The following is a 237076-nucleotide window of genomic DNA, read 5'->3' on the forward strand; positions in this document are numbered from 1 at the left end:
AGTAAGGCAACATTACATTTAAATGAAACATTATGTTGGAGTTTACAGTTTTACAGAATCTCCTAAGGTACAGGAATAGGATGCATAGATAGTGTGCAACATTTCTTATATCATTATTTGAAATACTGAGGGATCCACACTTAGAAGTACTTTCGAGGAGTTAATATTTCCTTTAACAGTGGCTTTATCTCTTTCCTTTTGTGGATAGCCAAGTTATTTTGATTTAAAATGCCCCTTAGGCAAATTACTTATCCTACAGTGGTAAATGTTATCTTTCCAATGAGGTTATGTACTGTGAGCTAGACTGCATGTACTCTAGCTGTTTTCTTGGTTGTGGTTATGCTCCTACTCTGTCCACCACCATTTAAATGAATAGGGGCATAATTAGGTGAGTTGTCCCAACAAGACCCAGCAGTAGTTAACTGTATTTTAAAGGATTAAGTACATTACTCTAGCATTTCAGTTTATCATCAACACTTCTGAATCATCCTTGGCACCTATGAATCTAACAACTCATTTACTTGTAAGCAGAGGCAACATGGTAGTAGTAACAGGCATAGACGTTCTGTGAGAAGGGATTCTCCTTTGTCATTTCCTTCCCCCTAGACAAGGGATACCTAACAACGTCCCTAATTTCTTGCGTTGATGCACATACCATTTTAGTACGTGCCTGGTACTTCCTCCCCAGTCCCATGATTATCAACACTATTTGGTAAAACCAAATTGTTTTTGGAACCTACAGTGCTAACTCCTTTTGAATACATAAGCCTGTCATACCCATAGTGCTGGATCAGTGGTCTCGGTGTGCAGTGGCAAACTTCTGATGATGGACTTACCTGTTATGTTCAGGATTTCACTCTCCTATTGTGAACACCTGTTTCCAGTTTGCCATGAAGTAAGCTAGCCACTATAAATGCACAATATACTGGGATTGGCAGAACTGCTACAAGCTTGGACAGCTGAACATGACTGCCTTCCTTCCTTACCTCCTATTTTTATTGTATTCTTCCATATATTAAAATTAAAATATGTTGGTAATATGTTTCATACACTTAAACAATGCACTTATTACTAATATTCACCACCCTTTTCATAACTGAACAATGAACTTATAATCATCTGCAAACAATATGCTTGATTTCAGAATTACTTGTTTCTCTCAGTATTCTATAAATTCTGTTAATCCATCATTCTGGCCACATATCAATTGAATCTCAGTATCCTGTTACACTTGCCTCCACATGTGTTCTGATTATTGCATCTTGCAAGCAAAAATGACAAGGTAATACCTCTCTTTAGTCCTCCTTTCCATGCTGAATTGGTTCTCTTTCATTGCATTATGGACAACTTTCGACCTATGAACATCCAGTTGATTAGTTGGTGTGAAGTCACATCAATATATTATCGTGAATCATTTTACTAGTTTGCCACAACACCCAAAAGGTAACTAATAACATTTTATCTGCTGCTAGATGCCTTGTGCGGATCATATTACAACACAGCTTGGGACAAACTTTAGTATTGAGAGATTTTGTTGAGCTGCAGCTTTTCATGTTACTTCTCTAGGTAGTTGGATCTGTGATAGTGGAACCATCATCATGTTCTGAATCAATACCATTGACTAGCATGTGCATCTCACCCACACTGAAGATAACCCTCTGGCCACTAACAGACAAATCCACAATGCAGCCATTGAGCAAGTAGAGCAATATAAGAAACTTAGAAATTTGATCTAGTGTGCCACAATAACTGTACACAGGAGAAAATCAAACCTAACTGCTACTGTGGAAGTAACTAAAGCATTACAGATTTTGTTGTATAGCACCCATGCAATGCAGCTGCTTGTCAGCACCTTGCGTGCCATCATTCATCTAGGATTTTAATAGTTAGTTCATACTGCCTGCTGAAACTTTCTTGCAAAATTTAACAAATATTTCATTTTATCTGTTGGCACCCAGACAAGTGACCTATCCAATTTGGGAATCAACCTTGCCAAAGTACAACTGTCACAGTCTATAAGTGTGTTAAACACACATATATCCCTACCTGTCACTTGCACTAATTGCGAGTTTGAGTGTTCACATCTTCCCAGTCACCTGGGCAGCCACTCACAAACATATTATTTGACACACAACTGACTTTCTGACTGTTAGTAAAGATCATCAAACACACTGTCATACAGCTCACTGAGTTTCAGCTTTGCAGTAGTACAAGCTATTACAAGTGTTCCACTTTAACACTTTCCACTACAAACACACTGTCATACAGCTCACTGAGTTTCAGCTTTGCAATAGTACAAGCTATTACAAGTGTTCCACTTTATCAATTTCCACTAGTGTCGCAGACTGTGAAACTGCTTTGTTTTCAGAGGAAACCAAGAGACCCCTTATTCCCACACAGTTGTCATGATGCCTCAACCATGGTTTGTACCTGTTGGCCATAGTTTACTGTATGTGATACAACAGCCAACTGTCATAGCACTTCTCTGCTATAACAATGTGTTGATGTCACATTCTTATCAGTTCTCTCTGACAGACAATGTACCCCTGTTCAACAGTACTTATTGTGACATAATCACAACCACTGCTAGACTGTGTACTTGTTTAATGTACATACATAACACATGTTTTAAATCTTTTCTGTTGCGTTTGCCTGAAATACCGTTTGTGCTGCCACAACCTGACAGCCTGCTTATGCTGCTGCAATCAACTGACAAATTATCAGCTCAAGAGTGAGGCCAAATTACTCTTGTTTGTGCCACCACACAAACTGCATACTGAGATATACAGGAATTGATGCAGAGGGGGGGTTAAACACAATGTCATACCTGTTCCACTAACCCTGGTTGCCTTTGGATTGGTCATATGGATCACATGTAACGAGGATTAGAATCCCCAAAACCAGCTGCACCCGAGCAGAGGCCATCAGGTGACTATCATAACTAAAGACATTTTGAAAACGTGGGGTTATTAAGGCATGGACCTCTCTTACTGCTAAGTGTTAGGAATTAGTTGTTTGTATGTTAGTTTGTTTTCATTAAATATATTTGTCCTTTTACATACTCTGTAATATGAAAAGCATACTAGTTGTTCTACATTGGTGATGGGCCTGATATGTAGAACATTATATTGTGGTGTGTTTGAAAAAACACAACCAAAAGAGTAACCTCTCATAGGAAATTGGGATTTGTTAGTTGATATTAACCTTATTGGAAATAAGTATATTATTCAATTTAAGGAAAAAAATGTGCTAAGAGATTGTGTTGATCGTATTAGTACATCATGGAGAGCACATAAATGGATAGTCAGTTTTTCAAGTATTCATTAATAACTCTTTGAACTTTAGACTTTTATATAATACAACAGTGGAGCTTATGGAGAAATACACCCCATGAACCTCCCTTGATGGGGTGTCACAGTCTCTCATAACCTGTGAGGCCTGACTGTCACACCTGACAACCACCCTCAGCATCCCCAACGCTGTCATTCCTGGCTGCACTACTCCATCACTACACTCAGATGTTGCTGACACACCAGCCTAGTCACTACACCGAGCAAGGTGGCGCAGTGGTTAGCACACTGGACTTACATTCAGGAGGACGACGCTTCAAACCTATGTCCAGCCATCCTGATAGGAGGTTTTCTGTGATTTCTGTAGATTGCTTCAGGCAAATGCCAGGATGGTTCCTTTGTAAGAACATGGCTGGCTACCTTCCCCACCCTCCCCAAATGTGATAGGACTGCTTACCTCATGAACCAACCAACCACCTACCTACCTACCTGACCCATCTCAACAGCCCTTGTGTTGGCTCAGCCAGCTTACTACACTGTTGCCACACCTGGCATTCTCTCCATACAACCACACCACATCAGTGCACCAACTTGGTTGGCCACATATTTCTATTGTTGTTGACTAAAATCCAGACATTCAGATCTCAAAGATTATTGTAACATTACATGTAAAGAAAATGGAATTACCAAACTTTGCAGCCCTAGGCATTTTTACTAACTTAAAATTTTTCAATACATAAATTGCCCTACGTTACATAATAGCACCCATTAGTAAATACATGTCCAAGGGAGCACTTTCCTTAAATTTAGTGATTCCAATCATTTAAATAATTGAACCATTGTACCTGTAATCTTGAAATCAGTTAAACTGCTTCTATGGATGGGAGGGGGCGGGGGGAGGGAAGGAATGTGCATGGTGGGCCAGTAGACTGAATAGGAGAAGCTTTATTTTTCAAAGTTTTTATTTTTTCAAAATTTCATTCTCTGTATAGAGCAACTGCATTTAACTGAATAGTTGTGACCATACTTGGGCTGGTATGGTAGTGGGTAACATTGCCAACCCATGCCTTGTTCACATGCAAACTGTTCTCACAGCCAGCAACACTGATGTGGTGATGCCTTGCCCCTCAGTCTGTTGGTGGCCTCCCTGGCACCACATTTTTTATTCCACAATAGTAGATTATCTTAATAAACCTGGCACACCAGCTGATTTCTGGAAAGTACCCTACAGACCCTATTCAGCTATTTCATACACACCAGATACACACTCTCTGCAGTAGCCTTACCCTCATCCAGTACTGGAGACCTCTGTTCAGTAGTAAACTGCAACACATTCTGATTAATGAAGTCTACAGTTCAGTCCATTTGTTTTTTACCTGTATATTTTCAAAAACTGCATATCTGATGTTCAGTAAGGGACCTTTGGAACTGATGTATTGTATAAGAACATTTATTCGAAATTTTTTTCTTTTTCATATTTTCTGTAATATTTCGGAAATCCATTTTTATCTTTGACTTTTAAAAATGTTAAGTAACCCATAAATTTCAATTACTTCTTTCAACTGAAAATTGGCACTTATTTTACAGTATAAAACATTTAATCACAAGAAGTCCATCATCATAACATTTCACTATCCATATAAATAAAACCTGTTACAATTTTTCACAAATACTGGGAGAGATCATTATGTTAATATCATAAGAATGAACCTTTGATGCTTTGCACCAACGAGTTCCGCTATCTTTGTTTAATCTCTGAATAGTAGTCTTTGAGAGTAATGGAGGGAGTACAGTCATAAAAAGTGAAGCGTTGGACTAATTTTCTTGTGAGTTGGAGTGATATGTTATTTCATGAACTGTTAACTGTGAACACTGCGTTTAACATAAAATGTCAATTTTTATAACTCTAAAATGAGGAAAAGGAGTGCAATAATATCAGTTATGAAATCAGTGACTGTAACAAGATACAATTTGCTGGATACATTGCACATGACAAATTACAGTGCTTTATTATCTGCAAATGAATATCTTCACTGAAGCATTTCAAACCTGAGTCTCTTGAACAATCATATCCCAAAATATATTGGACAATGAGATGAGTCATGAATTACTTTGAAATATCCAGATGAGCATTATTAGTCACCTTGTTTAGGCAAGGCGTGCCACAGGGGAGTGTTATGGGACCATTGCTTTTCACAATATATATAAATGACCTAGTAGATTGTGTCGGAAGTTCCATGCGGCTTTTCACGGATGATGCTGTAGTATACAGAGAAGTTGCAGCATTAGAAAATTGTAGCGAAATGCAGGAAGATCTGCAGCGGATAGGCACTTGGTGCAGGGAGTGGCAATTGTCCCTTAACATAGACAAATGTAATGTATTGCGAATACATAGAAAGAAGGATCCTTTATTGTATGATTATATGATAGCGGAACAAACACTGGCAGCAGTTAGTTCTGTAAAATATCTGGGAGTATGCGTGCGGAATGATTTGAAGTGGAATGATCATATAAAATTAATTGTTGGTAAGGCGGGTACCAGGTTGAGATTCATTGGGAGAGTGCTTAGAAAATGTAGTCCATCAACAAAGGAGGTGGCTTACAAAACACTCGTTCGACCTGTACTTGAGTATTGCTCATCAGTGTGGGATCTGTACCAGATCGGGTTGACGGAGGAGATAGAGAAGATCCAAAGAAGAGCGGCGCGTTTCGTCACAGGGTTATTTGGTAACCGTGATAGTGTTACGGAGATGTTTAATAAACTCAAGTGGCAGACTCTGCAAGAGAGGCGCTCTGCATCGCGGTGTGGCTTGCTCGCCAGGTTTCAAGAGGGTGCGTTTCTGGATGAGGTATCAAATATATTGCTTCCCCCTACTTATACCTCCCAAGGAGATCACGAATGTAAAATTAGAGAGATTCGAGGGTGCACGGAGGCTTTCAGACAGTCGTCCTTCCCGCGAACCATACGCGACTGGAACAGGAAAGGGAGGTAATGACAGTGGCACATAAAGTGCCCTCCGCCACACACCGTTGGGTGGCTTGCAGAGTATAAATGTAGATGTAGATGAACATTCAAACAAATTCAAATAATATCACATCACAACCAATACAGATTAAGCGTGGAATATACCAAGAAGACTCATTAAGTCCTTTCTGGTTCTGTCTTGCTCTGAACCCACTATCAAACATCCTAAATAACACAAATTATGGATACAATATTACTGGAACATACCAACACAAAATCACACATCTGCTATACATGGATGATCTAAAACTACTGGCAGCAACAAATCAACAACTCAACCAATTACTCAAGATAACAGAAGTATTCAACAATGACATAAATATGGCTTTTGGAACAGACAAATGTAAGAAAAATAGCATAGTCAAGGGAAAACACACTAAACAAGAAGATTAGATATTGGATAACCACAGCGACTGCATAGAAGTGATGGAAAAAACAGATGCCTATAAATATCTAGGATACAGACAAAAAATAGGAATAGATAATACAAATATTAAAGAAAAACTAAAAGAAAAATATAGACAAAGACTAACAAAAATTCTGAAAACAGAATTGACAGCAAGAAACAAGACAAAAGCTATAAATTTGGAGTAGTGAAATGGAGTAACACAGACCTAGAAGCACTCAATACACTTACACGATCACAATGCCACAAATATAGAATACATCACATACATTCAGCAACAGAAAGATCCACATTAAGCAGAAAGGAAGGAGGAAGGGGATTTATCGACATAAAAAAACCTACAATATGGACAGGTAGACAATTTAAGAAAATTCTTTATAGAACGAGCAGAAACTAGCAAAATACACTAAGCAATCACTCATATAAATACATCGGCTACACCACTGCAATTTCATAACCACTTCTACAACCCTTTAGATCACATAACATCAACAGATACAAAGAAAGTAAATTGGAAAAAGAAAACACTACATGGCAAGCACCCGTATCATCTAACACAGCCACACATCGATCAAGACACATCCAACACATGGCTAAGAAAAGGCAATATATACAGTGAGACGGAAGGATTCATGATTGCAATACAGGATCAAACAATAAACACCAGATATTACAGCAAGCATATTATTAAAGATCCCAATACCACAACAGATAAATGCAGACTTTGCAATCAACAAATAGAAACAGTAGATCACATCACAAGCAGATGTAAAATACTAGTGAATACAGAATACCCCAGAAGACACGACAATGTAGCAAAAATAATACATCAACTACTTGCCATACAACATAAACTAGTAAAACAACACGTTCCTACATACAAGTATGCACCACAAAATGTACTGGAGAATGATGAATACAAATTATACTGGAACAGAACCATTATAACAGATAAAACACCACCACATAACAAACCTGACATCATACTCACCAATAAAAAGAAGAAATTAACACAACTAATCGAAATATCCATACCCAATACAACAAATATACAGAAGAAAACAGGAGAAAAAATTGAAAAATACATCCAACTGGCTGAGGAAGTCAAGGACATGTGGCATCAGGATAAAGTTGACATTGTACCAATTATACTATCAACTACAGGAGTCATACCACACAATATCCACCAGTACATCAACACAATGCAGCTACATCCAAACGTATATATACAACTACAGAAATCTGTAATTATTGATACATGTTCAATTACACGAAAGTTCCTAAATGCAATGTAACATATACCACACAGTTAAAAGGAAGTCACGCTTGATCAAGGTCCGTGTCACTTTCCATTTTTAACCAGACATAACGTCTGAGAAAGGAATATAATAATAGTATAGATTACTAGGCATGGCAGTAGAGAAATGGGGTTAAAGTGTTGGATAAAAATCGATATTGGTAATTGCATATTCTAACAGTCCTTTTCCCCATTGACATTTCCTTGTCTGTGCTATCAGACATGTAAATGTATATATCAGTGTATGATGGGAAACAACACTGAGAATAGAAGTTCCAATATTGGGTGGACTTTCCCCTGTTGAGTGATTCCAGTTGCTTTTCTATTCCTTGGACACTTATTTCGATGTCAGCCATTTTTTCGTTTGTGCGAGGATTTAGAGAAGGAACTGCAGTGCGGTCTTCCTCTGTGAAACAGCTTTGGAAAAAGGTGTTTAGTATTTCAGATTTATGCGTGTCATCCTCTGTTTCAATGCCATCATCATCCCGGAGTGTCTGGATATGCTGTTTCGAGCCACTTACTGATTTAACGTATGACCAGATGTTAAGTGTGGTTTTCCAATTTTTCATTACTATGTTTAGGAACTGTATCAATTTAGGATCTACTTTGTGTATTTCCAATATTTGTAGCAACCATGAGTGGGGTACACTATCAAAAGCTTTTTGGTAATCAATGTATGCGTAGTGTAGCGACCTTTGTTTAGTTTTAGCTTTATATGTCACCTCGGCATCTATTATCAGTTGCTCTTTACATCCTCGTGCTCCTTTGCAACAGCGTTTTTGTTCTTCATTTATTATTTTGTTCTGTGTTGTATGTGTCATTAATTTATATGTAATGACTGAAGTTAATATTTTGTATATTGTTGGTAGGCATGTTATGGGGCGATATTTAGCTGGGTTTGCTGTGTCTGCTTGATCTTTAGGTTTCAGATAAGTTATTCCATGTGTAAGTGTATCAGGGATTGTGTATGGGTCTGCAATGTAACTGTTAAATTATTTAGTTAGATGTGAATGTGTTGAGGTGAACTTCTTTAGCCAGAAATTTGCTATTTTACCTTTTCCAGGGGCTTTCCAATTGTGTGTAGAATTAATTGCTCGGGTGACTTCATATTGCAAAATTATCACTTCAGGCATTTGTGGTATCATCTTATATGTGTCTGTTTATGCTTGTATCCACTGTGCATGCCTGTTATGTTGTACCAGGTTTGACCATATGTTGCTCCAGAAGTGTTCTATGTCTGTTATGTTTAGTGGATTGTCTATTTTAATGTGTGTGTTATCTAATGTCTGGTAAAATTTCTTTTGGTTGGTGTTGAATGTCTGGTTTTGTTTCCTTCTATTTTCACTTTTTTTGTATCTTCTAAGTCGTTTGGCCAATGCTTGTAATTTTCATCTAATTGCTCTATCACTTCTTCTTGTGAGATTTTACCTAACCTTTTTTGTTTTTTAGTCTGATATTTCATGTCTTATAAATCGTGTTAGCTGTCCGATGTCTTTCCTCAGTTTTTCTATTCTGATTTGTAGCCTGTGTTGCCATGCTGGTTTATCATCATCATCATCGTCGTCGTCGTTCCTGCTGTCAGCTTCAGTTCAAAGACTGTTTTCATGCAACTCTCCATGCTACTCCAGCCTGTTTAAGCCTCTGTCTCTGAACAACCACTGCAACCTACACCTTTCTGAATCTGCAGATTGTATTCATTTCTTGGTCTTCCTCTACGATTATTACCCCTCACACTCACCTCCAATACTAAATAGGTGGTACCTTGATGTTTCAGAATGTCTCATATATCTGGTCTCTCCAGTTCTATTCAGAATCTCCTCATAAATTACACAATCTAGCCATTTAATCTTAAGCATTCTTCTGCAGCACCACATTTCAAAAGCCTCTTCTTGTCTAAACTGTTTATCACCCATGTTTTACTTCTATTCATGGTTACAATACAATCCATGACAAAAACCTTCAGAAAAGACACATTTACATCATTATTCAATGTTAATAGATTTCTCTTATTCAGATATGCTTTTTTTTTGCCACTGCTAGTCCACATATAATATTTTCTTTACTTCATGCATAATCAGTTATTTTGTTGACCAAATAGCAACACTCAGCTACTACTTTTAGTGCTGATCTAAGTCCCTTAGCACCACCTGATTTAATTAGATTATATACCATTATCCTTGTTTTGCTTTCTTGATGTTTATCGTATATCCTCCTTTCAGGACACTGTCCACCCTGTTCAACTGCTCTTCCAAGTCCTTTGCTGTCTCTGACAGAATTACAAACCTGAAAGTTTTTAGTCTCTGATAATCCATCAAGTGGGACTGCAGCCGGACAAGTAGTACTTGAATAATGGTGTCAAAACCAGTGGCTGTATTTGAATCTAATGTTGTTTATTCTTTTTAAAACACATTACCAGTTTTGACACCACATGGTGTCATCTTCAGGCCTCAAATGTAACCTGCTACACACATGCACAATGTGGCATCGAAACTGGTAGCATGTTTTAAAGAGAATAAATTACATTAGATTCATATACAGCCACTGGTTTTGTCATAATTATTCAAGTACTGAAAATTTTTCTTTCTGCTCTCTGAACTTGAATTTATACTCTAAATTTTTCTCTGGTTTCCTTTACTGCTTGCTCAATATACAGATTGAATAACATCAAGGATAGGTTACAACCCTCTCTCTCTCTCTTTCTCTCTCTCTCCCTTCTCAACCATCGCTTCCCTTTCATGTCCTCATGTGTGGCCAAACCTTTGTCACCTCTTTAGGTCTAACTACACCTATAATTTCCCTATGTGGACTTTAATCTGGAAGATTAGAATTGTAAGTTCATGTAAGAGTGATCCACTTTATCTTTTCTGTAGTACAGTTTATTAATTTTAAACACAAAAAGACATTAGCATACCCACCAGTGCACTTATTGCCACATGTAATTACTCGGGTTGTATTACGTGACGAAATTGTTTTCTTGGAGGAAGGTTTACAGACTCCACTGCCTTGCACCGTCTCTCTGGTCGGTGTGTGCACCTGCTTTTTGCCACTACTGCCAACCGTGTGACTGCCACAAAAAACTTTAGCCACCTATATGAGTCACCACCCTTTTATTTACACTCTGCATTTCTTCACTTAACAATACAAAATCTATGTCACCTTTTTAATTAGAAAATTATTAGTGAACTTTTGACCTATATTCCTAATGTGTTTTCTGAATTTCATAAGGCACTTTATGCTATCGAACTCTGACACCAAAATGCAGAGGTGATCAGACAGTTTGATCTGCAAAAGATCACTGTTCCAGTTGTCACATGAAATAACATACTGCCTCAGTACGTCACAATTGCAGTCACCTTCCACAACAGCAAATAGCCTCAGTGATGCCTAACAAGAGCGATTGTCACTTTCTGTGACAAACCACCTGAAAATCGAACTAAAAGTGCAAAGACTGGTTGTCAGCCCTGAAGAAGCAAATATAATTCAATGTTTCTGAAGGAAATGTCAAAGTAATTAAATTTTTGAACTTTAATTTGAGATGTTTGCTTTAAAGAAACTTCTACTGAAATGTTTACGCATTTTTAAGTTAACATTCTGCAGGATGAAACCAAGCTAACTTCACTTGTAGCATACTCACTACTAATACAAAATTCCACTAAATTTATCCATGCTGGACTTGTCAAAGACCTACTCTCCTTCTCCCAATTCCCGCAATGGAAACACTTATTTGCCACCAGCCCCCCAACCACAGCCAACATAATCTCAACACTAAACCCTGCCTCTCCCAGTTCATACCACCATCCAACCGTCACCCTCTCCCCTTCCCACCCAAACCCTCCCATGTCACCATCCAGGAACTCCTTGCATCCAACTTGGCCTCATTATCCTTCCCCAGGTCACTTCCTAAAAACAACCACCTTCCAGCTGAGGAAAGGACAGCCACACACAGCCTCAAAACAGACCCTGGCCCAATCATCCTACCTGCAGACAAAATTCCACCACTGCCATTAGGAATCACAGAGACTACCTGGCAGAAGGCCACTGCCAATTAGCTGATTGTTTCATCTATAAACTTTGCCACAGTGGTTCCAGCCCATTAGTCTAAAATAACCTCTAAGCCCTGCTTAAAGCCTTGGGCCTTTCCCAGAACCTGTTCCCTGTAGCCATTTCACAGCTCACCTATTTGACACCCTGCACACCACCTGCCTTCTACATGCTTCCTAAAATAAACAAACCCAACAATCCTGCATGCCACCACTGAAATAATCTAACCTACCATTTCCTTCACCAACTCTTCACCATCCCTACTGCTTTACCTCCTGGGTCACTACTCGTCATTGCTGACGTCACTTTCCTACACACCAACAACCCTCATGCTCATGGTGTTGCCACTACTGAACACAAATTTCCCCAGTGTCCTTAAGACTTACTCCTCCTACATATTAACACAAAACTATTTCTCCTTTGAAGGAAAGGTATACAAACAAATCCACAGGACAGCCATGGGCACCCATATGGCACCCTCCTCTGCCAACCTGTTTATCAGCCATGTAGAGGAAACCTTCATAGCCTCCCAAAACCCTAAACCACTGGTCTTGTATGGTTCACTGATGGTATCTTCACGATTTGGACTCAGGGCAAAGACACCCTTTCCTCATTCCTTCACAACCTCACTATCTTCTCTCCCATCTGCTCCACTTGGTCCTCCTCAAACCGGCATGCCACCTTCCTGGACGTTTACCACCTCCTCACTGATGGCTCCCCCAATACCTCTGTCCACATAAATCACACCAACCATCAACAGCATCTGCATTTCAACAGCTGCCATCACTTTCACATCAAAAAGTTCCTCCCACAGACTAGCATCCCAGGGACGGCATATCTGCAATGAAAAGAATTGCCTTGCCTTGAATGCTGAAGGTCTCACCAAGGCCTACCCAGACAAGCACTATCCCCCAGACCTAGTCCGCAAACAGATCTCCCATGCAATTTCCCCACAATCCTCCCACCACCCCCAAGAACCAGCTAGAAAGGGGTGCCCCGTTCATTACCTGATAACACCCTGGACTGGAATAACTGAACCCCATCCTTTGTCAAGGCTTTGATTGCCTATAATCATGCCCTGAAATGACAGACATCCTACCCAAGATCCTGTAACACCATAGCTCTAATGCTCTACTGATTTATTTTGCTTTTGTTTCATTTAATGTTACATCATTGAGTATCTGTAAATGTGTTTGAATAGATTACACAAAATTCTATACTCCTTTCTTTGTACAAACTTTGACGTCATGATTTGATTCTATGCAATGTAGTATATCTGTCATTTAAATTCTTTGTCTCATTTGGAGGGAACAAAACTTACTCTATATAATTGTAATTTCTGTGTGGATAATTTTTTGTAGAAATGTCAATATGTGCAAATGTTCTGTTTTATTTAATGTGTTTGGGTGCCGTTATGTAAACTGCTGACCTTCACTTAGGATCCTTAGTTCTTTAGTATATAAAAGGTTTAGTGGTTCCCCTCGGGAACGGAACTGTGTAGCGCGCACAAATTGTGGTTGGCCTAGGTAGAAAAGGTGGAAACAAGAGTCAGTCGGGGACGAGCTACCAAACTGTGCACTGCCATGTTAAAGTGGTATATTGTACTCGTGCCGAGAGAGGTTTTTTCTGCCACTTTCCAATGCCTCGGATGGATGGATAAATAGCTGGAACGATTCTGGAATTGGTATCCATCATCACCACCAAGAAGGGCCAGAGTCCAGCAATTCTGTCCGCAAATCCGCCTACTAACATGCAGTTGCCACCACATTGCGCAATCACTGTAAAGGAGTACTATAATAATGTACAGTGAAGCATCAGCTTATTGGGCGATTTAGTGTGCACAAATATAAGGTAACATAACTGAATTTATGTACCTACCTTGATTTTTTCCTGTCACAACACCTCTCAGGTTCCTCTCCATTTGAACTATGATTACCGAGTGTCCTATTTTGTGGAAAAAATGAAAGCCTCTAAGTTAGACAGTTAATTACATAATATTATTTGATCTTTGATGAGAAGGGCATATTCAAATTTACTGTGGATTTAGTGAAATTGTGGGATGCAGTAAATGTAGTTTTGTGAAGTTTCAAAGTCACCTATTTAATCATTTACTTGAAAGTAAAATTTGCTGTTCCTTTTATAAATTAAAGTTCTTAAAATTGAGGCTTATAAAGTTTTGCTTAATTAATGATCACAGTGCTACCTGTAGTAAATTTTAAAAGGTGAGTCAGTTTCTTGCAATTTTGTCAACATTGTGTTTCACTGTAGTAAAAGTGGAAAACTGCAATAGTAGAAAATTATATGTTCATGATTGCTAAGTGTTTGTCTCTCTTGTGTATTGGAAGCGCATATTAATAGTATAACAGGATCCACAGTTTGTCTATTATGCTAATGCTAGGGAACAAGTAATGGGAAGACCACTACTTATGAAAACCATAATTTCTTTATTCAAAAGATAGTGAGAAGCAGCCTGTTAGTGGATTCCAATTAACTTCCATTTCAAATAGTAAAGTATTTAACTGAGATAGACTTAACCTATGTCCAATTTATGATCCTGCAGTGAATGTTAATAGTAATGTTATAAAGACCATTCAGTTTGAACAAGTCCTGAAGTAAGTGTTTCGGTATCTGTTATATTTTTGCAAATAGTTTGTGCTGCTCTAGCTGCTAGCTTCAATCTTACCGTAAACATATGTATGTGTCAGAGTTCATTGCACTCGCGTGTGGCCAAGTATAGGTTGTGTTTATCCGTTAAAGTTACTCATACCTACTTTCTTAAACGAGAACGTTAATCTTTCTCTTGCCTAATTAGGCTGGCGACCATTTTCCTTATTCTTTAAACAGTATAGCTAGGCAAAAATATTGTTTGTTACTGTTCGAATATTTACATAATTCTGACTTTCATTTCCGATAATTCATTTCCGTTAGGTACAACACGGTCAACCTAGCAAAATTCCTCTCAGAGGGCAACCTGTTCTGTTGCGTTATACCATAATTGCTTTAATAAGATTGTTTTATTTCACAATCTGCCTCCAGCTTCGAGGTTATGGTGTAGCTGTAGCGGACAGGAGTGTTATACATGGCTTTTCCGTGACAGGTCTATTTGTTCTGTTGGGGCACAGTATGTAATAAACCAAATTTGATATTTGAATGTATAAGCTACGTAAATGCTGTTGCAGTGTTACATCCTTCCTGCCTCTCCTAAAGTCGGCCCACCCAACCTCCACAATATCCTAGTCTATCCCTATGCCACACCAAATCCTAATTCCAATCCCTTGCCACAGGGATACCACTGTGGCAGACACAGGTGCAAGGCCTGCCCAGTCCAACCACACAGTATTTGTATTCCAGTTCTGTCACTGTCTTATCCTATCCCATCAGAGGCCAGGCCATCTGTGAAGGCAGCCATGTCATACATATACCAGCTACACTGCAGTCAGTGCACAGTTTTTTATATTGATATTATGACCAACCAGCTCCCCACCAGGATGAACAGCCGCTGCCAACTATGCCAATGCACCCACCTGTCTTTCCCCTTTCCTGTTCCTCTCCTTTTCTTCTCACAATCCCCCCACCCCACCACCTCCTTACACTATGCTTGTCAGACTTCTCATTCTTGTATTTAGTCCCTGCATGTTCTGAGCAATTATGCTCTTCTCTCCACCCATCTGTACCCTGCTATCCTTCCTCCGTCCCTGTCCAGCTGAAGACTACTGCTTTCATTGAACCTGACAGTTGCATTCCAATACAGTTTGCAGCTGATGGTGGTCATGTGTGCCTGAACCGTGCTTGCTTGTATGGATGTGTGTTTTCTTGTCTGAAAAGAGAGAGAGAGAGAGAGAGAGAGAGAGAGAGGGGGGGGGTGAGGAGGGAGACGTATAGCAGGCAGTTTTAAGTTGGAAAGGGGTAGTGGGCAGGTGGAAAACAAAGAGTGGAAGAGAGAGGATGTGATGTGCTAGTGAAAGAGAGTGTGGGGAGGCAGGTGGAATACGAGCAGGTTGTGAGGATGTAGGCGGCAGGACGACAGGTAGTGAGGAAACAGGTGGAAGACAGGCATAGTGCGACAAAGCAGGTGGTTGGCGGAGAGAGAAATGGAAGGGGAAGATAGATCAGGGCAGAGATTTAAATTTTTCCTGATTATTTTGATAAAACCATACCCGATATCTACCAAGTCATGTAGGCAACTGGCACGACTATGTGTGTGGGGGAGGGGGAGGGGGTGCGTATCATGACTGACAGTAAGATACATCACATGCAGAGTTGGATCCAGGGGTGAAATAGGGTGACCAAAAAACTCAGCAGCACCTGGAGCAATTTAAACATACTTTGGGATACACATGACATATTTTTCATATAAAAGTAGTCTGGGAGTAGTGTACCCAACTATTCCTAAGGAAGGTGATGAAGATGAGGAAGGGGATGGTATGTAAAAATGTTCAAAAATAATCTGTTGGTATGTCTTTCCTGCATTTAGATGACTTGGAATACTTTAAATGTATGAAGTGCAAACTGTCTCTTATTTGTGTGGTTCAGTGTGTCAACCCAGATGTGAGAATGAGCACTACAGCAAGCCAATATTATGTCAACATATTTCAGCACAAAAGATCAGGCCACACAGCTAAATACCATCCACTCCGGAGTCATACGATGTTAAACAGTAGAGATTTAGGCATATAGTACATGTGTGCAACATATATGACATACGTGTACGTGGACAAAGCTGCAGGCAAAAAGTTAGTTCCATGTTTTCCTATATACTTACAGTTACTTCCTCTCAGGCAATTAGCCTCCAAACAGGATGTGCTCTAAGAACTTTCTTGTTGTTAATGATGCAATGTTTTATGACAAAACTTAACATAGCACGATTTGGAGTATTTCCTGCAGTTACAAGACTTCAGCATTTTCATGTGAGTGTAGCTAATAAAGTTTTTTCTACTGGTATTTAAAATTTTTAGGAGACTCAGAAGAATTAACGTAACTTGTGAGGTGATTCCACAAGTGAAAATAAACTGAAAAAGTGCTATGAACATGTGTTAGATTTTCGATTATAACAGAAATGGTTCGGGCCATGTACACAATGTTAGACAGTATAATGGGTGGACAGATGACTGATTCACCATATAAGAGGTGTTCAAGAAGTCCCCCCACCCGTCTCAATGCACTTGGCAATTCACTGGAGGGTGTGCTGTACTGCCCATAGATGATCATCTCAGCATGCTTTGATGTGGGTAACAGCATTGGTGATGCGAGCAACAAGTTCTTCATGTGTATCTACCGTCACAAAATACACGTCTCCCTTTAACCAGCCACATAAACAGAAGTCTACTGGGGTTACATCAGGAGATTTGGAATGGCATCACAGCCAATCCACCATGGAAATGTGTTATCCAGATTCTGAGATACTTGTCTGGTACAGTGAATCAGTGATCCATCACGTTGCATGTACAATGTCGCCATTGCTTTAATGTCACATCTTCCAAGTGCAGGCAGGTCTTCTATCATGGAATGTGTGTATTCTGCAGCTGTCATGATTTGGCAGGAACACAGGCCCTGTCACCAGGTCATCAATCATACCATATCAGACTTTCACTGAGGACCTAAATTGGAATCTTGTTTGCCTAGTGTCATGTGGGTTTTCCGTTGCCCATGTACAATAATTGAAGGTGTTCAAGATACCACTGCATGTAAATGTAGTCTCATCTGTAAATAAAGTGTATTGCACATCTTTGTGTTCAGCCAACCATTCATAAAATTTTTGTCTACTTCCCGAGTCATCTGGATGCAGATGTTGCACGGGCTGCACGTGGAATGGGTACAAGCCCTCAAAATTTGATGTACACTACAATTGTGTTAGAGGAATACTGAGCTGATGGTTAACATGGCATGCACTATTGGTGGGATGCCATTGTACCATTGCAATAATATCTTCCCTTTCCTCAACTGACTGGATCGCCTCACATTTTGATGTTACGTGTACACTGTGTAGTGTTCCAGATTCATGTAATGTCTCAAAAACCCTGACAGATACCCTGGCACAGGGGTTTGTCCCTCAGGAACATGTCCCTGGTATTCTGTCACAGCTGCACTGCAGTTACAATTCTCCTACACAAACAACATGTCTGCATATTCTGCATGGGTGAACTTCTATGGCTTGCTGGTATTCATGGGCACAAATGGGCAACACTCCAGCACAACACGAACACGCACATGCACATGGCCTCACAACTGCTCACTGCTCCAACCCACGATTGTACACTGGGTATGCTTGCAGTTGTTGATTCAGTGTGACGTCAGTGTGCCGCCCCCCCCCCCCCCCCCCCAATCTCTTGTATGATAAATCGGTCATCTGTTCCACCATTATTCTGTCCACCATAGCACCTACACATCATTTCGGTAAGTAATATCCACACTTGTCTTCATATTAATTCATGGATGTGCGTAGTCTTCAACCCGCTCCAGTTCCATAACAATCTAAAATCAGACTTTTTCCATTTATTTTTACATGCAGAATCACCTCACAAATTATGTGAAATTCCTCCTGAACCACCCTGTATGTCAACATCCAGTAGACATCAAATGTTTGAAAGATGAAGCACTAACACATCCTGATCATTAATGAACATTTAATTTTGTTGGAGTTAACAATAAAGGAATCACCGCAGCATGTGTGTGAAGTGACTTAAGGAAGCAATGGAAAACTTAAATCAGGATTGCTTGACAAGGAACTGAATTCCACTTCTCTTGAACACGAGTCCACATTTGCAACCACGAAGCCACTTCACTCACTACTACGAACAGTGATGTTATTCGAAAACCTGAAGCATTCAGAGCTTTGCAGTTCCTCAGATTAGCAAATCTTTACCCAACTGACCGCTTAGCATACTTAATACTTTCATAAAACAGTTTAAAAAATATTTTAGGGCATTGCCAACAAAAAAAAAAGACATAATTAGATGTCCTGATCCAATTTTGTAACATTTCTCTGCCTATGTTTTCCCTTTTCAGGCTTTTCTTCTTCACACCAGTACAGTGACTTCCACCATAAAAAATTTCAACTCTACATCAAATTACATCATTTAACAAAATAAGGAATCATTTGTTATACACACACTGTACAGTACTACTACTTCTTCACTGTACAAAAAGCCTTTGGTTGAAAACTAGTCTTTTCATCCACAAAAAATGGAAGAAATGATTTGATCATCATTAGCTTGACAGCTAGCAAAAGTTATATCCAACGAGATGAAATATTTTGTGCACGTGATGAAGCTTTATGCAGTGCCATGGACTATTACCAATAACAAAGAAACAGATTTCAGTTTTTGCCTATAGCAGCATTTATTTTATGTAAAATATCTGAGCTCCAAGTACAATGAAGATGTATGCGTAGTTTCTGCGATGTACACTACCGACCCGGCACAATAATCTCTAGACTCTCATTGAAGAATACGTAACTCGGCGCACAAAACCAGTCACAACTAAACACAAATATGTTGTACTTATTTATGGAGGTGATGTTTAATTACATTGAGATGAATCAGTACATAAGACATGAGTAGCAAATGTTCACAATTGGTTGCCATTGAGAGGCACACATCATGGTACTTGGGTAGGATTTTGCACCTTCCCAGCTAACAATACGAGCTGTGTGTCACGATGCAGCAAGAAGAAGAGGAAAGGCTGATCCACAAAATACCGGGTCACCTCTCTCTTTGGCCTCTTAGTCCCTGAAATAAAATTTAATTTTTCAGTATAGTACACTAATTTTAATAATGAAAATGATCAGTTCATTTACATTCATGAAAATAAAATGTTGCTGTGATATAGTTCATCTTTTGTAATGAGCGATCTGCAAGTAGTACATTAAAGGGACTACTAGCCACATATGGGAAGAAGCAACAGTACACGTACTCAATACAACCCTTCTTATGAATAGAAGATGATATTTTGCATGATGAATAGAGCAACTATTACACTCACACCTGTGTTACTTGTGTTGATAATAGTACTGTCATTTACTGAGTTGCTTTTTATTAACATCACCTAAAAAGTTGACACTGTTAAACTGTTTGTCTAAACGTTAACAATGACTTGTTCTATCTTTTTATGAATAGTTTCTTCCCATGAATGTCCTTTCCACATAAGTTTGACATAATAGCAAAACTGTTCCCACCTAACAGCAAGTGATGTTGTTCTTTAGTAAGTATTTTTTCACTTTGTTCCACTGAATTCATTTATGTTTAAACATGGATAGTTAAGAGGTCGATACCTCTTAAGGATAGCACAAATTTAAATGTCTCCTTTAAACATAGGAAGGAAAATGGTGGCAGAATGAAAATAATTTAGGAGTAAAGGAGAATGGCAAAAGCATTGTCATCAATAGGCACACAAAAAAGAATGAAAAGTTTACTAGCTTTTGGAAGAAATCCTTTAAGAAGCTAGAGTACAAATACACACACCCATAACCTTCCTGGCCTCAATCTCCAATAAAACCCACTTTTCGCACACCCTCTACCCAACTGTTCACCTTTTCTCAGTTCAATCACCCCCTCCCAACCCATGCCTCCACATTATCTTCCTCGTGTGCCAAATCCTACTGCCTCTGGTGCCCATCTATTGCAAGTCTTGCCTGTGTACCTGCCAGTCGTCCCTCCTGCATTCCTACCCTGCATAACTACTGTCTTCCCTCGAACCACTAGCTACCCATCTCAAACCCCTCCTCCTGCTTCCCGCCCCTTTCTCCCTCTACCTACCCTACATATCACAACCCCCACCCCAGCTCACCTGCTGAACTGCATTTCTGGTACAGAAGGAGAGAGCTAGCTCATCATAAGATTTCTTCCAAAATCTAGCAAAGCTGCCATTCTTTTTTGTGCACCTGTCAATGATTCTATGAGTAGTCTCCTTTACTCCTAAATTATAAATGTTTCCTTCATTATTTTAGTAAGAAATTTATTTCCCTTCATCTGCTGCTCTATTCCAACTGAATCCTAACACTTTCATAATGCAGAACTCCCACCTCAAAAATTATTTTGTCTTTCCAAATAGGGAGAATGTTCTAACCAGTGGGTACCATTTGTTTGAAGAAAAATGTGTACTGTCCAGTGAAAAACATTTACCCAAATCATCAATAACTGCTTACAGCCTCTTCCCACACCATTTGAAGAGTTTTATAGCATAACGGTGTAAGTCAGATTTTGACGAAAACAATTACTACATTATGTAGAGGAAACTTCAGTCTTTTGGATGGCATGGTGATGTATGTCTTTGTATGAACAGTAGCCTCACAGATGGCACCAAAAGTTCTACTGCGAAATGGTTTGTATGATACATGTTATGGCACAGTGAAGGAAGTCTGCCTTGCATCACAATGCCATGAAACAAAATTACGTTCGCCCCTGGGAGGTTTTCCATTCTTCTTCTTCATCATCATCATCATCATCATCATCATCATCATCATCATCATCATCATCATCATCATCATCATCATCATCATCAGCTTGATTATTTGGCAGGTGTTACTGATGTTCGTATGAGATTATGTTTATGGTAATATGAATAATGCAGAAAGGCTTAGAGAAATTGTGAACAAAGAGGGGGAAATTTCGGATTCTGTTTCAGAATAGTGACCATCCAAAAGTGAGTCTAATGAAGAAAATGAGGAACAGCACACTCGTAGAAGAAAATGACGGAGAGAAGATACACCAGATGAAACTCAAAAGGAACTGAGGTCAGAAATATGCCACCAGAAAAGGTAAGACAGTTCCTGTCAAAATATTTTGTAATGATGACTGCCACTGTAGACTACAATTCGCTTCGAAAGTAACTGAAGAAGAAAGGAAAATACTTTTTGATAGTTTTTGGAAAATGGGATCTTTTGCCTTTCAATATGCCTACCTATGTGCTCTAACCAAATCAGAATCTCCTGCAGCAAAATGACGATGAATGGGATCTTGACTTTCAAAGGCTTATACTGGCAAATACTATTTACATGTTCAGAACTGATCAGTTAAAAGTCTGTGAAAAGTATTTTCTGAGAACTTCTCAAATTTCTGATAGCAGGATGAGTCAATCACACAAAAAATAAAAAAAAGGATAGGTGCCTGATAATGATTTAAGAGGTCATCATTAAGCTCTCCAGAAGTTACAGTTAAGTCATATTCATTCATACATTGAAAGTTTTCCATGTCATCCATCACATTATTCATGATCAGAAATTCCTAACAGATGTTACTCGAGTCCTGAATTGAACATCAGAGTTCTGTACAATTTATATGAAGAAAAATGTGTTGACGATAACATGAAACCAATGCCAGAGCCTTTGTATGGAAAAATTTTCAGTCGCAATTTCAGTCTAAGTTTTTATCCACAAAGAAGAGGTACATACACAATATGTAGTAAATACCAGATGGGAATCAATTACTGAAGTTGAACAAAAAATTAGAAGTGCAACACAAATTACATTTAAGGAGAATCAAATCTGCATGAAATTTGATGAAAGTGCAGAAGGAATTATCCAAATCTAACTCCAAAGATGTTTATCCTTTTTAAATTGATTTGAAAAAAGCCCTGGCATTTATACAGTCAACATGTTAGTAGCATATTATAAGCACAATTTATATTGCTATAATCTTGGCTGTCATCAGCTCAGAATTGAGTCTGCTTTCATGTGTAAGTGGGACAAAACTACAGCTTCGAATGATCACAGGAAATTTCATTATGCATAGTGAAACAGATAGAAGAAGTTGCTAGTAAAAGAAGAAACATAAACATATACAGTGATGCCTGTGCTGGACAAAACAGAAACTTTAAAACAGCACTTTCCTGTTTGAAGCTTGTGATAAATCCACTGCTTCAAGTCTATGTTCTTTGCCATGTTTTTATGACCTGTGGGCACTCATATCTACCAAACAATGCTGATTTTGGCTCTGTGAAACTCCAGACAAAAGGAGAAACTAATTACACATCATCAGACTGGCATAAAATCATTGCTCTATCATGAAGAAAGAAGCCATTTGCAGCAGTACAGATATAACAAGAAGAATTTGTATCGACAGTAGCTTTGGCAAAGGCAGTAGTACACCACAAAACTAATGAATTTAAGTGTCCGGTGTCTTGGCTGCAAATTCAGTAGTTGAAGTATAGAACATCTAAAATGCTGAGTTTTTAATCTTCGACATACAAAAGGGAAAGAAGGGATGTACAGTCCAGGTCAACAGTATAAAACAGGAACCACCATATGGTTAAACACGACAAATCAGTAATTTCAAGAAAAAGGACATTTTACCATAGATACCTCCTACTCACCATGTGTTTCTCCATTCTGTGAAAGAAACTTTTGAGGACAAAGATGACATATGTTTTGTGTTAATTAAAGCTGAAATTCACGCAATTTATACACAATTATGATGTTAAATGTATGTGAGACTTTTATCCATTGTGGATGTGGAGCACTGCGACTGTGGTGTGAACAGGTTTTCAGAAATTACTGCAACCAGTCGCCTTATATGTAGATGTATTTTATTTAACCATGACCGGTTTCGAGCTGCCTAGCAACTCATCATCAGATGGTGTATACATTTAGTGCTTTTTTGTACCCATTGTGTGGGTGGTTGAGTATCTGTGGCTAGACAGAAACGAGAACAAATAATCGCTACATGTGGTACAGTAACACGAAATATTTACAGCACAATTTATGTTTAACGTATAAGAGCAAATAATCACTAGATGTGGTACAGTTACATGAAATATTTACAGTTTAATTTAGGTTTTGAGGTGTTACTTACAAATAAATCTTTTTGCAGGTATATATATCTCTTTTAGGACGTATTTTTGAAACCATTGTGTCTTGTTTTTCACAATTTCACAAGTTAAAACTTTCACTAGATGTATATTACTTTTATGAGGCACTGTTGGAAACATATATCTCGTTTTTCGTAAACTTCGCTGAACACACTTAGCCACAGATACGAATACAGGATTTGCACATTATAAACAAGCCAAAGATTGCAATATAACTACAGTATCAAAGATTTCAAGTTGACCAGAGGCATTATTAGTCATCACACACACTGACAAGAGATTTGTCTTTATTACATAGAAAATAAATGTAAATTAGCTTAAACTAGTAAAATGTTTATTTATAAATTAGCTGTGCAATTTAACAGGTATATAAAACTAGATTTTATACATTATATTTCAGTTACATTTAAGATTATTGGTATTGAGAGTATTATGACAGCTAATTTCTTGCTCCTTCCATTGGCTGATCTTGGCATATGATGTCTGGGATGAGAGGTTGATGGTTAACTTGAAATAATAAGTAATGCTGGAACTTGTAAGGGTGTGGAAAAGGAGTTGGCGGTGGCGGGTGGGGGGGGGGGGGAGGGAGGTGGTTGTATAGGAAAAAGGAGAGGGGGGGGGGGGAGTTGAGAGGGTGATGTGGAGAGAGAAGAGAGCTGAAGGGGGGGGGGGGAGGGGGGGGCAGAAGTGGTACAAGCTTTTATGTGTGTGTGGGGGGGGGGGGCATTTTGTTACTGAATGACTGTTTAGTTTTTTAAGTTCAAAGAATCCTTAAAATTCTGAAAGAAGGAGTTATTCGCCAGTTCTGTCTGCTCATTTAAAATGGTATGTGGGGAATTATGTTTGTGGGTAAAAATCTCTAATTGTTCGAGAAGATCCATCTTGAATCCCTTGTCTACAGTGTGTAGGATTTGAAGGTTAGTTTTAATGTCTGTTATGGAATGTTTATTATCTGCTAGATGGGTAGCAAAAGTGGATCTATTTAAGTTGTTTAGGCGAAGTGCATCAGTGTGCTCTTTGTATCGGATCTCAAAATTTCTACCTGTTTGCCCTATGTAGTAGCAGGAGCAGCTGTCACATCTTAATTTATATATACCAGATTTTTGGTAGGGTGTGCTGGCTCTTTTGGTGTTGTGGACTATTTTGTTCTGTATTTTGTTGTTAGTGTGAAAACTTATTTTGACATTATGTGGTTTGAATAGCTTAGCAAGTTTGTATGAGATATTGCCGAGAAACGGCATACAAACGAATTTGGTTTCTTCTGCTACTGAGGTCTGGCTTGCTAGTTTTGCTTTGTTAGATATAATGTTTTTATCTAATTTTTCAATTATGCTTGGGTCATAAGCATTGTTTGATGCTATTGTTTTTAATATATTGATTTCATTAATTTTTGCAGTAGGATCAGCTTGAATCTTGTTGATACGGTTAAGTGCTGATTTGAAAAAAGCTAGTTTATGCTGATTTGGGTGGCATGATGTATTGTTTATTATAACATCTGAAGTGGTGGGTTTCCTATATATCTGAAATTTATGTTTGTTGTTGTGATGTGTTATGTTTAGGTCAAGAAAATAGATACCTTTTTGGGTTTGGTGTTCTACTGTGAACTGTATTTTGGGGTGAACATTATTAAGTTTACCAGCTAAGGCCTCAATTTCAGTGGCTGTCCCATCATATAACAACAGGGTGTCATCAACATATCGTTTATAATAAATGATCTTGTCTGTTTCTATTGGGTTTGCTTTAAAGAATTTAATTTCAAGATCATTAATGTAGATGTCAGCAAGAAGGCCAGCTAGACTACTGCCCATTGCTAGACCATCATGTTGAATATATATTTTGTTGTTGAAGGTGAAGTAATTGTGGGACAGCACTAATTCAAGTAAATCCATCAGCTCACAGATTTCCATGTCACTTAACTTTTTATGTTGTAATAAGTTATTTTTTATTATTCGAAGTGTGTCTATTATAGGTATGTTTGTGTACAGGTTGACAATATCAAGGGATGCAAAGTTAGCTGCATTGGGAATGGAAATTTCTCTGATACTGTCAATCAAATCATAGGTGTTTTTTATGGAATAATTGGTTGGGAATGTATAATATTTCTTGAGTATTTCATGCAGTTTTTTAGTCACTTTGTACCCTGGGCTATTTATGGAATTCACAATCGGGCGTATCGGGTGTCCATCTTTATGAATTTTAGGTTGTGATCTAAGCTTTGGTGCTGTAGGGTTCATTATAACACATTGTTTGGCTTCAATGGATGTCAGCAGAAAGTTACAATTTTTTAACATGTCTTTTATTTTAGCTTGGTATTTGGGAGTGGGGTCAGATTTCAACTCAGTTATGTTGTTATTCTTGAAAAATTCTAGGGTTTTCTTAATGTAATCAGACTCGTACATTATCACGGCTGTGCTGCCTTTGTCAGATTTAACAACAAGGGCACTACTGTTTGTTAGCTTTTTGTTAATTTGTTTCAGTGTTGCAGATTCATCATGTTTATTACTATGGAGCCTTTGTGCATCTATGGTTTTCTTTATTATTTTGTTTGCTTCATGGGCTAGAGCATTTTGATCATTCTGATCTAGTTTTGATGTTATACATGCTATTTTGGTGTTAGTTATTAGGTCTTTAACACTGTTGTAATCAAGTTTTGTGGCAATATTATGTTTAAGTCCCTTATTTAACAAATTTAATTCTGTGCTATTGAAATTAATGCTTGTTGTGTTAACTACTCTCTCAAAGAATTTATGTTGCACGGGAGGGCATTCATTTGGTGGAATGGGGGATTTTTTGGCAATCAGGAGTGAGAGCTTTTCTTTTTGTTTATGTGCAATTTTCAACATCTCTTTATGCACATTTAGTTGGGTTAGATCTAAGAAATTCGTGATTTGGCTTAGAGTGAGATAGTTGCTTAACTCTAAGTGCAGCATGTAGATGTCCCTGTTTAACAAGTCTTTTCGTTTGTAATGTGATCTAATTTCATTTTTGATCCATACAATTTCACATTTTCTCTTGGCTGCTTGTGCAGATTCACTCTGGTCTTTAACTACAACTCTTATGTAATTAGGAGTTACATTCTCTAAGATACATTGCTTATTAAATTTGATGCCAAGAGAAAATGTGAAATTGTATGGATCAAAAATGAAATTAGATCACATTACAAACGAAAAGACTTGTTAAACAGGGACATCTACATGCTGCACTTAGAGTTAAGCAACTATCTCACTCTAAGCCAAATCACGAATTTCTTAGATCTAACCCAACTAAATGTGCATAAAGAGATGTTGAAAATTGCACATAAACAAAACGAAAAGCTCTCACTCCTGATTGCCAAAAAATCCCCCATTCCACCAAATGAATGCCCTCCCGTGCAACATAAATTCTTTGAGAGAGTAGTTAACACAACAAGCATTAATTTCAATAGCACAGAATTAAATTTGTTAAATAAGGGACTTAAACATAATATTGCCACAAAACTTGATTACAACATTGTTAAAGACCTAATAACTAACACCAAAATAGCGTGTATAACATCAAAACTAGATCAGAATGATCAAAATGCTCTAGCCCATGAAGCAAACAAAATAATAAAGAAAACCATAGATGCACAAAGGCTCCATAGTAATAAACATGATGAATCTGCAACACTGAAACAAATTAACAAAAAGCTAACAAACAGTAGTGCCCTTGTTGTTAAATCTGACAAAGGCAGCACAGCCGTGATAATGTACGAGTCTGATTACATTAAGAAAACCCTAGAATTTTTCAAGAATAACAACATAACTGAGTTGAAATCTGACCCCACTCCCAAATACCAAGCTAAAATAAAAGACATGTTAAAAAATTGTAACTTTCTGCTGACATCCATTGAAGCCAAACAATGTGTTATAATGAACCCTACAGCACCAAAGCTTAGATCACAACCTAAAATTCATAAAGATGGACACCCGATACGCCCGATTGTGAATTCCATAAATAGCCCAGGGTACAAAGTGACTAAAAAACTGCATGAAATACTCAAGAAATATTATACATTCCCAACCAATTATTCCATAAAAAACACCTATGATTTGATTGACAGTATCAGAGAAATTTCCATTCCCAATGCAGCTAACTTTGCATCCCTTGATATTGTCAACCTGTACACAAACATACCTATAATAGACACACTTCGAATAATAAAAAATAACTTATTACAACATAAAAAGTTAAGTGACATGGAAATCTGTGAGCTGATGGATTTACTTGAATTAGTGCTGTCCCACAATTACTTCACCTTCAACAACAAAATATATATTCAACATGATGGTCTAGCAATGGGCAGTAGTCTAGCTGGCCTTCTTGCTGACATCTACATTAATGATCTTGAAATTAAATTCTTTAAAGCAAACCCAATAGAAACAGACAAGATCATTTATTATAAACGATATGTTGATGACACCCTGTTGTTATATGATGGGACAGCCACTGAAATTGAGGCCTTAGCTGGTAAACTTAATAATGTTCACCCCAAAATACAGTTCACAGTAGAACACCAAACCCAAAAAGGTATCTATTTTCTTGACCTAAACATAACACATCACAACAACAAACATAAATTTCAGATATATAGGAAACCCACCACTTCAGATGTTATAATAAACAATACATCATGCCACCCAAATCAGCATAAACTAGCTTTTTTCAAATCAGCACTTAACCGTATCAACAAGATTCAAGCTGATCCTACTGCAAAAATTAATGAAATCAATATATTAAAAACAATAGCATCAAACAATGCTTATGACCCAAGCATAATTGAAAAATTAGATAAAAACATTATATCTAACAAAGCAAAACTAGCAAGCCAGACCTCAGTAGCAGAAGAAACCAAATTCGTTTGTATGCCGTTTCTCGGCAATATCTCATACAAACTTGCTAAGCTATTCAAACCACATAATGTCAAAATAAGTTTTCACACTAACAACAAAATACAGAACAAAATAGTCCACAACACCAAAAGAGCCAGCACACCCTACCAAAAATCTGGTATATATAAATTAAGATGTGACAGCTGCTCCTGCTACTACATAGGGCAAACAGGTAGAAATTTTGAGATCCGATACAAAGAGCACACTGATGCACTTCGCCTAAACAACTTAAATAGATCCACTTTTGCTACCCATCTAGCAGATAATAAACATTCCATAACAGACATTAAAACTAACCTTCAAATCCTACACACTGTAGACAAGGGATTCAAGATGGATCTTCTCGAACAATTAGAGATTTTTACCCACAAACATAATTCCCCACATACCATTTTAAATGAGCAGACAGAACTGGCGAATAACTCCTTCTTTCAGAATTTTAAGGATTCTTTGAACTTAAAAAAACTAAACAGTCATTCAGTAACAAAATGCCCCCCCCCCCACACACACATAAAAGCTTGTACCACTTCTGCCCCCCCCTCCCCCCCCCTTCAGCTCTCTTCTCTCTCCACATCACCCTCTCCTTTTTCCTATACAACCACCTCCCTCCCCCCCCCCCCACCACCGCCAACTCCTTTTCCACACCCTTACAAGTTCCAGCATTACTTATTATTTCAAGTTAACCATCAACCTCTCATCCCAGACATCATATGCCAAGATCAGCCAATGGAAGGAGCAAGAAATTAGCTGTCATAATACTCTCAATACCAATAATCTTAAGTGTAACTGAAATATAATGTATAAAATCTAGTTTTATATACCTGTTAAATTGCACAGCTAATTTATAAATAAACATTTTACTAGTTTAAGCTAATTTACATTTATTTTCTATGTAATAAAGACAAATCTCTTGTCAGTGTGTGTGATGACTAATAATGCCTCTGGTCAACTTGAAATCTTTGATACTGTAGTTATATTGCAATCTTTGGCTTGTTTATAATGTGCAAATCCTGTATTCGTATCTGTGGCTAAGTGTGTTCAGCGAAGTTTACGAAAAACGAGATATATGTTTCCAACAGTGCCTCATAAAAGTAATATACATCTAGTGAAAGTTTTAACTTGTGAAATTGTGAAAAACAAGACACAATGGTTTCAAAAATACGTCCTAAAAGAGATATATATACCTGCAAAAAGATTTATTTGTAAGTAACACCTCAAAACGTAAATTAAACTGTAAATATTTCATGTAACTGTACCACATCTAGTGATTATTTGCTCTTATACGTTAAACATAAATTGTGCTGTAAATATTTCGTGTTACTGTACCACATGTAGCGATTATTTGTTCTCGTTTCTGTCTAGCCACAGATACTCAACCACCCACACAATGGGTACAAAAAAGCACTAAATGTATACACCATCTGATGATGAGTTGCTAGGCAGCTCGAAACCGGTCATGGTTAAATAAAATACATCTACATATAAGGCGACTGGTTGCAGTAATTTCTGAAAACCTGTTAAATGTATGTTACTAAAATTAATTTTACTACACTTAATTGTGCTCAAGTATTTTTATGTCAAAGTGAAATTCATGGAATTTACAGTAATTATGGTGATAATATTAATATTACTACACTTAATTTATCCTCCAGTATTAATACTCTCCCTTATTAGACTTAACATCCCTCTACATACTTCTACAGTGCTTTCCCGATTTTTCTGTGCAATGTTTCACAAAACATTCAGTTTCTCAAAGTCAGCAAAATCGACTCGCACCATTATGCCATAAATCCCTTCATTTGTTATCTACTGTAGTAAATGGTCCAGCACCCATGTTAGATTTCTGACATTCATTCACCATTTGTTTCAAGCTTTATGCAGAGAATTGGAAAACAGACTGCTTCTTGACATTTTCTTTTAGTATATAAGCTTATTTAAACTTTATGTCCTGACATTGTAGATGGACAAATGTGAACTCTGAGTAAACCACAATTGCTGACTGTAGTTGTTGGTTGTGATATTTTCAGCAACATTTTAAAGTTTTTCAATAAAATAAAGACACTTGTTTTAAGCTGTTTACAGGTGCGCCCATTGTGTCATAAAACTCCAAATTAATACACCGATTTAAATAAGTTTCATTACTTGTTAAGATATATTCACTGCTAACAATTTCAAGGCTCTGGGTGTATACAACTTTTATAGTACCTACTTGAGTCATCACTGGATACAGCAGTCACATTTAATTTGATGATGTGCCAGCTGCTCAATTTTCCATCCAAATCCACTGCATAGCAACTGAGAAATTTCTGCATAGAATTTTATGTGAAAATAACTACCAACCAGCTGTCCACTACAATGATTGGCCACCAACAAATTGTGGCCAAGAACAGAGTTGACCACTCAGTGGTGGAACACACCGCTAAGCAAGAATTGTTTGCGTTCAATGGTTGCTTCACAGCCTGTACCATCTTTATCATTCCCCCCAGCATGAGTTTTTATGAACTACTGCAACACATCCTTCACTTCCATAATCTTGTTGGCCTCAATTTCCACTAACACACTGCACTCATACTCTAACCTGCAGCCTCCCCTTCATCTGTCCTGCTCCCCCTCTCAATTCATTCCTCCACAATCATTGTCATGCACCGCACGAACTAATCGGCTCTGGTGCCTGTGTGTCGCACCCCAATACCGCACACCTACTGCCTCCTTCTGAGCTGTTAGTTATCCGTCCCTAATCCTCCCTCTACCCACCCCACCCAACAAAATCCCCCACCCCAGTCCACTTGTCAAACTGCAGTCACTGTGTGTTCAGCCAGCACAATGTGTATTCTAGCTTCACATTGGCATGCAATTTGTCATTGGTTTGTAAAGTGGGGTCGCTGTGGAAGATGATACCCTGTACTACATTGAGACTGTAATTTGGGATGACAAACTACAGGAACGTCACCCAGGTTGTTACAGGTGTCACATCTTTCCACAGTGTAGTAATCCTTTCCTTCAGAAAAGACTGCTGGAGGGAATTGATGCCATGAATCATGCGGAGCTGTCCATAAGAGTATGAGGAGTGGAAATCTCTTCTGAACAGCACATTGCAAGGCATCCCAGATATGCTCAATAATGTTCATGTCTGGAGAGTTTGATGGCCAGCGGAAAGACGAGTATTCAAACTCAGAAGAGTTTTTCTGGAGTCACTCTGCAGCAATTCTGGGTTTGTGGGGTGTCGCAGTGTCACATTGTCCTGCTGGAATCACCCAAGTCCATCAGAATGCACAACAGACATGAATGAATGTGCATGATCAGACAGTATGCTCACATGTGTGTCACCTGTCAAGAGTCGTATCTAGACGTATCGGGGATTCTGTATCACTCCAACTGCACACGCCCCACATCATTACAGAGCCTCCATAAGTTTTAACAGGCCCTGCTGACGTGCATCATCCATGGATTCTTGAGGTTGTCTACATACCCATACATCTCCATCCGGTCGATACAATTTGGAATGAGACTAGTCCGACCAGCCAAACGTCAGTTTATGGGTCCCCAGGCGAGGCGTACAGTTTTGTGTCCTGCAATCATCCAGGATTCATGAGTGGGACTTTGGCTCCGAAAGCCCATATAGATGATGTTTTGTTGAATGGTTCGCACACTGACACTTGTTGATATCCCAGCACCGAAATCCCCAGCAATTTGCAGAAGGGTTGCACTTCTTTCACGTTGAACGGTTCTCTTCAGTCATCATTGGTCTCATTCTTGAAGGATCTTTTTTCAGTTGCAGCGACGTCGGAGATTTGATGTTTTACTGGATTCCTGATATACGTGGTACACTCGTATAATCATCATACGGGAAAATTCCCACTTCATCGCTACCTTGGAGATGCCTTCCCATCACTCGTGTGCCAAAAAACTGTAACACTACATTCAAATTCACTTAAATCTTGATAACCTGCCATTGTAGCAGCAGAAACTGATCTAACAACTGCGCCAGACACTTGTCATTTATATAGGCATTGCCGACTGCAGCGCTGCATTCTACCTGTTTACATGTTTCTGTATTTGGATATGCATGCCTATACCAGTCCTTTTGGCACTTCGGTGTATACTGATTCAAACAAAATAATGAGCAAATTAATTCTGAGCATTGGTAGTAAAAAAACAAATAGTGGGTTTACAAAACAAATATCTTAGGTTTGTTGATAATTAGTAAAAACTGGGAGAAATAAAGAAATAATCAAGAGGTGGGAGAAAAGGAGAAAATCGCAATCTCCCACCTGAATTGGGAGAGTTGGCAGGTATGTGTTTCTGTTTGAAATTGTATATCCATTTTTCAGATGCTTTAAAGAAATCTGCTGATAATTTCAGTTGATTTCTAGCTTTCGAAGCTCATCTGCAAACACCCAAAATTTCCTAAATTCAGTAAATTTATAACTTTGCAAAATTAAATGATGGTATTCTGCAAAATTTGACTGTACCATATTCAAGAATGTTTATTACCGTTAAGCTTCAATTTGAGACATTTCTGTTTTCCTCTCATGGTTTCAGAGATATAACCAAATATGTCATAATATGTTAGAGTGTTTTCACCCTTAAAATTGCACCAGATGTGCTGCATCAAGTGATTAAAATTGTTCCTGTAGACCTCACATAGGTGGCTCACCTCATAGGGCAGGTTACCAGCATCGGCTATCATCCTTGCACAATGCACCAAAATTTGTAAAAAATTGTGCTTGTGCGCTTGGTGAAGATGGCTGATGATGTGCAATTACAGATTGGTGTGGGAGGGTTTTCTATACTTGCTGTGGCCAAGGCATCCATTTCATTTACAACAGATGACATTGAGGAAGGGCAATATATTGTCTTTTTCTACCTCCATGGTGAACTGGAAGTTACTGTTAATGTTGTCGAGGTGTTCCAAGAACCTGACAATAAGAACTATTTCGGTCCACTCTTACATTGTTTATTTTCTGTACAAAGGCCAGTATTATGATCAGATGGACAGCATTGCAATGGGTGGCTCTTTAGCTCCAGCTGTTATAAAACTTCTTCATGAAGAATTCTACGGATATTGCCTTACACACTGCACCATTAAAGCCTGGCTGTTTTTTGTAATACTTTAATGAACACTTGTCATTTAGCAGCATGGACGTGAGAAACTTGTCTAGTTCATGGAACACATCAACAGCATTAACAGTAACATCCAGTTCACCACAGAGGTAGAAAAAGACAATGCATTTCCTTTCCTCAATGTCCTTGTCTGCTGCAAATGAAGTGGATGCCTTTGCCACAGCGCCTATAGAAAAACCCACCCAGCCCAGTCCACAGCGACTCGAAAAAGTGCAGATGACTTCTAGATGTAAGAATGGGCCTACAAAATTACAGACCTGCATCCTTTATGCCAGTATGCTGCAGTATCCTTTAACATGTTCCAAGTTCAAATATGATAGATTTCCTTGAGCCTGAAAAGATTATCAGCACAGATTTAGAAAGCATAGCTCGTTTGAAACAGCCTGACCTGCTCTCTCGTAATATCTTGTGAACCACAGACTAAAGGCAAAACCAGATCCCATATTTCTAGATTTCCAGAATGCTTTTTACACCATTCCCCACAAATGACTTCTAATTAAATTGCATGTCTGTAGAGTAGCATCTCAGTTGTGCAACTGGATATACGATTTCCTGTCAGAAAGGTCACAGTTCTTAGTAATTGATGGGAAGTCATCCAGTAAAATGAAAGTGGTATATAGGACTCCCCAAAGGAGTGTTCAAGGTCCTCTGCTCTCAATAATCTACATAAGTGATTCAGGAGACAATGTGAGCAGTTCTCTTAGATAGCTTGTAGATTACGCTCTCATTCACCATCTAATGAAGTCATTAGAAGATCAAAACCAATTGCAAAATTACTTTGACAAGACATCTATATGGTGTGAAAAGTGGCAACTGACTCTAAATAAAAGTGTCAGGTTATCCATTAAAATTGCTACACCAAGAAGAAATTCAGATGATAAACGGGTATTCATTGGACAAATATATTATACTAGAACTGACATGTGATTAAATTTTCATGCAATTTGGGTGCATACATCCTGAGAAATCAGTACCCAGAACAACCACCTCTGGCTGTAATAACGGCCTTGATACGTCTGGGCATTGAGTCAAACAGATCTTAGATGGCGTGTACAGGTACAGCTGCCCATGCAGCTTCAACACGATACCACAGTTCATCAAGAGTAGTGACTGGCGTATTGTGACGAGCCAGTTGCTCGGCCACCATTGACCAGACGTTTTCAATTGGTGAGAGATCTGGAGAATGTGCTGGCCAGGGCAGCATTCGAACATTTTCTGTATCCAGAAAGGCCCGTATAGGACTTGCAACATGCGGTCGTGCATTATCCTGCTGAAATGTAGGGTTTCGCAGGGATCGAATGAAGGGTAGAGCCACGGGACGTAACACATCTGAAATGTAACGTCCACTGTTCAAAGTGCCGTCAATGCGAACAAAAGGTGACTGAGACGTGTAACCAATGGCATCCCATACCATCACGCTGGGTGATACGCCCGTATGGTGATGACGAATACACGCTTCCGATGTGCATTCACCGTTCCAGCACGGCGTTCGGTATTACCCTCATGAACCCACCGATTCCATATTCTGCTAACAGCCATTGGATCTCGACCAACGCGAGCAGCAATGTCGCATACGATAAACTGCAATTGCAATAGGCTACAATCCAACCTTTATCAAAGTCGGAAATGTGATGGTACGCATTTCTCCTCCCTACAAGAGTCATCACAACAACGTTTTACCAGGTAACGCTGGTTAACTACTGTCTGTGTATGAGAAATCGGTTGGAAACTTTCCTCATGTCAGCACGTTGTAGGTGTTGCCACCGGCGCCAACCTTGTGTGAATGCTCTGAAAAGCTAATCATTTGCGTATCACAGCATCTTCTTCCTGTCGGTTAAATTTCGCGTCTGTAGCACGTCATCTTCGTGGTGTAGCAATTTTAATGGCCAGTAGTGTATTAAAAAGAATCCATTAAATTTAAGCTACAAGGTATTTCACAAAGGCTGCAAACTCGACTAAATACTTAGGGATTACAATTACAAATAACTTCAAATGGAACCATCACATAGGTAATGTTATGGGGAAGTGAACCAAAGACTGTTTTATTGGCAAACCACCTAGAAGATGCAAGGTATCTGCTAAAGGCCATTGCTACACTTGTCCATCCTCTGCTTGAGTACTGCCGCTCAATATGGGATCCATATCTGAAAGGATTGACAGAGAACATCGAAACACGATATGCAGGCAGACCCATTCACAAAATTTCACTCTACAACTTTCTCTTCAGAAAGCAAAAACATTTTGTTGGCACCCTCCTTCAAAGGGAGAAGTTATCTTTATAATACAATAAAGAGGAACCAGAGTTTGCGTATTGGAATAGTAACCTAGAAAAAGAATTGAAATTTTAAACATTGTTATTGGTTGAAGTCCAGCAACCATGCATTAACTTAATTACAGAATGTATGTATAGCCACCTCAGTTGCACAAATATGCAACTGAGGTGGCTCTACGTGCATCCTGTAATTAATATAAAAAGTATGTATGCAGCAGATCTGTATGTGCACCAGTGTTCCTTCTTCCCCGCACCAGTGTTTCTTCTTCCCCGCATGCTTCTTAAGAGCAGAACTGAAGACAAATACAGTGGAACCTCACAGAGTGAACATAATTCATTCCAGAATCTCACTCTTAGTGCAAAACACTTGTTAAGTGAAACAATTTATCCCATAAAAATTAATGCAAAATACGACAATACATTCCATGCAGCAGAAGTACTAAAGGTTCTGTCTTATTCATGTCATTTATACAAAGAAAATTATACACACAATATTATGTGATTTACTATTCATGATACATAACAATACTTTTTTTGTGCCCAGTTTCACTTTTACGAGGTAAAACACAGCACAAAAGGTAATTTGGCATATTAGGTTTGGAGGGAATATCTTCGAAACGGTGGTATCTAAAAAGTGTTTCTCTGTAATAGTTGATATATAATAAACATTCTCAAACACTGGATAATCAAGTTTTGGAATAATTTTAAATTTTGTAAAATGCCCCACCATCATCAATTAATCTTGAAAAATGAAAACTGTTGTAACAATGTAAATTAAAGAAGCTTTCAAGCTCTATACATTGATGTGTAATAAAGCTAGTTTCTGAAATAACATTTTCGGAATATAAGCTATACACAATGTGCTGTCACAGTCTTTCCAATATACCTAATTGAAGTATTTAAACATTCCTTATTAGTCTAGTTATTTATTTTACTTGTATTTGTTTTATGTTTTTTAGTTTACTGTTTCACATACATGTATTTTGTCAATTGAAAACAGTAAGTAACTCATTATGATACAAAATCATTACAATAATGATAATCTGTAAATAAATGCTTAAAACATAACATTTTCTTACACGACACACGTAAAATGAATGAAGTTTCTTCACATAAGACACATGACAGATAACACAATAAGAAACAAAATTCAGTAGGATTTCAAATTGTCGCTGGTGACCCTCTAAATATCATGTGTTTTGCATCGGGCATATTTCAGTACATTGGAAAACCTTGGCGAAGAGAACTGTTATGTACTAGTGACTGCAGCTTGATTATATTGTTTCTAAAGTGGAGACTGACAATCATTTAACAGAACTATGAGGGTTGAATGAAAAGTAATGTCTCCAACTTTGTTAATTGGTTTTGGATGGGAATATTTTAATAAATCAAACACAGAAATACTCCTTAGAATGTGATCTTTAATTAACAATATTCACTTCTCCACACAATCACCAGCCAATTGGATACATTTCTGCCAACAATGAAAAAGTTTTCTGAAGCCATCACGGAAGAAGTCGACGCTATTTCCGCAACCACAGTCTCACAGTTCTCTCAACATCTTCATCAGAAGCATAATAACGTCCCCAGAGATTGTTTTTCAGTACAGGGAACAGATGGAAGTCAGACAGTGCTAAATCTGGACTGTATGGAGGATGCCGTATGGTGTCCTTTCATTTCAGGAGTCAGCATCCGGGGTACCCAACATGCACGTATCTTCTGATAGCCAAGCAAAGCAATAACGTGACCCACATGTTATTGTGAAATGCCAATTGCGCTTGCAATTTTTCTCAGAGTGATACGACGATTGTCCTGAATCAATCTGTCAACCTTTTGCTTGTGAAATTCAGCGGTTGCTGTCACAGGACATCCACCAACTCATTTGTCATGCAGGTCAGATGTTCCCACCTCAACATCTTTAAACTTACTAGCCCAACAATGCACAGCACTCACATCAATACAATCACCATATACTGCTTTCATTCTCTGATGAGTCTCCTTTGGGGTGACACATTCTGCTGTCAAGAATTCAATGATTGCACATTGCTTAAATCGCACTGACCAACCGTCTGCGCAGGGGTCCATACTCTACACTGTAACAACACAACTGTTCAACTGGAGCTGCATAGAAGAGGCTACGGAACAAGCCAGTACCTACTGCATACCAATGCTGCTAACTGTTTAAGAGTTACGAGGATGGAGGCATTACTTTTCAGTCAACCCTTGTACATCTGAAAATCTTCTCACAAAGTTCTTCCAACATTGAACTGTACAAATCTCACGACTGTACCTATCCCATCAAGCCCTTTGAGATAGCAAGATGAACAAGTTCCTTGTCCTTGGGTATGATGGTCAAAATGCTTTTTCATACCGACCAACCGCTTTTTCATAGTTTTAGAAGAAACTAATGGTGAGGTTGGGACAAGAATTAGAGAATCTTTTTTTTTTAAGCCCCAAATGGTCTTGTGACAGGATCGAACTCTGGTAAACAAACATGTGACCAGATCAAGAGAGATTTGAAAGATGTTTTCTTTCCCAGTGAGGGAGAAAAGCTACTTATTACGGTCAGATTCTTGCGGCCATCAATGTGAAAGAACCCTATAGAGCACTGTACCCAAGGATGAGGCACTTGTTCATATGGTGAACCCAAATGGCTCAATGGCATAGGTACGACTGTGAGATGAATATGGCTTTTGATGTTGGAAAAACTTCATGGAAAGATTTTTAGATTTATTTCTGTTGAATGATTATGATGTCAGTCTCCACTTGAGAAACAATATAATCGAGCTGCAGTTACTAGTACGTAATTAATTCCCTTTGCAAAGATTTTCCAATGTACTGAAATGTGCAAGATACAAATTAGGAAATTTAGAGGGTCACCCGCAACAATTTAACATCCTGCTGAATTTTGTTTTGTATTCCTCTCCGTCATGTATATTCTGTGAAGAATTTTCATTCAGTTTATGTGCATGGCATAAAAAAATGTTTTAGACAACTATTTACACATTATTAGTATTGTAATAATTTATCATAATAATGAGTATTTACTATCTTCAATTAACAAAATACATGTATGTAAAAAAATGAGTGTAAAATAACAACTTAAAACATGAAGCAAATATAACTAAAATAAATGGCTGACAATAAATGCTTAGGCATTATAATTAGTTATGTTGAAAATACTCTGACAGCACATTGTGTAAAGCTTACTTCCCAAAAAATGGTATTTTAAAGATCCATCTTTATTACACATGGGTGTATGGAGCTTGAAAGTGGCTTTAATTTATGTTGTAACAAAAGTTTTCATTTTGCAAAATTAATTAGTAGTGGTGGGGTATTAAGCAAAATTTCAGAATATTACAATATTCGATTATACATGTTTCAAGAACATTAATTATGTATCAACTTATATATGAAAAACATTTTTTATATAGCACTATTTCAAAGTATTCCCTCCAAACCTAATACGTCAAATTACCTTTCAGGCTGTTTATTACACCTTAAAAGTGAAACTGGGCACAAACAAAAAATACGTACTGCATTATTTTGACCCCTACTTCTACATCATACTCCAGAAGCTACTTAATGGTGTGTGTTGGAGGGTACTATCGGTACTATTATCTGATACTTTCAACTCTGTTCCACTCCCGAACAGTGCACAGGAAGAATGATTGTCAATATGGGTCTGTATTGCCACTAATTTCTCAAATTTTTTCCTCATGTTCATTAAGAAATGCAAGATATATGTAGGGGGAAGTAATATGTTGTCTACATCTACATCCATACTCCACAAGCCACCTGACGGTGTGTGGCGGAGGGTACTTTGAATACCTCTATCGGTTCTTCCTTCCATTCCAGACTCGTATTGTTTGTGGAAAGAAAGATTGTCTGTATGCGTCTGTGTGGGCTCAAATCTCTCTGATTTTATCCACATTGTCTCTTTGCGAGATAAACGTAGGAAAGAGCAATATACTGCTTGACTCCTCAGTGAAGGTATGTTCTCGAAACTTTAACAAAAGCTCATACCAAGCTACTGAGCATCTCTCCTGCAAAGTCTTCCACTGGAGTTTATCTATCTTCTCCGTAATGCTTTCGCGCTTGCTAAACGATGCTGTAATGAAGCGTGCTGCTCTTCGTTGGATCTTCTCTATCTCTTCTATCAACCCTATCTGGTACGGTTCCCACACCAGTGAGCAGCATTCAAGCAGTGGGCGTACAAGTGTACTTTAACCTACTTCCTTTGTTTTCGGACTGCATTTCCTTAGGATTCTTCCAATGAATCTCAGTCTGGAATCTGCTTTACTGATGATTAATTTTATATGGTCATTCCATTTTAAATCATTCCTAATGCCTACTCCCAGATAATTTATGGCATTAACTTCTTCCAGTTGTTGACCTGCTATATTGTAGCTATATGATAAAGGATCTATCTTTCTACGTATTCGCAGCACATTACACTACATTACACTTGTCTTACATCGAGATTCAATTGCCATTCCCTGCACCATGCGTCAATTCGTTGCAGATCCTCCTGCATTTCAGTGCAATTTCCTATTGTTACAATCTCTCGATATACTACAGCATCATCCGCAAAAAGCCTCAGTGAACTTTCAATTTTATTCACAAGGACATTTATATATATAATGTGAACAGCAACGGTCCTACGACACTCCCCTGCGGCACACCTGAAATCACTCTTACTTCTGAAGAATTCTCTCCACTGAGAATGACATGCTGCATTCTGTTATCTAGTAACTCTTCAATCCAATCACACAATTGGTCTGATTGTCCATACACTCTTACTTTGTTCATTGAACGACTGTGGGGAACTGTCAAATGCCTTGCGGAAGTCAAGAAACACGGCATCTACTTGAGAACCCGTGTCTATGGCCCTGTGAGTCTCTTGGACGAATAGCGCCAGCTGGGTTTCACACGATCGTCTTTTTCAAAACCCATGCCGATTCCTACGGAGTAGATTTCTAGTCTCCAGAAAAGTCATTATACTTTAACATAATACATATTCTAAAATTCTACAACTGATCGACGTTAGAGATATAGGTCTATAGTCCTGCACATCTATTCGACGTCCCTTCTTGAAAACGGGGACGACCTGTGCCCTTTTCCAATCTTTCGGAACGCTACGCTATTCTAGAGACCTATGGTACACCGCTGCAAGAAGGGGGGCAAGGTTCCTTCGCATACTCTGTGTAAAATCGACCTGGTGTCCCATCAGGTCCAACGGCCTTTCTTCTTTTGAGCGATTTTAATTGTTTTTCTATCCCTCTGTCATCTATTTCAATATCTACCATTTTGTCATCTGTGCGACAATCTAGAGAGGGGAATACAGTGCAGTCTTCCTCTGTGAAACAACTTTGGAAAAAGACATTTAGTATTTCGGCCTTTAGTCTGTCATCCTCTGTTTCAGTACCATTTTGGTCACACAGTGTCTAGACATTTTGTTTTTATCCACCTACCGCTTTGACATAAGACCAAAATTTCTTAGGATTTTCTGCCAAGTCAGTACATAAAACTTTCCTTTCGAATTCATTGAACGCCTCTTGCATAGCCCTCCTCACACTACATTTCGCTTCGTGTAATTTTTGTTTGTCTGCAAGGCTTTGGCTATGTTTATGTTTGCTGTGAAGTTCCCTCTGCTTCCGTAGCAGTTTTTTAACTCTGTTGGTGTACCACAGTGGCTCTTTTCCATCTCTTATGATCTTGCTTGGCACATACTCATCTAATGCATATTGTACAATTGTTTTGAACTTTGTCCACTGATCCTCAACACTATCTGTACTTGAGACAAAACTTTTGTGTTGAGCCGTCAAGTACTCTGAAATCTGCTTTTTGTCACTTTTGCTAAACAGAAAAATCTTCCTACCTTTTTTTAATATTTCTATTTACGGCTGAAATCCTCGATGCAGTAACCGGTTTATGATCACTGATTCCCTGTTCTGCGTTAACTGTTTCAAATAGTTCGGGTCTGTTTGTCACCAGAAGGTCTAATATGTTATCGCCACGTGTCGGTCCCCAGTTTAACTGCTCCAGGTAGTTTTCAGATAAAGCAGTTAAAAAAATTTCACTGGATTCTCTGTCCCTGCCACCTGTTAGGAACGTTTGAGTCTCCCAGTCTATATCCAGCAAATTGAAATCTCCACCCAGAACTACAACATGGTCAGGAAATCTACTCGAAATATTTTCCAAATTTTCCTTCAGGTGCTCGCCACAACAGCTGCTGAGCCAGGGGGCAAAGAGAGACATCCAATTACCACGTTTGACCGTTCTTTAACCACGACATTCACCCAAATTATTTCACATTTCGGATCTCCGTCAATTTCCTTCAATACTATGGCACTTCTTATCGCTATAAACACGCCTCCCCCTTCACTGTCCAGCCTGTCTCTGCGGTATACATTCCAATTTGAGTTTAGAACTTCATTACTAATTACATCTAGTTTCAGCCAATTTTCTGTCCCTAGTACTATGTGGGCATTGTGACAGTTTATTAATGAGAGCAGCTCTGGGAACTTTCTATAGACGCTCCTGCAGTTTACTATTACCACATTAATATTGTTATTCCCTGTTGCGTTTTGCCTACTACTACCTTGTCACGTCTTGGGAGGCTTCTTGTCAGGCCTAGGGAGGGAATTCTCCAACCTAAAAAACCCACATGTGAACTCCACACATACTCCACTCCGCTACCCTTGTAGCCGCTTCCTGCGTGTACTGCACGCCTGACTTCTTCAGGGGGACCCTACATTTCTCAACCCGATAGCGGAGGTCGAGAAATTTGCACCCCAGATCTCCATAGAATCGTCTGAGCCTCTGGTTTAAGCCTTCCACTCGGCTCCAAACCATATGACTGCGATCGGTTCTGGGAACAATACTACAAATAGTTACCTCAGATTCCACCCCACGAGTGAGGCTTTCCGCCTTCAACTCCGCCAACTGCCTGTATGAACTGAAGATTACCTCTGAACCCAGACGGCAGGAGTCATTGGTGCCAACATGAGCAACAATTTGCAGTCGGGTGTACCCAGTGCTCTCTATCACCGCCAGCAGGGCCTCCTCCACATCTCGGATGAAACCCCCCCCCAGCAAGCAGACAGAGTGAACACTGGCCTTCTTCCCCGACCTTTCTGCTATTTCCCTAAGGGGCTCCATCACCCGCCTAACACTGGAGCTCCCAATCACTAATAAACCCCTCCCCCTGTGTGCCTGCTTGGACCTTGCTGAAGGATCGAGCCACATGTCTACTCACAGGCAGAGTGTGCGATGCCACACGGCCAGCCTCCACACTGACCCTCCGAACTCTTCCTGGAAAGTGCTCTCTTGAAATTTCAATAGCAAATCTCTGTAGGACTGATGACCATGTAGTTTGGTTGCTACCTCTCCAAACCAAACAACCAACCAAATCTCTTAAAGAGGCACAACGCCTCTCTTGTAATGTTTGCATATGGAGTTTGTTGACCATCTCCGTAAGCTCTCATGCCGACTAAATGATCCCGTGACGAAATGTGTCACTTTTCATTGAATCTTCTTTCTCTCTTGTATCAGTCCTATTTGGTAGGAATCTCAGATAAATTAACAATAATCAAGAATCAGTCGAACAAGTGCCTTGTAAGCCACTTTCTTCCTGGGTGAGTTGCATTTCCTTAATATTCTTCCAATGAATTTGAGTCTGGCATCTGCTCTTCCCGCTGTTTGTTTTATATGGTCATGCCACTTAAGGTCACTCCAGATAGTTACTCCTTGATATTTTACAGCAGACACCATTTCCAGCAGCAATAGTGTAGCTGTGCAGTAGTGGATTTCTTTTCCTATGTATGCGCAATATGTTACATTTATTTACGTTCAGGGACAACTGCCAGAGCCTGGAACATTCACCAATTCTCTGGAGGTCACTCTGGAAATCTTTACTATCTTCTGGTGTTGCTGCTTTGATATAGGCAACTTCATCACCTGAAACAGCATTCGGGAGCATCCAACACTTCCTACTAGATGATTTTGTATATATTGTAAACAGTAATGGTCCCTATCACATTTCCTTGTGATACACCAGAAATTACCTTTACATCTGTTGATTTTGTTCTGCTAGGAGCAACATGTTGAGTTCTGTCTGCAAGGAAGTCTTGAATCCAGTCACAAATCAGCTCTGATACATGATAAGCTCATATTTTTTTCCACTAAATGGCAGTGCGGGACATTGTCAAATGCCTTCCTGAAGTCAAGGAACACAGCGTCAATGTGATTACCACTGTCTATGTAATGGTGGATCTCGTGGAGGAACAGAGTGAGCTGAGTTTCACAGGATCTCTGTTTGCAGAATCCACGTTAACTTTTAGATTTTCCTTCCCAAGAATGTCATAATTCTTAAACATAAAACATGTTCCATAATTCTACAACACATTGAAGTCAACAATATAGGGGTATAATTGTGTTCATCTGTTCTATGGCCCTTCTTAAAAATGGGAATGCCTGTGCTTTCTTCCAGTTGCTAGGTACCCTTCATTGCTCAAGCTATCTTTGATAAATTACTGCAAAAAGGGCAGCAAGTTTTTTCACATAATCTTAGTGGAACCAAATATACAGGGTGTTACAAAAAGGTACGGCCAAACTTTCAGGAAACATTCCTCAAAACAAACAAAGAAAATATGTTATGTGGACATGTGTCGTGAAACGCTTACTTTCCATGTTAGAGCTCATTTCATTAATTCTCAAATCACATTAATCATGGAATGGAAACACACAGCAACAGAACGTACCAGCGTGACTTCAAACACTTTGTTACAGGAAATGTTCAAAATGTCCTCCGTTGGCAAGGATACATGCATCCACCCTCCGTCGCATGGAATCCCTGATGCGCTGATGCAGCCCTGGAGAATGTCGGATTGTATCACAGCCGTCCACAATACGAGCATGAAGAGTCTCTACATTTGGTACCGGGCTTGCGGAGACAAGAGCTTTCAAATGCCCCCATAAACGAAAGTCAAGAGGGCTGAGGTCACGAGAGTGTGGAGGCCACGGAATTGGTCTGCCTCTACCAATCCATCGGTCACCGAATGTGTTGTTGAGAAGCGTATGAACACTTCGACTGAAATGTGCAGGAGCTCCATCGTGTATGAACCACATGTTGTGTCGTAACCGTAAAGGCACATGTTCTAGCAGCACAGGTAGAGTATCCTGTATGAACTCATGATAACGTGCTCCATTGAGTGTAGGTGGAAAAACATGGGGCCCAATCAAGACATCACCAACAATGCCTGCCCAAACGTTCACAGAAAATCTGTGTTGATGACGTGATTGCACAATTGCGTGCAGATTCTTGTCAGCCCACACATGTTGATTGTGAAAATTTACAATTTGATCACATTGGAATGAAGCCTCATCCGTAAAGAGAACATTTGTACTGAAATGAGGATGGACACATTGTTGGATGAACCATTCGCAGAAGGGTACCCGTGGAGGCCAATCAGCTGCTGATAGTGCCTGCACACGCTGTACATGGTACGGAAACAACTGGTTCTCCCGTAGTACTCTCCATACAGTGACGTGGTCAACGTTACCTTGTATAGCAGCAACTTCTCTGACGCTGACATTAGGGTTATCGTCAACTGCACGAAGAATTGCCTCGTCCATTGCAGGTGTCCTCGTCGTTCTAGGTCTTCCCCAGTCGCGAGTCATAGGCTGGAATGTTCCATGCTCCCTAAGACGCCGATCAATTGCTTCGAACGTCTTCCTGTCGGGACACCTTCGTTCTGGAAATCTGTCTCGATACAAACATACCGCGCCACGGCTATTGCCCTGTGCTAATCCATACATCAAATGGGCATCTGCCAACTCCGCATTTGTAAACATTGCACTGACTGCAAAACCACGTTCGTGATGAACACTAACCTGTTGATGCTACGTACTGATGTGCTGGATGCTAGTACTGTAGAGCAATGAGTCTCATGTCAACGCAAGCACCAAAGTCAACATCACCTTCCTTCAATTGGGCCAACTGGCAGTGAATCGATGAAGTACAGTATATACTGACGATACTAAAATGAGCTCTAACAGGGAAATTAAGCATTTCCAGACACATGTCCACATAACATCTTTTCTTTATTTGCGTGTGAGGAATGTTTCCTGAAAGTTTGGCCGTACCTTTTTGTAACAACCTGTATATCTCATCCGCTCTTCCCACTGTTTGTTTTATATGGTCATGCCAGTTAATGTCACTCCAGATAGTTACTCCTTGATATCCCACTACTAAACGATTGTGGTTGTTTTTCTATTCCATGATGGGCTATCTCAATATCTGCCATTTTGATGTTTGTATGACAATTGAAAGGAGGGACCATGTTACAATCTTCCAGGGTGAAACAAATTTGGAAGACTGAATTCATTATTTAGTCTTCTTTAAGCCCTCCTCCATTTTGGTACCAGTATGGTCACTGAGTGAATGAATAGATGATTTTGACCCACTTACTGATTTTACATATGACCAAAACCTCTTAGGGTTATATGTGACTGCAGGCTTTCTCGGCGTATTTCAGCTATGAAATCTTCATGGTTTATCAGCCGAGTGGTGTCGTCTTCTAGTTACAACGTTTCAATGAACTGCGTATCCATCATCATCAGACGAAGTGTCGGGATGCCGTCTGTCGCGCAACTTTGTAGCCTCTGGACTGTTATCAGATTCTGGCCGCCGACCAATCACGTGCCAGTGGACTGCACCGGGCACTTGGGGCCACGGGTGGTGGTGGTGGTGGTGGTGGTGGTGGTGGTGGTGGTGGTGGTGGTGGTGGTGGTAGGGGGGGGGGGGGGGGGGAAGCACGTGCGGGTGTCAATTCCCAGTGTCTGTTCATATCAGTGCCGACCGCAGCCCCCTTCGGACCCGAATGTTCTTGCCAAATTTTCCTAATTGCAGGATCCCAAGCTGTACTGAGATGGTACCCACTGTCTTGATTAATTAAATTTTCGTGCAGATGAATCTCTACCACTTCTTTTATCACCGAATCCCAAAATCCACTGGCACTACATAACCTCTTCAAATTCGAACTATATGCTTTTTGTTGATGCTGTGTTCCGCCACTGCGGATTTGCCAACCTGTCCAAGACACACGTTTCTCATATGTTCCGTACAGCACTGTGCAACGCAACATTGCATCTGCCCTATGTATTGCATTCCACATTCACGTCCAGTTCTGTAAACACCTGGTGTCATCAGTCCTAGTTGGGTCTTTTGTCGATCCAAGAATATCCTTGATTTTCTTTGCTGCGTGAAAGATGGTCTTCACTTGGTGCTTCTTAAGGATTCTTGCGATCTTCGCCGTTGATGGTCCCGAATACAGCAGGAACGCACAACCTCTTGTGTCGTCCTCTTCTGGTCTCTCTCGTCCTCTCTCCTTATTGTTCCTCAAAGCTCGTCCTATTAGTTTCTCGCAGTAGCTGTTTCTTCTGAAGGTTTCCTTTAGATGTTGTAATTCACTCGGTAAGCACTTCTTGTCACAAATGGACCTCGCCCTGTGTACCAAGGTGTTAAGTACAGAGCTGTGCTGTGCTGGATGGCGACAGCTCCTCGCGTTCGGATATAGGTCCATGTGTGTTTCCTTCCTATATACCAAATGTCCTAGTGTGCCTCCTGCATTTCTAGCAACCAGAATGTCCAGGAAGGGTAGGCTTCCATTTTTTTTCTATCTCCACGGTAAACTTTATGTTTTCCTGTATACCACTGAGGTGTTGCAGGAACTCAAGTAGTTTATCTTTACCATGTGGCCATACCACAAAGGTGTCATCTAGATATATGTAAAATGCTTTCAGTTTTCAATGGAGCCGTGTCCAATGTCAGTCAGCTTCGATGTGACGTCATTATTCACACGGGTGACACTGAAAGATTCTCTAGCATTGCTCAAGGGACACTTCGATGAGGACATAGTCAAACTCTTTTGGCATGTACTAACCACCACCTACTTCATATGTGGTGGGAAATTCTACGAGCAAATAGATGGAGTTGCTATGGGTTCCACCTTAGCACCAAGCATAAATAACTTATACATGGAATACTTCAAGGAGGTAGCATTGGACATGGCTCCACTGAAACCAAAAGCATTTTACAGATATGTGGAGGACACCTTTGTGGTATGGCCACATGGTAAAGATAAACTACTTGAGTTCTTGCAGCACCTCAGCAGTATACATGGAAATATCACATTTACCATGGAGATAGAGAAAAATGGAAGCCTACCCTTCCTGGACATCCTGGTTACTAGAAACACAGGAGGCATGCTGGGTCATTCGGTACATAGGAAGGAAACGCATACGGACCTATATATCAACACTAGGAGCTGTCACCATCCAGCGCGACACAGCTCTGTACTTCACCTTGGTACACAGGAAGAGGTCCATTTGCGACAAGAAGAGCTTACCGAGTGAATTACAGCATCTAAATGAAACCTTCAGAAGAAACGGCTATAGCAGCAAACTAATAGGAAGAGCTTTGAGGAACAATATGAAGAGAGGACGAGAGAGACCAGAAGAGGACAACACAAGGGGTTGTGCATTCCTACCATATTCAGGACCACCAACAGCGAAGATCGCAAGAATCCTCAAGAAGCACCAAGTGAAGACAATCTTTCACGCAGCAAAGAAAATCAAGGATATTCTTGAATCGACCGAAGACCCACTAGGACTAATGACACCAGGTGTTTATGGAATTGGATGCAAATGTGGAATGCAGTACATACGGCAGATGCAACATTGCATTACACAGCGCCGTACGGAACATATAAGAAACGTGCATCTTTGACAGTTTGATAAGTCCGCGGTGGCGGAACATAGCACCAACGAAAAGCATACCTTCAAATCTGAAGAAACGAAGAAGTTATGCAGGGCCAACGGATTTTGGGATTCAATGATAAAAGAAATGGTAGACAAACATCTGCACGAAAATTTAATTAATCGAGACAGTGGTTACCATCTCAGTATCGCTTGGGAGCCTGCAATTAGGAAAATTCAGCAAGAACTCTCCGGTCCGAAGGGGACTGCGGCTAGCGCTCATATGAACAGACACTGGGAATCCACGCCCGCACATGCAACCCCCCCCCCCCAAACACTGGTGGTGCCAAGCGCCAGGTGCGATTCCGCGGCATGGGATTGGTCAGCGGCCGGAATCTTATAGCGGTCCAGTGGCTACAAAGGAGCGCGACGACAGACAGCATCCCGACACTTTGCCTGAAGATGATTGATATGCAATCCATTGAAATGTTGTGACTAGAAAATGATGCCACTCAGCCGATAACCCATGAAGATTTCATAGCCCCTTAGGGTTTTTACTCAGATCGGTTGACATACTTTTACTTTGAAAGCCATTGAACGCTTCTATCACTGCTCTCTTTATGCTCATTTTCATGTAGTTCAGCTAGGGTTTTACTTCTCTTGAATGTGAGGTGAAGTTCTCTTTGCTTATGTAGCAGTTATTTAACATGGCTATTGTACTATGTTGGGTCTTTCCAAACCCTTAAGAGCTCCCTCAGAACATACTTGTTTATAGCATATCACACGATGCCTTCCAATTTTTTCCATTTGTTTTCCACATCTTCATCGTCATCACTGAATATTTGATGCTGACTGCTCAGATGCTGTGAAATTTGTGTCCTGTCACTCTTTCTAAGCAATAATATCTCCCTACTGTTTTTAGCATTCTTTGTAAAACTGGTTGTCACAGATACTATCACAGCCTTATGATCACCAATACCTTCCTCTGTGTTAACTAATTTCATAAGTTCAGGTCTAAGATGTTACCCTCATGAGCTGGTTCTCTAACTGTCTGCTCAAAGTAATTTTTGGACAAGACATCCAGAACAATGTCACATGAATCCCTGTCTCTGGCACCAGTTTTGATATCATGACACTCCAAATCTACACCTGGCAAGTTGAAGACACCCCCTAGTACAATGGCATGATCTGGAAAATTACTAACGATATTCAGCAAGCTCTGTCTGAAGCACTCGACCACAACAGCCAATGACCCAGACAGTTTATACAAGCATCCGATTACCATTTTTGACTGATCCTTGATACTTAACTTCACCCAGATTACTTCATCTACATCTACATTTATACTCCGCAAGCCACCCAACGGTGTGTGGCAGAGGGCACTTTACGTGCCACTGTCTTTACCTCCCTTTCCTGTACCAGTCACGTATGGTTTGCTGGAAGAACGACTTCCAGAAAGCCTCTGTGCGCGCTCGAATCTCTCTAATTATACATTCGTGATCTCCTCGGAAGGTATAAGTAGGGTGAAGCATCCAGAAACGCACCCTCTCGAAACCTAGACAGCAAGCCACACCGCGATGCAGAGTGCCTCTCTTGCAGAGTCTGCCACTTGAGTTTGCTAAACAGATCCCTAACACTATCACGCTTACCAAATAACACTGTGACGAAACGCGCTGCTCTTCTTTGGATGTTCTCTAGCTCCTCTGTCAACCCGACCTGGTACGGATCCCACACTGATGAGCAATACTCTAGTATAGGTCGAACGAGTGTTTTGTAAGCCACCTCCTTTGCTGATGGACTACATTTTCTAAGGACTCTACCAATGAATCTCAACCTGGCACTCGCCTTACCAACAATTAATTTTATATGATCATTCCACTTCACAGTCTGAATCCACGATAACCTCACCACATTTTATCGAATTCCTTACTGCTACAAACATGGCACCACAATTGGTGACTAACCTGTCATTATGATAAATACTCCAATCTGAACTTAGGATTTCATTGTCATTAATGTCCAGTTTCAATCAACTTTCTGTTCCAAATACCAACTGCACTTTATAACCTTCAGTAAGCAATACTAAATCTGGGACATTTCCTTGAACACTCCTGCAGTTTACTGAAATCATATTAACCTTTTCTACCTCTGATCTCCTACAACAAATGTTCTCTGAGGACAATGAGGCTAATTAAATCAGGCAATTTGTCTTTGATCCCGAGGGAGGGTTTCTCTAACCTGAAAAAGCCCTATGTGCATGCCACATGTACTCTGCCACCCTAGTAGCCGCTTCCTACAATTAGTGCATGCCTGACCTATTAAGGGGAACCCAGCAATTCTGTACCCAATAGTGGAAGTCAAGAAATTCACACCCGATAGTGTCACAGAGTCATCTGAACCTCTGGTTTAGACCTTCCACTCTGCTCAAACCAGATGACTGATGCCACAAATAGACAACTTAGCCTGCACCTTGCGTGTAATGGTAGTTGCCTTCAGTAAATCAGTCATCCAATGAATGGAGCTGAGGATGCCCTCAGAACCCAAGCGGCATGCGTCATTCGTGCTGACATGTGCCAGTAAATGCAGCTGGTTGCACCCAGTGCGCTTAATAGCTGCCGGCAGGCCTCTTCCACATAATGGATGAGACCTCTTGGCTAAAGTATCAAGTGCATGCCAGCATTCGTTCCTGCCTTGCCTGCTATTTCCCTGAGGGGTCCATCGTCCACCTAACACTGGAGCTCCCAATGACAAGCATACCAACCCTCTGCACTTGTCTGGACCAGGCAATGAAATTGGCTGCTGGCCCAACTGGAGATGCATCCCGTGCTGGCTCAGAGTTATCACCAACACAGGGAAACATCTTGTACCTGTTGCTAAGGTGTAGGACGCCAGCTGTGTGACCTGCTGCCTCCTACGCCTCCTGCCCAGTGACACACAAACTATCTGCCATCCACTCTCAAGTGATGATGGACCAGACAGATGTATCAAATCAGAATACGCAGCGACATCCAAGACACGAGGAAATTGCAAAGGCACCAAAGGTGTCGCAGGTCTTGTCCCCAGGTCCTAGCCATATCATAGTGTGTAAAAATCGATGCAAGATCTCAAATGGCGGTTGCCAGTAAGCTACTGCACAAGATAAGTATGCAAACTAGAATGCACTGGTGTAAACTATGTGTTACCTGCCAGCACAAGATTTAAACTTAGTGGCGTGACGCGACAGCCTGATGGCGGGAAAATTACACTAGGAAGCTACCTTACCCAAGGATTTGCACACAAAAACCAAAACTTAGTGATCTGCTAACCACTGGTCTACATGCTAACCACTGGTCTACACACCAAAATCCGCAGGTGCAATTCACTGCTGCTGGCACACACTCACCATTCATCATTTTCATTTACTGACAGTTGGGAACAGTCCCTTGTCAGTCTAGCAGTGCCCTGGTTGCAATGATGTACTCTGTTGTGAGTGGCTTAAGACAGATCTATGAGGTGAATAACTATGTATATAATTATTTAATTCTGACATGCTGATGCATCAGTCTTCTAATCTGTTACGGACCTACCAATCAAGGAGAAAGAGTACTTTCACTGCTATTTCAAGAACACAAAATAAATTGTCCTTGTGGTACAGAAGGCAAATGGTCGACTTCAGTTTACTGGGAGAATTTTATGAAATTTAGATTCACGTCTCATGATATCAGGTGTACTGCCAATGCCTGGACAGTGTCTTGTGTTCCCTACGCTGCCCGTGCCTGCGGCGGCCGTTTCTGGCGGTTCTATTTATCTCTAAGTGTTCCGTTCACACCCATTTCCTCTGTTTTCTCCGGTAGGGGCCATGCCAAGGCGTTCTGTATGAGGTCCATGCCTGCCAGGCACGTTCCCAGCACTAGCGACATGCTTTACACGTTTCTTAAGCTTTAGGAAACTGCTCCGACTTCCTATTGTTCCCTGTCATTTGCCTGGCCTTACAGGTTCGGTACGCCCCTACAAGGTTTGCTTCCTGCTCAATTGCATATTGTGTCCACACATGCCACAGTAATCTCTTGTGGCGGTGGCCGCCGTCTGCAGTTCTGTAATGTGTCTGCTCCTAGGATGCATAGTGCCCGAGGTTTCGCGTGGTTGATGTTCTCTCTTCTATTGTTTTCGATGAGCATTAGATTTGTCTCCCGATTAGACAGTTGCCATCTTGTGTTCCATAAGAGATTCAATCCTGTTAATTACACCCCTGGTTGTCTGAGATTCGTTACTGGAGAAGGGAACTTTTTTCCATTGTTTATTTGGTAATTCTAAAGCCAGATTCCACACCATACTGAGCTGATGTCCTGCTTCCCGAATGGTGAGATAAGAGAGAACCTGATCAAGAAGGATATTAATTCAGAAGGGCATGGAATCTGGTTTTAGAATTACTAAAAAAACAACGGAAAGAGGTCCCCTTCTGTGGTAACACTCAGACAACCAGGGGCGTAATTAACAGTATCAGATCTCTTATGGAGCACCTGTCGGAAACTACCTCCTCGGAAGACAACTGCAGTGATCACAAACAAGAGAGGGAACAACATCAACTACCCAAAATCTCAAGCACCACACACCCTACGAGCAGCCACAGTACAGAACTCTAAATGGCAGCCACCACTACGGGATATTTCTGTGGCATGCACGGACAGAATATGCAATTCTCACAGCAGCCTGATTCAGCAGGAAGTGCACCTTGTAGGAGCATACCGAACCCACAAGACCAGGAGCATGACAGGGGCATGACAGAAAGCTGGAGCGGTCGTCAACAGCATAAGAAATGAGAAATGTCTAAAGCACATTGATAGTGCTGGGAATGCGCCTGGTGAGCATGTACCTAGTATGGAATGCCTTGGCATGGCCGGCACTGGGGAAAACGGAAACGGGCACAGACGGAAGATGGACTAGATATAAATAGCACCAGAAATGGCCACAGTGGGCGTGGATGGCACAGGGAACCCAAAACACTGACCAGGTATAACTATGGGACACAGTCAGCTTGCTGATCAGTTGCAGGAAATACCTAATCAAGACGTCGAAATACGTCGTCATAATATTGTGTTGGGAAGACACAGACCACCAGCAGTACACCAGATTCCACGAGATGACACCGAATCACCATGAAAGTATAAGAAAATTACAGAGTTTAGATTATCTACAAAGGAGACAATATACAGAATACTAGTGCGACCCATTCCTGAGTACTGCTTGAGTGTTTAGGATCCCCACCAGGTCAGACTAAAAGAAGACCTTGAGGTTACTCAGAAGCACACTGTTAGATTTATTGCAGGTAGATTCAATCAACATGTGCAAGTGCTATGAAAACAGCTCATAGGAGGCATACAGACAGTCTGTTCCCTTGCTCCATTTGCAAGTGGAAGAGGAAAGGAAAAGACTACCAGTGGTACCTGTTACCCTCCACCCATACACCATAAGGTGGCTACTAGAGTATTATGTAGATTTAGAAGAAATGTAGAGCATTCCGAAGTCTAGATTAGGTCGGAAGTTGACTGTTCGGTTGTGATTTGCAGTGGATAACAAATGTATCACAACAAAGATATTTTAGTTAAACAAAGTTTGTGGCAAGACTGATTCACTTTCGTTAGTGTGACATTTCATACACACAGTGATCTCGAAAATGACAGACAAATTAATAAGTCTATCAAACTGTTACAACTATTTGAAGACATAAACTTGTTCACATCTATTAAAATACTCATATTAGAGATAGCACATTAATATTCAAATGAGTGATCTCAGACGAAGAAATAAAGAAAATATCTGAAAGAATGAAAAAAATATTGATCAGACAAGTGCAAAAACCCCTTTACGTAAATAACCAGTCTATTATTGAATTGTCTTACTTAAGTTTTATTTAACTAAATTGTGTAATTCAATAGAAAGTCTTTGTATAAACCTATTACGAATTAAGTGAGGTGTCCAATGAAGGCAAAAAATATATAAATAAATGTACTCAAATGTTAATATTCCAGAATAACGAACTTTCAGATAAACACAAGAAACATACAGATTTATTCTTACCCATGTGCGATGAGACAGCTCCAACAGAATTAACCGCAACATAGGATGCGGAGAAAAAGGCATCTTGAGTGATAGATTTCACATACAGTGGAGGAGCACCACTTGCAGAAGCAAATCCTAACTCTGCTGCGCTTGCATTGAAGAGACTCCGTACACCCAATTGCTTCATAAATGGTGTCAAATCAAGTCCACTTGATAGAGCTGTAAACTGAGGAAGTGAAACTTCCGTCTCCGCGTATGTGAGCCAGTGTGGCAGCTGCTGGAACGACACCCCTGGGAGTTTCACAAGAAGCTCATCTATATGATCAGGAGCATCCGGCAGAAGTATGAGAAGATTAAACGTCCCCACCTGTAGGCAAATCAAGATAATTTCTAATATAGACTTTATCTCGTGAAAATCATTACATATTCTAAAAAAAATAATCAAAAATAAGGCATATAGCATATTTCAATGCTACCAAATGGCAATTTATAAACAAAGTCACAATGTAATTACATGCCTATTATCAGACCTTCCATGTTTTGTAATCATCAAATTTACACAATACAAATGCAAGAGTAGTTTAAATAAAACAAATATATGAATTAAACACGTGCAAATGTCTCCACGTCAAAGTATGTAATACAGTTTTCTACAAGCTCTAATGGCAATCTAGCAGAACGAGCCTGGTGAAGTAACTTTTATAACTACAAAAACAACATTGTTAAGAGGCAATCCGACAGTTGGAGTCAACCATGAACTAACAGTAAAATTCGAAAATGAGGGCACAAACAGCTGTCTATCAATGTTGGATTTGTCATTTGTACAGTAACATGTGAAGGGAATGTCCCATACGCCATGTTCACAATGTATTAAATCAAATATCGTCCAAATGAACAAAATAAAAATAAGTTATTTCTTTAGATCACAGTTGTGATGACAGACTGATCTGTGCTGTAGCCCAAAGTCAATGTTAAGGCCCTTGTGAACAAACTTTTTTGTCAAATTTGCTCTTACCTAGCCATGGATTTATGGAACAAGCCTGTACATTTACCAACAAAGTTCGACTCTTTAACCTCACTTTTTGAAACAGACATTGTTATACTGTATTTTGCCACTAGTGGGGCTGGCTACAAATGCAGATGCAGCATTTCTAACATTGACTCTGGCATTTTGTCAGAATAAGAAGAAGAATCAGCAAATGGAAAGTGAAACTTGTTTAGAGTTGGGTCAATCCAGGCCAATTGGTTTAGAGGTTCCTTCATGACCATCAAGGATTTTGGTGAAATCTTGTATGAACAATTGCACATACTTCCAATGAACATTGGTATTTTTTCATGATCATTAGTTAAACACTTCCGGAGATACAGTGATTTGTTTGACGCCATAGTGCAGCTATCAATAGTGCACCCGATAATTTTCAGTAACTGAGACATAACATCTCTGATAATATTTTCTTGAAAGAAACAAAACTAGGTTATCTGGCATCTTTCCGTTCTTGTAAGCGAAATAATACAGAATTCCTGACCTATCTGCATATGGACAATTTCAAGCAAAGTCAGCTGAAAAACAGATATTTAAAAAAAAAAAAAAAAAAAAAAAAAAAAGAAAAAGAAAGAAATAAAAAAGGGAAGTTTAGTTTTTTGTATCTCCGGAAGTAATTGCGGGGAAAAAACCTGAAACTTGGCACGTCATAATTTACCAACTCAAGGTCTTAGAATTTACAATTTCATCCTCCTACTGCTTTCCAATAGTTAACAAATTGAGGGCGAAGTTCATTTTTCAAAAACTGTCACACACTATAGTTGTTTAGTACTCTCTGGGCAAGGTAATATCAAAATCATGACTAGAAAGTGAGAAAGTCTGAATAATATGATATATTTCGGTCTGCTCTTCTATTATAACTACAGAATCAAATTGGTTATAAACTTCATGATTTAACTGTTCATTATCAGGACAGTGGAGATCATGGTAGCAAAACTGTTTCATAACAGCTGCAGCACACATCATACAAATGGTCTGCAGGTTTAACACCACTGTCACATTGCGTAGATTTTGGTGAAGTTTACAGAATTCTTCCTCACACTTTTTGGAATAGACTCATGTTATAGAGAATTATCAGTATGTCTTTATTGTGCAATTCTATTCATGTTTAAGGTACAGTATACCTTGTATTAGTATAGTTTGCAGTCAATGTAGAACATTAGTCTACACATGAAAAAATGTAGAAATATGTTGGTACGGTCCATGATGACTTAACAACTGCTGGCTTCTTTTAAAGTGAGAAAACCAGTACCTACATCACCACAGGGGCCACATCCGACAGCTGGCAGCAGCAGCCATGGGTGAGTTTCTTTATCACAGGTTCCCAAGCTGATTATGCGGTTTCTATAAGAGTCAGAGGCCAAAGCTAGAAGCAGTCTCTTTTACAATCCTAAGCTTATGTCTACATGAAGCTACTTGAATTTTTTACAGATTTCATTAATTTGCTGCAGAATGCCATGAGGAAAACCATACAACTATACTTCCGGCCAGATTATGTCACTGATGGTTTTGTTAGGAAAGAAATTCTGCTAAAAACAAAATTGACACTTTTAGAGTGTGATTACCTCAAATTATTACATCAACAAAAGAGAAAACTATTGTTTTTATTGGACTCCTCATTTTTATAAAAACAATTTTGTAGGGCCGGATGCTAAAAAAACTATTTACTAGTAGTTTTTCTGACTCCAGCTTATTTCCTAGTCATCAAAACTCTTTATATATTCTTCCTCAGAGAGTATTAAACAATTTTGGAACTTCATAACAGATATCATATTTAATCTGAGTACCAGAGGAATACAGGCCTATTTTCAATGCAAATTCACTTTGTCATTCTTTTCTAGAGCCTCATATGCTCACAGTGCAAAACCAAATATACCTTTTTAGTTGGTTTAGAACATGGTCTTTCTAATGACTCCAGTTTAAAAAGAGTTTGAAGAAGACTTTTTTTTTATAAATGTGGGCCAAAAATAGCTATTTTAGGCATTTTCAGAAAAGTTGTCAAATCTGCCCTCAATTTGTACAGTATTGGAAAGCAGTAGAAGAATGAAAATTTATATTCTAAGACCCTGCATTGGCAAGTTATTAAGTGCAAAGTTTCAGGTGTATCATGCAATTACTTCTGGAGATACAAAAAAAGTAATCATAACATTTCTTCGAGTGTCTATTTTTTGGCCAACTTTGCTTCAAATGATCCTTACCCAGAGAGTTCAGGGGAAGTTTTTTATTATTTTGCTTATGGGAGTACAAAAAGTTGTACACGATTACCTAAGTTTTGTTTCTTTCAGATGGCTCTGAGCACTATGGGACTTAACAACTGAGGTCATCAGTCCCCTAGAGCATAGAACTACTTAAACATAGCTCACCTAAGGACATCACACACATCCATGCCCGAGGCAGGACTCGAACCTGCCACCGTAGCGGTTGTGCAGTTCCAGACTGAAGCACATAGAACCGCTCGGTAACAATGGCTGGCTTTGTTTCTTTCAAGAAAATACTGCTGGAGATACTATGTCTCAAAGTTGCCAAACACTCATCAGAGCTCTTGACAGTTGTGCTATGGGGTCAAACAAATGACTATATCCCAGCAATTATTAAATTGGCGAAAGTGAAAGTTTACCAATGTTCACTGGGAACATGTCAAACATTCACACAAAATTTCAGCAAAATCCATGATGGTCATGGGGGATCGATTTTCGCAATTACACGACTCGGCATTGAAGATCCCAGTCACTTCACCCAAACACTGAAAAAGAGGACACATGTGTCAGTAAATTTATTCTCTTCTATTTGGCCCTCTAATGACAGTTCATTAAAACACCACAATGTAGGAACCTATATCCTCCATCTTACTTGAAAGAACTGGAGAACTTTTATTTTTCTTATTTTATTACACTCTCACTTGTACGCTGGGATAGAATACCAATTTTCTTCTTAACCACTTCTTGCATTATGTATATTTGGGACAGTTGACACATCTACCATTTTGGTAATTACCAGTGCTGTTTTGTTTTTATCCTTGATCGTAGTTTCCATAGTTGGGAAACTCATGATACAGTGAGAACAGTTGTAATTAAATTATTTGTCATCAAACATATGCAGTAAAACAACACAATGTTTGTAGATCTTGTCATATTTTCCTTCAATACTAATTCCTGGCAAATAGATCAAACATGCTTTATGTCTTACAAACACATCGAACAACACCGTACGCGATCAAATATTTAGCAAACATAATAAAATTGGACAAACTATTTGGCGATTTACAGGAGCCTTTAGGTTGGGAAGATCACAATGTTGTTTTTAGTGTGCACTACCCATTCCTAGTAGTTTGACAGTTAAAACACTCAACTGTACATGTTAGTGTATACATTGGTTGGAAGTTGTACAGAGGTTAGACAGCCCTCGTTTTCCCCAGCACATCCGCACACCTATCCAATCAATTACAGGGGCTTACATTGTAAAATGAAATCTGAATCATCTCTAAACTGTTTTTCCTGATACAGATAAAGCAATGATAAAGTGAAAGCACCACCAAGTCACAATCCCCAAGATTCACCAGGGTTTAAATCTATTTACTTATACAAGCATTAAAAAATTTAAGTGGCCTATAAAAATAAGTTGGAAATTAACAAGTGTAAAATAATTAAAAACAAAGTCTACTTGAAAATCATTTTCCTTCTTCTTCAGTTAAAAAGATAATAACAACATGGTAACAGTTTTGTATTGGACACCCCTCCCCCCCACCCTTGCATTTAAACATTAGGTTTCGTAATTGATCAATTTGTTACCACAACCAGATTTCTTGCTTAACCAACTCACACAACTTTAGCCAGAAACCTGCAGCATCAACCTTTCAAATATAAGACTAGGAAATTCTTTCTCCATTTTATTTCATACCTCTCAGTCATCTTTTCACACTGTCAACATATATGGTGCAATAAATATTCTGTACTTTGACGTTTAAATTTGTTACATGACTAATAACTCAGTATTTATATCTGGGTTTCAAGTAGATAACTTTCTAATGTGCAAATAACAATGTGGTATCAAATACTACATAATTCTTAAAAAGTCTATTAAGATTTATATATAAAAAAAAGAAAACTATCCTAAATAAATTATGAGACATATGCATCACCTCAAATATTCAAATATCCATTGCCTTGCACATATAAGAATTTGCAAGTTTCCATCCATGAGATTTACAGTGTTCTGCAGTACTTAGACAGCAAAGAAATACTGACACTGGTTTTATAAATCAGTTATTTCCATGCATAGTTTTAGGTTTCTTTTTTATTGATCCATACTGTCAGTCTTTTGCTCGAGGCCAAAATAAACTCTTCTGGCAAAGAGACTCCAGTAACATAATTCAAATACAAGTTGCAATACACATTTGGAGACATTTTATGTACTATGAACACACTACTTTATATCATAGTATATGTCTACAATAGAACAGAAATCCTAAAAATGCGTACACATGGCGCTATGTTCACAACAAATGGTTTCACACAAAAATGAACCAATATCAGCACTAGTTTCTATTATGTTTACAAAAATGTTGCTGATCATTGGTTGGCACACAGAAACCATGAGACATTTTGATTACTTTATTGCATCATGCCACTATCGTATGCAAATAAAATGTTCACCATTTGATGGTAACTCATTGTACAGCAGCTGCTCCACGAATCACATACCATCACAGAACCTTGACCAGGTCATCTAACAAGATAAGATTATCTCTAACAAGCCATACATAAACTTCCACTAATTTCTATGTTAAGTTACCAATTGTGTGTCCCCATAATTGTCATAATCACACAGCTTAAATCGAATTTCAAACACTTGGTAGACAGCAGAATTACATTCAAAACATCCTTATTATTCGAATATTCCATCCACACCATAACATTCACTTCTGTTCACCCAGTAAGTGTGATGCCATGTATATTCACACAATATCAATCATCTGAGTTTCTTGATACGGGGAACTATAATTCATGAAATTTAACTATTGATAATATAGACATTATTTCATGAGTACATTAAAATATGTGCTGCTTGGCATATACAAATTAATACTGATGAAATTAACTTGGTGTGAGTGTTCTGTATGGATACGTGAAAACACCAAACTTAAGGACTCCTTTCAATTAAAACTTTATTCAGTATTTACATTTGACCAGCCTTTTGTGAGCAGATTAAGTCGTTGCCATGTTACTTTAGCACAGAATTTTATAAGAGTCATACTAACCAACAAAATGTAGCCGTTCCATCCGCCCCACTGTAATTATACAAATTTTGCAACATTTTGTTCACCTTTCCTGTTACCATATACCATGCAAGTAAGCGCGAACTCTCCCTAACGTCAAAATTCCTATATGCAGAAAATCAATGTGACGTTGTGACCCTAACGTGCATTTATTTACATAAACGTTACCAGTGTTGCCAACTCGATGACACAACTTTGTACTAAAAATGAATCACAAGTCGCTAGAAAAAAGTCATCTCTGAACTCACAGGCGCTAAAAAAGGCGTCAGAATGTTTTACAATAATAATTGCGTTGAAGTAAACCAAATGCAACACAAGCAATTTCATTACATCAGACCACGGTGAAAGTTTCGATCAGTGTTGTATTAAGAAGTGATGGAAAAATCTGTTCATTATCATCATTTCTGGCACAGTTGAAATGTATATGAATTACAAATAAATGGGTGATGCTGTGGAAAACGGTTTCATAATACTCATTTGTTGAGCAGCGTAGTAATTTTTCTTCAGAGTATGCATAATTGATTCACATTTCACATAACACGCACCTAAGAGCAAAGAATTTTTTTGTATAGCGGTGGGTCCCATCTCGATCGAAGTTCAGATTGCCCTTACTATTTCAGAGCAGAGTGAATCAACATCCCTAACTTCTATCACGTTACGCCAACAAACCACAATTCTCGTGCAATAATGTTTATGTTTTAAAAAATGAAAATCATTTAGAAATTAAACAGAATTAATTGTAATGTATAAAGCAACAGCCTATAATACATCATTAACATCTATAGCTATAATCCTAAAGTAAGCGAAAAGAGTGACAAGACGTCGACAGTAAATGTTCCGCCTAGCTTCTGTCGTAGTGTTTTATTTACTCCTTTGTCTAATGATTGATCGATAAGTTCCTTAACTATCAAAAATTCTCTTCGTGAATTTATTTTACCCATAAAGCCTGTCAGCAGACATACTTACTATTATGCTGCAAGGAAAAATGTCAAGTTGCACAGATTACTGTAAATTTATTTCTTAAGACACCAGGTGCCAAATCTTTTACTTTTCTGCAAATACACTGGAGAACTGCGACTAGATTAAAATGTCACGAGCTAATTGTAACTATTTTCAACTTGTACACGTATCTTACTACAGTACGTGCAAAATAGTTTTCCGAATCGTATAGCCGTGAAAACTTGCAGTCTGTACAACGCGCGAGTTTGACAGCCAATCAGGGAACGATATTCCGCTAGCAGAGTGTATCGAGAAATAAAATCTCTCCAGCACCGGTTTATACAGCAATGTATTCCGTTCGTATTATTAGATATTTGTTACTGTACACCTCTCTAGTAGACTAACGTAGTTTGTCAGTTGCTGATCTTGGCTCTATCTGGAAACGCAATTTTTAATACTACCATTCAATTAACGCTCACCTGTTCGTAGTCTGAAAATGTTTCTATTTCATCTTCTTCTGCTGCCGCACAAGTTGACGGCAGGTTGCTTTTCTACATCTGCATCTACAGGTACATAGATCCTCCGCAAGCCACCATACGGTGCGTGGCGGAGGGTACCCTATACCCCTACCTGTCATTTCCTTTCCTGTTCCTCTCGTAAATAGAGCGAGGAAAAGACGACTGTCTATTTGCCTCCGTATGGGCCCTAATTTCTCGTATCTTATCTTCGTTGTCCCTGCACGTAATGTATTGTTTCCAACAGTACAATCGTTCTGCAGTCAGCTTCAAACGCCGGTTCTCTTAAGTTTCTTGAAAAGAACGTCGCCTTCCCTCCAGGAATTTCCATTTGAGTTCCCGAAGCATCTCCATAACACTTATGTGTTGCTCGAACCTACCGGTAACAAGTCTAGTAGCCCGTTTCTGAACTGTTTCGATGTCTTCCTTCAATCCGTCCTGGTACGGATCCAAGACATTTGAGCAGTACTGATGAATAGTTCGCACCAGTGTCCTACATGCGATCTCCTTTACAAGTGAACCACTCTTTCCTAAAATTCTTCCGATTAACCGAAGTCGACCATTCGCCTTCCCTATCACTGTTCTTACGTGCTTGTTCCACTGCATATCGCTTTACAACGTTACGCCCAGATATTTAAACGACTTGACTGCGTCAAGCAGGACACTAGTAATACTGTATCCGAACATTACAGGTCTGATATTCCTACTCATTCACATTAACTTCCATTTTTTCACTTTTAAGTCTAGCTGCCATTCATCACATCAACTGGAAATTTTGTCTAAGTCGTCTTGTATCTTCCTAGAGTCACCCAACTTCGACACCTTACCGTAAACCACGGCATCATCAGCAAACAACCGCAGATTGCTGCCCACCCTGTCCACCAAAACATTTATACATGTAGAGAACAACAGCCGTCCTATCACACTTCCCTGGGCACTCCTCACGATACCCTTCTCTCTGATGAACATTCGCCGTCAAGGACAACATACTGGGTTCTATTATTTAAGAAGTCCTCAAGTCACTCACATATCTGTGAACTTATTCCATATGGTCGTACCTTCATTAACAGCATGCAGTGGGGCACCGTGTCAAATGCTTTCCGGAAATCTATAAATATGGAACCAGTCTGTAGCCTTTCACCCATCGTTCGCAGTATGTCATATGAGAAAAGGGCAAGCTGAGTTCCGCACGAGCGATGCTTTCTAAAACCATGCTGATTCGTGGTCATAAGCTTCTCAGTCTCAAGAAAGTTTATTGTATTCGAACTGAGAATATGTTCATGGATTCTGCAGCAAACATAAGCTAGGGATATTGGCCTGTAATTTTAGGGGTCCACTATTTTACCCTTCCTTTTATACTGGAGTCACCTGCGCTTTATTTTTCTAGTCGCTTGGGACTTCGTGCTGGGCGAGAGATTCACGATAAATGCAAGCTAGGCAAGGGACCAATGGCATAGAATACTCTTTGCAAAACAGAACTGGGATTCCACCTGGACCTGGTGATTTATTTGCTTTCAAATCTTTCAGTTGTTTCTCTACGCAAGGTATGCTTATTTACTACGCCGTCCATACTGGAGTTCAGATGACGGTATGTTTGTACGATTCTCCTGTGTGAACGATTTCTTGAACGTAAAATTTAAAACTTCGGCTTTTGTTTTGCTATCTTCAACTGCCACACCAGACTGGTCAACAAGGGACTGAATGGAAGTCTTAGACCCGCTTAGTGATGTTACATAGGACCAGAATTTTCTCGGGTCCTCTGCCAGATCTTTTGCTAAGATGTGAAGGTGGTAGTTGTCGTATGCTTCGCGCATAGATCTTTTCACAGACGCACTAACTTCTACTAACCTTTGCTTTTGTCATTTGTGTATTCCCTTTTGAACCGAGAGTGCAACAGCCTCTGCTTCCTGAGTATCCGCCGAATTTCGTTGTGAAAGCATAATGAGTCTTATCCATCCTCTGTCCACTTACTAGGCACATTACTCTCCAGACCACGATTTACAATCTGCTTAAACTTTGTCCATAATTCCTCTACATCCATGTTACTGGAACTATGTGATGCCAGTTCACTGTCAAAGTGAGATGCTAATAACTGCCTGTCTGCTCTTTCCACCGGAAACACTCTCTTAGCCTTCTTGACTGATTTATTAACTTTGGTATTCACATTTGCTATAATGACATCATGATCGCTAATCCCCGTTTCTGTACTGACATTGTCGATAAGGTCCGACCTATTCTGTGCTACAAGCTCTTAAAATATTTCCATTGTGTGTGGGCTGCCGAGCTAGCTGCTCAAGATAATTTTCAGAAAACGTGTTCAAAAGCATTTCGCATGATACTGTGTCAGTACCCCCCGCAACGAATCCATAGAAATCCCAGTCTATAATCGGCGAGTTAAAGTAGCCTCCAACTAACATTGCGTGATGTGGGTATTTACGCGCTATCGACCGTAGACTTTCTTTGAATGACTCTAGAACTGTCACAGCAGAATCAGGTGTCCGATAAAAACATCCAAAACTTAACTTGGTTTCACCTACACCTGTTATACGCGACCGGATAACCTCAATGAAACACCCTGCTTCGACCTCAATAGAGATCATATTTTTGTCAACTGCAATGAGCCCCCCCCCCCCCCCCCTATGGCCTCTAATCTGTTTTTCCGATATACTTTCCACGATTCGCTAAGTATCTCAGAGCTTTCCACTTCGGGTTTCAGCCAGATGTCAGTCCCAAGAATAATTTGAGAGCGAGAACTTTGCTGGAGGATAGTAATTCGGGAACTTTATTACGAATACTTCGACAGTTTACTGATAAAATTGTGACAAACGAAGTGTCTTTATTTTGAACGCCATTTGACTTTCCTTGCTGCATATCGACTGGCAAGTGTTCATCAGAGCACCTCAAACTAAGCCTACCCTAAAAAGCCCTATGTGCACTCCACAAGTATTCTGCTACCCGAGCAGCTGCTTCCTGTGTGTAGTGCACCCCTGACCTATCAAGGGGAGTCCTACAAATCCCCACACGATAACGTACGTCTAGAAATCTGCAGCCAAGATCATCACAGAGTCGACGAAGCCTTTGGTTGAGCCCTCCACTCGGCTCCAAACCAAAGGACCCCTATCAACTCTGGGAATGATGTTGCAAATTGCGAGCTCTGCTTGCACTTCGCGCTTGAGGCCATCAGTCTTCATCACCTCCACCAACCGCCTATGTGAATTGAGGATCATCTCAGAACCCGTTCCACAGGCGGCGTTGGTGCACAGCATCCAGACGACTGCACCATGCATGCTCGATAGCCACAGGCAAGGCCGCCTCCACATCTCAGATGAGGCCTGCTGGTTGACATACTGAGCTATCGTTGGCTTTCTTGAAGCCTTGAATGTTATCTACCTAAGGGGCTCCATAATATGCCTAAAATTGGAGCTCCCAATAACTAGTAAACTCCCCCCCCCCCCCCCTCCAACCTTTGTGCCTGCTCGGGCCCTGCTAGAGGAGCGGCCACCTGTCCATTCACAGGGTGAATAGCCGAGGCCAAGCGGCCAGTTTACACATTGGCCCTTCGCCTCGAGCGACGCGAACGCGTTACCACCGCCACTCACACTGTTGTAAGGGCGGACCCACCGCATCAGGTGTACTAGGAGGTGCCTCGGAAGCAGAGCCCGTGAGCAAAACAAGGTGTCCCATGCAACGTGCCAGATTCTCTGCCACCGCTGCACCCCAAGGCAGCAGACTGAAGATGACTGGCCGTAGCCAAAAGTATATTCAGCTGTTTGTGAACAGCGGCCAGCTCCTCCTGCGTCCCATCACAGCATGCACACATCCCAGCCATCCTAGCAAGACTAACGGAAGAAGTGAACTATAAAAGCAGACAGTTCTAGATATGTAACTTGCTACCATCCTGATGCGTCACCAATGGAAGCTGATGCGTTAATGAGCTACGTATATGGCTGTTCAGTGAGCAACTATCGCACTACAGACTGAATGAATTTACACTTAAAAAACGCTAAATTAAACTCCTTAAACAGCGAAACACACGCGAAATTTATTAAATATACTACGAAAGAAACACAAAGATAAACACTTAACTTACTGCTCTGCAGTTGTACTCATACTCGTATATTAGCTCGTATATCATAGTTGTATACCAGCCGAGAGCTGGAGCCTGACTGACTGGCTTCCTAAACGAACGGACGGTTGATTTCGAAACAAAACAAATGAGCAATCTCTGCGCTACAGACTGAAGTTATACAGGTTGTATCACAATTAATGGCGTAAACGCATACAGTTGAAAGTACACGATACTAGAAGCAAAAAAGTCTCAGTAAACATAGGGTCGAAAATGCGTACCTTAAGAGCTACGAGCAATTTTTCATCTTCGATACAGTGAAACAAATCTCTTCTACTGCTAGTTCTTTGCTTTTCTTATATTGGCAAGTGGTAGCATGGACCAAAATAAGAAAAACATGTTCAGCAAACATTTGCTCTGAAACGCGTGCCTCAAAAGTTACGTGCACTTGATCATTAGAAGAGTTGTGTTTCAAAGTAGCAAAGATGAACAAGTGCTCATAGCTCTTATGGAATGGATTTTAGAGCACATGTTTACTGGGCTTTTTTTCTTGTTTTGGTCCATATTACCAGTTCCCAAAATATGGAAAGCAAAGAACTTGATGAAGAAGAGATTTGTTTCACTGTATCGAAGATGAAAAATTGCTCGTAGCTCTTAAGGTATGCATTTTCGACCCTATGTTTACTGACAAGGAGACAGCACGACCGTGGGGTTGTGGATTTGTCCGAAATTTTGTGTGGTGGAAGAGGACCCGTAACACCTGAAATGGTTAAAATATTAGGACGCACTACTCGGAAAATCCCGAGAAAAATCGATCCAAAGTTTCTTAGGTGTCTTATGAGTATAAAATGTTAGCCCATTTCCGAGCCGCCGTCTGGTCTACATGGTTAGCGTTCGCACCTTTACGCCAGAGGTCTCGGGTTCGATTCCTCCTTGTGCACCTTTTTTTTCTGTTGCTTGCAAAATTGCAGTGCATTGTTACAGGAGAATCGTGGAATTAATTCCCGGGAAGATTTTATAAAAATTCATTCTATAATTCACCATCAATATTCCGAGACATGATTCAATATGCCTGGTTTGCCTCAAAATTATCAGAAACTCGAAACATTTTCGTAAATGTTAATGGGGCATGTTTTTGTACAGATTTATTGCAAACGCCCTGTGATCGTAAAAAATCCGCTTTTATATGTTGCGCAAGAAGTCGCAAAAATTATTGCTTCGTTTGTTTTTACGATAATTACCACTGCGGTTCTTGTTTATAATTATTATGTTTATAAACATTGGATGTTTCCCAATCGACTTTGTTATTCTGATTAAAAAGGCAATGTTTCTCCTCATATACTTTACAATGAAAAATGGAAAACCTACCGCCATGAATTGTGTTGTTGGACAAAAAGAAAATAATTTTTATTCAATACTGTAACTAATTTGTTAAAGATAATGTAGGTTTGGGAAACTTTCTGAATAATTGTTGGAATAACCAAAGAAAATGAAATAGAAGAAAAAAATGTAGTAGCAGGAATCGAACCCTAGACCTCTCCGATTAAGTTCGTTGTTGATCGATTAACTCAGTTTTTTTTATCACAGAGGGAGCTGACCCTCTGACTGAAACACGCTTTTTTTTTCAATTTGTTCGTTGTTGATCGTTTTTTATTACAGGGGCCAACCAGCCCTCTGACCGAACACGCTGAGCTACCGTGCCGGCTCGTTGAGCTACCGTGCCGGCACAAAACACCTAGGTCAGACGGCGGCCCGGCAGTAAACTAACATTTTACGTTTATAAGGCACCTAAGAAATTTTGGATCGATTTTTCCCGGGTAGTGCGTCCTAATATTTTAACCAGGTGAGGTGTTAGGGGTCCTCTTTCACCACACAAAATTTCGGACAAATCCCCGACGCCACGGTCGTGCCGTCTCCTTGTGAGACTTTTCCGCTTCCAGTATCGTGTACTTTCAACTGCATGCGTTTACGCCATTAATTATGGTAAACCCTGTGTACAGCATAGGAACCAACTGTTTTCACCAAATCTTCTAGGAGTTCACAATCGTTGCAATTTTTGTTCCTTCTTTATAATCCATATCTTACTGTCAACAAGGCATTTAAAGTGTTAAACCCCATTCGCTTCCGCAATTTGGTTTTCACTATGTTCATTGCACTGAACACCCTTTCCACTTCGGCATTATGTAAGGTAAAGATAACACTGCCACAGCCAGATTACACAAGTCCTTCATTGGATTTAAACCTGCTGCATCTCAAATCTGTAATGCTTCAGCCCAAAATGCCACTGTACCTTATTTGTTGTTCCTTGTTTGGTGAGAGATATTTCACCACTGGTCAACAATTCTGTCAGTGTCACCTGTTTGAAAACCAAAAACCTCTGCCAGTTCTGTAATTTTCATGGTTTTGTGTTCTTTCAGTGTTTCTTGGACACTGAATTGAGACATTATCTCCAGTGTTTTCACTTATAAGGAAGACGCTGCTGTAACTGTTTTGCGAGTTCAACAGTAAAATCTGTACACCTTTTTCTAAGTCATCGTTCTTCTTCTGTATCGAGTTTCAATTCCTTTATTTCCTTTTACAATTTGTCTCCAATATATGGTGAAGGATTGATGTGTCCTTCAATATCACAGTTAGTAATGTCTATTCTTGATCAAAGCATCAGCACTTTGTTGCATATAGCCATCAGAAGGTTTAACAGATTTTTAAGGAGTCTGGTTGGAACTACTATGTCGCCCTCGAACTGTTTAACAGCTGCTTGCATCTGTTCAAGGAGATATTTGAGATATATTAAATACACTCTGTTTTTATCATCAGCATACATTGAATGTAGAAAATCAGCAGTGTAGCAGTTGTATTTTGATTCTGAGAGAGAGAAATGCAGCTTAAATTCAACCCATTGTAATATCCTAGTCACAGCACTCTCGATTGGAAGCCATCTTGCTGCACATAGTTGCAGAACTTTTAAAAGATCCTCTCCAAAATTATTTATTTCGTAGGTTCTGCGGTAGCTACTCCTCTTATCTATTAGAAGATTGGCAGAACCAATTATAGTCTCTGTTATCAGGAACAAGGATATAGTCAATATTTTGTCAAAGATGGGTCCAATTTGTTAAAGAGCACCTTACAGATGCTCATGTTTTTCATTTTATTCTGCAAACACAGTCATTTACTTATTAGTTTTGTGCCTGTAATTTGCTTTTGGGAGGCTTTCATACAAATAGTATTAGGTCTACAAACTTAAGCAATTGTGTCTGTGCTAACACAACACCACTTCTAATATAAGGTTCATTATCACAACCAAAAGAATCTAAGAATCTAAACGTTGCGTTGAATAGCTTGTTAAGTTACATGGGTTCAACACTCTTGACAATAGCCATCTTTCTCGTACTACAGTCTTGAATTTAAATTTATGAGTTATCTGAAACCAAGTCAGAATTTCTTCACCACATCAAAGCATCCCAAGCCCTTCAATTCAGTGTCAAAAAATTTTAAAGTGTCTTTCATTTCATTCAACTTCTTCAATTTCCCTAAGTCATCATTTTCTTTTAAACTATTATTTCAATAATTCACTTGGAAGTATAGCAACTGTATTTATTTATAAAACAAAACGGAATACACAAATACTACAAGCTACAGTTTTGGAATCTTAACATTGATTCACTCATTAATTTCAGCTACACTTCTAATGTGTGCGACCTCATAAACGAGTTTGTATTAATCCATGATAATGTGATTATAAAGTCCTCGATGCTAATAAACTCCTCTATGATGTACAGTATAGTTATCGTTTATGTGACTTTTATTTACAAATACGTTTGGGTTGTGACGACTGGACTCACTGTTCCAAGAAAATTACGAATAATACATTTCACAGCAGACCATAGTTCTTGTAGCAGAACATGATATATCAACATTCTACAAGTGATCCATCTTTATGCACAGATAAATACTACGAAATGACAATGGCTAGCGTCCTTCCAACGTAGATATAGTTTTTAGTGCTGAGAGTTTCCAAAGGAATGCTCGGCCCACCTTCGACTCAGATCTTCTCATTTAAGTGGAGAGGCTGCGTTTTTAAGGGATTTTGAATCCGTTAGAAAAGAAAGGAACTCGGTAGGAATTTGCTATGGTCTATAGTACAGGATTAACTTAAATTGAAAATGGGAAGTCACAGAAAACCACTTTCAAGGTTACCAGCAAATGGATTCGAATCATTTCGCCTCCCTAATTCAGGGATCAGCAGCTCAAGGCGCCAAGGCGCACAGTTACCCCAGGCGGAGGACAATTTGGTTCTTTTACACCTCGAGGGCGCCCAAGAACACGGTGGAAAATGGGAGTGAGAATATCTGTTGAAAGGAGAGGTGTGACCTGGCAGCAAGTGGAGGAAGAAAAGTGGTGGGAGGACCGAGCCAAATGGAGAGGGCCGGCCGCGGTGGTCTAGCGGTTCTAGGCGCTCAGTCACTGCTACGGTCGCAGGTTCGAATCCTGCCTCGGGCATGGATGAGTGTGATGTCCTTAGGTTAGTTAGGTTTAAGTAGTTCTAAGTTCTAGGGGACTAATGAAGACTGATGTTAAGTCCCATAGTGCTCAGAGCCATTTGAACCTCTTTTTTTTTTCTTTTTTTTTTTTTTTTGAAGAGGACACGTCAGCACCCAGACCCGGCAGTAGCTGGAGCGGGATTCGGATATAGATAGATAGATAGACACTCTTTTCAAATAAAATAAAATGCTTCACAACAAAGGATAGAATTATGATGTTGCATGTTCTTCCTTTAGTTGTGTATGTTCCTTCGTATTGCAAAAGCGTAAGTAGATTTTGGACGAAAGGGGGTAGGATATGCAGGACGCAGTCAGCTTGGACGAATTGAAGCAGTTCGCTGAAAAAATCTTTTTGAAACGATGCTAAATGCTATCATCACATACCCCTTCCAGTCTCCACAAACCCCTTTCCATCGCTCCGTATCGTAACCGGATCATAACTGAGTACTACCTGGATGATCAGCTTGAACGACATTAGGCCAATAGGGCTCATAATAATATAATTTTGAGCAAATTTTTTATAGAAATGCAACTACCGCCGTTAGGGCGATATTTTTATCGATCAACGTGATGTTTTGGCGACACAGGCAAAACCAAGTGTACTTTTATGCACTAATGTCGTTTACTGCTCCACTGCCCTGTAAAATAGTGAAGTACTGCAACCCCAGTGTTGTACTAGACATCATATAATGACTCCACTACTAACATTAAACTGCTAAATGTAGATAATTTGGCTATTATAGTTGAACATAGATGTTTTTGACCTATCATAACACTACTGGACGAATCAAAATCGATTTTCTTCTTCTTTCCTGTTGCAATCCTATCCGTAATTAGAAAATACCCGTACAGCATACTGCACAAAAACAATAAACAGCAGCACTTACATTAAATTCAATTGCAAGGAATAACTGAACTGATTAACAAAACAGCAACTGAACTGAGGTCAGGCCGGCCAGAGTGGCCGAGCAGATCTAGGCGCTGCAGTCTGGAGCCGCTCGACCGCTATGGTCGCAGGTTCGAATCCTGCCTCGGGCATGGATGTGTGTGATGTCCTTAGGTTAGTTAGGTTTAAGTAGTTCTAAGTTCTAGGGGACTGATGACCTCAGAAGTTAAGTCCCATAGTGTTCAGAGCCATTTGAGCCATTTTTGAACTGAGGTCAACAATGTACAATAGTTAGTCTAGACTAAAGTACCGGTAGGTGATAACAGATAGTGCTATGGATATATCTATAGCTGAAATCTATAGATGGCATTGCTGACTATAGACAGTGTGTCTCCCTTTTTCGTCGAATGACTAAAATGAAAATATAAAGGGCGATCAAAAAGTTTCCATTCGAAGACCATTCAGTCCAGAATCGGTAATCCACTGAGGCAAAATCGCCGTGGGCATTGAGGCACTCATCCCATCGATCCACCACATTGAAAATACCCATTTGGTAAAACATCGTGTCCTGCTGTTTTTCGTTAGAAGAAGTCGGTAACTGCCTGCTGCGCATCCTCGTCCACACGAGTCGTCGACGCTTCAAGGTATTTTTTAAGGGACCGAAGGCGTGGTAATTGCATTGGTAGAGATCAGGAAAATAGGGCGGCTGCTCGAGTGTCTCCCACTTGAATTGGTGTAACTTCTGCTTTACGACGTTTTGTGGTGGGGAGACGTGCGATATCACGAAGCAGCGGCACCCCTTGTCGCACCATTCCACAACGGCTCTTTTATGAAGACATGCTGCCCCTTACACATTCTTCATTCTCCGATGGATGTCTACCACTCTGTCCTACGGTAGCCAAGAAAAGAATAACAACATGTTGGTCCTGTTTGGACACATTTTGTAATAACGTCACCATAATTCACATTTCCGCATTTACCTCACGCAAGTCGGCAAGACGCGAATGCCACACTAACCCTTTGCCCATATGTCGGTTCTTATATACCCGCATCGGGGTTACATTTCGTTGCATATACGCTGCAGCAACGTCCTCAAACTGAAACTTTTCGATTGCCTGTTACATCTTTCAGTTTCACTACACGGCAACTAGGTAATTTCGTTTGGGTTACAGGGGGTCCGGACACCCTGGACGTCCTTCGGGTACGTCCTTGTCAGGAATTCAATACGTCATGGAAGAGTTTCCTGAGATGCATGTGATACACTTAACTGCAGGTAACTACATACACAACGAATAAATATTAAATGTGGTGACCCATACTCACCTTTTAGAATTTTAAAGACACCGTTATTGGTACCACATATCACTGATGCATTATCTGTACCAACACCAATAATATAAGCTGAGTTAAGTTTTTTCTTCTCAATTAGCGCAACTAATGCATCAGTCATATCCCTTACATTAGCATTTTCCAAACTAATTAATCCAAGAAATGTTGATGTACGAGTAATGTAATTTTGTTTTTTGCTGAAATAGCGCACTACAGCCCCTAAATGTTTATGGTCATTGATATCGGTAGATTCATCCAGAATTACATTAAACTTTTTTGTCCAATGTCTTTATGCAGTTCATGTGTAAAGTGTGGTTCTAAAACAGCTTTTATTAATTTTGTGGGGTTTGCACAATGCAACTTCATACCGATGGCGGTTTGGAATCACAAAACGTCCATTTACACAGTTCACCAAGATGATCACATGTAACAATGCAACAAGGTACTGCAATCCTTCGGCTTTGTGCGCAGCTTCTAATTTTTCATCAGCATTATCCAGATTAAAATCTAATAGCTTTTGAGACTTAGGAATAACAGAGGCCTGAACTTCCTGAGTGTGTTTTTTAGTAACACTGTGTCTTCTGATATTACCTAACCTAGCGTAAAATTCAACGTGGCAGTGAAGGCACTGAACTTTGATACCACTGGCTGTGACAGGTTTCAACTAATATTTAAAATCTTCGATTGAGTCCCACTTGACTTACCGAGCGAGGTGGCGCAGAGGTTAAACACTGGACTCGCATTCGGGAGGACGGCGGTTCAATCCCGCGTCCGGCCATCCTGATTTAGGTTTTCCGTGATTTCCCTAAATCGCTACAGGCAAACGCCGGGATGGTTCCTTTCAAAGGGCACGGCCGACTTGCTTCCCCGTCCTTCCCTAATCCGATGAGACCGATGACCTCGCTGTCTGGTCTCCTTCCCCAAAAACAACCCAACAACAACAACCCACTTGACTTATATCACTGAATGTAACTGTTCTTTTGAAACAGAAAACTCAGTTTTCACTTATCACAGTCACAATACTTTAACTTAAAAGCAAAACAAACACTCTTATCATACCCTATACAGTGAGCCGACTGAACGACACCAAAACCTCACAGCCAGGGTATTCCCGGTCTTCAGCATAGAATCACTACAGATCACGGACGCCTAATATAGGTGGCCACGTGCAGAGTCATTTCACGGTCAGACACTTCGTCCTAACAACAAAACATGTTCAACTGCATAAAAATAAGGAAAATGCCTGAAACTTAAAATTTTTTACGAATTTTTATTTGACAAAATATGGCTCTAGGCACTGAAAATAACATTTTGGCGCAGTCAAAGCTTAAAAGTCTAATGCGAAAAGCACTAAGTTGGCCCATTGTACATTATGAGAGGTACTGGGGATGCGCTCCTCTCGAAGATATACTTAAGCTGAAGCAGCTGAGTGATACCACATTGGATTTTATCAAGATCGTTTTTTGTGTGTTTTATATTATAACCACATTATAACTTATGTCCTATAAATAAATGCTGTCCCAAAATAGTAGCACATGGAGGATCCCTCGAAAAGGCACAATATATTGATGTTAAATGACAGATAATGAGACATTGGTGTTTCAAGATTTCAAGAGATGTACGATACAGGATAAAGTTTTAATTGTACATCATCACTGTGATGTAGTGGGCAATGTCCTTAGTAGTGGATGACTAGGTGGATTTCCAGATACGATAATTATGGTTCGTGTGCTGCCTTTTGCAAACATTTTATCATTAGTTTCATGTTTCTTCTTCTTCTGGGACTTGTAACTATCAATAATTTACAAATTAAGCATGAAACACAGAAATGCAAGTGAATATTCAAAACACATTAATTATCTGGGGAAAACAGACTATCACTCAGAACAAAAACGTAAAGAAGACAGACACATGTGAGAAAGAATTAAAAGGTGACTTAGTCTCACTAAATCTATAAAAGAAAATTTGCAAACTAGTTAGTTTAGGAGACTTCTTTTCCAAATAAGTATGTCTTCAAATAAAGCACGTATGCAGAAGAAATATAAAATCTGGTACTGGTATGGGCATATTCCTGCTGGTGTTTTTCCTCTTTGGTTCAGCTATTTCCAAGAGAATGGGAACAGGTTTACTTTTATGGCAGTGAATCGTACTTTTTCACACAAATTAGAACACATTTCGCACAACCAGCATATTTACTTAGCATTGGGGAAACTTCTTAAGTACTTTCGTAAAACATACCACTGAGTCAATAACAAGTACGAAGTAGATGGGTTCTCGATTTGAAAGAAGCAGAAGACAGCAACAATTTCCAAGTTTGCAATGAATGAACCAGCTAAATATATAAATAGCTGCTGCTTTAACTGTCGTGGAAAGCCCACGTTCAGGATCTTGTTCAAAGACTTAATGCTGCCGTTTTTACTATTCGAACGATATCTGAAGTGAATGATCGTTCGACACGAAAATTAGTCTACTTCGCTTATTTTCATTCGCTTATGTCGTATGGTATTATATTTTGGGGTAACTCTTCCCATTCTAAAAGGGGCCTCTCAATATATATATTCCTTACTGTCATTTCGTGTTAACAATATTAGCTCATTCCCAAGAATAAGCTACTTTTACTCGGTTAATACTCGGCAGAAATCAAACCTGCATTTGGATCGGACTTCCTTAACTCTTGTGCAGATAGGTGTAACGTATACTGCTGCATTCATTTTCAATAGGCTACCACTCGAATTCAAACATTAGCAGTAAACCACTTGCTTTCAAATCGAAACTGGAGAGTTTCCTCATGGCTGACACCTTCTGTTCTGTCGAGGAGTTCCTTGAAAAATTAAGCTGATTCTTGTTGTATTGTTGATTGCGTTTACTTAAACTTATGGACTGACTTTTTTCGGGTTTATAAACATTTTATTTTTATCTGTTACTACTTTTATGTTGTAATTTCATGTACTGACACGTTCCATGACCTTGAAGATTTGCTCCTCAATTTGTTCCTACGGAACTTGACGTGTAAATAAATAAAATACACCTCCAAAAAATCAAAAAACCTGAATCCAGGTTAAATACAGCCCTAGTTACGTTAGTAATTTTAAAGGCATTTTTTATAATTATTTCTTTGCGTACGTAAAACTCGCATCCTTGGCAATGCATGATAAAATCCATCTCTGGTGACCCCATGTTAAACTACCTTTCTGAATTGTTTTGAAATGTACGAGGCCTGTTCAGAAAGTAAGCTCCGATTGATTGCCAAATTGAAACCACAGTGAACATCAGAAATGTTTTACTTGTAACAATTAGCTACACCTTTCAGCTACTTCTCTACGTAGTCGCCGTTCTGACTTAGACTTTTGTCATAGCGTTGTACCAACTTTTCAATAGCCTCATCATAGAAGGCAGCCGCCAGTGCTTTCCGCCAATTCTCCACGCTGGCCTACACCTCGTTGTCTGTGTCAAAATGTTGTCTTCAAAGACAGCGGTTCATGTGACCAGAGATGAAACTCAGGGGGAGACAATTGCGGACTGTATTGTGGGTAATCTCACATTTCCATTTGAAAACGATGCAGGAGCATCTTCATTGCCCCTGCAGAATGCGGCTGAGAATTGTCTTGAAGAAGAAACAGCACGACAGTTATGTAATGTTAGCTGCATAGCTTCAGGCGAAATTTCTCACCAGGCCCTCGTACTTGGCGGCAGACACTATTTTCTAGACATCTTTACGCACTCACTGCGAGCTCAGAAATGAGAAGAGCGACGTGATGCTAACTGGGGTTATACTAGAGACACTACCCAACACATCTGTGCAAAGCTTTATCGGATTGTCATAGTCGTTTCCATTTCGCGACCGATCGGAGCTTACTTTCTGAACGCCCCTCGTATAAGCAAGTGTTCGCCTTGAGTAACGTGATGTGTGATTATAGAATGGATAAACCAACGTCTGCTGGTATTAAAACGTTAAAAACGTTACTCATTGTTTTTTTCGCTGAACTTTTTCACTGTTTTCCATTATATTTTCCGTCATTAGATTCACGAAACAGAGAGCCTAACATGTAATCTTTTCATACCAGGAACTTACATTTAGCATCACCTAACTCAAGAACATAAGTAAATAATTTATTAAGATGATTTACAACTGACGATCGACGTACAAGGTCTGAAATGCGTCATGTGATTCACTGAAACACGAAAAAATTGTGACGGAGCAAAATGAGCCAATTCGCTTCAAAACCTGGAAATAATAGAAAAATGGATATAAATCCTAGAAAACTGTGCTCTCTTACATTCCTTGGACACATCTGTGGTCATCAGTCACTTAGAACTTCGAATTACGTAAACCTAACTGGACATCACACACACCAATGCCCGAGGCAGGATTCGAACCTGCGACCGTAGCGGTCACGCGGTTCCAGACTGAAGCGCCTAGAACCGCACGGCCACACCGGCTGGCTGGACACGTTAATATGCTATTAAGGTAGTAGGAGAGTCATTTACAAAATTGGAGCCACTCAGCGGAAATTTTGTAGCCAACTATTTCCGATAATATCAGAGCATTCGGTGGGTTCAGGAGGGTAATACGGAACGCCGTGCTGGATCCCAACGGCCTCGTATCACCAGTAGTCGATATGATAGGCATCTTATCCGCATGGCTGTAACGGATCGTGCAGCCACCTCTCGATCCCTGAGTCAACAGATGGGGAAGTTTGCAAGACAACAACCATATAGGTTTTGAAACCTGTTGGCCCACTGTGCGGCGTTATTACTCATACTTCCTGCGAAAAAAAAAAAAGAATTACCTTGAGAGGAAGCTCAATGGCGGTGCAGGCGAGAGGAGCGACGCGTCCGCTACGGAACAGGCCGAGGTGCGGCACCATGGGCACGACTATGGAGTCGCCGACGCGGCCACTCCGCTGGAACAGCGTCGTCTGCTGCGGGGACAGAAAGGTGAGCGTGCCGGTGCGCTCCAGATCCCGCCAGTGGCTCAGCACGCCCGCGTCAGTGCGGATCTCCAGCGCCTGTGCGCCTGCAACCACATTACATTAGTCGTGTTCCACGAACAGTCGAAATGAATCAAAGACACACATTTTTAATTTTAGTGCAATACTGTTAAATGATGTTAACAGATGGAGGAGGGAGGAGAAACGTAAGGAAAGGGAAAGGATTGTTGATATCAACTTCATGAGGCTGTGTGCGGCATCAGCGGAGGCGAGTGAAAATGTGTGCCGAACTAGGATTCGAAACCGGGATCTCCTCCTTACTTGACAGTTGCGTTAATCATTGCGCCACTCGAACACAATGTTTATCACACCTGCGCTAACGATTATGGCACGCCTCTCGGCCAACCCCACACTCCCACCTAGCGCCGTTTATCCGCAGTCCCTGTCTATGTTTAATATACTCGCTACTTAGAGATTCCCGCAGGAGGTCTGACGTACACTATTGGCCATTAAAATTGATACACCACGAAGATGACGTGCTATAGACGCGAAATTTAACCGACAGGAAGAAGATGCTGTGATATGCAAATGATTAGCTTTTCAGAGCATTCACACAAGGTTGGCGCCGCTGGCGACACCTACAACGTGTTGACATGAAGAAAGTTTCCAACCGATTTCTCATACACAAACAGCAATTGACCGGCGTTGCCTGGTGAAGCGTTGTTGTGATGCCTCGCGTAAGTAGGAGAAATGCGTACCATCGCGTTTCCGACTTTGATAAAGGTCGGATTGTAGCCTATCGCAATTGCGGTTTATCGTATCGCGACATTGCTGCTCGCCTTGGTCGAGATCCAATGACTGTTAGCAGAATATGGAATCGGTGGGTTCAGGAGGGTAATACGGAACGCCGTGCTGGATCCCAACGGCCTCGTATCAACAGTAGTCGATATGATAGGCATCTTATCCGCATGGCTGTAACGGATCGTGCAGCCACGTCTCGATCCCTGAGTCAACAGATGGGGAAGTTTGCAAGACAACAACCATCTGCGCGAACAGTTCGACGACATTTGCAACAGCATGGACTATCAGCTCGGAGACCATGACTGCAGTTACCCTTGACGCTCCATCACAGACAGGAGCGCCTGCGATGGTGTACTCAACCACGAACCTGGGTGCACGAATGGCAAAAAGTCATTTTTTCTGATGAATCCAGGTTCTGTTTAAAGCATCATGCTGGTCGCATCCGTGTTTGGCGACATCGTGGTGAATGCACATTGGAAGCGTGTATTCGTCATCGCCATACTGGCGCATCACCCGACGTGATGGTATGGGGTGCCATTGGTTACACGTCTCGTTCACCTCTTGTTCGCATTGACGGCACTTTGAACAGTGGACGTTACATTTCAGATGTGTTACGACCCGTGGCTCTACCCTTCATTCGATACCTGCGAAACCCTACATTTCAGCGGGATAATGCACGACCACATGTTGCAGGTCCTGTATGGGCCTTTCTGGATACAGAAAATGTTCGACTGCTGCCCAGGCCAGCAGATGCTCCAGATCTCTCACCAATTGAAATCGTCTGGTCAGTGGTGGCCGAGCAACTGGCTCGTCACCATACGCCATTCACTACTCTTGATGAACTGTGGTATCATGTTGAAGCTGCATGGGCAGCTGTACCTGTGCACGCCATCCAAGCTTTGTTTGACTCAATGCCCAGGCGTATCAAGGCCGTTATTACTGCCAGAGGGACTGATTTCTAAGGATCTATTAATCCAAATTGCGTGAAAATGTAATCACATGTCAGTTCTAGTATAAGATATTTGTCCAATGAATGCCCGTTTATCATCTGCATTACTTCTTGGTGTAGCAATTTTAATGGCCAGTAGTGTAATTGTGCGTCCGCATTGAATGTCGTGGATTCGTTGCCCATCGAGGCGAAACAGTTACATCAATGCGTGGTGTCTGTCCTTTCGGACATTACCGAAAAAACAAACACGGCGTATTCATATAACTGATTCGCCTACATGGGCAACGGATCCACCTTTTTCAGTGTGGATGCACAAGTTCGTCCGAGCTCCATCGGGAATCTCAGAGTTGCGAGCATGGAGGAAATGGACAGGGACTGCAGATAGGTAGCGTTCAATGGGAATGCGGTTCGGCTGTGAAGCGTGCCAAGATAGTCCGCGCAGCTGCGATAACACTGTGTATCAGATGGCGCAGTGGTTAACGAACCTGGTAAGCAGGAGATCCTGGCTTCGAATCCCGATCCGGTAAAAATTTTCGCTCGTCGCAGCTGATTCCGCGAAATGTCTGCGATGCAGCTGACATCAGTAATCTCTTCCTTTCCTTTCTCCCCCTCTCCACCTTCAATTTACATATAATGTATCACAGTTGCAGGTCCGAAAGAACGGATACCACGGATTCATATAAAACAGCTTTGTGTTGCTGTTGAGCAACGTCAAAGGGAGGTAATCGCATATCCGTGAGTTACCACGAGGCTTGTGGATGGGAATTACTAAACCATCGAGGAAACCGTCTGGGATCAGTGCGAGAGGTGACGTAAGGTCCTGAAAAATTTCCGCCTACACGGATGAAATGTCCAGTAAATCTCCTGCGGAAGGCCGTCAGGACCAGGCGAGCTGTTCGTAATACCCGCCTCGATAATATTGTTGCAGAAGAAGCTGCGTAGCACAGTCACCGTGGTGTAGTGCTTCTGCAGGGTCGTGTATTCAAAACTCACCTACACTGTATAATTTTAATTTCTGTATTCCGTTCGAGTACATTCTAGAAGTATCTACAAATTTCAAGAATCATTGTACTGGAATGTTCTATAACTGTATATATACCGTATGTGTTCTGGCCGGAGGCAGTTCGCTCCGCACTCTTTTATGTGCAAGTGCTGAATAAACCTTCGTTAAGTGAAGTTAGTGTTCGTCATACATCTAATTACACCTTCTTCTACGTGACATTATTCTGGTGGAGGTGCCGGGTTTTGGAACTTGTGATAGCGCACATTATCGACGACGCAGTGGCAACAATCAGGCCACGTCAGAGCCGCTGTTTACGTGGCGAGAAACCCGAGTTCGAGCCATATTCAACAGATCGCAATCTATCGGAGACAGAAGAAGAAGAGGACGTCACGATGACAGCAACTGTGTGCCACCACATGAGACATCCTTCTGGGTTGTCTGGTAACGATGTCCAAGATCCAAACAAGTGGCTGAAGGTATATGAGAGTATAGCTAAATTTAACAAATGGGATGACACCGTCTGTCTGGCTAACGTATTTTTCTGCTTTTAGGGCACAGCCAAGCAATGGTATGAGAAAAACGAGGAGAAGTTCACAAACTGGGAAGTATTACAGGCTGAACTGCGCAAGTATTTCGGCGACACGCAACGATAGAAGTGCAAGGCTGAAGATAAATGAAAGTGCAGGGCACAGCGTCCAGGAGAAACTACAGCATTCTACATTCAAGACGTCTTGGAGCTGTGTAAAATAGTGGATCCTAGAATGAAGGAGGAATATAAGGTTGCACATCTCATGAAGGGTGTTGCTGAGGACATGTATCTAGCTCTACTCCTGAAGGAGGTTTCGACAGCAGACGACTTCATAAAATGGTGCCAGTATATCGAGACGGTGCATCAAAAAAGAATTACACGTAAGAAGTTTGAGCGGCTTCCAAACGTCGCATCGATGTCTGGGATGGAGGAAGGAACTGAATTCACAAGTGTCCTTCGTCAGATAGTGAGAGAGGAAGTTCAGAAGGCATTTGGATTGCACGGCGAGCAAAAAACCGAGACGCTTCAGGAGGTCCTAAGGGAGGAAGTGGAACAGACATTGAACCCATATCTCTCGTCCTTCATTTCCCTTTAAAACGGTGAAAAAGTGAGACCCAGGTGAAATTACGTTCCTACAATGCCGAATGAGGAACCTGTTTGGGCACCAAAGAAGACGTCTGGAGGACCCAGGATAACCAACCAGTATGTTTCCACTGCGAACGAAGGGAGATATGGTGCGCTATTGTCGAGAAAGGTGGCGGATATTTGATGACGCCCGCGCCAGAAGACAGCAGACCGATCTTAGCCGACGTCAAGTCTGGGACGACGAAGATGAACAAGAAGATGTGGGTGCAGGACGGCGTAGGTCACCATCGCCAGAAACTATCCGCTGGAGAGGACGCTCCCCAACACGCCGATCAAGGTCTCCATAGCCGTTTAGAAACTCCATCCGATCACCTAGCCGCCGCAACCTGGAGAACTCTAGGGTGCGACCTTCCTTGGAGGTGAGGCCGCCGAAGAGAAAAATCCTCCGCCATCGATCACTACAAAAATGATAGGAAGGTACGTCGATATCCTCATGGATGGCCGACCAGCCCAAGCTCTTGCGGACTCTGGAGCATCATATTCAGTCATTTCGCAGAAGTACCGTCGCCAGTTGCAGTAAACCGCATTCGTCGACAGCAAAACATCTCTGCTGAAGGTGGCTATTGGGAAATATGAAAAAGCTACAGGAAGATGTGTCATTCGTGTGGGTATAAGTGGCCATACACAGTCCTTAGAATTCATCGTCTTACTAGAGTGTAGTCATGACGTCATTCTTGGATGGGACTTTTTGAAAGCTTCTCAGGCAATTATAGATTGTGGTCGCTCGAAGATTATGCTAGACAAGATAAGATACTGTGGACAGGAAGACGCACATCCGAGTGTGTGAAAACTATGTGTGCTGGATGAAGTGATCATTCCTGCAGCCAGTGCTAGAAAGGTTACTGTCATGTGTCATGCCATGCATCAACCCATGGATCTTGTAGTGGAATGTAAGAGAAGCATACCACTAAAGAATAGCTTGGTCATCCCAGCTGAGCTGTGGCGGCTCATATCGATAGTGCCACTCTGGTGGGTTATCTTTCCTGCCTCGGTGAGGGCGGTAAGCAGCGCCCTCTGGGGCCTACGCAAGGAGTAACGAGGCGAGGTCCTGTGGGCGGTGGGGGTGGGGGGGGGGGGGTGCTCCGGGACGTGGTGGAAGACGGTTGTCGGGTTGACGCAGCGAGTGTGGGACCGGAGATATACAAGTTGGCTCTGAACGGAAGGCGCCGTAGCAAGCAGCGGGAAGCGGGCGTCCTGTAATTTGTGTGAAGGAGTAACGATTTTTGCATTGGATGTCCCAGTGGTTCCCGAGAGTTGCGGTGGCTGCTTTCGAAGAAGAGAATTGTGTCTACACTCTTTTCCGTACGATGTTGCTGCCTGCCGTTATAAAGGGGTGAAAATCAGGCGCTTGTATTGACTATACGGGAACTGGTGATGTAAAATTACATTTGTGATTGAGTCTCACTTGTACTGTGACAGTTTAGAGGCGAAAACTGTGGTGGTTTCATTATGTCTGGTTCTTTGCTGTGCAACTAAGGGAGTCAGTTATTTGGGGTAACCGAGGGAGCACCATTATGTTGGTATAAGTGATACGTTCTCCACGTTTTGTCTATGGCTTTGCGAATCGAAATCGTGGGGGAGTACACGTGTGAGTAAATTGCTATGATATTGATGGTTATGTTGTAAAGACTATTCTCTGGTGTGTTAAATCACGCGCTGATTTGTAGCCAATCTAAGCAGAAGTTACCATTGCTACTTGCTTATGTGCTACTGTCTTTATGATTGGCGTCGTTTGTTTTTTGATTGTGGGTGTGCTCACGTTTAAAAAAAAATTACGGCTACTATTAATAAGGGTTGTCTAGTAAGGAAATTGCTTAACCTTTTATCATATGCTGGTCTGTTTGCCTATCACATTGGCTTTATGTGTAGTAACTGAAGGAATGTGTATGGTGGTTCAAGATTGTAGGCTGACTAGTATTTTAACTGGTGGTGAGGTTAAGGGCGAGATCAGCATCCCACAAACCCGCACGCTGCGCGTGGTTAAATGTTCCGCTATTGGGGAGCCGGTTCTCTGTTCTTGGATTTTGTAAGGATACGTGATGAGTGCATCGCTGTAGTTTTTCGCGTGCTAAATTGCGGGGTGTCGGTGCCGTCCTAGCGCTAGACTTGTGATGTATGTTGTGTTGAAAGGGAATTAACTATACCAAACTTAAGTGAGCTTTAGTTTGTTTTAGGTCTGGACATGGAATGATGTTGATATTTTGTCGATTGCAGCTATAACTTCCTGTGTGGGGAGATCCTCTGAGGGACTTGTATTGTACTGTTGCAGTGCAGTCCATCTGAAACGTGCTGCTTAAAACTTGGGACTGCAGCTCTCTGATGTTATATATAACTGTTTAATCTTAAATGTCTTCGGTGTAATATGGTTGTTGAGGATTATGTAATTAATTTTGATCGCTGGTTCCTTAAAGGAAGTATTTCGTTTTAAAATATGTGCTTGGTCAGATCCTATTTAAATATGATTTTAACTCATCATTCAAATTTTCTAGTCTTGCTTTATTAAAAGGCTTTCAGTTAAATGATTGCTATTTGCCTGTTTAAATGTTTGAGTGACTTAAAGGAAAAGAACATTATTTTGTAATTTGTACTGTTTGTTCCTTTTGGGTAATACCTGACTTATGTGTTCAATAAATGAGTGTCTAGTCAATGGTGATGCACTGTGCTATTGCTAGCCTAACCCTTCCACTCTACAGCCTATTGAGCTGCTTTGTGTCGAAATTGTGTTCAGAACACCCCTCTGACCTGACACCTCACCAGCCTCTGCCGTCTCGTTTAAGAACGGATTCGGTGAATTGTGGATAGTTAAATAAACTGTCGCCGGGAACCGCAGGTCCTTCCAAGACGCATGTGAGTAGCAAACGCTGAGCCCTTAAATGCCGAATGGCAGAGGGTCATAGAAACCTCCCATGCCCAGTCTGTGGGCGAAATTGGTGCTACCACTACGAGACAAGATCTTCTAGCTCGACTATCATCAGATCTCACTAAGGAACAACCGAAGAAGCTACTTGCCATTCTTCAAGAGTTCTCTGAATGCTTCAATCCACAGGTGAAGAGCAAATTAGACAAATCGACGGTGAAGCACCGGATTAGCACTGGAGACTATCAACCAATAAACCAGAGAGCATACTGCGTGTCAGCAACAGAACGTCTAAGAATTAGCGACGAGGTAGAGAAAATGATGAAGAATGACATCATTCAGCCTTCACAGAGCTCATGGTCGTCACTAGTGGTTCTCATTAGGAAGAAGGATGGCAGTTGGCGCTTTTGTGATGATTACAAGAAGCATAATAAGATAACTAAAAAGGACGTTTACCCCCTTCCTCCAATTGACGGTACACTAGATTGTCTGAATGGGGCTAAGTTTTTCTTAACCATGGACATGTACTAGGGATACTGGCAAACCGAAGTAGATGAGGCTGAACGTGAGAAAACTGCATTCATCACCCCTGAGGGCCTGTATGCGTTTAAGGTAATGCCGTTTGGTTTGTGTAAATGCACCAGCAACTTTTGAACGGATGATGGATAATCTTCTAAGTCACCTGAAGTGGACGATGTGTCTTTGTTATTTAGATGACATTATAGTTTTCTCAGAGACATTTGATGAACACGCAAAAAGACTGAGGGCCGTTCTTAAGTGTCTCCAATAAATTGGACTGAAACTTAATCCAAGGAAGTGTCTCTTTGGAGCAAAAGAAATCAAAATACTTGGACACCTTGTGTCAAACGAAGGTGTGCGGCCAGACCCAGAAAAGGTGAGATCTATAACGGAATTTCCTATTCCTAAAAGTATTAGAGATGTGAGAAGCTTCCTTGGAATATGTTCTTATTACCGTCGTTCTATCAAAGACTTTCGTATCAAAGCCACGTCACTCCAAGAGTTGTTAAAAGCTGACTCTAAATTTATCTGGGGTGGTACTCAACAAGATTCTTTTGATGTGCTGCGAAAAGCTCTGACGACTGACCCTGTACTTGGTCTGTATGATGAGAGAACACCTACAGAACTACACACATATGCCAGTGGGTATGGGATCGGTGCTGTTCTGGTGCAAATTTCGGATGAAAAAGAGAAGGTTAGAGCCTATGCTTCTAGGACACTTACCAAAACCGAGAGAAACTACTCAATTACAGAAAGAGAATGTCTTGCTGTGATCTGGACCATGTGCAAATTTCGACAGTATCTCTATGGAAGGCCATTCACAGTTGTTACAGACAATCATTCACTTTGTTGGTTGACAGGTCTTAAGGATCCAACAGGACGACGACTACATCGGCCAGGTGTTAACCAGAGCTGAGGAAGCTCGGCAGTTAGCTCGACTCCGCACGCTGCAGGCTCAAGAAAACGATCGCCGAAGGTATGACGCGAGCCATCGCCCTGTTATCTACCAGCCTGGTGAGCTACATCTACATCTACATGACTACTCTGCAATTCACATTTAAGTGCTTGGCAGAGGGTTCAACGAACCACAATCATACTATCTCTCTACCATTCCACTCCCGAACAGAGCGCGGGAAAAACGAACACCTAAACCTTTCTGTTCGAGCTCTGATTTCTCTGATTTTATTTTGATGATCATTCCTACCTATGTAGGTTGGGCTCAACAAAATATTTTCGCATTCGGAAGAGAAAGTTGGTGACTGAAATTTCGTAAACAGATCTCGCCGCGACGAAAAACGTCTTTGTTTTAATGACTTCCATCCCAATTCGCGTATCATATCTGCCACACTCTCTCCCCTAATACGTGATAATACAAAACGAGCTGCCCTTTTTTGCACCCTTTCGATGTCCTCCGTCAATCCCACTTGGTAAGGATCCCACACCGCGCAGCAATATTCTAACAGAGGACGAACGAGTGTGGTGTAAGCTGTCTCTTTAGTGGACTTGTTGAATCTTCTAAGTGTCCTGCCAATGAAACGCAACCTTTGGCCAGGTGTTAACCAGAGCTGAGGAAGCTAGGCAGTTAGCTCGTCTGGGTCTCTCTGAGAAGCTCCTCAGGCGCTACTTTGGACCTTATGAGACTGTAAAACAGTTGTCTGATGTTGCTTATGAAGTTGAAGACTTCGACCTCGACACAAGACGACGAAAGATCAGAGATACGGTCCACGTCCTTCGAATAAAGCCCTATAAGGATCCTACAACCCAGGGTAAATTCGAAGCTCCAGTGACAGGCAACATGCGGAAAGGTGACGAAGAGCGAAGCGGCAAAGGAAGTTCTAAGAAGATCACCACCAGGGCAAACATCAGTCATCGGGAGTCGGAGTATGCAGGACTGATGAATCGTTCCCGGACTAGGACGACGTAACACCGAGACGCTGTTCGCTTAAGGAGCGAGCAATGTCGCAGGAGAAACTCGGTAGCACAGTCACTGTGCTGTAGTGGCTATGATACTACTAGAGTGTTGCATGGAGGGTCATGAGTTCAAAACTCGTCTGAAGTGTAAAATTTTACTTTCTATATTCGGTTCGAGTACATTCTAGAATTTTCCATAAATGTTAAGAATCATTGTACTGGAATGTTCTATAACTGTATATATACCGTATGTGTTCTGGCCGGAGGCAGTTCGCTCCGCGCTCTTGTATGTGCAATTGATGAATAAACCTTTCGTTAAGTGAAGTCAGTTTTCATCATTCATCTAATTACACCTTCTTCTACGTGACAATATCATGGAATTCGTCCTCTGTGGCCTTCGGTAGTAGATCCATCATTGCATCCCCAGGAACCGAACCAAAGGAGAGTCTGGAGACCGTCGTAATGTTAGCAGGGTGGTGACGTTGTTCAGGTTACAGCAATACATAATGTGCGTGGAGGGCAGACCCTATATCGCGTTGAGAAACTAAACGCCGCCCATCACGGATCGTAATATCATTAATCAAAGTCCTCTGATGGTGGCGCAGCCGTGCGGGATTAGCCGAGTGGTCTAAGGCGCTGCAGTCATGGACTGTGCGGCTGGTCCCGGCGGAGGTTCGAGTCCTCCCTCGGCCATGGGTGTGTGTGTTTGTCCTTAGGATAATTTAGGTTAGGTAGTGTGTAAGCTTAGGGATTGATGACCTTAGTAGTTAAGTCCCATAAGATTTCACACACATTGGAACATTTTTTGATGGTGGCGCCGTTCCGCTATCACATAATACATGGATGGAAGCTCCTCCGCTAACTTATCGTGTGTGTGCGCCCTTACCATAGCTCCTTCAAGGCGATGGCAAGATAGAGATGTGAGAGGTGCTTTGCCGCAATTCGCAATCTCCTGGCGCTCTGGCGAATACGGCATCATAGTACATTCCCAGAGAATGATGAAACAGAATTCCTGGATTCCTCATCGCCACACCGCGACCTCCCTTCCCTAACCAATCAAGGCCGGGAAGGCTCTGTGCAGAGCACCCACCATGACAGGACAGACTGATATGTATCGCAGCCTCGAAGACAAGCTGTCCACGTGGTCTCGATGAGCTGCCGGCAGTCGGGTGAAGTAAGGTGGGTTGTGTTCGGTTTCCATGGTCCACAGCCGCGCCAAACCCGTTGACGGCAGAGATTAATGGCACAATTTTATGCATCATGGTCAGAGAACGCAGTGGGACAGACTTCAGCAGCCTGCACCCCACTAATAATATTGTGAGAGATGTAAACACGATCGAGGCGGCTGGAAGAATGGCTAATGACCCCGGACGATCACCATGAACGTGCTCCCAAGAATCCATAATACTGAGGTGCTGGAGAATTGTCGCTAGCGCAGCGCACGGAGAGTGACGTGGTAGTTGATCGTTGGGTGCCTGGGTGCAGTTGAAATCGCCTCCCATGATCAGTACACCTTGTCGACCCCAGAAAAGAGGCGTGACTGTCTCGGAGAAGAAGTTGGAATGTTCACGTTGGCGATCAGAACTAGATGGCACATAGACGTTGACGATACTGACGCCACAAAACGTGCATAGGGAGATAGGCAACTGTATCAGCCACCCCACTACCATTAGGAGAAGCATGGGAATCATGTGCTGTAAAACCATGGGGAGAACAGAAAGTTGAAACGTGCACCTCCTGAAGGAGGGCAACGTGAATGTCCGCAGCATGCAGCATATCATGTAGTAAAGGCAGTTTTGTGGAGTACTCGAATGGTGTTGACAATGACGGCGGCTATGCGATACGTCTGAAAAGCTGCCATCGCCAGGAGGTGATTGAAACACAGGGAAGCACAGGGAGGTGCCTGTTAGGCCCACGTGGAAGGATACAGCACTATGATGGGGAGGGAGCCGACCCTACAAAGGGAGGTACATTGCTGTGTACACCTCCAGAACGTCCGTCCTCGACATCGACGTCTTTCGCCCAGGAGACAGGTGTGGCACCAGGTCTGTTCTATGGAACACTACCAGAAATGCACCCACAGGTAGTGCCAGACACAGAAAGCGTAAGATCTGTGCCCTTCAGGTGCAGTTGAAAAACGCACAGGAGGAGCTAGATAGGATGAGGAGGGAGAAGGGGTTTGGGGAATGGGAGCTGGCTGTTGGTAAGAGATCTGCTAGGAGAAGAAGATTTTCAGATAGTTTTACTATTGGTGTTTACAATAGATATGACCAACTGTCAGAGTCTAGTGGAGAGGAATCTCTAGTAGCTGTAGATGTAGGAAGTATGCAGCAGACCTCAGTAGTTACGGTGGCTAGAACAGTTGCAAAGTCGAAGAGGAAGAAGAAGGTTCTGCTGTTAGGTAGTTCTCATGGCAGAGGTGTAGGCCAGCAGTTGCAGGAAGTGCTGGGGAGTGAGTACCAGGTCACCAGCATTGTGAAGCCTAATGCAGGATTGGCTCAAGTGACTGTTAGCATAGGGGGGTTATGTAGGAATTTTAGTAAAGAGGATCAGGTAGTGATTGTGGGTGGGGCTGGTAATAGTATTGATAGGGATGGGGAGTATGACATAGATGGTGACCTGGAAAAGATAGCCACTCAGACTGGCAACACGAATGTGCATTTCGTGGAACTGTTTCAGCGTCACGATCGGCCTCATCTTAATACAGCCGTCAGGCGTAATAACATGAGACTTGGGGGTGCGCTGATGACAGAAAGCATGGGTCACATTTCAGTGGTGTCGGCGGAGTCTATCAGGAGGACGGGTTTCACTAGACATGGTCTGCACCTCAACAGGTATGGGAAGGGGAGGTTGGCAAAGCTTATAGCTGACAGCATAGGTGGGGTGGGTGGGATCACTCATGGGAAAATTCCTGCAGTAGTGGGTGTTAGAGCTGCACCTTTTTTAGATTGAAGTCAGCTGATAGGTATTCCTGCTTAAGGGAAGTCTCTCTAACAAAGGAACCACTTTTGACAAAGCTTAGGTATCCGAGTAATGAGGGAATTAGTATATTTCATCAAAATATACAAGGTATTAGAGATAAAGTTAGTGAACTGCTTATAGATGTTGACTCTGAAATTATTGGTATATCTGAACACTTCTTAAATAAGGAGATAATTCAGAGGCTTCCTTTACCAGGATACAGGTTGGCTGGCAGCTTTTCGAGGAGCTCTTTGCGGTGTGGGGGAGTAGCCATGTATGTGAAAAACGGCATCCCATTTGAGTCAATTGATGTTTCAAAGTACTGCATTGAAAAGGTGTTTGAATGTTGTGCAGGTGTGGTTAAATTTAACGGAGCTAAACTTCTAACTGTTGTTATTTATAGATCCCCAGACTCCGATTTCACAACATTTTTGCTAAAGCTAGAGGAGGTTCTTGGTTCACTTTATAGGAAATACAAGAAGTTAGTTATATGTGGTGACTTCAATATTAATTGTATAAGTGACTGTGCAAGGAAGAGGATGCTGGTAGACCTCCTTAATTCATATAATCTTATGCAAACCGTATTCTTTCCAACGAGAGTGCAAGGGAACAGTAGACCAACCATAGACAACATTTTTGTTCATTCCTCATTACTAGAAGGGCATTCTGTTAGCAAAAAGGTTAATGGCCTTTCAGATCATGATGCACAAATTTTAACTCTAAAAGATTTTTGTGCTGCAACACGTGTTAAATATAGTCATCAGCTGTTTAGGAAAGCTGATCCAGATGCTGTAGAGACCTTTGTAAACCTTATCAAGGAACAAGAGTGGCAAGATGTTTATAGCGCTGATACAGTAGACGATAAATATAATGCTTTTCTCAAGACTTTTCTCGTGCTCTTTGAAAGTTGCTTTCCGTTAGAACGTTCAAAACAGGGTACTAGCACAAACAGGCAGCCTGGGTGACTGACTAGAGGGATAAGAATATCTTGTAGAACAAAGTGGCAATTATATCACAACGTTAGAAACAGTCAAAATCTAAATGCAGCAGCCCATTACAAACAGTATTGTAAGGTGCTTAAAAATGTTATTAGAAAGGCAAAAAGTATGTGGTATGCAGATAGAATAGCTAAGTCTCAGGATAAAATTAAAACCATATGGTCAGTCGTAAAGGAAGTGGCTGGTCTGCAGAGACAGGTCGAGGATATAGAATCAGTGCGTAGTGGGAATATCCGTGTTACTGATAAGTCGCATATATGTACAGTATTTAATAATCACTTTCTGAATATAGCAGGTGAACTAAATAGAAACCTAGTCCCAACAGGGAATCATATAGCGCTCTTAGAAAAAAGTGTTCCGAGACTGTTACCTGAAATGCTCCTCCATGATACTGACAAGAGGGAGATTGAGTTAATAATTAAATCACTAAAGACCAAGAACTCTCATGGATATGACGGGGTATCTAGCAGAATACTGAAGTATTGTTCTATGTATGTTAGCCCAGTACTTAGCCATATCTGTAACTTTTCCTTTAGGAGTGGTCGGTTTCCTGACCTATTAAAGTACTCTGTAGTGAAGCCACTTTATAAAAAGGGAGACATTGATAATGTTGACAATTTTAGACCTATTTCTATGCCATCGGTGTTCGCTAAGGTTATCGAGAAGGTTGTATATACAAGGTTACTGGAGCATTTTAATTCACATAATTTGCTGTCAAATGTTCAGTTTGGTTTTAGAAATGGTTTAACAACTGAAAATGCTATATTCTCTTTTCTCTGTGAGGTTTTGGACGGATTAAATAAAAGGTTGCGAACGCTAGGTGTTTTCTTTGATTTAACGAAGGCTTTTGACTGTGTTGACCACAAAATATTACCGCAGAAGTTGGACCATTATGGAGTAAGGGGATTAGCTTACAATTGGTTCGCCTCTTACTTTAAGAACAGAAAGCAGAAGGTAATTCTCCGCAATATTGAGAGTTGTAGTGATGTTCAGTCCCAATGGGGCACTGTTAAGTGGGGCGTTCCCCAAGGGTCGGTGCTGAGGCAACCGCTGTTTCTTATTTATATAAATGATATGCCTTCTAGTATTACAGGTGATTCAAAAATATTTCTGTTTGCTGATGACACCAGCTTGATAGTGAAGGATCTTGTGTGTAATATTGAAACAGTATCAAATAATGTAGTTCATGAAATAAGTTCGTGGCTTGTGGAAAATAATTTAATGCTAAATCACAGTAAGACTCAGTTTTTACAGTTTCTAACTCACAATTCAACAAGAACCGATATTTTGATCACACAGAATGGGCATATTATAAGCGAGACGGAACAGTTCAAGTTCCTAGGCGTTCGGATAGATAGTAAGCTGTTGTGGAAAGCCCATGTCCAGGATCTTATTCAGAAACTAAATGCTGCTTTATTTACCATTAGAACAGTATCTGAAATAAGTGACACTTCAACACGAAACGTAGTCTACTTCGCATATTTTCATACGCTTATGTCATATGGTATTATATTTTGGGGTAATTCTTCTGATTCAAAAAGGGTATTTTTGGCTCAAAAACGGGCTGTTCGAGCTATATGTGGTGTAAGTTCGAGAACCTCTTGTCGACCCCTGTTCAATAGTCTGGGAATTCTGACATTTCCCTCACAGTATACAGGGTGAGTCACCTAACATTACCGCTGGATATATTTCGTAAACCACATCAAATACTGACGAATCGATTCCACAGACCGAACGTGAGGAGAGGGGCTAGTGTAATTGGTTAATACAAACCATAAAAAAATGCACGGAAGTATGTTTTTTTAACACAAACCTACGTTTTTTAAATGGAACACCGTTAGTTTTGTTAGCACATCTGAACATATAAACAAATACGTAATCAGTGCCGTTTGTTGCATTGTAAAATGTTAATTACATACGGAGATATTGTAACCTAAAGTTGACGCTCGAGTACCACTCCTCCGCTGTTCGATCGTGTGTATCGGAGAGCACCGAATCACGTAGGGATCCAAAGGGAACGGTGATGGACCTTAGGTACAGAAGAGACTGAAACAGCACATTACGTCCACATGCTAACACCTTTTTATTGGTCTTTTTAACTGACGCACATGTACATTACCATGAGGGGTGAGGTACACGTTCGACGGGCGTTTCATAGGACGTGGAGGACGCATAAATCGGCCAGCCCGTTCTCCTGATCTTACGCCTCTGGACTTCTTTCTGTGGGGTACGTTAAAGGAGAATGTGTACCGTGATGTGCCTACAACCCCAGAGGATATGAAACAACGTATTGTGGCAGCCTGCGGCGACATTACACCAGATGTACTGCGGCGTGTACGACATTCATTACGCCAGAGATTGCAATTGTGTGCAGCAAATGATGGCCACCACATTGAACATCTATTGGCCTGACATGTCGGGACACACTCTATCCCACTCCGTAATTGAAAACGGAAACCACGTGTGTACGTGTACCTCACCCCTCATGGTAATGTACATGTGTGTCAGTTAAAAAGACCAATAAAAAGGTGTTAGCATGTGGACGTAATGTGCTGTTCCAGTCTCGTCTGTACCTAAGGTCCATCACCGTTCCCTTTGGATCCCTACGTAATTCGGTGCTCTCCGATAGACACGAACGAACAGCGGAGGAGTGGTACTCAAGCATCAACTTTAGGTTACAATATCTCCGGATGTAATTAACATTTTACAATGCAACAAACGGCACTGATTACGTATTTGTTTATATGTTCAGATGTGCTAACAAAACTAACGGTGTTCCATTTAAAAAAACGTAGGTTTGTGTTAAAAAACATACTTCCGTGCATTTTTTATGGGTTTGTATTAACCAATTACACTAGCCCCTCTCCTCACGTTCGGTGTGTGGAATCGATTCGTCAGTATTTGATGTGGTTTACGAAATATATCCAGCGGTAACGTTAGGTGACTCACTCTGTATATTTTCTTTAGTGTCGTTTGTTGTTAGCAATATTAGCCTATTCCCAAGAGTTAGCATCTTTCACTCAGTTAATACTAGGCAGAAATCCAATCTGCATGTGGAATGCACTCCCTTGACTCTTGTGCAGAAAGGAGTGCAGTATTCTGCTGCATCCATTTGCAATAAGCTACCACAAGAACTCAAAAATCTTAGCAGTAGCCCAAACTTTTTTAAGTCTAAACTGAAGAGTTTCCTCACGGCTCACTCCTTCTACGAGGTGCATTCAAGTTCTAAGGCCTCCGATTTTTTTTCTAATTAACTACTCACCCGAAATCGATGAAACTGGCGTTACTTCTCGACGTAATCGCCCTGCAGACGTACACATTTTTCACAACACTGACGCCATGATTCCATGGCAGCGGCGAAGGCTTCTTTAGGAGTCTGTTTCGACCACTGGAAAATCGCTGAGGCATTAGCAGCATGGCTGGTGAATGTGCGGCCACGGAGAGTGTCTTTCATTGTTGGAAAAAGCCAAAAGTCACTAGGTGCCAGGTCAGGTGAGTAGGGAGCATGAGGAATCACTTCAAAGTTGTTATCACGAAGAAACTGTTGCGTAACGTTAGCTCGATGTGCGGGTGCATTGTCTTCGTGAAACAGCACACGCGCAGCCCTTCCCGGACGTTTCTGTTGCAGTGCAGGAAGGAATTTGTTCTTCAAAACATTTTCGTAGGATGCACCTGTTACCGTAGTGCCCTTTGTAACGCAATGGGTAAGGATTACGCCCTCGCTGTCCCAGAACATGGACACCATCATTATTTCAGCACTGGCGGTTACCCGAAATTTTTTTGGTGACGGTGAATCTGTGTGCTTCCATTGAGCTGACTGGCGCTTTGTTTCTGGATTGAAAAATGGCATCCACGTCTCATCCATTGTCACAACCGACGAAAAGAAAGTCCCATTCATGCTGTCGTTGCGCGTCAACATTGCTTGGCAACATGCCACACGGGCAGCCATGTGGTCGTCCGTCAGCATTCGTGGCACCCACCTGGATGACACTTTTCGCATTTTCAGGTCGTCATGCAGGATTGTGTGCACAGAACCCACAAAATGCCAACTCTGGAGGCGATCTGTTCAACAGTCATTCGGCGATCCCCCAAAACAATTCTCTCCACTTTCTGGATTATGTTGTCAGACCGGCTTGTGCGAGCCCGAGGTTGTTTCGGTTTGTTGTCACACGATGTTCTGCCTTCATTAAACTGTCGCACCCACGAACGCACTTTCGACACATCCATAACTCCATCACCACATGTCTCCTTCAACTGTCGATGAATTTCAATTGGTTTCACACCACGCAAATTCAGAAAACGAATGATTGCGCGCTGTTCAAGTAAGGAAAACGTCGCCATTTTAAGTATTTAAAACAGTTCTCATTCTCGCCGCTGGCAGTAAAATTCCATCTGCCGTACGGTGCTGCCATCTCTGGGACGTATTGACAATGAACGCGGCCTCATTTTAAAACAATGCGCATGTTTCTATCTCTTTCCAGTCCGGAGAAAAAAAATCGGAGGCCTTAGAACTTGAATGCAGCTCGTACTCTGTCGAGGATCTCCTGGAAGGGCTAAAAAATTAAGCAAATTCCAGTGTTACATTGTTGATTTTCTTTATTTAAACTTACGACTTGTCACCTGAATATGTTTTTTTATATTTCATTTTATCTGTTTCTAATATCGTGTTGTAATTTCATGTAATGACTCGTTCCATGACCATGGAGACTTCTCCTTAATTTGGTCCCACGGAACAATAAATAAATAAATAAATAAAAAAGGGAGGCAACCGCATCTTACTCAGATATGGGAAGGTCGGTGTGTGGAGGTGGACGCTGAGACTGGAGATGGAGGCAGGGAAAGACGTCGCGTCGCCAGCTGCCAGGGCTTCAGAGAACAGCGCATCATCAGTAGCAGGGTCGTCATCCCATGCACACATCCGATGGAGGCAGTCATCAAAAGAGGTATGTCGTTGTCTCTTCCGTTTCCTCAGCGACCGTTGCTTCCTAATATGTTGTTCCGGGTCGGATGGCGGACGGCTATTGTCCGACATGTGGCCAGACGGCAGAAAAGCGGTGGTCGGTACAGCTCTATGATTAATAACTATGAGGTCGGGACGGACGGCTTGCGTGGGCTGACGGCCATCGTCCGTTGGTACTGCCTCCGGCGGCAGTGTAGGTAACACAGGCAAAACGTCCATTGTGTTGTCAAGAGGAGTCGACGCTGGTGTCAACCGATTCAGAATGGGCGCAGCATGCAGCCCCTCCGTGGACTCATAAGACAGAGGTAACACAGTGGGCGCTTCAGGTAGAGCGACGTCGCCGGTCGGCGTCTGAACCAGCGTACGTCGGAGACATTCAGCACGGACGTGTCCTTCCTGGGCACAACCTGAACAAGTGCGCTGCTGACAATCGTACATGACGACAGCTCGGCAACCGGCAGTTACCAAGTAGGGAGGCACGTGCATCCTCAGTTCAGTTTTTGTCTGCTGTACACCATTGAGGACACGGTATCTTTCGAACGTCTTCCACGTCTCATAACGTGACCGACGACGTTTCCGTAAGGTTTACAGGCGGCCACCACAGTGTCCGACGGCACTTGAAACGGCAGTTCGAAAACCTGCAACGTTCGGAGGCCAAAACCAGCGTGATCAACCACGATAGCTCCTATATGGCCGTCAGAGTATCGGAACTTGAGATCGTTAGTAGCATGGCGCATCACAACGTTAGCGCTCAGCTTTTGATTCACCAGCTTTATGTTCACATTGGTCCTAAGGATCGAAAAATGAATGCCGAGAACATCTTACGGCGGGAGACGCTTTTCGTCACGTGTAAACCAATCAACTTAGTACGCTCTGAGTCGCTCATGATCCAAAGGAAACATTAATTCAATCGTGGCTTGGCGAAATGGCCGGCCGAAGTGGCCGCGCGGTTCTAGGCGCTACAGTCTGGAACCGCGCGACCACTACGGTCGCACGTTCGAATCCTGCCTCGGGCATGGATGTGTGTGTTGTCCTTAGGTTAGTTTGGTTTAAGTAGTTCTAAGTTCTAGGGGACTGATAACCACAGCAGTTAAGTCCCATAGTGCTCAGAGACATTTGAACCATTTGGCGAAAGAAAAACACCATGACGGTTGGTTAATTCGGACACGAAGACAAGACGCGACGCTTAAGTACACAATCGCGCGCCGGCTCGCAAGTAGCACGACAGGCGAGACGCAAGCAAGGGGTGCTCGCATCAGCGCTGTCGAAATCAGTCACTGAGCCATCCGGACACAGCGGTCATTGCAACTGATCGGACTACCCTAACACGCTTCCCGTCAGACCTAAATTCTCAAGTTATCGACAAACTAGTAACGTAATGCCCCTTGGTCATCATTCTCATTACTCACGGCGCCGGCCGCGGTGACCCAGCGGTTCTAGGTGCTTCAGTCCGGAACCGCGCTGCTGCTTCGGTCGCAGGTTCGAATCCTGCCTCGGGCATGGATGTGTGTGATGTCCTTAGGTTAGTTGGGTTTAAATAGTAGAGGACTGATGACCTCAGAGGTTAGTTAGGTTTAAGTAGTTCTAAGTGTAGGGGACTGATGACCTGAGATGTTAAGTCCCATAGTGCTTAGAGCCATTTCTTTCCTCGCGCCGTTTTGCTGATTCCCATGATGGAGTAGCAGCTGAGCAGCGGACCTAACCAGCGCCTGCTCCCTGCACCTTGCGTAGCTGCCAGAGGACACTTTCGTCGCGAATAAGGTAAAACTGGCTTAGTTGCCAAACGACGCTCTTTGGAGCATCGCTAACAAGCACACGCCGCTAAACGCTTCACAGCGCTAAGCGGCCTAGAGTTACTGCAACTACGGTTGCCACTTCCCCAGCGGGTCTCTCTCGTTCCTCAATAGGGCATTTCAGTGTCAGGGGCCCGTTCTCGTTGGATGACGCCGTGCACTGTAGGCTGCTCTCTTCCACCCCAGCCGGCCGGAGTGCCCGAGAGGTTTCAGTACTACCACAGCCACCTTATTCGCCAAATAGCGCTCCGTGCGACTTTTTTCTATTTCCAAGAGTCAAAACGGTGGTCAAGGGACACCATTTTCAAACAACACAAGACGTCCAAAAAATTGTGACGAGGGTCTTGGAGGATATTATAGAAGATGAGTTCCAGAAATGTTACCGTCAATGGCAGAAGCACTGGAAAGAGTGTGTGCAATCAGAGGGGAACTACTTTGAAGGAGACAACACTAAACTTGATTAAAACGGTAAGCAACATTTTTTTTGTCACATCAGTCTCATTACTTTATTGTCACACCTCGTATGTTCGCATGCCAAACTTTTTGGGAAATTTTTTTAAGGTGTTAACGATGGGGCCAACTTCCTTCCCATCCGACCCTAACCCAGTGGGGTGGATGACCTCGCTGTGTGGTCCTCTCCCGAAACCAACCAACCAACAACAAAAATTTTGCATTTGCTTCAGTGCTACAACAACATGGGGTTCCCAGAAACTTTCTGATGATAATGGAGACACTTAACAGATTATTTCTCCATACTACGTCACTTTATAAACTACGTTCTCGCCTCACACCGAATTTTACGTGCTGTTTTAAGTGTACAAGTAGGGTAACTTTGAACCCGTGAGTCTCGGAAACGGTAAAGATATCAAGAAAATTGTCAAGGTTGTTCGAGATTTGGATCTTAGGAATACATCGTAAAAATAACAGTCATTTGTTATACATTATCATCTTGAAATCCGCAGCTCGGTTTTGGTACTCAAAAACCATATTTTTGGGTGTTTCTCGATAACGGATAAAGATTTTTGAAACCGGAAACGTAATGATTCTAGATAAATGTCTAGAGAATGTACCGTTAAAACTTGAGCAATTTTCTACTGTTATATATTATTTAGATTTCACGTATTTACTTTACGTGCAAAAGTAGGGTGGCTTTGAACCTCTGTATCTCGAAAACGGATAAAGATATACAAAAAAATTTGAAGGTTATTAGAGATCGGGATCTTAGGAACATATCGTAAACGTTTTAGCCATTTGTTGTGCGTAGCCGTCTTGGAACCCACGGCTCGATTTTGGTACCCAAAAACCATGTTTTTCGTGTTTTCTCAGGAGCCGCGCCGGCCTCTGTGGCCGAGCAGTTCTAGGCGTTTCAGTCCGGAACCGTGTTGCTGCTACGGTCGCAGGTTCGAATCCTGCCTCGGGCATGGATGTGTGTGATGTCCTTAGGTTAGTTAGGTTTAAGTAGTTCTAAGTCTAGGGGACTGATGACCTCAGATGTTAAGTGCCATAGTGCTTAGAGCCGTTTGAACCAAGAGCCGCACTTCAACTAAATGGTGCCTCCCTAATGCAAAAGGAACCAACCGATTTGCTCCATTTGCCTAAGCTGGAGGAAGTGTGTAATATTCATATTTTGAACTGTGTACTATAGGATAGTTATAGTAGTACGATCCTTTCGTTTGATGTACAAATTGTCCCTACCCCAATTACTATCTAAAACACTTGACCCTCTCTTCCTATCACCAATAGTACACAAGATGTGTACAGGAAAAAATCTCGCTTTCATGCGCGGCGTTTTGGAACATATTAGGTAGCGCATACTGTCGCATGTGTACTGATTAGCTCGAAGTAAACGATCTATTGACAAATAGTCAGTACGGATTCAGAAAATATTGTTCTTGTGATAAACAACTAGCTCTTAATGTTCATAAAGTAATGAGTGCTATCTACAGGGACTCTCAAATTGATTCCACATTTCTGGATTTAGAGAAGGCTTTTGATACCGTTCCTCACAAGCGGCTCTAACCAAATTACGTGTCTATATATTATCGTTTCAGTTGGGAGACTGGATTCGTGATTTCCTGTCAGATAAGTCACAGTTCACAATAACTGACGGTATGTCATCGACTAAAAGGGAAGTGATATCTGGTGTTCACTAAGAAAGTGTTATAGGAGGTCTGCTGTTCATAATCTACACTCCTGGAAATTGAAATAAGAACACCGTGAATTCATTGTCCCAGGAAGGGGAAACTTTATTGACACATTCCTGGGGTCAGATACATCACATGATCACACTGACAGAACCACAGGCACATAGACACAGGCAACAGAGCATGCACAATGTCGGCACTAGTACAGTGTATATCCACCTTTCGCAGCGATGCAGGCTGCTATTCTCCAATGGAGACAATCGTAGAGATGCTGGATGTAGTCCTGTGGAACGGCTTGCCATGCCATTTCCACCTGGCGCCTCAGTTGGACCAGCGTTCGTGCTGGACGTGCAGACCGCGTGAGACGACGCTTCATCCAGTCCCAAACATGCTCAATGGGGGACAGATCCGGAGATCTTGCTGGCCAGGGTAGTTGACTTACACCTTCTAGAGCACGTTGGGTGGCACGGGATACATGCGGACGTGCATTGTCCTGTTGGAACAGCAAGTTCCCTTGCCGGTCTAGGAATGGTAGAACGATGGGTTCGATGACGGTTTGGATGTACCGTGCACTATTCAGTGTCCCCTCGACGATCACCAGTGGTGTACGGCCAGTGTAGGAGATCGCTCCCCACACCATGATGCCGGGTGTTGGCCCTGTGTGCCTCGGTCGTATGCAGTCCTGATTGTGGCGCTCACCTGCACGGCGCCAAACACGCATACGACCATCATTGGCACCAAGGCAGAAGCGACTCTCATCGCTGAAGACGACACGTCTCCATTCGTCCCTCCATTCACGCCTGTCGCGACACCACTGGAGGCGGGCTGCACGATGTTGGGGCGTGAGCGGAAGACGGCCTAACGGTGTGCGGGACCGTAGCCCAGCTTCATGGAGACGGTTGCGAATGGTCCTCGCCGATACCCCAGGAGCAACAGTGTCCCTAATTTGCTGGGAAGTGGCGGTGCGGTCCCCTACGGCACTGCGTAGGATCCTACGGTCTTGGCGTGCATCCGTGCGTCGCTGCGGTCCGGTCCCAGGTCGACGGGCACGTGCACCTTCCGCTGACCACTGGCGACAACATCGATGTACTGTGGAGACCTCACGCCCCACGTGTTGAGCAATTCGGCGGTACGTCCACCCGGCCTTCCGCATGCCCACTATACGCCCTCGCTCAAAGTCCGTCAACTGCACATACTGTTCACGTCCACGCTGTCGCGGCATGCTACCAGTGTTAAAGACTGCGATGGAGCTCCGTATGCCACGGCAAACTGGCTGACACTGACGGCGGCGGTGCACAAATGCTGCGCAGCTAGCGCCATTCGACGGCCAACACCGCGGGTCCTGGTGTGTGCGCTGTGCCGTGCGTGTGATCATTGCTTGTACAGCCCTCTCGCAGTGTCAGGAGCAAGTATGGTGGGTCTGGCACACCGGTGTCAATGTGTTCTTTTTTCCATTTCCAGGAGTGTATATAAATGATTTAGGAGACAATCCGAGGAGCGCTCTTAGATTGTCTGCAGATGATATTGTCATTTAGCGTCTAGTAAAGTCATCAGAAGATCAAAACGAATTGCAAAATGATTTAGACGAGATATCTTTATGGTGCGAAAAGTAAATATTGACTCTAAACAACGAAAAGTGTGAGGTCATCCACGTGAGTACTAAAAGGAACCCCTTAAATTTAGGTCCTACGAAAAATAACGCAAATCTAAAGGCTGTCAGTGCAAATAAATACCTAGGGATAGCAATTACGAACAACTTAAGTTGGAACGATCACATAGACAATGATGTGGAGAAGGCGATCAAAAGACTGTGTTTCAGCGGCAGAACATTTAGAAGATGCAAGAAATCTACTAAAGAGACTGCCTGCACTACGTTAGTCCTCCCCCTGCTAGAGTCTTGTTGTGAGGTATAGGACTGACGGAGGAAAGAGGACTTCGAAAAAGTTAAAAAAAGGGCAGAACGTTTTGTACTATCGTGAATTAGGGGAGACAGCGTCACGGATACGATACGGGAGTTACAGTGTCAGTAATTAAATCAAAGGCGATTTTCAATCGGCGAAATCTTTTCAATCTCTAATTTTCTTCTTGGAATGCGGAAATATGTAATTGATGTCCATCTACGTGGGTAGAAATCTGGGTTCGAACTGAGAGATATAAGTGTTTGTTTTTCCTGTGTGCTCATCGAGATTGGGACCGTAGTGAAGTAGTGTGAAAGTGGTTCGATGAACCGTCTGCCAAGTGTGAAGTGCAGGTGCTATGTAGATGGAGGTGGTTTCTTTGAAAGGAAACGCCCCGTTTCCTTTTTCATTGTTTGACAAAACGAGCTTACGCTGCGTGACCTCGTCGTCAGTGGGATGTTGAACTCTAATATTACCTTCTTTAAAGTTTCCTACAATCATCAGTGGCATAAGGACTAGGTACATAGATGGGGGGACACACTGGGCAGACTGCTCAAACTTCTTAGCATTATTTAACACTACTCATGGAAACAATCAAACGAAAACAGTCAATTAATTCGCTTGTAGTTATACGTAACGGCTGAATTATTAGTTCATTCTTTTGGGTGAAACTAGTCTATGGTAGCAACCGAATGAAAATAGTTGACTCAGTTGGCTGTAGCCTTAAGTTTCAGTTGGACTGTTCATTCATTCTCTTGATTGAAGTCAGTCTGTGTGACAAACCGAATGAAAACAGTCGATGCAGTGCAGCGCATTCAGTTCTGAGCGGAAACACTGGATCGTTAGCAATTGTTAAATCATTGTTGTTGACTGCACTCTGTTATCGCCTTTCACCATTGTTAATGTGGTTCCGTTATTTACTTCTTATTGAGTGGCAATAAGTAGCTTTCACTTCAGTTTTTTATCCATCTCTATGAATATGCGAGCCGGCCGGTGTGCCCGAGCGGTTATAGGCGCTTCAGTCTGGAACCACGCGACCGCTACGCAGGTTGGAATCCTGCCTCGGGCATGGAAGTGTGTGATGTCCTTAGGTTGGTTAGGTTTAAGTAGTTCTAAGTTCTAGGGGACTGATAACCTCAGATGTTAAGTCCCATAGTGGTCAGAGCCATTTGAACAATTTTTTATGAATATGCGTTTTTATTAGTGAACTTTGAGTTTGAATCAGCATGTCGAAACGCTCAGTAACGTGGGAATGGAAGAAATCATATCACTGGATAAGAAATGATCCTGAAGATAAATTCAATGCGATATACAGTATCCGCAAGGATGATTCGTGTTATGAAACAATACTAATTAAATAAATTCATCGAAAATTAAAGAATGATGACAAAAATTTCTCGCAAAAAATACTTCCGACAAGTGACTGTACGTGCTTAAATAACAAGTGATTAAGCCACCAAACAATTAAAAAGAATTATGTCTTATATGCTTTCTGTTTACATCACTGCAGCATTTACAGAAAAATAATTGTTTTATCGGTTCAAAAATGGCTCTGAGCACTATGGGACTTAACATCTGAGGTCATCAGTCCCCTAGAACTTGGAACTAATGAAACCTAACTAACCTAAGGACATCACACACATCCATACCCGAGGCAGGATTCGAACCTGCGACCGTAGCGGTCGCGCGGTTCCAGACTGAAGCGCCTAGAACCGCATGGTCACTGCGGCCGGCGTTTTATCGGTGATGGGTGCAAACCAGCGGCAAAGTGAGTTACAGAGCTTCAATAAATTTAAATGAAATAATAAATGTTAATTTATTTAAATACACATTTATAATGTAGCGCCAGTTATTATCCTTTTAAAACCAACCAAAAACCCATATTTAATGCCAGAATTACGAAAAGTTCGTATTTAAATATACAAAGACATACTTCATTTTTAGAAACATATTTTTATTCGCCTCTCCATGAAAAAAAAGGACGTTATTTGTCTCCAAAAAAGTTATATGAGTATAGCCGAAATGGCTGAAAAAGATGTAAACGAACTAACTGAAATCTGGGAACTGGTTGACAACATTTATGTAACTGCGGTAAATGTCAGAGGCTTGGGTCAGTCGCTGGTCTCAAATTAAGCGAAACCACTTAAATGCGAACATTTTTAGGTTAGGCTTTACCGTGACTGTTACTGACATTAAATGAAACAATAAGTTCACTGTTACCAGTCACCGTTTTATTTATTTCCACGACGCGTTTCGAAGGTTTAAACCTCCATCATCGGGTGGATTTACATTAGTAAGTATTACATTTGTGTGTGTGTTGTGTTACGATTTTTGGAGGAACTTGTGGCACTGCCTTCAGTGATCACAGGTTCCTTTTGCTGTCGTTACGACAGCAAAAGGAACCTGTGATCACTGAAGGCAGTGCCACAAGTTCCTCCAAAAATCGTAACACAACACACACACAAATGTAATACTTACTAATGTAAATCCACCCGATGATGGAGGTTTAAACCTTCGAAACGCGTCGTGGAAATAAATAAAACGGTGACTGGTAACAGTGAACTTATTGTTTCATTTAATGAAACCACTTAATTTTTTTAACGATGTTTGAAGAAATAGACGGTTGTGACCATCTTGCAGCTGTACTAAATTTATGAAATGTATTCACAATTGCGGAATCTTTCTTAAAATTTCTGCATCAGTTATGAAGATATATATTACACACGTAAATTTGTGACGGATCGGGGCTAGCACCCAGATTTCCCACTTCTCACAAGCGATCGCCTCAACTAGTACGGCTATTCGAGGACGCTTCCAGGACCGACTCAAACTTCCACATGTCATACTGTCTACAACCCCATCGCTCGAAACTTTGCTTGGATTTCCGCGACAGTGTTTCAAGGAGATAAACATATTCGACGATCGTAATTTTGCGCGTCAAGGCTTGTGATACTTATTTATAACGATGTCTGAAGAATAAGACATTGGTGATGATCTTGCAGCTGCACTAAATTTATGAAATTGATTCGCAACTGCGGAATGTTTCTGGCGTTAGCTGCATTAGGTATAAAGATATTACCTATCGGTGACACATGGAAGTTTGGGTCGGTGTGGTTAAGGCAACTACTCTTAACAACAGGGAAACGCAGGTTCGAGTCCTGATCTGGGGCAAGTTTTCATGTGTCACCAATAGGTAACATCTACATTACCTAATACGCCTAATGTCAGACAGATTCCGCAATTGTGAGTAAATTTCATTGAAACCAGTTAAACCAGGAGAGCGAGTGAAAACATTTATTTAGTTGACATGGCCAAAGAGACTAGTTTCATTCGGTTGTTTCATTCGAGTGAAAAAAAAATCGAGTGGAAGGAAAAAACAATCGACTGGTCAATCGATTGTTAAAACCAGTGGACTGGTTCATAACTATTTAACACATCCGTTTCTTAAATGAGAGGTGACACAATTACTTATTTCGTAGTTAATTCAGTAACATGTGTTTTCTGTGAAATAGTGTTTCGTTGAGACAAACCAAAGCCTCGGGTAACCATGTACATAATTGTCCATATAAGCATCCTGTGAAGATACTTTCTACCCCAAGCAATCTGAGAGCTCACAAGAGCAACACGTCTGGGAGAGTGAGTTGAGTGAGCGGCGAATCGTTGGAAGTGTGATAGGTGGAGAAAGTGCATGCTGTCGTTTGGGATTCAGAGGAATGTGTATAGGTTTTAAGCGACAATATGCACATGGAACAAACAAAATACAGAACGACAGGCACCAGTGACGTTCAGTGTGTATGTATGTATGTATGTATGTGTGTGTGTGTGAACCGTTCTGCCAGACCGATTGAGGAACAATGAAACTATAGATCAGTTTATCAGTAAGAGTCAATGCTTCTCTTTTATATGTGCTCTGCTCAGTAACTATGTGGTGTGGATTGTATCGAACAACTAGGTGAGTACCCGAAATAGCCTGGGTAGGTATTTATTCCAATCTTCTGTTAGTCCATCTCCTCCTTCTACCACTGTACGTCACCACCTCCCCCCCATTCTCTACCCATTTTCTCCTTCTCTTCTCTTTGCCCATCTGCTCCTCCTCCCTCTCTCTGACATCACCTCCTTCCCCCTCTAAGTCCATCTGCACTTCCCTCCTCTATGTCAATCTCCTCCTGATCCGTATTTCATCTCCTCCTCCCTTTTCTTTATTTTTCTCCTCATCGTCCTCATGTCTCTGGTCGTCTCCTCCACATCCCTCTCTGTCCATCTCTTCCCCTCCTTTTTGTCCATCTCCTCCCCCACACCTTCTCTTTCCACGCCCAAGTTATGAGGCCCACTCCAACAGCTGGCCTTGTTGTTCTTACCCCACAGTATTTGTTCCCAGATGGTAATTACTTTAGTATGCGCAACAAGTTTGATTGAAACCGACTCATGGGTGTAAGAGGAACTGTTCACCTGCGTCTTTGTGAGAGTACGCATATTTCACACATATTGCACACACACATATATATATATATATATATATATATATATATATATATATATATAACACGTTTCACACATGTTTGTAGACATATTTCATCTGTATCTGTTGCGAATTTCGAGCTGTACTTTCGTTTTCACGCAGCTCGATCTCCATGGTGTTATACCTCCTGGAAAATGTGTCATACAGTGATGTAATTTTGCAGGTACATTCAGTGCTGTTATTTGGATACTGCCTGTGAAATGTGTTGCGAACAGAGTTGGTAATACAGACGTAATAAATTAAAAGTCATGGATGATGCGGCAGTTTTTGACGTATCTCAGTGCTTATGACGTCATATCTCCTGAAATAGGTGTCAAACAATGATATAATTTTGCAGGTACATTGAATGGTATGTGAGAATAATGTCTGTAAACTCTGCCGCAAAAGTAAAGTACTAGTAAATTAAAACGTCACGCCTGATGCGGCACTTTTACAGTATGAACAGCGGAATTGTAGTAAGCGAAAATCTTCTTTCCTTTCATCATTTTATGACGGTTGTCAGCGAGAAAAAGTTTTTGAGAGATTTGAAATTATGTGTAAAGTTTGTTATAACTCACTAAGTACCCTCATTTGCAATTACTGGATGAAGTCTGGGTGTTCATATGTAGTGGGTTGCACAACTTTTTCATACCGACCCCTATCCCTTTCAGATTGGTGGTTCTTATCCGCCGCGCGGGGTTAGCCGAACGTTCTCAGGCGCTGCAGTCATGGATTGTGCGGCTGATCCCGGTTCGAGTCCTCCCTCGGGCATGGGTGTGTGTGTTTGTCCTTAGGATAATTTAGGTTACGTAGTGGGTAAGCTTACGGACTGATGACTTTCGCAGTTAAGTCCCATAAGATTTCACACACATTTGAACATTTGGTTCTTATCCCCACGACGATTCTTTTCAGACAGGAAGTAATAGGTGTACCAGGTCTGGTTGAAATTGGCCAGTGTTTTTGGAGGAGACGTGGAACATAAATAGATAGATAGATACATACATAACTGTGCATACATTCTGTTTTGTAATATGTATGGATTTGTGCGTGACAAGGTGCAAAACCTACATGTAAGTGCTTTGTGGCACCGGCCGAACAATTTAGAGGTGAGGTGGGATGTATTCGCGTAAATCTGGACAAAAAAGTCAATAATGGTGGACCAAATTATAAGCTTTTGTCACCAGTGAAAAAAAAAAAAATTACAACGTAGAGCTTGCATGAAGCCATTTGTCGACTGTGACAAGGAAACACTGTAGAGTCTTTCTGAGTGCTGCCTGGGGAGCATTTTGGGTACTCACCGTGGGGTGGGTCGCCAGCCGTAGCGTCTGTGACGTTGACGCGGTAGAACTGCGTCAACAGTTGCTTGTACTGCGGCGACAGCAACCCCGGCGTGTGCACCGTCGCCATGCTGAACGCGCCCGCCGCCTCGTCCGTCAGCGACTCCGCCGAGTGCTGCGAAGTAAAAGCACGCTCTCGCAGGTCCAAAGCTGGCATAGAGCTCATATAACATTATCCGTTCTGGTTCTTTAGTTATTGCTGTTCTTAATTCAATCGTTGTATGAGGTGTAGTCGTACAATTTTAATTATCATCTCAAAAATAAAGTTAGGTAATTAATTTATTTTTTGTTTCGTGGTACACTTCTCCTGTCCTACGACACATTGAAATCCACGTACCACAGATCCTCAGCACTTTACTAGGGAAGCCAAAACGAAATGACACAGCCCATAATTTAGTGAAGTGTTGTGCGGTAATTTGTTTTCTGAAGTTGAAAGCGTACAACACTGCAATCCGACGCTTCCTAACAGATTAAAACTATGTACTGGATTAGGACTCGAACCCGGGACCTTTTTAATCAGTAAGAAAGTGCCATAGAAACTTTTTTTTGTTTTTTTTGTTTTTTACATCGGGAAGTAGTTTCAGTGCAATGCCTGGAGATACATACATACGTTTATCTGCGTTTTACGGTGTTGAAAAAAATATTCATAAATTACGAAGTGGACGCTCCCTATCAGTTTTCATAGTTCATAAGCTGCGTTAGTGAACCCTTTTTATGGAACATGAGAGGGAAATATAAACTCTATTTACAAACAAACAATACATCAAATCATCAGACAACGTCAGAAAATACAAATGGGTAAAAATGACCGTTCCTTATAAGCAGACGGATGGTAGGGGTGATGGAATATTAGTACGTGTAGGTCGTTTCCGGCTCGAAGATAGGGCGAGAGCGTAATGGGCCGGGATTGCCCACCACGCCTGGCCATGGCGTCACCAACACCACCAATCAACCGGAAGTCGACATACGGGACAGTCAAGGAAGGAGAAAATTGTAAGCATGAAATTACATCGGGCGACGCATCAGTGTTAGGTAGGGGAGGCGGGAATGGGAAACAAGGACAGTGCAGTGTCAGGCACTGCGCCCGCCACGGGCTTGAAAGCTGGCCGCTGTGACCGAGCGGTTCTAGGCGCTTCAGTCCGGAACCGCGCTGCTGCTATGGTCGCAGGTTCGAATTCTGCCTCGGGCATGGATGTGTGTGATGTCCTTAGGTTAGTTAGGTTTAAGTAGTTCTAAGTCTAGGGAACTGATGACCTCAGATGTTAAGTCCGATAGTGAAACTTCCTGGCAGATTAAAACTGTGTGCCGGACAGAGACTCGAACTCGGGACCTTTGCCTTTCACGGGCAAGTGCTCTGATTCGCAGGAGAGCTTCTGTAAAGTTTGGAAGGTGGGAGACGAGGTACTGGCAGAAGTAAGGCTGTGAGGACGGGGCGTGAATCGAACTTGGGTAGCTCAGATGGTAGAGCACTTGCCCGCGAAAGGCAAAGGTCCCGAGTTCGAGTCTCGTTCCGGCACACAGTTTTAATCTGCCAGGAAGTTTCATATCAGCACACACACCGCTGCAGAGTGATAAGCTCATTCTGGAAGTCCCATAGTACTTAGAGTCATTTGAACCATTTGAACGGGCTTGAAATAACGCGCGGGGTGTTAGTAGTGCACCTCGACAGCAGTCTAGCCAGGCACATTCCAAAAGAGGAGGGTTTTGCACAAAACTCCAAGGAGGTAACTGCCCAAAATGGCGCGATAAAGTGAACGTCGTTCAGTTACCTCATTTTCAGTCTGTATGAGGGTCCCAAGACCGAGCCACGACTTGTCCCCGTCTCCATGAAGGTAAGCGACTGTCCATCCTGTGACCCAGACTATCGCATGAGTCTTGGCTGCTGGGAAACACACGTCCTCCGCGCAAATGAAAACGTATAGTTCGACCACAGATGAAGGGGCGCAGATGAAACAGGCGACCATTTGCCGCCCCAGTGTCCAGATTTCACGAACGCTGGCGCATGTCCAGCGCTGCACGTCATCGTCCACCGAGTGACAGGTGGAGCATAAAGGAATGTCCATGAAACCAGTCGCTCGTAAACGCCTGTTAGTGGCGAATTTTCTGTTGGGGACATGATGCCGTGGCGCTCCGACTGATGTCGCGAGGTACGGCTGATGAAGGTTGCGCCACACCGCCGTCCACCTCGTTAATTGATACTTAATCTCAACGTTGTTGCAAGGTACATCACACAGCAATTGAATGCAGAAATAGTTTGGAAGTAGGGGTGGGGGACTTACATGGGAGACCAACATGCACGTATAGCTAAGATCCACAAAGACAGATGCGTAAATAGAGGCGCAACATTCCCTACCGACACCGGTAGGGAGATGGAGGCTGGCGTGTAAATGTCCAAGAGCTGGAACATAAGTGAGTTTCCTGTGCCAGATCACTATTTGCGCATGGTGTTTAGATATAAGGCCGCTGTACGACCCCAGACATTGGGGGTGGGTTCAAGTTCGCCTGCTGTCCAGGGGACGGAGAGTATATCATATTTGACCAGCCCTCAGGACGTAGCCCAACGCAACCTGCAGGCTGTGACCAATCGCTGGTGACATCGGAAAGACATGTACTACGTGCACCAGCTTGGAAACTACACGCACATTCAGATATTCCACATTATGCAAAGCATGAAGGCAATGGAGGCAATGTCATGAGGGCGACTTCGAGGGAACGTCGGAAGTTGACCACTGCGATGCGACCGGTGGTGGACATACAGATGATGCCAAGGTATTGGAGGCTCTGGACGTGAGGTAGAGGCGCCAGTTCTTCTTGTGTGAGTGCGTTGATTTGGCAACACTCAAAGCATTGCCTGCCACGTCCCATACACGGAGATCAGATCAAGTACGTGGGTGGTTTCTTCCTGTAAGCAGCAACAAGTCGTCTGCATACACAACAGCGGAAAGTCCATTGTCGCAGGGTGAATCCTGACAAGTGCTTCGAGAGACTCCAATTAGGTGGTCCCAGGGAACGAGCACAGAGGACCATCAATAACGGACATCCCTGTGATAAGAAACGGTGGATCGGCACCAATCTGGTCATATGACCGTTAGCCTGAGCAAGGGAGTGGGCACTGGTGTACAGACGTCGTAGGGTACCAATGAAGGGGGCCGGGAAGCTCATCCATTCCGTGACAACAAAGAGGTAACCATGTCACACACGATCAAAAGTGCTGTCAAAAGCCGGCCGGAGTGGCCGTGCGGTTCTGGGCGCTACAGTCTGGAACCGAGCGACCGCTACGGTCGCAGGTTCGAATCCTGCCTCGGGCATGGATGTGTGTGATGTCCTTAGGTTAGTTAGGTTTAATTAGTTCTAAGTTCTAGGCGACTGATGACCTCAGAAGTTAAGTCGCATAGTGCTCAGCGCCATTTTGCTGTCAAAATAGAGGGCCACTAACGCTGCACAGACATCGCTCGTAGCTGCTAGAACAATCACATCTCGACATTCACTTGTGGCTGTCTGGGCACTGATGTGTCCACCCGGCGTCGTTTGTTCCATGGATATTATACTCGGACGGATTCGATGGCATTGTGTCGCCAAAATATATGCAATTGTCTTGTAGTCGGCATTGAGTAACTTTAGGGGGCGGTAATATGCAGCCATATTCCCCTGCGATGGCTTGTTAATTGGGACGATAATGGCTTCGACAAATGGCGGTGGAACCATGGTGGCTGCCGTCAACAGTTCGTGAAACATCATAGTCAGTCTTGGCGTCACCAAATCCTGGAAAGCGCAGTAAAATTCCACAGGGATACCATCCAAGCCAGGCGACTTGTTTGGATCACACTTCGCTATCGCATTCTTGACGCCATCACAGGTGATGTCCTCCATCAGAGTTTTCGCTTCGATGTCCGAGATGGTGCAGGTGATGTGGGACGAAATCGGCTCCAAATTATAACCTTTATGTTGCTCTTACTGGTAGATGTGGCGAAAGTGTCCCAAAACGCCAGCCACAACATCTGCCTGGTTGATGGCCCTATGCCCCCCCTCCCCCCCTCCCCCCCTCCCCCCCTCTCCCCGGGAATGCTGTCCATGAATGGTAGTACAACAGGTCGAATCACTAGACAGACGCACAAATTTCCTCCTGCTGTCATACGAAACAGCACCGCAGACCGTAGCTCCAGATGTAGGTCCAGTGTGTCTAGCTCGCAGACAGCTTGTTTGCAGGCCCTGTACTGGTCTCCTTCTAACCAACAGTTCACTCCTATCGAGATGCTCATATTGTTGATGCTGTACGATGCTACGGAGCCCTACGTCGAACACTTCCGAGTCTTCTCGTTCGTTTGCCTAAACTCACGTCGTCTTACAAAACTGTGCACGTAGCGGAGCGGAAGTCATGATCTGCTGCTGAATGTCGGTAGCAGAGAGAAAGCCAGCCCTCGTCGGCTCTGGGTGGAGATGTGCATTCTGTTCGGCGCCCGGAGAAAAAGTTAGATCTGTTCAGCGACCAGAGAAGAAGGGTATCCTGTTCGAGCTCTGAAGAAGAAGTGAATTTTGTTCGTTCTCCAGATTAGCTCTCCGTCCTGCGTCTGTGCGCCTTCGTTGTGCCAATCAGACGATTTTACAAAACTCTGCCGACTGGCATGGCCATAAATAAACCAACGATTTACAAGTTTGCAATGTTAACCTATGGAAGGACTTGGTCTGAACGAGTCTTGTTGACGTTCCCCCCTCTCCTATCGAGTTGTCTATCTAGCCAATCGGTTGGCTCCACGTTTTAGAGTTTCTGGAAGCAGGACTCGGCTCCTCCACTCTGCTAAATTATAACTACTAACCAGTAAGCGGCCTCGTTCAAATTTTCAACGAACTGGCTGGGCTGTCCTATGTTGTTTCTTACAGTTCTGCAAGGTGCTTTCCACTTCACACCACTCGTTTCTGGGAAGGAAAGCAAACTTCTTGTCTCAAACAGATACGCCTGGCTGCACTGCTATGCGAAGCTCGGCGAGTCGGCTGAACAAGTGTTCTGCCACTACGTTATCGGGTTTTCTAGGAGGCTGCCTGGACCGCATCTATTGCGAGATACGGTACGCTCAGCCTCTGAGTTTCACCGCGGGCGGCGCGCAAGACTCGGACAATGCGATGGCTTATACGCTAGACCGCACTGGACTCCCGGATAGCTGGCCCTTAAGCCGCAGAGGATGGTTGCTCTGAACGGGACTTCGCTTTACCGCGGAAAACAAGATTCTCAGGCAGTGTCTTGGTCTGGGGTTCTCCATTCACGAAATCTTCAGAAAGATTTATATGCAACTACTAGTGTAGGGATGGAGAGAAGTGTGGTGTGCGTACTGTAAGACCTTCAGTACACACACCATCAGATTATTTGACCTGTCGCTCTAACGAAGTAAGCGAGTATCAGCAATATGTCTCGTGGTCTTATCGTGGCGTGTTTATCTTCTGCCGTTAGGTCAGACGATAGAAATGCCACTTGCACGCTTAGAGTAGCTGATTGACGGTGACCAACTTTAAACAGAACTTGATGAAATTTCACACACATTTATTAAAATAATAACAAGCATAAAAATTACTTAACTTGGTTCTGGATGCTATTTACAATTGACAATCTGAAGTTCCTTTGGTCTTGGTACGTTAATCTTATTCTCACATATCTCTGTTACTTGACAAAGTGTCTATACATTTATCTTCATGGCTATGTACAGGAATATGATAATCTTACTAGGCGCAGTCTGAAACTTGACTACAGACTGATGCAGACTGAGGCAGACTAATGCAGACTGACTAATCGGAGGTCTGTATACTCGTTATAATACCTTGCGCGTTCATGTATCACTGCACGAGTGTGATCCGCGAGGAGAAAAGGTTCTACATCAGCAGCAATCTCATTGGCTGCGTTGCATATTAATACGCGGATCGGCGGAAGCAGAATTTGGTCCGTCTCTATTGCAGCGCCATCTCGTAGTGCGGAGACGGACGAGCGCTGCGCCTGCGCTGTTGTGCTTAGCGGGGCGCGCTCTAGTGGGAATGTTGTGTACGCGCTGACTACGCGGAACTATGTACACAACAAGAAGTAAGATGTTAATTGATGTCCTAATCTCCACAGTCACTGAATATTGCTTTCTATAAACATGGGCATACATCAACTAGCCCCAATCGAACTCGCACAGCCGGCCGCTGTGGCCCAACGGTTCTAGACACTTCAGTCTAGAACCGCGCTGCTGCTACGGTCGCAGGTTCGAATCCTGCCTCGGGCATGGATATGTGTAATGTCCTTAGGTTAGTTAGGTTTCAGTAGTTCTAAGTCTATGGAACTGATGACCTCAGATGTTAAGTCCCATAGTGCTTAGAGCCATTCGAACCATTTTTAACTCGCACAGAGTAAATTAAATACACTGTGACAATATAACTCGATATGTGTCAGTTCACCAATAGACTGCCACTTATCGCCAGCCTCTAACCTCCACTTTCTGTTATAAGGTGTACATGGCTAACACATTGTCACCTACTCATGATTTCACTGTCCTTCCATAGGAGCTTAAGATATTAGCATGCGAACAGCTGACCAGCTTCGCCGTTTGCAGGCGCTGGGTCGTAAGAATCTCCTCTTTGTCAGTCATTTAAGTGGATTTCCTCATTTGCTAGAATGATTTCCCATTCGTCTTTGGTCCACTTAGGTACTGCCCTTACCGCGTCACGTACCCGCAACACAACCAGGTGACTTCCAATATCACTGTGGGCAGTGGTCATAATGTTTGCGCTCAGCAGTGTGTATTAATATCTAATATAAGTTTAAGTATTAGGAAGTATTTTCGGGCCGGCCGGTGTGGCCGAGCGGTTCTAGGCGCTTCACTCTGGAACCGCGAGACCGCTACGGTCGCAGGTTCGAATCCTGCCTCGGGGATGGATGTGTGTGATGTCCTTAGATTAGTTAGGTTTAAGTAGTTCTAAGTTATAGGGGGCTGATGACCTCAGATGGTAAGTCCCATAATGCTCAGAGCCATTTTGAAGTATTTTCGGCTGGTATTTGTACGGAGTGTGAAACATGGGCAATAAACAGAACATCCAACAAAGGAATAGAAGAGTTTGAAATGTGCTACAGAAGAATGCTGAAGATCAAATGAGTGAATCAAATAACTAATGAATAGGTTCTGAATTTAATTGAGGGGAAAGGAGTTGTATGATATAGTTCCACTAAACGATAGGATCGGGTTAGAGCATAGGCCCTTAGGTGCCAAGGAACAGTTAATTTGGTAATGCGGAAAGTGGGGTGGTAAGGGGATAGAAATTGCAGAACGAGACCAGGTCTTGAATTCAATAAGCAGGTCCAGACTGATTTAGCATGTAGTAGTTAGGCTGATACGAAAAGACTTGGGCAAGAGAGAGTAGCGTGGAGAGCTATATCAAACGAGTCTTCAGACTGATGATAACAACAACAAATATTGTGTTTCCAACGTACTACACATTTGAAACCATGCGTTTTCTGTGTCCCACCCTGTATTTTCTACTTTTCATGAAACACCCTGTATGTAAATGGAACATACAAGACGGCAATGTATACATGAAATAGTGATAAAATTTCAATTATCACCTAGAAGAAACTAAGACGTAACCATGACATTTTATGATGGTGTTAGTGTTTCCCTACATATAGATCCTTCAATACAGTACATTTTTCCCAATGATGGTAGGAACGCTGGCTGTAGAAATCTGCATTTTGGCTTTTCTGGAAAAGTTCAAGCTCAAAATTCACCTTGTCGTAATTCTATAAACAGCTGCCATGCAATGGTTTCTTCAGCCGAGGAAAAATTAGAGTGGTGCAGCAAAACTTTTACAGCACAAAGAAGCAGCATGTGTGACAATGTCGTGTGCAGAATGAGCTGGGCGTTGTCGTGGAGCAAAAACCCGCTTTGGAGAGTTTCCTCCGACGCCTTCTCTGGACCGTCTCCTGTATCCTTGCCGGAAGATTTTGGCGGTGTGCTACTGTAACCCTGTAACGATTTGGCCCTTATTGAATATAATCTGTCACAAACCCCACCATGACAGTCCTAAAACATCATGATGATTGGGTCTAAGGTGCTGAATCCTCATGTTTCACTATTCGTTTTGCTCCTTCGTCTCGGTATCGTCGTGATACACCCAAAACTCGTCAATGGAGATTAGATGGCTAAGGAAGTCATCTGGACTGGCCTGACAGAGCTGCAAAATTTCCGCTGGTGTTTCGTTTAGGTCGGCTTTTTGAACTGGTGTGAGCAGCAGTGGAACCCAGTGGGTGATGACCTTTGTCGTGTTCAACATGTCGTGCTAGATGTTGAAATCTGATCCATTAGTGACTACTACTTTTTCCCCTGTCGCCTCGATTGAGATACGCCGGTCTTCGCGCACCAGAGTCTCTTCTTCTCTTCTGATTCCTACTTCTTTACAGAGACTCACATTCTGGAGCACGACGTTTAAAATCCGTGTCTGGCCATCCTAATTTAAGTTTACCGTGTTTTTCCTAAGTCATTTAAGGCAAATATTGGGATGCTTCCTGTGGTGTCACCGCCAGACACCACACTTGCTAGGTGGTAGCCTTTAAATCGGCCGCGGTCCGTTAGTATACGGCGGACCTGCGTGTCGCCACTGTCAGTGATAGCAGACCGAGCGCCACCACACGGCAGGTCTAGAGAGACGTCCTGGCACTCGCCCCAGTTGTACAGTCGACTTAGCCAAAGATGGATCACTGACAAATACGCTCTCATTTGCCGAGACGATAGCATAGCCTTCAGGTACATTTGCTACGACCTAGCAAGGCGCCGTATTCAATTGATATTGAGATTCTATTAATGTATCATCAAGAGCGATGTTCTACAAATGTGGATTAAAGTTAAGTATTCCAGAAGCTACGTACTTTTCTTTATAGCATTCATTACGTATCCTGTTTCAGACCTCACGCCAGCCTGCGTGAGTTTAAGCGCGTGCCTTTCGGCTTCCTCTCATTGTGTCTAGGCTGTCTTGTCTAGACACAAAACTTCCTTTAAAAGGACACGGCAGATTTCCTTCACCAAGCATTCCTAATCCGAGCTTGTGCTCCGTCTCTACTGACATCGTTGTCGACGGAACATGAAACACTAATCTTCCTTCCTTTTTTCACAGAGAGAGCGTCTGCAGCTTCGTTTTTCGTCAGACTTTTCTGACCAAACTGGAAGCGTCTTTGCCGACGAACTACTGTATCATACGATGGTGCATTTTTGCAGCTACTTGCATCAACTCAGCAACCGTTTCAAAGACAGAAAACCAATTACAGCCCTTTGCCAGTGGACTGGGTGTCCGCCTCCGGTAGCTGAGTGGTCAGCGCGACGGACTGTCAATCCTAAGGGCCCGGGTTCGATTCCCGGCTGGGTCGGAAATGTTCTCCACTCAGGGACTAGGTGTTGTGTTGTCCTAATCGTCATCATTTCATCCCCATCGACGCGCAAGTCGCCGAAATGGCGTCACATCGAAAGACTTGCACCAGGCGAGCGATCTACCCGACGGGAGGCCCCCGTCACACGCCTTCATTTCAATGGACTGGGTCATTTTTCTTTGACTCCTCTGGCGGCGTTCTACGACCTTGTGGGCGGATATTTCAGGATGGCAAAAGTGATAACTAAAACTTTATGAATACCTTGCACGTGCGGGCTGTCAGTGCGGCGAGATCTCGACTTGAGGGTCCTAAAATCATTTTGAAATTTGAGCAGATAGGGTGCAAGTAATGAAAGTACCCACCTCGAAAGTGTCGAAATAAGCCTTGAAGCCGTCGCGCAGAGCCTGCCTCTCTGCCTGCGCGATGCCAAGGGCGTGGTGCAGTTCCCTCGCCGTGTCTCCACTAGCTGCCTCCAACAGGATCCCAGCCGCGCTCGCCACGCCGAACGGCGCCAGGACCAAGTTGTCCCGCCCCGGCGACAGTGCCTGCCAACACACGTTGTTCTAAGTCTCTGGACTCTTCGCTTTCATAATTACACTGCGCAAAAATGAAAGGATCACTTCTTCCGAAACTCCCTAATTGTCTCCCATTCCGACGCATAAGTTTGAAACTTGGCTTGCCTACAACCTTCCTCTGCAGTGATGTAAAAGCTGGCACCCTATGCCGTCACCCTCGAGATTGGCGACGCTTCAAACGGCAAGGAATCGACACATGAAAAGAAAAGGCGACAGCTCAGAAGCTCGTGTTAGCTGCAAGATGGATAAATGACGTTACACTTACACCAAATTTCACTACAATTCTGCCCAACGCCGCCATGCACGTGTAGCATGATGGGAAAGTCGTCGCACCCTCTCTTACCCACATTTCACCCCATCTTTTGACACCTCTACGATGGAGCCCAGAACCACGACATGCATCGTTGAAATAAGACGGTTTTCTTATGAGTGGCCGACGAAAACATTTCAGACACACCGCCGCTGAGAATTGACACGAAAAATCGTCAGGGGGCGGCGTAAAGGGCATCAATGAAACCATACCTTCACTTGGGACGCGGTCGAGAAAGACAGTTCGCAGTGTGATAAGCAAGAGGACGACATTCTTGACAATGTTCGACAGTGCTGCCACCCAGTAGGCGTTTAAACCCTACTATAAAGACATCGTGATGCTGTAATCCCATTGAAGGTGATATGATCCATTTAGAGTATAGTGCGATTGCAGTTTTTACTTTGGTGTACAGGATGGAAGCACTAAAGACTGTTGAAAACTTTTCGGCGAAATCTAAACGAGATCCGAAGGAGAAATACGCTTTTGTGCTTTTTCAAACCTTCCTTTTTCGCGCCCTACTATAGCATGATTACTAGGGAGGGGTGAGGTGCAACATTAAGATGTGCGTGAAAAAACAGCAAAGATCCCTCCAATTCTGCAACATCCTCAGTGCCAGCCACGCAGCTCTAGCACCTGAAGGTTAGACAACCCATTCGACACCCATCAGGTGGTGTTTACTAACTTTGAGGCACTAGAGCAGCCGCATGGCTGAATTGGTATCGAACTTCCTGACAGGTACCCTTTGCCGTTTTATTCACGCACACATTAATGTTTCACCCCCACCCCCATTACTCACCTACCCCGTAATCACACAATAGTAGGGCGCGAAAAGGGAGGGATGAAAAAGCATAAAAACGTATTTCTGCTTCGGCTCACTTTCAGATTTCGCCGAATGGTTTTCAAAAGTCTCGAGTGATTCCATCCTGATATCGGAGTAAAAATTCAAATTGGTTAGATCACTTTCAAAGGGGTCGCAGCCCCACGATGACCTTCGAGGGTAGAAAAGCCCAGAAAGTGGCAGCAATATCGAACGTTGTCAAGAACATTGTCCTCTTGCTCATCGTTCCGCGAACTGTCGTTTTTGACGGCGAAATGTGTGGGAATCAACACCTCAAGGGAAGGGATGATTTCATAGACACCCTTTATGCCACCCTCTGAGGCTTTTTATTGTCGATTTTACGTGGCGTTGTGTCTGAAATGTTTTCCACGGCCACCCATAGGAAAACCGCCTGATTTCAATTCTGGGTGTCGTGATTCTGGGCTCCATCGCGGAGGCGCAAAGGATGGGGTGAAATGTGGGTAAGAGGGGGTGCGACGACATTCCCATCGTGTGACACGTCCTTGGCGGCGTTGGACAGAATTGTAGTGAAATTTGATGTCACTGTGACATCATTAACCCACCTTACAGCTAACACGAACTTCTGAGCTGTCGCCTTTTCTTTGCATGTGTCGGCACTTTGCCGTCTGAAGCGTCGCCAATCCCGAGGTTGATGATGCACGGTGTCACGGTTTTGCATCGTTACAGAATAAGGTTATAAGCATCTTTGAACCAAGTTTCACACTTACGTGTCCGAGTAAGAGACAATTACGGTGTCTCGAATAAAAGGCACTTTCGTTTTGTTGCGCGGTGCAGTATCCGAGATGTGAGCATAACAAACATGAAAACTTACATTTTATGGAATCGATGGCTGTAAAAACTACTGGTTTGTATCATACTTAACAAACAGAACGTAAAAAGTGATGCTGAACAATCCGACTATGTAGGAAGGAAAGAAAATTTTATTAACTGGTGACAAATTACAAAATAAATCCCCCAAGGTTCAGTTTTGGGTACACTCCTATTCTTTTCATATGTAAATGACATTTCACTTAGCACATTAAGGACCAGACATTTCTGTTCCAACTTACCGATGTGGACGAGCATTATGTGCTGCCTGATTTGTATGCAGCTCACACAGTGTAATTGTCTTGCAGGTCCTCCAATCAGTTTTCGGTATAGTCGACTGACTATACAAAACGACATGTTTTCAGCTAGCTCTTTTGTTTCTTATGTAATCATAAACAGATTTACATATCATAAATTTTTCGTCGTTTCTGTTTCACTCTTTTAGTGTTTGAACATATAACGTTTCTCCACATTATGAAACAACAATTTTTAATGCAGGCGCAAAAAGTACCAATTTTTATAAACTATAATACTGATGTAACTTTAAGCTACATGTAAAAATAATCATTATAGTATACCAGTTAGTGTTCACAACAATAAATCCATTATATCACACAAACAAATAATTTACCTATTTCTGCGGTTTCCATTTGCTGATGTGCTCCTTTGTTATGATATTTACTATCGTGACTATACACATAGCACTGCGCTGAGACACAGACAGTTTGCAAATATTATCACTAAGCCCTTCGAATTGATGTATTGCGGAGATCTTATCCTTTACAGTTACTGTTTCATATATTGTATTAAGCTTGTAGCTTACATGTAAACCAACTTTCCTAGTACTTTTTTAATGTGTAATACTGCGTAAAACATTTCTTTCTGCGAATCAGAACCGTAGAAAGTTTTGCAAATATACTTTGTTTCACTTCTTTTTATGCGGGCTGCACTAACTCGACAGGGTCTCGTAGGAAATTTATTTTTTCAGTAATCTGAAGTGGACATTGTTTCACGGTGCTTCATGTCACCCGACAGTCGTCCAATGTGGATCTTTACGTGGTGCTTTCCTGGTTTCAATAGGGGATGGATTGGGCATATATCCCTCTGGTTTCGGAAAGCCTTCGTTATCATCGACGGTAATCCAGTATTTCGCCACCAACTGAAGAAACGGCTTATACTTTATTTTTTCTCGGGATTCAAGGCATTGTAAATTCTGAATAAATTGAAAAGTCCACGGTTTATTAGGTAGAGGACGACTTTTTTGTTAATTTTGTCGATTTACTGGCTGTAGGAGAGTAAGAAAAATATCCGCATGGTGACCTCCTTTCATGTGGGCATTTTATTATTTTAGGCAAACAGCCATCAGTATATGCGATCTGGTTTTTCTTTTCAGTATTTCCAAGAGGAGTCCCATGAACTGTCAATATCATTCTGACATCACGCTTGTCTTTGGATACGAGGAGACGAGTGCCATCTTATCTACAGAAAACTATGTCACCTCTCTTCATTCTTTCGGTTCTAGGCGCTACAGTCTGGAACCGCGCGACCGCTACGGTCGCAGGTTCCAATCCTGCCTCGGGCATGGATGTGTGTGATGTCCTTAGGTTAGTTAGGTTTAAGTAGTTCTAAGTTCTAGGGGACTGATGACCTTAGAAGATAAGTCCCATAGTGCTCAGAGGCATTTGAACCATTTCTCTTCATTCTTTGGCTTTCAGGACATCCGGTAAACTTCTGTTCACCCTAGTAGAACCACAGACTTTGGTTTTGTTTTCACTAACAACTCGGCATTTGCGATAGTGTTACGTGTAGTAATTATCCTGGTAGATATGGTGCCCACCAAGATCATGGTTAAGAACTGAGACTTCTTCTTCCAGTTTCGTCCGTTCAGCAGTGTCAGCCTCGCAATTACAGATATAGTCTGTGTCACTCTCGCACAGCATCCTAACAAGTAATCCATAGTTTTAATCCTTGCAGAGTTGTACGTTCGAAACCTGAGGCGCCTCTCCGTGGAATAATGCCTCTTCCAATGCTTTGGATTTTTAAAATGTCCTGAATTTATTCAGGAAATAGTCCGACCCAGGTCGAACTTTGAAGAGTCTGCCAGAGCTATTGTTCAATTTCGTGTTGTCATTAAAGTGCCGGAATTTTGCTAATCTGTTCATATCTATTGCGACCCAAAGTCTGTGAAAATATTTGTGTAGCTAGTAGAGGGTCTGTTGACCAATAATCTTTCTTGTTTACCATTTCTTGTTTGTCCCATTACAAGAATTAGGTTAAGGAATTTCTTCATGCCTTTTTCTGTAACAGAAGACTACTTGAGTACTATAGGCTAGGTGCACGACTCCTTGCAAACAGTTCAAACAAGTCATCACCAAAAGTCAGGATAATCACAGAAGCTACAGAGTCATACTGCGTTGGAAACTTAATGACTCCAGGATGACAATCAAACGGTTCTATGTGTGACTGAATGTCAATTTCACATCAATCGCTGTTATAATTATGACAGGATGAATCATTCACAAGAACAATCACTTCAGTGTTATTGTCAGAATCACTTGAAAACACTGCCACTTAAGCTTCTTTACAGGTCTAATTATGTCACTGTCACTGGAATCCTCCCCGGAATGATAAATATATTTCTTCGCACATTGATCCATATCTTCATTCTCATTAGGAACATTTCAGTACTCGTTAGCAAAAACCTCCGAAAATATTTCTAATTTGTTCATTTACTTCCGTTTTCTGAATAGGGCAATCGCTAAAAGCAGGAGTAGCTTCAAGATGGAAATGGTAACTGTTGTGACTGACAATTCGCAATTTTTCACAAACACAACTTTTATTGATGTTAAGTTCACAAGGTTGATGACTGAACAACAAAAGAAAGGTAACAATAACGATGCTAGTAAAAGTCTCATAACTGAGGCAAACAAACGTTCACTTCTAAATTTCCACAAAGGTTCGTGGTAACACACACACACACACACACACTAGTGAGAGTCTAATTCAGAGACGAAGACGTAATCTTCAGCGGTCGAAGTACACGAGGTCGGCATCCAGAGTGAACTGAACTTCTGGGCTAGTTCTAGTACCTAAATAGCTGCTTCCAGCCAATCAGGTTTTGGCGTAGTGATACTTCCTGCAGGCCGTGGCTCGAGCTCCCCCTGCAGGAAGTAGTGCTCGGAATGTCTGTTTCCATTATCTTGTATGTAAATAGCCGGTGTTTACCATGGTGCGTTTGGTACACCTTGGAATAGGCAACCTCGTCCTCTGTGGTGTAATATGGGTTGCCGGCCCTCAGGGGCTACCTTGGGTCCAGTATAACAGTAACTATCTGAAATATAAAAATACACTCACAGTGCTAAATAAGCAAACGGTACACTGAGAAAGTCACCATTGTTACGTTGACTATGGGTGTGAATACCTAACTAGATGAAGTCTAGAGGCTGCATGTTGTAAACACGAGTTATCTCGTGATCCGACCGCAACAGCTGTCGCGTGAAACACGAGTAAACTTCGCATCTGTACGCACTGCGTTAACATCCATCAAGCAGGATTGGTGATTTTTGTAGTGACCGTGAGTCGCAACGCCTGCAAGCCAGACTTCCCTCAAAGAACGCAAGCTGCACAGGACAGCCAGCTCACCAGGCGAAGCGAGCAATTGCTAGCGGACTACGTACGAGGTCGCTAGCACAGATGTACTGTGTTTCACGTCACGTATCACGTGGAACAAAGAGTGTGGCGCTTACTATCACCGTACAGCAGGATATGAGTAGTGTTCAGGGGCTTAACAGGCATGGTGTGTTCGAGCTTTGTTCCTGTGAGAGTTCCAGTTCCAGTTTCAGTCGCAATCGCTGCTCCTGTCGATCGCAGGTCACCTGTCGGAAGAAGGATCCGCCGCTCTTCGGCGACGCACGACACCACCATGGCAGTACACACGACGAATAGAAGAGTGTACTGTGCACCACCTGGACGTAGCCTCAGAGCAAGAGAGGAATACTGTACAACGATCTCTTTCAGCATCTGTGCGTTACTGAATAAACGTGTGTGTTTTGGAAACAGAACCGTAGTTTCTGTAACTGTGTATATAGCTATGCTTGTTCGATAATTAGTTGGGAGTAGTGACCATGTTTACACCGATGTCAGCGGCTCCTCTGTGTTTGTTGTTAGCATACCCGCTGCCGACGAAGTGTAACTATAACATCTTTGCAGGTGATACTAGAATTATAATAAAGTCCATTGGAGGGAAAGCAACAAAAAATTGTTAATGATGTTTTTTTCAAAGAATTATCAAGTGGTTCTCTGAAGATGAAATCTTCCTAAATTTAGAGAAAACACTATATTCAGTTCTGTACTACAAGAAGTCATACCAGCAATTAATGCAGAATATAAAGAGAAAGCAGTAAACAGCGTAGAATCCTCCAAACTTTTGAGTGTACCAACTGATGAAAACTTTAACTGAAAGAAGTGTATTAAGTTCAAGCTACTTTCGCTCTTTGTTTACTTGCTAATCACTGGAAACAAGCGAATCGACCTCCTAAAATAGTGTGCATATTTACAAATAAGATTTTCTCACAGAATACTTTTCTGGGATAATTCTTAATTACTTAGAAAGAAAGTACTGATTGCATAGAAGCGAGCAGTAAGAATAATATATGGTGTCCAACCGCAGTCATCTTGTAGATACTTCAAGGCATTTTAACTGCACCCTCACAATATATACTGTATGTTCATTACTGAAATTAATTATAAATCACCCATCACGATTTGAGAAGAACAGACGTGTCAATAAGTACAATTCTAGGAAAATAGACCTTCATTACCCGTTGTTAGAACTGTGAGCGACTCAGGAGTGAGATCAATATGCACCAACAAGGTTTTGATCATTTGTCCAATAGCATAAAATATGTGACGGGTGACAAAGAATGTTTGAAATCTAATCTAAAATCATTTCTTCAGGTGGAAAACTATTCCATACACAAATTTTTATCTACAACATGGTAGCTTCTAAAAAATAGTTTTAAATGTAGATGCATGAGTAACATCGAAGAAATACTTCTACATTAATATTAACGCTACATTTCGCACATTTTATAAAATGACCTTTAATACTTATTTCCATGCGCAAGATTGGTCAAGGAAGAGAGGAAAAATGTTTCAAAAAATATTTCACTTACATTTTCTAATATACATTTTTTCCTATCTTTGTGTATCTGCAAAATTGCCTATGCGTAGCCACATTTGCGAATACACGTTCATAGCTGCGCAAATTCAAATGAAAAAAGCAGGCGAAAATGTTAAAATCTGAGTGACAGCTGAGAAAATACAGTTCAAACTCTGCTTTGCAGAAATGCAAAATTTTTAGAGGTTGAAACTAATCATGTATACATATACTGTAAATGGCTCGTTCCACATAATTTCGATAAAACATCGTTCAAATAATTTATAGAACATCTAAATAGTTAACTAACTAACTAATCTAAATGTTTCTTAAACATGATGTCGAAATAGTTACAGAACAAGGTAAATTTTAATCGTAAGATATTATGTGCTCAGTAGTTGTAACCTATTATTCCCGGCCGCGACTAATGACTCATCTTCTTGGCTGTTGTGGATGCTAAGGCCAGTTTTCTGTACCCAGTTAAAGGGAAAGTTGTCCAACCTTGAAATGAGGAGTGGACGTTCCGTAATCTTTCTTAGCAGTCTGTGGTTTGTGCCTTCAATGCTGGCTTAACCCCTTGAGCCCCAGTGGTTTCTGCCTCAAACCACCATTTTACTCATTCTGTTTTAAAGTACCAGCACCTTTAGCATGAAACAGTGATGCTACTGAATCCCTGATTTAGGCCTTTAGTAGCATCGGTGTTTCGTGCTAAAGGCACTGGTACTTCAAAGGAAAATGAATAAAACTGTTATTTCAGACGGACACCACTGGGGCTCAAAGGGTTAACGGTTAATGACTTTCCCATAGTGGAAGGTTTGTTCCATTAACTATTGGATATTAGCTTTCGAAAAATCGTGGCAGAAGGCAGCACAATCCAGAGGAATTTTGTTAGCAGGAGCAGCAAGTGACCGGTGAAATGCTTGCATTCTGCTGCGAAGGCTGATTCGCTAAAAGGACTAAAACCATTTCGCAGAGTTCCTTGGAGCTGGTAAAATCAAGAAGTCAACCGACAGCCGTCGCAGGTGCAGGAGTCAAGTAGCGCGACGGAGAGTGTTGAGTACATCAAGTCGGTAGTGAGTGAGTGATAAATAAAGTTTCCAGAAAGGAAAGTACTGAAGGAGTTCACAAGTGTGTTCCCGTGGAAACCTTTCTTTTGCAGTTATTTCTTGGCCGTGATATCTGATGCTGGTTATAATACCGAGAAGAACAGTCATGTCGTAATCTGATGCAGCTATGCTCAGTAGCGACCCATTCCACTTTTTTGATAATTTACATGATTCTCTTCTACAAGATCATCGCTTCTGCACTTGCTTTTATTGTGTACAGAGATTGAATTGTGACGACACAAGTCATTCACCAATGAGACGACACAAACTCATTCCTGAAAGAGAGCTGTGTCGAGTTCCGGACTAGTCACTGGTGGCGGCTGACGGGCTGCAGGTCCTATCGTCGCCATGTTACTTACGCCATATTTGTAACTTTTTGTTTCCAGAATGAAATTTTCCCTCTGCAGCGAAGTGTGGTATGATATGAAATTTCCTGGCAGATTAAAACTGTGTACCAGACCGAGACTCGAACTCGGGACTTTTGCCTTTCGCGGGCAAGTGGAAGGTAGGGGATGAGGTACTGGTGGAAGTATAGCTGTGAGGATGGGTCGTGAGTCGTGCTGGGATGGCTCAGTGGTTTGTTGGTGAGGGTGATGATAACCATTTGGCTTTCCGCCAGATTATATCTACGGTTTAGTGGTCCTACTCGCAGCTGCCCAGATTTCGAAAAACCTTTGCTAGCATAGTGAATCTTATGTTTCAAAGACTGGGGATTGGACAGCAGCGGCAGCAGGTGCTGCCCTCATTGTGTTTTTGTTCTCTCTTCTCTGTTTTTGCGCTGCATTCCTTCCTTTTGCGCTATTGGTATTGTTTTTGTAAAAATGTGAGGTGAGGGAGCATCTAGCATATCTCAGAGGCGGCTTGGGGGGGGGGGGGGGGGTGAAGGCGTCGTGGCCGCCTTCTTCTATTCTTCTCCACATGCCTGAAGGCGACTGACAATGATTGATGGATTTTAGCAAAGCGTATTTTCTATTTTGCACGATATATTGTGTTTTTTCTAATTAATTCTACTTTCATTATTGTAAAATGTGTCATGCTTACGTTTACTATCTTTATTTCGGTGTATGTTAACTGTATATGTAGAATACGCAATAAATTGCTGTTACGAATATAGTGGTAGAGCTTCTATCCGTGAGAGACAAAGGTCCCGAGTTTGAGTCTCTGCCGACACACAGTTTTAATCTGTCAGGAACTTTCAACTTTTTGTTGTTTTGCCCTTGACCGAACGTGAGGAGGCATACATTAATGTGCTTTCGTAGAAGGGAAGTACAGTGTAAGTGCATGGAAATACACTCCTGGAAATTGAAATAAGAACACCGTGAATTCATTGTCCCAGGAAGGGGAAACTTTATTGACACATTCCTGGGGTCAGATACATCACATGATCACACTGACAGAACCACAGGCACATAGACACAGGCAACAGAGCATGCACAATGTCGGCACTAGTACAGTGTATATCCACCTTTCGCAGCAATGCAGGCTGCTATTCTCCCATGGAGACGATCGTAGAGATGCTGGATGTAGTCCTGTGGAACGACTTGCCATGCCATTTCCACCTGGCGCCTCAGTTGGACCAGCGTTCGTGCTGGACGTGCAGACCGCGTGAGACGACGCTTCATCCAGTCCCAAACATGCTCAATGGGGGACAGATCCGGAGATCTTGCTGGCCAGGGTAGTTGACTTACACCTTCTAGAGCACGTTGGGTGGCACGGGATACATGCGGACGTGCATTGTCCTGTTGGAACAGCAAGTTCCCTTGCCGGTCTAGGAATGGTAGAACGATGGGTTCGATGACGGTTTGGATGTACCGTGCACTATTCAGTGTCCCCTCGACGATCACCAGTGGTGTACGGCCAGTGTAGGAGATCGCTCCCCACACCATGATGCCGGGTGTTGGCCCTGTGTGCCTCGGTCGTATGCAGTCCTGATTGTGGCGCTCACCTGCACGGCGCCAAACACGCATACGACCATCATTGGCACCAAGGCAGAAGCGACTCTCGTCGCTGAAGACGACACGTCTCCATTCGTCCCTCCATTCACGCCTGTCGCGACACCACTGGAGGCGGGCTGCACGATGTTGGGGCGTGAGCGGAAGACGGCCTAACGGTGTGTGGGACCGTAGCCCAGCTTCATGGAGACGGTTGCGAATGGTCCTCGCCGATACCCCAGGAGCAACAGTGTCCCTAATTTGCTGGGAAGTGGCGGTGCGGTCCCCTACGGCACTGCGTAGGATCCTACGGTCTTGGCGTGCATCCGTGCATCGCTGCGGTCCGGTCCCAGGTCGACGGGCACGTGCACCTTCCGCCGACCACTGGCGACAACATCGATGTACTGTGGAGACTTCACGCCCCACGTGTTGAGCAATTCGGCGGTACGTCCACCCGGCCTCCCGCATGCCCACTATACGCCCTCGCTCAAAGTCCGTCAACTGCACATACGGTTCACGTCCACGCTGTCGCGGCATGCTACCAGTGTTAAAGACTGCGATGGAGCTCCGTATGCCACGGCAAACTGGCTGACACTGACGGCGGCGGTGCACAAATGCTGCGCAGCTAACGCCATTCGACGGCCAACACCGCGGTTCCTGGTGTGTCCGTTGTGCCGTGCGTGTGATCATTGCTTGTACAGCCCTCTCGCAGTGTCCGGAGCAAGTATGGTGGGTCTGACACACCGGTGTCAATGTGTTCTTTTTTCCATTTCCAGGAGTGTACATTATTATTTTATGACATAACTAATAAACAAGCAATCTCTGGCAGTAAGACTACAGAATACTTGAAATCTGAGATCTATGTTGAAGAAAAAAACCAGTATAAATCGTAACAAATTAGGTCTACTTAGAGTGGTGACGAATGCCCAAGGGAATTCAGCTAAAGAGAAAGGATAGTTCAATGGCATTATTTCCTCTCTGTAGCACAGTCTCTAGCAAAATAGAATGCCTGATGTAATATCAGAGCAATGTTTAGTCCAAAATGTGCCACGTGACAGGCGAAAATTATGTAGGTCAGACAATCGGCGCCATGTCCTGGTGATCTGCTGGACATAACGTCATATCAAGCCCGGAAAGTAGCAAAAGTCAGCGATAGCTGACATCTTACGAAAAGACTTAAGCTCTCGTTTAAAGATACGAAGGGCCTATCTCAAGCTTCGCCTTACTGTGACTCTATAACAAAACTAGTGGTAGAAACTCGGATGTGCACTATCAAATGCGATATAGTCAGTGAAGGCAATCTTGACGGAGCCTGCTGTCAGCCGCTAGAAATGGAGAGTTCACAAAGAACCAAAATTTAGATGTTAATTGCAAATGGAAGTGATGGTGCTGGGGCGGTGACCTTTCTCCTTCCAGCCTGTAAATCTAGTCCGAGGATGCAATGGGATGGAGGCTACACCCTTTTCACTATTCCACAAATACACTAATGGCCATTAAAATTGCTACACCAAGAAGAAATGCAGATGACAAACGGGTATTCATTGGCCAATTATATTATACTAGAAGTGACATGTGATTTCATTTTCACGCAATTTGGGTGCATAGATCCTGAGAAATCAGTACCAGAACATCCACCTCTGGCCGTAATAACGGCCTTGATACGCCTGGGCATTGAGTCAAACAGAGCTTGGATGGCGTGTACAGGTACAGCTGCCCATGCAGCTTCAACACGATACCACAGTTCATCTAGAGTAGTGACTGGCGTATTGTGACGAGCCAGTTGCTCGGCCACCATTGAGCAGACGTTTTCAATTGGTGACAGATCTGGAGAATGTGCTGGCCAGGGCAGCATTCGAACATTTTCTGTATCCAGAAAGGCCCGTACAGGACCTGCAACATGCGGTCGTGCATTATTCTGCTGAAATGTAGGGTTTCGCAGGGATCGAATGAAGGGTAATGTAACGTCCACTGATCAAAGGGCCGTCAATGCGAACTAGAGGTGACCGAGACGTGTAACCAATGGCACCCCACACCATCACGCCGGGTGATACGCCAGTATGGCGATGACGAATACACGCTTCCAATGTGCGTTCACAGCGATGTCGCCAAACACGGATGCGACCATCATGATGCTGTAGACAGAACATGGATTCATCCGAAAAAATGACTTTTTGCCATTCGAGCACCCAGGTCCGTCGTTGAGTACACCATCGCAGGCGCTCCTGTCTGTGACGCAGCGTCAAGGGTAACCGCAGCCATGGTCTCCGAGCTAATAGTCCATGTTGCTGCAAACGCCGTCGTACTGTTCGTGCAGGTTGTTGTTGCCTTGCAAACGTCCCCATCTGTTGACTCAGGGATCGAGACGTGGTTGCACGATCCGTTAGAGCTATGCAGATAAGATGCCTGTCATCTCGACTGCTAGTGATACGAGGCCGTTGGGATCCAGCACGGCGTTCGGTATTGCTCTCCTGAACCCAGCGATTCCATATTCTGCTAACAGTCATTGGATCTCGACCAAGGCGAGCAGCAATGTCGCGATGCGATAAACCGCAATTGGGATAGGCTACAATCCGACCTTTATCAAAGTCGGAAACGTTATGGTACGCATTTCTCCTCCTTACACGAGGCATCACAACAACGTTTCACCAGGCAACGCCGGTCAACTGCTGTTTGTGTATGTGAAATCGGTTGGAAACTTTCCTTATGTCAGCACGTTGTAGTTGTCGCCACTGGCGCCAACCTTGTGTGATTGCTCTGAAAAGCTAGTCATTTGCATGTCACATCATCTTCTTCCTGTCGGTTACATTTCGCGTCTGTAGCACGTCATCTTCGTGGTGTAGCAATTTTAATGGCCAGTAGTGTAGTTACCCAGGTCATTCAAAATGGTTCAAATGGCTCTGAGCACTATGGGACTCAACATCTGTGGTCATAAGTCCCCTAGAACTTAGAACTACTTAAACCTAACTAACCTAAGGACATCACACACATCCATGCCCGAGGCAGGATTCGAACCTGCGACCGTAGCAGTCGCGCGGTTCCTGACTGAGCGCCTAGAACCGCTAGACCACCGCGGCCGGCAGGTCACTACTATTTAAGATCTCCAACTCGCATTCCATTCCAGCTCATCCAGTTCCCACACATTATTTTCTTTCTACGGCACTTACGAACCAAGTACATGAGCCGCGGTGCGCCTTTTCTGGCACCAGCTCTTTCTCACGTCAATATCGATTACCCGGCTGTACTACGATCTTTGCCCCTGTTGTGAATTGGGGGCTGTTTTGTGGTCGCGGCAGTTGGGATCGGACTCGCTACGAGGCGGAAGGACGTGCTCGCGGGGACGAAGGAGGAAAACACGCGGGCTCGGCCAGCAGCGGCGCAGCCAGTCTACCTTGCAAGACGGTCGCGAGTTTGTGGTGGACCTGCCTCATGTCAACTCCGGGCGCTGTTCGTCGCATTGCTTTGGTGCCTGTTTTCTCGGAGAGACCCATCCCTCGAGACCATGTCGAACAACGCTCTCCATCGAAGGTGTGATTTTGGTGGCTCCGTTTGGCTGAACGATTTGCGTTGCAGCGAGTGTACTTGGTTGGTTGCCCTAATGTACGTGTTGCTGAAGTAAGAGTAGTCGGCAAGGTGTGTGACCGCATGGAGAAGAGCTGTCACTGCTTCCTTTAAAAATCAGTGTTCCCAAATGATGTAGTAACTGTAAGGTACTGAAGACATTAGGTCATAGTCTAGTTGTAATTTTCTGCATACCAAGCTTACACAATTGGCAGCTACATTGCAGACCTATGCAACGAAATTCAAGTGCACAAAAACCTAGTATCGTTGTGAAGTTGTGCATTTGGATAACGTGATATTATCTTGAATTTTTTTTCCATTTTATCTTTGTACACATTGTCGGCCTTAATCATATGTGGAAATATTGTTTGGAAAACTATGGGAGTGTAAAAGTCTAACACTATATTTTCAGCATTGGATTTCTGTACAGTTCTTAATTTAAATGTTTTACAGCATTGATATTGCTGTAAAACTTGAGTCACTTCTATTGAAAGCATTTATTGGTTCTTCATTTATATTGTTCTTTATTGATCTCTTAACTTATATTAATTGATGTTTGTTTGGCGTTTGCCGTGTTTTCTGCGGCCTGTTTGTGTTCCAATTGTCTGCGAGTTGGGGTTTGTGGGAGCGGCGACACGTTCCGCTTCGGTGCACAGACGCTGTGACGTGTCGTCTAATGGGAAGTGACTCCCGGTTGGGCCCCGGTGTTTAGGTGATGTTTTGGACGGCTGGTCTGCTGCCTCCGGCATTTTAAGTTAAGTCACCTTTTGCCCAGGGCAGCCTGGCGTCACTGCCCGTTTAGTAGACATTTAACATGTTTCATGTATAGGTAAAATACGTAAATCGGAATGCCCAGTCCCAGAACCTCATCCTTCCTCTCTGATGTCCAATCCAGGTTCGCTTTCGCGCCATTACCCCCTAGTTCCAGACTTCAAGGACTTCCCTTGATCATCCTCTGTCGTCTAAACTTCACCTAACAACCACTTACAAACCATAAAATCCATCGTGACATTTGACCGCTCTATCTGACTTAACCTACAATGTTGCATCCCAGCCAAATACTGAAGTACTCTATCGCTTCTCTCACACTCTACTTGCCGCCGTGGTTTCCTCTGCAAATTACAAAATAATCGGTGAAACGAATATTTGTTTAAATAGGTAAAGGTAAGATAGGTTACTCTTTCTGCGGAGTAATAAACTTAGTTTATTTAGTTTTCATCCAGAGAGTTTCAGCAACAAGCTAAGTTTTGAAGTGAGAGATTACTTTTTACTGTCATGTGGCTGATGTGTTTAAACCAAGTAGATACAAAAAAATGGTTCAAATGGCTCTGAGCACTATGGGACTCAACTGCTGTGGTTATCAGTCCCCTAGAACTTAGAACTACTTAAACCTAACTGACCTAAGGACATCACACACATCCATGCCCGAGGCAGGATTCGAACCTGCGACCGTAGCAGTCCCACGGTTCCGGACTGCGCGCCTAGAACCGCGAGACCACCGCGGTTGGCCAGTAGATACAAATAAATGTAAATAAAATTTCTATCACTTTTATGTAGCGATCTACACTACTGGCCATTAAAATTGCTACACCACGAAGATGACGTGCTACAGACGCAAAAATTTAACCGACAGGAAGAAGATGCTTTGATATGCAAATAATTAGCTTTTCAGAGCATTCACACAAGGTTGGCGCCGGTGGCGACATCTACAACGTGCTGACATGAGGAAAGTTACAAACCGATTTCTCATACACAAACAGCAGTTGACCGGCGTTGCCTGGTGAAACGTTGTTGTGATGCCTCGTGTAAGGAGGAGAAATGCGTACCATCACGTTTCCGACTTTGATAAAGGTCGGATTGTAGCCGATCGCGATTGCGGTTTATCGTATCGCGACATTACTGCTCGCGTCTGTCGAGATCCAATGACTGTTAGCAGAATATGGAATCGGTAGGTTCAGGAGGGTAATACGGAACGCTGTGCTGGATCCCAACGACCTCGTATCACTAGCAGTCAACATGACAGGCATCTTATCTGCACTGCATGACTGTAACGCATCGTGAAGCCACGTCTCGATCACTGAGTAAACTGATGGGGATGTTTGCAAGATAACAACCACCTGCACGAACAGTTCGACGGCGTTTGCAGCAACATGGACTATCAGCTCGGAGACCATGGCTGCGGTTACCCTTGACGCTGCATCACAGACAGGAACGCCTGCGATGGTGTACTCAACGACGAACCTGGGTGCACGAATGGCAAAACGTCATTTTTTCGGATGAATCCAGGTTCTGTTTACAGCATCATGATGGTCGCATCCGGTCGACATCGCGGTGAACGCACATTGGAAGCGTGTATTCTTCATCACCCGGCGTGATGGTATGGGGTGTCAATGGTGACACGTCTCGGTCACCTCTTTTTAGCATTGACGGCACTTTGAACAGCGGACGTTACATTTCAGGTGTGTTACGACCCGTGGCTCTACCCTTCATTCGATCCCTGCGAAACCCTACATTTCAGCAGGATAATGCACGACCGCATGTTGCAGGTCCTGTACGGGCCTTTCTGGATACAGAAAATGTTCGAATGCTGCCCTGGTCAGCACATTCTCTAGATCTCTCACCAACTGGAAACGTTTGGTCAATGATGGCCGAGCAACTGGCTCGTCACAATACGCCAGTCACTACTCTTGATGAACTGTGGTATCGTGTTGAAGCTGCATGGGCAGCTGTACCTGTACACGCCATCAAAGTTCTGTTTGACTCAATGCCCAGGCGTATCAAGGCCGTTATTAAGGTCAGAGGTGGTTGTTCTGGGTACTGATTTCTCAGGATCTATGCACCCAAATTGCGTGAAAATGTAATCACATGTCATTTCTAGTATAATAGATTTGTCCAATGATTACCAGTTTATCATCTGCATTTCTTCTTGGTGTAGAAACTTTAATGGCCAGTAGTGTAGAGACATTCAGAGTTTTAGGGGTGGATGCAGCATGCTGTACATGATGGATTGTGTTCATATGGATGTCCTGGTTGCGGAATATTCATTTAAATTCGGTGTTTAAATGAGTGCTCGTATTCCCGAATGTGCTATTCAATATGCCTTGTAAACGACCAGCGGAGGAGATGAAGGCTGCTAGTGTTACGGAGCGATAATCTTCTTCTTTCTTGTATCTCACCGGAAAACAAATAAATAAACTCTGCAGTAGGAGTAACGTTCTTTACGTGTATCTTGTCTATGTAGATAAATGTTCCTTTCACATATTATTTTGTAAGTTACAAATAAAAACATCTTATCTAATACCCTGTAAGCAAAGTATTTAACACCAATATTGTAGCCTCACTTTTTATATTAAAAAGCTGTGTAAAAATGTATCAGTTGGTCTTAAGAGCTGTTTTGTCAGCTGCCAGCCCTTCCTCTAGTGGGGAACTGAAATATCAGTAAAGAAGAAATGAACGTCACGGCAGTCGGTTAGCTCCTGATGAAGAGGATGGTTAATTTATTGAGAGCCTCGAAAATTAACTTAGGCATGATGCAGCTACAAAACAGAGCAAATTTTATAAAAAATATGTAGTAATTCAGTGTGATCAGAGTATTACGAAATGTCGTATGGCATTGTTGGATGAGATATCCCATAGATGTGGTTTCAGCTGCCGTCGGAGAGAGCACACTCCGCACACAGTGGTCTCTTTCCTTGTGGGTATGTGAGAGATGTGTCATTTGTGTATTTGTAGAGTTTACTACATATGTGTTGTGCGATGATGATGAGAGAAGGCAGAGCATGCACATAGCATTCTTCTGTCGAATAGCACAAACGGAGTCCCAGAGCTTGACGCCTCCATCCGACGGACCGATCACCATCAACTACGGTGATGATGTTTGGTTTGTGGGGCGCTCAACAGCGCGGTCATCAGCGCCCGTACAATTCCCAATCTGTACACAGTCAGATCTAGCCACTTTCATCAGTGATGATGGAATGATGAGGACAACACAAACACCCAGTCCCCAAGTAGAGAAAATCCCCAACTCGGCCGGGACTCGAACCCGGGACCCCGTGATCCAGTGGTAGCAACGCTAGCCATTAGACCACGAGCTGCGGACACCATCAACTATGTCACATACCGTCGCTTCATGAGACACTACGGTGAGAGTTGTAATTTAATCCAGAACATTGGTCCAAAGGTTGGTGATCAGAAACTCTGCACTACCGTATCTCCTCCCCGTTGCCGCCTAAATACTGTCAGTGAAAATACCATCCATCACCCGGATTCGTACCGCCTTACCACTAAGTGGAGCGCCATCACACAGGCGTGCGTAAGCGAACTCGGTTACGGAAGCGGATACGAAATGCAGTATTTGTCCTAGACGTTTGTGAAAAGAAGGAAGTGATAAACAACAGGAATTATTAAAAAGGTTAAGACTGAAAGGGAAAGTAAACGACATTTCCAGCTGTCGTTCTCTGCTCCATTAATTGCTGTTCTAGTTCTCTGTGGAGCGTGTCTACTGATGCTGCGAGCGAGAAGCCGCTTTTTTCTAAGCGAGCGCTCGCGGCAGGTACGCGCTGCCATCACTTTCCCTTTCACTTCCAGCAGGAACGCCTGCAAGCTTCGTTTCATTCCCACGCTCGGCTCCCTTCTGAAGGAAGGTTCTTCGTTGTGTGGGTGGACCTGATGACATGAGAAGATTGCAAGACAGAGCAAGTAAATGGTGCAGCTGGTCGTGTCCAGCAGCACAGGCTTCTGGCTTTTCTTATCTTTTGGGATCCAACACAGAGATTAGAGCTGAACTCCGTATACTCAACTCGCCAGCGAGTCCTGTGACGCCATCTCTTAACTCGCCGTTTCTGTCTGCCTGTAGACTCAAGTCGTGAGTCTCCGCCGTTGCCCACATATCACTTGAGTCTGTTGTCAGGTACAAATGAACTCAACCCGTTCACAAAGGAGAGCGAGTACACGAGTTCGCAAGTATAGCCATACAACCACGGACTCGCAGCGTTCCCGCCCTTAAACTGTAAACTGCTATTCATTTATTTCACACGGTCATGATTTCGGCTTTCTAGCCATTCTCAAGTGTAAGTTTAACTGTTACAAAATGTCCGACCTGCCTACATGGCACAAGTAAGATACATATACCAATATAACGACTGATCAGTTAGTAGCCGGCCGCGGTGGTCTAGCGGTTCTAGGCGCTTAGTCCGAAACCGCGCGACTGCTACGGTCGCAGGTTCGAATCCTGCCTCGGGCATGGATGTGTGTGATGTCCTTAGGTTAGTTAGGTTTAAGTAGTTCTATGTTCTAGGGGACTGATGACCACATACGTTAAGTCCCATAGTGCTCAGAGCCATTTGAACCATTTGATCAGTTAGTAGTGAATATTATTTTGTTTATACATACATTTATATAGATAAAACTTTTTCGAAGACTGTTATAAATTTATTTTAATGTTTAATACCTATTCAGAGAATGTCTAACAATTACATTGACATATTCATACTTTCGAGGCGTTACCGAGTCCGTAACGACAGTTCCAGAACACATGACATGAGGCTAAAAAATGGTTCAAATGGCTCTGAGCACTATGGGACTTAACATCTGTGGTCATCAGTCCCCTAGAACTTAGAACTACTTAAACCTAACTAACCTAAGGACATCACACACATCCATGCCCGAGGCAGGATTCGAACCTGCGGCCGTAGCAGTCGCGCGGTTCCGGACTGAACGCCTAGAACCGCTAGGCCACCGCGGCCGGCACATGACATGAGGATGAATGCAATCTCTAAAAGGTGATTAATTATTTAAAAAAATAACAGAAATGAATTATAAGCTACATAACTCGCTATTACTCCTTGAAAGCAAGTTGCCGTGACCAAATGAATAGAGATATAGCACGCTTTTTTTGTCGCAGGGATGTAACAGTGACGTTGCTCTGTGCTGTTTGACGCAGGACGTTTGTTTTCTCATGATGGGGGTGGAATAAACAAGAATAAACCATTTTGTTTGCATTTGACGCAGTTTGTACATTTTGTGTCTGAAGCGTAGACTGTAGCGTGAAACTTATTAAAAATATCGCTCCTCCTCTAATGGGATACAGTTGCATTTATATACACGGTGATCAGAAAGTCAGTATAAATTTGAAAACTTAATAAACCACGGAATAATGTAGATAGAGAGGTAAAAATTGACACACATGCTTGGAATGACATGGGGTTTTATCAGAAACAAAAAAAAGTAAGTTCACAAAATGTCCGACGGATGGCGCTGGACAGTAAAACTGCTACCGAGACGGGTGAGAGGTACGCCGATATGTTTCAGAATCGCATCGTCCCCAGCCTGGCTGATAAACACCTGCTGGAACGTTTGGTTATGCAGGATGGCGCTCCACCCCATATTGCTAGACGCGTGAAAGATCTCTTGCGCGCGTCGTTTGGTGATGATCGTGTGCTCAGCCGCCACTTTCGTCATGCTTGGCCTCCCAGGTCCCCAGACCTCAGTCCGCGCCATTATTGGCTTTGGGGTTACTGAAGTCGCAAGTGTATCGTGATCGACCGACATCTCTAGGGATGCTGAAAGACAACATCCGACGCCAATGCCTCACCTTAACTCTGGACATGCTTTACAGTGCTGTGCACAACATTATTCCTCCACTACAGCTATTGTTGACGAATGATGGTGGACATATTGAGCATTTCCTACAAAGAACATCTTTGCTTTGTCTTATTTTGTTATGCTAATTATTGCTATTCTGATCCAGATGAAGCGCCATCTGTCGGACATTTTTTGAACTTTTGTATTTTTTTGGTTCTAATAAAACCTCATGTCATTCCAAGCATGTGTGTCAATTTGTACTTCTCTATCTACATTATCCCGTGATTTATTCAGTTTTCAAATTTATACTGACTTTTTGATCACCCGGTACTTTGCATCAATTAATTTTCATCTTACACCCTCCACAGTCTCACAAAACATTAAAGGGCATCTGATCCCGACAATCGGTCATTTCGCCTTGTCAGTGCTACTTTACAGCAGCAACTTCGTGTACTGATCTTCCGTACAAGAAATAAGTCACAATTAGCCTTACATTCGTGCGTGCTTCAGTAAGAGAGAACGAGTCGACGAGTATGAAGCGATCGCAGCGTCACAGCTCTCAGACTCGTCGTACACACGAAACTACAGCGGGAACGAAGGAACCTCGGTAACACTGATGTAACAGCGGCTTCTTGATTTGTGAACTATGTTATCCGAACATCAGACTCGTACTCGCTGCGCTCCAACATTCCTGCTTCATTTACCATCCATTCACACGGCTGCATGTCCCGCCTACATCCTATCCATTTTGTTTACAGATATAGTTACAGCACGCCAACAGGTTCTTTACCTATGTTTTCCTACCTGATCTACACTGATGAGTCAAAACGTGAGACTGAATGCCACCTGGTAGATTTACAAACACGTGACATGGTAAAGGATGTATACAAGCGAAAGAGAGACGAACGGGGGACTATTATAGCCACGCTACGAGCCGCAAATGGGGAAACCCAATGGTATAAGCGAGTTTGATTAAGAGCAAATGGTTATGGTCCGACCCTCGAGCACGATCATTTCGGAAACGGCAAAGCTGGTCGGCTGTTTTCATGCTACTGCCATGAATATCTTATGGAAAATGGTCGTAGGACGGTGAAACCATGAGTATGCGACAAGGTGGTGGACGTCCACGCCTCATCACAGAACGTGCAGATCGGAGGCTTGTCCGCTCTGTAAAGTAGGGTAAGTGGCGATCTGTGGCAGGTCTGACGACAGAATACAATGCTGGTGCAGGCACAAGTGTTTCGGAGCACCGCTAAGCGCACGTTGTTGAACATGGAGCTTTGCAACAAGACCACCCCTACATGTTCCCCTGTTGACCAAAGGGCATCGTCAATTACGACTGCAATGGGCACACGATCATCTAGATAGGACCATGGATCAATACTTCTTGTCACCCAGTCGGATGAACCACGTTTCTTGTTACACCAGGTCGATGGTCGTCACTGTATACTCCGTCATCCAAGCGAACAACTGATCGAAACATCCACCGTGCTAAGGACGCAAGCCAGTGGGGGCAGTACTGTGCTATGGAGGACATTTCTCTGGGCTTCAGTGGGACCTGTGGTAGTAATCGAAAGCACCATAACAGCTGAGGACTATATGAAAATTAAAACCGACCACTTGCTTCCTTCGTCACCAAACCCACCTGATATAAACCCGATGGAACATTTCTGGTATAATATAATATAGCGCGCCACACGTAAGTTACAGGAATTATATTACCTGTGCATATACATCTGGTGCCACATACTTTGGGAGACCTACTACGGACTTGTCGAAACAATGGCGCGTACAGTCGCCGCAGTTTTGGGTTCCAAAGGTGGACAAAGACACTACTAAGCAGGTGGTCATAATGTTTCGGCTCGTCAATGAACTGAGCACTAACATGTATTTCTCCATTGTTCGTTTAGTAACTTTCACTTTTTGGTTTATTTTCGTATTAAAAGTCCTTAGCTCACTACCATAGGCCAAAACTGCTAATGCACACTGACAGTAAGGTTTCCGTTTGGGACATATAGCCGGCCGCTGTGGCCGAGCTGTTCTAGGCGCTTCAGTCCAGAACCGCGGTGCTGCTACGGTCGCAGGTTCGACTCCTGCCTCGAGCATGGATGTGTGTGATGTCCTTAGGTTACTTAGGTTTAAGTAGTTATAAGTCTAGAGGACTGATGACCTCAGATGTTAAGTCCCATAGTGCTTAGAGCCATTTGAACCATTTTGAGACTTATAGGAATCCTAGTTTTGAAAACCCTGTTCAGAGTACCAAAATCACTCCAGACCAATTTTACTCTCTTGTTTGTGTCCATCCAGTCGTTGTCTTTAACTGCCGTCAATGCAAAAACTCATTAACTCGCTTTATTATTTCACTGTTCAAAAAATGGTTCAAATGGCTCTGAGCACTATGGGACTCAACTGCTGTGGTTATCATCCCCTAGAACTTAGAACTACTTAAACCTAACGACATCACACACATCCATGCCCGAGGCAGGATTCGAACCTGCGACCGTAGCAGTCGCGCGGTTTCGGACTAAGCGCCTAGAACCGCTAGACCACCGCGGCCAGCTACTAACTGATCAGTCGTTATATTGGTATATGTATCTTACTTGTGTCATGTAGGCAGGTCGGACATTTTGTAACAGTTAAACTTACACTTGAGAATGGCTGTTACTATGTTCAATTTTTTTTTCAGTGTATTATTAATGCATTAGTTTAGTCTTATTATTATTATTATTATTATTATTATTATTATCAACGATTTTCGTGCATACTTTCAGACTTACTCTATTAAGCTGTTCCATTCGCTATTGAAATTTATATGTGCTAGAGGCGCACTGTCCAAGTGTAATCTGCAAAATAAAGATAATTCAGTTGTGTTGCATCAGCACTTATTCCTTCTTCGTTTTCCCAGCATAAGGATCTAAAAATTTCCTTTTAAAATTGCCGGGAATACGTTTGATGGTACGGAAGCTCTTTGCCTAACTCCTATTTTAACTGTGAATTTCCTATTTCCTTGATGAAGTCTAATTTGGCTTTAGTCTTAATGAATATGGTGTTCAATATACTAACGCATTAAGTTGGTGCATAAGTTCGTATTTTTCTGTTTGCATGTTGGTATTCCGTTTGCTATGGCTTTATTTATTGATTGCCATTTTTTGTTTTTAGTAAACTGTTCAAAAAATGGTTCAAATGGCTCTGAGCACTATGGGACTTAACTTCTGAGGTCATCAGTCCCCTAGAACTTAGAACTACTTAAACCTAACTAACCTAAGGACATCACACACATCCATGCCCGAGACTGTAGCGCCTAGAACCGGTCGGCCACTCCGGCCGGCAGTAAACTGTTGCTGTCTGAGTTTAAATATTGTCATTTTATCATTTGGAAATGGTACGTGGAGCTGGAGTGCCAAGTGGAAAAATCGGGGCATTTGCGACATAATCTCCTGTTTGAGTTCAGTAGAGAGGTGACAGCGGCAGAGGCAGCCAGAAACATTTAAACGTTTTGCACCATGTACGAGGATAGCGCCATTGGACACAGCACGGCCAGAAAACGATTATCTCGTTTTAAGTAGGACCGTCTTGACATTAGTAGCTCTCCACGTTCAGGGAGACCGGTGTTTGACGAAGATCGTTTAAACGCATTAATCCACAACGATCCACGTCAGTGTAATTGAGAACTGGCAAATGTGATGGAGTGTGATAATTCCACCATCGTACTGCATTTTCCTGCAATGGGCAACGTTCAAAAATCGGGTGTATGGGTACAGCACGCTCTAACAAGGGGAGGCCGCCAATTGTGAAATTCAGATTCGATTCATACTGCGCATAATAAAAGCTCATGGCCAGAGGTGTAATGTGGCAAAGCACCAAGATGCACTTCTCAGCCGTTGTCGAGAAAATCGACAGTTAAAGAAACCGTTGCGGTGAAATACTCTCTACGATTAATAGATTTCTACAGTGTCGTGGCGCAGCGGTAAGCGCTCGGGTTCGTGTTCCGAAGGTCGCCGGATCGAATCTCGCGCCATGCAATATTTTTATTATTAGTTTTTTGTAATTCAAATATTAATGAATTGCTTATGCATGTTGGTGAAGGCGGATCGCTCTCCAATTGTTCCGCCTCCATTTTGCCGTTTTTTTAACGGGGTGTACCAAAGCTCTCCCGTCCGCACTGATTTTCGACGATGTTATAAGTTGCGCTAGGGACCGCATCTACCTTCTTTCGAAGTTAGCAGGCAACTACGCTGTTATGCGGCGGCTCGTTTCGGCCCATTCAACATCTGTCCTTCAAGTGTAACGAGCGAGTAACGGAGTTTATATTTCATACCTGCCACAGCGAATTTGTGTTCGTGGGGTCTCTATTCTAATTCGAACGTTTGACTTACGCTATACGTATTCGTTTCGGAATATCATTTCTACGTCTTCCATTAACTATATGTGGTTAACATTATGAAGACAATTAATAACATTTGTGAAATACAACTTTGTTTGCGGAAAACATAATGATGTTCGAAGTCGCCAGTTTTTCCACGACAAACGACTTTCAACAACTTATTATATGCATAATTGGTGCAACTGATAGCCGGGAATTATATATATATATATATATATATATATATATATATATATACATTTGAATTACAAAAAACAAATAATAAAAAAAAAAATTGCATGGTGCGAGATTCGATCCGGCGACCTTCGGATTACTGACCCGAGCGCTTACCGCTGTGCCACGACGCTGTGGAAAACTATGAACCGTAGAGAGTATTTCACCACAACGGTTTCTTTTAACTGTCGATTTTCTCGACAACGGCTGAGAAGTGCATCTTGGTGCTTTGTCACATTACACCTCTGGCCATGAGCTTTTATTATGCGCAGTATGAATCGAATCTGAATTTCACAATTGGCGGCCTCCCCTTGTAAGCCAAAATCACAAAACCAGTGGATGGTCGTATGTGCATCTCTGCTTGTTCGTCATCAACCGGCTCGTGAACAACACCGACCAATCCTATTCTGTATCATTACTGGTGACGAGACATACTGACGGTGTGGTGTACTTCGTACTGCTTCCCCGAGGTGTAACCATCACAGCTGACATTTATTGTCAACAACTGAGACTTCTTGCGAGCGCAGTTGAAGAAGAACGACCAACACCATCACGCATTCTGCTAGACTGACAAAAAAACGCTATAGATCAGTTGCGTTGAGAAGCCATTCCGCACCCATTTTATTCACCTAATCTTGCACTCTCAGATTTTCACATTTTTCGCTCTCTATCGAACAACCTTCAAGAAAATTCCTTTCCCGGAAGAAAATGCGCTCTGAAAATGGCTCAATGAGTTCCTCGCCTCAAAATGACGTGATTTCTACGATCGTGGAATCTAAAAGTTGTCCCATCGTTGCAGACTGTTTTAAATAGTGAAGAATAATATGTTGTTGTTGTTGTGGTCTTCAGTCCTGAGACTGGTTTGATGCAGCTCTCCATGCTACTCTATCCTGTGCAAGCTTCTTCATCTCCCAGTACCTACTGCAACCTACATCCTTCTGAATCTGCTTAGTGTATTGATCTCTTGGTCTCCCTCTACGATTTTTACCCTCCACGCTGCCCTCCAATGCTAAATTTGTGATCCCTTGATGCCTCAAAACATGTCCTACCAACCGATCCCTTCTTCTAGTCAAGTTGTGCCACAAACTTCTCTTCTCCCCAATCCTATTCAATACCTCCTCATTAGTTACGTGATCTACTCACCTTATCTTCAGTATAAGCAACTGCTCTATAGCGTTTTTTTGTCAGTCTAGCAGAATGCGTGATGGTGTTGGTCGTTCTTCTTCAACTGCGCTCGCAAGAAGTCTCAGTTGTTGACAATAATATATTACTGACGATAAAGTCTCTGTTATGTGTATCTGTTGTGTTTCTTAAACTTATGGAGAAACGATACGAACTTACGCACCAACCCATTAGGTTGAATCATTGTCTTATTTCTCAAGGGCTATTACTACAGAGTTTAGTGGAATTAAGTTAAAAACTCTCTCTAAATCTATGAATCGCATGCAAAGAGGTAATTCATCCGCGTTGCACTATCTACAGTTTCGACTTGCATTGTGACATCTGCACTAATGAAGCATTCTAGTTCTTCGCTTGAGTGAAATCCAATATTCTAGGAATGACCGTTCTCATACAATGCCTGACAGACTTTATAGACTGACGTTACTGCACCGTTGGACACTGCAAAGAAGTCGTGTCAGTGATAACTCAAGTACCAATTTTATGGGATAGTTCTGAGCACGAATTTTGAACAATTGAACAGTGTCATATATGGACTTGTTCTCCTGCAGGTATACCGTTCCCAAGGATACTTTTCGCCTTTAAGCTGTGTGGTGCCTTCAGTAGCGTAGGCAGTATTGTCCGTTACCGAAGGTTAACTTCAAAAGACTCTGTCCTCGACATCTAAGGAGATCGAAACAATGGCCGCATGGTGTGTTGGTTAGGAACAAACGGAAAATGGGAAGATGAGTTATTGAGAAAGTAAAATGTGGAGAAAATGCCTAACATTATTCCAGGTGCACATATTTACTTCTGTTTACCTCAATGTAAAGTGTAGTGCGGCAGTAGAGCAATGTGCACCAGTTGGAAGGTTAGTCTGGAAGCTGAAACTGACTAATGCAGCAACATTTACATATGTTTATCGTGGTCTTCCCGTAGAGGAGATGTTGTCCTTGAAATCTCTATTTTAATATAACGTTGGAAAAATACCTAACTTAGAACTAGGATAAAGAAGAAACAAGTAAACAATTTTGTAACTGAAATATTACACAGAAGCGTTTACATAACGGGTTTCTCTTCTAAGAGTCGTCAGGCGCGATTATCTAAGGTGGTTCGGCAGATATTTGCATTTTCGCTCTTGGGATGTTCTGCTCATGTCGTCATCATAGAGGCACGTGGGAGCGTGTTGTTTGTAGTGCTTTGTGATTTTTTTTACAAACGTTTTTTTTTAAATGCCTGGCTGTGCTGTTATGGGATGTATGTCGTATAGCAGGAAGACAAAAGGTTCGGATGTAATCTATTATTTGTTCTCAAAAGACATTCAGTTGCAGAAAGTGTGAATTACGAGATGCCACTGAAAATATCGCTTCGGTATTACATCAACAGTGTGTTCTTTACATTTCACGCCTGATGATTACGTCCGTGACTAGCGAGCAGCACTTCTTAATGTATCTCCGAGGAAAGTGCTTAAACTAGACGCAGCACCTAGTGTAAATATACCAGGAAGTGTTCCCATTGTTAATGGTAATGCGACTGCAGATGATGTAGTTTCTTCAAAAAGGGCAACGAAGAGAATGCAACGTGCACTTGAGCACCTGGCTAATGTGATTCTCAAAAAAATAAAAATTGGCCAGACAACAGTTACAGATGAGTGTGAGATTGACAGTATACAAATTAGTGAACTTCGTAAACGCATAGAAGAATTAGAGTATAGGAACAACAAACTGAGAAAATGGTTCAAATGGCTCTGAGCACTATGGGTCTTAACATCTGAGGTCATCAATCCCCTAGAACATAGAACTACTAAAACCTAACTAACCTAAGGACATCACACACATCCATGCCAGAAGCAGGATTCGAACCTGCGACGGTAGCGGTCGCGCGGTTCCAGACTGAAGAGCCTAGAACCGCTCGGCCACAGCGGCCGTCTAACAAACTGACAACTATTTGTGCTAAACTGAGTTATAGTGAGAAGTCCCTGAAAGTAAAAGTGAAAGCTTGTATTGCGAAAATAATCCATCAGCAGAAGTATCAAAAGAAGCGAGTGCAGGAGAAGGTGACTGGAATATTAGGCAAACTACGTATTTTAAGAACGCTGATAAGCTGCTTGCGGAGTGGAAAGAAACAAACAAAGCGGCAAAGAGAAGACATTTGTAAAGCAGTTACTCTTCGTGCTGCGTCTAGGAAGTGTAATTTGTTTTTGACGGATCAGGTTGGTTTCCCACTTGCAGTACTGACAACGCTGGAAAGGTGCGCCTCACGCTCTTTCAGATGCTTTACTGGTGTGCTTACAGATGCTTTACAGCTAATGAAAGCCCAGTCATCTGTGTTGTCAGAAACCGAATGTGTATGTGTGCTCTCATTGGACGAAATGAATGTAGACAGCATTGTTACATATAATTGTGTTGAAGATCGTTTTGTAGGGCCGCACACTAACGTGGTGTTTGCTATGGCACGCGGGTTGTTTTCAGGGTGGTGACAACGAGTGCACTAGAATTTTGACACACAGATAACAGCTGTGCAAAACTGAGATATAGTGAGAAGTGCCTAAAGCTAAAAGTAAAAGCTTGTGTTGCGAAAATACTCCATCAGCAGAAGTATCAAAACAAGCGAGTGCAGGAGAAAGTGACTGGAATATTAGGCAAACTATTTTGATGAACGCGGATAAACTGCTTCCGGAGTGTAACGAAACTAATAAAGCGGCACCTAGGTGCTTTTTTCGCAATCGAGACGGGTTTTTAGTTTTTTAATACATTAACTTTCAGAGTTATTCTAGGTGGCAGTGGTTAGTGACCACTCTGTATGTTACTATTGCTGTGGAACTGATTGGCGATCAAGAAATTTTATTACTAACACAGACACAAAAGTGGTCGTTAGGTAAAACAGGTGACTACTCCTGGTGTATTGTATTCTCGAAGGCAGAATTTGAGGAGCAGCCCAGCATTGGCCTCAATGAGCGTTGAAATCCGCCTAAAAACCGCACACTAGGCAGGCCGATGTACCTGCCCACGGTCGTTAATCCGACGGGGGGATGCGATCCGTGTCTGGCTGACCCGTCTGTCTCGCACATTAGAGGACGAACTGTCAAAAACAGGAGGCCATACAAAATCCGCACACTTCTGTGAGCTCCGCAGGAAAGAACTTGATTTCTTTGCCACGCGTTTTGTTACTTTGGCTGAACTATCACATCTACTTAAAATACACTCCTGGAAATGGAAAAAAGAACACATTGACACCGGTGTGTCAGACCCACCATACTTGCTCCGGACACTGCGAGAGGGCTGTACAAGCAATGATCACACGCACGGCACAGCGGACACACCAGGAACCGCGGTGTTGGCCGTCGAATGGCGCTAGCTGCGCAGCATTTGTGCACCGCCGCCGTCAGTGTCAGCCAGTTTGCCGTGGCATACGGAGCTCCATCGCAGTCTTTAACACTGGTAGCATGCCGCGACAGCGTGGACGTGAACCGTATGTGCAGTTGACGGACTTTGAGCGAGGGCGTATAGTGGGCATGCGGGAGGCCGGGTGGACGTACCGCCGAATTGCTCAACACGTGGGGCGTGAGGTCTCCACAGTACATCGATGTTGTCGCCAGTGGTCGGCGGAAGGTGCACGTGCCCGTCGACCTGGGACCGGACCGCAGCGACGCACGGATGCACGCCAAGACCGTAGGATCCTACGCAGTGCCGTAGGGGACCGCACCGCCACTTCCCAGCAAATTAGGGACACTGTTGCTCCTGGGGTATCGGCGAGGACCATTCGCAACCGTCTCCATGAAGCTGGGCTACGGTCCCGCACACCGTTAGGCCGTCTTCCGCTCACGCCCCAACATCGTGCAGCCCGCCTCCAGTGGTGTCGCGACAGGCGTGAATGGAGGGACGAATGGAGACGTGTCGTCTTCAGCGATGACAGTCGCTTCTGCCTTGGTGCCAATGATGGTCGTATGCGTGTTTGGCGCCGTGCAGGTGAGCGCCACAATCAGGACTGCATACGACCGAGGCACACAGGGCCAACACCCGGCATCATGGTGTGGGGAGCGATCTCCTACACTGGCCGTACACCACTGGTGATCGTCGAGGGGACACTGAATAGTGCACGGTACATCCAAACCGTCATCGAACCCATCGTTCTACCATTCCTAGACCGGCAAGGGAACTTGCTGTTCCAACAGGACAATGCACGTCCGCATGTATCCCGTGCCACCCAACGTGCTCTAGAAGGTGTAAGGCAACTACCCTGGCCAACAAGATCTCCGGATCTGTCCCCCATTGAGCATGTTTGGGACTGGATGAAGCGTCGTCTCACGCGGTCTGCACGTCCAGCACGAACGCTGGTCCAACTGAGGCGCCAGGTGGAAATGGCATGGCAAGCCGTTCCACAGGAGTACATCCAGCATCTCTACGATCGTCTCCATGGGAGAATAGCAGCCTGCATTGCTGCGAAAGGTGGATATACACTGTACTAGTGCCGACATTGTGCATGCTCTGTTGCCTGTGTCTATGTGCCTGTGGTTCTGTCAGTGTGATCATGTGATGTATCTGACCCCAGGAATGTGTCAATAAAGTTTCCCCTTCCTGGGACAATGAATTCACGGTGTTCTTATTTCAATTTCCAGGAGTGTATGTTAATTTCTTAGTCGCAGTTTTCACAGCCGACACATTTAAGGCGAGATCTGCGTGGAAGCAATGCGCCAGAGGCAAATCACTGACCTGGAAAAGCTTCGGCACGAGGCTATTGCTGAGCTTGGTGACGGCCTGGACGCTGCTCTGCGACTCCTGGAGACTCAGACGAGCTGCTACCACCACCAACAGCGCTCTCAGCATCTCTGAAACGACACAACACGTTTCCATTTAGTACACGTATCACTAAAATACGCCCTCCTCGAACCATGGGTCTTACCATTGGTGAGGTGGATTGCGTGCTTCAGCGAAACGGATAGCCACACCGCAGGTGCAGCCACAACGAAGGACTATATATTGAAAGGCCAAACAAACGTATGGTTCCTGAAGAGAGGCAGCAGCCTTTTCAGTAGTTGCTGGATGACAGATGAATCTACCCTTGTAACATCAACAAAAACGGCATTTCTGTGCTGGTACAGCGAACGGTTTTAAGCAATGGGAAACTACAGCCGTAATCTTTCCCGAGGACATGCAGCTCTACTGTATGGTTCAATGAAGATGGCATCCTCTGGTGTAAAATATTACGAGGGTAAAATAGTTCCCCATTCCGATTTCTGGGCGGGGACTACTCAAAAGAACAGCGTTATCAGGAGAAACAACACTGGCGTTCTACGGATCAGTGCATGGTATGTTAGACCCCTTAATTGCGTAGGGAGGTTAGAAAATCTAAAACAGGAAATGGATAGGTTGAAGTTAGATTAAGTGGGAATTAGTGAAGTTTGATGGCAGGAGGAACAGGACTTCTGGTCAGGTGAGTATAGCGTTATAAATACAAAATCAAACAGAGGTAATGCAAGAGTGAACTTAATAATGAATGAAAAATAGAAATGTGGGTAAGCTACTACGAGTAGCATAGTGAACGTATTATTGTAGCCAAAATAGACAGAAAACCAACACCCACCACGGTAGTGCAAGTTTATATACCAACTAGCTCCGCAAATGATGAAGAGATTGAGGTGCTGTGTGATGAGATAAAAGAAATTATTCAGATAGTTTAGGGAGACGAAATTTTAATTCTGATGTGGAATTCGATAGTAGGAAAAGGAAGGGAAAGAAAAGTTGTAGGTGAATAGGGACAGGGAGAAAGGAATGAAAGAGCAAGCCATCTGGTAGAATTTTGCACAGATCATATTTTAATCATAGCTGACACTTGGTTTATGAATCATGAAAGAAGGTCATATACTTGGAAGAGATCTGGAGACACCAGAATGTTTCAGATTAATTATTTAATCATCAGGCAGAGATTCTGGAACCAGATGTTAAATCGTAAGACATTTCCAGGGCCAGATGTAGACCCTGACCACAACTTATTGGTTATGAACTATAAATTAAAACTAAAGAAACTGCAGAAAAGTAGTACAGTTAGGATATGAGACCTGGATATGTTGAAAGAACCAGAGGTTGTTAAGAGTTTCACAGGAGCATGAGACAACGATTGACTAGAACGGTGGAAAGGAATACGGTAGAAGGCGAATGGATAGCTCTGAGAGATGAAATAATGAAGCCAGCAGAGGATGAAAAAAGTAAAAAGACAAGTTCTAATAGAAATTCTAGGATGACACAGGAGCTATTGAATTTCAGTGATGAAAGGAGAAAATATAAGAATGCAGCAAATGAAGTAGGTGAAGGAGAATACAAAGATCTCAAAAATGAGATCGACAGGAAGAGCAAGACTGCTAAGCGGGAATGGCTAGAGGACAAATGTAAGGATGTAGAAGCATATATCGCTAGGGCTAAGATAGATGCCGCCTAAAGAAAAATTAAAGAAGCCTTTGGAGAAAAGAGAACCAGCTGTACGAACATCAAGTGCTCAGATGGGAAACCAGTCCTAAGCAAAGAAGGGAAATCTGAAAGGTTTAATGATTGTATAGAGGATCTGTACAAGGGAAATGAACTTAAAGGCAGTCTTATAGAAATTGAAGGCGACGCAGGTGAAGATGAGATGAGGGATATAATACAGCGGGAAGCATTTGACAGAGCACTGAAAGACCTAACTCGAAACAACGCTCCAGGAGTAGACGATATTCCGTCAGAACTACTGACAGCCCTGGGAGAGCCAGCCATGAAAAAAGTCTTCCATCTAGTGTGAAAGATGTATGACACTGGTGAAATATCCTTAGACTTCAAGAATATTGTAATAATTATAATTCCAAAGAAAGCAGGTGCTCACAGGTGTGAATATTACCGAACTATCAGTTTAATAAGTCATGGTTGCAAAATACTGACGCGAATTCCTTACAGAAGGATGGAAAAACTGGGGAAGATCAGTTTGGATTCGTGAGAAATGCAGGAACACACGAGGTTATACTGACCCTACGACTTATCTTAGAAGATAGTTTAAGGGGAAATAAACCTACGTTTACAGCATTTGTAGACTTAGCGAAAGCTTTTGACAGTGTTGACTGGAGTACTCTCTTTGAAATTCTGAAGGTAGCAGGGGTAAAATACAGGGAGAGAGCAGCTGTTTACAACTTGTACAGTAACCAGATAGCAGCTATAGGAATCGAAGATCATGAAAAGGAAGCAGTGGTTGAGAAGGAAGTGAGACAGGGTGGCAGCCTATCACCAATGTTATTCAGTCTATACATTGAGCAAGAGAACTTTGGAGTAGGAATTGAAGGCCAAGCAGAAGAAATAAAAACTTTGAGGTTTGCCGATGACATTGTTTTTCTGTCAGAGACAGCAAAAGACTTGGAAGAGCAGTTGAACGGAATGGACATTAGCCTGGGAGGAGGATATATGACGAACATCAGCAAACGCTAAACAAGGATAATGGAATGTACTCGAATTAAATCAGGTGATGCTGAGGGAAATAGATTAGAAAGCAACACAATTAAAGTTGTAGATGAGGTTTGTTATTTGGACAGCAGAATAAAAGATGATGGCCGAAGTAGAGAGGATATAAAATGTAGACTCGCACTGGCAAGAAAAGCGTTTCTGGAGAAAAGAAATTTAGCAACATCGAATGTCTTATTGAAAGTATTTGCAAGTAGTGTAGCCACGTTTGTAAGTGAAACATGGATGATAAACAGTTTAGACCAGAGGAGAATGGAAGCTTTTGAAATGTGTTGTTACAGAAGAATGCCGAAGATTAGGTGGGCAGATGACATAACTGATAAGGAGGTAATGAATGGAATTTGGGAGAAAAGAAATTTGTGGCACATTCTGAGACATCAAGGGATCATCAATTTATAACTGGAGGGAACTATGGGGGTAAAAGTTGTGGAGGGAGACCAAGAGACGAATACAGCAAGGAGATTCAGACGGCATAAGTTACGGTAGTTACTCGGAGTTGAGTCTTGCACAGGGTAGAGTAGCCTGGAGGGCTGCATCAAACTGGTCTTCGGACTGAAGACCACAACAATAAACATCACTAAAATTCCATGTCTCTTTCTCAACTCTCTGGATTTACAGATTCCGAAAGTGTTACGGCACACGTTCCCACTCGCACCACCACTCACAGAACAGAGGTCACACTCCGATAACTCTAGATACATTAAAAACGTCTTACGCCAGTCGATGGATACAATAATAAATAACATAATTTGGATGAAAGCTTTTAAGTTGAGAAAGCGAATTGGGGAAGTGGAGCAGCTCGTGGCGAAGATCTGAATAATATAACATCTGTGACTTTTGATATGAGCCTACAGCAGTGTGGATACACCGAAAATAATGCAACACATCCACATGTTGCACTTGTTAAGTGTGTTTACTGTTCTATGCCATTCTGTTTAAAGCACAGGTGCCTCCTGTACATAAGAAGGGCAAAAGAACTAAAACGCAAAGTTACAGACCAATATCCTTAACACCGGTTGCTGCATAATTCTTGACCACATTCTCAACTCGAAGATAATGAAGTTGGTTGAGGAGAAAAGCTCCTGTGCATCAATTAGAACGGTTTTAGAAAGCAACACTTGGGCGAAACACAGCTTGTTGGTTTTTCACATGGTGTCCTGCCAACAATCGGTGAAGGGCAATAGGCAGATTCTAGATTCCTAGACTGTCGAAAAGCGTTTAACACGGGCCCCGCTGCAGACTGTTAACGAAGGTACGAGCATACGGAACAGGCTCCCAGATATGTGAGTGACTCGAAGATTTGTTAAGTAACAGACTCCGGCCGCCGTGGACGAGCGGTTCTAGGCGCTTCAGTCTGGAACGGCGTGACCGCTACGGTCGCAGGTTTGAATCCTGCCTCGGGCACGGTTGTGTGTGATGTCCTTAGGTTTAAGTAGTTCTAAGTTATAGGGGACTGATGACCTCAGGTGTTAAGTCCGGTAGTGCTCAGAGCCATTTGTACCATTTGAAGTAACAGACCCCAGTACGTTGTCATTGACAGCGAGTGTTCACCAGAGATAAGGGTGTCATCAGTGGAGCCTCAGGGGAGTTATTCTCTATATACATAAATGATCTGGCGGCCAGTGTGAACAGCAATCTCTACAACATTTCTAGTTGGTGTGATGATTGGCAGCTACCTCTAAATTAGAAAAACGAGTTAATGCAGATAATTAGGAAAAAACAATCTCGCAATGTTCGAATACGGAATTAGTAGCGTGCTGCTTGAAACAGTCACATCGATTGAACATTTAGGCACAACGTTGCACAGCGATGTGAAATGGAACGAACATGGAAGGATAGTAGTGGGGAAGGCGAGTGGTTGACTTGGGTTTATTGAGAGAGTTTTTGGAAAGTGTGGTTTATTTGTAAAGGAGCTCGCAAAGAGAACACTACTGAGATTCATTATTGACTACTAATCGAGGGTTTGGGATCCGTACGAGATCGGATTAAAGTAAGACATCAAAGCAGTTCAAAGGCGGACCGGTAGATTTGTTACCGGTAGGTTCAAACAACGCGCAAGTGTCACGAACATGCTTCGGGAACTCAAATGGGAATCCATTGAGGGAAGGCGATGTTCTTTTCGGCGAATGCTACTGCGAAAATTTAGATAACCGGCTTTTGAAGTTGATTGCAGAACAATCCTACTGCTGTCAGCGTACATTTTGCGGAAGGACCACGAACATAACATAACAGAAATTAGGATTCGTACGGAGGCATAGACGCCGTCGTTTTCCCCTCGTTCTGCTTGGGAGTGCAACAGGAAGGGAAATGATTAGCAGTGGTACACTATATCCTCCCCCACGCACCGAACCGTGACTTGCCGAGTATGTATGTAGGTTTAGAGTAAATCAGTCTTGGAACCTCCACATTTCCACTTGGATGGCGGATGAAGGAAGAACGTACGATGACACAGCAACTTCAAATTAGGAAATACCAGGGCTACACAGAAAGTAATTTCCGATCGTCAGCGAAATGGGCAGTACTGTAAAAATAAAAAATGTTTTGTTGTGATTCTTGAGTTTCTCCCGGCGTATTTGATAATCAAAATATCCACGGGTGTGCTGCCGGTCTATAGTGTCCAACGGGCACAATATTTCACGATCATACATGTCGCCATCATCAGGTGAACTGACGGACTGAGCTCCTGTGAACGTGCCGGCACGGAGATCCGTACGCTAAGGCTGCTCAGAGGGAACTGGGTTCGGTCGCGGCGGCGGCCGATTTAAATACCCTCCGCCCGCGGCGCGCTCCCTCCGCCGTCCGCGCCCCGCGCCACGGTCGCGCGGGAAATTCGCACCAATGACGACCTCATAAACCGCGACTGTGGCTATAATCTTAGCGATCGGGTTAATCAAGAGTACATCGAGCAAACGTATAGTTGTGACGACCACGGCGGACAGAGCCATCACACCGACGTCATCTGAGACGCCGTCGCAATCTGTTCCACCGCGCGACCGTGGCGCGGGGCGCGGACGGCGGAGGGAGCCCGCCGCGGGCGGAGGGTATTTAAATCGGCCGCCGCCGCGACCGAACCCAGTTCCCTCTGAGCAGCCTTAGCGTACGGATCTCCGTGCCGGCACGTTCACAGGAGCTCAGTCCGTCAGTTCGCCTGATGATGGCTACATGTATGATCGCCGAAATATTGTGCCCGTTGGACACTATAGACCGGCAGCACACCCGTGGATATTTTGATTATCAAAAATGTTTTATTTGCAACAGCTAGTCACAACTCCCAGCTAATTGTCCAAACAATCGCTGCTCCGACTTAGATATCTGTCGTGGCGTTGTACCAATTTTCAATACCCTTGTCATAGAAGGCAGCCGCCAGCGCTTTCTGCTAATTCTCTACGCAGGTCTACAGCTCGTTGTCTGTGCCAAAATGTTGTATTCATAGTCAACGGTTCGTGCGAGCAGAGATGAAACTCAGGGGGTCAATTGCGGTCTGTATTGCGGGTGATCAAACACTTCCCACTGAAAACGCTGTAGGAGGATCTTCATTGCCCCTGCAGAGTGTAGCTGATAATTTTCACGAAGAAGGAACTGAGTGACAGTTGTGTTACGTGGGCTGCATAGTTTCAGGCGAAATTTCTCAGCAGGCCCTCGTACTTGGCGGGAGACACTATTTTCTAGGTACATTTACGAGCTCACTGTGCGCTCAGAACTGAAAAGAGTGATGTGACGCCATCGACGGGCGTTCTACAGACACTGTCCAACACATCTGTCCAAAGCTTCATCGGATTTTTACACTGGTTTCCATTTCGTGACCGATCGGAACTTACTTTCTGGATAGCCCTCGTATGTCTCAAGTATTGCTTGTGTTAACTTATATTTTTTCAAGCAAATGTTTAGCTTTTTGCCTAATAATACCTCAATTATCACCACTTCTATAGCCGAATGGTTAGCATCACTACCATCTGTGCGGAAGGAACTGGGTTCGATTCTACGTACCGCCTCCAGAGGTAGGGAGGGCAGTCTAGAACGGGGTCTGCGCAGCCTCGTGCGGCCAGATGAGGAACTGCTTAAATAAAGAAACAGCAGTATCACCAGGATTAATCTACTGACAAGAGGGGCTGGAGGGACTGGCGACATGCTGATCACATATCTCACGATCATACATCGCTTCCCACACTGTCTTTCAGGCAGCAATTGGCCAGCCGTAACGTGTCTGTGACTAACGCCTGATTCGCGGGTACTTTTTGGTTTTGTGTTTGATGCCTCTTGTGACTGTTGGTCATAATTGTTATGTGGTGTTTTTTCCTCAGAGACCTACACTGATAAGCAAAACATTATGACCACCGCCTACCGCAACGCTGGTTGCCGCCTGGTGGCGTTATCGGCACGTGACGCGGTAACAAAAGTATTAAGCGGAGCAGACGCGGACGATGGATCACCCTAGCGAAGATATGAGCTGCAGATGGGGAAATCCATTGAGATAAGCGAATCTGACAAAGGGCAGATTATTATTAATCAGAGCCAGCGAACGAGTATCTCGGACATGGCGAAGCTGGTCGAATGTTCACGTACTACTGTCGTGAGCATCTATGGAAAGAGGTAGAAGGACAGTGAAACTACCAATAGGCGCCAAATGGTGGGATGTCCACGCTTCTTCGCAGAACGTGGGGTTTTGAGGCTTGTCTGCTCTGTAAAGTAGGATAGATGGTGTTCTGTGGCATCTCCGGCGAAAGACCACAATGCTGGTGAACTCACAAGTGTTCAGTAGGACACCGTTCATCGTACGGTGTTGAACATGGAGCTCCGCAGCAGACCTGCGTTACGTGTTCACATGTTGACCCAACGACATTGTCAATTATGATTGCAGCGGGAACGGGACCATCGGTATTCGACCGTCTATCAATGGAAACGTGTCGGCTCTTTGGGTGAATCACATTTTTGCTGCACTAGGTCGATGGTCGTCTCCACGAACGCCGTCATCGAGGTGAACGGCGGCTCAAAACTTGTAGCGCGCCACGGACGCAGACAGGTAAGAAAAGTATTATGCTAGGGGGGACATTCTCCTGCGCTTTCATGAGACTTGTGATAGTAATCGAAAACACCCTAACGGCAGCGAACCACCTGCATCTCTTCATGCTTGATGTCTTCCCCAACAGCGATGTCATCTTTCAGCATAATAATGATCTGTGTCTCGGAGGCTGGACCGTGATACAGTGGTATGAGGAGCATTACAGTGAGCTCACGTTGTGTCTTAGCGACCATATTCGCCTGATGTACATGCTATAGAACCCATCAGGGTCGCTGTCGGGAGCCATAACCGACTACGCACATCAGCGATCCGTGATTTATGCGAGTTTCATGCCCTGTGCGTAGACATCTAATGCCACGTACCTCCACAAACGTACTAACAAACTGTCAGATCCATGATAGGCAAAATCAGTGATATATTTCGTTCCCAAGATGGACAAACAAGCTATTAAACAAGTCACCATAATCTTTTAGCTCATGAGTGCACACTTCCGTACTGTCCGCCCCTGGTAGCTGAGTGGCAGCTGGCACGGTAGCTCAGCGTGTTCGGTCAGCCCTCTGTAATAAAAAAAACTGAGTTAATCGATCAACAACGAACTTAAACGGGTGTCTTACGACGTCCGCCCCGAGCAGATTCAACGAACGAAAACGAACAAAATGAGATTAAAAAAAAAAAAAAAAGTGGTCAGCGCGACAGACTGTCAATCCTAAGGGCCCGGGTTCGATTCCCGGCTGAGTAGGAGATTTTCTCCGCTCAGGGACTGGCTGTTGTGTTGTCCTAATCATCATCATTTCATCCCCATCGACGCGCAAGTCGCCGTAGTGGCGTCAAATCGAAAGACTTGCACCAGGCGAACGGTCTACCCGACGGGAGGCCCTCGTCACACGCCATTATTATTATTATTATTACTTCCGTACTCTTTAGATACGTTAATCTTCAAACTTCGATCGTTCACAAATGCCAAGATAACAGATAACTGTCCTTTACTGATGGCAGCTTAGACACATGCCTGTATTTTTTTTTTTTTAATTGTTGTTATCGCTTTAAGCCGGTCCCGCTGACGTGCGGCGCTTGTAAGCAAACATGTTAGTGACGTAGAACGTTATATATCTTGAAGGTTTCATCGCGTTTGAGGCACTTAAGGCATCATTCACAATCACTGAGCTCTTTTTCATTGCAAAGTGTAAGTACTGTATCTCAAATGTAACTACACAGTCCAGTCACATTAAAGTGATCGCTGTCTATGCTCGACGTCAACGAGCAATAACCACTCACAGATGGCAGGTGGCAGCGCTAGCAGTGGAGTGTGCAACATAAAGCGTGTCCGGGGGATGTGAAAAACAGTACAGTCGTTGCCGTAATGTGAAAACGGAGTTATTTATCTGACGTCCAGAAGGGCATGGTCATTTGATTTCGGGCCAAAAGTGGATGCATTTCCGAAACGGCTATGATTGCAAGCTGTTCGCGTGCCGCTGTGGTTAAATTATTCTTGTTATACCGGAGGCAAGGTAGCCCCTGAGGGTCGGCAACCCATATAACACCACAGAGGACGAGGTTGTCTACACTCCTGGAAATTGAAATAAGAACACCGTGAATTCATTGTCCAAGGAAGGGGAAACTTTATTGACACATTCCTGGGGTCAGATACATCACATGATCACACTGACAGAACCACAGGCACATAGACACAGGCAACAGAGCATGCACAATGTCGGCACTAGTACAGTGTATATCCACCTTTCGCAGCAATGCAGGCTGCTATTCTCCCATGGAGACGATCGTAGAGATGCTGGATGTAGTCCTGTGAAACGGCTTGCCATGCCATTTCCACCTGGCGCCTCAGTTGGACCAGCGTTCGTGCTGGACGTGCAGACCGCGTGAGACGACGCTTCATCCAGTCCCAAACATGCTCAATGGGGGACAGATCCGGAGATCTTGCTGGCCAGGGTAGTTGACTTACACCTTCTAGAGCACGTTGGGTGGCACGGGATACATGCGGACGTGCATTGTCCTGTTGGAACAGCAAGTTCCCTTGCCGGTCTAGGAATGGTAGAACGATGGGTTCGATGACGGTTTGGATGTACCGTGCACTATTCAGTGTCCCCTCGACGATCACCAGTGGTGTATGGCCAGTGTAGGAGATCGCTCCCCACACCATGATGCCGGGTGTTGGCCCTGTGTGCCTCGGTCGTATGCAGTCCTGATTGTGGCGCTCACCTGCACGGCGCCAAACACGCATACGACCATCATTGGCACCAAGGCAGAAGCGACTCTCATCGCTGAAGACGACACGTCTCCATTCGTCCCTCCATTCACGCCTGTCGCGACACCACTGGAGGCGGGCTGCACGATGTTGGGGCGTGAGCGGAAGACGGCCTAACGGTGTGCGGGACCGTAGCCCAGCTTCATGGAGACGGTTGCGAATGGTCCTCGCCGATACCCCAGGAGCAACAGTGTCCGTAATTTGCTGGGAAGTGGCGGTGCGGTCCCCTACGGCACTGCGTAGGATCCTACGGTCTTGGCGTGCATCCGTGCGTCGCTGCGGTCCGGTCCCAGGTCGACGGGCACGTGCACCTTCCGCCGACCACTGGCGACAACATCGATGTACTGTGGAGAACTCACGCCCCACGTGTTGAGCAATTCGGCGGTACGTCCACCCGGCCTCCCGCATGCCCACTATACGCCCTCGCTCAAAGTCCGTCAACTGCACATACGGTTCACGTCCACGCTGTCGCGGCATGCTACCAGTGTTAAAGACTGCGATGGAGCTCCGTGTATGCCAAGGCAAACTGGCTGACACTGACGGCGGCGGTGCAAAAATGCTGCGCAGCTAGCGCCATTCGACGGCCAACACCGCGGTTCCTGGTGTGTCCGCTGTGCCGTGCGTGTGATCATTGCTTGTACAGCCCTCTCGCAGTGTCCGGAGCAAGTATGGTGGGTCTGACACACCGGTGTCAATGTGTTCTTTTTTCCATTTCCAGGAGTGTATTTCCAAGGCGTACCCAAAAGCACCATGGTAAACACCGGCTATTTACATACAAGATAATGGAAACAGACATTCGGAGCACTACTTCCTGCAGAGGGAGCTCGAGCCACAGCCTGCAGGAAATATCACTACGCCAAAACCTGATTGGCTGGGGACAGCTATTTAGGGGCTAGAACCAGGCCTAAAGTTCAGTTCACGCCAGATGGCGACCTCGTGTACGTCTTCGTCTCGGAATTGGACTGTTACTAGTGTGTAAGTGTGTTACTACGAACCTTTGTGGAAAAATAGAATTGAACTTTTGGTTGCTTCAATTAGGAGACTTTTTTCGTTATTGTTATCTTTCGTTTGTATTTTCAGTCATCCACCTTGTGAACTTCCATCAATAAAAATTGTGTTTGTGAAAAATTGCGAATTGTCAGTCACAGCACAAGTTATTATGTGGGTTTCCGGCCCTCAGGGGCTACCTTGACTCCGGTATAACAATGCTGTGCATGGAAAAACTGCGCTGTCGAAAACCAGCGCCGAGGACACTGATGCACCACAGGCCATAGGTGATAGGGGTGAACGACGGCTGCGGAGACGTTTACGGGCGAATACATGTGCAACTGTTGAGCAGCTGACCGCTCAGATGAACCAAGAGGTTACCAATAGTGTCTCCTCAACGACTGTTGCTGCATATGGGTATCCGCAGCCGGTGTCTGGTTCATGTACCCATGCTGACAGCTGCTTATTGGCGACGAAGGCTATTTACACACCAATACTGCAACTGGACGTCCACTGAGTGGCGACAGATGGCCTTTTCAGATGAATCATGTTTTATGTTGCATTGGACAGGTGCAGTTGGTGTGTATGGCGTGAAACGTCTGAAAGCAAACATCCTGCAACAATTGTCGGAAACGTCCAGACTGGAGGACGGAGCGTTATGGTCTGAAGAATGTTTTCGTGGCATTTCCTGGGCGATCTCGTTATTCTGGAATGTACAGTGTATCAACACTGGTATGCATCTGTCGTTGGGGACTATGTCCACTCCTACATGCAGTCTGTTTTCTCCTGATGAAGATGGAATCTATCAGTAGGACAATGCAACATGTCACAGCTCGTACTGAGCATCAGGATGGGGTCATCATACACTCCTGGCAACCAAATTCTTCAGATTCATATCCAGTCGAGAATCAATGGTACCACCTCGAGCGGGCTATTCCCGCCATGGATCCTCAACCGCGTAACCTAGCGCAGCTGGCTACGGCCACTGAAGTCGGCGTGGCTCCACATCCATTTCGGTGCTGTTGTATCCTCCTGGTAGTCGTTTTATCTGCACACCAGGCAGGCCGTGCTGGCGGATACCCCTCCAGGATGACGTGCGTAAACGGCTCTCATAAACAGAGAGATACACTCATGCTCATAAATTAAGGATAATGCTGATACATTATGAAACAACGCTCTGGAGTGCGGTTTGCGGTTTAAATCACCTCGGGGTATGACCATGAGGTGCATTTGACCTGCGGCCTCGGACGGTGGCGCCGGCTGCAGTCCACATACGCAGAGGTGTGTTGGTGCATGTCAGAGAACGGTGCAGCGAGTAAGTGTGCAGACGTTTTCAAACGTGCTTATGGTGACTGTGTGTTGAAAATGACTAAAACAACACATATTGATGACGTCATGAGTAGTAGAATACTAGGTCGACTGGAGGTTGGTCAAACACAGCAGGTCGTAGCACGGGCCCTCCGTATGCCACAAAGTGTGATCTCAAGATTATGGCAACGATTCCAGAAGACAGAAAACGTATCCAGTCTCTACAGTACGGGACTTCCACAGTGTACAACACCACAAGAAGATGATATCTCACCATCAGTGCCCGCAGACGGCCACGGAATACTGCAGGTAGCCTTGCTCGGGACCTTACCGCAGCCACTGGAAGTGTTGTCTCCAGACACACAGCCTACAGACGACTGAACAGACATAGTTTATTCGCCCGGAGACCTGTAAGGTGGATTCCGCTGACCCCTGGTCACTGGAGAGCCCGTAAAGCCTAGTGTCAAGAACACAGTACATGGTCACTGGAACAGTGGTCCCAGGTTATGTTCACGGACGAGTCCAGGTATAGTCTGAACAGTGATTCTACATCTACATCTACATCTACATCCATACTCCGCAAGCCACCTGACGGTGTGTGGCGGAGGGTACCCTGAGTACCACTATCGGTTCTCCCTTCTATTCTAGTCTCGTATTGTTCGTGGAAAGAAGGATTGTCGGTATGCTTCTGTGTGGGCTCTAATCTCTCTGATTTTATCCTCATGGTCTCTTCGCGAGATATACGTAGGAGGGAGCAATATACTGCTTGACTCTTCGGTGAAGGTATGTTCTCGAAACTTTAACCAAAGCCCGTACCGAGTTACTGAGCGTCTCTCCTGCAGAGTCTTCCACTGGAGTTTATCTATCATCTCCGTAACGCTTTAGCGATTACTAAATGATCCTGTAACGAAGCGCGCTGCTCTCCGTTGGATCTTCTCTATCTCTTCTATCAACCCTATCTGGTACGGATCCCACACTGCTGAGCAGTATTCAAACAGTGGGCGAACAAGCGTACTGTAACCTATTTCTCGTTGGGTTTTCTGGAGTGAACCAGGAACCAGATACCAATCCCTTAATGTCCTTGAAAGGGACCTGTATGGAGGTCGTGGTTTGATGGTGTGGGGTGGGATTATGATTGGTGCACGTACACCCCTGCATGTCTTTGACAGAGGAACTGTAACAGGTCAGGTGTATCGGGACGTCATTTCGCACCAGTACGTCCGCCTTTTTCAGGGGTACAGTGGGTCCCACCTTTCTCCTGATGGAGGATAACGCACGGCCCCACGGAGATGCCATCGTGGAGGAGTACCTCGAAACAGAAGATATCAGGCGAATGGAGTGGCTTGTCTGTTCTCCAGACTAAACCACATCGAGCACGTCTGGGATGCTCTCGGTCGACGTTTCGCTGCACGTCTTCAAACCCCTACGAAACTTCAGGACCTCCGACAGGCACCGGTACAAGAATGGGAGGCTATACCCCAGCAGCTGCTTGACCACCTGATCCAAAGTATGCCAACCCGTTGTGCGGCCTGTGTACGTGTTCATGGTGATTATATCCCATACTGATGTCGGGGTACATGCGCAGGAAACAGCGGCGTTTTGTAGCACATGTGCTTCGGGACGGTATTCTCAACTTATCACCAATACCGTGGACTTACAGATCTGTGTCATGTGTGTTCCCTATGTGCCTATGCTATTAGCGCCAGTTTGGCGTGGTGTCATATTGTGTGGCACCACATTCTGCAATTATCCTTAATTTATGAACATGAGTCTATGTCCTTGTATGGCCTGGGCTGTTGACCTCTCATTTACACGTCGCCTCCACAGCATCCGGGGCGCCAATCTCGTCGACAGGCAGCGTGCCTATCGCAGCAGAGGTCGCTGTCATCGGGCCACTATTGTGCTACAAGTTACGTGCCCTGACAGGGCCACGCGGAGATCTATTTGCCCCGACTATTTAGGCCACTGCCGGACCGTGCGACGTCATTTACGTCCTACGCCTCAGATCAGCAGCAAGAGCCGTTCCGTCTGGCAGTACAAGCAGTTCAGGCCCAGCGCTACATGTTGGCAGTACAATACCAATAACTTCGTCTCAGCGCTTCATTCCGATAGACCTGTCCCAGTTCATTGTGGTCTTCACCAGCAGGATGTTAGCCATCATATGGTGCCAAGAGCGACCTAGTATCGTCCCATGTCTTCGCGCCGCTGCCTATCACTACTCAGGGGTTCGTCGTGTAGCTAAATCACAGACAACGACATAGGAGAGTCATTTCTATGGTATATATTTGTGTAGGTGGTCATCCAAGGATATTATAATTGAGTTTCGTTTTGTTAATAATGTTATCCTTTTAAAAGTGTCTTCGATCACTTCTGAGTACGACGATACTTTAAGCACCTTCCAGAACCTCACTGATTTCTTCCTGCACGCGTGACCCGCGTTGCAAAAGATGGTCATTCATGCTTTTGACGGGTGGTCACATTAACGTGACTAGACATGTATTTGGAGTAGTTGATATTGTGCAGTGGCGTAGCGTGTGGTGAGGATGTCTTTGCTGGTCGTCGGGGCTCAGTACGAGGCGGGACTCATCATTGATGACATTTCCACTCCAGTCAACGAGGCGGAAGACGTGTCTGGAAACGCCCCAGACAGCGATGGGATACCAACCAGACTGTCGCCAGTCTTACGGCTGGGATGGCATTACTTTTCATAGCGGGACCCTTTTCTTTGTGATCCGCGGCAGCCCTACAGCACAGTGATACGTCGACGCTATTCTATGACCCGTTTTGATGCACTTCATGACAAGCCGGCCTGGAATTACATTCCAGCAAGATAATGCCCGCTCGCCCAAGGCAAAATTTTCTACTGTTTGTCTTCACACTTATCAAACCGTACCTTGGAAAGCAAGGTCAGCGGATCTCTCGCCAGTTGAGAACGTTTGGAGTATTATGGACAGGGTCCTCCAATAACTTGTGATTTTGACTATCTAACGCGAAAGAGGGACAGAATTTGGCACGATTTCCCTCTGGGAGACATCCAATAGCTCTGTCATTCAATGATAATCATTTGTTTGTCTGTACATGTACATCACGACTACTGATTTCCATCCCAATCCGATAATTCTTACGTGATGAGTCTTTTTTTTGTGTTAGTGTATATCAAACCCAACGGCGAATTTGTGCCCTGTTCCAACCACTCATTGAACCTAGTTTGCTTGAATGCGTCTTCTGTGGATGTGAATTCAAGGACTTTCTTTGACGCTTTGGAACGTTGTTACGCCATCTTTTCCATGTGCATGCACTGATGGGAGGTTCTGATTGTTGCTGCAGGCAAGAGTTCGAAGGACAGACGCTGGAGCGCAAGTAGCATTGTAGTGAGCGAGACACGAAATCATGACAAATAAAATTTGACAACGCTATAGAAGCAGCAGAAATAAGCGAAAGTTTGAACAAACGTGCGGACGCAGATACTTGGTTATTTACAACGCAATCATTTCCGTTTCTATGTTTATTGGGTCCCTGGCAACCGGTGCTTCGTGAAGTGGATGGTGTCCACAATTATTTACATGCGGAGGGACTTAATATACATCATTGTGCCCGGAACATAAACGTCTTGCAGATGGTATTGGAATGAAAAGGAGAATAACTCGTCGTCGAGTCTTCACGTTACGCTAAAAGCTTGTGTGGAGAACTTGGCACTTCTACTGAACCTACTGAAAGAATTAGGAAGAGGCACGTTCCTTGTGAAAAGAGTGGAGATACCTGCTTATCGCACGAAGAAAATTTAAAATAAAAAGCGTTTTCTGTGTTAGATAGATTAAATCCTGAAATTATAGAAAAGTTTCAGTAGGTCCAGAATTTGGCGTAAAAATATGCCTTTCTAACGTCTGCAATAATGTTAGGCATCTGTGATGAAGAATGTAACTTGGACCAACTCACGCCCTTTAAGCTATGGACAGAAGTACAATATTGCAGTGCCTTTGTTATTCTGATTACAATGAAAAGTTCCTTTCGACGTGTATGCATGTCCAAAGAAACAGGTACTGCGGTGACTACAGCCGTTATGAAATACATTAATTATATTCGCAATTGCGAATAACGACAACCATCAGTTGTAGAATGGAATGACGACAATGAAACTTTGTGTCGGACATCCATTTTGTATATTCCCGTACAGGTCAGACGTTATACTTGAAAGTCGCTTGCCTGGTATCGGCAGTGGAATACGATATTGCAGTGCCTGTGTTATTCTGATTACGATGCAAAGTTCCTTTGGACATGCGGTCCGGCACAAATCTTCACTGTCGTTATACCATTCTACTGGTAATGGTTGTCGTTATTCGCAATTGCGAATACATTCAATGTAATTTATAACGCCTGTGGTCGGCGCAGTACTTGTTGCTTTACACATGCATGCATGTCCAAAGGAACTTTGCATCATAATCAGAATAACACAGGCATTGCAATATCGTATTTCTTTGTCGATATCGGGCAAGTGACTTTTAAGTACAACGTCTGACCTGTGCGGGAATATACATAATGGATGTACGAGTTCAGGTCGTAGATGCATGTTTAACGACATATGGAAGTTTGGATGCAGCCATGAGTCGTGCGCGGTTAGCCTACTGGTATGCCGGCACTGTATCTCAGAGTGTTCGGTCAGAGGCTTAGCTGCCCTCCGTAATAAAAAACTGAATGAACGGATCAACTATGAAATTGAACGTGTGTCATGGGACGTCCGCTCCGAACAAATGCGACGAACACAATGAGATTTAAAAAAATGTAAGACGATCGCTTGCGATAAGCGGGAAATCCGGGTTCGAGTCCCGGTACGCCACAAATTGTTATTGTCGTCATGTCGTCATTCCAGTCTACAGCTGACCGTTGTCGTTATTCGCAATTTCGAATACGTTTGATGTATTGACAGAAGTGTTTAACACGTTCACGCCGGCGCTGGTAATTGTTTCATGCCGTGGGGTGGCGAGCGCATTCATGCTTTCCTTCATATGGCGGCGCTGCTTTTCCTGTTCGTCGGACGCCCTAGGCTCTGTTTTAATATACTAGACTTCTATTTTTAAAACAACGAGAGATCACATACAGCAGTTTTACACTAAATTAATCACATGTTGTGTAATACCTCATTTGTTGAGAAAGCTCTCTCGTTGAAGGGGCACGCAAAATTGTACTCAGAGCTGTTCGTTGCGCCTGGTTGATAGGTTAGACATCACACTTTTATTGCTTGTAGCGTAACTGGTAGAGTCGTACATGAACCGTCGGTGGCACACTCTAGCGTGAACGGATTAAATTTGAGTGCGTGTGTCTACAGGATTTCGTACCTATAACAGACTGAAGGAAAAAGAACTTATTGCTTTCGGCCCACTGAGTTTTTTAAAGTTAATTTTTTAGTCCAAACCTGAAGAAGGGTTACCTAATTCGTACAACGCTGAGAATATTCCTTGAAGCTGCCATAAGCAATGCCAGTTGTGAGAGAAGCGTCTCTAAACTGAAGCTGATTAACAATTACTTATGACTGTAATGGACCAGAGGACAGGGGCCTGGGCAACCCGCTCGCGGTCACTTGCCTCCCCTGCGAGCAGAGGCCCGTCGGACGAGAGACCCATGCCTCCCTTCCTCCCCACCGGAGTATCCACGAAACCACCTCATACGTCAAAATGTTTTTCTGTGCTGTTCAGAAGAGGAGAAGAGTAGAAGAGACCCGTTATCAGATGAAGGAGCAGAGGACAATTGGATATGCCGATATGTAGTGGGACGATATGAAGGCCGGCCGCGGTGGCCTAGCGGTTCTAGGCGCTGCAGTCCGGAACTGCGAGACCGCTACGGTCGCAGGTTCGAATCCTGCCTCGGGCATGGATGTGTGTGATGTCCTTACGTTAGTTAGGTTTAACTAGTTCTAAGTTCTAGGGACTAATGACCTCAGAAGTTGAGTCCCATAGTGCTCAGAGCCATTTGAACCATTTGATATGAAGTTTGCTAACGGAAACAACGCTTGTTATGAGTGCCGTTTACGTCTACGTATGTCTCCTGCAGAGAGATGTGTCGGGGGCTGATTGCACTGAAGTGAGGGAATTCCACTCATAATGATGTTTGTGTAGTCGTCTAGCTGTGCGAATTGTGGGCAGCACAGAACTTTGACAAGGATGGTAAACAATAATTTGATTGGGAGAAGAAGAGTATGTCCCAGCCAATCGAATGGGTGACATAGCTGGTGAGAACGTAAAGAGATCGCCTTGGAAGGGAACTCGTCATCGAGCCGGGAAAGAAGACGTGTTGGCCAACCGACCCCAGAACTCTTGCCTATCGCCCTCATGCTGCCACGAGCCGACACCTTCCGACCTGCAGCTCGTGCGATGCCAGCAGCCTGGTTGCCCCCCCCCCCCCCCCCTCCCCGCTAAAATGCACTGCAGCTCTCATCTAAGTCCGCCTGCCAGTTCCGTTTGTCTCGTAGCAACCACGATTTGAACATCTTGGTAACGAGCCTGAGAGTCTTGTAACTGATAATGTCTTTTTCCAAAGCTGTTTCACAGAGGAAGACTGCACTGTAGTTCCTTCTCTAGATTGTCGCACAGATGACAAAATGGTAGATATCGAAATAGACGACAGATGGATAGAGAAACAATTAAAATCGCTCAAAAGAGGAAAGGCCGCTGGACCTGATGGGATACCAGTTCGATTTTACACAGAGTACGCGAAGGAACTTGCCCCCCTTCTTGCAGCGGTGTACCGTAGGTCTCTAGAAGAGCGTAGCGTTCCAAAGGATTGGAAAAGGGCACAGGTCATCCCCGTTTTCAAGAAGGGACGTAGAACAGACGTGCAGAACTATAGACCTATATCTCTAACGTCGATCAGTTGTAGAATTTTGGAACACGTATTATGTTCGAGTATAACGACTTTTCTGGAGACTAGAAATCTACTCTGTAGGAATCAGCATGGGTTCCGAAAAAGACGATCGTGTGAAACCCAGCTCGCGCTATTCGTCCACGAGACTCAGAGGGCCATAGACACGGGTTCCCAGGTAGATGCCGTGTTTTTTGACTTCCGCAAGGCGTTCGATACAGTTCCCCACAGTCGTTTAATGAACAATGTAAGAGCATATGGACTATCAGACCAATTGTGTAATTGGATTGAAGAGTTCCTAAATAACAGAACGCAGCATGTCATTCTCAATGGAGAGAAGTCTTCCGAAGTAAGAGTGATTTCAGGTGTGCCGCAGGGGAGTGTCGTAGGACCGTTGCTATTCACAATATACATAAATGACCTTGTGGATGACATCGGAAATTCACTGAGGCTTTTTGCGGATGATGCTGTGGTATATCGAGAGGTTGTAACAATGGAAAATTGTACTGAAATGCAGGAGGATCTGCAGCGAATTGACGCATGGTGCAGGGAATGGCAATTGCAGCTCAATGTAGACAAGTGTAATGTGCTGCGAATACATAGAAAGAAAGATCCCTTATCATTTAGCTACAATATAGCAGGTCAGCAACTGGAAGCAGTTAATTCCATAAATTATCTGGGAGTACGCATTAGGAGTGATTTAAAATGGAATGATCATACAAAGTTGATCGTCGGTAAAGCAGATGCCAGACTGAGATTCATTGGAAGATTCCTAAGGAAATGCAATCCGAAAACAAAGGTAGTAGGTTACAGTACGCATGTTCGCCCACTGCTTGAATACTGCTCAGCAGTGTGGAATCCGTACCAGATAGGGTTGATAGAAGAGATAGAGAAGATCCAACGGAGAGCAGCGCGCTCCGTTACAGGATCATTTAGTAATCGCGAAAGCGTTACGGAGATGATAGATAAACTCCAGTGAAAGACTCTGCAGGAGAGACGCTCAGTAGCTCGGTACGGGCTTTTGTTAAAATTTCGAGAACATACCTTCACCGAGGAGTCAAGCAGTATATTGCTCCCTCCTACGTACATCTCGTGAAGAGACCATGAGGATAAAATCAGAGAGATTAGAGCCCACACAGAGGCATACCGACAATCTTTCTTTCCACGAACAATACGAGACTGGAATAGAAGGGAGAACCGATAGAGGTACTCAAGGTACCCTCCGCCACACACCGTCAGATGGCTTGCGGAGTATGGATGTAGATGTAGATAATGGATAAATCAGTATTTCCTTCCTCGTGAGTAAAAGTAGCTTGTAAATTTTGTTTGGATGATAGTGGTCCTATGGAATTTCTGTTTCTTAAAATAAATACACTCCTGGAAATGGAAAAAAGAACACATTGACACCGGTGTGTCAGACCCACCATACTTGCTCCGGACACTGCGAGAGGGCTGTACAAGCAATGATCACACGCACGGCACAGCGGACACACCAGGAACCGCGGTGTTGGCCGTCGAATGGCGCTAGCTGCGCAGCATTTGTGCACCGCCGCCGTCAGTGTCAGCCAGTTTGCCGTGGCATACGGAGCTCCATCGCAGTCTTTAACACTGGTAGCATGCCGCGACAGCGTGGACGTGAACCGTATGTGCAGTTGACGGACTTTGAGCGAGGGCGTATAGTGGGCATGCGGGAGGCCGGGTGGACGTACCGCCGAATTGCTCAACACGTGGGGCGTGAGGTCTCCACAGTACATCGATGTTGTCGCCAATGGTCGGCGGAAGGTGCACGTGCCCGTCGACCTGGGACCGGACCGCAGCGACGCACGGATGCACGCCAAGACCGTAGGATCCTACGCAGTGCCGTAGGGGACCGCACCGCCACTTCCCAGCAAATTAGGGACACTGTTGCTCCTGGGGTATCGGCGACGACCATTCGCAACCGTCTCCATGAAGCTGGGCTACGGTCCCGCACACCGTTAGGCCGTCTTCCGCTCACGCCCCAACATCGTGCAGCCAGCCTCCAGTGGTGTCGCGACAGGCGTGAATGGAGGGACGAATGGAGACGTGTCGTCTTCAGCGATGAGAGTCGCTTCTGCCTTGGTGCCAATGATGGTCGTATGCGTGTTTGGCGCCGTGCAGGTGAGCGCCACAATCAGGACTGCATACGACCGAGGCACACAGGGCCAACACCCGGCATCATGGTGTGGGGAGCGATCTCCTACACTGGCCGTACACCACTGGTGATCGTCGAGGGGACACTGAATAGTGCACGGTACATCCAAACCGTCATCGAACCCATTGTTCTACCATTCCTAGACCAGCAAGGGAACTTGCTGTTCCAACAGGACAATGCACGTCCGCATGTATCCCGTGCCACCCAACGTGCTCTAGAAGGTGTAAGTCAACTACCCTGGCCAGCAAGATCTCCGGATCTGTCCCCCATTGAGCATGTTTGGGACTGGATGAAGCGTCGTCTCACGCGGTCTGCACGTCCAGCACGAACGCTGGTCCAACTGAGGCGCCAGGTGGAAATGGCATGGCAAGCCGTTCCACAGGACTACATCCAGCATCTCTACGATCGTCTCCATGGGAGAATAGCAGCCTGCATTGCTGCGAAAGGTGGATATACACTGTACTAGTGCCGACATTGTGCATGCTCTGTTGCCTGTGTCTATGTGCCTGTGGTTCTGTCAGTGTGATCGTGTGATGTATCTGACCCCAGGAATGTGTCAATAAAGTTTCCCCTTCCTGAGACAATGAATTCACGGTGTTCTTATTTCAATTTCCAGGAGTGTATTTACGACTAATCTCTTTACATTCTCGCAGCTGGCGTTCCTAACCCCTTTATAAACAAAAGTGTAGTTCAACATATTTTGATTAATTTTTATTTAATATGCTTATGTCACACCCTCCACCCCGATAGCTGAGTGGTCAGCGCGGTGGTCTCTTACGCCAAGGGGCCCGGGTTCGATTCCCGGGTGGGTTGGAGATTTTTCTCCGCTCTGGGACAGGGTGTTGTGTTGTTCTCATCATCATTTTATCATCATGAGTGGAAGGCAACGGGAAACCACCACTGGAATCACTTCCCTACACGCTCATGCGGTGGACCTCTCTGAGGAGGCTTCCCCCATGACAAGACCTGCCGTAAAGCAGAACACAAAGTTTTTTAATGTGTCACACCCAAGTGCAATTTAATAATTTTAGTTTGGTTCATAAGTTTGTTGCGTTTTTGTTTTGCATGTTGGTATTCCGGTTGCTATGTATTTATTTATCATCATCTTCTTCTTCTTCTTGCGTTACGGCCTCTGTAGGACCACAGGCAGCCCATTCGTGGACTGCACTTTCCTCTTCTTCTCCCAGAACCTCTTCATTCTTTCTCTTCTTCTCTCACGCTCTTTATTTATCGATTGTCATTTTTTATTTTTGTTCACTGTTGCTATTGGAGTTTACACATTGTCATTTTGTCATATGGAGATAGTGAGTGGAGGGAGAAAATGGAGTGCCAAGTGGAGAAACGGAACATTTTCGACATATTTTTCTGTTTGAGTTGAATAGGCAGGTGACAGCAGAGAAGGTAGTCAGAAATATTTGTGCCATCTGTGGGGACAATGCTATTGGGCAGAGCACGGCAAGAAAATTGTTTTCTCGTTTTAAGGAGGATCATTTGGATATTAGTGACACTCCACGTTCGGCAAGGCTTTCGGGGTTTGATGACGATCGTTTAAACACATTAATCCACAATGATCCACATCAGTGTACCCGAGAACTGTCAAATCTGATGAACAGTGGTCATTCCACCATCGTGCAACATTTGTATGCGGTAGAGAAGGTTCAAAAATTGAGTGTATGAGTACCGCACGCTGTTAGTCAAACTCACAAAAGTCAGCAGGTGGCCATATATGCATCTGTGCTTGCTCGTCATAAATTGGCTCGTGAACAACACTAAACACTCCTATCCTCTATCCTTACTGCCGCCGAGAAATGGCGTCTTAATGCTAACATAAAGAAAAGAAAGGAATGGTTGAGCCCAAACAAAGCAGCAGCTCCCTGTACAAGGACCTGCGCGCATCCACATGAGATAATGTAATGCATCTCGTGGTACAGCGACGGTGTGGTGTACTGCCAATTGCCCCCCCCCCCCCTCCCTCCACCCTTGAGGTGTAACCATCACTGCTGACATTTGCTGTTAGCAATTGAAACTTCTTGCAGATGCAGTCCAAGAACAGTGACTAGGAAGACTGCGTGAAGTGATGCTACTCCACGATAGGCCGGCCGCGGTCGCCGAGCGTTTCTAGGCGCTTCAGTCTGGAACCGCGCGACTACTGCGGTCGCAGGTTCGATTCCTGCCTCGGGCATGGATGTGTGTGATGTCCTTAGGTTAGTTAGGTTTAAGTAGTTCTGAGTTCTAGGGGACTGATGACCTCAGATGTTAAGTCCCATAGTGCTCAGAGCCATTTGAACCATTTTTTTTTAATCAACGATATCGCCCACCCGAATTCTGCTAGACTGACAAACAACGATGTAGAGGAGTTGGATTGGGAAGTCATTCCGCACCCACCCTATTCACATGATCTTGCGCTCTCAGATTTTCACCTTTACCGCTTTCTATCGAGCAACCTTCAAGAACTACATTTCCACATTTCCAGATGAAAATGGGCTCCGAACATGGCTTCTCGAGTTTTTCGCCTCAACACCACGAGATTTCTACAGTCGCGGAATCGGAAACTTACCCTACCAAATGGTTCAAATGGCTCTGAGCACTATGGGACTCAACTGCTGTGGTTATCAGTCCCCTAGAACTTAGAACTACTTAAACCTAACTAACCTAAGGACATCACACACATCCATGCCCGAGGCAGGATTCGAACCTGCGACCGTAGCAGTCCCACGGTTCCGGACTGCGCGCCTAGAACCGCGAGACCACCGCGGCCGGCACTTACCCTACCTTTGGCAGGCTGTTATAAATACTGCAGGTCAATATGTTATTGGTGACTAAAGTCTCTGTTACGTGTCTATGTTGGGTGTTAAACTTACGGGAAAACGCTAAGAACTTACGCATCAACCTAATTATAAATATTGTAAAAATTTCGACCACTACGAAATCTACACTGTCCACGTTCAGATTAACAAATCTAGTTATATTGGCAATGAAACAAGTGGTACATATCCACACTGACGAGTGTATTGAGGACCTAGCGTTGCAAAATGCATGAAGAATAAAATTTCAGTTTAAGAAAGATGTTTTATTTTGAATCCATTTCAAATAGTGACAGAATATCGCAGATGTTTTTTTCCTTCACAATTCGTTGCATGCATTTCACAGCTAGTATAACGTAGGTTGGTGCTTCTGTGAACTTCGAGGCGTCATGCTGATCCTAAATATCAAGGTGTCCTAAATATAATTGGATTGGTAACTGTATTTCAGGTTAATTTGCGATTAAGTTCTAAGGTTTACGAAGGAAGGTCTTATGTCCTCATATCACGCGCCCTCTCTATAAGTGAGGACACCAAAACATTTATAGATTTTGCCAGGAAATTGGAAGGTGTGATTAAAATGTTGCATTCAGTTAATATTATGTTGAAGCTCCCCTTATATTTTTTATTGCGTTATGAAAACACTTTCTGCTTCTGAATATATCAATCAAATCTAAGTAAAATTGCATTAATATTCGTTGTGGGTCAAAATTTTCGGTACAAAGGGAAATATTTTCACATTTATACTGAGACTGCGTACTCAGTTTGCTTCAAAAAGTAGAAGGCTTTCAGACTTTAAAATATGTTTACGAAATACAGACCGGAAAGATGTACACAACACACTCGCTATCAATGAAAAGTGTAATGCACTCTGTAAGATAGCCTACAGTTCTCTACGAAAACATTTCAAAACAAGTTGAACAAGTTTCATTCAGTTATTATTATTTTTGTACGTATTAGTCAACATACGGAAATCAGTGTCACCGCTCCTAAACACAGCAGTTCACTTTCCGTGATAAAGTTACGTTGAAAATTTGGTTGAAATCGTTCGCTAAATCGCTCGTGTGTGATACATAGGTTCAAGGAATGGGACCGATTACAGCCTATATCGCTGGTGTGTGTTGGGTACCCTAACATACTATTAGTATAAAACGGAAGAACTCTAAAACTATTAAAACAACATCATTAGTTACATATACATACAATATTATTAACTTTGTTCTTAATAGCGTCGCTTTATTTGATTTCGGTGTCTGACAAAATACCTAGGACATTAGAGGGGAACAAATCCAAAACGTAGCGAAGTTGTGATTTTCTTTTTCCTGCTTTCGCAACACCTGTGAGAACGTCCGCTACTCTCGTCCCTGCGCTGCAAGTGACGAGAGACTCACGCTAACTCTTTAGGCAAAGTATTCTTAATTACATCACTATCACTAAAGGAAACGTTAATTACATTTTATCTACAGTTCTAAAAATACTTACAGATTAGCTTTAATTCGCTAGACAAGAATATTTCGTCATAACTACTATACCACTGATTTTGGCCCTAGCTATAGATAAGGTCAGTCTCTCAATGAAAAATCTTCAGCAGCTATCTATTAACTCTACAGTCTAACACATGGCTGCCACTGAAAGAAAATGATGTGCTTAAGTTAATACATAAGCACTCATCCTCGAAAATCAGAGCTGCTACAAAAATCTACCACATTTTCCCCATATCCTGCAGGATCCCTATCTGTGTTCGAGATTCCTCAAGGCTTTCTTATTAGCCCCTCGAAACCTTTAGTCTGGAGAACGTTCATTTTAGATTCAATGTTTCAGCCAACGAAAGCTGTGGAAACAGACTGACCGGCTTCCGTCTCAGTACAAGAATTCCCACTGGATCCTTCTCCTGTTCTACTATTAGTACTTTCCTCCTGGGTGTTGCTTCCTGGCATGACTACTCGTTTATAGGTCAAGGTAAGATCTTGTGATGGTAGAATCCTGAAGCCAACAAATCCTGAATTCACCCCGCCAGCTATTGGAACGCCGACAAAATGGAGTGTGCCTGCCGATTCGTAGATTAGTTGGGCCTCGTCCAATGGGCAGTGGAAATGACCACTGAGGTGTCACTGACAAGGAGTTATTATAGACTTAATATACATAAAAGAATTCCCCTAACTTAAAGCCATGAAAACCCATTCCCTGCAGGATCAGAGCCGTATGTTATAAATTATTTACTTCTTAATGCATGAGTGTTTTCTTTGTTGAAACTGTCTTAAATGTATGAAGTTTTTCTTTGGTGTTACGTACAACTTACACAAGAATGGCGTATAAATATCCTTCGAAAACGATTTGTTCAGAGTAAAGGAAAACTTCCAACAGACTCAAACAATTATGCTGGGAAAATAAATTGCTACGTCCTACGTCTTTTAATAAACATGAACCAAATAGTGCTACGCATTATCAAAGATCTCTATTATCTTTTGCTTTGTTGCGAAAATAGGGGGACAGTAGATTAGGGTGGATACATGAACAAGGCGTTGCCTCTAGTCTAGTGTATGATGATGATGTGTTTATATATTTAAGTCAAACCGCTGCGAAAGACTGCAGTAAGGTGAGGAAGCTTTGTCCTTAGTGGGTACTGTATTCTTTGACAGAAAAGCATAGGCGCATCAGTTCTTGTGGTGTAGAGGTTTACAGTCAGAAAGATTTTAATGTGCCACGTCTTACTATGTGAATGGCAGCATCACAGGCGACGAAAATTGCCTACGTTTCTGTAATGTTTCAGCCAAGTCTAATAAACAAGTAGCAGATTTTTTATGCGGATTTATACATGTCTCTATCTAAAAGTCTCTGATTGCCTAGAAAAAAATGGCGATTGTTGTGGTCACGTTAAACCGTGAATTGTGTGAGGCTCGAGTTCTAAAGAGCATTCACTGGAAATGGAAATGCGAAATGACGCACTACTTCAAGTCGCAGAGGGACATGCAACCATATATCTAATATCTAAACCAGCGGATGGTTTATGTAATGATAATGCGCCAGAAAACGAGTTAATTCTCTTATTATTTATCTTTTACAGGTCGTTTACTTGCAATATTACTTAAAAAACCGGCCTACAACAACGATATTGCCCAATTTGATTTTATATTGTTTCCTAAGTGAAGAATTGGTTGAACTGCGTTTTATGGGTATCGAAAATGTGATGTGGGAATGGGACGATGAGCTGGAAGAGATTCTGGAACAGTGATTTGGCAAACGATTACCAAGAATTAATGGATGCATTCAGAAAGGTGGAAATTTTGTTCGTTTTCCTCCTCCTCTTTCGTCTCCCTCTTAGTCAGATTGGTATTCTTCTTCGGCACTACAGAACTTGATGAACGTTGGCCTTCGCTTCCAAACGAACATAAGAGGCATCTCCACTCGTTCCGAACCCGTATTAGTATTATCCAACGATGTTCCCTACATTCTTTTTCTGTCTTCCATGTAGAACAGCGGTAAAAATATTGTATACATATGTCGTGGTGGTGGTGGTGGTGGTGGTGGTGGTAAGTTGCTATGGGACCAAACTGCTGAGGTCATCGGTCCCTAGGCTTACGCATTACGTAATCTAACTTAAACTAACTTACGCTAAGGACAACACACACGCCCATGCCCGAGGGAGGACTCGAACCTCGGGGGGAGCCGCTGCAGTATGTTACGCCTCTGTTATTTCCATTTATTAGCTTTTTCTTCTTTCTTGCTAACTGGGCATATTATTCCAGCTTTCTATGCTCCCACTTTCCCAAGTGTCAGTTATATACACGTATTACTTGACGCTCCAAATTTAGAAGTGTTTTGCGAATATAGCTTTTAGTAGATTTGTTTAGTTCACATGCGATATACACCAAATAAAAAGCCCTAAAATTGAGTAAAATTTATGTAACGGAAAAAGAAGGGTACATGCACACAAAGAGACAGAACGGAGAGAGAGAGAAAATACGGGGTCAGTGTGAAAAAAACGTGTGTGTGTGTGTGTGTGTCCAGAAGGCGAAGGGGGAAGAGTTTATTTTTCTGGTTGTGAGAGAGGAACGATTGGTTTCTTTCTTTTTTTATCCCATCATTTCTTTTATTAAGTGTAGTAAGGAGCCTGTGCTGATGTGTGTTTGCTCATTTATCGCACGTTCGTTTTCAGTGATGGCTTTCTGAATGTGGAAGTTTTCTTGCGTTTGTATAAGATGTTTGTCATGGTTGCTTATTCTCATTATTTTCATTTCTTGTTCCATGTTTGTAGGATGGTGGTTATGGTGTTTTAAATGTTCTGCAAATGTGGAATGGTCTGTTTCGTTCTTCCAACACCTGATATGTCCTTTGTATCGTGTTTTAAAATTCCTGCATGTCATGCCTATGTATACGGTCCATAAGTAAAAATTATCTATATATCGTAATATTACACGCAACTGAGGAAGAAAGGGCTATAAAAGTTGAAGATGTCAAAACTAACAGATGTTAAAATGGTTCAAATGGCTCTGAGCACTATGGGACTCAACTGCTGAGGTCATTAGTCCCCTAGAACTTAGAACTAGTTAAACCTAACTAACCTAAGGACATCACAAACATCCATGCCCGAGGCAGGATTCGAACCTGCGACCGTAGCGGTCTTGCGGTTCCAGACTGCAGCGCCTTTAACCGCACGGCCACTTCGGCCGGCAACAGATGTTACTGTATGTGTAGTTGTATGTACTGTGGTTGGTGGTATGGTCATGAAACCAAAAACCAATAAGAGCTGTTGAAAACTAGCAGACTTCTTATATAAACCATCACCTGCTTCAGATACAGTTCTGTTGGCGATAATGTCATAGTAAAAGAGTTCTAATAACGTTTCGGTATTCCACTTCATAATTTGAACGAAACACGACAAGTTAAACGTGCCGTCAGAAATCTCTTACACAATTCGTAGATTACTTACGTTATTCGCAAGTAGGTACCAATATAACAGACCGAAACTCAGTGATACCAGTGCCATTTCTGTTACATTCCGTTAAGTTTTCACCTTGTCCTAATTCTTGGTGTAGATATGTTGCATAACGAAAACATCCTAAAAGCGAAGAACGTTCTCGCCAAGATCGAGAAGCTATGTGTACAGACGAAGAGACAAAGAACAAACAAGGTAGAGGGATAGTGAGAGCGGAGCGGAGAGGCGGAAAGAAAGAACAGAAAAAAATTGTAAATGGCCACGACTTCGAAACACGGTATATTTCGTGTCGAGTATGAGAGTCTCAGCCCTGTGATCAGAGCTGTAGCAGCGTCTTTAGGATATTCGCCGGAGTAAGCTGGCACGTATTTCACTTTCACTCGTTAGAAACCGCTAGCGTGCCGCTGGTGTACATGTCCTGTTGGTAACGAGCTCGTGGTGACGAATCGTGCAGCGAAGCGGGGAACGTCTTCCTGTGTCCCGCGCACCCGTCCTACAGATGAAGTCTGTTGCACAATACGCTAACTCTAACAAGATTTCATCTTTGTTGAAAATGGAGTTGGAACTATTTTCTTTTCGTGTATTTTACTCTTAGATTCCTGTTTATTTGCATGCCTATTTTACCTTTCGCTCTTATTAGTGTTCGGGCACCAAGATGAATGGCACTTACGATAGCAAATTTAAAATTTATCCAGTGTTTAGTTTCTCAGACATTAGTTAAAACCGTGCTGTGTAATACGCCAACCAACGCTGAGAGGATAATGGGCCTCCATTTGCATTGCATTAGAATACAACGCGTTTCTACTGCTTATAAAACACTGAGTACCCAACTTTGCCCAGGTACGTATTTATTTCAGTTTTCTATTAGTTCATTCTTCCTTCCCCCTCTCTTTGTCCATCTCTTCCTCCCCCTCTCTCTTCCCCCTCTCTCTTCCCCCTCTCTGTCCATCTGCTTCTTCCCTTTCTGTCCGCTGGCCGCGGTGGTCTAGCGGTTCTGGCGCTGCAGTCCGGAACCGCGGGACTGCTACGGTCGCAGGTTCGAATCCTGCCTCGGGCATGGGTGTGTGTGATGTCCTTAGATTAGTTAGGTTTAAGTAGTTCTAAGTTCTAGGGGACTTATGACCTAAGATGTTGAGTCCCATAGTGCTCAGAGCCATTTGAACCATTTGAACCTTTCTGTCCATCTCCTTCCCTTCCTTCTCTTATTCTATGTCCTCCTCCTCCTCCCTCTCTATTCAACTCCTCTTCCCCATCTCTCTGTCCGTTTCCTCCTCCCACCTCCTCCTTTTTATCTCCTCCTCTTCCCTTCCTCTTTCCATTTCCTTCTCCCCTCTCTCTATTCGTCTCGTCGTCCCCCTCTGTCTGCCTACCCTCCTCTCCCAGTCTCTGTCCATCTCTTCCTCCCTTCTTTCTTTGTCCAACTTCTCCTCTCACCTCTCTCTGTCATTCTGCTCCTCCCCCCTCTCTCTCTCCATCTCTTCCTTCCCACTATCTGTCTCCATCTCCTACTCCCCCTTCACTGCCTGTCCACGTCCTCATCCCCCCTTCTCACTCTACGTTATCACGCTCACCCCAATAAGCCGCTGGTGGTTGTTACCCCACGTTATTTCCTTCCAGATCGTAAATAGTGTAAGTACCAAATTTGGCTGAAATCGTTCCATGAGTTTAGAATGAACATTTTATCCATAGTTCTGGCCGTCTACGCACATGTCAGATATATTTTACATGTACACTACTGGCCATTAAAATTGCTACACCAAGAAGAAATGCAGATGATAAACGGGTATTCATTGGACAAATATACTATACTAGAACTGACATGTGATTACATTTTCACGCAATTTGGGTGCTTAGAGCCTGAGAAATCAGTATCCAGAACAACCACCTCTGGCCGTAACAACGGCCTTGATACTGGTACTTCAAAGGAAAATGAATAAAACTGTTATTTCAGACGGACACCACTGGGGCTCAAAGGGTTAACGGTTAATGACTTTCCCATAGTGGAGGGTTTGTTCCATTAACTATTGGATATTAGCTTTCGAAAAATCGTGGCAGAAGGCAGCACAATCCAGAGAAATTTTGTTAGCAGGAGCAGCAAGTGACCGGTGAAATGCTTGCATTCTGCTGCGAAGGCTGATTCGCTAAAAGGGCTAAAACCATTTCGCAGAGTTCCTTGGAGCTGGTAAAATCAAGAAGTAAACCGACAGCCGTCGCAGTTGCAGGAGTCAAGTAGCGCGACGGAGAGTGTTGAGTATATCAAGTCGGTAATGAGTGAGTGATAAATAAAGTTTCCACAAAGGTAAGTACTGAAGGAGTTCACAAGTGTGTTCCCGTGGAAACGTTTCTTTTGCAGTTATTTCTTGGCCGTGATATCTGCTGCTGGTTATAATACCGAGAAGAACAGTCATGTCGTAATCTGATGCAGCTATGCTCAGTGGCGACCCATTCCACTTTTTTGATAATTTACATGATTCTCTCCTACAAGATCATCGCTACTGCACTTGCTTTTATTGTGTACAGTGATTGAATTGTGACGACACTAGTCATTCACCAATGAGACGACACATACTCATTCCTGAAAGAGAGCTGTGTCGAGTTCCGGACTAGTCACTGGTGGCGGCTGACGGGCTGCAGGTCCTATCGTAACTTTACTAGCATCGTCGCCATGTTACTTACGCCATATTTGTAACTTTTTGTTTCCAGAATGAAATTTTCCCTCTGCAGCGAAGTGTGGTATGATATGAAACTTCCTGGCAGATTAAAACTGTGTAACAGACCGAGACTCGAACTCGGGACTTTTGCCTTTCGCGGGCAAGTGGAAGGTAGGGGATGAGGTACTGGTGGAAGTATAGCTGTGAGGATGGGTCGTGAGTCGTGCTGGGATGGCTCAGTGGTTTGTTGGTGAGGGTGATGATAACCATTTGGCTTTCCGCCAGTTTATATCTACGGTTTAGTGGTCCTACTCGCAGCTGCCGAGATTTCGAAAAACCTTTGCTAGCATAGTGAATCTTATGTTTCAAAGACTGGGGATTGGACAGTAGCGGCAGCAGGTGCTGCCCTCATTGTGTTTTTGTTCTCTCTTCTCTGTTTTTGCGCTGCATTCCTTCCTTTTGCGCTATTGGTATTGTTTTTGTAAAAATGTGAGGTGAGGGAGCATCTAGCATATCTCAGTGGCCGCTTGGGGGGGGGGGGGGGGTGAGGGCGTCGTGGCCGCCTTCTTCTATTCTTCTCCACATGCCTGAAGGCGACTGACAATGATTGATGGATTTTAGCAAAGCGTATTTTCTATTTTGCACGATATTCAAATACTTATATTGTGTTTTTTCTAATTAATTCTACTTTCATTTTTGTAAAATGTGTCATGCTTACGTCTACTATCTTTATTTCGGTGTATGTTAACTGTATATGTAGAATACGCAATAAATTGCTGCTACGAAAATAGTGGTAGAGCTTCTATCCGTGAGAGACAAAGGTCCCGAGTTTGAGTCTCTGCCGACACACAGTTTTAATCTGTCAGGAACTTTCAACTTTTTGTTGTTTTGCCCTTGACCGAACGTGAGGAGGCATACATTAATGTGCTTTCGTAGAAGGGAAGTACAGTGTAAGTGCATGGAAATACATTATTATTTTATGACATAACTAATAAACAAGCAATCTCTGGCAGTAAGACTACAGAATACTTGAAATCTGAGATCTATGTTGAAGAAAAAAACCAGTATAAATTGTAACAAATTAGGTCTACATAGAGTGGTGACGAATGCCCAAGGGAATTCAGCTAAAGAGAAAGGATAGTTCAATGGCATTATTTCCTCTCTGTAGCACAGCCTCTAGCAAAATAGGATGCCTGATGTAATATCAGAGCAATGTTTAGTCCAAAATGTGCCACGTGACAGGCGAAAATTATGTAGGTCAGACAATCGGCGCCATGTCCTGGTGATCTGCTGGACATAACGTCATATCAAGCCCGGAAAGTAGCAAAAGTCAGCGATAGCTGACATCTTACGAAAAGACTTAAGCTCTCGTTTAAAGATACGAAGGGCCTACCTCAAGCTTCGCCTTACTGCGACTCTATAACAAAAGTAGCAAAAGTCAGCGATAGCTGACATCTTACGAAAAGACTTAAGCTCTCGTTTAAAGATACGAAGGGCCTACCTCAAGCTTCGCCTTACTGCGACTCTATAACAAAACTAGTGGTAGAAACTCGGATGTGCACTATCAAATGCGATATAGTCAGTGAAGGCAATCTTGACGGAGCCTGCTGTCAGCCGCTAGAAATGGAGAGTTCCCAAAGAACCAAAATTTAGATGTTAATTGCAAATGGAAGTGATGGTGCTGGGGCGGTGACCTTTCTCCTTCCTGCCTATAAATCTAGTCCGAGGATGCAATGGGACGGAGGCTACACCCTTTTCACTATTCCACAAATACACTACTGGCCATTAAAATTGCTACACCAAGAAGAAATGCAGATGACAAACGGGTATTCATTGGTCAATTATATTATACTAGAACTGACATGTGATTACATTTTCACGCAATTTGGGTCCTTAGATCCTGAGAAATCAGTATCCAGAACAACCACCTCTGGCCGTAACAACGGCCTTGATACGTTTGGGAATTGAGTCAAACAGAGCTTGGATGGCGTGTACAGGTACAACTGCCTATGCAGCTTCAACACGATACCACAGTTCATCAAGAGTAGTGACTGGCGTATTGTGACGAGCCAGTTGCTCGGCCACCATTGACCAAACGTTTCCAGTTGGTGAGAGATCTGGAGAATATGCTGGTCAGGGCACCAGTCGACCATTTTCTGTATCCAGAAAGGCTCGTACAGGACCTGCAACATGCGGTTGTCTTGCAAACGTCCCCATCTGTTGACTCAGGGATCGAGACGTGGCTGCACGATCCGTTACAGCCATGCGTATAAGATGCCTGTCATCTCGACTGCTACTGATATGAGGTCGTTGGGATCCAGCACGGCGTTCCGTATTACCATCCGGAACCCACCGATTCCATATTCTGCTAACAGTCATTGGATCTCGACCAACACGAGCAGCAATGTCGCGATACGATAAACCGCACGTTGTAGTTGTCGCCACCGGCGCCAACCTTCTGTGAATGCTCTGAGAAGCTAATCATTTGCATATCACAGCATTTTCTTCCTGTCGGTTAAATTTCGCGTCTGTACACGTCATCTTCGTAGTGCAGCAATTTTAATGGCCGGTAGTGTATTATAAAGCTCGTGAACAGCTTTAAGGGTTTATGTGGAAAATGTTTTAGATGTTCATTCATACCGCTGTATGGTCTGGGGCTGAGAGAGTTCCCATGGGCAGATTAAAGTCTTCACCTCAGCTGGCGTGGTCAGCGATGGTTCAAGTTGGTGAGGAGCCTCTCTTAAATTCTGAGCACTGCAACGTATCCACATAATGTAACGCACCACTCATACACAAAGAAGTTTCATCACATGGAGGTATGCATAAAAAGATGGCCATATTACAACTATAACAATGCCAAAGACTTCCACTCTCAGAGATATTTCATTATGTACTTGTATGTGACAGTAGAAATTTACAAATTGCTAATGTTACGTTACTTACTATTTATATTCAAAGAGAACTGATTAAAATTAAGATAAACAAATAAAGCAGTCAGTTATAAGGCGCTGCCAAAGCAAAGTTACTAAACACAGCCTTCCGAAATGCCTTCACAAAAGAAGACGAAGTAAATATTCCAGAATTCGAATCAGGAACAGTAACGTACAGGTACATATCCTCTGAGAAGTGAAGCAACTTAAATCACTTTATAAAAGCAAGTCTCCTGGTCTACACTGTATACCAATTAGGTTCCTTTCGGAGTATGCTCATGCATTAGCTCCATACTTAACAATCATATACAACCGTTCGCTCGACGAAAGATCCGTACCCAAAGACTGGGAAGTTGCACAGGTCACACGAATATTCAAGAAAGGTAGTAGGAGTAATCTACTAAATTACAGGCCCATTTTGTTAACGTCGATATGCAGCAGGATTTTGGAACATATATTGTGTTCGAACATTATGAATTACCTCTAAGAAAACGGTCCATTGACACACAGTCAACTTGGGTTTAGAAAACATCGTTTCTGTGAAACACAACTAGCTCTTTATTCACATGAAGTGTTGAGTGCTATTGACAAGAAATTTCAGAATGATTCCGTATTTCTGGATTTCCGGAAGGCTTTTGACACTGCACCACACAAGCGGCTCGTAGTGAAATTGCGTGCTTATGGAATATCGTCTCAGTTATGTGACTGGATTTGTGACTTCCGGTCAGAGAGGTCACAGTTTGTAATAACTGGCGGAAAGGTATCGAGTAAAACGGAAGTGATTTCAGGCGTTCCCCAAGGTAGTGTTATAAGCCCTTTGCTGTTCCTTATCTATATAAACGATTTGGTAGACAATCTGAGCAGTCGTGTTCGGTTGTTTGCAGATGACGCTGTCGTTTATCGACTATAAAGTCATCAGAAGATCAAAACAAATTGCAAAACGATTTAGAAAAGATACCTGAATGGTGCGAAATGTTGCGGTTGACTCTAAACAACGAAAAGTACGAGGTCATCCACATGAGTGCTAAAAGGAACTCAAACTTCGGTTACACGATAAATCAGTCTAATCTAAAAGCCGTAAATTCAACTAAATACCTAGGTATTAAAATTACGAACAACTTCAATTGGAAGGAACACATAGAAAATGTTGTGGGGAAGGCTAACCAAAGACTGCGTTTTATTGGCAGGAAAATGTAACAGACCTACTAAGGAGACTGCCTACACTACGCTTGTCCGTCCTGTTTTAGAATACTGCTGCGCGGTGTGGGATCCTTACCAGATAGGACTGACGGAGTTCATCGAAAAAATTCAAAGAAAGGCAGCACGTTTTCTACTATCGCGAAATAGGGGAGAGAGTGTCACAGAAATGATACAGGATTTGGGCTGGACATCATTAAAAGAAAGGCGTTCTTCGTTGCGACGGAATCTTCTCACGAAATTCCAATCACCAACTTTCTCCTCCGAATGCGAAAATATTTTGTTGACACCGACCTACATATGGAGGAATGATCACCACGATAAAATAAGGGAAATCAGAAGTCGCACGGAAAGATATAGGTGTTTATTCTTTCCGCGTGCTATACGAGATGTGAATAATAGAGAATTGTGAAGGTGGTTCAATGAACCCTCTGCCAGGCACTTAAATGTGATTTTCAGAGTATCCATGTAGATGTAGATTTATATGACGTTTTACTTTATTACTTCTTTACTACTAACTTTACTGGCGACACATTTTCAGCCGCATGGCATTAGCCGAGCGGTCTAGGGTTCTGCAGTCATGGACTGTGCGGCTGGTCCCGACGGAGGTTCGAGTCCTCCCTCGGGCATGAGTGTGTGTGTTTGTCCTTAGGATAATTTAGGTTAAGTAGTGTGTAAGCTTAGGGACTAATGGCCTTAGCAGTTAAGTCCCATAAGATTTCACACACATTTGAACACATTTTCAGACAATATCCACATATGTCCTTGACTGTACCTACAAAACTATATCGTTGTACAACACATAGTTCAGGAGATATAACGTCATAAGCATTGAGGTGCGTGAAAAACTGCCGCATCATGCATAATGTTTTTTTCATTATTTCTTTACTACGCACTCTATTCACAACACGTTTTGAAATCGGTAGCCACATATATCACTGGATGGGCCTGCAAAATTACACCATTTTACAGCACACAGTTCACGTGATATTACGTCATAAACATTGAGCTGCACGAAAATAAAACTGCCGGCAAAAATTTGCTAGAGATACAGGTGAAATATGGGTACAAATGTAAGGTATGTTAAATACACTACTGGCCATTACAATTGCTACACCACGAAGATGACGTGCTACAGACGCAAAATTTATTCGACAGGAAGAAGATGCTGTGATATGCAAATGATTAGCTTTTCAGAGAATTCACACACGGTTGGCGCCGGTGGCGACACCTACAACTTGCTGACATGAGGAAAGTTTCCAAGCAATTTCTCATACACAAACAGCAAAAAAATGGCTCTGAGCACTATGGGACTTAACATCTGAGATCATCGGTCCCCTAGAACTTAGAACTACTTAAACCTAACTAACCTAAGGACATCACACACATCCATGCCCGAGGCAGGATTCGAACCTGCGACCGTAGCGGTCTCGCGGTTCCAGACTGAAGCGCCTAGAACCGCTCGGACACCGCGGCCGGCTCACAAACAGCAGTTGACCGGCGTTGCCTGGTGAAACGTTGTTGTGATGCCTCGTGTAAGCAGGAGAAATGCATAACATCACGTTTCCGACTTTGATAAAAGTCGGATTGTAGCCTATCGCGATTGCGGTTTATCGTATCGCGACATTGCTGCTCGCGTTGGTCGAGATCCAATGACTGTTAGCAGAATATGGAATCGGTGGGTTCAGGAGGGTGGTATGGAACGCCGTGCTGGATCCCAACGACCTCGTATCACTAGCAGTCGAGATGACAGGCACCTTATCCGCATGGCTGTACGGCCGCGGTGGTCTCGCGGTTCTAGGCGCGCATTCCGGAACCGTGGGACTGCTACGGTCGCAGGTTCGAATCCTGCCTTGGGCATGGATGTGTGTGATGTCCTTAGGTTAGTTAGGTTTAAGTAGTTCTAAGTTCTAGGGGACTGATAACCACAGCAGTTGAGTCCCATAGTGCTCAGAGCCATTTGAACCATTTTGAACCATGGCTGTAACGAATCGTGCAGCCACGTCTCGATCCCTGAGTCAACAGATGGGGACGTTTGCAAGACAACAACCATCTGTACGAACAGTTCGACGACGTTTGCAGCAGAATGGACTATTAGCTCGGAGACCATGGCTGCGGTTACTCTTGACGCTGCATCAAAAAACAGGAGCGCCTGCGATGGTGTACTCAACGACGAACCTGGGTGCACGAATGGCAAAACGTCAATTTTTCGGATGAATCCAGGTTCTGTTTACAGCATCATGATGGTCGCATCCGTGTTTAGCGACATCGCGGTGAACGCACATTGGAAGCGTGTATTCGTCATCGCCATACTGGCTGGACGTTACGACCCGTGACTCTACCCTTCATTCGATTCCTGCGAAACCCTACATTTCAGCAGGATAATGCACGACCGCATGTTGCAGGTCCTGTACGGGCCTTTGTGGATACAAAAAAGGTTCGACTGCTGCCCTGGCCAGCACATTCTCCAGATCTCTCACCAATTGAAAACGTCTGGTCAATGGTGGCCGAGCACCTGGCTTGTCACAATACGCCAGTCACTACTCTTGATGAACTGTGGTATCGTTTTGAAGCTGCATGGGCAGCTGTACCTGTACACGCCATCCAAGCTCTGTTTGACTCAATGCCCAGGCGTATCAAGACCGTTATTACGACCAGAGGTGGTTGTTCTGGGTACTGATTTCTCAGGATCTATGCACCCAAATTGCGTGAAAATGTAATCACATGTCAGTTCTAGTATAATATATTTGTCCAATGAATACCCGTTTATCATCTGCATTTCTTCTTGGTGTAGTAATTCTAATGGCCAGTAGTGTTGTTGGATGAGGCTGGGCTATTATATGGGCGGGTGGAAGGTCGCTTGTATCGCCCCGATCTGAAAACTAGACGAAGACAGTCTACCGATTAACTACCGTCCTATTAGGCTACCTTTCACCTTATCGAAGTTGCTGGAAGGCCTCATTTTTTGCCGCATGAAACCATTCATCCATGATCAGGAAATCATTAGGACAGGTCAGTCTGCGTTCCAGCCTTTGCTATCAGCTGATTTTCAACTGTTGTGAGCCGTGGAGTACATCGCCTGTAATATGAACGTCTCCAATTATACAGCGGCCATCTTTTTAAACAGAGACAAAGGTTATGGACGCTTGTGGATTTATAACTCTTGATCAAACTGCAAGATCTGCTATTCATGCCCGACTAATGTCTTCGGATAATTGGCAGTTTTCTCCAACACTTGCAGATGGTGGTTTACATCGATGGGCATTACTCCAGCGTCAGACGCCCGCAGGATGGTCTCCTGCAAGGGCGGGGTCCTGTCCCCAACTCTTTTCATCGTTTATGTTAATGACTTGCCCACCCTACCCTGGTCGTCCTAGCCCATTTCTCTAACGGTACAGCCTTACTCACTGGTAGCCAGATAATTACTGCAGCAATGGGGGGACTGCAACGCCAGCTCACGCTGACGGAGTAGTGGCGTCAGGTAATCACATTCTTCCCAACGCCGAAAAAACAAGGCTCTACTACTCACTCGCAAATGCACCAAATTGCGGAACAGCCTTACTCTTCACCATCAAGAACTCGCATGAGAGTACCAAATTAAATACTTGGGGGTGCACCTGGATAGCAAACTCCTTTTCAGACGTCATATCCACAATAATAGGATTCAACTCTTATACCTCAACTCTTATACCTCAACAATTGAGTACCATTTTAACAAAACTCAACAAACGCTATTTTTTCAAAATGCGTATTTACTGTATTCTGGTACTTTAAAATTAGCCTCACACAGTAGCTAACAGAACGTACGACGAAACTAAATATTTACCGTTGTAAAAGGTGCCTGGATATAGCAAATGTTCACAAATTCGACATCTCCATTTTTCAAGATTCCGGAAAACTCAACTAATGCTTCTTTTATAAAGCACAGTTGAAACTTAGAACAAGAAATTTAAAAGTTAATTTACACTAGCAAGTGTTTACTGTCCGGCAATCACACAGCATACTACAGGATAAACCAATTGTTAGCTAAGCGAATGTTACACAACAATACATATTGTCCAGCATAATTCTCTTTCATGTTCAGCCACTGTTTCACTATACGATTAGAAGCTGTTGTAGATCGTTCTAGTTGGAACATGTTAGAAGATTTAGGATATTCTCAAATACGAGGTCAGAGGTGAAAGTTGGAACACAAAGCAGGAGTCGTCAACGTCAAAAGAGTAAGAAGTACCTGATTGTATCCTCAAATGAAGATTTGTATACAGAATTTAGCCATATTGAAACAACAGAGGAAACTAGATGGAAATGATGTTTGTGTTTCAATGATCTTATTCATTTTAGAGAATATCTACAAGACAAAAGTTGAACACGATAATTTCTTACTACGATACGTGAGCGTGAGCTTGCCTAAAAGACGCAGAGGTGCTGAAGACGATAAAAGTAAACAAAGATCTGTGTCAATTTCATATTACATAAGAGAAGGAGAAGGCCGAGAGCCTCCTGCGTGTGCTTCAAATTTCAGAAAAGTGACAGGTAATTCAGATTTTATTTTTAGCATAAGTAAAACGTTTCTAGACAGAAAATAATTTTCTGAAAATAGTTATTTCACGAGTATTTTTTCAGGAGTGTCCGGAGATAGACTTTGACGTATTGCCGAACGGTAGTCGAGGTGGAAGAGCTCGTAAGCTGCAGGAAAGGGACGAATAGCAGACGCATTTCATTAAGAAGGATATACTTAAGAATAGATGCAGACTTTCTCATTACTCTAAAAATAAAGTTAAGCGGTCATATTTTCCACCAGAGTTAAACATTTAAAAATGCATGATACTTTTAGAGTCTGCTCAAGATTTGGAATTAAAAAATAATAGAAGAATAGATTATAGGTTGCACAAAATAAGAATAAAAAGATTTTTCAGTATTTTAAGTGAAAATAACAAAAATACTACGACAGTTTGTTTTGACTGCGAGCACAATCAACTCTTACCCTTACCCATACCCTTTTACTCCAGTCTGGTCTGGTTGTATAACTGTACAAACCTAATTTATGCACAAAAGAAAGCAGACAAAGTAGTTAACTGCACATAGCTTGAGACTGACTCAGGATGAGACGGAAAATGAAACTGCATCTGCTGTAAGCGATTATTTAAATTATTTAGAGCAGAATCTAAGGAAAGAAGGCTCAGAAAAATCTTAGGCTCAGATTATTTTCTGATTCTTGTGGCTCCCAAAACCAAAATTTCACTATGATGGCAATCCGTAAGAGTTTCATTGAAAGCTCAGAGGTATTTAAAGCAGTCAGTAATATTCTTCTGGATCTGTCATTCAGTACACATTGAGAATGTGGTCACAAACCCAGAAGCACTTTACTTGATGTGACAATAACCGCAGAAGCCTGCGTTTACATATTTAAAAGAATTTGGCATTATTTCCCAGTACGTGGGCATAACTATTTGAGTCCTACAGCGCCTTTGGCCGTATTGAAAAGTAACTAAGGAAACAAAAACAATCAGTCTGTCCACAGAAAATTATAACATTTTGGGAAAGTTAGGGGAGGTTAAAGTTTGGGGTAAAGACTAGCATAGTCACAATGTGAAATAAATCTCCAAACGTGTAGTGGAAACAAAATTGCCTTTTAGGTTATCTGGCGCAAGAGTCTTGCGTTATGTAAGAAGACCTACGACAAGAGAACAATGCTTTTTTCAAAACACTTACTTTGTTTCTCACTTCGAGTTGCTGAAACCTGGAAAGAGAAGTTCTTCAATAATGTTTGAAGCACCTCAACTTCCACCAGTGAATCACATAAGCAAAAATAAAGCTAATGATGTGAGGAAGTCCCTGTCTTATTTTGAAAATTATTCAAAAGGAAGTAAAGAGTTTATTCAAAAGTTGTAGAACGGAATCCCATTGATAATGAGGACAAAATTCTGTGTTAAAATGAACCTTTACATTAAAGAGGACTGTGTTTTAGTATTGTTTTGGATTACACACAGAATCAAATCGAAAAACTGTATTAAAATGTATATTATTACTTTAGTTGTCATTGAAACGTATTACTGAGTTTCATAATAGTCTCAAGATGCGAGAAACAGATTTTGTTACTGTGGAAACTTTTGATCATGTGTTAACTTACAAAAAATATAAATTTATTAACACATTGCTAACTCTTTATTCTGATGTTGTCTACAAAATGTAATATGCTTAAAAGCCCATTGAATTTAAATGCTCGGAATGTATAGCACCTAGCTTAAAAAATAAAGAAGAAACATGCATGAAAAAGTGGATATGTTGAGTTTTGTAAAAATTTGTGATTTGTAACTTTTTTCCTTGGAATAGGCTGTTAGCAATGAACTTCGATTATACCTTCACCAGTCCCTATCTACATCGACGGGCAGTATTAAATTTTTGAATTTTTTTAAATCAATATAAAATTGTCTTTGTCAAAAAGATCCTCAGCTGCGGTAGTTTTACCCCGCTTCTTTACGGCTGCCCCACGTGGGGAACTACCAGCCCGTCCAGCTTTTGGCCACTAAAAGTCATACAAAACACATGCCTCCTCCTCATCTTAGGAGTTCCGAGATGGGCCAGGATTGCCGACCTTCCTGTACGTCCCACTGATCCCTGACCACATTACAGGAGCTTCTCTGTAGGATCGTCGAATTCAGGCCCACTATCCGGCACCTGGAATGTACTGGCTCTGTTATTCCAGAAAGAGGGCACTAAGTGCGGGCCCTTCATGCAATCGTCGGGACTCCCCAATAACTGGATGCAACGAGAACGCCTACGAGCCCTGCCCCCTGCTTACGTCTGAATAAATGTTGAACTGATCTCCATACCCAGACTCCCCAGAAGTCCAGCCTTAATGTAAGTGTAAGGTAGTACTTTGGTTGTTCTCCTCTCTCTCTCTCTCTCTCTCTCTCTCTCTCTCTCTCACACACACACACACACACACACACACACACACACACACACACACACACACAAAGACTGCTCATCATTTGGTTCGGATTCCATCCTTACTAACGCCCAATGTCAAATTTCTGTATCGCTCTGTTGTTCGGTTTCAGGAAAGCAGACGAAGAACGGGTTTGAATTTGCGCGCTCAACGCCCTGATTGGCAATCTTCAATGTTAATTAATTCGGAAAAAGCGCAACGTATCGAATTTTTTTCGTATCGGTTATTTCTCTGTACAGTTTACCCTAAAACACCCCTACAAGGTTTTCAAACTGTTTTGACCACTCTGCACATGGTCCCATGTTCCTATGTTTTACAGCTGTTATGAAGGGGTCGCTGTTTCCTTAGATAGCGGGTCCCTCCCATCATGAACTATTCTGTTACGTACGTATTAGTCCAGTTTGTGCTCATATACTCTCGGTGATTTCTTTCTTCGAACTCGTTATAATCTTTCCTGCTAACATTTTTTCGCTTCTAATGCCCTACTGCTACCGCATGAGTCACTATATGTATTACGAGACTGCATTTCTGCAACGTACGAGATCGATCCGCCATCAGCGACACATGTCTCCTCATAATCAGCACTACACATGGAGGCTACGAAGGTGAGGCACGTGAGTATTAGTCACTTCTTAGAGAAAATTGCCTGAAGTATGTTCTAAGTTTGAATATAAGTTTCTTGCCCGGAACTGTGATTTAATGTATTTTTCTGGCGCCAGTGCATCACGCATTGGTTAAATTTCATCACAGTCAGCAATAAACGTTTTAAGTCAACGACAGTTGTTGTGTTTTCCTGAATGTATCTACCATTTTAGTAGGTTTGGTGCAGTAAGTTTTTATGTACTTCTACTTAAGTAAAGATAAATATTTTAAAACGTTTGCAGCAATATTGACTTACTCTTAGAAGGAGTATTACAACCTTCGTTAAATTACAGACTATTTCTTGGAAAGCAATTGTTTTTTCGAGAAGATAGTGTACCTAACTTAAGGGACCATCGAAATTCACGAAAAACATGGCTACACTGTGTCTCGAAGATACGGAAGTAACATTGTGGTCACATATTCTTGGTTTTGTAAGAGAATTATATTTCGTCACACGAATATTCTCTGATACGTCTTTTTGTTCCACTCACGGAAAGCAGGTTTTTATAGTTGTATGCGAATTTGAATCCCATTCCTTTGGAATGCATGGCTAATAAATTGAACATTGCTTTAGCTCACTCTAGATGTGTCCCCTATTAGTGAGGAAACGGTCAATTTTCTCTTGATGTTACTGTATTTAAAACAGCTCTTTTATGGGAAATTTCCAGATTTTGCAAATGGCTGCACTCAGACGGAATCCGCATTTGTTTGCCTCTACGAGTTACCTGCTGAATCCTTGCTCAGTCATTTAGTATAAAGTAATTTTTTCTGGCTGTATGGCAATAGAAAAAATGTTACAGACCAGAGCAGGAATATCTTTACTAATGACACACTCTGCGGTATGGTAAAGAAAGAGATTCTGTGGCACAAGCTGAACATTCGGTTGGGCAGAATATCCGGTTATGAACTGAACAGCTATTTAGCCGACAGGCATCATGAAAACGAAACGCGCGAAGGCGGAACACGTAAGTACAAAATATTTCTGGAAGCAGCGAGGAGATGGTCCTTAGAGAAACCAGAGAAAACTGAGACCCTGACTGCCATCTCCCTCCCAGTTTCTACAACCTCGCAATGTGAAAGAAAAATAAAAATTGATTGCATCATAGTCCCTGTGATTCACGAGCTATGGCTCAGTGGGTTAAAGATCAACAATCTGAAAGAAATGACGGAAAACACGGTTTGCTTCAGTCTGCAACTACAGCAGTGTAGTGTAGCGTAATGTAGCAAATTCTAGTAGTTTTCAAGAGCGTGTTCTGAGACAGCTGCCTTTGACAACGTGTATTCGTGTAAGAAGTCAAAGTTAGTTGTTCTCTGATATAGCTGACAGAAAGCATCTCCTTTGAAAAAAAATCATCGATGTTACAAGTACATACTAGTATTACCTGGAACAGTGATTGAAATCTAGTCTTACATATAAGTGACGTTAAATTAACTCGCATAACCAGACCATTAGATACATATCGCTCGATTATACTACCGTCATCCCATCCATATGAGTCATGTCATTCATCTGCATTAGAGCAGCCATTCAGAAAGACTTTAACTGGAGTAAACCGATGAGGTGGCGGAGTGGATATCACCCTCTGCACGCATTCGGGAGCACGACGGTTCAGATCCTCGTCCGGCCATCATGATTTAGGTTTCCCGAGATTTCTCTAAATCGCTTATGGCAAATACCGGGAATCCATTGAAAAGGGACGTCCGATTTCCCTCCTATCCTTCCTTAATCCCAGCTTCTGCTTCGTCTCTAATGACCTCGTTGTCGACGGGACGTTAAAAACACTAATCTTCCTTCCTTTCCCTTTTTGGAGAAAACCTGTGAAATGAGCGCGTGCTATCAGAAGGGCAAAGAACATAATTTGATTCACTTAAGATCTCTACAAAGACTACAGCTCAAAGAATTAGATTGAAACCTCCTCTTTAGCAGTGTTAGATTTTGATGGATCTTTACGGAGAGAGAATGACTCAATAGATTGCTACCGTCTTTCGTTACGGATTTGTTCAGCGAGTGGGAGAAAGTTACACAGGCCGCTAGCTGACTCGAATCGGAGATAGTACAAAAACGGAGTGTGAATGAGATGAAAAACTACTGTTTTAGTTACAGGAACCTACCTCGAGTGAGGAATCTAAGAACGTGCTGCTTTCACCATTATGCATGTAATCCAGAGATGACATTTATGAAACGGAGAATCCAGGGTGCACGCAAATAACAGTTAAAACAGGAGCATTAGCTATGTGAAATATATGAAAATTAGTTGTTCGCGGCCCGTAGTCTACATTTACATGGGTATTCAGCAAGCCACCCTCCGGATGTGGCGAAGGATACTTGATGTACTAAAATCATGTTCAGCTTACAGGATACAGCCGTCTGACGTCATCGACAACCACCGATATTTCCATAGGTGAAACACCCCCAGCCCCCACCCCGTGTCATTTTCAAGGCACAAATGCAAAGAGAGGACAAGGAAATTTAAACCATCGGTTGGCTAGGCTACGTCGGATTATGGTTCTTGGTCGGTGCGACGGCTTGTTTCCTCGCATAGCACTCTCTCGCTGCATTTGTGCCTCAAAAATGGAGTTCACCTGTCGATTATCAGCGATCATCGAACACATCACCCGATTGCGTTACCGCAAGTTGTTTCAACGTTTTGTTGGCTGGGAGAAACTCAAGTTATTCTCATCTTCCTATTCCATTTGCGAATGGTGTGTGTCAAGAAAGATTATCAGTACTACTCTTTGTACAACAGAATTAACTTTAATTTTTCACTAACGCAGAATACAAGTTGGAGAAAATAATTTATTTCTTGACAAGTATTGGAATGCGGGCACTCAGAATTTCAGGAGTAAAATTCTGTGTGAATACACTGCGAATTTCTTCCAGCGTCTCAGAGTGGAGTAGTTGAGCATTTCTGTCGAGTTGTCGTGCTGACTAATATATCTGTGACGAAGCGCGCAGTTCGCCTTTGAATTTTCCCTATCTCCTCCATCAATCCTCCTTGGTAAAGCTCCAGACCGAAACACAAAAATGGTCCATCGAAAGTTTTTAAGTGATCTCCTTCGTAGGAGAATTACGGTTCCTTAGGATTCTTCCCGCAAATCTCAGTCTGGCACCTGCCCCCTTTGTGTGATCGTTGGATTTGTAATCGAAGACCTCCTCGTATAGAATAACACGCAGCGTACTAGCTTGCGAGACAGGGGGGTGAGCTGGATCAGGATCTAACGACCGTCGACTGGTACACCAGCCAGCCTTACAGTGGCTTTAGGCTGTTTCCCTCGCACGTTGAGACAAATGCTGGGCTGTTCCCCACATTCAGTCTCAGAGAATACAATACACAAACAGTTAAAATACGATACCACACAGAACAAAATGTATACTATTCAGACACGTCTTCCCTCCCTTAGGATACCTTGACGACTGTGGTGCCAGGAAAGGCATCCGTTCACAACGATAAATTATACACTCGGGTGACAAGTCATGGGATAGCGATATGCACATATACAGATGGCGGTAGCATCGCGTACACAAGGTATAAAAGGGAAATGTACTGATGGAGCTGTCAATTTTACTCAGGTGATTCACGTAAAAAGGTGTCAAAGGTGATTATGGTCGCACAACGGAGACTTTGAACGCGAAATGGTAGTTGGATTTACACGCATGAAAGATTCCGTTTCGAAAATCGTTAGGGAATTCAATAGCCCGAGATCAACTGTGTCAAGAGGGTGCCGAGAATACCATATTTCAGGCGTTACTCTCACCACGGACAACGCAGTGGCCGATGGCCTTCACTTAACCACTGAGAGTAGCTGGGTTTGCTTAAAGTTGTTAGTGTCAACAGACACGCCAAACTGCGTGAAATAACGGCAGAAATCAATGTAGGACGTACGACGAACATATTCGTTAGGACAGTGCGGCGAAATTTGGAGTTAATGGGCTATGGCAGCTGACGACAGATGCGAGAGCCGTTCATAACAGCTCGACGTCGCCTGCAGCGCCACTCCTGGGCGCGTGACCGTATCGATTACACCTTAGACGACTGGAAAACTGTGGGCTGGTCAGATGAGTCGCGATTCAGTTGGTAAGAGCTGATGGTACGAGGTGTGGCTAGAAAAAAATCGGACTAGTACTGGTGAAACAATAAAACGAATGCAATAAGGCTGAAAGTCGCGTGGCCTGTCAAGTGACTCTCGCTCCGCCTACTGCTCGAGTTTCATCTGCCTCCCGCACTCAGTCTGCCCGTGGCGTCTGTTTTAAGTAGTTGACGTTTTGTCTGTGCGTCGGAAAATGTTGAGTGTACAGAAAGAACAGCGTGTTAACATCAAATTTTGTTTCAAACTAGGAAAATCTGCAAGTGAAACGTTTGTAATGTTACGACAAGTGTACGGCGATGATTGTTTATCGCGAACACAAGTGTTTGAGTGGTTTAAACGATTTAAAGATGGCCGCGAAGACACCAGTGATGACACTCGCACTGGCAGACCATTGTCAGCAAAAACTGATGCAAACATTGAAAAAATCTGTAAACTTGTTCGACAAGATCGCCGTTTAACAATCAGAGCAGTGTCTGAGTTAACAGGAGTTGACAAGGAAAGTGTTAGGCAGATTCTTCATGAAAGTTTCAACATGAACAAAGTGTGTTCAAAAATGGTTCCAAAGTGTCTCACAATTGAACAGAAGGAACGCCGAAGAATGATTTGTTCTGACATCCTGGAAAACATTGAAAGTGATCCCACCTTCTTACAAAATGTTATTACTTGCGATGAATCGTGGTTTTTTACTTACGATCCCGAAACTAAACGCCAATCGATGCATTGGAAAACTCCTGGTTCTCCACGACAAAAAAAAGCACGAATGTCAAAATCGAAATTCAAGGCAATGATGATTGTTTTTTTTTTGACATCAAAGGGATTGTGCACATTGATTGGGTACCAGAGGGACAAACAGTGAATCAGCATTACTACATTAGCGTCCTGGCTACCCTACGTGAGCGAGTACGGAGAAAACGGAACGATTTGTGGAGAAAAAAGTCACAGTGCGTTGTCAGTGTAGACGTTTTTGGCAAAACACAACATTCCCATCTTAGATCATCCACCCTACTCACCTGATTTGGCCCCCTGTGACTTTTTTCTTTTCCCTAAAGTCAAATCAGCTTTGAAAGGAACTAGATTTGAGACTGTTGAAGCAGTAAAAGAAAAAGCGACGGAAGTAATGATCTGCAGCATTGCTATGAACAGTGGAAAATTCGTATGGAGCGGTGTAGAGACCGAAGAGGAGAGTACATTGAAGGAGATAACATGAAATTGTAAATAATTGTAAATAAATGTTTTTTCCAGCATCAGTCCGGTTTTTTTCTAGCCGCACCTCGTAGAGTTCGAGTGTGGCGCAAACCTCACGAAGCCATGGGTCCAGATTATCAACAAGCACTGTGGAAGCTGATGCTGGTTCCAGAATGGTGTGGGCTCTGTTTATATGGAATAGACTGGGTCCTCTGGTCCAACTGAACCAATCATTGATTGGAAATGGTTATGTTCGGCTACTTGAAGACCATTTGCAGCCAGTCATGGGCTTCATTTTTATGACTGTCAATGCGACATGTCATCTGACCACAGTCGTTCGCGATTGATTTGAAGAACATTCTGGAAAATTCGAGCGAATGATTTGGCCACTCAGGTCGCCCGATATGAATCCCACTGAATATTTATGGGACATAATCGAGAGGTCAGTTCGCACGCAAAGTCCAGGACCGGCAATACTTTCGCAATTGTGGGCAGCTATCGAGGCAGCAGCATGCATCAATATTTGTGCCGGGGACTTCGAAAGACTTGTCGAGTCCATGCCACGTCGAGTTGTTGCACTACGTCGGAAAAAAGGAGGTCCGACATGATATCAGGGGGCATTACATGACTTTAGTCACATCACTGTGTTATATAGAGAACCGTTCTTCCAACCACATATCTTCAAGAGAACAGTGCTCGCAGATACTTGTTTTATAATCATTAGTCAAGACATGAAAAAAACACTTCGACCGTTTACTCTCCATTGCGCTTCGCACGGTCGCCCACAGACCGTAACTGCGCTTGTGCAAGAACATCATCACAATCTTTACTGACTTAATAAAGACGAAATTGCTGAAACATTTTAGTCAATACACTCAATCGTTACACAAGAAAACAAAATATTAGTTTGCCAAGTTTAGTGTTACAGCGCACTGATCGAGGCGACACATTGAGTGTGACACTGAATTCGTAGTGGGAGCAGCAGAGTTCAAATCCCCAATCAGTCAGCTGGATTGCGCTTTTCATTTGCTTCCCTAAATCATTTGAGGTTATACCCTCATGCTTCCTTCATCAAGACCACAGACAGTTTCTTTTTCCAGTTCTCGCGCTTATAGTGCCCTCATTGTTGACGAGACGATAAACTATAACTCCCTTTTCAGTGTATAAAGCGACGCATAAACATGCAATTTGTTATAAAGCAGCAAACCAGATCACATCTGATGGATCAAAACTTTACCCGCTCACCAGCAAGCCTGGTTCTCGTTACTGGCGATTTCCGTAAACCATTTCAGCCTTTCCTTTTTTTTCTTCAAGCAACGTATACGCAAAAACTGCTGTATCTACATGTCCATCGATAGTGTATAAGCGAACATATGGTGTGGGTCTGTGGGTACTTCGTGTAATACTGTCACTTCGTCCTCACCTCCTATTCCTCTTCGATCTCGGATGGTGTGCGAGAAGACCGATTGTTGGTAAGCCCCGTATAAGCACGAATCTCTCTAATGTTACACTCACTAAATTACTAAAATATGCAGAACAGAGATCCATTAAAAACACTCACACTAGAACAATAATCTACCATTCTACCGACTCCTCCAGCCACTTTAGGTTGAAACGACGTGATGACAGTAAAGGATTTCCAGCCACTGAAATGAAAATACTGGATCCCAGATGAAAAAATCTCTGTCCCCTGAAAATTCTGAAAATAAACGTGAAAAGAGTTTTCACAATAAATTATTACTCCGATGTTTCAGCTTGGAAGCCTCGATCTTTGGTGACTGAGAGGTAGGACAACGGTTAGCACAATGGACTCACAGTAAACCACCAAACTGCAAATTTTTGGTGGTTACCGTAGTGCACTGAATATTTTCGCGGATATTCACTCCCACAGCTGGTGCTTAACCTGTTCAGGAGACAGGAAACATACGGATGTGACAGAATTCCTCCCACTTGCTCGTACAGCGGAACTAGTACTCCGTCTCTAATGACTTCCACATGAACGGGACGTTTAACTTTACTTGCAAGCTCTGAGCGAGGTGACTTAAGGGTACTACATAAGACTCGCACTTGGGGCGCAATCGACTACACTATCACTCAGGCCATCCAGATTTGAGTTTTCTGTCGTCTCCCAAAACAGCTTAATGTCAGGGCCGGAATGAATGAATGATCGTATTGTATTACTGGACAGGACACCCACGCTGCGGTTACTGGGTCACCGGGTGCAAGTTTTTCCATCTGGCGTTAATCCGACGGCTTGCGGGTCGATGAAGATGAGATGAAATGATTTGGACAACATAAACACCCATTCTCCGAGCAAAGAATATTTCCAGTGCAGCCATGAATCTAACCTGGACTCTGCAATTAAGAGACAGCGACGCTGACCTTTAGAAGAAGAACTGTGGACAACGTCAGAACGGTTCCTTTGAAAATGATACTGCTTATTCCCTTCTCCATTCTCTTTCAACTCGAGCTTGTGCTGCGTCAATAAAAACCTCCTTTTTCTTTCTAATTGTAAGCCGTGATTTGGTAGAAATTTAGCCGCAATGGGCATTTATCGCCTGCCTCATTGTCAGTCAAGCTACTAATTAAAGGTGGTGGCATCAGCACTCATCGCCAACAGGAAGCCAAGGTGTCGTGCGTGTGTCTCGAGCGACGCTTCTTGCTGCTAAACAATACAAACATAGCTTTCACGCACCTTGCGCTCTTGCTCAATCCCCGGCTGTGTTTGACATTTGCAGGAGAAACTGCACATTGCCCAATGGTAATTAAGTGACAGTGGAGAGGCGCCTGCTGCCAAGCGAGAAAGAATCTATTGACAGGAAGTTGTACGATGCAAGAAAGAAAGTCTTTCAGTCATACAGAAATAAACTGTCAGCTATCGTTGGCCAGTTGGACAACATTTGGCACGATATCCATCAAAAGAACATCCAACACCTCTGTCAACCAGTGAAAGCCAAATAACTCGTGCGTAAGATCCAGAGGTGGACCAACGCGTTATTGACTTGCTCAACTTGCGAGGCTCTTTCTCTGAAAGAATCCTCCAATTTTTCTGAAATTGTAGTCATTTGTTTGTCTGTACATGTAAATCACATCTATCGATTTCCGTTCCATTCGGATAATTCCTTCGTGGTGTGTCTTTTCTTTTTCTTTGTCTTAGAGCGTATGTAATAAAAGCTGGGAAGTTCCTGCAGAGTTGATAGTTGCTTATATTGTCATAGTATCGCAGAACTTGCTCTCTAATAGCCCAGTGATTCATATCCACAATGAAATACGTATTACCAATGTTTCTTCTTTAGGATGGCTGCTCGAATTTCACGCCCTTGGCACCATGCTTCTTGTACGTAGTTTAAACACTATAAAAAAAACTTTAACATTGTGTACGCACGTTCTGTCACCTTCACCATCACTACTGAAACTACGTTATCCTTCTTAGTGTCAATAAATTTAATGACGCGAAAGACAGGCCACCCCGTCTGACGGCGAAAACATTTTTCACGGTCGCTTGCACAATGCCCACTGCTTTGACCTGGAAAGTATCTGCACCTTGTCATGCAATTACATTAGTTTTCGCTACATATACGTCTTCAATTGCTTTTAGGGAATAATATAAACTGCCTTTTTCACAGAAGCACAAACCGCCAGCCGCTGTAGTCGAGCTGTTCTAGGAGCTTCAGTCCGGAACCACGCGGCTGCTACGGTCGCAGGTTCGAATCCTGCCTCGGGCATCGACGTGTGTGATGTCTTTAGGTTAGTTAGGTTTAAGTAGTTCTAAGTCTCTGGAACTGATGACCTCAGATGTTAAGTCTCATAGTGCTTAGAGCCATTTGAACCATTTGAAGCAGAAATCAACAATCATACGGGCATCCCCAACACATTTAGAACCCTGTCTTTTCCACCTGTAGTCCAATCCGTACGTTGAAGATCTAGTTACTGTATATTGAATGAATGATGAATTGCTCGTATGGCATTATTGGCCGGGAGACACCGTCTGGGGTTGACGGCTGCCTACTGTAAGTCTTTGTATTTGACGCCACTTCGGCGACCTGCATGTCTTTGTGAAGAGGATGAAATGAAATGATTAGGATAACACGAAAACCCAGCCTCCGTTCGAAGAAAATCTCCGACCGGATTGTGAATCGAACCCGGCACCTAATGTTCTGGAGTCAACGACGCTAACACTAGATCCTTAGCTGCGGACGGTGCATTATAATATGGGAGGTGGTAAAGGTGAGGAAGTCAAACAAAAGAGAGTGAGAATATTAAAATAAGAGCCACCATGAGAGGCTTACTGTTATAATTCCGAGAGTTCGCGTATCAACGTATACCTCAAGAAATGTAAGGAAAAATCACAGAAATTCGAGCTTATATGGTTTACCAAAATCGTTCTTCCGGCACGCCATATGTGATTGTTACAGCAGATGAACGTCCTCCGTAAGGTAGCCAGCGGATTGCAGATGTAGAATGAAATGAAACAGGATCTGTCTTCATAACCTACTTTAAGGACCGTTCGTAAATTAGGCTACGAATAAAACCTAGTAAACGAAACGACGTTGTGGGACATTTCATAAGATTGCTGGTATAAATTTTAACGTTGTAAATTACTGACAGTATCCATAAAATTATATCTATTTGGTTGGTGCATAAGATAGTAACGTTTTGTTTTGCATGTTGGTGTTCCGGTTGTTATGGGTTTATTTAGCTATTGCCATTTTCTATTTTTAGCTTGCTGTTGCTATTTGAGTTTACATATTGTAGTTTTGTTATTTGTAAATAGTGAGTGGAGCTGCAGAGGCCAGAAAACGGAGTGCCAAGTGGAGAAATCACAACATTTCCGACATATTCTTCTGTTTGAGTTCAGTAGAGGGATGACAGCATCAGAGGTAGCCAGAAACATTTGCACTGTGTATGGGGGCAATGTCACTGGATAGAGAACGGCAAGAAAATGGTTTCCCCGTTATAATGAGGATCATTGTGACATTAGTGATTTTCCACGTTCAAGAAGATGGTTCAAATGGCTCTGAGCACTATGGGACTTAACATCTATGGTCATCAGTCCCCTACAACTTAGAACTACTTAAACCTAACTAACCTAAGTACATCACACAACACCCAGCCATCACGAGGCAGAGAAAATCCCTGACCCCGCCGGGAATCGAACCCGGGAACCCGGGCGTGGGAAGCGAGAACGCTACCGCACGACCACGAGATGCGGGCCCGTTCAAGAAGACCTTCGGGCTTTGATGAAGAGCGTTTCAACGAATTAATTCCCAATGATTCAAGTCAGTGTACTCGAGAACTGGAAAGTGTGATGAACTGTGATAATTTCACCATTGTGCTACACTGGCACGCAACGGGAAAGGTTCAGAAATTGGGTGTACGTGTACCGCATGCTCGAAGCCAAAATCATAAAAATCAGTGGGTGGCTATTCGTGCATCTTTGTTTGCTCGTCACAAATTGGCTCGTCAGCAACACCGAACATTCCTGCACTGTATCGTTTCTGATGACAGGGAAATGGTGTCTTTATGCTAACATAAGGTAAAGAAAGGAATGGTTGAGTCCAAACAGAGCAACAACTCCCCGTGAATAGGAAAAAGAATCCCGTAACGTTTGAATACTCCATTAGTAGTGTAGCGCTTGACACAGTCACGTAGATTAAATACGAGGGGTGTCCAGAAAGTAAGTTCCTATCGGTCGCGAAATGGAAACTACTATGAAAATCCGATAAAGCTTTGCACAGATGTGTTGGGCAGTGTCTCCAGTATGACCCTAGTTAGCATCACGCCGCTCTTCTCATTTATGAGCTCACAGTGAGCGCGTAAAAATTTCTAGAAAATAGTGTCTCCCGCCAAGTACGAGGACCTAGTGAGAAATTTCGCCTGAAGCTATGGAGCCAACATTACATAACTGTCGTGGTGTTTCTTCTTCAAGACAATTCTCAGCCGCATTCTGCAGGGGCAATGAAGATGCTCCTGCTTCGTTATCAATTGGAAATGTTTGATTACCCACAATACAGCTCGTAATTGTCTCCCTCTGAGTTTCATCTCTGCTCACATGAACCGCTGGCTATGAATTTTGGCACAGACAACGAGCTGTAGGCCAGCGTAGAGAATTGGCGGAAAGCACTGGTGGCTGTCTTCCGTGATGAGTGTAATGGAAAGTTGGTACAATTCTACGACAAATGTCTACGTCAGAACGGCGACTACGTAGAGAAGTAGCTCGAAGGTGTAGCTAACTGTTACAAATAAAACATTTCTGATTTTCACTGTGGTTTCCATTTCGCGGTTAATCGGAACTTACTTTCTGGACAGCCCTCGTATTTGGGCGTAAAATTGCAGAGCGATATAAAGTGGGACAAGCATGCAATGGCAGTTGTGGGGAAGGCGGATAGTCGACTTCGGTTCATTGGAAGAATTTTGGGAAGATGTGGTTCATCTGTAAAGGAGACCACTTATAGAACACTAATACGACCTATTCTTGAGTACTGCTCGAGCGTTTGGGATCCCTATCAGGTCGGATTGAGGGAGGACATAGAAGCAGTTCAGAGGTGGGCCGCTAGATTTGTTACTGGTAGGTTTGATCATCACGCGAGTGTTACGGAAATGCTTCAGGAACTCGGGTGGGAGTCTCTGGAGGAAAGGAGGCGTTCGTTTCGTGAATCGCTACTGAGGAAATTTAGAGAACCAGCATTTGAGACTGACTGCAGTACAATTTTACTGCCGCCAACTTATATTTCGTGGAAAGACCACAAAGATAAGATAAGAGAGATTAGGGCTAGTACAGAGGCATATAGGCAGTCATTTTTCCCTCGTTCTGTTTGGGAGTGGAACAGGGAGAGAAGATGCTAGTTGTGGTACGAGGTACCCTCCGCCACGCACCGTATGGTGGATTGCGGAGTATGTATGTAGATGTAGATGTCCAAAGAGCTGCGTGCATCCACAAAGGATAATGTTATGCATCTGGTGGAACAGCGACGGTGTGGTGTACAACTAGTTGCTGCCCCGAGGTGTAACCATAGCTGCTGTCATTTGTTCTCAACAAATGAGACGTCTTGCAGGAGCAACCCCAGAACAACAACAAGGAAGACTGTGTAAAGTGATGCTACTCCACGATAATGCCCGCCCGCTTTCTGCTAGACTATCAAAATACACTGTAGAGGAGTTGGCTTGGGAAGTCATTCCGCACCCACCTTATTCATCTGATCTTGCGCCCTCAGATTTTCACCTCTTTCGCTCGCTATCGTACAACTTTCAAGGAACTTCCTTTCCGGATGAAAATGCGGTCCGAAACTGGCTCGACGAGTTCTTCGCCTCGAAATCACGTAATTTCTACAGAGTCTGAATCTGAAAGTTACCCAGCGTTCCCAGACCGTTGTAGAGAGGGAAGGAGAGTATATTACTGATGACTAATGTCCTGTAATGCGTATCCCTTGTGTTTGTTGAACTTATGGAAAAACGCTATGAACCTAATCGCCAACCCAGCAATGGAGTGCCAGTGACTTGTCACGAGGGCCAAGGAAACTCATGCATACACTACTGCACAATGAAGAGGAAAGAGAGAGCACTTCGGCGCCTTAGCGCTGATCCGTGACACGAATTCTTTTGCCCTCTTTCTTAGCTGGTTTCCTAACCTCCCACGGATACTACTTCGCCTTTCTTGTTTCACTAACAACTTTCACGGGTGACTAAGATCCTGCTTTACTTCTCCTGCTGCCTTCTGCGAAAGGTAGCAGCGACGAAATCTGAACTCTCCCTCCGTGCCTTGAAGCACTGCCGCGGTCCAGAATCTGTTATGGAGCTACATCAGAGAAATAGACAAACGAAACACGCTGTGCGTGACTCGTAAAACTAATGAACCGGAACACTACTCAGACGTCGCAGACCGACATGCTCAAACAACGTCTTAAAATATGGTCGCTGTTGTATCTCTGAATGAAAGAAAGTAAAACAATTAGCTAGGATTATAACGATGGTTTCAATTAATTATCTAGTCTTATCAGGATTCTCTTCGAAATCAGATTTGGTGACATGAGGTGAGGAAAAACTCACGATAGCTAAGACTTACTTGAAAATCTTTTCTGCGGCTCTTTTTTTTTCCGTGTTGACGGTACCCAGCTTTAATTACAGGGATCGCCCCATAGTGAGTCTTTGCTCATCGTCGATTGGAAACTTTCTTTCTGTAGCCGGAAGCCCTTCGTGAGGCAATGTCATAATATTAGTCGAACGGGAGTACGTAACATGTACTTCACACGTCTGCAAGTCGTATCAGCTGTGTATTTTCGTGTTTACGTGTTGGTTTTCCGAGGAGGATTTGGTAAACGAACCCGATCTTTGTATAAATAAGTACGTGAAACGCCTAAAACACGCATCTCACCTAACTAAAGGTTGTTATTTCGCGGCACGCCGGCCGGCGTGGCCGAGCGGTACTAGGCGCTACAGTCTGGAACCGCGTGACCGCTACGGTCGCAGGTTCGAATCCTGCCTCGGGCATGGATGTATGTGATGTCCTTAGGTTAGTTAGGTTTAATTAGTTCTAAGTTCTAGGGGACTGATGACCTTAGAAGTTAAGTCCCATAGTGCTCAGAGCCATTTGAACCATTTCGCGGCACGGTTTTGGTCTTTAGAGGAAAGGAGGCGTTCTTTTCGTGAATCGCTACTGAGGAAATTTAGAGAACCAGCATTTGAGCCGGCCCGTGTGGCCGAGCGGTTCTAGGCGCTACAGTCTGGAGCCGCGCGATCGCTGCGGTCGCAGGTTCAAATCCTGCCTCGGGCATGGATGTGTGTGATGTCCTTAGGTTAGTTAGGTTTAAGTAGTTCTAAGTTCTAGGGGACTGATGACCTCAGAAGTTACGTCCCATAGTGCTCAGAGCCATTTGAACCATTTTGAACCAGCATTTGAGGCTGACTGCAGTACAATTTTACTGCCGCCAACTTACGTTTCGCGGAAAGACCACAAAGATAAGATAAGAGAGATTAGGGCTCGTACAGAGGCATATAGGCAGTCATTTTTCCCTCGTTCTGTTTGGGAGTGGAACAGGGAGAGAATATGCTAGTTGTGGTACGAGGTACCCTCCGCCACGCACCGTATGGTGGATTGCGGAGTATGTATGCAGATGTAGATGGTCAACGCCCTGATCACCTCCCTGTCCCGCAAGCGGTAACACACTACGGATTAGGCGATACGAGCAACTCTTTTCCCACACCTGTGATTATGCACAACTAGGCATTCTAGAACACGCAAGAAAACTTAGCTGCGGTTGAAGCCAGTTAACTTCCCACTGATACTGCATTCGATTTTCTTGTTTCACTGACAACTCTCACGAGTGACTAAGATCCTGCTTTATTTCTCCACTTATCTCTCCCGCCATTCCTTGATGCATTATCCTATTTCTAAGACCAGTATAAAGCACCAATCAAACATTTATTGCCAACGGGCTTTGATCTAACAGCGACCGCGGGGGTCTCCATACGTGAATCACGATTGACTCTTTCTGGAAGCGTTATGATGTCACGTTGAATGGCGTGTCGTTAAAACACATCGGACAAAAAATTTGTCATCCCCAGGAAACATCATCACCATAACACCATGTAATATAGCCCCTTACCTTGATAATGACCTCACTTAAGCGAGGGAGGGAGTCCACAACTTCCTTCAGGTATGATTATTAGATCCTTTAAAGCTACCAAACTATGGGGATTTTTGATTACTACGTTTCACCCGCTATTCCAAATGGTCCCAGCCATTTTCTATAGGATTAAAGTCGGATGAGTTAGGAGGCCTGCCAAGATGGGTTGGACTGCACGTGTGTTCGTCAAACTAGGAAAGTATGCGTGTAGCCCTGTGGACACGACTGTTGGCATCTTGGAAGGCAGGAGTGTCCACAGCGCACTCATCATGATGATGTAGCTGAAAGGTCAACGCTTACTCACTGAGAACGTGAAATATGTATCCTGGTTCATGTTCATAGTATCCAAACCAGTGGGTCAAATATATGGTACGTAAAACACCCACAAAATACCACAGAACTTCCTCTGGCCTGAAATGTACACCCCAGAGATTGCAGGTTAAACACCTAATTCGGTCGTCGATGCACTCGATACCTTGCATCAGTCGAAAATAGGAAAAATTGGGATCCATCGTACTACACTACACGCGTCCAGTCAGCTATTTCCAGTATATATGATGTTTGGCCCACTGAAGAGGAGTAGGTTTATGCGTCGCTGTAAGAAATGACATTTTGCGAGGTAACCGACTCCAAAAGTTCAACACATTGTGTTCCCTTCCCACGGTTCTCTCGGGAACTGGTTGAATAGTTGAGATGGATCTGCTCGGGTTTGAAACAGATTGTCGTTCACAGGGCGTGATAATCGTCCCTAGCAACAGTTAGTCAGGCTTTTCTTAAGAGCACTGTTCTTACTCAGAGTTAGATGATTGGGAGTGGTACATAATTCCTCGTAGACACCCCGGGCAGTCCTCATTCACACACATATAAATCGGGCACCATCATGTACGATGTGGTCATGGGCACGTCCAAACACGATATCTCCTTTGTGCCTTTTTTTCACGTCTCCATGTCGGCCTATTTTATTGCGTTTATTCTGTACAAGGTACAACCGACTGGCAAAGCCCTCCACATTACTGCCATGACTCACGTCAGCCATGGTTGGTCATACGTACATGAGCGCTTGGTAGCAGTTCTACACCATCTGCAGCACTCCAGAACGACCGGAGTGCTTGCTCTTCTAAGGGGGTGGTAAATATTTTGTCCAATGAGCTTACTTTTGCGTGTCACTCGGTGGTCCTTTTGTTGACTCAGAACCAAATACAAAAAAAGTTTTGCTTATTATGTAGAGAACCGTTCTGTGAACCACATCTTTTCAAGAAAACAGCGCCTGCATATACGCATTTTATAATCATTAGACAAGATATGAAAAACACGAGTGATGAGTATTTCAGGAGTTGCATCATGTTTCTTTCAGAAATATTAAGACTACTGACAATTTACATGCGTCGGATAAAACCATATCAACATCGATGAATGACACATCCATTCAGGACACTTATTTAGCGTCTGCTGTACGAACAGTTTTGCTTTGATCTACACGTACAGAATACTGTCGTTAGTCATTAAATAACAAGGTAAGGCACGTAAAAGAGGGAATATATACTGAGGTGAAAAGTCATGTGATACTTCCCCGTCATGTGTATATGTGCATATAGCTATCCCATGACTTTTGTCACTTCAGTGCATAGTCCACTATTTCATACGTACCCATACCAAAATTTACATAAGTTAATATTCTTGACACGGTCGCTCTTCTACAACAGTGAGCGTTAACAGACTACAAGAAATGTGTGCAATACTCTCACAGAGATGCAGACATCTTCTACTAATACAGATGATTAACAAAGATATCATATTATGTTCCAGTAAGAGGCTTTAGTAAAATATACTGGAATGTTCACAATAAAGTTAAGCAAGTAGAAGCGTCTGATACACTGGTAGTGAAAGCAGTTGGGGACCACCCCGGAAAGGAAACGCTGCAGTTCCCATTGTGAGAGTTTCTTGCGCTATTCTGCTAGAATCAAAGGAGCGTGACCAGACTAGGGTCGTAGCTGCAACACGGAAGAGATCTGTACCAATGTACTTTAGGAATACGCTTCTCAGGGAGCTATTTACACTGTCCACAAGACTAATAAAATTGCTGTCGAACTGCAGATAACTTACGCTTTATTCAGCAGAGAAAAATTTACGGGGAACTCACGCTCCTTTGCACTCGTCTGCAAAGATTTCATTTTTGTCGGAGCTGACTACCATAAAGTTGAAAAGTCAATAAACTTTTAACTGAGCAACGTAGAAAGTCAGAATCGACATACATTACAAACCTACAGACTCAATGCACGGTTCGCCCATTTCTTCGTCCGTACATATTAGTGAACACTACATCACACGACAAAGCTAAGCGGTCCCGCGAGACTGCAACACCGTCGTTCTGAGAGAGAAAGGGAGAAACTAAGTAGGCCTGCTGTCAGGTATTATTCCGTTTGGAGCTCTCTAACGTACTACACGAGCACATTATCATCACAGTAGCTACGAGAACGTAAACAGGAACTACATGTTTTCTCTGTCGGTTGTCGTGCAACTATTTTATGAAATGTAGTTTACTATCTGAAATCGTCGAATCGTCTTTAGAGGTGCAGTCATCGATCACGATGATGACTTGTGTGATAGATTCTAATAAAAATGTATTTGCAGCTATATCGTCCATCGAGCACATTTGTCGTCCAGTAATTGACAACAAATATTTCTAAAGTGATCTGCTACTTTTCTCGTCACCTAAGGTGACAACAGCGAAAGAGGTAGCCAGTACTTTATTTTAGTTCTTCCATAACCTCTTCCATCGTCATTTTCTCTTAAACTAATAGAGAGTAAATTAAGTAAGCTTAACAGAAAACAGTGATAGCTCTCTATGAAAGTATTCTCTGTAATCGCTTTCTACCCTTACAGTGACTGTTCTGCAGTCGTGTTATTGTACACTAGCGTTTCTTTCTGCCTATTTGTGAGAAATATATTAAGCAAATGTAATGTCACTGGAAGCAGTCACATCCAAAAAGTATGTGGGACGACCACATTAAACTAATAGCAAGACAGATGTCAGATCGAGGTCTTTGGAAGAATTCTCAGAAAGTATAGTCTACCCACGAAGGAAGTAACTTACAAAAACAGTCTGGAACCGCGCGACCGCTACGGTCGCAGGTTCGAATCCTGCGTTGGACATGGATGTGTGTGATGTCCTTAGGTTAGTTACGTTAAGTAGTTCTAAGTTCTAGGGGACTGATGACCACAGCAGTTAAGTCCCATAGTGCTCAGAGCCATAACTTACAAAACCATCTTTCGGGCGATGCGTGGGTGCCGGCCGCGGTGACTGAGCGGTTCTAGGCGCTTCAGCCAGGAACCGCGTGACTGCCACGGTCGCAGGTTCGAATCCTGCGTCGGGCATGGATGTGTGTGATGTGCTTAGATTAGTTAGGTTTAAGTAGTTCTAAGTTCTAGGGGACTGATGACCACAGCAGTTAAGTCCTATAGTCCTATAGTGCTCAGAGCCATTTGAACCATTTTGATGCGTGGGTGTTACTCGTCAGTCTGGGGATCTTACCACATAAGATTGATAGAGGAAATAGAGAAGATTCAAAGAAGAGCAGCGCGTTTCGTCACAACTTCGTTTAGTAAACGCGGAAGAGTCACGGCAATGTTTACCCACCTCCTCTGGCCGACGGTACAGCAGAGATGTTGTGCATTACTATATCATGTGCCGTTAAAATTCCGAGAACGTACGTTCCTGGAAGAGTGAACCAATGTATTACTTCCTCCTATGTATGTTTCGCGAAAAGGCCGTGAAGGCAAGATTAGAGGGGCTGGAACTCGCAAGGATGCTTACCAGCAATAACTGTTCTTTCCATACACCATTCGCTGCTGGAACAACAAAGAGTGGAAGCGACAGTGGTAAACAATGTACCCTCCGCCACATACCTTAAGGATCTTGTGGAGATGTTAGTATAGATTACAAATTAATAAAATAATACCACTCTGGTGTTAATTCGCCTCCATAAAATCAAGTGACAAAGTTTAGTTCCTTTAACACATTTGACTTTGTCACATAAAAACAAGAAATTGCAACGTATGAACAAGGGTACGCCTGTTGCGGACATACATAGGAGCCGCCGCGCGCCACGCTGCCTCGTGTGCTGGCCGTAACTGCCTGCTGCGCTTTCTTTTCTGACTCACTCAGGAAAACTGGAATCACTCTGATGGAAAAAAATCGCAACACCAAGAAGGACTTGTGCGACGTAAACAAAAGTTGGTATGTTTGTTTATACATCCAAAACATGACATCTATTTAAATTTCACGCCAGTCGCATAAGAGTGGCGACAGTAGCACCACTATAAGGATTCAAATCAGGTTTGCTTTAAATACTCGCTGCAACAGCCGTGAGCATTAGTTACCTTTGAAATTGGACATGGTGAGTTGATTGTTGTTGTTGTTGTTGTCGTCTTCAGTCCTGAGACTGGTTTGATGCAGCTCTCCATGCTACTCTATCCCGTGCAAGCTTCTTCATCTCCCAGTACTTACTGCAACCTACATCCTTCTGAATCTGCTTAGTGTAGTCATCTCTTGGTCTCCCTCTACGATTTTTACCCTCCACGCTGCCCTTCAATGCTAAATTTGTGATCCCCTGGTGCCTCAGAACATGTCCTACCAACCGGTCCCTTCTTCTTGTCAAGTTGTGCCACAAACTCCTGTTCTCCCCAATTCTGTTCAATAGCACCTCATTAGTTACGTGATATACCCATATAATTTTCAGCATTCTTCTGTAGCACCACATTTCGAAAGCTTCTGTTCTCTTCTTGTCCAAACTATTTATCGTCCATGTTTCACATCCATACATGGCTACACTCCATACAAATACTTTCAGAAACTACTTCCTGACACTTAAATCTATACTCGATGTTAACAAATTTCTCTTCTTCAGAAACGTTTTCCTTGCCATTGCCAGTCTACATTTTATATCCTCTCTACTTCGACCATCATCAGTTATTTTGCTCCCCAAATAGCAAAACTCCTTTACTACTTTAAGTGTCTCATTTCCTAATCTAATTCCCTCTGCATGAGCCGACTTAATTCGACTACATTCCATTATCCTCGTTTTGCTTTTGTTGATGTTCATCTTATATCCTCCTTTCAAGACACTGTCCATTCCGTTCAATTGCTCGAGTTGATATTAGTCAAGAATGCCTTTAAGGCGACAAAGACGCCATCATTGACACCTCAATGAGTTTGAACGAGGCTTTGTAATAGGGCTACGAGAAGCAGAATGTTCCTTCCGCGATACTACAGGAAGACTTGGCAGGAATGTAGCCACTGTACATGACTGCTGGCAGCGGTGATCACGAGAATGTACGGTAGCAAGAACACCGGGCTCCGGACGGCCACGTAGCACTGCCGGGAAAAAAGACCATCGAGTTCGATGTATGGCTCTGGCTCATCTTACAGCATCTGCAGCAACAATCTGAGCACCAGTCGGCATCATAATGACACAACGAGCTGTTGCAAATCGATCACTTCAAGGACAGCTCAGAGCCAGACGACTTGCAGCGTGCATTCCATTGACCCCAAACCACCGCCATTTGCGACTTCAATGTTGTCAAGCGAGAGTTCATGGGAGGGCAGGTTGGAGCTCTGTTGTGTTTTCAGATGAAAGCCGGCTTTGCCTCGGTGACAGGTTGGTTGGAAGGAGGCCAGCTGAGGGTCTGTAACCAACCTGTCTGCTTGCTATACTCACTGGAAGTACACCTGGAGTTATGGTCTGCGGTGCTGTTTCGTATGATAGAAGGAGCAGGAGGAAATTTGTGCGTCTGTCTGGTGATTCGACCATTCATGAACAGTATTCCAGGGGGTGTTTTCCAATACGATATCGCTCGTCTACATACCTCTGTTGCAACCAAATATGGACTACAGAGTGTCGACATGTTGTGCCTTGTCCTGCTCGATCACCTGATCTGTCTCCAGTCGAGTACGTATGGGACAACATCGGACGACAACTCCAGCGTCATCCACAAACAGCATTAACCGTCCCTATATTGACAGACCAAGTGCAACAGGCATGGAATTCCATCCCATAAACTGACATTCGGCACATGTACAATGCAATGCGTGCTCGTTTGCGTGCTTGCATTCAACATTCTGGTGGTTACACTGGTTATTAATGAACAAGCGTTTCGCATTTACAATAGCTTATCTCACGATTGCATTAACCTGTGATCTTGCGACGGTTCTAGGCGCTACAGTCTGGAACCGCGCGACCGCTACGGTCGCAGGTTCGAATCCTGCCTCGGGTATGGATGTGTGTGATGTCCTTAGGTTAGTTAGGTTTAAGTAGTTCTAAGTTCTAGGGGACTGATGACCTCAGAAGTTAAGTCCCATAGTGCTCAGAGCCATTTGAACCATTTTGATCTTGCGACGTTAATCTCGTAAATATATTACGTAGACAAACGTATTCCTGAAATTTTATTCCTCTACATTAACTATTTCTTGGTGTTACCAATTTTTCCGTCAGTGTAATATTATTTTTATTTTCTTCTTTCATTTTTGCTGCATGAGAAAGTACACTAAAAAATTTATGTCCGGCACAAAGTTTTTATCTGCGATGGCTTTAAATGTATGCTACCATTTAGAGATGTTTCCAACTGCGAATTAGTACTCATTACTAAATTTAGTGTTAATGTCATATGGCCTTTATTTTTTCCTGGCAGGGTATCATATAAAGGAGTACAGCAATGAAAACAAACATTTATAGCATCTGCAGATTTAGAGAAGGCTTTTGCAGCGTTGACTGAAATTTACTATGAGAAATTTTGAACGTAACAGGAAGCGAACTGTTATGTAAAACTAGTACAGAAACCACATTGCAGTTATAAGAGTCTAAAGGTATAAAAAGGAAGCATAATTGAGAAACAAGGGAGCCGATGTTGCAGCCTATCTGAAAGGAGAATTAAAGTTCAGAGAGAATTTAAAAAAAAACTTTGACTTTTGCTCCTGATATTGTAAGAGTAGTTGGGCACAATCGACAAAACTAAAACTAGAGAAATGGAGAAAAGTCTAATTAAAACACGCGATGTTGAGGGAATTAAGTTCGTGAGTGAAACACTAAAAATAATAAGTGAGTTTTGCTATTTGGGAGTAAAATGATTGACGATGGCAGAAGTAGGGGGAATACATCGGGCAGAAAGAAAACAGCGAGAAAATCGTTTCTGAAAAAGAGACTCATTTTAACTTCTAATATAGCTTAAAGATTTAGGAAGACTTTTCTCAAATTATTTGCCTGGAGCGTATCCTGGTACGGGAGTGCAAGATGAACGTTAAACAGTACAAACAAGAAGAGACTAGCAGCTTTTGAAATGCAATACTACAGAAGAATGCTGAATAATAGTTGAGTAAATTGGATAACTATTGAATCGGGGAGAAAAGAAATTAAAGACACAACTTGGACAAAAGAAGAACACAGCTGATTCGACACACCCTCAGCTATGAAGAAGGAGTTGTGCGACATAAACAAAAGTTGGTAGGCGTGTTTATACACGTGAAAGATGATGTCTATTTAGATTTCTTACCAGTCGCACAAGAGTGGCAGTCGCAACGCTACTACGAGAATGCAAATCAGGTGTCCTTTAAATACACGCTGTAACGGTCGTGAGCGTTAGTTTCCTTTGAGATAGGATGTGATGAGTTGATATTAGTCAAGAATTCCTTTAAGGTGACGAAGATGCCATTATCAACATCTCACTGAGTTTGAACGCCGGCGGTGGTGGCCGAGCGGTTCTAGGCGCTTCAGTCTGGAACCGCGCGACTGCTACAGTCGCAGGTTCGAATCCTGCCTCGGGCATAGATGTGTGTGATGTCCTTAGGTTAGTTAGGTTTAAGTAGTTCTAAGTTCTAGGGGACTGATGACCTCAGAAGTTAAGTCCCATAGTGCTCTGAGCCATTTGAATCATTTTGAGTTTGAACAAGGTCGTGTGATAGGCTACGAGAAGCTAGATGTTCCTCCTGCGATATTGCAAAGAAGCTTGGTAGGAATGTAGCCACTATACGTGATTGCTGGTAGCGGTGGTCACGAGACTGTACGGTGGCAAAAACACCGGGCACAGGAAGGCCACGTCACACTACCGTGAAGGAAGAAAAAAATGGTTCAAATGGCTCTGAGCACTATGGGACTTAACATCTATGGTCATCAGTCCCCTAGAACTTAGAACTACTTAAACCTAACTAACCTAAGGACAGCACACAACACCCAGCCATCACGAGGCAGAGAAAATCCCTGACCCCGCCGGGAATCGAACCCGGGAACCCGGGCGTGGGAAGCGAGAACGCTACCGCACGACCACGAGATGCGGGCTCGTGAAGGAAGACCATCTTGTTCGGCATATAGCTCTAGCGTATCGTACAGCATCTGTAGCAGCAATCTGAGCAGCAGTTGGCATCATAATGATAAAACGAGCTGTTACAAATCGGTTACTTCCAGGACAGCTCAGAATCAGACGCCCTATAGCGTGCATTCCACTGTCCCCAAACCACCGCCACGTACGACTTCAGTGATGTCAAACGAGAGACCTCATTGGAGGACAGGAGGAGGTCTGTTGTGTTTTCAGATGAAATCCCGTTCTGCCTCGGTGCCAGTGATGACCGTTTCATGGTTATAAGAAGGCCAGTTGAGGCCTGCAACCAACCTGTCTGCGTGCTAGACACACTAGGCCTACACCTGGATGTACGATTTATGAACCATTTATGAACAGTATTCCAGAGAGTGTTTTCCAACAGGATAACGTTTGCCCACATAGAGCTATTGTAGCCCGACTTGCACAACAGAGTATCGACATGTTGCCTTGGCCTCCACGATCATCAGATCTGTCTCCAATAGCGCACGTATTGAAAATCATTGGACAACACCTCCAGCGTCGTCCACTAACGGCGTCAACCGTCACTGTTTTGACCGACCAAGTGTAACAGGGATAGAACTCCATCCCACAAACTGACATGCGGCACCTGTATAAAAGATATATGTATGATCGGTTACTTCAAGGACAGCTCAGAACCAGACATCCTGTAGCGTGCGTTCAACTGAGCCAAACCACCGCCATGTACGACTTGAGTGGTGTCAAACGAGAGTTCATTGGAGGACAGGGGAGGTCTGTCACGTTTTCTGATGAAAGCCGGTTCTGCCTCGGTGCCAGTGATGGTCGTTAGATGGTTAGAAGGCCAGTTGACGGCCTGCAACCAACCTGTCTGCGTGCTAGACACACTAGGCCTACATCTGGAGTTATGGCCTGTGGTGCAATTTCGGATGAGAGCAGGAGCAAAATCATGATTATCTCACGCTGCCTGACTGCAAATTTGTATGTCAGTCTGGTGATTCGACCTATTAGCCTACCATTTATGTACAGTATTCCAGGGGTGTTTTCCAACAGGATAACATTTGGCCACATGCAGCTATTGTAGCCCGACTCGCACAACAGAGTATCGACATGTTGCCTTGGCCTCCACGATCATCACATCTGTCTCCAATAGCGCACATATTGTAAATCATTGGACAACACCTCCAGCGTCGTCCACTAACGGCGTCAACCGTCACTGTTTTGACCGACCGAGTGTAACAGGGATAGAACTCCATCCCACAAACTGACATGCGGCACCTGTATAAAAGATATATGTATGATCGGTTACTTCAAGGACAGCTCAGAACCAGACATCCTGTAGCGTGCGTTCAACTGAGCCAAACCACCGCCATGTACGACTTGAGTGGTGTCAAACGAGAGTTCATTGGATGACAGGGGAGGTCTGTCACGTTTTCTGATGAAAGCCGGTTCTGCCTCGGTGCCAGTGATGGTCGTTAGATGGTTAGAAGGCCAGTTGAGGGCCTGCAACCAACCTGTCTGCAAGCTAGACACACTAGACCTACACCTGGATGTACGATTTATGAACCATTTATGAACAGTATTCCAGAGAGTGTTTTCCAACAGGATAACGTTTGCCCACATACAGCTATTGTAGCCCGACTTGCACAACAGAGTATCGACATGTTGCCTTGGCCTCCACGATCATCAGATCTGTCTCCAATAGCGCACATATTGAAAATCGTTGGACAACACGTCCAGCGTCGTCCACTAACGGCGTCAACCGTCACTGTTTTGACCGACCAAGTGTAACAGAGATAGAACTCCATCCCTCAAATTGACATGCGGCACCTGTATAAAAGATATATGTATGATCGGTTACTTCAAGGACAGCTCAGAACCAGACATCCTGTAGCGTGCGTTCAACTGAGCCAAACCACCGCCATGTACGACTTGAGTGGTGTCAAACGAGAGTTCATTGGAGGACAGGGGAGGTCTGTCACGTTTTCTGATGAAAGCCGGTTCTGCCTCGGTGCCAGTGATGGTCGTTAGATGGTTAGAAGGCCAGTTGAGGGCCTGCAACCAACCTGTCTGCAAGCTAGACACACTAGACCTACACCTGGATGTACGATTTATGAACCATTTATGAACAGTATTCCAGAGAGTGTTTTCCAACAGGATAACGTTTGCCCACATAGAGCTATTGTAGCCCGACTTGCACAACAGAGTATCGACATGTTGCCTTGGCCTCCACGATCATCAGATCTGTCTCCAATAGCGCACATATTGAAAATCGTTGGACAACACGTCCAGCGTCGTCCACTAACGGCGTCAACCGTCACTGTTTTGACCGACCAAGTGTAACAGAGATAGAACTCCATCCCTCAAATTGACATGCGGCACCTGTATAAAAGATATATGTATGATCGGTTACTTCAAGGACAGCTCAGAACCAGACATCCTGTAGCGTGCGTTCAACTGAGCCAAACCACCGCCATGTACGACTTGAGTGGTGTCAAACGAGAGTTCATTGGAGGACAGGGGAGGTCTGTCACGTTTTCTGATGAAAGCCGGTTCTGCCTCGGTGCCAGTGATGGTCGTTAGATGGTTAGAAGGCCAGTTGAGGGCCTGCAACCAACCTGTCTGCAAGCTAGACACACTAGGCCTACATCTGGAGTTATGGCCTGTGGTGCAATTTCGGATGAGAACAGGAGCAAAACCATGATTATCTCACGCTGCCTGACTGCAAATTTGTATGTCAGTCTGGTGATTCGACCAAGTAGCCTACCATTTGTGTACAGTATTCCAGGGGTGTTTTCCAACAGGATAACATTTGGCCACATGCAGCTATTGTAGCCCAACTTGCACAACAGATTATCGACATGTTGCCTTGGCCTCCACGATCATCAGATCTGTCTGCAATAGCGTACATATTCAACATCATCGGACAAAAACTCTAGCATCGTCCACTTACAGCGTTAATCGTCCCTGTATTGACCCACCAAGTGTAACAGTTATGGACCTACATCCCACAAACTGACATCCGGAAACTGTACAAAAAAATATATGTACTACTGTATGCTCGCATTCAACATTCTGGTCGCTACTTGGATTATTAATGTACCAGCATTTCACATTTACAATGGCTTATCTCGCGTTTACATTAATCTGTGATCTTGCAATGTTAATCACTTAAATGTGTTACCTAGACAAATGTATAGCCGGAGCTTGATTGCTCTACATTAATGTTTTTTTAGTGTTGCGATTTATTTCCAGTTAATGTAGAATCTAACGTAATTTTGAGTGTTATCCCAGTCTGTACGTTGTACTCGTATTCGCGGATGTGAACAACAAAGAAACGCCAATGTGGTGGCGAATGACGTGAAAATATCCGATTCGAGTCTCAGTGGTGAAACAAGTTTGCATGATCTTTTATTTCGCCAGAGAATGGAGGGCAGTTGGTGGCGCACAGTTGACGACCACCAAACAGTGTCCCAAGATTGTGAGAGATGTACTGCGGACGTCGCCGTTGTCTCAGAGAATGAGGGTAGATGACACAGTTGATGATCATTAGGCAAATAATGTGTAAATTAAGCACGGCGGCCACTATGCAACGAGGAGTCTGGCCTGTCAGCTGGCACCGGGTTTCGCTTCACTCCATCTCCTGCTGTTTCTCTTATTACCCGTAATATCGCAAATACAGCTCTAGCCAAGTCAACACTCATCACAGTGAGCCACACGACGCACTTAACACACTCGACACGTTACACCAAGTGAGACTGATCTTAAACCGTGTCCCCCACCCCCTACTAAAAAAACTCTAAAACTTAGTTACGGCTTTCGAATTCGAACAAATGACTAGACAGTACCCTTACCGATGCACAGGAGTGGAACAGACTGTCGTTGTCCGTCGAAGAACACTATTTTCACATTCACTTTTTTTCAGTTAAGACAGCAACACCAGCAACATAAAAACACATCATCATATCAAACTGAATAAACTACAGGGCACTACGAGACACGAAGAATGAGTCTGATGAGCCGTTGGATAATAATCAAAGGTTAGTTTCATTCACGAAGAACTTCTTGAAATATTTCGAGTGCTAGTATTCATCGTCAAATGGTTCAAATGGCACTGAGCACTATGAGATTTAACATCTGAGGTCATCAGTCCCCTAGAACTACTTAAACCTAACTAACCTAAGGACATCACACACATCCAAGGCAAGATTCGAACCTGCGACCGTAGCGGTCGCGCGGTTCCAGACTGAAGCGCCTAGAACCGCTCTGCCACTCCGGCCGGCATTCATCGTCAGATTGTGCCAATATTTCACTAGTATTTACTTAACTCCTGTGCAAAAATCTTAAGGCACAGAGACGAAAATTCAGCCGACACTGATCGGCGCGCAGCAGTCACGGGTATAGCGTGTCTCGCAGACGCGGCGATGTCATGCAGAAGGGAAGAGCCGGCGCTTACCTGCGGCTGCGGGACGCATGGTGTATCCGCTCCGGCGTTGTCCTGCACTGTGAGAGGCGCGCCGGCTTTCCAGCATCTGGGTCACTCACCACTCTTACTTTCCGTCGCGCTTCGCCGCCGGAAAGGTCGGCTTGACCCACAGAACCCACGGGTGTGCGTGCCGTTGTAACGTACACGTAACACAAGCAAGTGGAGAAAGTAGCTGCTATTCGCAGACAGTTGGGGCTCGTCAAGGCCGTCCACATTTGCATTTCTTTTTTGCGGTTCGTGTGTATCCACGAACGCATACTGAGCCGATTAGAGATTGAGCGCAAAGAGCTTATTAGCCTTAATTTGAGGACCGTATCGTGATGTAACCCACTACAACTACTCGAAGTGTAAATAAACCCATTTAACTACCTTTGACAAAGAACCGATAATGGTATTCGATTTATTATAACAATATTTACAGGTCAGTTGAGACAGTAATCGCAATTGGTGTGCCGGCCGCTGTGCCCGAGCGGCCCTAGGCGTTTCAGTATGGAACCGGGCTGCTGCTACGGTTGCAGGTTCGAATCCTGCCTCGGGCATGGATGTGTGTGATGTCCTTAGGTTAGTTAGGTTTAAGTAGTTCTAAGTCTAGGGAAAAAGAATGGAAAAACTGGTAGAAGCCGACCTCGGGGAAGATCAGTTTGGATTCCGTAGAAATGTTGGAACACGTGAGGCAATACTGACCCTACGACTTATCTTAGAAGAAAGATTAAGGAAAGGCAAACTTACGTTTCTAGCATTTGCAGACTTAGAGAAAGCTTTTGACATTGTTGACTGGAATACTCTCTTTCAGATTCTGAAGGTGGCAGGGATAAAATACAGGGAGCGAAAGGCTATTTACAGATTGTACAGAAAGCAGATGGCAGTTATAAAAGTCGAGGGACATGAAAGAGAAGCAGTGGTTGGGAAGGGAGTGAGACAGGTTTGTAGCCTCTCCCCGATGCTATTCAATCTGTATACTGAGCAAGCAGTAAAGGAAACAAACGAAAAGTTCGGAGTAGGCATTAAAATCCATGGAGAAGAAATAAAAAATTTGAGGTTCGCCGATGACATTGTAATTCTGTCAGAGACAGCAAATGACTTGGAAGAGCAGTTGAACGGAATGGACAGTGTCTTGAAAGGAGGGTATAAGATAAACATCAACAAAAGCAAAACGATGATAATGGAATGTAGTCGAATTAAGTCGGGTGACGCTGAGGGAATCAGATTAGGAAATGAGACAGTTAAAGTAGTAAAGGAGTTTTGCTATTTGGGGAGCAAAATAACTGATGATGGTCGAAGTAGAGAGGCTATAAAATGTAGACTGGCTATGGCAAGGAAAGCGTTTCTGAAGAGGAGAAATTTGTTAACATCGAGTATAGATTTAAGTGTCAGGAAGTCGTTTCTGAAAGTATTTGTATGGAGTGTAGCCATGTATGGAAGTGAAACATGGACGATAAATAGTTTAGACAAGAAGAGAAAAGAAGCTTTCGAAATGTGGTGATACAGAAGAATGCTGAAGATTAGATGGGTAGATCACATAACTAATGAGGAGGTATTGATAGTATTGGGGAGAAGAGGAGTTTGTGGCACAACTTGACCAGAAGAAGGGATCGGTTGGTAGGACATGTCCTGAGGCATCAAGGGATCACCAATTTAGTACTGGAGGGCAGTGGGGAGGGTAAAAATCGTAGAGGGATACCAAGAGATGAATACACTAAACAGATTCAGAAGGATGTAGGCTGCAGTAGGTACTGGGAGATGAAGAAGCTTGCACAGGATAGAGTAGCATGGAGAGCTCCATCAAACCAGTCTCAGGACTGAAGACCACAACAACAAGTCTAATGGTCTGATGACCTCAGATGTTAAGTCCCATAGTGCTTAGAGCCATTTGAACCATTTGAGCAATTGATGTTACGACAGTTTTCGACCAGTGTCAGAAATCTTCAGATATCATAGGTCTTCAGAATGACTCTGCAGCGGACTGTGGGTGGTTTTAAAAGTTCCTGACAGATTAAAATTATGTGACAATCCGGTTCCCGAAATCAGAAACTCTCCTTTCGCAGGCAGTGCAGCCAAGTTCCTGACAGATTAAAATTATGTGACAATCCGGTTCTCGATATCAGATCCTCTCCTTTCGCAGGCAGTGCAGCCACCGACTGAACTACCCTCCTCCATAGTTTCAATTCTGTAATTACCTCTCTCTCACTTTCCAAACTTCTATCAGAGGCGTCGTTGATGGCACTGCAAGAAACGTAACTTGCAAGGCTTATAGTCTTCCGCCCTGAGGGCAGCATTACACTACTGTACTTAGATTTATTCTCCGCAAGCCAACATGCGGTATTAGACGGAGGGTAAATAGTGGATCATTCATACCCCCTCCCCTTGCCCCTCCCCCTCATCTGCCATCCTCTTCTGTTCCAGTAGTGGATGGTACACAGGAAGAACTACACTACTGGCCATTAAAATTGCTACACCAAGAAGAAATGCAGATGATAAACGGGTATTCATTGGACAAATATATTATACTAGAACTGACATGTGATTACATTTTCACGCAATTTGGGTGCATAGATCCTGAGGAATCAGTACCCGGAACAACCACCTCTCTCCGTAATAATGGCCTTGATACGCCTGGGCATTTAGTCAAACAGAGCTTGGATGGCGTGTACTGGTACAGCTGCCCATGCAGCTTCAACACGATACCACAGTTCATCAAGAGTAGTGACTGGCGTATTGTGACGAGCCAGTTGCTCAGCCACCATTGACCAGACGTTTTCAATTGGTGAGAGATCTGGAGATTGTGCTGGCCAGGGCAGCAGCCGTACATTTTCTGTATCCAGAAAGGCCCGAACAGGACCTGCAAAATGCGGTCGTGCATTATCCTGCTGAAATGTAGGGTTTCTCAAGGACCGAATTAAGGGTAGAGCTAAGGGTCTAACACATCTGAAATATAACGTCCACTGTTCAAAGTGCCGCCAATACGAACAAGAGGTGACCGAGACGTGTAACCTTTGGCACCCCATACCATCAAGCCGGGTGATACGACAGTATGGCGATGACAAATACACGCTTCCAATGTGCGTTCACCGCGATGTCGCCAAACACGGATGTGACCATCATGATGCTGTAAACAGAACATGGATTCATCCGAAAAAATGACGTTTTGCCATTCGTGCACCCAGGTTCGTCGTTGAGTACACCATCGCAGGCGCTCCTGTCTGTGATGCAGCGTCAAGGGTAACCGTAGCCATGGTCTCCGAGCTGATAGTCCATGCTGCTGCAAACGTCGTCGAACTGTCCGTGCAGATGGTTGTTGTCTTGCAAACGTCCCCATCTATTGACACTGGGATCGAGACGTGGCTGTACGATCCGTTACAGTCATGCGGATAAGATGCCTGTCATCTCGACTGCTACTGATACGAGGTCGTTGGGATCCAGCACGGCGTTCCGTATTACCCTCCTGAACCCACCGATTCCATATTCTGCTAACAGTCACTGGATCTCGGCCAACGCGAGCAGCAATGTCACGATACGATAAACCGCAATCGCAATAGGCTACAATCCGACCTTTATCATAGTCGGAAACGTGATGGCACGCATTTCTCCTCCTTACACGAGGCTTCACAACAATGTTTCATCAGGAAACGCCGGTCAACTGCTGTTTGTGTATGAGGAGTCGGTTGGAAACTTCCCTCATGTCAGCACGTTGTAGGTGTCGCCACCGGCGCCAACCTCTTGTGAATGCTCTGAAAAGCTAATCATTTGCATATCACAGCATCTTCTTCTTGTCGGTTAAATTTCGCGTCTTTAGCACGTCATCTTCGTGGTGTAGCAATTTTACTGGCCAGTAGTGTACTTGCCCCTCCAGACAGTACTCTTCCTGCTACAACTTTCGGTTGGTACGATAAACTGGGTAAATAAAAAAGAATACTATAATTTTCCTTCTGTGGCTGATTAATAACATTTCGGAAGTTCTTATTCGTTATGAGTAGAATATCCGCGGGTGTTCGAGCGCAGTCTGCACTGGTGCCTCATCTCCCTCTCCCCCTCCTCCTTCACCTTATAATACCATATGCTGTTGCCAGATTTCCCTCCATCCCATTTTCCTAGTCTCTGACGTAGCCCAATGGTCCTATATATAAAATGGCAATAAATCCAAAAAAAGGCCGTAAATGCAAAATAGCCTGATTGTGCTAAAAGTTTTCCCCACCCCTCTAACGTCACTAAGACTATGGAAGTACAAGTCCTAATTGTAATAAGGCATGATATTCAATTGTCTTAATTGTACAAAGGTGGGATCTTCAAAAACTCGAACATGGGTCATTGTGAAATTCGAAAAATTCAAAATATCGATCCCTTATGGCAGACCTGGGAATACGAGTGCATCCCTGTGTCATCAGATTCCAAGATAGCGACCTGGGAATACGAGTGCAGCGCTATCATACGAGGGCAGTTCAATAAGTAATGCAACACATTTTTTTCTGAAACAGGGGTTGTTTTGTTCGGCATTGAAATACACCAGGTTATTCCCCAATCTTTTAGCTACACAACACTATTTTTCAACGTAATCTCGATTCAATGCTACGGCCTTACGCCACCTTGAAATGAGGGCCTGTATGCCTGCACGGTACCATTCGATGTCGGAGCCAACGTCGTACTGCATCAATAACTTCTTCATCATCCGCGTAGTGCCTCCCACGGATTGCGTCCTTCATTGGGCCAAACATATGGAAATCCGACGGTGCGAGATCGGGGCTGTAGGGTGCATGAGGAAGAACAGTCCACTGAAGTTTTGTGAGCTCCTCTCGGGTGCGAAGACTTGTGTGAGGTTTTGCGTTGTCATGAAGAAGGAGAAGTTCGTTCTGATTTTTGTGCCTACGAACACGCTGAAGTCGTTTCTTCAATTTCTGAAGAGTAGCACAATACACTTCAGAGTTGATCGTTTGACCATGGGGAAGGACATCGAACAGAATAACCCCTTCAGCGTCCCAGAAGACTGTAACCATGACTTTACCGGCTGAGGGTATGGCTTTAAACTTTTTCTTGGTAGGGGAGTGGGTGTGGCGCCACTCCATTGATTGCCGTTTTGTTTCAGGTTCGAAGTGATGAACCCATGTTTCATCGCCTGTAACAATCTTTGACAAGAAATTGTCACCCTCAGCCACATGACGAGCGAGCAATTCCGCACAGATGGTTCTCCTTTGCTCTTTATGGTGTTCGGTTAGACAACGAGGGACCCAGCGGGAACAAACCTTTGAATATCCCAACTGGTGAACAATTGTGACAGCACTACCAACAGAGATGTCAAGTTGAGCACTGAGTTGTTTGATGGTGATCCGTCGATCATCTCGAACGAGTGTGTTCGCACGCTCCGCCATTGCAGGAGTCACAGCTGTGCACGGCCGGCCCGCACTCGGGAGATCAGAAAGTCTTGCTTGACCTTGCGGCGATGATGACACACGCTTTGCCCAACGACTCACCGTGCTTTTGTCCACTGCCAGATCACCGTAGACACTCTGCAAGCGCCTATGAATATCTGAGATGCCCTGGTTTTCCGCCAAAAGAAACTCGATCACTGCCCGTTGTTTGCAACGCACATCCGTTACAGACACCATTTTAACAGCTCCGTACAGCGCTGCCACCTGTCGGAAGTCAATGAAACTATACGAGACGAAGCGGGAATGTTTGAAAATATTCCACAAGAAATTTCCGGTTTTTTCAACCAAAATTGGCCGAGAAAAAAAATGTGTTGCATTACTTATTGAACTGCCCTCGTATAATCCAACATGACGACCTGCGGAGCATGAGTGCAACCCACATGACTGTCAGATTTTCGCATCGTTATGACGTCAGAATTCGAGATTGTGGATCAAGGATATGTTCGCAGCCTGCATGGTTGCCAGAACACTTGTGCTATGTTTCAAAGGGTGGGAAAGTCGAAAATAATCGATCCTCTTATGGCGTGACAGTTCACTTGCCCTAGGTGTAAACAACTGCCACCACTACTGGGATGGGGTATGGATGTTTATGTCTTTATTTAAACTAATACCATACCATGGAGACCCCTTTATGCGGTCCCCAGAGAAGCCGATCGCAAAGCTTGCCGCCAGCATGATTACGCGAGACGTGTTGGGAAGAGCCTCCGTGCCGTGCGCCAAGCCCGCTCCGAACACACCGTGCCAATGCTGGAGTGCCAACCGATGCCCCATCAGTTGCGTCGCTGTTCTGTGACTCACTCTCGCTAAGTCTACTTGTCTGTCTGACGTTAAGTGTAATCACATTTCAATACTTTTAACAAAATGCAAATGGGCCTCTTTGATGCGTGCGATGCAGATATACCTGTCCACTGTAAAAATGAACACTTTTAATGCATCTCTTCTATGCGGGCAACGCAGATATGTCTGCTTACTGTAAAACTAAACTCTTTTAATGGTTTAAATGCAGCTCTTCCACTGTGTGCAATGCAGATGTAAACAATTATATATATCAGGACAGAAAGAAAGAAAACGAATAACTAAAGGTTAACAAAAGTGGATTTATTTGATTTGTCTCTTTTTCTTTCCCTCAGAATAGAACTAAGATTTCAGATAATCCCATTTTTACAAAAATATGTTTCTACATGTTGGGCTAATTCACAAACTTTGCATTTCAGGCAGTATATATATTTCAACTTTCTCGATGTACCCCGTTAAACCTACCTGGTAAGGACCCCACATCGCGCAGCAGCACTCCAAAACAGGACGGACAAGCGTAGTGGGGGCAGTCTCTTTAGCAGATCTGTTGCATCTTCTAAGTGTTCTTCCAATAAAACGCAGTCTTTGGTTCGCCTTCCCCAAAACATTTTCTGTGTCTTCTTTTCAATTTAAGTTGTTCGTAATTGCAATTCCTAGGTATTTAACTGACTTTATGGCCTTTAGATTTGACCGATTTATCGTGTAACCGAAGTTTAATCGACTCCTTTTGACACTCATGTGGATAACCTCCTACTTTTCATTATTTAGGGTCGATTGCCAATTTTTGCATCATGCAGATATCTTTTCTAAATCGTATTGCAATTTCTTTTGATCTTCTGATGACCTTACTAGACGATAAATGACAGCATCATCTGCAAACAACCTACGACGGCTGCTCAGATTGCCTCCTAAATCTTTTATATCGATAAGGAACAGCAGATGGCCTATAACACTACCCTGGGGAATGCCAGAAATCACTTATGTTTTACTCGATGAGTTTCCGACAGTTACAACGAACTCTGACAGGAAATCACGAATCCGGTCACATAACTGAGACGATATTCCAAAGGCACGCAATTTCACTGCAAGTCGCTTGTGTGGTACAGTGTCAAAAGCCTTCTGGAAATCCAGAAATACAGAATCAATTTGAAATCCATTTTCGATAGCATTTAACACTTCGTATGAATAAAGAGCTAGTTGTGTTTCACAAGAACGATGTTTACTGTATCCGTGTTGCGTGCGTATCAATAGACCGTTCTCTCCGAGGTAATTCATAATGTACGAACACAATATATGTTCCAGAATCCTGCTGCATATCGACGTAATTTAGAGGATTACTCATACTACCTTTGTTGAATAGTGGTATGACATGCGCAAGTTTCCAGCTTTTGGATAAGGATCTTTCGTGGAGCGAGCAATTGCAAAAATGGCTCTGAGCACTATGGGACTTAATTTCTGAGGTCATCAGCGCCTAGGACTTAGAACTACTTAAACCTAACTAACCTAAGGACATCACACACATCCATGCCCGAGGCAGGATTCGAACCTGCGACCGTAGCGGTCGCGCGGTTCCAGACTGTAGCGCCTAGAACCGCTCGGCCACTCTGGCCGGCCGAACGATTGCATATGATTGTTAAGTATGGAGCTATTGCATCAGAAAAATCTGAAATAACCTAACTGATAGTCAGTCTGGACCAGAAGACTTGCTTTTATTAAGTGATTTATGTTGCTTCACTATTCCTAGGATATCTACTTCTAAGTTACTCATGTTGGAAGCTATTCTTGATTCGAATTCAGGAATATTTACTTCCTCTTCTTTGGTGAAGGAATTTCGGAAGGCTGTGTTTAGTAACTCTACTTTGGCAGCACTGTCATCAATAGTACTTCCATTGCTATCGCCTAGCGAAGGCATTGACTGTCTTGCCGCAAGCATATTTTACATACAACCAGAAACTGTTTGGATTTTCTGCCAGATTTAGAGACAAAGTTTCGTTGTGGAAACTGTTATAAGTATTTCACATTGAAGTTCGTGCTAAATTTCGAGCTTCTGTAAAAGACCGCCAGTCTTGAAGATTTCGGACTGATGTTCAGTTGATGCACTTAAACCAAAGTTGATATGGAATATTTACAGCTCTCCCGTGAGACATAACGTTAAACTGAGTGCGATCTTTTTTGGTATGACCAGCAGCAATGAAACTTAACCTAGTGTACAGACAATATTCACGGTATTTCAAAAATGCTTTCACGAATTTTGAGTACAGGTTCCTTACATCAAAACAAGAAAATAATTTATATGAACATATGCCCGAAAATTCTTCGTTTTCGAGTGACTAATGAAAGTTTACAATGTAGGTGATTAGAGTTCGTCAACATAGAAACTCATAATAAATGCTTGCAGTGTCCTCACCTTGCTTCTAAAAGTGCATGCACTCTTCAAATCATGGTCTGTACACCCTTCCAAATACTCCTTGTCAGTTTCGAATGGTTTCACAGGTTTCCAGTACACGTCAGTGGAGAGTTTCTGCATCTGATTGTCTGCTGTATAGACCAATTGTTTAAGGCGCTCCTAGAAATAATAATCCAAAGGACTGAGGTCAGGGGAAATTCCAGGGCATGGAACTGGTCCTTCTGTGCCTATCCATCTCTCATGGTAGATACAAGCCAGTGCATCTCGAGCACAGAAACCGAAAAGTGCTGGAGCTCCATCATGCATGATCCATACGTTTCTTCTTATTTGCAGGGGCACATCTTTTAGTATATCTTGGAGGGTGTTCTAAATAAAGTACCAGCAGACAGCACCTGTAAGACGTGCTGGGATAACGTATGCCCTTACCAGACAATCACCTACAATTTCAGCGCATATATCAAACTTAAATTGATGCTGATGTCTTGCCTGTACGATAGCATGTGGATTGCTATCGGCCAATATGTGTTTCTTGTGGAAATTTGTTATTCCATCTCTTCCAAACGTTGTCTCGTCTGTAAACTAAACTGAAGAGAGAAACGACTGATTGACATGAAACTTCCTGGCAAATTAAAACTGTGTGCCGGACCGAGACTCGAACTCGGGACCTTTGCCTTCCGCGGGCAAGTGCTCTACCATGTGAGCTACCCAAGCACGACTCACGCCCCGTCCTCACAGCTTTACTTCCGCCAGTACCTCGTCTCCTACTTTCCAAACTTCACAGAAGCTCTCCTGCGAACCTTGCAGAACTAGCACTCCTGGAAGAAAGGACATTACGGAGACATGGCTTAGCCACAGCCTGGGGGATGTTTAATCTGCCAGGAAGTTTCGTATCAGAGCACACTCCACTGCAGAGTGAAAATCTCATTCTGGAAACTGATTGACAGTTTGTGCAACAAACGATCGGCGAAAGTTCTCGTGTGGTGGGTGATCGGCAGGTGTAAGGTCCTGCACACGTTGAAGATGATATGAATACATGAGTTGCTTGTGAAGTATCCTCCATGCGGAACATGGAGATGTACCAAATGTCAGGGCCACTTTTATTGCACTGATATTTGGTTCTTCTTCGACAGCCCATAGAATGTTCCCTTCATGGTCAGGTGTATGAACAATACGTATTCTTCAAAAAAATGGTTCAAATGGCTCTGAGCACTATGCCACTTAACTTCTCAGGTCCTCAGTCGCCTAGAACTTAGAACTAATTAAACCTAACTAACCTAAGGACATCACACACATCCATGCCCGAGGCAGGATTCGAACCTGCGACCGCAGCGGTCGCTCGGCTCCAGACTGCAGCGCCTATAACCGCACGGCCACCCCGGCCGGCACGTATTCTTCGTTGCTCAATAGTCTGTGGTGCTACAGATCCTGTCTCAGCACTAAAGGCTGAAGGACTCAGCTGTCTTTGGTGTGGAAACACCGTCCGATACAGCCGTGCAGCCTCGAGTTCATTACACTTGGTCAACTTAAAAAATTATGTCTGCCTGCAAATGAAATGAATATCACGTCATGTTTGAACGGAGCAGTTTCAGCTGGAAGACAGATGAATAATGACAGATATAAACAAGTCTCCCTGGCAACGCAACGCCATCTACGATCTAATGAGTCAAATGGGCATGTAGATAAGTGAAGCTGTTGTATTGCACCTAGAAAGCTGTTGAACGTCACCTTCCATTAATGACGTTGAAACGAAGGATTTTCGAACATCTGAACATTTTCCCTTGTTTTTATGTAAGGAAGCTATCCCCAAAGTACGTAAAAGTATTTTTGAAACACCACGTATGCAATACCCTCTATCTCGCATACCTGGTGTGTCCACAGACACAAACTATATAAGACAATAATGTAACGAACACACATAATGTGCAAAACAAACTAACTCCCATACACAGTATGAAATCACAAGCACATGCACTGTCACATACCCTCGCAGATGTACACATATATACACTTGTATACGCCAGGGTGGGATTTGTGTTTTTACCAGTGGGAGGGCGCAGTATTACTCCAAACACTTTTTCACTGCGACACGTTATTACCACAACATGTCAACCACCATCTTTCTCCTTCGAATGGAAATAGTTTTTTTTCCACCGCCGTAAAAGGATGTCATTACAGCTGTAATAACATAAGAAAAATTAGAACTCGCATTTAAGATTTTGGTGTTTGTTATTCTCGAGATTCGTACGTGAGTGGAATGGTGCAGAAATTGAAACACTTAACTGTGAATTACAGAATAATCGTTCATCATTGCGATGTAAATGAAGTGCCTCTGTAGAACGCAATAACCGTCGTGCAGCAGTTATTATTTGAGAGACACTGAATACACTTAATAAGTGCTAAAAGTATGATTAATGTACTAGAAACACACAGTTATTTGGCAAGGTTGCCACCGAAACTATTTACTTTCATAGCCCGCTTAGTTATCTCGGTAGAATACACATTTTTTTTAAGGTGATATCAAATGCAGAGCGCTCACAAGAAAGAATGGTTTCCTGTGTCGTGCGGTTACTAGCTAGTTGAAATACAGGGTGTTACAAAAAGGTACGGCCAAACTTTCAGGAAACATTCCTCACACACAAAGAAAGAAAATATGTTATGTGGACATGTGTCCGGAAACGCTTACTTTCCATGTTAGAGCTCATTTTATTACTTCTCTTCAAATCACATTAATCATGGAATGGAAACACACAGCAACAGAACGTACCAGCGTGACTTCAAACACTTTGTTACAGGAAATGTTCAAAATGTCCTCCGTTAGCGAGGATACATGCATCCACCCTCCGTCGCATGGAATCCCTGATGCGCTGATGCAGCCCTGGAGAATGGCGTATTGTATCACAACCGTCCACAATACGAGCACGAAGAGTCTCTACATTTGGTACCGGGGTTGCGTAGACAAGAGCTTTCAAATGCCCCCATAAATGAAAGTCAAGAGGGTTGAGGTCAGGAGAGCGTGGAGGCCATGGAATTGGTCCGCCTCTACCAATCCTTCGGTCACCGAATCTGTTGTTGTGAAGCGTACGAACACTCCGACTGAAATGTGCAGGAGCTCTATCGTGCATGAACCACATGTTGTGTCGTACTTGTAAAGGCACATGTTCTAGCAGCACAGGTAGAGTATCCCGTATGAAATCATGGCGGTGAATCGAGGAAGTACAGTACATACTGACGAAACTAAAATGAGCTCTAACATGGAAATTAAGCGTTTCCGGACACATGTCCACATAACATCTTTTCTTTATTTGTGTGTGAGGAATGTTTCCTGAAAGTTTGGCAGTAACTTTTTGTAACACCCTGTATATTTTGGTAGCTACGTTTATCGTTAGTGTATTCTTTAAGTCATTTTTCGTTAAATATTTGAATTAAACATCAAAAGCCGGACGTTGCGGCCGAGCGGTTCTAGGCGCAACAGTCCGGAACCGCGCGACTGCTCCGGTCGCACGTTCGACTCCTGCCTCGGGCATGGATGTGTGTGATGTCCTTAGGTTATTTAGGTTGAGGTCATCAGTCCCCTAGACTTAGAACAGTCTAGGGGACTGATGACCTCAGATGTTAAGTCCCGTAGTGCCTAAAGCCATTTGAACCATTTGAAACATCAAAAGTAGATGTACATGCTCATTTTGTAGCAAAATAGCTCTAGCTGCGTTAGTTTATACTACAGACTTGGGTGGGGTAGATGAAACGTTTGATCCTTCAAGAGGTGAGCGTGGCTTTGTGGCCTGAGCCTGGGCTAGCCGGGCTGGACGACTGACGAGCTGGCCGGCCAGCTACAGCCTGGTGCCGAAGCGACACCCTTTTTTTCCCAAGCTAGATTATGACTACTATGACTTGCCATCTTATCACTTTATGCTGGCCGTAGTGCTCCACTCGGATCTGTAAGCCGGTACCCATGGCCACCACCACGCAGAAAAATTGTGCTACGCAACAGAGGTCACGGGCACTGTTGCCTACGCAGCACCACGTGGAGGTGGGGCTGCGTGGTGTTCTTTTGTCTGCACTTTAGTGTTATCTTACAGCAATTACACTTACTTTTTAAAGAAAAATACAGGAATTTGGAAGAGGGGAAATTATAAATGTATGGTATAATTTAAGAAGAGAATAAAAGAAAACAGGGAAGAGTAGATATATACATCCCTTCATCAACACCACCTGGTGAAGAGGACTTGGTATTGAACTTCAAGTCCATCATCCATAAGTGGTGCTATCCATTTTATTATTATCCACATGGACATCCCTCTTCGGGAAATCTCGATCTGTTCAGTTCGTGAGAATCTAATCTATATTGGTGTTGTTTGTTAGAGTGCTCAAAAATGGTTCAAATGGTTCTGAGCACTATGGGACTTAGCATCTGAGGTCATCAGTCCCCCTAGACTTAGAACTACTTAAACCTAACTAACCTAAGGGCAGCACACACATCCATGCCCGAGGCAGGATTCGAACCTGCGACCGTAGCAGCAGCGCGGTTCCGGACTGAAGCGCCTAGAACCGCTCGGCCACAACGGCCGGCTGTTAGAGTTCTGTGTGAGTTGATGTTTGTTAGGTTACATAACAACAACTACTACTAGGCTAATTAGTAAACATATTCTGCATGGCTTTGGAACAATATCGCGCCTCAGTGTACTCCAATTAAGTTATATACTGTTCCCACATAGCTGTAGGAGAAATAGCAAGTCACCACTAACCTATTATTAATCTCGTAAATACATTTTTGTAGAATAAAACTAGACTTTTTTAAGTAGTGAACCCATTAATTTTATATAATTGCGCAATATGCATGATGGTTCTGTATTTACACTTTCTGATTCTGCTTGCTTACTTTATATTAAATTTATATTACATTCATATTATTACATTAATAATGATGTGTTTATTTATGTAACTACTTAATAATGTCCGGTACAGGCTTAACATGAATTCTAGAAAAATATGTATCTCTGGACTATTCTAATTACTCCCTCTTTTAAGTACATTGAAGAGCCACAGAAACTGGTATAGGCATGCATGTTCAAATACAGATATATGTAAACAGGAAGAATACAGCGCTGCGGTCGGCAACTCCTATATAAGACAAGTGTCTGGCACAGTTGTTAAATCAGTTACTGCTGCTACAATGGCAGATTATCAAGGTTTAAGTGAGTTTGAACATGGTGTTATAGTCGGCGCACGAGCGATGAGACACAGCATCTCCGAGATAGGGGTGAAGTGGGAATTTTACCTTACGACCATTTCACGAGTGTACCGTGAATATCAGGATTCCGGTAAAACATCAAATCTCCGACATCCCTGTATCCGGAAAAAGATCCTGCAAGAACGGGACCAACGACGACTGAAGAGAATCGTTCAAACCTTCCACCCTGCAGATTTCAATGCTGGGCCATCAACAGGTGTCAACGTGCGAACCATTCAGCAAAACATCATCGACATGAACTTTCGGAGTCGAAGGCCCTCTCGTGTACCCTTGATGATTGCACGACTCAAAGCTTTACGCCTCGCCTGGGCCCGTCAACACCGACATTGGACTGTTGATGACTGGAAACATCCATCTTGCCTGGCCGGATGAGTCTCGTTTCAAATTGTATCGAGCGGATGGACGTATGCGCGTATGGAGACAACCTCATGAATCCATGGACCCTGCATGTCAATAGGGGACTGTTAAATCTGGTGGAGGCTCTGTAATGTTGTGAGGCGTGTGCAGTTCGAGTGAATGGGACCCCTGATATGTCTAGATACGACCTTGACAGGTGACACGTACTTAAGTATCCTGTCTGATCACCTGCATCCATTCATGTCTATTGTGCATTCCGACGGACTTGGATAGTTCCAGCAGGACAATGCGACACCGCACATGTCCAAAATTGCTACAGAGTGGCTCCAGGAACCCTCTTCTGAGTTTAAACATTTCTGCTTTCCACCAAACTCCCCAGACATGAACATTATTGAGCATATCTGGGACGCCTTGCAAAGTGCTGTTCAGAAGAGATCTCCAACCCCTCGTACTCTTACGGATTTTGGACAGCCCTACAGGATTCATGATGTCAGTTTCCTTCAGCACTACTTCAGACATTGGCCGGCCGGGGTGGCCGAGCGGTTCTAGGCGCTACAGTCTGGAACCGCGCGACCGCTATGGTCGCAGGTTCGAATCCTCCCTCAGGCATGGATGTGTGTGCTGTCCTTAGGTTAGTTAGGTTTAAGTAGTTCTAAGTTCCAGGGGACTGATGACCTCAGAAGTTAAGTCCGATAGTGCTCAGAGCCATTTGAACCATTTGAACTTCAGACATTAGACGAGTCCATGCCACGTCGTGTTGCGGCACTGCATTTCTACGTGCTGCCGGGAGCCCTAAACGATATTAGGCGGGTGTACCAGTTTCTTTAGCTCTTCAGAGTATGTCCTTTATACCTAGTTTTGAAACTGCTGCCTGTCTGAAAGGATTCGACCGAGTCGCCAAGTAGAATAGATGGGATGACATGATGCATCTGACAAATATGTACTTTTACCTGGAAGGCACAACCCAGCAATGGTTCGAGAACAGCGAAGAGAAGTTCAGTAGCTCGGATAAATTCCAGGCCAAACAGAAGGAAACGTTTGGCTACAATCACTAGCAAGTCCGCTCAGCAGAAGAACTACTGAAGAACAGGCCCAAACGCCATGGGTAAATGACACAGTCCTGCATTGAGAATGTTTTGGCCCTATGCCACATTGTGGATCCAAATATGACAGAAGTTGACAACAGTCTGTAACTGCAATATCCTCGCCTCCCCCTTTCCTATCCACTTACTGTGATGAGGCAAACGAGAGCTGGGAGGTCTATTTACGTCGTTTTGTTCTTCACTGCAAGGCAAGTCAAGTAATTGACTCACAACGTCAGGCTCAAATTTAACCACTGTGTTAAGCAACGTAAGCAGACATTCGTGGCATGGGCTGCTGACCTGCAAGGTTTGACACGCAAGTGTGATGTTTCCTGTAAACAATGCGGTGCGTCATTTGCAAAATATTTAATCCATTATGTAACTATATGTCTCGATTCTAGAAGAGAAGCTAACGAGAAGGTGTTAAAGTCATCTGATCCAACTTTGAACGATGCTAAAAATTACAAAAGCTCACGAAGTAACTGCATCAGGGCAAGCTATGTTTCATTAGTCCTGTGGTGTAGACGTTGTTAACAATATTAGTCCCCGTTTTGCTCTACGATTAACTGATAACTTCCAATCAACGTCGTCTTCCGATTTACCAAGCACCCATTAGTCTGGTAGTTGGCCACATGGGGTTCTGTAGTTAGCGACCCACCATCCTCATTCTCGGTAGAGGCCCAAAAACAGATGCGTTTGTTTGCCGTCAGTGTGCCCCAAAGCCAGAAGAGGGTAGTGCAACGGTTTCCTCCTCGTCGATATCAAAGGATTCCAGAAAAGTTCGGAAACCCAATCACGTCCATACTGCCGCCCACGGCACCAACGGCATCACTGTGCCGTCAGTGTGCCCCAAAGTGAGAAGAGGGTAGTGCAACGGTTTCCTCCTCGTCGATATGAAAGGGTACCAGAAAAGTTCGGAAACCCAATCACGTCCATACTGCCGCCCACGGCATGAACGGCATCACTGCTCTTTCCGTTAAGTCGCCTGTTTTACATGCCACAAACGGGGAACCCAGCGAGTGTCTGCCTCGGCCAGAGTGCACCAACATCGACCGTCAGCGTGCTCATTGTCTGTGCCCACAGCTGTAGCAGACAGGATGCACAAGCCCATGCTGTCATTAATGGAGCGACGGCAGACACAGGCGTTGCTGCGTCTCGGATTAATGAGGATACCTACTGGCCCATTGCCCCCCTCCTCCCCACATGTACACACAGAGCTGAGGTCTCCTCAATACAAAGGGGTGAGGTTCAATGGCCAGTTGATCCCACTGTGGAGTCAAATTATAGTCTAAGCAAAATATAAAAATGTGGCTCGGCAACTAATTCTGCTACTAGTCAACTCTTGGACGGCAACAAACATTTCGTGCTTAGATGCTTTTGCGATTTTTAATTTTCAAATTCGGGACCATGGGATTCTGGTTTCAACTGCGATACCATTCACAGAACTTGATATGTTTCGTTGCATCTTAGGCAGCTGTTTGTGCCTATATTAGGTAGTGCAACAAGTTTCCAGGCTCACGTATCCTTAAAGCAACCGCAAGT

General features: G+C 43.2%; 1 protein-coding gene across 1 annotated transcript; it reads right to left on the reverse strand.

Annotated features, from left to right (window-relative positions):
* Positions 1-19363: 19363 nt before the first annotated feature.
* Positions 19364-220331, reverse strand: LOC126249574 (intracellular coagulation inhibitor 3-like). Its single transcript, XM_049951239.1, has 7 exons — positions 220196-220331; positions 149022-149137; positions 118031-118213; positions 108254-108407; positions 78349-78575; positions 54987-55335; positions 19364-19786 (listed from the first exon to the last, which is right to left on the reverse strand). The coding sequence occupies exons 1-7, from the start codon at positions 220269-220271 to the stop codon at positions 19656-19658; spliced, it is 1236 nt and encodes a 411-aa protein (XP_049807196.1). The 5' UTR covers positions 220272-220331; the 3' UTR covers positions 19364-19655.
* Positions 220332-237076: the final 16745 nt, after the last annotated feature.

The sequence above is a fragment of the Schistocerca nitens genome, chromosome 3 (assembly GCF_023898315.1).
Source record: "Schistocerca nitens isolate TAMUIC-IGC-003100 chromosome 3, iqSchNite1.1, whole genome shotgun sequence".
Taxonomy (NCBI): domain Eukaryota; kingdom Metazoa; phylum Arthropoda; class Insecta; order Orthoptera; family Acrididae; genus Schistocerca; species Schistocerca nitens.

Excerpts from the sequence above, each read along its gene's own strand:
- LOC126249574 (XM_049951239.1), bottom strand. The coding sequence starts at position 220,271 with ATGCTGGAAAGCCGGCGCGCCTCTCACAGTGCAGGACAACGCCGGAGC. Across the intron at positions 78,576-108,253 it reads GGCTGGCGACCCACCCCACG|GCGCACAGGCGCTGGAGATC; the intron begins GTGAGTACCCAA and ends ATGTGGTTGCAG. Across the intron at positions 55,336-78,348 it reads CCATTGAGCTTCCTCTCAAG|GTGGGGACGTTTAATCTTCT; the intron begins GTAATTCTTTTT and ends ATTTGCCTACAG.